Source organism: Macaca thibetana, chromosome 7, assembly GCF_024542745.1.
Source record: "Macaca thibetana thibetana isolate TM-01 chromosome 7, ASM2454274v1, whole genome shotgun sequence".
In the NCBI taxonomy this organism is placed as follows: Eukaryota; Metazoa; Chordata; class Mammalia; order Primates; family Cercopithecidae; genus Macaca; species Macaca thibetana.
The window spans coordinates 99,191,908-99,480,265 of NC_065584.1; the positions used below are offsets into that span (position 1 = coordinate 99,191,908).

General features: G+C 42.3%; 1 protein-coding gene, 2 long non-coding RNA genes and 1 pseudogene across 5 annotated transcripts; 2 read left to right on the forward strand and 2 right to left on the reverse strand.

The window, feature by feature from the left end:
• Positions 1–5,864: 5,864 nt before the first annotated feature.
• SV2B (synaptic vesicle glycoprotein 2B) lies at positions 5,865–173,622 on the reverse strand. 2 transcript variants are annotated; one of them, XM_050798043.1, is made up of 9 exons: positions 173,079–173,622; positions 59,092–59,924; positions 27,874–28,054; positions 27,353–27,504; positions 21,286–21,419; positions 19,481–19,570; positions 13,342–13,452; positions 12,387–12,475; positions 5,865–11,821 (listed from the first exon to the last, which is right to left on the reverse strand). In XM_050798043.1, exons 2-9 carry the CDS (start codon positions 59,540–59,542, stop codon positions 11,653–11,655), a joined length of 1,377 nt encoding a protein of 458 aa, XP_050654000.1. In that variant the 5' UTR covers positions 59,543–59,924; positions 173,079–173,622; the 3' UTR covers positions 5,865–11,652. The 2 variants fall into 2 exon arrangements, with proteins under 2 accessions (XP_050654000.1, XP_050654001.1); XM_050798044.1 differs by lacking the exon at positions 173,079–173,622 and adding an exon at positions 171,122–171,932.
• Positions 35,467–46,921, forward strand: LOC126959094 (uncharacterized). Of its 2 annotated transcripts, XR_007727470.1 has the most exons (4): positions 35,467–35,997; positions 36,138–36,277; positions 37,097–37,168; positions 46,449–46,921. It is a non-coding gene; the product is annotated as an uncharacterized LOC126959094 (long non-coding RNA). The 2 variants fall into 2 exon arrangements; XR_007727469.1 differs by having other exon boundaries at positions 35,469–36,277.
• A 69,105-nt stretch (positions 173,623–242,727) lies between the features above and the next one.
• On the forward strand, positions 242,728–243,280 carry LOC126959233 (golgin subfamily A member 2-like; annotated as a pseudogene).
• A 31,366-nt stretch (positions 243,281–274,646) lies between these two features.
• Positions 274,647–276,337, reverse strand: LOC126959101 (uncharacterized). The gene is made up of 2 exons (XR_007727479.1): positions 276,215–276,337; positions 274,647–275,210 (listed from the first exon to the last, which is right to left on the reverse strand). It is a non-coding gene; the product is annotated as an uncharacterized LOC126959101 (long non-coding RNA).
• Positions 276,338–288,358: the final 12,021 nt, after the last annotated feature.

A 288,358-nucleotide genomic window follows, 5' to 3' on the forward strand; every position in this document is an offset into this window, starting at 1 on the left:
TCCTGGGCAAGTGTTCACCAAAAGCAGGACCCCAGACCACTTGCATCAGAATAAACTTGAGGTTATTATTAAAGATGTCATTTCCTAAATTCCAGCCTATGCCTCTTGAACCAGAGTCACCAATGGCCGAGACCAGATTATTATACTTAAAGAAATTTGAGAATCATTGGTCTAGAAAACCAAACGATTTTGATAAATTTTTCTTAGGGCCAAATTTGCTACAGACTTAAATAGGGGCCTCCAAAAGCTATCACTAAATTATTCAGGTTTCCATAGGAAAACTAACTGGTAAGTCTTTTGTTACAAGAAGATACCTCTGATGTCAAAATGTATAAGCTAGACGTGTTTACTTAAGAGAGCTATTCCTGGAGACTGTTGCAGGCCTTTGCATTTCTTAATATATGCTTCTCTTTAATATAGTAATAGGCTGCTGATGTAGCCTTGGGTGATATTTTAATATTCTTCCCAGGGTGGCTGAGAAGGCAGAGCCGTAAATCATAAATGGGTCTGACGCAGGCAGCCCTTAAAATGTCTCTCCAAGTGAGTTAGAAAAAGCCAGAGCTATAAGGGAAGAGATAAAAGGAGAAAGGGCCAACACATATTTTATGACTCTTTACATAAATCATCTCCCCCAATCTCCAATCTACATACTGACCTAGCCCACCCAAGATTCTTCGTTCAGGAGAGTTCAAAAGATGAAAGAAATGTTAGCAACAGTACTTTGTAAGCTTTTCCTTTAAGGCAACGGAAGCCATTGGCAATCCAAGGTCTATGACAAAAGTGTCATTACATACGCTTTGTTTCAGTTGCTTCAGGCCCAATGGTTAGTCCAGCAAGTGATTTAAGCTACACCAAAGTCACATTCAACATGTGTTAGGCTTGAGGGCATCACCCTAAAGGAATTCAGTCTAATTAAAGAGAGAAACAAGAAAACCAGCCCTGAAAATTTAGTGTGATGATTATCAAGATAGAGGTATGCTATAAAACCACTTCTAAGGGGACACTTGTGATCCAGTTGGGTAAAGTATGAGGTGACTTACCCTGAAGGAAGAGTGAAAGCTCCCTAAGCAAAGATAAGGACATGTATTCCAGACACAGGGAAAAGCATGTGCCGACACAGATGCATGTCATACATACTCTTCAATTGCCTTTTTTGAGAGCAGAGAATTCTCTGTCACATAAATTATATCATCATTTAAGGAGAAAATAAATAAAGGCTATGGCTCCCCAAAGTTCACACACATAAATATTTTAATAAGCTCTCTAGCCACCATGAAATGAAATATAGTTCTTAAGAACAGGAATCCCGGTCTCTCACATATTATCTCAGATCAGGTCCTAATCTGAGGTAAATCAAAAGACAAATAAGATGATCACTTCAGAAAATATGTACTTGGGCCTAATTTGCTTAAAGAGAAGAGGAAACAAATTCTTTCCTGAATACTCTGTGTAACTTCTCGCATTCTCCAGGTGTAGGGGTCAGGGCTTCACCTAACCTGTGATGCCACTCTCCAAAACAATGAAGAGTCTAACTTTCAGAACTTAAACCACCAGGAGCCCTCAAACAATTTTCTTCTCCTCTCTAAGCCTGCATTTAAAAAAAAAATCTATAAAATAGGGATGTTGAGAAGATGGCTCTTTTTGTAGCTCTAGCATGGTTCCATAAACCAGGAGTACTTTTATGTGTGTAGCACCAAGAAAGAAATAAAAGAGTGAACTTAGGAGACGGCCATCTTACTTCCTCACATATTGAAATATTATTGCATGAAGAATCAGAAAATGTTCACGCTGGGAAATCCTGGTGCCAATGTCAATCAAATAGTGTAAGGACATATATTCTTGTGCCTCAGTGAGTCTGGCAGTAAAATTCAACTTCCTCTCTCTTTTTTTTCATACACTCAAAGATACCTGAGTGGTGAAATCACTGTACCTCATTCTGTCTCCTTTACAAAGATCCTAGCACATTTACGGCCTTTAGGAACAATAACTGAAGCATAAAACATAGAACAGAAAGGGAAATAATAAAGACAAAAACATTAAATTAGCAAGAGAAAAACAGTAAAACAAATTCATATATAAATATAGTTAGAAACATCCCAAGTCAAACAGCAATTTAACCATGCCAAAATCTGGAAACAATTCAAAGATCCCTTCAACTGATAAACGGATAAACAAAATACAGTAATACTTTCAAATCATGGAATACTACTCCACAATAAAAATAAACTACTAAAAATGCAATAACATGGATAAATCCCAAATGCATTATGCTAAGTCAAAGAAGCAAATTCAAAAGGCTTCCTATTGTATAATTCCATGTAAGTAACATAAAGAAGATCATTGGCTGCCAAGGACTGGGGATGGAGAAAGGGCTGACCACAAAATGGCATGGAGAAATCCAGGAGGTAATGGAATTGTCCTGTATCTTGCTTGTGGTGGTGGTTACATGACAGCACTCCTTTGTCAAAACTCACAGGGCTATATACTAAAAGGGGTAAATTTACTGTACATAAATTATTCCTCAATAAAAAAGGAAGTTTCAAAAAGTTTCTAAGGTAACCATAACTAAAACAAAATCCAAACCAAGCTCAACTACTGCCTAGATTTTCTTAACCTCCCCACATACAGTTACGGCCTAGCAAAAGAGGTGTACACATTTTTCAGTCCCTACTGTCATACAAAACATCTGAATTGCAACCCAACATTACAGTACACACAAAGAAGCAAGAATAAAACAACATCATATCAAGACATAATCATTTAAAAAATAATACTCAGTTGGGAGGCCAAGGCGGGTGGATCACCTGAGGTCGGGAGTTCGAGACTAGCCTGATCAACATGGAGAAATCCCATCTCTACTAAAAATACAAAAAATTAGGTGGGCATGGTAGCGCATGCCTGTAATCCCAGTTACTCAGGAGGCTGAGGCAGGAGAATTGCTTGAACCTGGGAGGCAGAGGTTGCGGCAAGCTGAGATCATGCCAGGGCACTCCAGCCTGGGCAACAAGAGCAAAATGTCACCTCAACAAATCATCATCATAATAATACTCAGATATAATATAAATACTGGAACTATCAGGCAGGGAATTTAATATAATTAACATATTAAAGCCTTAAAGGAAAAAATAGATAGCATGCAAGAGCAGTTGAGGAATTCCAGCAAACAGATGCAAGCTATAAGATTCAGACAGAAATGCTAGAATTGTTTTATATAATGTAACACATATTAAGAAGGTCTTTAATGGACTCATTATTAGGCTCATTGTGGCAAAAACAAAGGATTACTGGAATCATAGATAACTCAAAAAATATTACCAAAATTGAAATATAAACAGAAAAATAAGGGAAGAAACAGAGAAAATCATCTAAGAGCTATGGGAAAATATTAAACAATCTAACATAGGTGCAATTGGAATTCAAGAAAGAGAAGAGAAAGAAGAAGTATTTGGAAAGACAAAGGCAAAGGATTTTCCCAAAGTAGTGAAACGAATCAAATCATAAGTTCATCAAATGTATAGAACCTCAGTAGAGGAAATCCCAAGAAGAAGGAGGAGAAGAAAGATGAGGAGGTGGTGGTACACCTAAACACATGATGTTCAAATAGCTGAATATCAAATGTAGAGGGAAAATCTTGAAGCAAAAGAAAAAAAAAATCATGTTACATACAAAAAATAAATAAATAAAGGTAAGAATACAGCAGACTTCTCATCAGAAAGTATGCAAGCCAAAAGACAACAGGGTGAAAGCTTTAAATTTCTGAATGGAAAACAAAAACAAAAACAAAAAAACTGTCGACCCAGATTTTATACCCCGCAAAAATATTTTCAAAATTGTAGAAGCAGCAGATCTTGCAGACAAACAAATACTGAGAAAATGTATTACCATCATAATTTCACTACAAGGAATAATAAAGGGAAGTTTCTCAGGCATAAGAAATACAATACCTATCTACATTTGAAACTTGGATGTTCACAAAAAGATGAAGATCTCTAGAACTGGTTAAATACATTTTTCTTTCTTTCTTTCTTTCTTTCTTTCTTTCTTTTTTTTTTTTTTTTTGGGAGACGGAGTCTCACTCTGTCACCTAGGCTGGAGTAAAGTGGTGGCATCTCAGCTCACTGCACCTTCACCTCCCAGGTTCAAGCAATTCTCCTGCCTCAGCCTCCCACACAGCTGGGACCACAAGCGTACAACAGCATACCTGGCTAATTTTTTGTATTTTTAGTAGAGACAAGGTTTTACCATGTTGCCGAGGCTGGTCTCAAACTCCTGAGTTCAGGCATTCCACCCAGCTTAGCCTCCCAAAGTGCTAGGATTATAGGTGTGAGTCACTGTGTCCAGCCTATTTTTCTCTTATTTTTAATCATTCTAAAAGATAGTTCATTGGGTAAAGCAAAAATAGTAGCAACGTATCATGTGTTTATAGCATATGTAAAAGAAGTACGTATGACAACAATCACATAAAACAGGAGAGAAGAAATGAGTGTTCTGTTAAAAGGCTGTTACACTAAAACTGAAGTAATAGAATAATACTTGAAGGGACATTATGATTAATTAAAGATGTATATTGTAAGCTCTAAGGCACCACTAAATTTTTACAAAGAGGAATAAGTAATAAACCAATAGTGAAGGTAAAATGGAATTGTGAAAATTATCTGAAAGAGGGTAGGAAAAAAGAAAAAAAAAAAACATGCAAAACAAATAGAAAATAGCCAGCAAGCACTATTCACAATAGCAAAGACTTGGAATCAACCCAAATGTCCATCAGTGACAGACTGGATCAAGAAAATGTGGCACATATACACAATGGAATACTATGCAGCCATAAAAAGGATGAGTTCATGTCCTTTGTAGGGACATGGATGCAGCTGGAAACCATCATTCTCAGCAAATTATCACAAGAACAGAAAACCAAACACCGCATGTTCTCACTCATAGGTGGGAATTGAGTAATGAGAACACTTGGACACAGGGAAGGGGAACATCATGTACTGGGGCCTGTTGTGGGGTGGGAGGAGCGGGGAGGGATAGCATTAGGAGATATACCTAATGTAAATGACGAGTTAATGGGTGCAGCACACCAACATGGCACATGTATACATATGTAACAAACCTGCACGTTCTGCACATGTACCCTAGAACATAGTATAACATATATATATAAAGCTTAATAAAAAAAAAAAAGTAGCCAGCAAGATGATAGGCTGTAATTCAACCATATAAGTAATTACAATAAGTATAAATGTTCTATACACATGAATTTAAAATAAAGAGAGTCAGTTTAGGTGGAGAAAGGAACACCTAACTGTATATTAATTATAAGAAATTCATTTAATTACAAAAATATACATAGATTGAAAGCAAACAATTGGAAAAAGTTACACAAACACTGATCAGAAAGATGCTGGAGATTTAGATAATATCAGATAGTAAAGTTACAACAAAGATTACTATCAGGGATTAAGGGTACATTACATAATGGCAAAGGTTTCAATTCACCAGTAACATATAATGGTTATAAATATATATACAACTAACAACAACAAAAACAAAATCCTAACACATTTTGATTTCTAAGAATAAATATCATACAGACTGCATCATCTGGTAATAGCACAAGTATATATAAATTATCAATATTTAACAGTGTTTTGACACTTAAAATGCACTTCTAAATAACAGGTGAGCTGAAGAGTGAATATTAATGGAAATTGTATTCATACAAAAAAGGAGGACTTATAAATAATTACAGATCCAACAGATTTTAAATATCCTAAGAAAATACAATGAATACTTTTATGTTGATAAATTGTAAAACTTTTAAAATATAATTTTTCAAAAGAAGAACTACCACACCTGAATATACAAATACCATTACAAAATGAATTGGTCATCTAAATGTATTGTCTCCATAGATGACAGGCTCACTTGGTTATAGAGGCTGGTTTACCAAACCTTCAAAAAATTAACAATCCCTATCTTATATAATTTCCTTTAAGGAAAAGAAAAAGAGGACATAACAATGATACCAAAGTTGAACAAGAACAGTATAAGCTAAATATACACCGTATACTACTGGTGAGAGTTCAAATTAATGCAATCCCTTTGGAGAACGATGTTTCTAGCCTTTCACCCAGCAACTCCTCTTCTAGGTACATAGCCTAGAAAAATTCTTTCCTGACAACACTTTTTGCAACTTTATTTGTAATAGCAATAAAAGTTTATTAACTACTTAAATATCCTTCAAAAGGAGAACAGATGAATACATTATGAAATATGCATATAAAAATTTGAATTAAATGAAATTGAGTTATGTAGCTATCTCCCCCAACACAGAGTATTCTCAAAATCGTAATTCTACACAAAAAAGCAAGTTGCATAATTTATAATAATTATATATCTACACATGTAATATAGTATGCTTTTATCTAAATTTCGAAACATTCAAAAGACTGCTGTACAATGCTTACGATACATAAGTATACGCAAAAAGTGTAAAAACATGCATGAATGTAAAGCATCAAACTTATGACAATGGTGATCATGACCTCTGGGGAGGGAGAAGAATATCATCAAAAAGAGTAATACAGTGAGTAATGCTTAATCAATTTTGACATCTGAAGTAAACGTAGTTTATGATTTTATAAAGCTAGGTGCTCTGAATGGGGCTGCTTATATTCTCTATTCTTTGCATATTTGAAATGTTTTATAATGAAAAAAAGAGAAAAAAGGAGTCAAAGAACTAGTTATTTGCAGATGATAGGATTATATAACAAGAGAAAAACAGAACTATCAGGGAGGTCAGAGACAAAATAAACATCCAAAACTCAATAGGAGTCTTATTTATTTGCTACAACACGTGCACATGTTTGACAGGGGAAAAGCAATCCAATTTTCAGCAGCCAAAGTACAAACTACCCAGGAAGACGCCCCACAAGAATTATGCAGGACCTGGAGTAAGCTACAAAACTTGGCTGATAAATTTTATTAACTCTGAAATATGATATACATTCTACATCAATATTATGACATTCTGATGTGGAATCCTAGGCTTAGACAGGTCACAGATTTGCCTAGGATGGCTCAGTTTGTTACTAAATAATCAAAGCCAGAACCGAGCCTTGGCAACTTTCTGGGATCAAGAAACCAGAAGCTGCATTGACCTGGCCCACCACTGGCATCTTCAAGGAGCTTTACTGTACTGAAATTTAGTCCCACTGCAGTTGAAGAATATTCTTATTTAGAGCCAGGCATGGTGGCTCATGACTGTAATTCCAACACTTTGGGAGGCCGAGGGGGGCAGATCATTTGAGGTCAGGAGTTTGAGACCAGCCTGGCCAACATGGCAAAACCCCATCTCTACTAAAAGTACAAGCATTAGCCAGGCGTGGTGGCAGGCGCCTGTAACCCCAGCTACTTGGAAGGCTGAGGCAGCAGAATCGCTTGAACCTGGGAGGTAGAGGTTGTAGTGAGCTTAGATCATGCCAATGCACTCCAGACTAGGAGACACAGTGAGACTCCATCAAAAAAAAAAAAAAATAATAAGGTTAATATGCTTATTTATTCCCCCTCCCCAAAGGAGCCTTGGCGTATAACATTTCAGTGGGATGCGTGACAGCAACCTCTGTTCTGATGTGTGTGTGTATGTGCTTTCTTCCTCTCTCTGCTCTTCCTGCCCCCTGCTATCCTACTGGCCTCATTTTAGAGCTAAATCTTGTGAACTTCATTTTCATTCTGAGCTATTCACCTCTGACCTTTACTAAGAACTCAGGAGAGCTTTTCTCTCATCCTTCATTGGCAAATCATCTGAGTGAGCAGTTACACATTCTTACATGAGTAAGAACACAGCATCAGCTTTGAGGAACTGCCAGGAGAAAGACATTCCTTCCGGGTCACAACCTATCACAGACAGAAATCAGGCACCTCTCCCTGATGTGCAGAAAAGTTTAAATAAAATAACGCCCTCCCGCTCCTAACCCTCACAGAAGAAAGCCCTACCAAGCAGAAATGTCTTCCCAGGAAGAGAAGGTAAGTTAGTTAATTAATTAGTTAGTTAACACATATTCTGGGTAGAAAATCTATCCTGTTTTTAGCTAACAATAAAGGAAGCCTGGCCTGACATTTCAGCTCAGGGTTTAAAACATGAACTTATTCTTTTGCCTTTCTTGCACTTTCCAAAAACTCACAGGTTTTGAAGTCAAAGCTTCATGGGTACTCAGAGACCCCAGATCCCAAAAAAAAGGCACTAGAAGGCTGCAGATGATGCTTCGGGAGCAGACCAAAACTACCCTTGGCACTTTTGTTCCTTCCTGGGGGCAAAGGGATTGGTTTTACTGCAGGATGAAACTGAAGTTTCAATAGAATTTCCTTTGTCAACAATGTCCGTGGGTGAAGTCTTTTTAAAGCCCTTAACACAAAATAATTTTCCACCATATGTGATACCCAACAAAATAATTTCCATCGAAACCTTAAATCAGCCAAGTATGAATAAAGTCAAAGGAGGAGTACTGGTAAGGATGGGAGAAATGCCCCCAAGGAAGCTAAAGAACACGTGTGTATCCCTGGAGGCCTCAGAAGAGGGTTGGGGTTTTCAAAAATGAGGTGTTTTCCAGTTTACGACCAGCAGATGGCAGAATAAATCAAGAAAAGAAGCCAGGCTCCTTTCGTTCCTTAGATCACTTTCAAAGGTTCCTAATCAGTCAAGGGGAAAAATACCCTTTTCATTCAAACAAGTTGCTGGGGAGGGAGTAGGGGAATTATGGGCTTCAAATAATAGTGGGTATAGGTTTAGTGTCGGTTAGTTAAAAAACATATACCATATGACGAAAGTTACAATGAACTCATTACAACTTTTGAAGAAATTTATATTTTCATAATCATGCAAAAGCATCTGTGCACATTTGAAGCATAGAAACATGGTAGAAAATGTGTGAAGACAATCCACTCCAAGACAATCCTTGGCACACTTATACATTCCCAGACCTTGGCAATAACATTGGCTGCTACAGTTACCATTATTAGCATTATCACTGTCACTACTATCAACATTATCACTCATATCACAATGATGTATCTGCTAAACATTGGGAACTTCAGAAATGAGGTCTCCTTAAAATAATTCATCTCTGCAGGGAATGGTGTCACCCCGTTGGGTTGGGGGGGGCATCTAGTCATTCATAATGTCCCTCGGGGGTCCTGAATCCACAAGATTCATTACCCATCATCCACAGGATTCACCATCCACACATCATCCGCAAGATTCACCATCCACCCATCATCCGCAAGATTCACCATCCACATATCATCCGCAAGAGTCCCTGTCCACTCATCACCCGCAAGATTCACTGTCCACCCGTCATCCACAGGATTCACCGTCCACCCGTCATCCACAGGATTCACCGTCCACCCGTCATCCACAGGATTCACCGTCCACCCGTCATCCACAGGATTCAACACTGCTTTCTTCAGCCCCTGTTTCTTCCTCACTCCCACTCAGCAGTTTGCTGAAAGCCTGGAGAAGCTGAGCAAAGTTAAAAGCACAGAGTGGATCAAAAGTCTCCACTTTCTGCCTAGCTAAGTGTCAGAACTGCAAAACTTGCTTGTTACAAATCAGAAGGACTCCGCGTTGTGTTGACTTTAATGCAGAAAGTATCATGTAAAACTGCGCCTCTGTAGGAATGAAGAGTTTCCTAATGAGAAAATATTTGTAGTTGTCAAGAGTACAAGATCTGGAGTCCCAATATGTGGGTCGGGAGATAGATATTTCTGTGAATATCAGCTGTGTGATTTTGGGCAAGATACTTAACCTCTCTAAGCTTCTGTTCCCCACTTGCAAAAGAGAAAGCGTATTTCTTGTTCCCTGGAGTTTTGTGAGATAATCTACATAAAGCACTTAAGGCAGCACCTGGTACACAGCAATGCTCATTAACGCCGGCTGCTATAGTGACTATCATTGGCATTATTATCATTGTCACTGCTACCATTAGTGTTACTTGTATCAAAATAATGTATTACTAAACATTGGGAACTTCAGAAATGAGGTCTCCTTTAGGGAATTCATCTCTGCAGGGAATGGTGTGACCCCATGGGTAACATCTAGTCATCCATAATGTTCCTTGGTTTTCAATATTTCCAAAGTATCCTAATAAAGCAAGGGTGACATTTCTTCCTTGGCAATGTCAACACAAGACCTCCTGACATACTAAAGAGCTCAGACAATGAAACATCTTGGGGGAACTGCCTTCCACCACCACGAGCATTGGAGCCGCCATCCCTGAAGTGGTCACTCTGGGCAGAGGATAATGACTCTGAACTGTCTCTGCAGGGGACGTATGGATGCATGGGTATATGAGTATGGAGATGTCTGTACTGGGCTTCAGCATTTTAAAAAAAACTGAAAATCTGAACCCACGTCAATGATACTTGGTCCTAAAACTTCCTTCCCAAAGGTCTGATATTGGTAGAAATAACATTCTCCTTTTTATTGCACACTTTCTCACCTTAAATAACAGGGAGCCTTTGCTACAGTCTAGCCTGTGAGAACAATACAGAATAAACTTAAAGAGGTATCCTTCCTGGGCTTCACCCAGCCATTCCTTTCCTAAAGTGGCCAGGAGTCACTACAGGTAGAGATTTTACTGAGACACCAGATGCATGTGTGGGTGCAGACAGGGGGAGACAGAACATTCACCAGAGGTGAGAATTCGTGGCATTAATTAATTTTGTATTGAAGTGGTAAATATGGGGCAGTTAATGTGACTGACATTGAACTATCTGTGCCATGGTATTTCAGGTGCCACTGCATAGCCCATGGCCACCCACTTACTTCCCATTCACAACCTGATGAGCTTGCTAAGTACAGTTCAAGAAGGGAAACAGCAGAGGGGTAAATGCTCAGTTTAGTGAATAATGTGGCCTTGGGGAAGCATGGTTAAGGTCCTGCCCTGATCCATCTTGAGGGTTGCAGAGGAAAGTTTCAAAGAGGCATTCCTAAAGCACAACAGCGTGGATGGCCCATCTCATTTGTCCCAGGACCAGGAGGAGGAGAAGTAACATGAATTGAGGAAGTAGCCCCACAAAGATGTGAACAGGAATTTTCTAATCCTCCACTGATTTTTTTTTCCTCTAAAAAACACTCCTGGCTGACCATGGACCATACTGATCAACCCTCCAAAGTAATATTAGGTGAAAGAATTACAACAGGGCTCTATTAGTCCTGGCATGGAAAAGCTTCTAAGGTCAAATTAAAAGCTCAACACCCGGGCTTTGGACTAGTTCAGGAATCTTAGCAGTAAGAGCCCTAGGCCCTTTCTCTGGGCAGCCACTCTTAATGAGACATCACTTTCTGCTAATTTCCATTAAAGGTTCAAGTTCTTGGAAAAATGGCCCAACTGACCGTCCTAAGTCAAATGTCTCCATCCTTGCATGAAACAGCTCTCGCCAGGAGATCAGGGTATCGAGGAGCCAGCACAATACAGACACAGCCACCAGGGGAGCTATGGAGTCTCTGGCAGCCATGACAAGCTGTGATGCTGACACCAGCCTTGGCACTCATTCCCGGCCATATTTCATTTTTATCTTCCCTCTGGCTCCCTCCCAAAAACAGTCCCCACAACTGTCACCCTGATGTGAGGGAAGCCTGTGCTCACTCACTTACTTATCATTCACAAGTTTCCCATGTTGGTGGATCTGATTTTCCATTGTGAAGTTGATTGTGGCGCCGTACACATGCTCACCAAAAAATACCTTCATTTTAGACTTGTATTCTTCATCTTGAAAATAGCGGATCATATCAGGAAACCAAACTGTCAGTCCATAGTAACTGGAGTGGAGAAGGGAGAAGGTTGGAGCAACAACAAGATTAATTCTTTCATGATCAGAGTCTACATTCTTGACTTGAAGATCAAACTCATTGAAAATACATTAATTTGGTTCATTATTAGAAAATCTGATAATATAAATCTTCATATTAATAGATACAAGAGGAAAAAATATGACCACCTCCATAAATGCTGAAAAGGTATTTGATTTAAAAGAATTTTTTTCCTGATAAAAACACCAATAGATTAGGGGTTGGTGGACACCTCCTTAACACATAAAATACACATGTCTCAGACAGAATCTTAGTGAATAGGGAAACGCTAAAGACATCCCCACTGGCCGATACGGTGGCTCATGCCTGTAATCCCAGCACTTTGGGATGGTGAGGAAGGCAGTTCACTTGAAGTCAGGAGTTCGAGACCATCCTGGCCAACATGGCAAAACCGCATCTCTACTAAAAATACAAAAATTATCCAGGTGTGGTGGTGCATGCCTGTAGTCCCAAATGTGTAAAGGAGGCCACTGAGACACACGGAATTATGAAATTTAAGTAAGACAGAACTTACCTTAATGCCATGGCAAACCAAACCACGGCCAGAATCAGTGTATTCATTCTGTAGGGCCCCATCACACAGTACAAGGCATTATCCCAGACCTACAACCCGTAACAGAGAAGGACTGTTAAAGAAAGCAATGTATGACTTTGTTTCTCCCACAATCAACGAGCTCATTACTCAGATTTTCTAATAAGTTGCCTAGGAACCCATGAAGAGAATGGGCACCCCACTGTCTCCTAAAGGCAGCAAATCTCTCCAAATAACAAGGAAAGCCTCTTCTCTTCTAACTGGCTGGCCTCATACTCTAACAGTCCAATAGGATTTTCCCTGGGAACACAATATTCCGTGAATGTGATTGAAAGCACACTGAGTTAGGACTTCAAGGCACGGAGTAACCTGGACTACTGAGTTCTACGACCTGCCTGTGGGCAAGGGGGATATTGCAAACATTTATTGACCATACACTGCGAAGACCATTCAGTCCCAACAGACTCTGGCTGGCTGGCTGCCTCAGTGCTCAATAGCTGACTGAATCCCTACTTGGAGGAGCCAGTGCTCCAGAGAAATGGCATTGCCCATTTAGAAAAACATTTCTTGGAAATCAAGAACAAGCCTCAAGGGATTGTTTATTTCACTCACTTCTTCCTCCCCGTGGATTATTTTAAAATTTGCTAGAGAGAAGATGTTTACTCAGACTAGACATTTTACCTACATTCAAAATCCCTGCCTTGGGAAGGAAGAACAAAGAAAAGAAACTAAGATTTAGAGAGTTTTCAGCTCCAGGGCACACAGCAAGCTAGAGGCAGACGTGGGCTGGAGCCCAAACGCCCCCTTCCAGGGTTGATTCCTCTCCAACACGCTGCCCCAGGTTGGTGGGGATGTTCAGGATCTGCATTTTTCATCCACTAAGGTTAGAGACTCCCACAGAGCCACCTTCTCACCCAAAGTAAGTTCCCAGTCACACCTGCTTGAAAATGGTCTTGAATCTGACCAGCCAGCGCTGGTACCAGGTTCCTGTTGAACTTTGGATCTCAATGAATTCATCCATTTGCTTGGGAGTTTTGATGTTGGAAACCTGAAAAGTAAAAATAGGATATAGAGAATCTGAACCCCACTTTGTGTCAGAGTTTTCAATGTGTAGTTTAATGTAACTATTTAAACTGATTTAGGAATAGAGGAGTCTTTGATTTCTCAAAGAGCGCACGCGAAAAAAAATCAAAACCAGTTTCCATCACCTCCTCCAATAAACTTTTCATCTAGGGATAAAGACAAGTCATAGAGTGTCTCCATCTCTTTCTTCAGCCGAAGGACTGAGGATATGAGGAGATAACAGAAGAAAAATACAGATGGGACTGGACAATCCGTGGGGAGAAAGCAGCCCCTGGAAAGTGGACAACCGACTCATCATTTCCAGAGCACTAGGTCTAAGACAGCTTGGCTATTCTTTTTTAAACCAAAAAAACAGTGTTTTGTTTTGTCTTGTTTTTTGAGACAGAGTCTCACTCTGTCGCCAGGCTGGAGTGCAGTGGCACCATCTCGGCTCGCTGCAACCTCCACCTCCTGGGTTCAAACAATTCTCCTGCCTCAGCCTCCCGAGTAGCCGGGACTACAGGCGCGCACCACCACACCCAGGTACTTTTTTTGTATTTTTTAGTAGAGACAGGGCTTCACCATGTTGGCCAGGACGGTCTCGATCTCTTGGCCTCGTGATCTGCCTGCCTCGGCCTCCCACAGTGCTGGGATTACTGACATGAGCCACTGCACCCAGCCAAAACAGTGGTTCTTAAGCTTTTGGGAGGGCTAGATGCCCATTTGAGAATCTGCTAAAGGCATAGACTCTCTTCCCAGAAATGTCAAGGACATGACCACACTGTGAGCCTCCTGGACTCATCTTGCCACTCCCAGCTATGCAGCCTTTGCAAATGATCTTCCGCCTGAGGTCAGACACGGAAGCGTCAGAACTAACAGCAGACTCTGCAGCAGAACTCTTGGCTGGAGCTGGGTTTCAAGCTAATCAATACCTTCATGGATGTTATGAACCCCAGCGACAGCCAAAGGAGGCTAAAGGGGAAGTTAACACCAACTCAGGAAGCACCTCAAAAACCACACCCCAAAGCCTTAAGTTATCCTCTCAAATGTTGATTTTTCCTTTCTTTGCTCCTTGGGGAAAATATCACTGTCTTCCTTTGGGATTAGGGAGTGGGTGTGTTGACAACTTCAAGCACAGTAACTCACTCTAATTTACGATTCATTAGAACAATTGTCTATGATTCAGTCTAAATTAGAATATGGCCTGTGTTACCCCAGACCTGCAGATCGTGGGTTCTCAACCGAATGCTTCAACTCCTTCTCCTTCCAAAGGTTTCACTGCGAGATTGTGACGCAGCCAACAGGGCTGGTAAAATCTAGAGCTCACAGCACAGGCATCAACTAAGAGTCTGACTGCCCTAAGCTCTCCCTCCAGGCCACTGAATACATCTGTGAGCATGTCTGCTGATGGGGCACACGCAGGAGTAAGACAGGCAAGGCCATCAAGCTGGGCTGAGGACCCGCCCCTTATCGCCAACCACAGGCCAGCTCTCTGAGGTCAGTTACCACTTTCTGGTTATCTCTCTTCTTTCATTTCTTTTTCTGGCCCATCCAGTCATTTACTTCTACATCATTAATATAATCATCAGGTCAGTATAAAATACTGAGCCCATAACCTTTTTTAAGTCCCTCTTCCTGTTGGGTTAAAACTAAAAGCAGAAGTTATGCCTCAGAACCTAGTAACTGGCATGCATGCTGGGATAAGACCAACTCCAAAACTTCATAACTCTCCACACATTGATTTCTGCCTGAACTTCCTTCCTCCAGGCGCACTCCCACCCCGAAAATGAGGAACTCTGATCCTGTTGTAAAAGGCTTTTGTGTCTGAAAATTGGCATTTTGATTGATTTCCTAGCTAAGATCTCATTCTTCAGCATTCGGCGGCTGCATGTGTTAAAATAACTCAATGGGAGGCCACTCAACGGAGGTGGCTCTAATGCCCTGGGTTGCCACATTATCAAGCAGAAACCTAACTCAGAATTTTAAAGAAAATGAAACAAGCTCAGCCAATCCCAGTTGGCTGAGTGGGCACTGGCTGTATTATCTTGAACTTCCCACTGGAATAATCCAAATGAGGCAATCATTCAAACTCTAACCCAGCAAATACTTTCTCTTCTCTGCCTCCGTGTTCGACTTATAAAAGCCTCTCTCTCTGCTCCTTCGGTAAAGCCCTGACCCACTTCCAGTGTGAGCTACCTGACTGATGAATCACTGTCTCCGTAAATAAACTCTCTAAAATTTTAATGTGCCAAAGTTTCTCTTTAACACAGTAGAATGCATTGTCAGGAGAGAATGTGGGATCACTTCTCCAAAAAACGGGCTCCCAGTGGGGCAAGCCCGTTTGCTTGGTGTAGAAGGGGTCCTGCCAGAAGCAACAGTTAGGAAATGCCTGGCTGAGCACCACTGCACCACCGCGTGGAACCTTCTGTACAAGACGCCCTAGGGCAAGATGCGAGTGGGGAGGAGCTGATAGTGTGCGTGGGCAGGCAAAGGCAGACAGGCAGAACAGGGTGGGGTGGACTCCTCCTGGGACAGTCTGTGCGTTTGAAATAAATCTGTTAATAACTGCTGGAGGCGTGGGGAAATCCCAGAAAGACACTCTCAGATTTAAAACACTAGTAACCTACTATGCATAAGCAAGGAGAAAATGTTTTATTCCAAAGGGAGAAGAATAGAGAGAAGGCAGAGGAAAAGAGGTGGAGACACTGAAAGGGAGGAGGGGCAGGGAGAAAGGAAGGAGAAGGCTGCACTCTGCGATGTAATTCCTCTGTTCACAAATGTTCAGGAAGCCCATTCAACCCCAAACGCTTGGTATGAGTGATGTCTGTGTGTCTGTCTTAATGTGTGTCTGTGTGTCTGTGTGTGTGTCTTAATGTGTGTCTATGTGTCTCTGCATCTGCATGTCTGTTTTAATGTGTGTTTGTGTGTGTGTCCCTGTGTGTCCATGTGTTCCTGTGTCTGTGCGTCTTAATGTGTGTCTGTGTCTGTGTGTTTCTGTGTTTGTGTTCCTGTGTCTGTGTGTCTGTGTCTGTGTGTCTGTCTTAATGTGTCTGTGTCCGTGTGTCTCTGTGTTTGTCTTCTTGTGTGTCCCTGTGTGTCCGTGTGTTCCTGTGTCTGTGACTGTGTGTCTTAATGTGTGTCTGTGTCTGTGTGTTTCTGTGTTTGTGTTCCCGTGTCTGTGTGTCTGTGTCTGTGTGTCTGTCTTAATGTGTCGGTCTCTGTGTCTGTCTTCTCGTGTGTCTGTGTGTGTCTCTGTGTGTCCATGTGTTCCTGTGTCTGTGTGTCTCTGTATGGGTGCCTATGTCTGTGTGTGTCTCCATGTCTTTGTGTATGTGCTTGTGTGTGCCTGTGTTTCAGGCCAGGTTGATGTAGTGCAAAAACCAATCCAGCCAATGTGGAGTCAGAGACTGGAGGCAGAGACAGAAGACCATGGAAACATCTTCCAGAAATAAGCAGGAGCTCGGAGAGAAACTTGGACTTCCTCTGGCCATGGAATGAGGCAGCAGGGGCAGAGTGGCAGGACTGAGCCAGGTACACCCAGAAGCCTCACCAATGTGTGGCTTCCACACCTGCAGCACAGCGGGAGCACTACAGGCCATCACAGAGTCGGCGGGGATGGAAGATCAGGAGAATCATTGTGACCCTTAACGTCTTCCATTTGGAGCATTTCTGTTCATTATGCTTCTTAATAAATGTTTGCAGTACATGTTCTCACTTATAAGTGGGAGTTAAATGATGAGAACTTATGAACACAAAGAAGGGGACAACCAACACTGAGGGGTCTACTTGGTGGTGGAGGGTGGGAGGAGGGAGAGGGGCAGAAAAGATAACTATTGGGTGCTGGGCTTAATACCTGGGTGACAAAATAATCTGTACAACAAACCCCTGTGACACAAGTTCACCTATATAACAAACCTTCACATGTACTCCTGAACCTAAAATAGAAGTTATAAAAAAAAGAAGGAAAAACATTGGTCCCATATTTCAGATAGTTTAGAAGCAGTAGAATTGAGAAAATATCCCACTGATGAATTTTCCATAAAATTTATAACTTGAGTTAATTTATGAAAAAATGTCATAATTTAAATAATGATTAACATCTGTCTAGCACTTACTCCAAGCCAGGCACTGGTTTTTGTTGTTGTTGTTGTTGTTGTTGTTGTTGTTTTTGGTATTTTATTTAATCCTTACAATAGCCACATTTATAGATATGATTATCCCTCTTTTCTCCATGAGAAAAATGAGGCACGGAGAGTACCTTGCCTAAGGCCACACAGCTAGAAAGTGTCAAAACTGGGATTTGATACTTTGGGTGCAGATGCTTGGCCACCGTGTGATCCTGCCTGAAAAGCAGAGGTTTTAAGTAACAGGTTAACAAGGGTAAATGGTTTACTCGAAACTGAAATTATGGAAGCTAAAAAATCAAAAGCAGTGAATCAAAATTGGGTAGGAGTTACTCCAGGAAGGTTTCCTTGAGAAAATGGATTTGAAGTGGGGGAAGTTATAGAAACAGGCGCACAAAGATGCCTGTAGCCTCCTGGTTTGTCAGAGCACGGCAGGCAGGAAGACGGCATCTCTGTAACTATCAGGCCATCATCATGGAAATTACCATTTACCATTCTGTTTTGTTTATTTTTGTTTTGCTTTGTTTGCTTTTAAAACTGGCGAGAAACAAAATTCAGATTAATAGCCAATGATGGTAAGGGTGTAAGGAAATGGGTCCCCTATTGCCTGTGGCATTGTAGATTGGTACAACCCAGTTGAAATGTATTATGATTTGGCAATATATCTCAAGAGCTATAAAAATATCCAAGCTCTCTGAGCCAGCACTTTCATTTCTAGGAGTCTACTCCTGGAAATAAAACACTCCTAGAACATGAAGTGGAAGGAACTATGTGCACAAGAAGGTTCATTGCACTAATATTTATAGGAACAAGGTAGTACAACTGGATAAATAAGCTTCTAACATTAGAGACATGTTAGGAAAACTGTGTTAATGTTCATAACACTACTGTTTATTAAAATGATGATTATGAATACTAGGAGACAACATGTAAAATGATAATGAGTGCTACAGTGTTAAATAATATGTACACATAAATATACATACATATGCTGATCCCCAGAGAAATCTGTTTATTTCTGTTACCATTTTTTTTTCAGACACAGTCTTGCTCTGTTGTCTAGGCTGGAGTGCAGAGGCACTATCTCAGCTCACTGCAACCTCTACATCCTGGGTTTAAGCAATTCTCATGCCTCAGCCTCCTGAGTAGCTGGGATTATAGGCACATTCCACCACACCCAGCTAATTTTTTTTGTATTTTTAGTAGAGACGGGGTTTTGCCATGTTGGCCAGGCTGGTCTTGAATGCCTGACTTCAAGTGATCTGCCAGCCTTAGCCTCTGATGTGGTTTGGCTCTGTGTTCCCACACAAATCTCATCTTGAATTGTACTCCCATAATTCCCACATGTTGTGGGAGGGACATGATGGGAGATAATTTTAATCATGGGGGTGGTTTCCCCCATACTGTTCTCATGGTAGTGAATAAGTCTCATGAGATCTGATAGGTTTATCAGAGGTTTCTGCTTTTGCAAATTCCTCATTTTCTCTTGCCGCCACCATGTAAGAAGTGCTTTTCACCACCTGCCATGATTCTGAGGCTTCCCCAGCCACGTGGAACTGTAAGTCCAATTAAACCTCTTTTTCCTCCCAGTCTCGGGTATGTCTTTATCAGCAGCATGAAAATGGACTAATACAGCCTTCCAAAGTGCTGGGATTACAGGCATGAGCCACTGCGCCTGGCACCATTTTTAAAAACAACTAGCAACCTAAGGAAAAACCTCGAAGGATATCCATCAAAATGCAAAGAATAATTATTATAAAGTAACAGCAATATCAGAGTCTTTATTCTCCTTTTGACAAATTTTCTGTTATGTGCTTAAATTACTTTTTAGCAAACCAAAGCAGTGAAGAGGAGAACCCCCTTCTTATTGGCAGGCAACCCCACACTCACCGTGAACACTTTCTCTGGGGTCCCCTTAGCTCTCATGTTGGTGTCATGGACTTGCTTGAGAATCATCCAGGCTTCGTCATGTTTTCCCATCTGGTGAAACCAAGGAAAGACACAGGAAAAATTCATTGCTGACTATGCCTTCTGTTCATTAGGGGTGGAAAATCCGACGAACTCAATGGGAAGGTTGATACGAGCATTCCTACCAGGTCTGAGGCAATTGCATGTGGACTCATTACCATCTAGGACCTGTGAAAGACCAGGACAAGCTTCCATCCCCAGCCAATCTTACAAGGATAATAAGGTCGTGCTTTCAAGGTGTAAATGCTAGGTAGTATTATCATTATACACTCTAAGTAACTAATCGCAGTTATTAGGTTCTTCACTGATGAGATAAGGCAAAGAAACAATGTGTTACAGGTTGAACTGTGTCCCCCCCAAAAAAGATATGGTGAAGTCCTAATCCCCAGTACCACAGAGAGTGACTTTATTTGGAAATAGGGTTGTGGCAAGTGCAATTAGCTAAATTAAGATGAGGATATTCTGGAGTGGGTGGAGCCCTGATTCAACAGAACAGCTGCCCTTATAGGAAGACATCCATAGGGAGACACAGAGGCATGCAGGGAGGATGCCATGTGATGATGAAGGCCACGACTGGAGTGATGCAGCTGCAAGCCAGGGAACGGTCAAAATTGCCGCAAACCACCAGAATCTGGAAGAGGCAAGGAAGGAGTCTCCCCTACAGTTTTCTGAGGGAGCATGACCTTGCTGCTGCTTTGATTTGGGACTTCAAGCCTCTGAAAGTGTGAGACAAATCTGTCTTTTAAAGTCACTCAGTTTGTGGCATTTTGCTACAGCAGCCCTAGGACACTCCTATCCGACCAAGGGTGCAAAACTCCCTGTTGCATCTGCCTCCTGATCAAAGGGGTGAACAGGGACATTCAACATGGAGGATCACTCTGCAGATGGCTTAGGAAGGAGGCAGATAAGTGGACTCTGCAGATTGGGGCTGGAAGAGCCTCAAGGTCCTGTTGCCCCTCTGCCTGCTCCTGTACTGTCTGACTTCTGCAAGCAGGAGGCTCCCCCGCTGTTGGAAGGCTCATGGGACTCATCTCTCAGGAAACAGATGCAGCTGTCTGGTGGCTGGGGACCCTGTGTAGCTAAGAGACCCGAAAGGCTTGGGAGCGGCAACAAGCTGTACCATAGCTCTCACTGCGAAACACAGAAAAACAGCAGCTCTAAAGACCTTCCTTCCTTCCTTCCTTCATTTATTGAGACAGGGTCTCTCTTTGTTACCCAGAGTGGAGTGCAGTGACACAACCATGGCTCTCTGCAGGCTTGATCTCTGGGGCCCAAGCAGTCCTCCCATCTCAGCCTCCAAGTAGCTGGGACCACAGGCATGCATGCACCAAATCACTCAGCTAATTTTTTTTTATTTTTGTAGAGATGAGGTGGCCCTATGTAGCCCAGGCTAAAAAACTTCCTAATCAGGACCTCGGGGGACAGTGGGTGCTGTGAGGCAGCTCAGGAGCTGCCTTCCACCACTGCACAGTCTTGGGAAGGAGCTCCTGCTCTGGGCTCCACAAGCTCTTGAATCTTCCAGCATTTACAGCCCGTGAATCCATGACCTGCCACCATCACAGCAGGCAGGGTGCCAGATTTAATGATGAGTGAGGTCAGCCAACCTGGGGGAGTTTGCAACGCGTAAGCAGCAGAGGATGTGGGACTAGGGACTGAGAGAAGGAAGCGAGGCTGGATTCCGGTGGCTGTTTTGTCGCTCTCCCCCTGGTGGAAAAGCACTGACTCACCTCTAGCAGAAACCGTGGGCTCTCTGGCATGAACTTCAGGGCCACCATGGACACAGTGCAGGGCAGAGCACAGACGATGACAAACACTCTCCAGCTATGGAAGTGGTAATTGGTCCCCATGCTGAAGCCCCAGCCTGCAAAGGAGCAGTCAGTCAAAGGATTTCTGGGACATGATCTTTTCCTCTACAGAAGAGTGACTCTGAAGCCCTGCCTCACAAACTTCAGGGCACAAGATAATCACCCAGGGAGGTGGTTAAAATGCAGACTCCTCAGCTGTGCCTCCAAAGCTTCTGAGTGGTAAGTCTGGGATAGGAGCTGCATCTTGACAAATCTGCAAAATGATATTTCTCACATTGCAAATTTGTCAAAATCTGCATTCTGACAAATCCCCAGGTCCAGGCCTGGCCTGACATTTACAGAGCCTTGGATAAGAGTACAAACAGAAGCAATAGGCCATATCTCTATAGAATCATTGTATTTTTAAGATGGCAAATTGTTAAATGAAATCTATTCTATCTGCCTGCCTTGACAAGCAACAAGCTAGAAGTCTAGGCCCAGAATTTATACCCATATGTGCCACATCCCCTTTTCAATCCCTCAACCCCTCCTTCCAAGTGAGGGATCTCATGCAGACATACGTGGACACACCACTGTGATGAGAATGGGCACTCCTGTCTTGATTTCTTGAGTCTACAGGAATTCCTGGGTCCTGAGCACCCACAGCATAATCTGGATGGAGATGGGGATGGGGGTCTTGGCCTCAGAGATCCCTTGCCTCGCGGGAAGGGGTGCAGCCAGAGGAAGGCCAGAGCAGTGCCTCATACGGCCCAGGGCTTCTATTGGAGATCCCTCTTTCCAACGTCAAAGGGCAATGCCAGCTCCAGGTGATTCCAGTGCAAAGGGTTCAGGACCCCATTTTGAAAAACACTGTAAGTTGTTATATGACTACACAATTTTTTAAAATGAGAGACTGAACTTCTACATTCAAAGGCATCCTATCATCATTGAAATGGGAAGATAACTAGCTCCTATTCAATCATCATTATTGAAAGCATTGCTAAAACTCATCTTCAGAAATTACATTGAAGCATTGTTTTGAATATCCTCATGGGTAGCAAACTTCCCTCTTTTAAGTAATAAAGTGAAAAGAGCCTAGACTTTTGCAGTCACAGAGATCAGAGTTCTGGTCTGATCCTATGGAATCGCATTCGTGGGTTTTCACAGCTGTAGAATACAGGTAATGATACCTCCATAGATTTGTCATGTGTGAACGCTCCTAGCAACCCATCATACTTCACCTGCTTTGAGAGTACATTTGATTTTTTTTAGAAATAGCTCCATGACATTTAGTGCCAAGGATGTTGAATAAAATAGATAAATATCAGCAAAGATCAGCAGAAGAATTTAAAAAAAAATAGAGCCGAGATTATAAAATAGACTGGTTTTCTCATGCCATGAAGTATTTCTGAAGACAATTCAAATTGTATTTGTGAAAGACAAGACTATGTAAATAAATATATCGATTTATAAAGTTTAGAGGGCAATAGTTATTTTGATATAAAACTTCTATTTCATTTACTTAGAAATATAACATATGGCCAACTCCAGTGGCAAACAGCTTGCCTTGAATTTTTATTACTCTGTTGTGGTTCAACTTGTTCTACACGCAGCAGACTCTTAACCAATTATCTGCTGTTCCTGCAGACATTTTCTACTCTATTTGTACAATTAAAAGACTAGGTAGAGGGAATCCCAGTTTGGAAATGTGGGACTGTGGTCCCTTGGACACCTTTGGCCACAGCAACTGAACACACACCTCATCCAATACACTCAATCAGAATCGAATCTCTTTTTGCACAGCTTGGTCTCTTATCATCTCACTGAGGCTTGTTCGTTCACTTTAATTTTAATTTAAAAACCTTTTCTTTCTCCTGGGAGTAACACTAGAAAGAGGGAGATAAAACCATAGCAATATTTACACATTCTCAGCTCATGTGCAAAAACTATTCTGGCATCATTAGAAGTAAAGGTGATCAAAACCACACAGCAGTCAAACTCAGATGGATAACCAAGGAAGAGGGGCAGAAGCAGTTATGTTTATAAAGTATTCTGCTTCAAAAAGATCTTTTTCTTTATTATAATATGCACAAATTATACAAAATCCATTATTCCCTCACGCCTCTCTGACTTTTATGGTGATTTCAGTAATCTGCATTTATCACATTCATTAGGCACATCTTCGGGGCCTTAAATTAAATAAAATTAAATGGCAAACTGCTTCCAAATATTTGGAACAGTATTAATTTGGAGGAAGAGATTGTTCTGTTTGCTGATCTTCTAGCTTGCCCTACTTTTCTCTGTCAGGATTTCACAAACAGCTGGTAATGCTGACTACAATGGGAATTAATCTTCCATAATATATCCATTTTTTTCTGAGCTTTACCCATGAGTTCACAGGAAAACATTCTGAGCTTTGTAATTTTCTTTCTCAATGAGCCAGTCACTCAAATTCCTGGTGCCAAGACTTTCCCTTACTTCAGTTTTGCAAAATCAATTAAACAGACTACACAAGCTGTACACACAAATATCAGTCTCTTCTCTAAAGTTACACTTGCATTTGTTAGAGGATTAATGCATTAGGCACATTGGAAAATACCATCAAATGTCTGGTTCACTGTGGACAAAACATCCGAGGCTTAAGGTAAATAATGGCTCTTGTTACACTGTGATTCTAGCCTACCATATTTCTAGGATGGATTTCCCACAAGTGAATGCCTGTTTCAATTAAGCCTATCATCCAGGAGGCTTCTATTTTAAAATGGAGTATAAAAGTCACAGATATCATACAGGCATACACATAGGGAAATGTCCTGTCCATCTGGGGTAAAATAATTTTTTTAATTTTTTTATTTCCACAGGTTATTGGGGAAGAGGTAGTGTTTGGTTACATGAGTAAGTTCTTTAGTGGTGATTTGTGAGATTTTGGTGCACCCATCACCCAAGCAGTATACACTGCACACAATTTGTAGTCTTTTATACCTCACCCCCTTCCCACCCTTTCCCCAAGTCCCCAAAGTCCATTGTGTCATTCTTACGCCTTTGCATCCTCATAGCTTAGCTCCTACTTATGAGTGAGAACTTACGACGTTTGGTTTTCCATTCCTGAGTTACTTCACTTAGAATAATAATCTCATTTGGGGTAAAGTATTTAACCACAAGCACTGCTGTCAGCCTGCAGTGGTCAGACAGTTACCATGGTGCCCCTCTGCCATGGACATCCCATCTATGTTGGTCAACATGTCCCAAACCTGAATTCTTTTATTGCTTTCCTAGAAATCAGACACTGACACAGTAGTGTGTGCCTTTGCGTAAGTGTGTGTGTTTGTGAAGTGAAAAAAAGATGCAGTTTGTAGTGACTATTGTGGGTTGCTAGCTTCCCTCACAACATCCTCCTGCCTTTTCTTCACCACTGCGTTGCACACCTGTGGTTTCGGTGGGACTGACCCTATCCCTAGGGACAGAAGTGGATCTAAACCCTTCTGGACCTGCATCCCCTGGTGTATAGTGGTTGGCTGTGGTGGACACATGACCAAGGCTGATCCAATCAGAGGGAAATCAAAGACCCTTTCTCATTGGTCGAGTGTGAGGGTGGGCTTTCCCCATGAAACAAGTAGTCTGCAAATAGAAAGCCTGGTATTGCTAATGCTTCCAGGAGGGAAGTTAGCCTGAGTACTAGAATTATCCTGGAATTTTTCTCAACATTAATTCCTCTGTGTACCCCAAGAATTGCCAAAGGTTCGGGCTGGCAGGTATATCTACAGCTGATTCTTTTTGTGTCCTTTCTCCCCTCCATTTTACAGGTGAGGGAACCCAGGCTGAAAAGATGGATTGACTTGTCCCATATCACACAGCACCACTATTTGGATTCAGCTTTTATTCAGATGTAAGTTGCTTCCCTCCATAAAAGGGTTTTCAATCACTTCATTTAAATGTGAAAATAGGCCGGGCACTATGGCTCACACCTGTAATCCCAGCACTTTGGGAGGCTGAGGCGGGTGGATCACTTGAGGTCAGGCGTTGGAGACCAGCCTGGCCAACATGGTAAAACCTCGACTCAACTAAAAATATAAAAATTAGCTGGGTGTGGTGGCTCACACCTGTAATCCCAGCTACTTGGGTGACTGAGACACGAATATTGCTTGAACCTGGGAGGCAGAGGTTGTAGTGAACTGAGATCATGCCACTGCACTCCAGGCTGGGTGACAGAGCGACACTCCGTCTCAGAAAAAAAAAAAAAAGTCCTTAGTATTCAAAGTCCTTATAATCCCTTAGTATTCAAACATTTGGATCAACTAACAGGGAAAATGATATTATATCAAGAATTGTGAGGAAAAAAAGGAAAAAAAAGCAATGCCTCAAAACCATATAATCAACAGCATAGTACATGGGCAATTAAAGTGTGCATTTGAGTGAGGGATAAATTGCAGAACCTGATAGTAGCAGCAATACAATTTTGTATCTAAAATTATGGAGAACTAGAGTGACAGAATTGACTGGACCTGCATCCCCTGGTGTATAGTGGTTTATTTTACTATTCCTTTATTTCACTATTCTTTATTTCACTATTCCTGTTCATATTTATCCTGTTTCTGATATAAAATCCAGTGAATTTTCAAGTGCTAGATATGGCAAAGACAACAGGGTCTTCCCAAAACCACTTCCTCTACTTTGTGGGCACACAGCTCGATTGTTACCCAGTGTCCCTTGCAGGAGGGTGTGGGCATGTTACAGATCAGGGGCCACTGGAATATGAGCAGAGATGGTGAGTGTGCTCTACTTCCTGGCCTTTAGCCAGTCTACAACTGCCCAGTCTCTTTCCCCAAACCAGAGACCTTGTAAACTGTGTGTTGAAGATGACAGAATGACACAATGGAAGGAGTCTAAACTCCAGAATTTTCGATGGAGTGGAGCCACTTGCAGATCAGGAATGCCAGCCGGACCTCGCATAAGGGAGAAGCTTTCACTGTGTTAAAACACTGAGATTTCAGGGTTTATCAGTTTGTCAGGGTAATGTACCCAGTAACAGCTTAACTAATATAGTAGGTACTGTCTAAACCAAAGCTTGTTCTTAAAAAGGTATACATGGAGCCTCCGTGAGCCTCCATTAGCTCAGAAAGCACAGCAGAGAGGGTCGTATTTAAAACAGGGCAATAAATAGGTGGTAAAGTGTCGGTCAGCTTCAGGGGCAAGTGTCTGCTACCCCCTCGGGGTCTGAGGATTCTAAATCACTGCTAAACCTATACTCATAATCAGTGATTTACCGAAAATGATTTTGAATGATGATGAGAGTATTACTCGGTATACTCCAAAAGCAGAATCAAAGTCAAAATTGCTGCCTTCTCCCTACTTTGCTCTTGACGAAACCAGTAGTAAAAGTTGATGTTTCCATGTCTCTGTCCAGAGAATACAGTGCTTACAATTATCCAGGAAAATAAAATTGTCCCAGCTGAAACCATGACCTTGTCTATAAGGGCTGCTGCACTTCCACAGTCAAACAAGAGTGACAGCAGGCACTAGGGTAGAAAGAGTACAAGCCTACCGCACCTGAGGGGACATCAGGACTCCAGCCCCCACTCCACCACATGCCAGGGACATGGTCTTGAGCGAGTCACCAACTTCTCTTGGCTTTTGTCGCTTACCTGTCATCTATAAAATGAGGTTACCAAAGCCTAACTTGCTCAGGGGGAGGAGGGCTGGAGGAGATGAAAGTTGAAATTATTTCAAATAAAAGTAAGGAAACAAGAAAAGGAGAGAGGGAAGGAGACAGGGAAGAATGAAGGAAGGGAAGGAAGGAGGAAGAGAGGGAGGACAGGATATATTTTTCAAAAAAGACATGTGAATTGAAATTAACAATGCGTCTGCAATGTTAGAAGTTGTTAAGAAAGATCAAGGTCACATATGGGAACTGTGCGTGAGTACATGAAATAAGGCTGAGGATAGGGACTATTGTTTGGGTGCAGGAGCCATAGAAACAGGGGCCCCTAGGCTGTTTTGAGCCATGGCTCACCATAGTGTGGAATGATGCTCCAGGCCATGGCAGATGCGTAGAGGCCCCCAGTCATCCAGAAGATGCCCAGCCAACTGAGGTGTTCTCCTCGCTTCTCCCGAGACAAGAATTCAGAAAAATAGGCAAAAACAATTGGCAGAGCACCCCCAATACTGCAGAGGGAAAAGTCCAGAGAGAAAGAATCAAGTCATACACTAAAAATGGTCACAGCAGAAACCAAGTTGCCTATACCCCACCTTAGACTCTGTGGTGAAATGACCCAGTTAATTTGAGGGACCAGCCAGGTAGTTCCTCTCTACATGTGGGAAGCAGTCTTGGATTATTTTGACACTGCATGCTGACTTCAGAGGCTAATCCTAACCCTAACTCTTTCTAAGGTTCAACTTTAATATGGTATCCTGAAAGTCAAACACAAACTCAATCAGTCCAAGGGTTTCTGGAGTTATCTCTCAGAGCTAGAGTACCAGAATGGATGGGCCATTGGTCTGGGAGGGTCCAGCTCCAGCTCCCTAAGAACATACCCGATGCCTGAGATGAGTCGGCAGAAGAGGAAGGCTCCATATCCCTGCACGAAGGAAGAGAGGGAGGCGAAGGAGGCATTGACGGCCAGAGACATGCTGAGGACTCGCTTCCTTCCCAGCTTATCAGCCAGGCCTCCCAGGATGAAGGCCCCCGCCATCATTCCCAAGTAGACTATCATCCCTGCAATGAGGGGAAGGAGGGGCGAGAATAGAGAGAAAAGACAAAAGATTAGATTCTATATAATGTTTATAAAATACAGTGTTCATTTTTACTTATCCTAGAATTTCTGTGTCATAGACACAAAATGGTGGAATGTGATATTTGTGGCAAATTAGAAGTACTATACAAATACAACTTTTTACAAATGTTATCTTAAAAATGGCCTTACCAGGTTTATACACATGTACACAGACTAACGCATATCAACCAAAACTGAGATAGCTATAAGACCACCCATTTAGGTGCATCATCTGCAGACAAGGGAAATGCTGTAATTTTTTAAGCAAGGAAAATGTTTGTGTTGCAAAAGCCCTCAACTGGTAGATTATGTTTAAGGAGAGAATTTCCAGGGTAAAGTGTGGCAAAGTGGATATGGGAAATGTTAGGAAGGAACAACATGGTAGAAGTGAAAAACAGCAATTGAAAGCAACGCCAGCTATGTTATTACCACCCAAGAAGGACCTTTCTTCAAGCTACAACCAATGTCTAGGCTTAAGGAAATGTAGCATATTTGTATATGGTGTGAGATAAGGGCCCAGTTTCACTCTTCTGCATGTAAAATCCAGTTTTCCCAATGCAACTTATTGAAGAGACTGTTTTTCCCCTATTGTGTGTTCTTGTCACTTTTGTTGTAAATCAATTGACCATAAATGTGTGAATTTATTTCTAAGCTCTCTATGCTGTTCCATTGGTCTATATGTCCGTGTTTATGCCAGTACCATTTTTTTAAAATCACTATAATTTTGTAGTATATTTGAAAGCAAGTAGTGTGATGCCATCAACTTTGTCCTTTAGCTCAAGACTGCTTTCCCTATCCAAATCTTTTGTGGTTCTATATGAATTTTAGGATTTTTTTTTCTATTTCTATGAAAAATGCCATTGGAAGTTTGATAGAGACTGCATTGAATCCGTAGATTACTTTGGACAATATAGATACTTTAACAATATTAATTCTTTCTATTCATAAACATGGGATATCTTTCCATCTATTTGTGTCTTCTTCTATTTCTTCGTCAATGTCTTACAGTTTTCAGTATAAAGACCTTCATTTCTTTGGTTAAATTCATTCCTAAGTACTTTTTAATGTTATCGTAAATGAGATTGTTTCTTAGATTTCGTTTTCAGATACTTCATTGTTAGTATATAGAAACACTACTATTTTTTATGTTGGTTTCTTATTTTGCAACTTCACTGAATTTGTTTATTAGTTCTAACAATTTTTTGGTGGCATCTTTAGGGTTTTCTATGTATAAGATGCCATCTGCAGAAACCATTTTACTTCTTCATTTCTGATTTGGATGCCTTTTATTTCTTTTTCTTGCCTAATTGCTCTGTGTTGAATAGAAGTGGCAAGAGTGAGCATTCTTGTCTTCTTGCTGATATTAGGGGGAAAGCTTTCAGCTTTTCATTATTGATTATGATTGTCAGTTGTGAGCTTGTCATACATGGCCTTCTATACCTAATTTGTTGAGAATTTTTATCATGAAAAGATGCTGAAGTTTTGTCAAATGCTTTTTCTGCATCTATTAAGATGATCATATGATTTTTATCCATTATTATGTTAATATGGTATATCACTTTTATTGATTTGCACATGTTTAAACATCTGTTCATGCCAGGCACAAATCTCACTTGATCGTGGTGTATGATCCTTTTAATGTGCTGCTGAATTTAATTTGCTAGTATTTTGTAGAAGATATTGCATCTGTGTCCATCAGGAATATTGACCTGTAATTTTCTTTCCTTGTAGTGTTCTTCTCTGGCTTTGGTATCAGAGTAATGCTGGACTTGTAAAATGAGTTTGTAATATTCCTTCCCCTTCAATGTTCTGGAAGAGTTTGAGAAAGGTTGGCATTAATTATTCTTTAAATGTTTGGTAGAATTCAACAGTAAAGCCAGCAGGTCCTAGGCTTTTCTTTGTTGAGAGGTTTTTGGTTACTAATTCAATCTCTTTAGTCATTACTGGTTTGTTAAGATTTTCTATTTCTTCACAATTGAGTCTTGGTGGATTGCATGTTTCTAGGTATGTATGCATTTCTTCCAGATTACACAACTTGTTGTGTGTAACTTTTCATAATAGTATCTGTGATCCTTCATATTTCTGTGGTATCAGTTGTAATGTCTTCTCTTTCATTTCTGATTTTATTTGAGCCTTCTTTTTCCTTAGTCTAGCTAAAAGTTTGTCAGTTTTGCTTATCTTTTCAAAAAACCAGCTCGTTGCTTTAACTATTACACTTTGCTGCTCTTTATAGATAGCGTTGGTTAGATTCCTTCGCTCTACGTTAGTCCATTCTTTCTTCATCTGCTCACCCCCAGTATTGCTTGCCAAGTGAGGAATGGTTCCATCCTTTCAAGGAGATAAACAATAAAATGTAAGATTATCTCTGAGTGAGAAAAAAGGTGCCCAATAAAGATATCTGTCAGGTATTATTAAAACCCAGAAGAAGAGCAAACCTTGGATATAATTCACTCAATGTGGGAAGACTTCCAAGAGAAAGACGTTGAGCTGTTCTTGAAAGACAAACAGAATTTAGTCTGATTTCCATTTGGTGACTGAGGCAAAAAGGAAGTCTGATATGTTTGGGCAACTTCTTGTAAGTGGCCTAGCATGAGTACAGCATAGTTCATGTAGGGGAACCTGATGAGGGTTCAGGCTAGAGGGTAGGACAGAAGCCAGATCATAAACGTGTGTGTGTGTGTGTGTGTGTGTGTGTGTGTGTGTGTGTGTGTGTGTGAAAATGTAGATGTATGGATGCATGCATGTGTGATTGTGTGTGTGCACATGGGTGTTTGCATGTATGTGTATGGGCCCATAAATTGAAAGCAGGAAGAGCGAAAAGAGACTTAGAGGAGTGGTCCAGAGATTTGCTGAGAGCTAGTCTCTATAGCCCATACCCTGATTCCACCCTAGAGAAAAGCACTAGCATCCAATAAAAGTCTGTTTTTTCTTTTACTTCAATAAAGCTATCTTCAGCACTTCTCAAACTTTACTGTGCACATAAATCACCTGGGGATCTTGTCAAAATCATATTCTGATGCAGCAGGCCCGAGAACGGGCCCTGGGATTCTGCATCTCTAACAAGCTGCCAGCTGAGGCCAGTGCTGCTGGTCTGGGGACCACATTTTGAGTAGCAAGAGGCTAGAGCACATCTGTCCTCCTGTAAACAGTAAACAGTGATGAGAATCCAGGCCTTAGAACCCAAAGATCTCATTCACTAGTTGTACAATTTGGGAGCAAAACCTCTCACTTTCTGAGGGTATTAATCACCTCATTTATAAACTGATTACTGAACTAGAGATGATCTCCAAGTTGCCTTCCCATTCATTAATTTTACATTAATTTTTTTAAAATGTAAATAATGAAAGATGAAGTACTGTGGATTTCCCAGGAAGAAGATATTCAGATTAAAAACATAAACTCAGACACAAATGTTTGATTAGACTACTTACGGCCATACAAGGCATCTTTATGACATTGTACACATGGATCAAAATATCACAGGTGCTCCAAAACAGGTACAACTATGATAAGTCAATTTAAAAAGAATCAAATAACAATAATAAAGATCTCATTAACAAAAAAGTGGCTTCTGGCCTACCAGTTTGCAATCTTAGCAATGAACACTGTGCAGCTATGAAGTTATTGTCTCTCAGCTCCAAAGCCACCCGTCTAGACCTTACTTGGTTCACAAATCCCAGCCACTCTCTGCTAGGCTCTGCCAACAGAGGGCGCTAGAGGGAGGCTTCAAGGCTGGGGAAGGAAGAAAGGACCTGTCCTTTCTGTTCCTGTAATTTCACCCTGACTGCCGCAATTCCTTTCCAGACAGCAGCTGCATCCAATTAGCAGAAGCCACACTGCACTTCATTCTCCTCTCCAACACCAGCAACTGCCAGCCAGGGCCTCTCTTCAGAGGGCTGAGTTGCAGCTTCATGGAACCCCTTTTCAAGATTCTAAGTTATAATCATTCCAATCTCTTTCCTTTATTCTCCAAGCCCTAGGGGAGGCAGCTTCTCCCTGCAGGTACTACCTCAGTGATACTTTTCAAAAGCATTTCAACCCGCCCTGTTAATAATTTTTACATTAAAATCTCTCTCTTCAAATAACTGGTATGATTTCTGTCTCCTGACTATCCCATGACTGATCTAGACACCTAGACAAATTGAAAAACTTTAGAACTAGTCAGATGTTGAATTCAACCCCTTAATTTTACCAGACGAGGAGGCTGAGCCCCAGAAAGGGTCTATAACTTGCCCAGAACCTCAATGCTGGCCGAAGACCTGCTGGCACTGCATTTCGGGTCTCCTGGTTCCAGGCCTGGTGCTTTCACTACTAAACCTCACTGTCCAAGGCCATGGAGGTACCAGAGAGAATAAGAAGAGCTTTTCAAATGCTGTCTTTGAAGTCTAGGAAAAGGAAGAATGAAGGAAAAATGAGCCTATCACCAGGGAAGGGAAATACCAAATTAACAATGTCTCTGGAATGGTTATGTTATTAGATTCATTTAAAATCTGTCTTTAGCAAAAGAAATTTTAAAAATACATTTGGAAAATTAGAGTGCAGTGGAGTTATCAAAAATTACTTTAGTGTGAAGCAGATAAGGAACTAGTTAGAAAGCTAGAAATTCAATCATCCTTCAATTTCACTCAGCAAGCTCAGTGGCATATTAGGGAAATGACCCTAATATACTGAGATTTTTGAGGAAATTGAAAACCAGGATTGCTACTTGCAGAGTGGAGGAGGAGGAGGAGGAAGAGGAGGAGGAGGAGATTGAAAGGAGGAGGGATGTAGCGGAGTGGAAGAGACTTTTAGTTGGTGGTAACACAACAAAGGAAATAGAATACCCCTCCTTGGAAGAGGGAGGAGCCTGCAGTGACAGGTATCAGGCAAGAAAGATCCCAATTCTGAGACTGAGACATCTGGGCCATGGTCCTGGCTCCATGATTACCACAGCATGACTGTGGGCTGCCCATTCAGCCTCTCTGACCATTATCACATCTTTGTAAAATTCAGTGCTCATCTTCGCAGTTGTTAGGATTATACAGGGGAGTGGATTTAAAGTATCTAGCAAAATGCCTGGCACCAAAGTAAATGCACAATTAATAAAAGCTGCTATTGATATTATTAGCAGTACAACTTAAAATTAGGACCCTGGAAAGCCACAGGATTAGAAAAATAAAAATAAGATGGTGATATTTTAAAAACAAGTCAATCATATACGGAAGGAATATGAGGAAAGAGGATACAGAATAGCAGAGGAAACTTATTTTTAGTAGTATGCCCTTTAAATGTACCTCCCTCTCGCCTTACCTGGAGAAGGAGCCAGGTTCCAATAAAAAGCTTTTTTGAAAAATATTTTTGAAGTTTCCTCTAACAAGACTTTGAAGGGGGGGAATTTTTTTTTTTTTTTTTTTTTTGCTAACTCAGATTTCTTCAGTTCCCACGTTAAATTTTATCTCCTTAGAAAGGCATCCCTGATGTTCCAAACTAAGGCTCCACTAACTTTTTCTATAAAGGTATAGAGCATAGATATTTTACTTGTAAAATGTACTTTGCCAATCTTCTATGGTCTCTGTCACATCATCTTATTATTCCTAAGTTTACAGCCCTTTACGAATGTAAAAAAAATAAAAAATAAAAAATAGGTCACAGGTTTGTAGGCCATAGTTTGTTGGTTCCTGTTCCAAATTTCAGTTGCCCCTCATAGTCTTTTGGCAGTGTACCATTGCTTTTCCTTTGTATCGCATGTCTCTAGTTGATATTGTATATTTATTTGTTTGATATTTGCCAAACTCCTGTGACTGTAAACTCCTGGAGGAAGGGACCATGTTGATTTTGCTTGAGCAGAGTTCGCCACTGTTTCTCTAGCACAGAGGTGTACACGTAGTGGGTACTCCATTAATATTTGTTCAACACATAAAATAATATAAAAGTAATTCCTATTCACTGTAGGAAAATCTGAAGAATATCCCCCAAAACGTATAAAAGGTAAAGCAAAAATCTATCCATCATACCACCACTCAGAGACAGCTGTTAGCAGCCTTTATTTTTGTATTTGTATTCGTATGTGTATAACTACATACTGTATTTACATGATAGAAACCTTTTTCTATTGAAAGCTTCGTAGTCTAGCTTTTCACTTAATAAACAACTCAGCAAAGAATATTTTTTGCATATGTCTTTGTTGGTGTTTCTAGTTATTTGTTCAGAATAGATTCCAAGAAATTGAATCATGAGATCGAAGGAGATCAACAAGTTTGTGGCTCTTGAGACACAATGCCAAATATCCCTCCAGAGAGCTGGCAGATATCAGAAACCTCCTTCCAGCTTTAGAGATGCTTTTCACACCGACAGAGTATTTCCTCTCCACACCAGAGGCAGCAGGATAAGATGTACTATCAGACCACACTGGCTTACCATGGTGACATGAAAGCAGAGGCCCTGCGTGGGTGAGCTTCTTTATTTAGCATTTAACCAAAGACAAAGAAGACACTTCTAGCCTTTTTCTTGCTTGAATATGTAGAAATTAAATGCATTCATTTTCCTGAGAGGATTATGAGCTTCTTTTTCCTGCAGCGACTCAAATATTTATTTGACTATGCATATGCTTCCCAGGGATAAAAATCAGCATCTTCCAACTAAACCATCTCCATTCCATCTATAATAACATCTCTAAAAAGTAATTCCTGTCATTTCCATTCCATTTATTTATTACTCAACCAAATATACCCCCCTTGGAGGGTAATATTCTCTTGGACTAGCACGTGGGGTTCACAGTCCCTCAAAGTGGTAAATGTGATAAATGTTTTAACATACATGGGAATCCCACAAAGAACTCTCACTTTGGTATTAAATCATGGAGGAACATCAGGGTATCCATTTGCACACCCTATGAAATAAGACGCATTGGGTAAGTCAGTCAGGTGCTTTGTTTATGTGGCATCTGGATGCTTGGAAACTTCTGGATGAGTAAACATTTTATTTTGGGTCAAAAAGGTTTGGCTTGAACACGTCATCTAGTGGAAACTAATCTAGAATCACCATGTTAGACTTTTCTAGTCTTTTATGGGTCCAGTAAACTCAAGTGAATGAATCTTCAGAAGTGGGTTAACTCGTCCATTCTCTTGGTAGTTGGAACTGTTTCCTAAATGTCACATAAGATATTTGGTTACAAATGTGTAGAGGAGAAATGAAGGGACAAAAGAATTAGCATTTGTTGATCTCCTGCCATATGTAAGATAGTATGATAGGTCACATGTCTAATAATTTCAATTTGTCATTCCAACCTTGTGAGGGAGGTACTAATGGCTTCATTTAACAGATGAAGAAACTGAGGTTAAGAGATTTCCTCTCTGACCACAATTATTAAAGTGTAAGTAAACTTTCCCAATATCTGATGAAAGAACCTAGGATTATACTTGAGTGAGTCACCAATGCCCCAAATTATGACATAGCCCATGAGGAAAGATACACCAATGCTCTTCAAGGACAGCAGGGTTGGGGTGAGGCATCTATCACTCTGCCTGAGGATGCAACATTCTCACTCGCCCTGGCCTCTCAGCTCAGGGCAAACCACAGCACAGCAGAAGAGCAAAACCACCCCTCCTGGAAGTTCTAGATTCTGAATGTGTCTAATAGGCCCAGAGGTGAGGGTCTATAGGCAGATCGGAGAGTCTGAGAGACAGAAGCCCCTTGCTTCAGCAACATTGTGTAAGGACAGAGCCTTAAATCAGGAAGAGGTTCTCTCTCCAACTATATACAGGAGAAACTGAAGACTTTGCCTGGCAGCCTAGAGACTTTATCATCACAGGAGATGGATAGCCAAGATGAAACCATGAGACAACATTCTGGGCCAAGCAGTGAGCAATGAGGAGACCCAGACCTCAGGGTCCTGGCTGTGTCTTTGGTGAGTAGAGACATATCCACAGCCACAGTGGAAGCAGCTGCAACAGAAAGGATTTAAGACATTAGGGAGGTTTCTGACTGGGGCTCACCCTAGCCTTGGGGCAAACGAGTATCTGTCACTTTCCTTAATCTTCTCTCAAGCTAAAAAGAAGAGGCATTAAGAAAGATTCCCTGAGGATACTGCAAGAACACTGAAATTGCCTCGTTTGCATACCACTACACTAGAGATGTTTCAGAAAAGCCGCTTCCCTTTTGGTACCTCCTATCCAGAATGACTCCAGGTAAGACGGGTGAGAGGAGGTGTCATCTGGGCCAGTGGAGGTATGACATCTCTAATAGCTCTCCTGGGCACTGTGGGCATCTCAAATAGGATCATAACCCAATGAGGCTCAGTGATGCCTCTGCCATTTCACTTAAGACCAAGTTGTGGTCATTTCTAGAGAGTGGAATATTGTGTCTGATGAGATATAGGAGTAGTCCAGGGGTCTCACAAGAGGGCAAAAGCAGAAGCCAACAGGGCCCAGGCAGGTTATACAAATGGGTGATACTTCCAGGCATCCCTAATAGGGAGTGTGGTGACTGAGGAATACATGTCCATCTAAAGGGAGCAGCCACCACCTAACTTCAGCCAACTGCTACGTTACAGAAGATAGACCCTATTCCTACGGTTTCAAAAAGAACCAGAAATCTAGATTGCTAAATAAAATCTCTGAGTTTTAAAACACTACTAGCCAAACAGTAGTCTCACCTACTATTTGAGAACCCTGTGTGACAGAGATTTGTGCAGGCTTGAATAGTATGTTTAGAAAATAAGTATTCATATTAAAAAAAAAAAAAATAGGCAACTCCGGGGTCAAATCTCTTAATCCTATGACAGTTACTGTTAATCTGCTATTGACCCTTTTATCAAGTATTGAGCAACCCCTGGATACTGATGTCCTATGCTCTCTCCCACTTCAGAGTCTTCACACTGCTCTTTCCTCTATCTAGAATGTTCTTTGTTCACATCTTTGCATGGCTGGCTCCTTCTCATATTTCAGGCAAAATCTTAAAGAGGCCTTCACTGACCATCCATCCTCAACAGCCTCTCTCTCCAACAGGTGGAATCGTAAAGACCAGTTAGCAGGCCACCACGTGTGTTTCAAGTGAATGACACTGATGACTTGGACCAGGTGGGTAGGTAGAGGAAAGTGGTAAGAAGTGGCTGGATTCTGGGTGCATTTTAAAGGTGGTGTCTAGAGGAAGGGTGGTAATGAAAGCAGACAATGAACATGATCCCTGAAGAAGTGAGTGGCAATACACAAGAAATTCAAGGACTGAGCACTGAGACATTCCAACATTTAAAGGCCAGGAAGATGAAGAGAGACCAGTGATGGAGAACAAGAAGGAGCAGCCAATGGGCAGCTGGAAAACGATGAGACAGAGGTAGCTTAGATGTCCAATAAAGAAAGTGCATCAAGAAGGAGAGAGTGGTCAACAGTTGCAGTTGCTGTAAATAGGTGAATAAGCTGAGGATGAGAGCTGACTGCTGAACTGAGTCAGTGAGGCCAGGAGTGATCTAGACAAGAACAAGTTTCCGAAGAGGGAAGGATTAACTCCTGCTTAAAGATGCAATGTCCTCACTCATTCATCCTACTGAAAGAGGGTTCAAGTGAGAAGAGGAAGTGAGGAACTGGGTTCAGTTAATTTTACCAGAAAGGGAATAGAAAAGACATATGTGGGATCAAGACTGAAGAAATGTGTGGTGTGCTGGTGGGAATGATTCCATAGAGAGAAAAATATTGATGAAGAGGAGTTGCAAAATGATGAGGAAAAGGATTGCAAAAGTGATGTTCTGGGGAGGTGAGAGGGGATGGGAGACAGGGAGACCAGTGAGCCTTACAGCTCCTCCACGGTTACAAGAATACAGGGTCAGCACAGAGGCAGCGAGGAAGGTAGGTGTGATAGCAGGAGCTGTGGAAATTCTTCTCTGGTTGCTTCTGTTGTTCTAAGTTCAGGAGGAACTGAGTTTATTAATCCGAGAGTGAAGATGAGGAAGAGATGCTGGAAATTGGAAAATAGTAGATAAGACACAAAATAACTATCGAGGAGAGAGTGAAGGGATGAGGGAAATGAAGGATGATGGCTGGCAGCACAGAGGATCTTCTGGAGGCTCTGGCTCATGAGTTTAGTGAGGCCAGTGGGCAACATTGTATGTTCTGTGTTCCTGACCACCCATATGCAGCAACAGGGTTTAGGGACAGACGGAAGAAAAGTTGGATGCAACCAGGGGTGGGGAACACAGCAGAGTAAGAGAGGTGCAAGGAAGCTGGTGATGTGCACAGGAAGTGACTGTGATTATGGACATGGACATTAAGCTCAGTGAGGAATGTGGTGAGAACAAGGGAGTAATAAGAGATTAAAAGGCTAAAGATTGGAGAGGACTTTAAGGAAATGACAGACCAGGATAATGGAAATCACTTATTAAAATCTCCAAGGACAATAATAGAAATACGGTTGGAATGTGACAGTGATGAACCTGGAACTAAAATTCTCCAGGAATGAGAACACATGGCCCAGGGGTCAGTGGATGACTGCAACCAGAATGTGTAGTAAGTGATAGTCTCTGATGACAAGAGATTCGAATATGAGATCTTTTAGTGAGGAGAGAGGGAGAATGGCCTGGAAATGTCCAGGGGGAGCAAGAAAGAGCAATGGTACAAGAGTGGAGGCTGTAATGGGGCAAAGAGCTAATTTTTGCATCTAAGGCTGCAGGGCTAATTAACATCCTCAGAGGAGAAGGGGGAAACATAGGGGAATGGAGGCATGTACAGTGCCATAGGGGAATGCAAATGTGGGTGGTAAGGGGTGTCCTGGCAGACGTGAACCTCTCACGGTGATTGACATACGGGGATAAAGAGCATAATGAAATTAGTCCTGATCTTGGTGGCAAGGCTGGTAGTACTGGGGAGAAAAAATGCTGGGAAGCCTACCAAGAATACATTGAATTCTAGAATCTTCTTACTCCTGGCAGTGGAAAAATGGAAGTCAGAGAGAGCCATCTAGTTTTTTGTTTTGTTTTGTTTTGTTTTGTTTTTTGGCTTTTTCTTTACTAAAATGTTGGCTCCATGACGGGACAGGAGGGACTTACACCTCTTGTTCATCAGTAAACAAGCCCGTGAGTAAGTTGACTCTTTAAGGAGCTATTGAATAAAGGAAAAATTAAAAATATACAAATACAAGCTCATATTTACTGGATCCTAACTGTGTGCCAGGACTGTGATGAGTCCTTTATGTGCTTTATCTTATTTAATCCTCACAATGCTTCTGAAGGCAGGTACTAATATATTTTAATCTCAGATTAAGAAACCAAGGTTAGGGAGGTTAAGTGACTTGTGTAAGATGATAGGGTTAGTGATGTAGCCAAGATAAGAAGTCAAACAGCCTACCTTTAAAAACCTTATGCCTGTGATAGACTCTGCTGGTCACGTTCCAAACAGCCTTTTTCCCTCTTCTTCCTTGCTAAGGGAACCCTGACTTTTGTTCACGTATTAAATGTGTTCAGAGAGATTGCCTCCCAAGACACACTCAACTCTAGGGGATCAATCATAGTTAATTTAAGATGGTCATCTTCATCCACTTCTTCTTGCCAGTAATTAATCTAGGCAAGCCATAAGACTTGGTGGACACCCGCCAAATGATTGGAAAGTCATTATTGGGGGACATAGAGCTTAGAGCTATGGTGGCCATCTTGTGACCTCAAGGGAACGTAAAGAGAATCGCAGACATGCCAACCTCATGCCCTGACATCAGTGAGTCATTGAACCAACTCTGGTACTACCTACTTTGAAAATTCTTGGTCAATAAATAATGAGTATCTTCATGATTCAAAGCTATTGTTACCAGAAGCCAAATGCACCCTATATACATGCTGCCTCCTAAAAAAGAAACCATGCTAATGAAAGATGATCTGATTGGTTTTTTGTTTGTTTGTTTGTTTGTTTGTTTAATTTATTTATTATTATTATACTTTAAGTTGTAGGGTACATGTGCATAACGTGCAGGTTTGTTACATATGTATACTTGTGCCTTGTTGGTGTGCTGCACCCATCAACTCGTCATTTACATCAGGTATAATTCCCAATGCAATCCCCCCTCCCCCCCCCCCCCCCCCCCCCCCCCCCCCCCCCCCCCCCCCCCCATGATAGGCCCCGGTGTGTGATGTTCCCCTTCCTGAGTCCAAGTGATCTCATTGTTCAGTTCCCACCTATGAGTGAGAACATGCGGTGTTTGGTTTTCTGTTCTTGTGATAGTTTGCTAAGAATGATGGTTTCCAGCTGCATCCATGTCCCTACAAAGGACACAAACTCATCCTTTTTTATGGCTGCATAGTATTCCATGGTGTATATGTGCCACATTTTCTTAATCCAATCTGTCACTGATGGACATTTGGGTTGATTCCAAGTCTTTGCTATTGTGAATAGTGCCACAATAAACATACGTGTGCATGTGTCTTTATAGCAGCATAATTTATAATCCTTTGGGTATATACCCAGTAATGGGATGGCTGGGTCATATGGTACAATTAGTTCTAGATCCTTGAGGAATCGCCATACTGTTTTCCATAATGGTTGAACTAGTTTACAATCCCACCAACAGTGTAAAAGTGTTCCTATTTCTCCACATCCTCTCCAGCACCTGTTGTTTCCTGACTTTTTAATGATCGCCATTCTAACTGGTGTGAGATGGTATCTCATTGTGGTTTTGATTTGCATTTCTCTGATGGCCAGTGATGATGAGCATTTTTTCATGTGTCTGTTGGCTGTATGAATGTCTTCTTTTGAGAAATGTCTGTTCATATCCTTTGCCCACTTTTTGATGGGGTTGTTTGTTTTTTTCTTGTAAATTTGTTTGAGTTCTTTGTAGGTTCTGGATATTAGCCCTTTGTCAGATGAGTAGATTGCAAAAATTTTCTCCCATTCTGTAGGTTGCCTGTTCACTCTGATGGTAGTTTCTTTTGCTGTGCAGAAGCTCTTTAGTTTAATGAGATCCCATTTGTCAATTTTGGCTTTTGCTGCTGTTGCTTTTGGTGTTTTAGACATGAAGTCGTTGCCCATGCCTATGTCCTGAATGGTACTACCTAGGTTTTCCTCTAGGATTTTTATGGTATTAGGTCTAACATTTAAGTCTCTAATCCATCTTGAATTAATTTTCGTATAAGGAGTAAGGAAAGGATCCAGTTTCAGCTTTCTACTTACGGCTAGCCAATTTTCCCAGCACCATTTATTAAATAGGGAGTCCTTTCCCCATTTCTTGTTTCTCTCAGGTTTGTCAAAGATCAGATGGCTGTAGATGTGTGGTATTATTTCTGAGGACTCTGTTCTGTTCCATTGGTCTATATCTCTGTTTTGGTACCAGTACCATGCTGTTTTGGTTACTGTAGCCTTGTAGTATAGTTTGAAGTCAGGTAGCGTGATGCCTCCAGCTTTGTTCTTTTGACTTAGGATTGTCTTGGAGATGCGGGCTCTTTTTTGGTTCCATATGAACTTTAAAGCAGTTTTTTCCAATTCTGTGAAGAAACTCGTTGGTAGCTTGATGGGGATGGCATTGAATCTATAAATTACCTTGGGCAGTATGGCCATTTTCACGATATTGATTCTTCCTATCCATGAGCGTGGTATGTTCTTCCATTTGTTTGTGTCCTCTTTGATTTCACTGAGCAGTGGTTTGTAGTTCTCCTTGAAGAGGTCCTTTACATCCCTTGTAAGTTGGATTCCTAGGTATTTTATTCTCTTTGAAGCAATTGTGAATGGAAGTTCATTCCTGATTTGGCTCTCTGTTTGTCTGTTACTGGTGTATAAGAATGCTTGTGATTTTTGAACATTAATTTTGTATCCTGAGACTTTGCTGAAGTTGCTTATCAGCTTAAGGAGATTTTGGGCTGAGACAATGGGGTTTTCTAAATATACAATCATGTCATCTGCAAAGAGGGACAATTTGACTTCTTCTTTTCCTAACTGAATACCCTTGATTTCTTTCTCTTGCCTAATTGCCCTAGCCAGAACTTCCAACACTATGTTGAATAGGAGTGGTGAGAGAGGGCATCCCTGTCTTGTGCCAGTTTTCAAAGGGAATTTTTCCAGTTTTTGCCCATTCAGTATGATATTGGCTGTGGGTTTGTCATAGATAGCTCTTATTATTTTGAGGTACGTTCCATCAATACCGAATTTATTGAGCGTTTTTAGCATGAAGTGCTGTTGAATTTTGTCAAAAGCCTTTTCTGCATCTATTGAGATAATCATGTGGTTCTTGTCTTTGGTTCTGTTTATACGCTGGATTATGTTTATTGATTTGCAAATGTTGAACCAGCCTTGCATCCCAGGGATGAAGCCCACTTGATCATGGTGGATAAGCTTTTTGATGTGTTGCTGAATCCGGTTTGCCAGTACTTTATTGAGGATTTTTGCATCGATGTTCATCAGGGATATTGGTCTAAAATTCTCTTTTTTTGTTGTGTCTCTGCCAGGCTTTGGTATCAGGATGATGTTGGCCTCATAAAATGACTTAGGGAGGATTCCCTCTTTTTCTATTGATTGGAATAGTTTCAGAAGGAATGGTACCAACTCCTCCTTGTACCTCTGGTAGAATTCAGCTGTGAATCCATCTGGTCCTGGACTTTTTTTGGTTGGTAGGCTATTAATTATTGCCTCAATTTCAGAGCCTGCTATTGGTCTATTCAGGGATTCAACTTCTTCCTGGTTTAGTCTTGGAAGAGTGTAAGTGTCCAGGAAATTATCCATTTCTTCTAGATTTTCCAGTTTATTTGCGTAGAGGTGTTTATAGTATTCTCTGATGGTAGTTTGTATTTCTGTGGGGTCGGTGGTGATATCCCCTTTATCATTTTTAATTGCGTCGATTTGATTCTTCTCTCTTTTCTTCTTTATTAGTCTTGCTAGTGGTCTGTCAATTTTGTTGATCTTTTCAAAAAACCAACTCCTGGATTCATTGATTTTTTGGAGGGTTTTTTGTGTCTCTATCTCCTTCAGTTCTGCTCTGATCTTAGTTATTTCTTGCCTTCTGCTAGCTTTCGAATGTGTTTGCTCTTGCTTCTCTAGTTCTTTTAATTGCGATGTTAGAGTGTCAATTTTAGATCTTTCCTGCTTTCTCTTGTGGGCATTTAGTGCTATAAATTTCCCTCTACACACTGCTTTAAATGTGTCCCAGAGATTCTGGTATGTTGTATCTTTGTTCTCATTGGTTTCAAAGAACATCTTTATTTCTGCCTTCATTTCGTTATGTACCCAGTAGTCATTCAGGAGCAGGTTGTTCAGTTTCCATGTAGTTGAGCGGTTTTGATTGAGTTTCTTAGTCCTAAATTCTAGTTTGATTGCACTGTGGTCTGAGAGACAGTTTGTTATAATTTCTGTTCTTGTACATTTGCTGAGGAGTGCTTTACTTCCAATTACGTGGTCAATTTTGGAGTAAGTACGATGTGGTGCTGAGAAGAATGTATATTCTCTTGATTTGGGGTGGAGAGTTCTATAGATGTCTATTAGGTCTGCTTGCTGCAGAGATGAGTTCAATTCCTGGATATCCTTGTTAACTTTCTGTCTCGTTGATCTGTCTAATGTTGACAGTGGAGTGTTGAAGTCTCCCATTATTATTGTATGGGAGTCTAAGTCTCTTTGTAAGTCTCTAAGGACTTGCTTTATGAATCTGGGTGCTCCTGTATTGGGTGCATATATATTTAGGATAGTTAGCTCTTCCTGTTGAATTGATCCCTTTACCATTATGTAATGGCCTTCTTTGTCTCTTTTGATCTTTGATGGTTTAAAGTCTGTTTTATCAGAGACTAGTATTGCAACCCCCGCTTTTTTTTGTTCTCCATTTGCTTGGTAAATCTTCCTCCATCCCTTTATTTTGAGCCTATGTATGTCTCTGCGTGTGAGATGGGTCTCCTGAATACAGCAGACTGATGGGTCTTGACTCTTTATCCAGTTTGCCAGTCTGTGTCTTTTAATTGGAGCATTTAGTCCATTTACATTTAAGGTTAAGATTGTTATGTGTGAACTTGATCCTACCATTATGATATTAAGTGGTTATTTTGCTCGTTAGTTGATGCAGTTTCTTCCTTGCCTCGATGGTCTTTACATTTTGGCATGTTTTTGCAATGGCTGGTACCGGTTGTTCCTTTCCATGTTGAGTGCTTCCTTCAGGGTCTCTTGTAAGGCAGGCCTAGTGGTGACAAAATCTCTAAGCATTTGCTTATCTGTAAAGGATTTTATTTCTCCTTCACTTATGAAACTTAGTTTGGCTGGATATGAAATTCTGGGTTGAAAATTCTTTTCTTTAAGAATGTTGAATATTGGCCCCCACTCTCTTCTGGCTTGGAGAGTTTCTGCCGAGAGATCTGCTGTTAGTCTGATGGGCTTCCCTTTGTGGGTAACCCGACCTTTCTCTCTGGCTGCCCTTAAGATTTTTTCCTTCATTTCAACTTTGGTGAATCTGGCAATTATGTGTCTTGGAGTTGCTCTTCTCGAGGAGTATCTTTGTGGCTTTCTCTGTATTTCCTGGATTTGAATGTTGGCCTGCCCTACTGGGTTGGGGAAGTTCTCCTGGATGATATCCTGAAGAGTGTTTTCCAACTTGGTTCCATTTTCCCCCTCACTTTCAGGCACCCCAATCAGACGTAGATTTGGTCTTTTTACATAATCCCATACTTCTTGCAGGCTTTGTTCATTTCTTTTTCTTCTTTTTTCTTTTGGTTTCTCTTCTCGCTTCATTTCATTCATTTGATCCTCAATCGCTGATACTCTTTCTTCCAGTTGATCGAGTCGGTTACTGAAGCTTGTGCATTTGTCACGTATTTCTCGTGTCATGGTTTTCATCTCTTTCATTTCGTTTATGACCTTCTCTGCATTAATTACTCTAGCCATCAATTCTTCCACTTTTTTTTCAAGATTTTTCGTTTCTTTGCGCTGGGTACGTAATTCCTCCTTTAGCTCTGAGAAATTTGATGGACTAAAGCCTTCTTCTCTCATCTTGTCAAAGTCATTCTCCATCCAGCTTTGATCCGTTGCTGGCGATGAGCTGCGCTCCTTTGCTGGGGGAGATGCGCTCTTATTTTTTGAATTTCCAGCTTTTCTGCCCTGCTTTTTCCCCATCTTTGTGGTTTTATCTGCCTCTGGTCTTTGATGATGGTGATGTACTGATGGGGTTTTGGTGTAGGTGTCCTTCCTGTTTGATAGTTTTCCTTCTAACAGTCAGGACCCTCAGCTGTAGGTCTGTTGGAGATTGCTTGAGGTCCACTCCAGACCCTGTTTGCCTGGGTATCAGCAGCAGAGGCTGCAGAAGATAGAATATTTCTGAACAGCGAGTGTACCTGTCTGATTCTTGCTTTGGAAGCTTCCTCTCAGGGGTGTACTCCACCCTGTGAGGTGTGGGGTGTCAGACTGCCCCTAGTGGGGGATGTCTCCCAGTTAGGCTGCTCAGGGGTCAGGGACCCACTTGAGCAGGGAGTCTGTCCCTTCTCAGATCTCAGCCTCCGTGTTGGGAGATCCACTGCTCTCTTCAAAGCTGTCAGACAGAGTCGTTTGCGTCTGCAGAGTTTTCTGCTGCGTTTGTTATTTTACTGTGCCCTGTCCCCAGAGGTGGAGTCTACAGAGACAGGCAGGTTTCCCTGAGCTGCTGTGAGCTCCACCCAGTTCGAGCTTCCCAGTGGCTTTGTTTACCTACTTAAGCCTCAGCAATGGCGGGCGCCCCTCCCCCAGCCTCGCTGCTGCCTTGCCGGTAGATCACAGACTGCTGTGCTAGCAATGAGGGAGGCTCCGTGGGTGTGGGACCCTCCCGGCCAGGTGTGGGATATGATCTCCTGGTGTGCCTGTTTGCTTAAAGCGCAGTATTGGGGTGGGAGTTACCCGATTTTCCAGGTGTTGTGTGTCTCAGTTCCCCTGGCTAGGAAAAGGGATTCCCTTCCCCCTTGCGCTTCCCAGGTGAGGCGATGCCTCGCCCTGCTTCAGCTCTCGCTGGTCGGGCTGCAGCAGCTGACCAGCACCGATCGTCCGGCACTCCCCAGTGAGATGAACCCAGTACCTCAGTTGAAAATGCAGAAATCACCGGTCTTCTGTGTCGCTCGCCCTGGGAGTTGGCGACTGGAGCTGTTCCTATTCGGCCATCTTGCTCCACCCCCCGATCTGATTGGTTTAAATAATCATCACTTAATGAGCAAACAGCAAGACAACTTGGCAGAGGGGAAAGAATTCTGTGCCAATAGTCAGGAGTCCCAGATTCTGATCTGAGAGTATGTGACCTTGACCAAGTCACTGTCTCCTTGGGGCTCAGTTTCTTCAAGTCAGAAACGAAGGGCCTGCTAGGAGGTCTCCTTCCTTTCTTTCGCTTCTAATATTAAATGGTACTATAATTTTGTAATTCATGCCTTATACCTTATAATCTGTTATCATGTCTCCTTTCAAGGACAAGACTCCCCTTTCTAGGACCCACAGAGAGGTGAGGGAGAGAGAACAAGGCAAGGACAAAACTTCTTTGGACTATTTTCTGCACATCCCCAGCAGAGATTGATGAATGCCTCTGAGTCAGCAAAATCTCCAGTGGTGAAATAGAAAGCGTACACTCCGCACATTCAGGCAGCCCAGGCCAGCCCACACGGAGAAGAGGATGTTCACATCCAGCCTGTTCAGTGGACCCCATGGGGCATGTCAAAGGCTATTTCATTTCCAGGACCTTCTATCACACCCCCTTTCTTCCATCCCTGCTAATATTTGTGACTTTCCAGCTTTCTTCTCTGAAATTAAAATAAATCCTTTGCAAAGTGAAATCAGTTCATCTGAGCTAGTGCTGGTTAAGATTTACAAAATAAAGAGGAAGTTTACACCCACCGGCCTCAAAGAGTCATTTTAGCCGGCAGTCATTAGCTCCACCGAGGACCCTAGTGTTCTCTGTCTGATAGCGTTGCTGGTGGAAGGGATGCGGGAAATTCTTTGTGCTCTGTTGCTCTGCTCCATACTTAGTGACGGATCATCTCTTGGGCCCCTGACACAAAGGATGGCAATGTCACCACTCAGCTCTCTGGCAGCCTATTCTAGGCTGACAGTCTAGCCTCAGGGATCACTGCAGACCCCTGCAGTTTCCCCTTCCAATGAAATCAGCACCCAGCCTTTTACACCCGCTAGCTAGGACACAAACAACATCCCTCTCTCACCTACGGACATGGGCTGGTACTGACTCCAGCACCCTGATAGAGGCCAATGCCTACTTCACACTTGCATCTTATTGAAGTCATGCATTTTGCATAAAAGTTGTTTAAGGTTTTATGGGTAATGCACACCTGGAAACGTCTTCCAGGGATGGGACAGCAAGGTAAAGGAGAAGCAACAGACTTTGAAGTCAGATATAACTGGACTTTTCAAATCCTAGATCTGTCACTGACTAGTTTCTACAAGTTACTTTACCCTCTTAGAGTCTAGGTTTTCTCATCTGTTAAACAGTGAAAATGATGTTTGCCTTGCAGGTCATTATAAAGGTTAGAAATGGTATAAGATAAGATACCTAGTACAAAATGGATGCAAAGAAAGAGCTTATCAAATTGTAACTCTTGGTAGTGGTGGTAGTGGTATAATTATTATAATTTGCTTTTAAATTAGAAAAAAAGTAACACGTTATACAAGACTGTGTGAAATAATTGATTTATTCATATCAGTTTATTTTGCTTTCTATGAAGAAGTCTGTATGGGAGAAAATAAGCCTTTCAACTTCATTAATATAAAGGAACCCATAGTGACAATGAGTGGCAACACGGGATAGGAAAATCACATTAGGAACTGGAGTCCAGCACTCATCCCTTAAGGTCTCTGAGCAACACTGCCCTCATTGCATAAATACAGACTATCACTCTGCTCATCTCACAGAGTCATTTAAAGATCAAATAAGAGTGATTAGGAAAACCACCGAAAATCTATAAAGCACTGTACAAGATTTTTTAACGCAGTTCCATTTTTCCATGCTACCCAAGATATGTGCAAATATTCCAAACGTCATCACAAATACATGAAGGAAGCCACGCGGGGATAGTTCCTACTTTTTATATAGCATGATAAGCAAAAACCCTGACATCTCAGCAGCTCCTACTCATACATAGTCTTTGCATAAACTACCTGGTTCTCTACTCTGGCTGCACAATAGTATCACTAGGGAGCTATTAAAAAATGCATATGCCCATGACTCATCCATAGACATTCTGGCTTAATTATTCTAGAGCAAAGTCTGTAGTTTTTGTCAGCAGCTCCTCAGGTGATTCTATTGGGTAGTCAGGATTCAGGACATTAATCTAGTGCAGTGGTTGTCAACTGGAAGTGATTTTGCCCCCCAGGGGACATTTAGCAACATCTGGAGACATTTTTGGTTGTCACAGCTAGGAACAGGGTGCTACAGGCATTTAGTGAGTAGAGGCCAGGGATGCTGCTAAGCATCCTACAACGCAAAGGATAGCCCCTCAGAACATGGAATTGACCGGCCCAACATGTCAATAGAGCATGACTGAGAGGGCCCACACAGAGGACTCATTCTAAAGAAAGTCAGTAACTGACCATACTGCAGAAAAATAGCTCAGCAAAATTTCTGGTCTCACATGCTCTCCAGAACCTTGTCATTTCCTCCATTAGAAGATGGAGTCTATTTCTTCTCTTCTTGAAATTAAATTGGTTTTTATTACTATCTCAACAAATAGAATTCAAGGAAATAACATGCTTGACTTCCGAGGCAAAGTCACGAAAGGCTTCTGCTTGTCTTTCTCTCTCAAGATCTCTTTCCAAGATCTGCCCCTTTGGAAGCCCTAAGTCAACAGGTTAAAAAAAATCCAGCTACCCTGGAGCGGCCATGTTGGAAAGATTACATTTAGAGATCATATGGAGATGGAGAGAGATGTTCAAAAGAAGCCCCAGCCATCTGTGTCTTCCAGTCTGGGTACCAGATATTTGTGTGGGTGAGCCCTCCGATGATTCTAGCCCCCACCTTCCAGCTGCCCCAGGCAATGTCAAGTTGGACAGAGGCCAGGTGTCTGCCCAGGCTGCAGATTTATAAGCAAAGTAAATGGCCTGGTGGTTTTGGTTCTATGGGGAGTATATGTTTGTTTGCTTGTTTGATATGCAATAATAGATAACGAGAATAAAGTCCCTCATGATTCTATAAAAGATCCATCTCTAAACCCTCTTCATTGGGCCACCAAGGTCAAAAGCTTACATATACTTGTACAGGGAATGAGCTTTATATATTTCCAGCCCACACCCAACTCTGCAACTTCCACCTCCATTCTCAGTAAATATGCCAGTTTACTTAAGAGTTCCTCCCATTCATTTCTGTTGTGCTTTCTGTGGTCTGGAAGATCATATTTTCCAACATGTGGGTCAAGGGTCTTATGAGTCTTTTTTATTCTTGGTGAAGTTTTCCATTGTGGGAGCAAATATAAGTATAAATATAGGTGAATCAATACAAATAAATAAATAAGATATTTTTATTCTGATAATTAGCAAATTGGTAGTTACTAAACATCTTTCATTTACCAGGTCTTCTGGAAGAGTGCACTTAACTGTAGAGGAAAAACAACTCATTAAAGTCGTTGAAGGTGACATTGCCAAGGGAGATATTCTGCAGGCAAAGTGAACAGAATGTCCTGAGACATCCTTGCTCTAATCGATATTGAAACAACTGAGAAGCTAAAACATCAGGTTTTGCCATTGGATCAGGGGAGCAAGATGAGTACTGACTAAGCATCTACTGTGTGCAGATCCTGAGCAGAGTAGTTAGGGCAGAGAGCAGGGGTAATTTCATTTAATTTTCCCAGCATCCTTGGGAGCTAAGAACCATCCTCTACTGCCCTGTCTTTTCTCTCTCTTTCTGTCTCTCTCTCCTCCCTCTCTTTCTCTGCTTCTCCCTCTCTTTCCAGACATTACTCTTTATTCCCAATAAAACTAAAATCTACACAAGCTCCACATATCTTTGATTCAATCTTGATCAAAATCCAAGTAATAACTCAGAAACCGTAAGTTTTAACAAGGAGTTAATAATTTAAAGTTGTTGACACAGGTGCTTTCGTAATGGGTAGTAGGCTCTCTCCTTTGATGTTTGAATAAGCTGAAAGGCACAAAAAAATAGCAGTAGACAAGTGGGGAAAGCGTCACCTTCAAAGCTAAATCCACACTGAATCTGTATCTCACATGATAAAATGAGTGCTTTGTGTGCAAGACGTTCTCTTCAAGAGATTTTTTTTTTAACTCCAGTGGTTTAATTGTGAAATTGCTCTTAATCTTGAGAGTACGGAGCTTGCTTTTCAGTTGGCTGGCTAGGTGGTTGGTTGGTTGATTGTAGAAAAATTTATTTCTATTCATTGTGCATTAGTTACAGAAAAGTGAATTTACTCATAAGCTTTGTAATAGTCAACCCTCTGACTATGAATTCACTGACTGTATTATAATAAACACAACCCGCTGTGTAAAAGTGTAAATCTCTTGACGTTAAGAAGGGTTTTCTTCCTTGCATAAATTGTACAAGAAAATAATGGTGCTTATAGCAGAAATGTTTTTAAGGCCTACATTAAAAACCTCAATTCTTCAAAACACTCAAATGGCCTCTATTGTTACCTCTAAAGACTAGTTTAGGAATTGCATATTTCTTACTCCAATCACATTCTATAGGTTCTCCCACCTCCAGTCTCTCTCCTCGATGATCCTTTCTTCACCAATGTGGCGATTCTGCCAGTTGCTGAGGATGTCTGTTCTAATTATGCATTCCTGAACTGGGGAAATAACCACAGAACAAGTCTGGGGACCCACTGTGAGATGGACCTGAGCTAAAACTCCACTGATACCTGATCACCATAAGCTCCTACTCTGACTGATGGGCCACAGTGATGTTTTCAGTCTCTTGGAATTAGTGTCAGTTCAGAGCAAGTATCTTCAAAAAGTCTGACTATTTTCCTTTCCCTAAGGCACAGTCACCTAGTAAAAGCCCACAGGTCTCTTTGGGGAACACTGGGAGAAAGATTAATGGTATAAATTTTTGGCAGTGTACTGGGGTCCCTCCTCAAGGAGATTCAGCCTCCCTTTCATTCAAGTGGTTCTGGGTCTGTAAACTAGCTCAAGTCTGGGAATTGACCGAGAAGCCATGATGCTCTGTTTCTATATTTCATTAGACTTCTGTTCACTTGACCTAGAACTTTACTCTTATACAGATCAAGTAAGAGTTTAGTAGGCTTCCTTTTTATTTCATTTCTAAAAATGCCACAATTAACTAGCCAGTACCATAGGTCTACACAGGTCAGACCGTTCTGATTTCTGCTTTGCCTCTGCTGTCCACTACAGTAACCACACTCCCCTTGCCTTTAGTGACTGAGTGCCACCACTTGGCCCTTGCACCCTGGGATCCAATTATTCCCACTGCATTTAGGTGTTACAACTCAGTGACTACAGTCCACACTGGAAGGTCTGTCCCAGAGAGCACAGTAATCACAGACCTCTTTAAGGACACTAAGGATCCCCTCAAGAAACCCTCATAGTCATGGTAAAAGATGTGTTCTCTGAACCCTCTCAGTGTGGGTGAGTAGGTCTGAAATGAAAAATCCATCTAAGATGCAAATATTCCTAGGCCTTTCAATCCCTTCCTCTACCATAAACCAACATAGGTCTGGCATTTCAAGTTCATTTACTATGGGCCACATTTTGATCTACATTTCAGCCAACCAATGAAACAAACTGGTAAAGCTGCAACATTAAATGCAGAATTTCTGCTCAGTGGGCCCAAATCAATAAATTTAGCCTGACCCAACTCTATGTTTCTTCCACCAGTATCCCACACCCTTAATATCCATTCCTACACATATTCTCCAGATTTCTGTGTGTGTAAATTAGAAAAATCAAATCATTCTTTTGGAGTGTAGCCACCTCTTCATGGTCCACATGTTGTGCCTCACCTTTAGAGGCCTGATGGGACTTGAGTATAGTTATAGGTCTAGAAGCAAAGAGGGGTGGAGGGGGTGGGTCCTGATGAGAATCAGCAAGTCTTGCAAGGCAACTGCCTCAGGAGAGGCACTCACAGCCTCCTCAGTCACTGCAGAGTTCATCTTGTCTGAATAGGGGCAGAGAGGTTGCTTATATTGGCAAAAAAGACTCCTCAGAATTTAGGGGCTCAGTGTTCCCAGTTTCCTCAGTCTTCCCACACATCCCCATGCTGACTTTCAGGATCTCATTCCTTCCCAGTCAATGTTCTCACTTTAACAGAAGACACCCTGCAAGGCTGGGAATTCAATTTTCACTGTAATTCAGCCACTCACAGAATGAGATTCTGGGTTTGGTTTTCAGCAATCTCAGGAGATAAGGATCTCTTTCAAGGGAAACACAGAAGCTTTCATATCCTTTATGCAGCATTTGAGCTGGGAATTTGAATCCTTGGGCTCATCCATTTCTTTCCCTTCTTTGTCCCGTACCATTAGTGCTACCAGCCAAAGTCATTATACTCATTAGTTTGACAAAAACGTTTGAAGGTATCATGTACTTGGTCACCCAGATTCTTGCCTATTATAAGTATTTGATTAGATGTATCTAGTGATATTTTATGTATCTTCATTGCCACATCACAACATGGACTATCAGTGCTCTCTTTACTCCTAGAAATAGAGTCAAAAGGTTCTTTAACATGGAATCAACATAAGTGCCCATCAACATGGAGATTGGATAAAGAAAAGGTGGTGCATATACACCATGGAATACCACACAGCCATAAAAAAGAACAAAATCATGTTCCTTGCAGCAACATGGATGCAACTGGAGGCCATAATCCTAAGTGAATTAATGCAGGAGTAGAAAACCAAATACCGCATGTTCTCACTTATAAGTGAGAACTAAATGTTGGGTATTCGTGGACATACAGATGGGAATAATAGGCACTGGGGACTACTGGAGAGGAGAAAGGACTGAAAAACAGTTAGGTTCTTTGCTCAATACCTGGGCGATGGGATCCTTTATATCACAAACCTCAGCATCACACAATATATCTATGTAACAAACCTGCACATGTACCCACGGAATCTAAAATAAAAGTTGAAATTAAATTTTAAATGTGAAAAATTCAAAAGGAACTACTGCTATAACAATATATCATGCTCAGAAATAAACTATCTTTAAATCTAATCAGATTAGAAAGACAATTCCAGAAACTCCAGAACCAATGCAGAAAACTCATCCTCAAAATTCTGCTCCTCTAGAAGCACTCTCAGTACCAAAATCACTGGGACAGAGTGATCATCCTAAACCACAGGCCCCATCTTATCACCTCCTTCCTCAAAGGCATATTTCATAGCTCCCCATTAAACAGTTCTCCATTGCCAGTGGAATCAACTCCACACTCCTAAACACGGCAATCGCGTATGCCTGCTAAGGGAGCCCTTCATTTTAAGTTTATTCTATTTCTTCTGAGCTTTTTTTTTTTCACAAGAGCATCAAGTAATCAGTCTATCCTGAAGAATTACATGATCTAAACAGTATAAATAAGAAAACTGATATAAATCAAACACAGAAAGAAATACATGGACATTGCCAGTGGTGGATTTCACCATCATGAGTAAGTAGGTATTTACTGAGGACATATTTTGTGCCAGACAAGTGACCCACCCCCCTCCATGCCACCTCCTTCTGAGACACAGAGTGGCTCCTCTTTTCAAGAACTGACAATGAATTTAGGCCTAAACAAAACATGGCTCATAAATCAAATATTCTGCCCTGATGCTTGGCTAGAATTGCATATAAAACAATCACGGGATAATCTTTCATGACAGCAGAGTAATATATCTATCTCTGAGCTGCCATGAAAATTCAGCTCACAATTTATTCTAATGAATCTGCCCCATCTGACATTGCTCTGTGTCTTCCGTGCGGCTGGCACAGACACCATGCCCCAGGGGTCAACTGTTAAGTTCTAAATCACTTTCTGAAAGGTATAACTCCCAGAGTCTTTTCACTGCAGATGGCAAGAAACTAACAGCCAATAAAATACACAAGTCGCTGGATCCTTCCAAGAAATCAAAACTCTTCAGGCAAAACATAGAACTCTTGCCTGAAAGGGAAGCTCACATTCATAGGCATGAAGGTAAGGAATAGCCCACAATTCCAGGTTGAGGCGCTTATTTGCAATTATGAAAAATTGGTGACGATTTATTAAATGCAGGCAGAAAAGCATGGAGTTGGTTTGTCTTATGTATCGCCAATATTGTCATCCTATAGGCTGGTGCAAAAATAATTGTGGTTTTTGCCATTTAAAAGTAACTCCAGGGAGACAAGGCTCTCACATTCAAAAAATGAATTATCTTTAAATCTAATCAGATTAGAAAGACAATTCCAGAAACTCCAGAGCCAATTCAGAAAACTCATCCTCAAAATTCTGCTCCTCTAGAAGCACTCTTAGTACCAAAATCACTGGGGTAGAGTGATCATCCTAAACCACAGGCCCCATCTTATCACCTCCTTCCTCAAAGGCATATTTCGTAGCTCCCCATTAAACAGCTCTCCATTGCTGGTGGGATCAACTCCACACTCCTAAACATGATAATCCGTTGCCAGTGATGTCATTTGTAAGAACCAAATGGCTTACCCTGCCACATAGCCTTGAGCTTCCTAAGTTTAGTCATTTCTTTGGGTGATTTTTCTTTTACATACCCAGAAAATGCATAATTATCACATAAAAGGTTAAAATATATGTGGATTCACTCATCAACCACCTAAAATTGTGGAATCTCAGAAGAAAGACTTCAGATTGGCCCAAGGTCACACAATCATTAATAGGGCAATTGCAAAAACAAATCTCCTAATTCTAGAACCACTCCCCCAAGCTCAAGCTCTATCCCTTTACACTGTCTTTGTTTCCTTCCTATCTGAATAAAAGTGGTAAGACTGAATATTGCATTGCACGATTATATTGTGGTGTTTGTATTTAACATCTCTGTGTGACCTCCATTTCCGCCATTAGAATAAAACTCATTGAGTGCCAGGACTTTGTCTCCTTGTATTGCTATAAACCAGAGGAGTACCAGGCGTGTGGTAATGTTCAATCATTTTTTAAAAGAATGGATGAAGACTTTAATTAACAAATGAATGCCTTCTCCTTCATTGAGAGTTGAAAGAGACCAACTGCTGGACACTAGGCAGGGTTGAGCCTTCAATGTCAACAACATACTCACAGACCTTTTTCTTCCCCAAGTGAGAGTTCCAGATGAGGATCCAACAAAACATAATGCTCAAGAGAAGTAAACTTTCATCTTTCTAAACGCTCAGAAAAATAGGACAGCAGCACCCAGATATTTTTGTCACCTGGCCAAGGGATATTTATTTATTTTCTGAACTGATTCATTAATTTCCAGGAAAAAAATAACAAAATATCCTATGATTTGACACTTGAATTTGGGAATGGAGATTTCTCTTACTGAATTCCTTTCCTGGGTCATCAAGTAGAAGTCTAGTGTAAAGACATCACTTTCAGAGAGTTTCTTTTTCTTTTCTTTTCTTTTTTTTTTTTTTTTTTTTTTTTTTTTTTAATGAGACGAGTTGTCACTCTCTCACCCAGGCTGGAGCACAGTGGCACAATGATAGCTCACTGCAACCTCCGCCTCTTGGGCGCAAGCAATCCTCCCACCTCAGCCTCTCGAGTAGCTGGAACTACAGGCATGCACCACCGTATCTGGCTAATTTCTTTTGTATTTTGTAGACACGGGTTTCACCATGTTTCCCAGGCTGATCTCAAACTCCTGGGATCAAGTTATCCTCCCACCTCGGCCTCCCAAAGCACTGGGATTACAGGCATGAGCCACCACACCCAACCAGAGAGTTTCTTTTTAACACAGAGAGAGGATGGGGAAAGAGAGATCTGAGTTAGCAGCACTCAAACATAAACAGCCTTTTTACCAGCTGAGGTAGGATAGCTTGACCTTAGAAGTCTATCATAAAAAACACTGGCTGAAAGAAATTTGCAGTCTCACCTGAGAAAATCTGTTCCTGAATCATTATCAAGCAATGAGTTTAGTAATAATAACAACCACAATTAACGATGTTAACTAAGATATCTTGAGCACTGATTAGGTCCAGGTACTGTTTTAGCCATGTTAAATGGATTAACCTCATTTAATTCCCCAAAAAAATCCTATGAAGTAGATACAATTATTATCTCCATTTTGCAAACAAGGAAACCAAGGCACAGAGAAGCCAGGCAACTTGCCCAAAATCACGCTACTAAGAAATGGCACAGCAAGGACTCAAACCCAAGCAACTGGCTCCAGAGCCACACTGCTTCATCATCTCACTGCAGGTATAGTTCACTGCAAATGCCAGAAGGCAGAATGGCAGAATATAAAGTAACAAGAACTAATCGTTGTTGAGGGGGCACCAAGTGCTGGTTGCTTTACACCTACATTATCTCATTTAGTCCTCACAGCACTGTATTACTGCTCTTATTCTACAGATGGAAACACCAAGAATTAGAGGAGTCATCACTTGCCCAAGGTCACTAGCAAATCGACGACATACAGGACACACCCAGTTGCCTAGAGGTCGGACTCCAGTGCCCACATCATTATCAGCACACCATGCTCCCTTTCTTCTGGAAGCAGTCTGGTGTTCCAAGCAATCTATAAGGTGCTTGATGACACAGACAGTGGCCTGTGCATGGCATGACCTCCTTCCCACAAACCAGGCATGAGAGAAAGGCAGTGTGATGTGGCAGAATGGGCCCAGACTTTTAAGTCAAATAGACCTGGGGTCAAACCCCTGCTTGACACTTACGAGCTATGTGACCTTAGATAAAACTCTCTGAATCTGGGTCTGCATGTTTACACTGAAGGACAAAGATCATCTAGCTGACATGGTGACTCTGAAGGTTCCATGTGACCGTGTGTGGAAATTCTGGCCTCATGAAATCCTCAAATCATCCAGCCCCCTGGATCCATTTAGACATTCATTTTCTTGACCACAAAGAGGGTCCCATGAGTGCACAGGAAGTCCATCTATGTTCAGAGGGTCTGCCTTCTCCTCTTGGGCTGAGTCACAGCATCTTCTGGGCAGACACTAAGAGCAAAATTACAAAAACCTGGACTCCCCAGATTAAGACCATGTTCCCGCAACTCCCAGCATTTGCCCTAAGAGCCAGCAAGGGCTGCAACCATACTGCAGCTCTGTTAATGAGGCTGCTAGGCACCACGGTGCCAGAGAGACCAGCAGGGCATGAAATCATTACCGACGTTGCCAATTTGGACTCACAGGGACCCAGGGTTTCAGTTGGGAATGCTGCAAAACAAATTAATGTCTTGGAAATGTTTACATCAGTTGGAGATGGTTTTGTTTTGTTTGGGGTTTTTGGTTTTTATCGGTTGTTTGTTGGTTGGTTGGTTGGTTTTGTCCTTTAAAAAAAATCTACTATTTATACCTAAAAGCAGGTAGCAGAATTTTTTAATATGAAAAAGAATTACACTAAAATTATATTGGTGTTTAAAAACTCTAGGTAATATCCTTGCTTCTCAAGCCCTTCCTTCTGTTTGCATATACTCTGTCTCTTTTGGTGCCCTCATGGTTATATCTGACATAGTTCTAATCATTTTAAATGGCCCTTTAGTTAAACACAAATGTGTAAAACCATTTTAAAAAGCCCCCAGGAACAATTCTTTATGCAGATGTCCTTTATTTGATATCTCAGTTTTATTTACAGTGGCCCTAATTCAGGGGATTGCAAACTGCAGCCCGCAGGCTAAATCTGGCCCACTGACCATTTTTTCGTAAATAAAGTCTAATTGGAACACAGTCACGCCCATTTGTTTACATGTTGTTCAAAGCTGCTATTGTGCTACCGTGGCAGAGTTGAGTGGTTGTGACAGAGACCATCTGGGTCTGCAAAGTCTACAATATCTGCTATCTGGGTCTTTACAGAACTGTTTGCTAGCTGTTGTTCTATAGCAAATATTGGGGATCTGAATTGCACCAGGTATTTCATAGAGACTGTCCCTACAGTAACTAAATAATTCTCTGTGTTTGTTAATGTCTGTTTGTTCAACTACATGCAAATTATCTGAGAGACAAAAGCTTTTTTCTTCCCAGGTCCTGAGCACCGAGTCTAGCATAAGGTAAATCAATAAAAAATATTTGTTGAATGAAGGAGCTGAATTGCTAGATAGATTTTGAGCTCTTCAGGGTCACAAGCATGTCCTGGTCTTGAATGAGAACTTGACTCATAGTTCTCAATAACTGCATGTTTGCTGCACAATTAATTCCATGGACTCTAAGTTTAGAGGCTAGATATGTTTTGCAGGACATTTGGTGACTAAAGACAAATGCGTGTCCATATGATGATGAATCTTTTCTACATCACACCATTTGTGCATATCCTCTCTCTAATTTCACAAATCGTCTCTGCCTCAGCCTGATGCTGATGCTTGGCTCTGATGATGCTGATCTCTTAATTGATTTGCAAAGCTGTTCCTCTATCCTGCAGAATCCATCTGTGCTTCACAGCATGGTTCCCAACAGCCTGCAGGGACTCCACTGGTGTGCTCAAGTCCACCATTCATCCCCAGGGTATGTGGGCATTCAGCCTACTAACATTTATGTACATGAGAAACCAGGAACAGACACCATCAGATTCTGGAAAGACACAGAGAGAAGAACCAAGTGGAAGACACCAGCCAGAGGTCTCTTCCCAAATATATTTGTCATTTGGACATAGAAGAAGGTTTAATTTGCCACTCCCACATTTGCCACTCCCAAAATGTATTTGTCATTTGGACATCGAAGAAGGTTTAATGAGAAGAAGAAAGAAATCTGACTCTCAAGGAGGCAACAAGATCTGGAAAGCAAACTAAGAGCTCAGAAGTCAGATAGACCTCAATAGAAATCTAAGTTCCAAGACTTATTAGCTGTGCAAACTTAAGCCAATCAATTGATTTCTCTAAGATAAAAATTCCTTAACAGCAAAATGGGTACATTGTGATACATTTAAAGTGCCTAATAGTGACAGATACTACATAAATTTTACTTCTCCTTCCCTTTCATTGGAGGGATCATTGGAAATTTCCACTTACCTAGCATTCCTTTTTTGGAACTGGACAGACACATGTCCTTCTCTGCACTGGGCAGGGCAAAACTCACCACGAACACTTCCACTCCATCGGCCATCAGGGCCAAACCTAAGACGAAAAAGAGGATCCACTGGAAGCGGCCATGGCCACACTCATCCATGATGGTCTCGTACTGGTGGGCCAACTGCTCCTCATCTTCCAGCCTCTCAGCCATCAGGTCTGTCTGGCCCCGAAGGCTGTCCATTCTGGAGGGCGCCATCTTGGCCTGCGTGGCCTTGACATCATCTGGGTGAGGGATACCCTGGTACTCGCCCTCATAGATCTCGTCTTCCTCATCATGACCTTCGGTGACATCACTCTGTGCATCTTCTTCTGGGTTGGACTCATTGCCACGGTAATAGCCATCACTGGGGGCATAGCGCCCATAGTTGTCCTGATACTTGTAGTCATCCATTCCTTGGTTCTGCGACTGCTTGGTTGCCACTTGAGCTATATCCCTCGCTCTGTGGTAGAGGTTTGGGCTATTTCAATAACCATCATGCATTATGTAGTTCAAATGTGAAATATGTTCATGTGACTTCTTAGGTGAAAGTCACACTCGTTTTCTCACCCCTTTATCTCTCAAATCAACCAGATTTGTGCGAAGACAACCTAAATATCCTTTTGCACTCGATATCTATTGGAAGTCTGGAAAGTTTCAAGCTCTGGTCTCCTTTAGAGACTCAGAAGTGTTGTGTTGGGAAGTGTTGATTAGAAATGGATCTAGCTGTTTTTCTTGACAGGGACTTGGCAGACTGCGTGCTGGCCTGATTTGTCCTGCCACCGAAGGTTATGCCCTGAGAACAGAGAGAAGGGATAGAGAAGAATGTTACAAAAGGTTGAAATTCTAACAAAATACTCTCAGAATTAAGCCAATATATTCGGTAATGCCAATGCCTCATGTGTAAGGTGGGGAAAATCTTGATCAGAGATTCAAATTTCTATCAACTGAATGAGGATTGAGTCAGTGAGGCTGGAGGCTAAGGGAGAAGGAACCGTGGTCAGAGAAGCCCTTTGAAGCTCTAATTGACCCATGAAAGAGGTCAAATCTTATGCAAGTTAGAAGAAATACCTAATGTAAATGTCAAGTTAATGGGTGCAGCGAACCAACATGGCACATGTATACATATGTAACAAACCTGCACGTTGTGCACATGTACCCTAGAACTTAAAGAACAATAATAATAAAATTAAAAAAAATTAAAAATCTTATGCAAGAATGGAATATAAAGTGGTCAAGGGATTTTCACTCTAAGATAATTTTGTGTTATGGATTTTCTATTAGAACTTATCAAGCCTTTGGCAATAGTGGAGGTTATTAGAGCTCAGTTTCTGCTATGAAAATGCCAGCTTTTCTAACTTTGTCATGAAGTGGCTGTACAATTTAACATCTAGAAATGTATGGCAAAAAAAAAAAATAACAATAAATAGCTGGAAACATTTTTCTTGAGTCCCAGCTTACTTTTGAGACTCAGCATTGTGGTTCAAAGACCACTCTGTCCTCACATGAGGCTTAAACAGGCAGCAACAGGGGGCTGAGGATACAGCCAGATGACCTGGGTCTGAAACTCAATTCTGCTGCACAATGGACCATGCGACCATGCACGCATCTTTCCGAGTCCCAATTTTCTCATGTATAAAATGGGATAACAACAGTACTTATTCAAAAGGTTGTGCATAAAGTGCTTAGAATAATGCCTGGTCTGCACAGGTAAACACTATTTAAGCCTTGACATGAGTGCTGCTTTTTTCTTTTTTCTTTTTCCTAGTTCCATTTCTGGACACCAGGAGGCAATGTTGTCTAGAGTCAAGATCTCATCCTATATCCCAATTCCAGTCAGAGTCCCTCTGTTGACTCCTTGGCCCAGTGGATTCTCATTGTGCCTAGAATCTCAGGTTTCACAAGGCTTGGGGCCACCATTTATTGTGGCCTACTGTGTGCCAGAGAGTGTGCTAAGTGTATCACATCTCTTATCCGTAATTCTCACAACAGCAAAGAAAGAAAGAAAAAAAATCTGTATCTTCATTTGAGAGATAATCAAACTGTCTCAGAGTGGGTTAGTAACACGATCAAGGTCACAGCACTAGGACCAGGTCACTGGTCCCAAAGCCAACTCTTTCCTCATGCTTCTCAAATGCTATCCCGAGGGACTCACATTAAATCACCTGGGGAGCTTTAAAAATACAGATTCCCACAGTGTAATGAAGAAGGGCTGGTTCAAGCTCAGAAATCCAAATTTGCACACAGCTCTCTCCAAGTGGCTCTGAGGCCCCGCCTCACTGAGTCAGGTGAGTGGAGTCAGGTGAGTGGAGTTAGCCCCCCTCAGGACTAGGCGTCAGCCCCTCCTACACCCCCTGTGCTCCCAGTGCTCCCAGCTGCTAGACCCTTGATAGGGATGATGCTCGGACCTCCATACATTGAGGCTGCCAGAAACTCATGCCCCAGGTCAAACCACCTGGCGACAGTACAGACCCCATCAACCTTTACAGGCCTCCCTGTCACACCTGAAATCCACTGTCCTTTTACCATGCTCAGCAGATGTCACCTCACAAAGGATTGGACACACTTGTCCTCACCATGGCTACTTGACTCCTCCCTTTGCCCACAGACCATCCCTGGGCCATCTGCCCCACACCTGCTTCCTGGCCCTCCTGGTCTTCAGCCCTGGACAGACTCCAGCACTGAAACCCATCTGACTCAGACAACACAACGCATTTCCTTCCGAGAGGATAGAAACCAGTGGTTCTCAAACATTGCAGGGTGAAGCACCACTCAGAACATGGGCAGATCAACAGAAATGCCAATTCCAGGACCCCTCCCTGAAAGACACTGAATCTGCAGGATGGGGGCAGGGCCTTGCAATCTGCATTTTCCACAAACAACACCAGGAATCCAGGACTGCACTTTGAAAAACAGTGCCAAAGAAGCCAGCAACAAATACTTACTAAGAAATGATTCGCACTCTACTCTTTCTGATTTTTCACCATCTCCAGTAAATAAATTTCTATTAGACCATGTTGGCTTGAACCATGTCAGATTAATATTCTAAATCTGTTTTTATTACATCTATTTAGGGACCACCAGAGGAATATAAGTCACATGTAAACAGCAGGAGAGTTTGCAGAGTGCTATAAAAACAGGGAAAGAACACCAATTGACTGAGACCTGGTGTGTTATTTCCATCCCGGGGGCCCTATAACAACGTCGTGAACTAGAAGTGACAGACTTACAATTCCAAAAGTACTTGTGGGACTCACCACTCAGGACAAAGGTTCTGGGAGTTGCTTTGCAGAAAGAAGAGGATCTTCATCAAAACTAACTCCACTCACCTGATCCAGTTAAAAGAACTGCTGTGAATGTCAAGTGCAGTGGAGGGACGGGGAATCACTGTCCAGTGATTTTTCATTTCTATTTCATTTAAGAAATAAAACTATTAATCATTTTCAATGGTACTGGCTGAATTGTGTCTCTATAGCATGAAGGTATGTTGAAATTCTGACTGCTGGTACCTCAAAATGTGATCTTATTTGGAAATAGAGTCTTTACAGTGGTGATGAAGTTAAGATGAGATCATTCGGATGGGTCCTAATCCAATATGACTGGTGTCTTTACAAAAGGACACAGAGACAGACATGCTCAAAAGGAAGACAATGTGAAGACCCAAGACAAATGCCATCTACAAGCCTAAGGCTTCCCAACCTGCAACAGATTCTCTCTCACAGCTCTCAGAAGGAATCAACGGTGTTGACACCCTGATTCTGAACATCTAAGCTCCAGAGTTATGAAACAAATAAATTTCGGTGGTTCAAACCATCCAATCAGTAGTATTTTTTATGACAGACCCAGGAAACTAATACATTCAACAAGTCTAGTGTTTATCAAATAACAAAATCAAACAGCTATGATAAAACAACCACAAGTGCAACTGAACTGAGTACTGAGGTGAGCATTTTATAAGCAATACCTCATTTATTCTTACAGCCAATAGTAAAACAAGATTATTCTCTCCATTTCACAGATTAAGAAACTGAGGACTAAGAAGATTGAAGAATGTGCCCAAATTAACACAGAGAATCAATATCGGGCTTGGATTTGAAATCCACATTCAAACAGAATATTAGGGATGATGATACAAAGTGAAAGAAACGAAGATGCCAAGAATATAAGTCAAGGTCACACGCTGAGTCGCTGGTAGAGCTCACATTGACGTTGAGCTTCCAACTCTTTGGCTAGGGTTTGCTCACCCATCCTCAACAAACATGTCCTGGGATCTTGATGCTGAAGCATTACAGGAACTGTGACATGACTTGATCCCCATTCTCAGAAGATTTACCCCTCATGAGAGAGTTAGATTAAAACAACACAAAGCATCATGCAGTAATAAAAATTACAATCTCGATTATTAATAACAGTATCTTCCATTTATTGAATACTTGCCTTGAGGCTTTGTGCCAGCTACTGTTCTAAGTTTACCATGTGCTTTACATCTTTTAACCTGCACAAGAACTGTGTGAGGTGGGACTATTATTGTGCCCATTTTACAGAAAATAAGACTGAGACCGAAGAACTTAGATAGATGACACAGGGTCACAGACATTTGTTCTCCAAGGGGTTCCAAAGGAAGGAGGGGTCCTATGGGCCGGGATCTGCTGAAATAGTATCCTAGAGGTAGTGGGGATGTCCAAGGGCAGGAAAGGGCTCAGAGAAACAAACAATGGAGAGGAAGGCATGGCAGGCTGGAGGACAAGTCTACACAGAGGCATGGAGGCAGGATGGCTTTGCTTGTCTTGGCAGCAGTGAAGAGGCCAGGTGGCCTACAGCAGTTGATCCAAGAGCGGGAGGTTATGGGAGATATGATGCGGAAGGAAATAGAAGTCAGTGTGAATACACTGCTCAGGGTTTGAAATTTTCTTTGAGAAAAGAGAGCCAGTGAAGGCTGTTAAACTGGACACAGCAGTGCAGTGCAGCAGGGCAGGGCTCTGGAAAGATCCTTCTCATGGGGATGTGCTCCTGGTTTTTAATAAAAATTCTAACAACAATGAAACCAGGTAGAAGCTTTCATGTATGCGTGTGTGTGTGTGTGCGCGCGCACACACACGCGTGCATGTGTGTGAACATGCTTGGTAATAGTCCAGAGGAGCGGTGAGGTCTGGACCAAGGGGGTGGCCATGGGGCTGGAAGAATAGACACAAGAGGACTCCCACAGGAGAACACATGGTGCATTTCCTATTAGGTGAGGAGGAAAGGCCGAGAGTGACTAGAACAATGATGACCCTAAGGAGCCAAATTCTGGACTGGAAACCTTTCCAGCATCCTATATAATTCCTGTGTAATTAAGATTTTAAAAAATCTTTTTTCAGGCTGATCCACCTTTTCGGTATGATTGTGGGATGTACAACAGAGACTCTGGTCTCAGAGGGTCCAGGTTCCAATCCTGACTCTGCCACATCTACTACCTGCATGCAAGCTACTAACTGCTCTGTGCCCCAGTTTCCTCATCTGTAAAATGGTTATAGTAGGGTCATTGTGAGCATTCAGTTGAGATCATCCATGAAGAGTGCTCAGCACAGTGCCTGGCACAGATGTGATCAATTTAAATCTCATCTAATAGCTATTATTGTTGTTGTCATCATAATTATTGTCTGGACATGGGGGCTCACACCTGTAATCCCAGTACTTTAGGAGGCAGAGGTGGGAGGATTGCTTGATTCCAGGAGTTTGAGACCAGCCTGAGCAACATGGTAAAACTCTTGTCTCTACAAAAAATACAAAAAGTCAGCCAGGCGTGGTTGTGCACACCTGTAATCCCAGTTCCTCAGGAGGCAGAGGACGGAAGATCAATTGATCCCAGGAGGTGGAGGTTGCAGTGAGCCAAGATCATGTCACTGCACTCCAACCTGAGTGAAAGAGAGAGATCCCCATCTCAAAAAATAAAATAAATTAATAAAAATTTAAAATAAAATAAAAATTATGATTATTATCTAAGTATTAGCAATTAAAATGTAGCCAAGTTCTAAGCTCGAGCCCAGCCTCATGCCCCATGAGATTTGGGGCCCATCAGGACTGGGCTAGAAAACCAAGTACAGAGAAAAACAAACTAACACTGAGTTACTCATAAAAACAACTACTTCCCATGCTGCTAACCTCTTAAGCATCCTCCTTTAACTTTTACTTTCTATTAGCCTCCACATCTATGCTATATGACTCAAAATCATTGTACAGCAAACTCTTGCTTGTTACTAAATATCACAGAGAACAAAGTTAAATATAATATTATAATGAAATGATGTAATGCTTCCCAAAATCTGTTCTGTAGAACATTAGGCCTTTAATATTCTCATTTCAGTGAAAAATAGAATTCCAAGAGCAAGTAAGTTTGGGAAACACAGCATCTTCTATTCACTATTCTCTTTTGGAAATTCACAATGCACATTGCTGTATTAAAGGCCATGAGAAGGCCTGAATAAAAACCTGCTGAACACCACAGTAAGATACCACTACACATCCATTAGAATAGCTCTAATTAACAGACAGACAATAGCAAATGTTGGCTAGGATGTGATGAACTGGAACCCTCAGAAACTGACAGTGGGCATGTAAAATAGCCTTTGGAAAATAGTTTGGCAGTTTCTTAAAATGTCAAACATACATTTACCAAATAATCCAGCAGTTCCATTCTGAGAATCTACCCAAGATAAATAAAAATATATGCCCACACAAAGACTTGGACACAAATGTTAATAGCAATATTATTTATAATTGCCCCAAACTGGAAACAGTGCAAATGTCCACCAGCTGATGAATGGATAAACCAAATGCAGTGCAATGGAATACTGATTAGCAATAAAAAAAGAAACAAATTACTAATACAAACTACAACCTGCGTGAACATTATGTCAAATGAAAGAAGCTAAACACAAAAGACCGGGTGTTGTATGATTCCATTTATATGAAATATCCAGAATAGGCAAATCCATAGACAGAAAGTAGATTGGTGGTTGCCCAGCACGGTGGGTGACAGTGGGGAATGAGTGTAAGTAAACTTGAGGGAATTCAGGGGTATGGGGAGGGTGTTGATGGGAATGTTCTAAAACCGGATTATAGTGATGATTGTACAATTCTATGAATTTACTAAAAATCATCGAATTGAACACTTACAATGAGTGGATTTTATGGTATATAAAATATACCTCAATAAAGCTGCCGTCCCCACCACCTCCTCCAAAAAAAAACTATTTAACCTATTAAAATCAGTATTTCGGCCGGGCGCGGTGGCTCACGCCTGTAATCCCAGCACTTTGGGAGGCCGAGACGGGCGGATCACGAGGTCAGGAGATCGAGACCATCCTGGCTAACACGGTGAAACCCCGTCTCTACTAAAAAATACAAAAAACTAGCCGGGCGAGGTGGCGGGCGCCTATAGTCCCAGCTACTCGGGAGGCTGAGGCAGGAGAATGGCGTGAACCCAGGAGGCGGAGCTTGCAGTGAGCTGAGATCCGGCCACTGCACTCCAGCCTGGGTGACAGAGCGAGACTCCGTCTCAAAAAAAAAATAATAAAATAAAATAAAATAAAATCAGTATTTCCCACTATCATGGGCTTCTTTTTCATTGGAATCCTCATTGACATCCATGGAATACAGGCTGTTCTAAATAAAGATATTTTTTTCACTAGAATCTAAGCTCCATTCATCCCAGGATTTTGTCATGTCTTGAGAACCCATTTGGCAAGCATCCTGGAGTCTATCTGCATGAGGGACCAAGAGTTTCCTATTGGAAGAGAGAATTAAAGGAAGGATAATTCTGAACCTTTTCACCAGGCTCCGTCCAATCTTGATGGTGTATCAAGAGCCCAGAATGTGCCCAGGTGCAGTGGCTCATGCCTGTACTCCCAGCACTTTGGGAGGCCAAGTTGGGTGGATCACCAGAGACCAGAAGTTTGAGACAAGCCTGGGCAACATGGAGAAAGTCCATCTCTAAAAAACGTACAAAAATAAGCTGGATGTGATGGTGCACACCTGTAGTGCAGCTACTAGGGAGGCTGAGGTGGGGAGGATGGCTTGAGTGGCTTGAACCCGGGAGGCGGAGGTTGCAGTAAGCATACCACTGCACTCCAGCCTGGGCAACAGAGAAAGACCATGTCTCAAAAACAAAGAAAGAAGAAAGAGAGAGAGAGAGAGAGAGAAAGAAAGAGAGAGAGAGAGAGAGAGAGAGAGAGAGAGAGAGAGAAAGAGAGAGAGAGAGAAAGAGAGAGAGAAAGAGAGAGAGAAAGAAAGAAAGAAAGAAAGAAAGAAAAAAAGAAAGAAAGAAAGAAAGAAAGAAAGAAAGAAAGAAAGAAAGAAAGAAAGAAAGAAAGAAAGAAAGAAAGAAAGCAAGCCTGCCCAAAATGTAGCAACTCTGCTGTGAACAATAACAAAGATGGTCCCCTTAGCCAAGATACCAGTATCCTCAGGGCCCACCCATGGAGAGCTGAGCACATCTGGTAGTCCTTTTAGCAGGAGTCAGTAGCATCTGTGACTTGAGTTGCAGTTGGCTTTGACAAGAGATTCACCCCAATGAGTCGGGGCAGAAGAAGAAAACGGCAGACATCCCATGCTTAGAAGGACTGGACACCCTTGGGTGCTCCTGGAACTATTTGGCAGGAATTTGGTGGACACTGAGGCATTATAGGGATAAAGCCCAAGAAAATGTTATTTGAGAACCTTATTGTAATTCTATTTTATATAAAGAAGGAGAAGAGTCAACACACTCAGATGGGTACTAATGAGATGTTCACGTGTTAGCTTTGTGAAAAGGGGTGAGGCTCCAGACACACTCCCCCAAAATTTGGCACCTTGGCATTTGAGAAAATAGCAGAAGTGGGAGGGGCTTTTTTTTTGGTTTTTTTGAGACAGAGTTTTGCTCTTCTTGCCTAGGCTGTAGTGCAAGGGTGTGATCTTGGCTCACAGCAACCTCCGCCTCCTGGGTTCAAGCCATTCTACTGCCTCAGCCTGTGGGATTGGCTTTCTATCCTTCCCCCTGCCCTTCTCCCCTGAAGCAGATTGTAAAAATGTGTTCTGACTTTCCTCTCAAGTAGGTCATAAAATCTTCATTCCAGCGGTGCCCACCCTATACCTAAAGGAAAAGAATATCCTTATCTCTGAAGACACAGGGACACAGTGATGAAACTGAGCAGACAGGCCTTGGTAAACTCCCCCGGCTCATTCTCATGAGACCATGCCCTTTTGTCCTCCAATCATGCTGCTGCACAACTGTCCAGAACAATAAACAGTTCTCCTGGTTTTCTGGGGAGTCTTCATTTCTGAAGGCTCCCATGTCACATAAAACTCACATTAAATAAATTTGTATGCTTTTCTCTTGTTAATCTGTCTTTTGTTATAGGGGTCTCAGCCATGATCCTGGCAACAATAAGAACAAATACCTTTACTTTAGCTCCCATCCTAATTGAGATGGTCATAGCAATAGTGAGTACTAAGCGAGGGCACGTGACTCCATACAAAGTAGAGTCTGTTGTGTTAGAGAAAATCCACTGGACAACTGGAGAGAGGACCTGAATCATAGTCCCATTCCTGCCATAAAGGCATTGAGGGAGCCCGAATGAAGTCACTCACCTTCTAGGGTTCTCAGCTCCTCGCCTCTCAATCAAGGGATTGTTTTGGATGATTTCTAAGACCCTGTCTAGCCATCTGACTCAATATTTTCTCATATATCTGTGAAAATGCTTTGAAGTATCTAAGTAATATATAATAACAGAATTATTATTATGTTAGAATATGACAGGATAATGTTTCTTTTGAGTTAAGAGCAACATTTACAAACTGATTAGCCATTTGTTTTGGCAATTTGGTGGCTGTTTATTCTTTTTTTATTATTATTATACTTTAAGTTCTAGGGTACATGTGCACAATGTGCAGGTTTGGAACATATGTATAAATGTGCCATGTTGGTGTGCTGCACCCATTAACTCATCATTTACATTAGGTATTTCTCCTAATGCTATCCCTCTCCCCTCCCCCTAAACATTTAGAATTACTCCAAGAGGTCCCATGGCATTGCACACGTATTTCTATTATCACATTACACTGGAATTATTGGTGTCTCTTTGTTTATGTGTCTCTCTCTGCCAGGAGACTGTGGGCAGGTCCAAGATAGATAAAGCACTGAATTTTACTTATCTTTGAGTCGCCAGAACCAAACAGAGTCTTGAACATAGAAGATTCTCAAAAAATGTTTGCTCAATGAACACAGTTAATTGTTATTCAGTGTCGGGCGTGGTGGCTCACACCTGGAATCCCAGCACTTTGGGATGCTGAGGTGGGCGGATCATTTGAGGTCAGGAGTTCAAGGCCAGCCTGGACAACATGGCGAAACCCCGTCCTCACTAAAAATACAATACTTAGCCGAGCATGGTGGCACATGCCTGTAACCCCAGCTATTCAGGATGCTGAAGCAGAAGAATCACTTGAACCCGGGAGGCAGAGGTTGCAGTGAACTGAGATTGTGCCACTGCATTCCAGCCTGGGCAACAAAGTGAGGATCTGTCTCAAAAAAAAAAAAAAAAAAAAAATATATATATATATATATATATAGTTACTCAGTGCCTCGCTGAAGTTGAAAATGGCCCATGAGACAGAATGTCCCTGCCTTGAGTGAATAGACGAACTGGTTTAATGTTATGCTTTACTTTTGCTAAAAAAATAAAAATACAAGTTAAATTGCCAGGCGCAGTGGCTAGCACTTTGGGAGGGCGAGGCAGGCAGATCACCTGAGGTCAGAAGTTCGAGACCAGCCTGACCAACAAGGAGAAACCCTGTCACTACTAAAATTACAAAATTAGCCGGGCATGGTGGCACATGCCTGTAATCTCAGCTACTCAGAAGGCTGAGGCAGGATAATCACTTGAACTCGGGAGGTGGAGGTTGCCATGAGTGGAGATTGCACCATTGCACTCCAGCCTGGACAACACAGCAAGACTCTGTCTCAAAAAACAAAAACAAAAAAAAAAAAAGAAAGAAAATTTACAAGTTAAATTAAAAGTTCAGTTCTTTGGACACACACAGAACCATTTACTCTCACTTGCCTGTAGTCCTTCTATTTACATCCACAAGTTCCCAGCTAAGATTGCTGGGGCTGCAGTGGTTCTACCAACTGACTGCTTGAGTTACTTGTTATCAACTTTCTGACCATAAAAAATGTTTTAACCACCTGTGATGCTTCCTGAAATATCCTGCTTGATGTTTCTGGGGTAGATTACATCAACCCGTGGGCTGAAAATACCAAGGCTTATTTGGCTGGTATGGGAGACAGTATTCTTTGAGGCTTCCAACAATTACTGCACTTGCCCCACTTACAACAGTGTTGGTTCATGAGTATTACGTTAAGAATACTTCTTTCTTCTAAGTGGAATCATCCATCTATTTTCTATTTTGTTAAAACAGAAAGCTAGTTTTCAAGGTGGGAGAAACAATTGATTATGAAATAAGAACCAAATCCTGCAAATTGTTTTGCTGGAGAAAAACACAAATACTTTAAAGTAATACCAAATACTTCAAAGTAATGTCAGACTTAGTTAGAATTTTCATAATGCTGTTTAGTTTTAAATACAAATGCAGAACAATAATTTATGGAGAAGTATGTTCATCAAACCATTATTTATTACAACAACCCTTGAAAACAAGCCATATGTCACATAACAAGGGTTAGGTAAATAAATATTAAGATATTTATACAGCTAAATCTTATGGGAATATAAGAAATACGTTTTTGAAGGACTTTTTAAGAAAAACAGAGAAAATGATGACACTACAATGCCAGGTAAAATGGTAGATAGATCATGTATTTATTGTTATACTAATAGTATCCATAATGTTATATGAATATGTATTTATACTGTGCAAATATTTCTAGCAGGATGATCTGTTAAGACGTTAATGTTTGCCTGTTATCCCCTGAAAAGTGTATTTTCTCTCTCTCTGTTCCTCTGTGTTCCAAAGCCAAGCCCGTATTTGTTTTCCAGTGTGCTCCTCAAACCACCTGCAGAAGAGAATCACCTGGTGCTAGTTAAATGCAGGCGCCCGGCCCCCATTCCAAAACTGCTAAAACAGAAGGAGGACAGAAATCTGCTTTATCTCCAAGTTCCCAAGGTAATTTTTGTGCTCACTCAAAGTCAAGAACCTCTGGCCTAAGCTCTTCTTACCCCAGGAAACAGTTTCATTGTGATTCAAGTACAAGGCCAAAGAAGGCCTCACCCAAGCCTTCAGATAGTTAATTAGCTCTTTGCAGGAGCTAAGCGGTTAGGGAAGGGGATGAGGGGCTGGTGACTGGACCTGTGGAGATGCCCAACCACGAGGACAAAGACTCCTGGACGAAGGAATGTGAGCTCTCCAGAGGAGATAGAACCTGTCCCTCCTGCAGGTAGCGCTCCGGATGTGGGATAGCTATAGGATGCCTGCGGGGCCGTTTACCCTGCCGCCCTAGGGTCAGGAACAATGGTCCCAGCCTACAGCATGACTAGTAAACAGAATCAAGAATCACTGAGCAGCGTCTCTTGTAGTTTATCCAAAACAGAACTGCCCGGCAGATGGCAGAAGGCTTGCTCCTGAAGGCAGCATTGAGGAGCAGAAAGAACGAAGAGAACCACTGTGGCTATAGCCACGGACTAAGGAGTCAAGCACACCCCCACAACTGTTTGGGGACCATTTAAATAAGTGATCCAGTGGAACGGGGAAGGAAGTCCTAACAAAGACCATTATGGGCAGCTTGCCAATCCTACTTTGATTTGATTAAACAATTGTTAATGATATTTCTTGCTGTACAGTGGCTGTTGTAAAGCGAATTCTTGCCCATTGCATTTCTTTACAGATACCAGCTCTGGGTTTCTGAACCTTAAGCTTCAGTTTCTTCGTGTGTGAAATGAGGAGAATAAGGATTCCTATTCATTGCGTTGTTATGATAATTAAATGTGTTAACATTTTCAAAGTGCTTGGCCCAGTGCCTATCACCAAGAAAGAGCTCAATAAAAATAGCTGTCATTATATAAACACACACACAGATATGCCTTTCTACGTATTCCCTATTCCTGCAGAGATGCACACCACACTCTAAAGGACAACAAGACCCTTAACCTCACTCCACAAGCAGCAAATCTGAGGCCTTCTTGGATGAGACCCTCTGGTTTTTTAGCACCTCCACTCTGCTGGAACGCTGCCCTGAATCCCCATCCCCAGGTTAGGGTCACCACTACCCCCACTCCACCAGTCCATGCCAGCTCCCTCCTCTAGAGATCCGGACCCGGTCCACTTCCTAGTAGTCACGAGCTGGTATTTTGTTCCCATATGACTGATTTCCAAGTTAAGTGTTTCCCAGAGTGGAAGATGCTAGCTTTCATGGTGTCTGACATGACTTCAAAAGGTGTTTGAACATACCATTCAATGACATTGAATCACATAGAGAAATGGTGATTCCATTTTCAGGGTTCTTACAATCCCTTTCGATTGTCATGGAAAACGTCTCCTTTTGGGGGCCAGCACAGCTCTACCAATTCCTTGCTAACTTGTTAATTGTCCTTTTTAATGAAATGAAAACAGACTCTGGTTCAGAGCCTTTAAAAGGAACAGCATCTGACTATCGTCAATAACATAACACTGTATTATTTTTACTGTCTTTTTTTAATAGTAACCCTATATTTATAGGAGTGGTATAGTATCTTCACTAAATGAATGCAGTCAGTTAATAAAAATGACCTGAATTTTTAAAATTAAGTAATTAAGTAAGAGGAGTATAGGAGGTGGTATATGATCTTTGCCAGGCACATGATAAAAATTTTTGAGGATTACAGATGAATGATGGAAATTTGGCAAAGACCACCAAGACAGGAAATGCTGCGAGGTGGAGAGAAAGTAGCACTTTCTGAGTTGAGCATGTTAAATTTATCATCTCATTTCAACTTCACAACACTAGGAGATACATACCTTTACCTTTGTATTCCATAGATAACTAAGGCTCAGAGAGGTTAAGTCACTTGCTAAGGTCACACAGCTAGTAAGCACAAGCGTCAGGATTCAAACTCACCTCCTATACCAAACTGCCTCCACTACACCCTTACTGCATCTCCCACTGCCAGATAGGTATCTCACTGGAAAGTAACACGGGCTTGAGGAAAAGTTAAATGTGCCCATGAGTCTATTGGTCCTACTGGGAAGCCAACTTAGAGCCCCTCCCTTCGCATCCTGACTTCCTCTATTCTCCCTCTTTTTATTTTTTATTTTTATTATTTATTTTTCTGAGACAGGGTCTCACTCCATCACCCAGGCTGGAGTGCAGTGGCACGATCTCGGCTCACTGCAACCTCCACCTCCCAGGTTCAAGCAATTCTCTTGCTTCAGCCTCCATGCACAGCTAATTTTTTTTTTTTTTTTTTTTTTTTTAAGTACAGACAGGGTTTCACCATGTTGGCCAGGCTGGTCTTGAACTCCTGGCCTTAAGTGATCCACCTGCCTCGGCCTCCCCTACTGCTGGGATTACAGGCATGAGCCACATGCTCAGCCTCTCTTTTTAAAATCACTTTCTTTTTTAAAATATTTTTTTCTTTTTCTTATTTTTTTAATTTTTTTTTATAGAGACAGGGTCTTACCATGTTGCCTAGGCTGGTCTCAATCTCCTGGGCTCAAGTGATTCTCCTACCTCGGCCTCCCAAAGTGCTGGGACTACAGGCATGAGCCACGGTGCCCAGCCAGCTTCCTTTATTCTCTACCAGAACATCCCTCTACAATTCCACTTTACCTTACCATTAAATACACCCAACAAAGAGCACTTACTGTAAGCAACAAGTGAACACATCCCTGTATCAACACGTATGCCCTAAGTAAATGCTAAGACTGGCAGAATTAAGCAGTGAATGTTAGCAAACTTGAGTCACATCAACTTATCTAATGATGGGACCCACGTGGGGGCCAGTAAATCCAGCAGGAGCACAGAGGAACTTTAGTAGGAAGGCAGCAGACAAATGTAGGAAGGAAGGTAGGGCCAGATTGAAAAGGAGCTTCAGTGACAACAGAGAGTTGACTGATTAACACCTAAAACTTGAAAAGTGAAACCAACACAGATAGATTTGGGGTTAAGCCCAAGGAAGAAAGAGTGCAAGTTTTCTGGAGGGCTTTCATTCTTGCTTTTGTTTTTCCTGAGAAGCAATATTTCTTTGGAAAGAAAAGTCAGAGCTATTGAAATGGAAGCCTCTGCTGCTGCACAAATCTACCTAGAGGCTCACGGCACACAACATGGGTTTTTCTAAGAGAGCACCTATAAACAGGTCATATTTCTGATGCACTTCAATCTCCCAGAGCAAAGAAGAGATGTTATAACCTGGTGGGCATTTCACATGCATTTTTTTTCCACAATAGAGTTGATTCAAAAATAACTTTTCTGGTTGAAAGCCTAGTTTAAAAATACTGAATAGTTGGGTGCAGTGGCACACGCCTATAATACCTGCACTTTGGGAGGCTGATGTGGGAGATCACTAGAGGCCAGGAGTTTGAGTCCAGCCTGGGCAACATAGTGAGACTGCTGAGTTAAAAAAAAAAAAAAAGAAAAGAAAAAAAAAGAAGGGAAGGGAAGGGAGGGGAGGGGGGGGGAGGGGAGGGAAAGGGAGGGAACGGAGAGGAAAGGAAGGGAGGAGAGGGGAGGGGAGGGAAGGGGAGGGAAAGGGAGGGAAAGGGAGGGAAAGGGAGGGAAAGGAAGGGAGAGGAAGAGAAGGGAAGGGAAAGGAAGGGAAGGTGAGAGAAAAACAAATAGTTTAAGCCACTAAGCCAATGGCAGAATTGAGTGTGATCCTGAAGACTGCCATAGCTATCATCAAATGAATCATCAAAGAGAAGGCCACACACCCATGATCCCCTTCTCATGAGGCTGACAGACTGCCTGCTGACACTTCTAGCTTTTAAATTCTGAGACTACCAAGGAAGGAAGTCCTGGGAACGAGCCCTTCACTCCATTCCACTGGCACTGCCTTAGCGCAGCTCTCACCTCAGTTCCCTGACACCACCAGCCCCCTCCTCATGGCCTAAACTCTTAGTAACTTCAAGATCTTCAAACTACTGTCGTTGATTTGGCCATACAGGACCCTTGCTGAATGACACCCAGCCCGCCTCTCTAACATCATTTTCTCCTTTTCTGGTCGTCCCTCCCTTGGGGCGTGGCCCTACTTCATTGTCTTCATCAGTCAGGCATTTATTCCTCCAACACTTCTGGGGCATCTACTGCCTGGAGGGCCTATGCCAGGCACTGGGAACACCAAGGAGAATAAAACAAGCTCCTGCCCTCGTGTCCCGTGCAGTCCAGTGAACAGATATTTTAATAAGCCTAAGAACAGTAGACTTTCTACAAAGAAAGGGCCCTCTCTTCACACATAAGATATTCTCTAGCTTCCGGTTCGTTTGAACCTTGCAGGTATATCAAAAACAGTAAAAACTCAAAGCTGGCATGAAACTGGGGGAATGTATTGCTCCAATAGGGGACACTGGCTGGAAATTTGATCTCTTCCTAAAAGACTCAAGAAACTTTGTGAATACAGATCTAGGAGTTACTGAGGTTAAGGAAGGCTGGGAGATGGGCAGGCTAGAAGAGATGATATCAAGGAGGATCCAGGATCATTCCCCAACACACCCCAGATGCAAATCTGAGAGCAGCTGGCAGGCTAGAAAAACCACCTCTTTATGTCTCAATTTGCCTCTGCTCTGACTTTAGCCTTTCTTGAAACTACCCTGTCCTTTGCTGCAGTCTAGCCTAGCAAATAACCCAGCCATGGAAATTCCCTGTCCTCTAGGATTGCCAGCCGTCTGTACCCTCCGCAGCTTAGACCTAACTACTTACCACCTCCCGCTTGGTCCGGGGTCCCCAGTCCCTGCTGCCCAGTTACGGCTCCACCCCATAGACTATCAGTCTGCAGCTCTCCCGGCCTCTGGAAACCTCCCCATCATTTCTCATTGGGGAAATTATCAGTAGTGACCTCATAGATTATCTTGCAGTCCCATCTAGTTCCCCGAAATAATAATTTTTATTTAAATTCACCTCAGTGTGTTCCAATTCCTATCTCCATCTCCTAATTATCCTGCCATAGACTCAGCCCCCGGGTGTCATTGGCCCTGTGGCTCTCTCCTGCCTGGACACACAAGCCCCACTCCAGCAGATCCCTGCTGTATAATAGCCCCGCTCCGTCTCCCCATCCTCTTCCCCAATTCAGCTTCGGCAAATTATAAACTTTGTAATTAGAAAAGGGTAACGTGTTGCCAGGAATGCAAACATATTTAGTGCTCAAGCCCAGTGTTTTGTGCAGTTCTGGGCCCTGCTCCAAATTCTGGAGTGATGAGGAAAGACAAGGGGAAAGAAAGAAAACCTTTAATGAACCTGTAGTTTATGTCAGGAGTGTCTCCCTCATGATCTCATTTAATCCTCCCAAAGACCTGAGAATTTGGGTTCAGGTAACACGAGCTCAGAGAGGCCAAGAGATTTGCCCAGGGTCATAGCCCTGGAGAGAGAGGCAGAGTCAGATTCAAACCCAGGTCTCTACTTGGCTGTCTCTGCAGTCATATCTGGGCTTCCCCATATTATTACAGAACATCACATATTATCTCAGTCCGGCACCTGACAGGCTCAGCTAATAGTGTGATGAAATTCCTCACCATGCCTTTTCAACTGTTTGGCTTTCCTATTCAAATGACTCTTACATGTTTGGCAAGGAAAGATTTCAAATGTCAACGTTCGAAAAACTCTGCTTAAGCCATCAAAACTAGTACTGCCGGCCAAGCACAGTGGTTCACACCTGTAATCCCAGCACTTCGGGAAGCCGAGGCAGGGGTATCACCTGAGGTCAGGAGTTCAAGACCAGCCTGGCTAGTCCTATCTCTACTAAAAATACAACAATTAGCTGGGTGTGGTGGTGCACGCCTCTAATCCCAGCTAGTTGGGAGGCTGAGGCAAGAGGATCACTTGAACCTGGGAGGCAGAGGTTGCAGTGAACTGAGATCGTGCCACTGCACTCCAGCCTGGGCAACAGAGCGAGACTCTGTCTCAAAAAAAAAAAAAAAAAAAAAAGTACTGCCACAGTTGCTCATTGTAATTGCTGGCTAGATGGTAAGCAACTTGAGGACAGAGTCTATCTCTGACTCCTCTGTCGCCTATGTAGCAAGAAGCAGGACCTGGCACTGATAGGCACATAATAAATAGATTATTACCAAAGAAAAAGAAGAAGATTGCATTCCTGCACAACTGAAGCCAAGAATAGCGGAAACCCACACAGTCCATTGTGGCATCATTTAAACTGTCTGTGGATACTGAAATGAACTCCAACACTGCTATGTTTTGGAGTCCTGAATGGAGTAGAAGAAGTTGATGGGTGTAAGGGAGCCACCCAGCTGGGTGACAGGGAGAAGATCATTTTTTTAAAAGATGCATCTTCATTGCCCTCCTATTGCTAAATTGCCTTCTTACATAGACGGTTGTCAGATACAAGGAGGCGGAAAGAGGAATTTTTGAGAAGACCTGGCAGGAATATTTTTGTAGGCTCCTCAACAGCTACTAGACTCATCCTAGAAGCAGATGGCACATCACTGCAACATGCTGCATGAAGGACAATTCCTGCATCAGGCGTCATCCGGGGTCCACCCTCAGAGCTGTCTGCTGCTGTCATCCGGAGCCTTGAAACCAAATACATGATGTTTTCTGTGTTCCATGAATATGAAACTGTCATTAGCAAAATGATATTTAGCAACTTTCACCTCTGAAATCAACTAACATCATGTTGTTTTATTTTCAAGGGTGGGGGGAAACACTTTTCTCTTCATAATAAATCACAAAGCAATGATTCCCCCTAGAGATGTAAGAAAAAAGCAGTTATTTGCAAGCTGTTGTGCATACAAATAGAGGTAGAGACACATGAGTTTTTGCAAAATGCAGAGGGCTTAATGGTATCTGCTGGGGAATTTGAAACCAGCTGCTCAGACACCACTAGGTTTCTACTACATCAGGAAAGCTCCAGCTGTTTCCACTGGGATCACAGACGCGGGTGAGATTGTCGATATTGATGGGGTGCAGAAAACGTTACCCAAAAATATGGCACCTTGGAAATTGAGAAAACAGCAGAAGTAGGGAGGTCCCTCTGCCTTCTCAGACTCCCTTCTCCCCTGAAGCGGGCCACAGACGCTAGAATTCCACTTGCCTCTTCTTCCTTGATGCAGGCGATAAAACCTGGGAAAGTCACTCTCCGACCTTCTTCCTCGCTTCGCCCCCGAAGGCCCTCATGTGACAGGTGTCCTGCCCTATACCTCAGAGGAAGAACTGTCACACAGGATGTCAAGAAGAAACTGAACAGGCCTTGTTAAGTCCTCGCAGTTTATTACCAATAGAGCATGCTCTTTTGCCCTCCAATCATACTTCTGCATGACGGTCCATAAAAATACACAGATTCCCTTGTTTCCCTGGCTCATGATTTCTGGAGGTTCCTGTTTTAATATAAGTTTTATATAAAACTTATATTAAATAACTTGGTATGCTTTTATTTTGTTATTCTGTCTTTGGTTATGGGATGTCAGCTATGAACCTTCTGGTAGGTGAGGAAGGGAAATTATTTTTCTTCCCTACAACATCAAGCTGACCAAACAGACTTAGTAGATATTCCCCCCAATAAATTGACCCTTGGTTTGCAGGCGAACAAATTGTTTCCTTGGTGGGCACCACACAGACCACACACACAGGCCTTTTTCAGGTACAGGAACTAGAAAGAGTCCTTCCTAAGCCAGTTTTTTGCTCTTAACACATGATGCCTGCCACAAAGGAGTTCTTTAGTCTCACCTTTTTAGATATCTGACAGAAAAAAAAAACTGTTTTAAGACCAGGCACAGTGACTCACACCTGTAATCCCAGCACTTTGGGAGGCCAAGGTAAGAGGATCGCTTGAACTCAGGAGTTCAAGATCAACCTGGGCAACATGGTGAGACCCCGTCTCTCAAAAAAAAAACAAAAAACAAAAACCAAAAACCAAAAAGCCAGTCATGATGGCATGTGCCTGTAGTCCCAGCTACTTGGGAGGCAGAGGTGGGAGGATCACTGGAGCCCAGGAAGACCGCAGTGAGCTAGGCTTCTGCACTCCAGCCTGGGTGACTCAAAAAAAAAAAAAAATTAAAGAAAATTGCTCACAGTCCCATTTCACATCTTTCATGGAGTTATCATCTTGCCCTAAGTCTTAACCAAAACTCTCCCTTCTCACTCTCTCAAGACTCTCTGGAAAATACATATCCTTTGGGTTGGATCAATCTGCTTTTCTATTTGCGATGATGTGTCCAAATAAAATATCCTAACATCGAACATCAGCCTTCAAACTTCTCTGCTGATCAGGGGACCCATTTCCCCTCCTAAACACCTGCGATTTAAACGTGCTCTTTTATGTCATGTAATACAATCAAGTCAAGAGAAAACATAACAGGCACTAGGGCTAACATTTATATCCGATGAGGATATCAGTTAACAAACCAGAAGATAACTCCATTATCCTTTTAGTGGACACTCACCCCAAACCCCACTCATTCAAAACATTTTTATGACTATTAGCTTCCAAGTAGGCATTGCCCACAACGTCCTCAGATGGATGAGCTTCCTCAAGTCCCAAGCAAACTGCAAGTTTTTAAACCCAAAGAAATTCCTGAAGAGGTTTCCGACTTTTACTGAACTGAAATTCAAAATAGAAACCATAGTCAGGCCTTTGAAGAACAGCCCCATGTGGATGAGCACATCACCCATATATGACAATGCCATATATAGGGCTATATACATGAAGAACCTGCTGGAAGGGGGAGCTTCCTTAACTAAATACAGTAGTCATCGGCTGGGCATGGTAGCTCACGCCTGTAATCCCAGCACTTTGGGAGGCCAAGGCAGGGGGGATCACTTGAGCCCAGGAGTTTAAGAACAGCCTTGGATACACAAGAAGAACCTGTATCTTAAAAAAGAAAAATAGCCAGGCATGGTGGCATGTGCCTGTAGTCCCAGCTACTCAGAAGGCTGAAGCAGGAGGATTGGTTGAACCCAGGAGTTCAAGGCCACAGTGAGCTAGGATTGCACCACTGTACTCCAGCCAGGGCAATAGAGGAAGACCTTGTCTCAAAAACAAACAACCACCCACAACCACAACAACAACAACAACAACAAAAACAGTAGTTGTTTCTGGTGTAAAAAGATAATAAAATTTCAGGACCTCTCGTATGTATCAGGCCAAGGGGAAAAGTTAAGCCCTGGCAACTGACTCACATAACACAGCTGTTTTTCTCCTCCAGTATGTGACTGTTGCTTTCTGACCTTTGGGTTGAGATTTTATACATTAACTGAACTCTCTATTCTTTATTCAAACCTAGACTAAATGATGTTGGAGATAGACACCCTTGTGATTGTTGACTTTTGCTAGACACCCTTGTGATTGTTGACTCTCTGCAATAAAATGTTAAGCAACCCCTTTAGAGTATAATCAATAGTATAGCCAATCAAATCTTATATCTATGTTAGACTTTGTATGAAAATGTTGTTTTCCTGGGCAGGGTGTGGTGGCTCACACCTGTAATCCAAGCACTTTGGGAGGTCGAGGTGGGTGGATCACTTGATGTCAAGAGTTCGACACCAATGGTGAAACCCCATCTCTACTAAAAACACAAAAATTAGCCGGGCATGGTGGTGCGCACCTGTAATCCCAGCTACTCAGGTGGCTGAGGCAGGAAAATCACTTGAACTCGGGAGGCAGAGGCTGCAGTGCACCGAGATCACCTCTGTACTCCAGCCTGGGCAACAGAGTGAGACCCTGTCTCAAAAAAAAAAAAAAAAAAAGAAATGTTGTTATCCTACTCAGCACCTCCATTTTTGCCTAGATAAATGGTCCTCCTTTTTCCCCACACTAGGAGCACTGATCACCATTCTTTGGTGTAGCTCTGCTTTCCTGATGTCAGCCCTCACACTTTATGCTTGAATAAACTCTTTTAACTGGATCCTGAACTTTTTTGTTATTTTAGGTTGACACTAGAGAAAGGAATCACACGCATTGTACCAAGTCAACAAAGCTTTCTAGAAGAAAATGAGAAAAAAGAGGAAAAAGAGCAGCAGAAATAAGGATGGATAAACTTCTTTCTAAACAACAGTGAGTTTATAATCTTTTAGCACATGCTTATTTCAGAAAACAAAAACAGCAGCTCAGACGTCAGCATCAGATCAACCTGTATTTGAATGCAAGCAAAGACCTCATGCAAGTTAGGTCTTTCAACCTGTTTTCTACCCTCTCTCAGCCTCAGTTTTCCCATCTGTAAAAATTAGCTTACAAGGTGGTGGTAAGAAATAGAAGAAAGTATGTGGGCCAGGTGCATTGGCTCACACCTGTATTCCCAGCACTTTGGGAGGCCGAGGTGAGCAGACTGCTTGGCCCAGGAGGTTGAGACTAGTCTGGGCAACATAGCAAGACCTCATCTCTACAAAAAATTTAAAGATTAGCCGGGCATGGTGATTCATGTCTGTAGTCTCAGCTACTCAGGTGGCTGAGGTGGGAGGATCACTTGAGCCCAGGAGGTTCAAGGCTACAGTGAGCTGTGATCGAGCCCCTATGCTCTAGTATAGATGACAGAATGAGACTCTGTCTCAAAAAAAGAAAAAGAAGAAGAAGAAGAAGAAGAAAAGATAGTATAGATGACAGAATGAGACTCTGTCTCAAAAAAAAAAAAAAAAAAAAGGAGAAGAAGAAGAAAAGAAATAACTGGCCAGATAAGCACTGGTGGATGTGTGTAAATTTTTAAAAAAACCAAACACTACCTATTATCATCAACTCTCAACTCATTACAAATGTGGGTTAAATTTTCTTCTAAACAAAGAAATAAAGGCATCATCTTCATGCACCATCTAGTAGAATTTGCTACAATGCCTATTACAGTAGCACTTGTCCCAGTTGGCTATTGACAACTCAAAATGTGACTGGTGCAACCAAGGAACTGAGTTAAATTTTAATTAATTTGGATTTGTAAAATAAAACTGTAAATTAAAACCCTTAGCTCTCCAGACCAGATGGATTCCCTGTGGCTAATAGAGATGCTCTAAATTTAAAAGCAGAACCAGGTGGACATAGCGGGGTGAGAGGGATTAGTCCTGCGTGCCCTACCAGAGCCAGGGTAACTGCAGTTGGAAGCCTCCCAGCCCAGCCCACTTAGTAGTTTGAAATAAATATCTGACAGAGACTTCTCTTTTGGGGCTTGGAAACCACCCAACCAGGGCTCAATTATTTCAACTGATCAGAACTGAACAAGTTTGAATCCTTCATTTGCATACATGGACCTGATTGAGAACCTAGGCAAGAAGGTTTCCTGTTTAAGCAAGATTTTCTCCCTTTGGTCTTCTGAGAGCACTTTAACTTGTACTAAAGGCTGCGCCGAGAGAGAGAGGGGGAGAGAGAGAGAGAGAGAGAGAGAGAGAGCACTCTCCCTTCCTCCACAGATCTCATGGTCTTTTGTTTACAGATTTAACATATAGGAACTTGGCAAAAGTCCCCAGTTTGTTAGGACAGACCTCACACTAGACTCCAGGTCTCCATATTCCAGCACTTTTTCTACTGTACCCTCCATTTTTCTCAAAGAAAATGCCCAGATGAAGGAATCCAGATTATTTTTATTTTCACTAAAAGCAGAGGAAACCCAAGCTAAATGGTAACAAGATTGCCACATTTAGAATACTTTAAAATAGAAACTTAATAGTGTTTTTGAATAAAGATATAAAGGCATTTCATCACAAAGGCTTAAGCTGTTAACTTTTACAGTTATTTGCATTTAAATAGAACACTCTTGATGCTTTTCAAAATGCTTCAATACATAACAGGAATCCAGGTGGAGGGGGAATCCCCACCTTTTCATTTCAGTGGTACCAGGCTCATGCCTGCTGACCTCAACTATTCCAAAGGCTCGCCCTATTTGGTTCTGAATCACCTCGACCACAGGGGATGGCATAGAACCTGTGGAGACCTCAAGGGTGACTATGCAGTTGGACAGCCAGGCCAGGCCCCTACTTGGGGAAGTCCGCAAGGAGAAAGGCTTGTAGCTCAAGTTCAATCCTAAATCTTTACAGGAAAGCAAAGACTCTCAAAGGATGGCGTTTGTTCTGTACTCAATGGGCACTAGACTCACTAGAGGTTCTTAGGCAGGGAATTAACTGCTGGATTAAATAATGCAGTAATAAGGCTGTCATCACAAGCATTTACAAAAAGTTTACTCTGGTGGCTACTATGATACCTACCCAGCCCCACGAGCACACCCTTAGGGCTGGAGCCCTCACTCCCCAGCTGCTGGGAGTGTGGGTGGTCGTCAGTCCTTCCTAGGGGTTGCCTGAGAGTGAAGAGAGGGGCTTACCCAAGATCACACCTCTTCCCAGAGCAGCCTGAAGCCAATGACTAATTACTGTGGGGATAAAAAGGCCAGGCCCATTGGCCCAACTCAGGCCAACTCTACAACCTTTCCAGCTTCAGCACTCCCTAGAGTGATGAGACTGCAGCCCCACTTCTCTCTCTGGCCAATCCTGTTTCTTTCATCACCACCCCACCCCCACACACAGGTGTTGATCCCCAGAGCATTAATCCAGTGTGCTAATCTCCCTCTGCTTCCCAGGGAATCCAGGTAGCACAGATACCATGTGCCAGCCACTGTTCTCAGTTTTTATAGGTACTTACTCTTAGAGGTAAGTACTATTATTTTCATTTTACAGATAAAGAAACTGAGGCTAAACCGAGATCAATCATTTTTCCAAAGATACCCAGGTGGCCTTAGGAGATCTTGGGAAAAAAGAAGACATGATATTGGTAAATAAACATAATAGTGACTAATACGGAGTGAGTATTCAACTCATTCATTAATGTTTTTCATTCATTCTTCAAATATTTACTGAGCATCTACTATGTGCTAAGCACTATTCTTAGCACTGCAGATACAGTAGTGGACAAAGAACACAAAGTCCCTGACCCCACAGAGCTAACCTTCTAGTGCAGAAAAGGCAAGAAATATACAAATAAACAAGTAAATGCATATCTCATACGAGTGCTAGGCAGGAAAATAAAACAGGTCAGGGGAGACCAGAGGTGAATCGGGCAGGGATAGGACTATTTTATGTGGGGAAGTGAGGAAAGATCTCATGATCGGTGACATTTGAGTAAAGAAGAGAAAGCAGGGAGTGAGCCATGTAGATATTTGAAGAAACAGGATGTTGAGTAAAGGGGGCAAGCACAAAGTCAGAAACAGTGAAAGATACTGAACAGAGGTGACATGCTCTGGCAAATTTTAAAAGGATCACTTGGCTGCTGTGTTGAGAATAGATCTGATGGGGTTGGGGAGTGGGAGGCTAGGGACAAGGAAAGAGGCATGGAGGCCAAATAGGAGTCTCTTGTTATAACCCAGGCCATACATGGCAGTGGCTTAGACCAAGATGGTTAGTGATGGGAGTGGTGGAAATTGTCAGATCTATGCTGCAGGTAGATCTTCTGGATTTGCAGATGGATCCGATAAAAGGTGTGACAGCAACAAAGGAAAAGTCAAGGGTGAATCCCAGATTTGGGGCCTGAGCAGTTGGAAGGATGGATTTGCCAAGAACTGAGATGAAAAGGCCTGTGGGAGGAGCAGCTTTGGCTGAAGACGGGGCGGGATCAGGAGATAGGGAGTCATGGAAGTTAACCACTACAGGCAACAGAGTTCAGGGAGAAATGTCTCTGCACACTGCTTATGAAAAGAGAGTCTACAGCCAGGCTACCCAGAGTTGAGTCTCAGCTCTCATGCTATTAACTGTGTGACCTTGGGAAAAACACTGCACTTCTCTGGGCTTCATCATTCTCATCTGTGATGTCGGGAGAACATCTGCACTGACCTTATCAGGTCATTATGAAGCTTAAATGAGTAAACACATGTAAAAGTATCTAGAACAGTGGCTTCCATGCAATCAGCACCATATTAGTATTTTAAAATTCCAGTGAGGTTCCCAATGGATGTAACACTTGAGGATTTGTACATAGTACAAAGAGGTACCCAAAAAGGGTGTGATTCACTGGACTGGACACTTGCTTCCCAGAGAAGACAAAACCTGAGCTTGAGTTTGGAAGATGAAGAGGAGGGAGTCAGGTGGCTAAGGAAGTGGAGAGTGTGGGGGAGCATTCAAGACAAAAGGAATAGCATGTCCATTTTACTGAAAATACAGCCAATAATGCAGCAAACGCCAAACATAAAATGGTTATTTTATGACACATATATTAATCCTTTCAGATACTGTGAAATCCAGGATGTGTCCAAAGAGATGGAGAACAGCTTTCAGTTTTGTTTTGTTTTGTTTTCAGAGACAGGTTCTCCATCACCCAGGCTGCAGTGCAGAGGCACGACCATGGCTCACTGCAGTCTTGAACTCTTGGGCCCAAGCCTTCCTCCCACCTCAGGCTCCTGAGTAGCTGGAACGACAGGCATGTACCACCATGCCTGGCTAATTTTTTTGAATTTTTGGTAGAGATGAGGTCTCATTATGCTTCCCCGTCTGGTCTCAAACACTTGGACTCAAGCGGACCTCTTGTCTTGGCCTCCCAAAGCTGGAATTACAGCTGTGAGCCACCGTGCCAAGCCGGCTTTCAGTTTATTTATTCAAAATGAATAAACCCTAGTAGTACCATCTGACCTTCTCAGGCACCTGTCTTCACTGAGTTGGGCCGGGTCTGCTACCACTGACCACAACCATGTGAGACCCATATTGACATATTGGGACTCTTTATAGCCACCACTCAGTGGCCCCAGTGGACACCCCTATAGTTTCCTCTCTAATCCCCCAGGTAGATGCATTCAAAAAGTAATCAACAGGGATACAGCATTTGTCTCCCTTCTAGTTATATTTGAACATGTTTCAAGGCCATATGGCCCAATCAATATCCCTAAACTCTCTGTACCTTACTGTTCCTAGCAATTCTGCTGGAGAAATAACATTTCAAAGGTCAAAAGCCTTATTCTGGCAGAACAAACCTGCTTGATCTCAGTGAAATGGTCCACAAAGACCACAATCAGAAGTAAAGCATCAGATTCCCTCAGTGGAAACCTTACCTTTTGGTAAATTATCAAATACCAGAACAATAGGAATAGAAAAGGCTTGAATGCAATAGGAGAAGCTTGAAGGGATGTGAGATCAAAGCATTTCCTGGACCATTTAATGCACCTTAGCTATATAAATATGGAAGGTATTAAGCAGGGTAACAGATAGTTCAGAAGAAAGCCAGACCCTGAACTTTAGGAGGTCTCTCTGCGGGGCAGTCCACATGAAGACCCTCAGCCTGCAGGCCCAGCCTCACACAGCCCCCAGGCTGTGGGAAGTGCACTTAACTAGCCAGGGTGCCATGCTGTCCCCACAGCGGTATGTTTGCTGCCTCCTCATCATCACACAGGCCTGAGATTAATAGCCTTCAGCCCAGAATAACCCTCCAAGTCCTCATCTCCACTGTGTACATCCAGAAATTTCCATTAAGCCTCTGTTCCATTTCCTGGCTTTCCCACCCGCCCCCCGGGGCCCTGAAACCTCAGTCCCCTGATGGTCTCTCTCAGCTCCTACTACCTGTGATTCTGTTTCAACAACGACAGGCTTGGGAACAAACACAAAGGAGCACCACTGCCCACAACTGGGATCTCAAAGCACTTGCCCTATCCCAAGACACCTGAGGGCCTAACATCTGCCCAGAGGCACTGTGTTTTAGAAAAGCAGCATTTAACAAACAGAAGCCCATGACCCACTCTCTCCCACTCCAGGCAGGTGGCTCTCAGGGAGAAAGAAGACCTCATGTTGTTTGCCACCTGTCCCCCCATTACCACCACCAAGATTCTGGTCCCCAGAGCACACTGGCCTGGAGGATTGTTACTCTACCTGTTAAACCTGGGTCCTGCCCCCTTAGACAAGCCTCACTGCCAGTCACTCCCTAATTTTCATCCTTCCCCCAGGGAGTGATGGGTACAGCTAAGAGTCAAACAGTATTTTCCAAAAATTCTTCCCCTAAGACTTATTGAGGTTTACTCTCTATAGTTTACATGATTTTTTTACGTGTTTATAGAGCTGGGCATAGTGGCACACACCTATAATCCCAGCTACTCAGGAGGCTGTGGCAGGAGGATTCCTTGAGTCCCAGAGTTCGAGCCCAGGAGTTCCAGTACAGCCTGGGCAACATAAGGAGACCCCATCTCTAAAAAATAAATAAGTAGACTTTTTAAGTTTTAAGTATTTATATTCACAATAAAATTGTATAATATTTGATAATACTGAATATGCTGTTTCAAACTTTAAATACGCATGCAAAACCACACACAGGAGATTCTGCCAGTCCTAAAGAGGCATCTCCTAGAAGCCCAGAGTTGCTGTTGTTTATGGCCCTGCCCCCAGATCAGCTGCACACATACAGCAACAGGACTCTGGGTCAAGGCCAAGTTCACCACATAGCTTTAACAATTATCATTAAGGTCTCCAGCCATTCTCCCTGGGCAAGAGCACCATGGCCAGATTATTGCTTTCTCCATATCATCTAGGCTTACCCCTCCCATTCCCCTTCTCATTTGTTGTGGCCTGGGCCCAGTTATCCAAAGCAGAACCCCTTTTACTCATTAAGGTAACATATTCTGCACAAACATAATACTCCATTTTAACAAATGTACTCACTTCCCTCCAGGAGACCTCCAAACACACACCTACACAAACACACACACACACACACACACACACACACACACGTGCTTCTTGGTTGAAAACCAAAAGCTGTCATTGAGAAGAAAAAGCAATGGGAAAAATACATTCAGTGCCAAAGGTAATGACTTTGTTTTAATAGGCCTTGGTGCCTTGATGAAAGCATTTTATTTAAAATGTTAGTATATTGTGAAATATTTCAAATACAGAAATTTGAAGAGAAAATGATTGACATAATGAACCACCGTGAGCTCACTGCCCAGCTTTATCTAGTCTTAACATTGGCTTCATTGGCTTTTTGCTCTCAAAACAAAGGAAGCACTACAGATAAAAACTGAAGCGCTGGTGCAGACATTTTTCATCTGGCTCCTTTCTTTTCCTTGCCAGAGATTCACCAGTTTTTATATTTTCCTACATATTAATGTGTTCATCAAATAGATTTTGTGTATTTTGTTTGTTTGTTTGTTTTGAGACAGATTCTCGCTCTGTTGTCCAGGCTGGAGTGCAATGGCATGATCTGGGTTCACTGTAACCTCCAGCCTCCCAGGTTCAAGAGATTCTCCTGCTTTAGTCTCCCGAGTAGCTGGGATTACAGGGGTCACCCAACATGCCTGGCTAATTTTTGTATTTTTTGTAGAGATGGGTTTTCACCATGTTGACCAAGCTGATCTTGAACTCTTGACCTCAGATGATCCACCCACCTTGGCCTCCCAAAGTGCTGGCATTACAGGTGTGGGCCACCACGCCTGGCTGCATATTTTTAAAATTTTATATAGCAAGTATCCTTGCTTTTTAGCACAACATTATATTTTAGAGATTTTGTTGTAACATATATGTAGTTGTAATTAATTTATCTGAACTGCTATATAGTATTCCTGTGGATAACGCTCCTTACTTATCCATTCTTGTCTTTACAGTGATTTAGGGTTTTTGTTTTGTTTTGTTTTGTTTTTTTTCCTATTAAAAACAATGATGGCCAGGTGTGGTGGCTCATGCCTGTAATCCCGGCACTTTGGGAGGCTGAGGTGGGCGGATCACCTGAGGTCAGGAGTTTGAGACCAGCCTGGCCAACATGGAGAAACCCCATCTCTACAAAAAATACAAAAACAGGTGTGGTGGCGGACCCCTCTAATTCCAGCTACTCAGGAGGCTGAGGCAGGAGGATCGCTTGAACCCGTGAAGCAGAGGTTGCGGTGAGCCGAGATCATGCCATTGCACTCCAGCCTGGGCAATAAGAGTGAAACTCCGTCTCAAAAAAACAACAACAACAACAACAACAGCAACAATAATCACAGCATTTCTTTTTGTTAATGGGTGTTGATTCTCTGAGAAGTACGGTAATTTGATTTGATAAGGCCAGCCTCACATCTGAAACAGGGCAGACGGGTCTTTCTGACCTTGAAGATCAGCATCTATGGGCTACAGGCTGCCACAGCCGACAGGCTGAGCAACAGAGGAGCAAAATCCCCATGGCCCTGGAAGTGGGTATAAACCTTCCCCTGCAGCAGTGCTGTTTGTGAAGTGTCTGTCACAGGGCCCAGCATGTTGCTGGCACCATGTGAATAGCAGCCATCATGATTATCACCTGCCTGATCTCCCTGCTTGGCTAGAATCCCAGCCCTCCCCTTTAAGCTCACCTCACAGTGGCACTTTTACTCATTAACAGGTCGAAAGGGCTATCACTCATTTTAGTGCAATTTCACCCCAACAAACCTATGTAGGCACATCCTGTTCAGCAAGCAAAAAATTTGCTTCACATATAAATAGAGGATAATTCATAACTTTGTTGATTTTTCTTCCTCTCCGTCTTTGGTGTTTATCCAGGGCATATGTGCTGAATCCACCTGCCTTTAATTGTGCCTGAAGAATCAAGGTCGGATTTCCTAACATGGCGTCAAGGGCCCTTCCAACCAGCTCAGCCACTCTTTCCATCTTATATCCAGCCATATCCCATAACTGGCCTCCCAATCTGTGCCTTCCTTCATAGTGCTGGCCCTGCATATCCAAGGGCTGTCCAATTAGCCTATAAAACCTAATTCAGATGTCACTTCCTCTCCAAGGCCTTGGCGAGGAGAGGCCAGACCCACGTAGACATAATACATCACTCCTACATTTATGTTCCTGTCACCTTTTCCACGTAACTCTGCAATGCAGTAGCACTTAGCAGCATCTTATTTTAACTGTGTGGACATGAGCCCCTCTCGCACTCTAGACTCTGAGCACCTTGTTGTTTTCATAAATTATTTTATCCCCGGGCCTTGCCTTGAAGTATAGTGGAGTGAATAAATCTTCCACAAACACATCAAATGTGATTTTCTTCCATGACTAATTTCTAGCAAGAAGAAGAGGATTTCAGGATCTTGGCCTGTGTGTGCTATTGATTTATTTTTGAAAGAAGACTCTTGTAGCAGCCAATCTTTAATAAATTATTATAAACACAAAGCCTTAAGCACTTAAACACTTTACCTTGTATGGACATTTTTCCTGCCTGCAGAATTTTTTTTAAAGAAAAAGAAATATTTTGCTCTAGTTGTAGTAGAACAGAATTGCAGAACCCCAGCCTTTCCCTACGTTCTCTGATCCTGATGCTGATGAAAAGTGTACATAGATAGCAATAACAACACAATGATGGCAATTACACCAGGCAAGCTTCACGTAGGACTTGCTATGTGTCAGGCTCTGTGCTGTGTTAGCTGTACTTTTGCATATCTAACTGGCTCACCAACCTATAAGGTGGATACCACCACTATTTACATTTTGGCATTGAGAGAACTTAGAGGGTTTAAGTAATGTACCCAAAGTCACACCCTGAGTAAATGGCTCAGCTGCTTAACCCTAGAGCCTGAACCTTTAGCCATTCATTAATTAGGTTATACCACACTGCCATGAGAGAAACCAAGCTTCATTTTCAAAGCAATTTTACAATGTGTTGCTTATTTCTCACAACAACCCTAGGAAGTTGCATTAACCCAGGTAAAATGCCCATCTCCCCATTTTATAAGTTATGTAGCTATGGGTCAAATAATTTATGTAGCTAGGCACAGTGGCTTACACCTGTAATTCCAGCACTTTGGGAGGCCGAGGCGTGCTGATCACTTGAGGCCAGAATTTCGAGACCAGCGTGGGCAACACAGTGATACCTTGTCTCTACAAAAGTTACGAAAAGCTGAGATCCGGCCACTGCACTCTAGCCTGGGTGACAAAGCAAGACTCCGTCTCAAAAAAAAAAAAAAAAAAAAAAAAAGTTACGAAAATTTAGCTGGGCATGGTGGTGCATGCCTGTTGTCCCACATAATCGGGAGGCTGAGGTGAGAGAATCGCTAGAGCCTGGGAGGTCAAGGCTGCAGTGAGCCAAGATCGCACCACTGCACTTCAGCCTGGGTAACAGAGGGGAACCGCATCTCAAACAAAAAAACAGAGTTTACATGACATGCTCAAAGATCCATGGCTAGTCATTGCTGAATCAGCCAGGGCAGGCTAGGCTATGCTGTGGTAACAAGGAGCCCCAATATCAGTGACTTAAATAAGTAAGAGTTTATTTCTCCTTCGGGCTGTATATCCACTGTGAGCCTCCCAGGCCCTGCTCCATGCCTTCATCTTCATTCTGATCCTGGATATTGCCAGTCATCATGGCCGAGGAAATGAGAATGTGACAAATTATGTGCTGATTCTTAGACACAACCATGTAGACACAGACCATTCCACATTCACTTCATTGGTCAACCCTAGCCACATTGCCACACTTGAATTCAGCTGGGGAAGAAGAATCCTCCATGATCCTTCCACAGAGAGGGACACCAAGTAGTGCAGCCCACCACAAGGAGTAACAGCATCAGGACCGAAACCCAAAGATGCAACCTCCCTTGAAGTCAGTGAGTTGTCCCAGAGTAATGAATTTGTCTCCTTCATGCCTGCATTCCTCATGGGTTTCCTGAAAGAATGAATCCTTGTCTAACGTATTCTCCAGAGCCCCAAGGTGCTTCATCTGAATTTATCAGAAATTCATTTCTACAATTTTCCAGAAAGTTTCAGAGTGAGGACAAGGTAATCAAAACATATGTATACCTAAGACTCTGCAAATCCACTCAAGAGATTTACCCAAGAGAAAAGAGTGCATGTGGCCACCAAAAAGACATGTACAAGAATGTTCACAGTAGCTTGATTCATCATTGCTCCAAACTGGAAGCAACCCTACTATGCCCAGAGGAATAATTCTGACATTATCCAAAAGGAAATAAAGCTCCTGAGGTCCAGAGACATGAGCAGGCTGACCCAAGGTCACACCTTTATGGGGCAGAGCCGAGGGAGAAGCTACATATTCTCAAGCTATGCCCATTGCTCTGCCCATCACCCCTCAAGACATTGAGCCAGAACTCCCTGCTTCTCTGCCTGTCCTACTCTTTCTGCTCAGCTGAAATACTGTCTTCTGCTCCCTAAGTCATCTAGGACACTAATCACAGCTGCCCTTGACTGATCCCAGCTGATGCTGCATAAATTCAATTCCCTCTTCCCTGGCACCATCGAATCCAGCATCCCAGTTCCCTGGCCAGGTTCCTATTTAAAAAAAAAAAAAAAAAAAAAGCTCTATACCCTGGTGATTACCTATCAAACAGAAACAGGTTTGCAATGTCCACATTTACCCTACAAAAATACGATAAAAACGTTGAGTCTTTACGGTTACAACTTAGATTTGGCATACCTAAACATGATGGAATATGTAGGAAAAAATAATATAATCTTTTTCTGGACTGCTGTCCCTGAGACAATAAACATATTTATATCATTTAAGTCTATTCCAGTTATCTCTTTTGTGCTTATTTTACAAGCACTTCACTTGAAAATTAGTCCTCATGTTAATATAAATGGACAGATATGAAAGCTGAGTGCTTTCTAGAATGAGAATGTGAGACAACTTTGAGAAGATGAAAGCTGCTTTCAGAATGGCAAAATGTCCTTGTGGTTCTCTCACATATTTGGATGTCTTCAGAGGCCTTCAGATTTTAAAAAATGCATGGTGTGGGCCTGCTCTGAGATCTGCCTCTCGATTAGGTCTGGCAAGTTAAGTCACCATCTGTTCTGCTCCAAGAAAGAGAAGGAAGCACAGACGGTCTGGATCATCCAAAGGGGGTTCCCTGGCTCTGATTTTGTTTTTGTTTTTGTTTTTTTAAAACATCCAACTTGGGCAATGTCAGGGCAAAGCAAAGTTAACACTGCTTCATTGGAAATAAGAGGCTAACCACACAGGCCAACATCAGCCAACAGGTACATTTTTCAACAACTGTTTGTTGAGGTACTACTATGCGCTGGAGCAAAAGGCAGGTGTGGTAAACATCCCCTAAGCAGGTCGTCTCCTTCTCCTCCTGAAACGCTTGCAGGGGCTCCCTCACATCTTGCTGCCATCTCAGGCTCACCTCTCCTGAATCCCTAACTCACTGACTTCCAAGAGCTGAAGCGGGCACAATACTGAGCAAACAAAGATAGATGCCCAAGAGACAAATGTCGAACTGAGTCAAAGGGACCACTGTGGATTAACAGACAGAAAACAAATGAGTAGACAGATTTGTGTCTCCTTTTTTCACTTCAGAGAGGAAACACTGGAAAAATAATCCATGGTGTGAGAGCAGCCACAGCCTGCAAATGACTGGTTTGAATTGTCCAAGCCAATGTACTGCATCCATCCGGCCAGCCTCAGGAGCCTGCACAGCAGGTGCCTGGAAAAATAGCGCAGCTTGGTTTCAAGCTATGAGTCACACGTCAGTCCCTAAGGTCTGCATCATAAAAAGAAGCTACTGAAAGTCATTCATCTGTCCACTGCGAGCAAAACTCTGTGAATTTTTAAAATGGGAAAAATTGGAGTGAATTCCCTTTACCTTGTGAAATAAAAGAAAATGTCACCTGCCTTCTCCTTTACTTCTCCATCCTTTTTTAAACGGAAGAACTATGTCAGCCATTTTAAAGCCATATTAGGAGCAACTCAGTGGCTGTTGTTCATAAACACTTCAAGAATATCACATTTTTTCATACACTACTTCATTAATTTCTCATCATATCCCTTGTGAAACCCATATTGATATGATCTCATTTTACAGATGAGGAACTTGAAGTCTAAAGAGGCCAAAGTGACTTCCAAGACTGACCTCAGACCTCATGACAGAAACACTAGACTCAAGAAGTCCTATTGACAAAGAGTTAGAGACAGGAACAGAAATCCTAGAGAGGAATTGAATTCAAGAAAGCATAGAATTGTATGGCAGCCAAATTTATAATCAAATGCAAGAGTGAAATGAAAATTCTTTTAGTCATTCAAGGCCTGGGCTTATTACACAAAGACACACTTTGAAAATAATTTTTAGGAAAAACAGTGCCACAAAAAGAGAAAATCAATTCCTTCCTACTAGGCATAGAAGGAAAAGTGAGTAAATATGTTAACAAGGTTTATTTTGTAAATAAGCAATGACTTTTAAAAATGTGTAAAATCCTAGAGCTAAAGATATGATAGTGGGCAGGAGACAGAGAGACCAGCATGAGGTAAGAACATGCTAATATATTCACTTTGTTTGGTGGAAGGTCTGGAATCTAAGGGTAACCACCAGAAAAGTAAAACTCAAACTTTGAAACTTATTAAATAAAATTTAATGTATCCAGTGGAAAATAGGAAGAGAAAAATCTTTATAAAAGATGCGCAAAATTTTTTTCAAAAAGAAAATGAGATAGAGTAATAAATACTAATGTAATAACTAGTTAATATAAAAGGTCAAATAACTGATTGAAAGATGATATTTTCAGATCGTATTTTGAAAAATATCCAGCAAAATGTTGTCTATAAGAGACGTATTTAAAACAAAAGTAGTACATGGAGAGGTTATGCAGGAGAAAAATTTTGCACCAGACATTTGTTTCAAATGGCAAGATAAATTGTACTTGAGCTACCACAGTAGGGGAGAGAGACTCTGATATAGAGCTGAGTTCAACTCCAAAAGCAGCAGAGACAACCTGGGATTTACAGCCAAGGAACAGACAAGGGGGTCAGTGGGTAGAAAATTACTGAGAGGAACTTGGTTAGGTATCAAGAGTAGAGAGATTTTTGCCAAACTGGCTTAACAAGATTCTTGTTAAAGGTTAGGCAAGTATTTCGATATCAAGGTGGGGGGATTAATAACCTGATGATATATCAGGGGTGGAAGGGTTCTCTCTAAACTATCTTAAGAGGATTCTTCACTAGAGCTGGGCTCAGCAGGCCAAAGGCAAGATCTAATTGAGAAGATTACTAGGAGCCTGAACAAAGTTTGATTAAAGAGAGAGTGTTTGAAATTGAAACTAAAAATACAAAAATCAGCTGGTTGTGGTGGCGAGGGCTTGTAATCCCAGCTACTCAGGAGGCTGAGGCAGAAGAATCGCTTGAACACGGGAGGCGGAGGTTGCAGTGAGCCAAAATTGCACCATGACACTCCAGCCCAGGCAACAACAGCAAGACTCTGTCAAACAAAACAAAACAAAAATAAAAAACACCCCAAAAAACGCCAGGGTAACCATCTTAATATCAGACTAAATAGAATTTAAGGTAAAAATTATCATAAGGACAGAGGTATGATAAATAATGGTAGACAAAACACTAGATCAAGAAACTATAATGATCATGAACAAAATCCTCTAAATAATATAATATCCAAATACACAAAGCAGCATTGATAAAACTACAGAGAGAAGTAGATAAATCAACCATTGTAGCTGGAGATTGTAGTATTTCCTTCTCCAAAAAACATAAATAAAAGAAAAGTCATGTTATATAAGAACTATAAAAGTTTGCGTGCATAGGTGTATTGACAACATATTGAACATTTGCAAAATTCTACAATGTACCAGAAGCTTCATAGAGATTATGTCTCTGACCATAAAACAGGAACATTAGAAATCTACAACATATGTCTGAAAACTAGGAAATGTTCTGTCTTTGGCAGAAAGAAGAAACAAAAATGAAAATTTAAAGATCCTTAGAACAGAATGAAATAGAAGGCACTCCAAGTAAGTATTTATGACTACAGATAAATACTAATTACCAAAATCCTACCACAAACATCATGCTAAATGGGGGAATTTTACATGCATTCACTTTATGATCATGAACAAAAAAATAATGTGCACTTTTACCACAACTATACAGCATAGTACCGGAGGCCCTCAAGAAGACAATTATGCAAGAAAAAGAAATAAAGGAAAAAAAGAAAACACTGAAAATGAAAAGGTATAATGATCACTATTGATGAATGATATGACCACTTACACAGATCATTCATATAGATGTAATAATCCAAGTTAGATAGACAAAAGATAAACATAAATCAATAGCATTTCTCTTTATCAGTAATAACAAGAAAATATAATGTGAAATAAGATAAAATAGCAATAAAATCTTTAAAATATCAAGGAATTTTTCTTCTTTTGAGACGGAGTCTTGCTCTGTCACCCAGGCTGGAGTGCAGATGGCTCACTGCCAGCTCCGCCTCCCAGGTTCACGCCATTCTCCTGCGTCAGCCTCCAGAGTAGCTGGGACTATGGGCACCCACCACCACGCCCGGCTAATTTTTTGTATTTTTAGTAGAGACAGGGTTTCACCATGTTAGCCAGGATGGTCTTGATCTCCTGACCTTGTGATCCACCCGTCTTGGTCTCCCAAAGTGCTGGGATTACAGATGTGAGCTACCGCGCCCAGCTGGAATTTTTCTAAAAGGAGTGAACAAGCCCTTTCCAGAGAAAATCTGAAACTCTTTCAAAGAATGCTTTTAAAAGACTTGAACATATAAAAAGACTTACCAAATTTATGTATGAGATGACAACATGATAAAGAAGGGATTTTCTTATAATTAGATTGTATTGGTAAGGTACTTTGGAGAAAACTGACTTTTTTATAATGTCAGAAGTATCAAAGTACATATATACATGTATATAAAAACATGGGTAGATCTTTCAAAATAGCACTGTGTGAAAAAGGAAGAAACAAAACGTGGTGCAATGCCATCTATGTATATAAAATACATAAAAATAAAACAATACATATATTTTATGAATATACATAAGTGGACTTACTAAACATGTTGGAATGGATGCCTATGAAAGGACGTAAATGGGGACGGAAGTGAGAGGAAAAAATGACCAGAATAACACAAAATACAAGGCATTTTTCCAAGGACTAATTATGACAGTGTGCCATGAACAAAATGTGATCTATAAAAAAGTAAGAGGTGGGAAAAAAAATGACATTTGGAGAAAAAAAAAAAACTGATGTAGATAGAAAATAGGATGTATGGCCGAGCTCATTCCTGTAATTCCAGCACTTTGAGAGGCCAAGGTGGGTGAATCACTTGAGGTCAGGAGTTTGTGACCAGCCTGACCAACATGGCAAAACCTGTCTCTACTAAAAATACAAAAATTAGCTGGGTATGGTGGTGCACACCTGTAATCCCAGCTATTTGGGAGGCCAAGGCTAGAGAATCACCTGAACCCAGGAGGCGGAGGTTGCAGTGAGCTGAGAGTGCAGCATTGCACTCCTACCCGGGTGACAAGAGCAAAACTCCATCTCAAAAATAAATAAATAAATAAAAATAAGGGAGAAAATAGGATGTACATACATCCTCAAGAACTTAATATTAGAAGCTACTAGGCCATGAGAACAATAATAAAGAAAACCTGTAATAGTTGATGGGGCGTAAAAATAAGTGCGTTCAGATTAATCTTTTTCAAAAAAGCAGGCCCTAAGTAACCTACACTATTCAAATGACATATTCATGTTCAAAATAAGGAACATTCAGGCCGGGTGCCGTGGCTCATGCCTGTAATCCCAGCACTTTGGGAGGCCGAGGTGGGTGGATCACAAGGTCAGGAGATCGAGACCATCCTGGCTAACATGGTGAAACCCCGTCTCTACTAAAAATACAAAAAAAAAAAATTAGCCAGGCGTGGTGGCATGTGCCTGTAGTCCCAGCTACTCTGAAGGCTGAGGCAGGAGAATGGCATGAACCTGGGAGGCGTAGCTTGCAGTGAGCTGAGATCTTGCCACTGCACTCCAGCCTGGGCGACAGAGCAAGGCTCTGTCTCAAAAAAAAAAAAAAAAAAAAGGAATACTCTTTTGTCTTCCAAGTTCTCTGGACTGGAGAGGGTAAGCACATATTCTACAGACAGACCCCTTCCTGGGTTCTTTTTTGGCCTTGGTAGAAGGCAGGTTGTATTGTAGATCTCCAATTATACCTCTTGGTATATTTTCCTATAATTATTCATTTTAAAATAAGGTAACTATAGGAAAACTTACTGATAAAAATAAAAGAAAAATAATTAAATGAAAAAATAATATATAGTCAATACAATATGTTTGGCTTTTAGTACCAAATTTCTTAGTAATACATATTTGGATATTTTGAATATGAGATAGTTTCATTATAATTCTTATTTTGTTTATTGTGGCATTGTACTTGAAATTAAACCCAAATAAAGTGAATCAAAGCTAGTCTATTTCAATTATGTGGTTCAGTTCTTTCTTCAAAAGGACCAAAACACCATGCTTAAAAGAAATATAGTCAGCATCTGAAAAACCACAAATCCCAAGTGCTGCTTCCTAGTAAACGAATATAGAAAAATATTCAATTAATTATTATTTAACTCAATAAAAATTATACAAATCTACTTATTGCAACAAGGAAAACAATGGTATATGTTGCCACAATTAAAAAAAAAACATAAAATCGAATGAATTGAAGATTGTCACTATTTTTCTAAGGCATCAAGTAGCACTTGACAGATGTTATCCTACAAGCCACAAGAAGCTTTACTGTGCTGAAGTATTTTAAAATGTTGCATTATATATTAGAATGGGGTGACTTCCAGAAAACTAACCCAGAGCCACTGATTTCATAAGCAGGAGCAGCTTTCAGCACATTGGACAGTGACCTGTACCTGCTGTTTTCACATGCTGGTGAGCAAGCTGGTTGGAATGTTCTCTTATTCTACTGCCACATAAAAAATCATCGATTAAATGTGAGACTCTGAAATTCATCTCTTACTGAGAAACATTTAAGGGCATTATAGAATTCATTTTACTCATGCAATAAATCTACTTAGTAATGAGAAAGAAGAATCCACTTGCGAATATGGAGAAATATTTCTTCAGGCAGTCACACCAGACGAATTATTCACCTCCAACAATATGTCACAAAATGTAATGCCAATAAACTTTTTTAAAATGCAGTGTTCACACATCCAGGAATGAACACCCGTGAAATGTTAATGCCTGCCAGTTTTTCTTAAAAGTATGCCTTGCGCATGACTCAGGACTTCTCCCGCATTGATGATAAGAATGGAGCATGTTCAATCGTCTCCTTACAGTGAAAACAAAAAGTGTACTTTTAAAAGATAAATAGGCTCTGAAAATAAATTTCTTTTGTGTATTTGCTTGATACATGCTTCTAAAGAAATTGCTTAAGAAAAATGTAAGCATTCTCTTAGTTGTTTAATTTATTAATTTATTTTATTTGTATACACTTAGGGGTACGAGTGCAGTTTTGATACATGGATATATTGCACAGTGGTGAAGTCTGAGCTTTTAGCGTAACCATTACCCAAATAGTGTACATTGTGCTCATTACATAATTTCGCACCCCTCAACCTCCCCAACACCCACAGCCTTCTGAGTCTCCAGTGTCTCTTATTCCATGCTGTGTCCATGCATACACATTATTTAGCTTCCATTTATAAGTGTATTTTTTAAAGTTCATTAAGTATCTAGGATCTTTTCACATTTCCAAAACTTGCTTAATAACTCTTGTTCATGTAACCCTACAACTTGTTGATAACTGCCTTGTTGGTAGGTATAATGATCTCCTTTTAAAAATTAGAAAACCAAATCTCAGAGAGGTCAAGTGACTTGCTAAAGGACACACAGCTAGTAAATTGTGGACTAGGATTCAAAACTAGTTCTGTCCCAAACGCTTTTTCTATTTATCATGATGTCAATTCACTATGTTTTATATGTAATTTTTGCTCAGTGGTTTATCTCACGTATAGCAAAAGAAAATTTTAAACTGTATAGTTCATTTTATAAACATAAAATAAAATGTTTATGACATTGAGCTGCCAAATAGTTCCCCAGAGGCCCTGAAGTTACCAGCTTTGGGTGTAAAATAAATGCAACTCAGCCTTCTTTCATTCCGTATCTCACTGATAAACATCCAGATGGGCCAGGACTTTTTTTGTTAGGAGAAAGTAAGTAGGTAATTCCTTGCCAAAATTCACACCCCTATTCAGAGAAAAATAATACCATTCTGTAATAGTCCATAAAGAATCCTCCTGTATGTTGTGATGAAGACAGAAGACAGAAGAAGCAGGGGTCTGGGGGACAGCCTGGGACAGAGGGGAGCCCATCTTAGAAGAGGATCTGGTCACACCTCACTGCAATGTCAGGACACATGGATGATAAAACCAGTGATAGCCTCATGGAGTGTCATAGTGATGTGGAGCTTGGGACCCAGAGTTAGTCCACAATATGACCTTAAGCAAGTTACTGAACTCTCCTGTGCTTTAAGTTCCTTGATTTGGACAAAGGAGATCACACAATCTACCTTGCAAGGTATCGCAAGAGTTCAAAGAGTTTGTAAGATGGTGGTTGACCAAATGCCGGCCATTATCACCATCCTTATCCCCATCATATCACTTTTTCAGTTCCAGTAATGTGACCTTTAAAAATGTTCAGTACTATTTTCTCCAGGAAACCCCCAAAGGACACTGATATATGGGTGTGAGAGGCCAGAAACATCTCCCTTCCGTTCCTCCCCATGTGCTTTATTGAAGAAAACATATAATCGTTTAATATAGCCATGAGCTCTGGACAACGAGACCAGGACCCTTCTCATCAATGTGATGGAGACAGCGGGATACCTTACAAATTAAAGATAACAGTGCCCACTGATCATTTAAACGAAAGGAAGGAAAATGTCATCCATATCATGTCAAAATAACTACCTGCAAAAATCCAAATAGATACAAAAAGAAAGAAACACAAAAATGTGCTGCACATCTTTGTGAATTAAATATCAAAATAAATTTGATTTTGAAGAGGTTCATTTTTTTCCTTAAATATCCTTTAATTGAGTTAGCCGGGTGTGGTGGCATGTGCCTGTAGTCCCAGCTACTTGGGAGGCTGAGGTGGGGGTATCCACTGAGCCCAGGAGGTCGAGGCTGCAGTGAGCCATGATTGCACCACTGCACTCCAGCCTGAGCAACAGAACCAAGACTTTGTCTGAAAAAAGAAAAAATCCTTTAATTGATATTCAACTGGATGGACAGAACATCTGGTTCAGAAGAAAGTTCCAGTGACAGAAGGGAGTAGTTTTCAGTAGCGTGCCTCTTTAAAAGTGAAAGAAACTTTTATGAATAATTACCTCACTTGGAGTAGATTCATAATAACTTCATTATACTATCATTAGTACACTAGGTATACATGTATATCTGCCTGTGTACATTTATGCAAAATAGTCTGAGAAGTCTTAAGACAACCATGGTGACATTTGGACTTAGAGTTTTTAAACCAGCATTTGAAAAGATGAAGGTCAATTGCATCTGATGGCTTGAATTCTGAATAAAGTGGTGAAGGTCAGATAGATAAGTTGGATGCCAATGATAAAATGAAACATATGGCTTTGAAGTAACAGAGAAGTCATGAGTAAGCATTTTTCAAGATCACAAAGGAAGAAGCAGCTGACAAGCAATGGAAAAAAACAAGCTAAAGAAGAAAGAAATTGGGGAATAGAAAGGTACCACAGTGATGAATCGAAAGGCAGCAGAGGCTCCAATGGCAGGGCCTTGGGGAAGATTCTTTAAAGAGGGGATATTTTAGAGTACGTTAACCAAAGTCCATTTTTTCCCCAAGAAATAACTGACAATTATTCATCAAATCTCACAAAATCTGACATCCAATTTATGATGCCCAGGTAAGGCACTGATAGATAACATTGAGAAGTTACTATATGCCTAAAGAGATCAGAATTCAAAATCTGGTAAATAGAGGTCAAAATTCAAAATCTCATCTGTCTGACTCCAGAGCCCATGAACTTCCACTCAGTGAATTACCTTTCTTACTGAGAATGGGCACTTTGGAAAGTTGCTTTTATTCTGCAAGGGTTTTAGGGGACTCTATTTAATGGGACTTTGTGCCAGGTTCTGTGCTAGGTACTGGGGCAACAGAGATGAATAAGTGTCTTCAAGTGTCTCTCATGCACTGAATTCACAATATTGTGACTGTTAAGTGTTCTAGGCACTTCATAGAAGATGAAGGTGGATACAATGTTTTCTTAACAATACTAGCGATTAAATAACTCCTGATGATATTGCAGTTATTTTTTTTTTGTCCTCAGGCGATTATTTGGGGTGTCAAGCAAGTTGTGAAAATAAGACATGTAGAAACGATGAGCAGATGATAATAACAACATTTTCAAAGGCCAGGAGGAAAATTCAATTTATGTTCCATCCTGTCCTTGGCAAATAGTCAGTTTCCTCCCCCTCTGTTTTCCTGCTAATCACAAGTGAATGTGGATCTGGCTTGTTTACTTCTTTGATCTGTTTGCTCATTGACATTCACACAGCTTTGAGACTGGGGTTTTTATTTCCTTTGTCATCTTGATGAATGCCTGGGCAAATACATAGCAAAATGACTGTGAAGCTCAATAAAACCAATTCAACAGGGGAACTTAGGCTATGGGGAAGGCAAGATGCCATCTTATAAACAAGAAAATAACCTATGATGGCATCTACTGTGTTGTGTGGAGTTTTGGAGAAATAGGTCTCAAAGTTTGGATTCATAAAAAGTTGTGCAGCTTAAGCTGGATATTAAAACCGGATGTAAATGCAACTGAAGCAGAGAACCAGCTATCTAGACAGTTCCTATCTGAACTATTTCTTTAGGAAGTGTCTATGTAATTAAGGAAAAATATTTTCTGGTCAATTGGTCAATCATTTTGATTCTCTACTTGATATTTCAACAGTATACAATAGAAAGTCAAAGGGAAGTATCTGGGTAATCCAAGTGAAGACCAACTTTCCCCCATATTTATGTCAATAATTTAATCCTAATTTGTATGTAATCTAGATTCCATGGTAATCATAGCTATTTTTCATTTTTCATCCTTCAGCTCTCAACTCAAAAGCCACCTCCTCAAGTAAGTCTTTCTAGACCCCAGACAAGGTTAAATTCCCATGTTAATCACTCCAAATGATGCCTTCTCCTTTGATTGTATAGGACTACATATTTGTAATGTCTGTCTTCCTTAGAATATGCACTCCACGAGGACAGGATCTGAACTGAGTCTCTCCAGCCCTGTCTTGGCTCCTGGCACATAACAGGTACTCAAAAGAAGCTGTGAACGTGAAGAGGGAGAGCAAATCTTAAAGCCCATGGGTATACAGATGAATGACAGCTCTCTAGTACTTTTCAAACTTGGCAGCTGTGTGTACATCTACATGCATTTGAGTTTGGTTTACGATTAATTAACATCCAGCAGAATGGTGAATTTCTTTCCTATACTGAATGATATTTTTTTAAATGGCAAGGAAAAGAAAATTTCGATGAGGTTCCTACAATGTAGGACTCAAAGAGGTGCTCCTGACTTCTGCCATAAGAACAGACTCTTGGAATAATTTCTTCCAACTATGACTTCATGCTGACCCATCTTAGATGCCCTTGTGGTCAGTGGCACGTGTTTGAGAGATGACTGTGTGGGCTCCTGGACTCACTTAATTGAGTGAGTCATTATTTACAGATAATAAGCTGAAAACAAAAACGTTTATCAAAAAATTTTAGGATAGTAAGAAATAGTGTTCTTATATGACTCACTCAATTGGCCAATTAGATAAACGGTGGCCAAATGGAATAATCAGCTTGACAACCATCATGAGGCTGTCAATTTTCTGAGTAAGGAGGTCATCACATGTCACTTCTTTCATGTAGGAGTCATGGTTGAATCTGTATTGGGGTATTTGCAAAGTAATGTAAGAAAATTCATGGCATCTCATCTCTTCAAACCAGAAAGATTTTAGTTCAAACTCAATTGTACGTCTCTGTATGTATCAAGATTAGATTAGATCGATAATAGATAGACACATATATGTATATGCGTATTTACATGATAGTTATTTTTAAGAGAGTAAGTCTAAAGGACAAGGAGAAATTTTGCACTGTCTTCTTTTAAAATACTTACAGATTTCTAGGTATAAGATTGTATGGAACCAAGTTATTTCACTGGGAAATAAGAAAGTCTTCTCAGGCCAGGAGCCGTGGCTCACACCTGTACTCCCAGCACTTTGGGAGGCCAAGGCCGGTGGATCACAGGGTCAGGAGATTGAGACCATCCTAACTAACACGGTGAAACCCCGTCTCTACTAAAAATACAAAAAATTGGCTGGGCATGATGGTGCGTGCCTGTAATCCCAGCTACTCAGGAGACTGAGGCAGGAGAATCACTTGAACCCAGGAGGCGGAGGTTGCAGTGAGCCAAGATCGCACCCTTGCACTCCAGCCTGGGCTACACAGCGAGGCTCCATCTCAAAAAAAAAAAAAAAAAAAAAAAAAAAGGAAAGTCTTGTTTTTACTTTCCCTTGAAACAATAGATCAACTTGTGACACATCAATGAGATAAAACTTTGATTTTTTTTTTTATTAGTGGGGAAAAGGTGACATAGGCAGGCAGATCACCTTACATTTGCTCTGACAAATACTTTGTTGGGAAGTTACTCTTTTCCAGACTGCTTCGTTTACACCAGAACAGGACACTATATATTTGTGTGTCTGAGATGTGCTCCCATATAGCGACATAGCTGCAGGGCTGATAGAAAGGCCTCCACACATCCATGCTCTTGGAGAACTTCACAGCGATGCATCTCCCCTTGGCATCTCTTCTATGACCCTCAGAATAGAAGTCTCCCCAACCCCAGACCAGGACAGCTGGGTCTGAGCTCACCTTCTCTCTGTTCAGGGTCTGTCCCTCCAGCTGAATCCCAATGGGGATGCCACCAGGCTCAGAAGGCTCAATGCTGAGAAACTGGCCCATCCAGGAATGGCCTGAACCATCTTTTGATGAGTTTCATAGAAATGTCACAAATTTGGAGGGCTATTATAGAAAAAGCTTTTCTTTGACTATCACTACACTAGATTTCATTTGTTCCTGAATTAAAATTCCCTCCATGGGCACTTCTCCAAAGTGTAAAATGCCTGAGCTAGCCAGGAGCTTCCTGCATGCTGGATCCCACCTAATGATGAATATTATTTAATCACAAAGATAATGGAAGGTAGGATGGGACAGTGCAGGAACTTAAAGAAGTAATGCTTGTTTTAAATTAAGCCTTTTTTTCTCCCTAAACAAAGGATAACACAGCATTCAACATTCAATTTCCAACCAGGAATGGAACTAAAATGAATAGAGTACCTACTAAGCACCCTCAAATAGTTTACATAACTATTGCACGCAGGACTATCACAATGGTAATGGCAAAGTCTAATTACCAACCCCAATGAAGCACAAAGAACTTAAGTAATTTTGTCTAAATCCACAAAGAGAGTGAAGCTGAGAATCAAAGCCAGGTTCCTCTATTTGTCAAGTCAAACTTTCTTAACCAGAGAACCTTCTATTTTTCATGTTCTATTGCACGTCATCAGTCATTTGCTCGTTTCAGAATTGGAGTTGCTAAAGGCTGTATCTCTACAGTGTTCCACTGGCTCTTCAGAAACTTGTTTGGTATTAGACTTTTCAGACAAGTGGTCAGAAGGCTCATGCAATCAGTTGCAAAATGAATGCAGAAAATGATGAATGAGTATATTTTCTCACATAGACACTGGCTGGCTTGATTTGAGGACTGTTACAGTGGTCCTCAACATGCATTGAAACCCAAAATCCCAAGGATGAAATGGAAACCCTCAGATAGATGAGAAAAAGGCATCAAAGTACTGAAAAGATAATCAGAGGAAGAGACTTGCACGTCAGAGGCATGGCAAGATCTGAGAGCACCAAAAGGAATGGTCCTTTTGCCCAACATTTTCTCCAGCTGGTTTACAAGGTGACTTTGACTCTGATGTTGAAATATTCACCTATTCTTTCCTGCGTTTCTTCTGTGGAGCTTCCTGTTGAAGAACTTCCAGTCCTTTGGAACAGACTGGGAACATTTCTTCCAGGTTGGAACTGGACAACCATTTGGGAAAGTCATGAGGTGTGGACACAGGATGGGTAAGTTTGGATGGGTTGAAGACAAAGAGGCAGGCTGGGAGGACTGAGGAAAGGGCAGGACAGTAGCACTGGGTGGGCCACTCTACTGGGGGAAGTAGTATCATGATACAATCTGTGGGAGAGCCTTTGCAGAGAAAAACCCAGAAGGCGGTGCTCCTGGTTTGGCTTTAACTAGAACTGAGAGCATTAAATGACCTGGTAAGATCAGACCCTGCCTAAGGCTCTCCAGAGGCTTCCAACGCAGCGAGAATCAAATCCCAGCTCTTTGACACAGCTCGTACCATGCACTGGTGGTCAAGCCCCTGCAATCCCACAACTCCTTCTCCTGCACTCTCCTTACCCTCCTCTACCCCAGCTTTATAGGCTTCTTTCTGTTCAAACACAGCGCGCTCGTGCCTCCTTAGGGCATGTCACCATGCTTTCTCTCCCTGGAATCCTCTTCCAACGGCCTCTACATGCCTGCCTCCTTCTCAGCACTTGGCCTTTTGTCTCTTCTTCATAGAGGCCCACTCCTCAAAATACCAACCAGAAAGTGCCTCCTTCCCTCCGAAATAATTTCTCCCTAGCATGGTCTCCTCTTTGTGTCTTTCAAAGCAGTTATCACAGTGTGGTATCCTCTTGCTATTGATTTATTCACCTGTGTATTGTCTGGACTTTTCCACTAGAAAAAAAATGCCCCTGAAAGCCAGACTTTTACTCATCTTGGTGTACTTGGCAGGCAAGAACAATAATAGCAATACTTATATAACCTTTATGATGAGCCAGATACTGTTTTTAGTACTTTACGTATTTTAATTCACTGAATCCTTTGGGGTAGAATTATTGTTCTCACCATCTTCCAGATATGAAGCCAAAGTGCAGAGAGGTTTGGTAACTTTCCCAAAGTCACACAGCCATCAGGACAAGAGCTGGGAACCTAAAGAAGCTGCGTCCAGAGTGGAAACTTGAACTGCTCTGCTCTCCTGCTTCTATGTGTTGAGGGAGGACCGGAGACTTCCCGGAAGGAGACACAGAGAGGCTGTGGGAGTCTCACATCAGCCTGCCTGTACCCAGTCCTCACTCTGTTCTGAGGATTCCATATGCCAGAAAAAGAAGAAGACACGGTGGGACCAAAATGCTGTGTCTGGGGAGGGAATGGGTTTGCTTAGTGTGATCCTCAGAGGCTGAGCTGTGTCTTCTGTATCTTAGTGGGCCCCATGCCTACCACAGAGCCTGACACATAGGAGACCTTGAAGGGAAGAGAGAGAGAAGTTTCCACACTGGGAAGGGTGAGGGGGGCTTTCCTGGCAGAGAGAAAAGCACGTGCGAATGTGTCAGCTTATAAGCAGAGATGGCACAGGCAGAGAAAGCTGTGGGCTACAGTGCAGGGGACAGGGATGCAGAAGGGGAGAAGAGACTGGAAAGAAAGGCTGTGGCCAGGCCAAGAAGGGCTCTGAATGCCCAGGGAGGGAGTTCAGGCTTTTCCCCTCTCCTGATTGTTTTTATTTTACTGAGGTGTAACTTACATATACCAATTTTAAGTGTACAGTTGATGTATTTTGACAAAATGTGCACATACACTTAACCCCCACCACAATTAGGATAATCAACATTTCTATCTCCCCCAAAAAATCTGCTTATCGCTAAAGGTTTTCATCCAACAGAGTGATAAGGATTGCTGTTTCAGAAGGATGATTCTGCAGATGGTGTGAAGAGGGGGTGGATAAAGGAGGGGTGGGAGATGATGTCTTCAATCATGGAACAAGATAGATCCACCGACCGCCAACCACTTTAAAACACTCCATGGAACATTGTTAATTCACAGACTTTGTCAAAATGCCAAAAGAAAAACAGCACAAAACAGCAAAACTGGTCTGCGTGGGCTAGGCATACGGGTTTTTGTGAGAGCAAGAGATTGTTGCCGATCAATAAAGCCATAGCAATCCATACTAATCACGAGGAGAGATGATGACCATTTTCGCTGGGTCTGTATGTTTTATGACTCTAGGCACAGTCTCTGAGACCCATTCCAACAAACTGCTCTGAGAAAATTAGCTGCCAACATGACACACGACCTAAACCAACAGACCAGGGGAGCATAAAGTGTCTGACGTCCACTACAGTCTATTGCACTGAGTGCGGCTGTCACCAGAGCCACCGCAGCAGCAGAGAGGCAGCCTGGCCCAGCCAGTCAAGACACATGTGCCACCAGCTCACAATATCAAACAGCCAAATGTTTTGTGCTCAGAAATAGTTAACTATCTTGTGAAGTACTTACTGTATGTTTTACATAAATTAACTGATTTAATAATCTTAATTATTACAGCCAAATGTTTTGTGCTCAGAAATAGTTAACTATCTTGTGAAGTACTTACTGTATGTTTTACATAAATTAACTGATTTAATAATCTTAATAACTCTATTAGGTAAGTAGCTTCATTTTAAAGATGATAAAGCTGAGGTACAGAGAGGTCTAGTCACTTGCCTAAGACCACACAGCAGAGCTATGTTTCAGAGCCCAGTTCCAGGGACCCTGACACCATGATCCCCATGCTTCCCTGCCTTTTCCATAGCATAATAGCTAAGAGCACAGGTTTCAGTGACAGACTGATTGAGATCCACGTTCTGGTTTTGCCACTAACCAGCTGTGTGACATCGAACTTCATCTTTCTGAGCCATAATTTCCTCATCTGCAAAATGGACAGAGCTGCTGTGAAGACTTACATGTGTAATGGCACCTGGCACAGAGTGAGTCCACAATGAAGAGGGGCGTAATAATATTTATTTGGAAGCTCACAAACCCTGTTTATTCCAATATACATGTTATTCAAACTTCACAGTCAGTCACCTAAAAAAACCCAAATACAAATCAACTTTTATTGATTTTAATTAAAGTTTTATTATTCCATTAGATCAGGAAAAATTTCCGTAGAAGCATTTATTCATTTGAAAAATATTAAGTACTTGCCTGATGCCAAACACTGTTCTAGTTTCTGAAATTACAATGGTGAATCTAAGAGGAAAATCACTGACCTCAGGGCAGGGACAGTCAGATATTTTTAACGTATTTTTAAACCAAGTTTGTATAATATTCTTTTTAATTTTAAAAATCTAACAAATCAGGCCAGGCACAGTGGCTCATGCCTGTAATCCCAGCACTTTGGGAGGCCGAGGCGGCAGATCACCTGATGTCAGGTGTTCAAACCAGCCTGGCCAACATGGTAAAACCCTGTCTCTACTAAAAATATAAAAATTAGCTGGGTGTGGTGGCACATGCCTATAGTTCCAGCTACATGGGAGGCTGAGGCAGGAGAATCACTTGAACCTGGGAGGTGGAGTTCGCAGTGAGCGGAGATTGTGCCACTGCACTCCAGCCTGGGTGATAGAGCGAGACTCCGTATCAAAAAACAACAACAACAAATCAGCATATATCTCTCTAATAAGGCTGCAGAGGTAATCTAAAAAAATTCAGGTGTCTTTGTCTTTTGACTGGAATTATACCAACCCATGCACTGACACTGTAGTCTCATAAGAAATCTACCTAATTAAAAAATTTTGGTGGTCAAAGTCTTAAAAAAATGTCGACCTACAAAGACAAATTAAATAATAGTAATTTTAAAAATTGTTTTAAACCTCTGATGATTAAAAACAAGCAAAAAATAAAAACCCCGGGCTAAAATAAATCGTTAGATGGTGTCTAAGGCCCCTTCAACCGTCAGAAAGTAATTGAATCTCTTCAGTCAATTTTAAACATTGCTTTTGCAGTCTTACTTGCGCCGCTGATTTTCCCAGTGAAAACAACAGGGATGTTAAGCAAGAAAAATTTCCAGGCTGCTAAATGAATGTCTGACTGGTTCTTTCTCATATGTCAGCTCAACTGGGACCTCTTTCAAGAATCCCACATAACCATAACCTTCCTAGCTAAAGTAGCCCCACACCCTTCTGCCTCTACCCATTACCCTGTTTCATTTCTCCATGTCATTTATCAGCACCTGAAATTATTTCATTCATTGATCAGTTACTTGTTTCTTGTCTGACTCACACATTACAATGCAAGCTCCATGGGCTAGGGTTTCTCCTGCTTTTCCCCCACAGCATCCCTAGCAGCCAGAATGCTGCCTGGTGCACATACTTGTCAAGTGAGTAGATGAATAGCAAAACTGGTGTATTCCTGTGAAAGGGTCTCCTAGCTCAGCTGCAGTTAGGAAGGAGAAGCAGGTACATATTACTTAGTTCTCCTTAAATAGCCTACAAAACAGGGTGGGAGTGAGGGATAGGAGAGGCGTCTTTCATTCATTCGTTCACTGGACAGATGTTTACTCAGCATCTACTCAGACCAAGTACTGGACCATGCTGGCTACATGCAGGAAAGTGAAATAGACCTAGCCCAGGTTCTTAAAGAAGACATTATTGCACAAGCCCAAGCCTGGAACTTTTGCAAAGCATACACTGATGAGGCTATTTCAGAGATATATAATGTATCTAAAACCCTTAGCATGGTCCCTGGAGCATAGTAACCACCCAGTAACTGATGATGATGATGATGAGGAGGAGGAGGAGGAGGAGGAGGAGGAGTAAGAGAAGAAATACAATGAGATGAAGGTGATTATTACTACTTCATATGCAGAAAAACAAAGTAACCTCCTTATCATCAAATGTAACCTCAGACATCAAATGAGTAATCAATATCTACAGGGGTCATTAAAAATATATAAATCATCTGCCCCTGGACTAACTAGGGGAATTCACTATAGGTTCTCTGCAGATAAGAAGAATTACCATGGACAAGACTGATGATGTGTTTCACTGTAATATCAAAAGCTGCATTCTTGCCATCATTTGTATTATTAATAATGTACCTGGGGCTTCTCGTTCTGGAAAAGATAGAATGAGTACACTCTATTCTTTCTCTCCCACTGATTATAACTAAAATCTGTGGATAACTTAGATAAAGCAACTGTATGAGAGGATTCTAAAAAATAAATAATAGCAGAGATGCTGGGGTGGAAAATTACAACTCAAAGAACAACCAATACAGCAGTGAGTTTCCTGGTTTAATTTTTTTTTTTCAATTCTCCCAGCTTAGACTCTAGGGTGGCTCACATCCCAGAACTGCACAGCAGACACAGATGGAAAAATCTCAAAGAGAAACTTTCTTTTTCTAGGCAGAAGACTGGAAAGGGGGACCCCCGTGGAACATAGGATGTGGGAGGTATCTCCCTTTTCCCCCTTTTTCCTCTGCTGGCCCTGTCTCAAGGCAAGCCCCAGGCATGAACCAGCACTCCCACAGCAGCTGCAGGAATACCAGCCATAAGGTCACCCCTAACTCAGAGAAAATCCCACTCGTTGACCAGAGAAATTGTCCTCTTTGGTCTGAAGAGTGTCTGAGAAATTTCTTTATTCATTCTCTCTCTCTCTCTCTCTCTCTCTCTCTCTCATATCTCACCATTTTGCCCAAAGGCAGACCCATTCACAAAAAGTGTGGAACTGTGCAGGGAGGTTAAACCAGATTTCTGCCAGAAAACCAAGAAAAAGGGACTCTGGGAGCCAGAGACTGTGAGGGCAATCACAAATTGAAAGGGGTGGCAAAAACTACCTTCTAAATCTAAGTATGAAATCCTAGTTCATGCCCAAGCTGTGCACACACAGAATCAACTCAAAGCAGTATAGCAAAGGCTCTGGGAACTGAATTATAGTAGAGACCATCCCCCAGATTCTAGACTGACCCCGAGTGGCACATCTGGGGATGAAATCAAATAGCACCACAAAGGCTGTGAAAATTAAATTGACAGTGGATCCAGAGCCTACAGGAGGTAGGTCAGCCCTTGCCATCTGAATCTTACTTACTGAGTTGATTACCCACTTTCAAAAAAAAAAAAAAAAAAAAATGAACATTCTTCACAGGATTTTAACAGAACTTAGATTCTTGTAACATAATATTCAAAATCTGTAGAATGTAATTTGTGGTAGGATAAATAATAACCCCTGCAAAGATGTCTAATTAGTAACCCCCAGAACCCATGAATATGTTACATTGCATGGTAAAAGGGATTTTGCAAATGTGATGAAGTTAAGAATGTTGAGATGGGGAGATTTCCTGTACAGTCTAAGTGAGCCCAGTGTAATCACAGGGCCTTTCTATAAGCAGGAGGATCAGAATCTGACAAAAAGGAGCTGTGAAGACAAAAGCAGAGGTTGAAGTGATGTGTTTGCAGATGGAGAAAGGGGCCACAAAAAAGGAATGCAAGCACCTCTAAATATGGAAAAGACAAGAAATGTATTATCTCTTAAAGTCTCCAGAAGAAATGCAGGCCTGCCAACATCTTAATTTTAGACTTCTGATCACCAAAACTACAAGAATAAATTTGCCTTAAACCAACAGTTTGTGGTAATTTGTTACATCAGTAATAAGAAACTAATACACAATTTTAAATTACCCAAACAAAAAAACTGGGAAAATATAATTAACTCTCAAGGGAAAAGATAGCAGATACCAATCCCAAGACGACCAGATGTTGAGATTATCAGACAAAGACCTTAAAAAAACTACTGTAACCATATTCCATGAAATAATGGTAAACACTCTTTAAATTAACTAAAATAAATTCTCAGTACAGAAATAAAAACTTTACAAAAAAACACTAAAAACTACAATAACTGAAATTATAAACTCTCTGTATGGATTCAACAGAGGAATAAAGATGACTCAGGAAAGAGCTGATGAACTTGAAAATAGGTCAATTAAAAGTATCTAATCTTAATAATAGAGGATATAAAAATTGAGAAAAAAGTCATATAGATTCAGAACCTGTAGAACTATATCAAAAGTTCTAAAATTCATACTATTGGGGTCTCTAAAGAGGAGGAGAAAAAGATTGGTGCTGAAAATTTTTTTTTAACAATTTTAACAAATGAGTAAATACTCTTCAACTTTATTATAGGTCATAAATTTACATATTCAAGAAGTTTAGTGAAACTCAAATAGGATAAACTAAAAGAAAACTATGACCAGACACATTACAATCAAACTGTTGAAAACCTAAGATATATATAATTATATTTAAAATATTTTTAAATTAACCATTATATGCAGTGTAATTGCATATTGCATGGCAGTGTTTCTCAACCAGGTTGGTTTTGCCTCCCAGGAGACATCTGACAAGGTCAGATGTTTCCAACTGTTTAATTTTTGTCACATTGGGAGTCGACTGCTATGGGTACCTAATATGCTAAGGATACTGCTATACATCCTACAGGACAGAAGCCTCGCAACAAAGAATATCTAACCCAAAATGTCAATAATGCTGAAGTTAAGAACCGCTGATATTAAGGGAACAACAATTCAAATGACTCCAGATTTCTCACAAGAAATCATGGAAGCCAGAAAACAATGGAACATTTTTAAGTGCTGAAAGAAAAGGATTGTCTGCCTAGAATTCTATATTCAGTGAAAACATCCTTCAAGAATGAAGGCAAAATAAAGATATTTACAGATGAAGAAAAACAAAGAGAATTTGTTTTCAGCAGTTCTCATCTAAAAGAGACACCAAATGAAGTTATTCAAGTGGAAAGGAAATAACACTAGAAAAAAACCTGGAAATGGTAATATCTGGATAAACGTAATTGACTATTTTTCTCCTCAAATTCTTTAAAATATGTATGATGTTGAAATTTGGAAGATGTGGTGCTGTGACTTGGGCTATAAGCAGAAGAAAATGGAAGACGATGTAAATCTATGAAGATAGATCACTTTCCTCCCTCAGGTCTGTCTCCTACGGTGATGTCAGAGACCTTAAAGGCTCAAATATAGTCATTCCTCAGAATCCATGGATGATTAGTTCCATGATCCCCTCCGTGGATACCAAAATCCACAGATGCTCAAGTTCCTTATATTAAATGGTGTAATATTTGTATATAACCTATGCACAGCCTGCCATATACTTTAAATCATCTGCATTATTTATAATACCTAATACAATGTGAACACTATGTAAATTGTTGTTATACTGTATTGTTTAGGAAGTAATGACAAGAAAAAAAGCCTGTACATGTTCAATACTGATATCCTTTAAAAAAAATTTTTTTTTTTTTTGAGACAGTGTCTTGCTCTTATTGCCCAGGCTAGAGTGCAATGATGTGATCTCAGCTCACTGCAACCTCTGCCTCCTGGGTTCAAGTGATTCTCTAGCCTCCCAAGTAGCTGGGATTACAGGGGCCTGCCACTACACCTAGCTAATTTTCATATTTTTAGTAGAGACGGGGTTTCACCATATTGGCCAGGCTGGTCTCAAACTCCTGACCTCAGGTGATCCACCCACCTCTCCCTCCCAGAGTGCTGGGATTACAGGCATGAATCACCGCATCCAGCCTAAAAAATTTTTTTGATCCACGGTTGCTTGAATCCATAGATGCAGACGCCAAAGATATGAGGGGCTGATGTACTAAAAAACACAAACAGATAAACGCCTGTAATTTTGTAATTTTTTAAAAAGTAAAAACATAAGGAAAAAGTACAAGTCCCCTCTGTCCTATTCAATCCCAATCACAGAAATAACCACTTTTAACAGCATGCCCTCGAATGGTCTTGCATGACTCTCCACTGTCCAGCCCCATATATATTAATATATAAAAAATCAATATGTGTGTAAACATACTCATCTGTATTGCTATCCATATATAAATATAAAATGTTTTAATGGATTCATGCTCAATCTTTTGATCTGTGAATAGCTTTTTCATTTGTGGTATATCATTATGGTAGGCAGAATTCTCATATAGTCTTCAATATTCCTAGACCCTAGTGTACATATACTTTCTCCCACTTACTCAGTCAAATATGAATCCAGATGTTAATGTAAAGAAATTCTGCGAATATAGTTAAGGTCCCAAATAAGTTCCATTAAAAATAGGGAGACAATTACATAAACTCTTTAAATTTGGGTCTAGAGGTCAGAGACAGAGGAAGTCACAGATTCAAAGCATAAGAAGGATTTGACACACTATTCTGGCTTAAAGATAGAGGTAGACATGTGACTAGGAATACAGGTAGCCTGGAGGAGCTGAAAGCAGTCCCTAATTGACAACCAGCAATGAAACAGGAACTTCAGCCTCCAACCACAAGGAGCTGAATTCTGCCAACAAGAAGAATGAGACTGGAACCTGATTTTTCCCTCAGAGCTTCCAGATAAGAACTCAGTCCAGCTGATGCTTTGGTTTTAGCTTGGTGATGCCCTGAGCAGAGAATCCAGTCCACGCCATGCCAGATGTCTGAGCTACAGAGACATGGGCTAATGATTAGGTGTTATTTTACGTTTCTAAATTTGTGGTAACTTGTTACACAAGCATGAAAAACTAATACAATAATATACAGCTTTCCAAGCCAATGAAAATAAGTGTTCCTACTTCTTTTGCATAATATTATATTTTTTTGCTATTATTTTGATGTAGCAAAATATATTCAAACATATTCCTCTTTATAGAAATTCATCCGGCTCCTATTTCTTGTTATTGTCAAACAACCCATCAACGAACATCCTTATGCATTTGCCTTACTGTGTCTGTGGTATTATTTTCTGGAAGAAAGATTGCTAGAAGAGGGATTATCTTACTAAAGACATACACATTTTTCTTTTTAATAGCTATTATTATCCAGTCAGTCTCCAAAAATACTGAATTGATTTATACTCCTCTAAACAGACTGCTCATTTCCTCACACCTTCACAGCATGTATTATCAAATGCTAGAAATTGTGCCCAAAAAAGGTAATTCATTGTTTAAGTCTTCATTTCTGTGGCTAAGAAAATGTTTGCATTTTACTGTTCACTTGTATTGTCATCCGTGGATACCTGGCTAATTTGAGATTAGATTGTTTGCCTCCTGTCATTTTTATGAGGTTTTGCATAATAAAAATATTCACTCTTTGTCTTTTATAAACAATGCAAATACTTTTGTGGGAGGCACACAGAGTACTTTGAAGTATACACAGGGGACAAAGTAGACAGAGCCCAGGTGGTAGAAGACACTGAATGCCAGATTAACACACTTGTTCTTTGTCCTATAGGCAGAGTGGAGAAAAAAGCATGGATCTTGATCTAGATTCTAGGTTCAAATCCTGGCTCTGCCACTTAGCACTATGACCTGGTACAAGTTAATTAACCTCCCTATGCCTCAGTTCTCCCCTCACTCTCTAAAATGGGGATGATAATGGCGTCTGCATCACAGCATTGTTGTGAGAAATAAATGACTTAGAAAGTGCAAAGAGCTCAGAACAGTGCCTAACATATTGTAAGCAGCAAAAGCATTTGTTCTATTATTTTTTATCAAGAGAGCATCACAAAGAAGGCTATGTTTTAAGACTGCTACTCGGGCCAAAATTATCCCACAGCCAGGAAGAAATGAGGGAAATGTTAACATTTCCTCTTGTGGGGGATGTGCAGGTAGAGAAGAGAAGGAAAAAGAGGAACAAAGCAGCTGGGTCCCCCATGGGTTTTTGGACCCATCCTTCTGTTGATCTAGGACACCTCCCTTGACTTCATGTGTTTTTCTTGGAGCTTCACAGAGATTATCTAAGACAGAAACCATTCCTTCCCTGTGCATCCCAAGTGATTTGACTCCCAATCACTCCAGGACATGCTTCCTGGAAGGTTCTGCAGACTTTGTCTGGTAGAAATGGGAAAAAGGTAAAAATCCTTCCCAAATCCTACTATGCATTTCCCAGCTCAGTTTCCCCCTCTTTAACCTGCTCCCATGATTTCAGTGTTTGATATGCACAGGGCCTTATCCACTTCCTAACTGACAAATTAATTCCTAATTTGACTACAGCTGGGAGTCAAATGCAGCTATACAGAGCCCTGGGTGGCAAGTGATGAACTTGTGCCTACACACTTGTTTATCTGAGGCTTTACTTTCTGAATAAAGCATCTGTCCCAACGCTTTACATAAAAACAAAAATTGCAATTAGCAGTCCACATAAAGGAGGTAGGTTGTTCTCCATGTGGTTCATAAGTCAGAGAAGTTAATGGCTGAGAACAATGGGTTGCAAAGACATTGCACCCTGGAGGTTTTCCAGGAAGTGCTTGAGGCAGGTGATATTGAGTCCTCTGGGGATTTTGGCTTTCAGTCTGAATCGATAGAAAATGATTTGTCTGAGTTTGTTTTCAACTAGAGATTTCCAGAAAGGGATGAATGCTTGACCCTGTATGTTTAAGCCAGGCCAATGGCCATTAAGGCTGACAGCCTAGAGCTATTAGCACGGGTCTCTCCTGTGCAGCTTCCCATCACTAACCTGCTCCCAGGCTGCTGGACTTTCTCCCATTACCATACCCTTGGCTTCAGCTCCTGATTCCTACCTGCCATTTTGTTTAAGGCTGGAGCTTGATTTTTCTGAGCTTTCACGAATCTGATGCTTAAAATGTTTTCAGCTGGCTGAGTCACACCCCTCTGACACTGGAATCCCCCAAATCTCTTATTAGCTTTTTTGAGGTACACGTGTTCATCAAGTGGCCCTGCACAAGAGAACTCATCTCTAAGAAGTCCGTAGAGTCACACTGGGCCTCTTGTCCCAGTCTAGGGAAGGAAGGAAAGAAGGCTATCTATACCCTTTCCTTACAATTTGGCAGAGAAAATTCAAGGTTACTGAGGCATTTCTTTTCCTAAATGTCTACTCTTAAGTCCCTGGGCCTTGAAGTCAAGTCCCTCTGAGACATTTCTCCTCAAGCTCCAGCCTGGAGTGACCTGGAAGGCCCTCTGACATGAACATAAAACGCTTTTCCATTCCTTGTTTTCTGCTTGACCTTCTTGCTTCTCTCCAACCAAAACCCCTCTGCCTGAAATTTATTTCTATATCAGCTCATCAAAATATCAATGTCTGGGCCTGTGATTTCTTGGAAAGAGAGAATGTAGTGTTGAGAATTATGGTAAATGTGAGTCTGCAGAGTGGCCACATGGGTTTCTTAAAACGCATGAGGTTCCACTGAGTCCAGACGACTATCTATCTTAATGTTCTGGAACAATGACCACCTACATAAGATCAAAAACCTGAGATCTGATCCTTCTAGTTTTGTCAAATGGCTCAGATTAGTTTAAGCTTCCTCTTTAGATAAAATGCAATTTGACTGACCAGGTTTTTTTCTTTTCATAAAGGCTATTGTGAGGGAGTAAGACATCCCCCTGCAACAAGCAGTGGAGGGAGATATCAGTCCCCAGCCCTGACCCTCAGGTCTCTGATAAAACACTCAGTCATGAGACATGAGACCTCTGGCCACATGCCCTGATCCATGGACTGAGGCAGAAAGTCCTCTCCTGCATCTTGGGGTCCAGAAGAGGCCAGGGAGCAAAATCTATACAAGGAATGCTGGTTTCTTGCCCCAGGATCTAGGTAAACATTGAATAAAATTATTTAATCTGCCCTTTAAGCAAGAAATGTGTCTAAAGCTACCTGCTGGTGACCAGGCAGAGAAGATGGCTAAACTGGGAAAGAACTGGTGTGTCAGTACCATGTCCATCTGCAGTTAATACTCACTGGCATAGGATCCTGAGACACAAGTGGTCTGCTCTTGACTCTGCAGAAAAGGATTCCATTCTTTACACCTTCTTCCTCCCCTGCAGGTTATCCCTCCTACCTTAACCATGCCCTTCCCTTTCCCCATTTTGCTCCAAAGCTCCTACCTTCTACTTTCTATGGCTTCTCTTGGATAGTGAAAGGTGGAGCTGGAGGGAGAGTTGTCCATGAGTCAGAAGAATCAGAGTCCCAGGGATGGGGCCAGAAACAGTACTTTGGGATACTCAGGAATTTGAGGAAAGGCACTCATCACTAACAAAAGATCAGTAATGGGCACAGAAAGGCAGAGACCTCACTCCACTTGTTTACCCCCATCCTGCTCACAGGCACCTCCCCAAGGACCCATGCTCTTGAGTATTGCAAACCTGGGTGGCTTAAAACAACAGAAATTTACATTTCTGGAGCCTGGAAGTCAAAATCAAGATGTCAGCAGGGCCATCTCCCTCCAAAGGAACAATCTTGCCTTGCCTCTTCCTAGCTTCTGCTGGTTGTGGACAGCCCATACCTTGCAGCTTCATTGTTCCAATCTTTACTTCTGTCATCACGTGGCCATCTTCCCTCTGTGTGTGTTGCTGTATTCAAATTTTCCTTTTCTTATAAGGACACCAGTCATTGGAATAGGGCCCACTGTAATCCATTATGACCTCAAATTAACTTGATTACGTCTGCAAAAACCCCAAACCTAAATAAGGTCACATTCATCCCACAGCAGGAGGATATGGACAGACGCTGACACCAACACCTGAAGCTACACAGCCAAGTGGGGTCCAGGCTTCTCCCCATCCTGTGTGCCTCCCTGCTCCTTCCACAATCTGCCTGTCTAAGACTCAATTTCTGTCACTTAATCTTAGTATCTCCTGGACCCCTGACCCTAAGCCTTCCTGGCCAACCATGTTTCTGTGCTACCATGTCTAGTGCCTGGCACTGTATCCAGCACATAGTAGGCCTACAAAAAGATGAATGCATGACACCCAAATAATTTCTTTCCAGAGATGAGACCAGTGGCCCTAAACTGTTCTGTAAGAGAGTATCTTTATATTATTTTATGTTATAAATATTAATTTATATTATATAAATTATATTATAATATAATTTATATAATTTATATAATATAAATTAATATTTATAACATAAAATAATATAAAGAGACCCTTACAAAACAGTCTCTTTATATTATTTTATAGTCTCTTTCCAGAGATGAGACCGGGGGCCCTATAACTGTCTCTTGGGAGCTAGGATTAGAGAAGCTGTGTCTCCCTTAATTGGGATGCCCGCCCCCCTGCCCCAAGCCACAGGAGACTAAGGGAAACCTCAGACACACCTCAGCATGGCCTGCCTACATTTGCGGAGAGGCTGTGTCTTGACTCTTGGCAGATGTTCTGTTATTGTCTCCTGCCCCTGCCCCTGCCCTGACATAGTTCTTTGACCCTTGTCTCCAGCCCGACTCTTACCACTTGACACAATAGGAATTGACCCTCAACAGTCAGCTTGACTTCCCCCTTCTGGTCAATATGGATGGACATCCTTTGTGACCAAGATGTGACCTCTAAAACCTACCCAGGCACTGGCCCTTGGCAGATGCATGACACAAGCTTATCTCAGCATCCTAGCTCAGAGCTGTGGAAAACTATATACGACAGATACAGTGCTAACAGTTTTCCATGAATCAGCTCATTAAATCCTCAAAGCAATCATAAGAAGTAATAACAATTACTATCCCCATGAGGGATGGGGAAATTAAGCTTTGGGGAAGCTAAATGCCTGCCCCAAGGTCACGGATGGTGGGACCTGATTCCATCCTGAGCCTGTGAATGTGCAGCCAAAGCTCCCAAAATGCAATGCTAGTTTCCCAAGGGTGGGACACACAGTCACGTTGGCACCAGAGATGATGTGAGGTGGTCCAATAGCGAATCCTGGTGCTGTGGTTCGAATGTATGTGTCACCCCAAAAGTGGTATGTTGGAACTTAACCTCTAAGGTGATAGTATTAAGAGGTGGAGGTGAACAAATTAAGTCACGAGGGCTCCACCTTGTGAATGGGATTAATGCTCTTTAAAAGAGGCTTCAGGGAGCTGCCGGATCCCTCCATCTCTTCTACCCTAAAAGGACACAGCATTCATCCCTTTAGCCCTTCTGCATGTGAGGGCAGAGCTCACCATTTCCATCACGTGAGAACCCAGCACCATCTTGGAAGGCACCAACTAGGAAGCAGAGATTCCCCCTCCAGACACGAATCTGCTGGCACCATGATCATGGACTTCTCAGCCTCCAGAACTGTGAGAAATAGATTTCCATTGTTTGTAAATTATCCAGTCTCAGGTATTTTATTATGGGAGTAAAAAATGGACTAAGATACATGGTATGAGTCTCCTCTTTTAACTCTTTTATCTTTCTAATCACGGAGAAAGCCTTTCCTTTCTGTTTCCTTTCTGATCTTTGCTTATATCTTCCTCACCCCACATTCCCTTTTTTAAAGGTAAGACAAGCCTCAGTCTCACACAATTTGACAAGCAATAGATGATACAAGAAGTGATATCAGGCATCATTTAATTTCTTTCCTATGGTTACTTTGAATATATGAAAGCAATACTGTTTTTCCTGTTATGGTAATGATTAAAGGCTTTACTTTGTAATGTATCCATTTAAGCACAAGATGTAAATTCACTTCTTAAAAATTAAGTAAATAATAGTACATGTTCCCTCATATGGAAAAAGATCAGGCAAGTAAAGCCCAAGAGACTCAAAGGTGGGAACAGTGCCCTGTGTTATGCCACCTCTCAAGACTGGGAAATCCCAGCTGTGATATCAGCAAAGCTGGCAGGTCCCACCTAGCTCCTCCAAACACCATTAGCCATGTGTGTTCATATAGAATAGCTGCGAGTTCTCACAAGTTTTACAAAAATCTATTCACAAGTTCTGGAAAAAACAAAGAACATTGACTCATTCTCCCACAAAGAGCCTCCAAGTTTTTTTAAAGAGTAAAAATTAACTCAGATTGACAAAATAAATATTTGTCCTGACATTCACCAGGCAGGGATAACAGACACAGATACAGCTGCTTGCAAAGTATACCAGGAAATGATATTTCTCCCAAGGACACACGGCACATAATAACCTTCTTTGAGTAACTACTGCTTTCTTGCATCCTGAAAAGCCTTGATCTCTAAAATCAGTGACTATCAGAAACTTCACTGTTGGAAATTGTATGAGTAAGAATGAACCATATCACTCTTGCCTGGAAGATCTAAGTCACTTTGACACAGAGAAGCAGCTCTGATTTCTAGCCCAGATATAAAGCTTCATATAAGGGGTTTCTGATGAAAACACTCACATTTATCTTAAGTTTGTCATTTCCAAGGAAATGGGAACCTGGGTTCAATTTACAGTCCAGACCCCTCTACACCCAGCACTTCTTTGCTTTTAAGCTTTATTTTCATTTTACCTAAATTTTAGCCTTCTTGAAAACTGCAGAATAATTCTATCTTTCCCTGTGTTTGGTGAGATGCCCAATGGTCCTTCAGGCATGCAGCCTCCATCATGAAAATGGATCAAGAAATCTGACTTTCTTGGGCTGTAGATTTGTCCTTAGTGGTCTCAGTCTGATTAGGCTAAAGTGGTTCATATTCAACTTTTGTTATTCAGGCTTTCGGAGGTACTGTTTATGTTTCAAAATAAGCAAATAAATCACAACTTGCTCCCTAGGGATATTATGGCCAAATTATAAAGCTGCAGTTTAACTTTTCTATGGAAACCACCCGGTAATTTGACTCAATTTTTCGGCGTAACCATTAATGACATGGTTTTTCTCTTCAGATGGTTGTGCTTTTGTTTTGTTTCAATTAGGAGTTTCGGCCCTGATCAGTCTTGTGAATAGACACACAGGCTTGAATGTGCACACATGTGCTTAACTGTTAGTCTTCCGTCTCAGCACAGGGCAGAGCTCCACGCTCGTGGTGAGGCAGCTCCATGGTTGAAGCCCACAGGCTCTCACCTAAATCGTCTTGACTGAGGACCATCTGGATGAAAAGGAACCCATGCCCCCTCCCAGGCTACATGTGTAAGGGGGTTTCTTTCATCATAATCATGTGAGTCTCCTAGACAAGGGGAGGAAAGTCTAGCCCAGGAGCAGAGGGGTGGGGGTGCAGAATTCAAAACTCCTTCTCCACGGAGCCATCTGTTCTCTTGTCTCTGCTTCCCCACAAACATCTGCCTGCTCTCTGCTCACTACAAGCTCCTCTGCACCCACATCTAAGACTCAGACATGATTTTGTGGCATGATTTGCCACAGTATGACTATTTCAGTCACTCAGAGCCTCAGAACTAAATTCCCAGGACAGAAAACATGATGGGATTGGTTTCCTTACAATCTGTGCCCACCCCTCTGCTTATGGAAGCAGACACTGGGGCGGAAGCATGGACAGCTGGTCTTCCTCCCAGCAGGAGCTAGGGATCAGCAGCACGTCCAAAGAAGAAGAGGGGCATTCACAGACAAATCCATGTGTGTATTAATTTTAACAACAGAAGGACAAAAGAGAGCCAAGTTTTATTTGCAACTTATGTTTCTCCAACACAGGTATTAGCAGCTATCTGAAAGTTAATAATTCAGGAGGAAATATCAATACCTCAAGAGTACGGTTCAGCCCAGCATGAGCTGACTTGATTGACTCGGGAACATGACACCAAACCCTACCAACAGCTGTAGACACCTGACCAAAGAGTGATAGAGAGATAGACAGAAGCCAGGCGTGGTGGCTCATGCCTGTAATCCCAGCACTTTGGGAGGCCGAGGCAGGTGGATCACCTGAGGTCAGGAGTTCGAGACCAGCCTGGCCGACATGACGAAACACCATCTCTACTAAAATAAATACAAAAAATTGGCTGGGCGTGGTGGTGGGCACCTGTGATCCCAGCTGCTTGGGAGGCTGAGGCAGGAGAATCACTTGAATCTGGAAGGTGGAGGTTGCAGTGAGCCAAGATCACGCCATTGCACTCCAGCCTGGGTGACAGAGTGAGACTCTGTCAAAAAATAAATAAATAAAGAGAGACAGATAGAAAGACAGAGAGAGAGAGAGAGAGGATATCAGAGGGTCAGTGCTACATACTCCCATCAGAAGAACTTTCTGCCACTGGCCTGGAAGTGAGTCAGCACAAGAAATGGCATATAATTATACCATTATTTATTTCTATGGCACATTTGAAAGGTCATCTTCTTGGAAGGGAACCAACAAGTATCATGGAACAGCTACCAGTTTTATTGTCAGGCTTCCCTGGGTTCTACGCTGATGTTTGCAGCTGGATAATTTGGGCAAATCCTTCCCTGAGCCTCAGTTTTCCCACATTAGGACAGCAGATAGCACCACCTTGGCCAAGGTTAAATTTGAAAGCTACATAAGACAGTGGGATCTGCCCTCCCTTTAAGTGCCAAACCATGTCCAAGATGGAGAGACTAAGAGCTCGGCTCCCAGTGGTTCAGATTGTAAGGTCTACAGTTCAATCACTTCAGATTCTCCTCACAAGATCCTCATTCTTTCTTTGGTAGGTTGTCCCCACAGAAAATGTCCTAAGAGCACAAGTTTCTCTTCTGAGATAAAGAAAGTCCTACATCTCAAAACATCTGAGACTTAGAATCAATCAACAGCTTTTAATTTTTCAAAAGATCAAAAAGCATTTACTGATCATTCAAGTGCTTTACTACACCCTGTGTGGTGGACCCTGCCAGCTGGGGCCACTGATAACATCAGTGCCCACTCATATCCCCTCATCTTACTACTAAAGAGCAACCTCCGGACTTCCGATGGCCAGCACCTGCATTGCTTTGTCTGAAGGCATCCTCAGGCCAAAGCCCATCTGCCAGGTCATGAGCAGGACAGAGTACCAGGGATTTCAATCCCTAGCAGCCCTCAACCAATGACTGGTAAAAGTGAGATAGTACCAGTCTATATATTTTACACTAGATTTTGAAGTCACTCCACCAGGATTAAGAGCCGGCTGCCCACGGTGGTAGCTAAATTGACAAATGCCCTCTGTCCTGGTCAATGTGATTAGTCCATGGGGTGCCCAGACATTGGGTTAAATATTATTCTGGATGTGTCTGTGATGGTGTTTCTGGATGAGATTAATATTTGAATTAGTGGACTGAGTAAAGCAGAAGGCTCCCTTCCAATGTGGGTAGGATTTATCCAGTTCATTGAAGGCCTGAATACAACAAAGGCTAGGTAAGAAAGAATTCTCTCTGCCTGGCTGTCTTTGAGCTGGGACATCAGCCTTCTTCTGCCTTCAGATGTGGACTCGGACTCTACCTTACACCATCATCTCTCCTGGGTCTCCAGCTTGCCGACTGCAGATCTTGGGGATTTCTCAGCCTCCAAAATCACACGAGTCAATTCGTTATATATATATTACATATGTGTATATTTTATATAAATATTCCCTATTGACTGTGTTTCTTCAGGGAACCGAGACTATATACATAGCTTCTCCTTTTCCTCTCACTTTCTCATGACTTTACCAGGCTTTACTTCACCCTCAAACAAACCACTTGCTTTTGAAGCCCTGTTTCAGGATCTGCTTCTGGGGGAACCCAGACTGAGATGGGCTAACTCAACAGCTTGCCTCATCGCTTTTCACTTGCTGTCTCCCCACATTGAGGCTGGAAACCCAATGTTGGCTTTTCCTGCCTCCTGTGCTATGTGACCCTATCTTGGTCAATGATACATTTTTTAAAGTCTCAGAGAGGCAGAGGGGCTCTAAAATGCTATTTCATTTCTTGTTAAAAGGGAAGAAGCCAGGCACGCTGGCTTACGCCTGTAATCCCAGCACTTTGGAAGGCCAAGGCAGGCGGATCATGACATCAGGAGTTCGAGACCAGCCTGACCAACATGGTGAAACCCCATCTCTACTAAAAATACAAAAATTAGCCAGGCGTGGTGGCGCATGCCTGTAATCCCAGCTACTTGGAAGGCTGAGGCAGGAGAGTTGCTTGAACCCAGGGGGCAGAAGTCACAGTGAGCTGAGATCACGCCACTGCACTCCAGCCTGGGTGACAGAGCAAGACTCTGTCTCAAAAACAACAACAACAAAACGGAGGGGGGTGGTGTGGTGGGGAACAAACAGAAAACTGTTGTTTCTTCCATCCTTTTTCCTGTCTTAAATGCTGCAATGATACCTGGAGTTTCACCATCTCACAATCATAAGGAATTAATATCCCCTAAAGTCCTGTAACATTTGCCATCCCTGGTAAGACGAGTCCCCAATATCTAATTGTTTCCTCCTAGGCACTAGACTTGTAATATTTTAAGATATTAACTCTCCCTTCCCGGATTCAGGCAAGTAATGAGTCTTGCATGTTTGATATCCAGCAGAGGTTTAGGCAGAGCAGAAAATAAATTACCTGAAACTGTTTCTGGCTTGTGTGTTCCAAAAGCCTATGGCCTTTGGGAAAGAGAGATTCTAGGGATGGACTGAGTGCCTTAAAAAGCAGAAAGGGGAAGTTGATCTCACTCAGACTAAAAAGAGATTCCCCTGGGCCGGGGAAGGAGCACAGAAGCAGAGGATGGATAGAGGTCTCTGAAAGCAGGAAAAAAATCTGCTGCCCCTCGTGCCCTGCTTGTCTATAGCACTGGCACTGACATGACACAACCCAAGAGGGGAGTGGCTGCATGGCACGTCTGGGCAAGCTGGATCACCAGCATCTCTGCAAAGATTTGCATCCACCCCACATCTCAGGGAGCTCCAGAGGACTCCCAGGCCAGAAGGACCATGCAGGAAGGGATAGTGTAATTCTAGGTGGTAGGCTTTGTGAACTGGCAAGACCACACTCTGCCAACAGGTTGAGAAAGGTCCACATTCCTGTAGGGACACAGACATGTGAAGAGTTTAGGGCTAAAAACTTATCTATACCCCAGCAAGAGTCACTGCACAGTTGTAAAGATTACTAATCAAATAAGACAAATTCATTTTTTTGGTCTTTCAATAAATATGAGTTCCTACTGTTACTAGGCACTGAAGACATAAATAAGACATCGTCTCTGCTCTCAAGGATCTTAGTCTAATGGGGTAAACACTTACAGCCAATGTATAGGCTCATGAATTGAGTTATATGACTCAGAAGCTTCATAAACATTGCATGAGTCACTCTTGATCAAAGGAGGCATTCTGTGCACCATTTATGAATGAGCAAACAAGACGCAGAGAGGTTAAGTGACTTACAAAAAATCACACAGTCACTATAGTGTGGTGTTCAGATTCAGACCGTAGTCGGACTAATGTCATTGGACAGGATCCTTCCACTTTGTTCACTGTTTTCCAATGCCCATAGAGAGCCCAGAGGGAGTCTGTATGATTTTTTATACTGTAGTCCCAGGTAGAGTTTACCCAGTAGAATTAGTTGTGTCAAAAAAATAAAATACCTAGGAATATAGCTAACTAGAGAGGTGAAAGATCTCTACAAGGAAAACTACAAACACTGCTCAAAGAAATCAGAGATGACACAAACCTAAATGAAAAAACATTTTATCCTCATGGACAGGAAAAATCAATATCATTAAAATGGCTATACTGCCCAAAGCAATTTGTAAATTCAATGCTATTCCTATTAAACTACTATTGACATTCTTCACAAAACTAGAATTTTTTTTTAATTTATATAGAATAAAAAAAGAGCCTAAATAGCCAAGTCAAGCCTAAGCAAAAAGAATAAAGCCACAGGCATCATGCTACCTAACTTCAAACTATACTACAGGGTTACAGTAACCAAAACAGCATGGCACTGGCTCAAAAAGAGAGCCCAGAAATAAGACCACACACCTACAAGTATCTGATCTTCGACAAACCTGACAAAAACAAGCAATGTGGAATGGATTCAATAAATGGTGCTGGGATAACTGGTTAGCCATATGCAGAAGATTGAAACTGGATCCCCTTCTTACACCATATACAAAAATTAACTCAAGGTGTATTAAAGATGTAAATGTAAACCTCAAAATTATAAAAACCCTGGAAGACAACCTAGGCAATATCATTCTGGACAAAGGAATGGGCAAAGATTCTATGATGAAGACACCAAAAGCAATGGCAACCAAAGCAAAAGTTGACAAATGGGACCTATTTAAACTAAAGAGCTTCTGTACAGCAAAGGAAACTATCAACGGAGTGAACAGACAACCTACAGAACGGGAGAAAATTTTTGCAAACGATGCCTCTGACTAAGGTCTAATACCCAGCATCTATAAGGAACTTAAACAAATTTATAAGAAAAAAATGACCTCATTAAAAAGTAGGCAAAGGACATCAACAGACACTTTTCAAAAGAAGACATAAATGCAGCCAACAATCATAGGAAAAAAAGCTCAACATCATTGGTCATTAGAGAAATGCAAATCAAAACCACAATAAGATATCATCTCATACCAGTCAGAATGGCTATTACTAAAAAGTCAAAAAATAACAGATGCTGCTGAGGTTGTAGAGAAAAAGGAATGCTTATACACTGTTGACGGGAATGTAAATTAGTTAAACCATTGTGAAAGACAGTGTGACAATTCCTCAAAGACCTAAACACAAGCATACCATTCAACCCAGCAATCTTATTATTGCATATATACCCAAAGGAATATAAAGCATTCTATTATAAAAACACATGCACATGTATGTTCGTTGCAGCATTATTCACAATAGCAAAGACATGGAATCAACCTAAATGCCCATCAATGGTAGACTTAATAAAGAAAATGTGGTACATATATACCATGGAATACTATGCAGCCATAAAAAAAGAATGAGGTCATATCCTTTTCAGGAACATGGATAGAGCTGGAAACCATTATCCTTAGCAAACGAATTCAGGAATAGAAAACCAAATATTGCATGTTCTCACTTATAAGTGAGAGCTAATTGATGAGAACACATGGACACATGGGTGGGGGGAACAGCACACACTGGAGTCTATTGGAGGGTGGAGGGTGGGAGGAGGCAAAGGATCAGGAACAATAACTAATGGGTACTAGGCTCAATAACCTGGGTGATGAAATAATCTGTACAACAAATCCTCATGATACAAGTTTACCTATATAACAGACCTGCACATGTACCCCTGAACTTAAAATAAAAATTAAATTAAAAAAAAAAGAATTTGTTGGCCGGGTGCAGTGGCTTTAGCCTATAATCCCAGCACTTTGGGAGGCCAACATGGGTGGATCATGAGATCAGGAGATGGAGACTATCCTGGCTAACACGGTGAAACCCTGTCTCTACTAAAAGTACAAAAAATTAGCTGGGCGTGGTGGCGGGTGCCTGTAGTCCCAGCTACTTGGGAGGCTGAGGCAGGAGAATGGCATGAACCTGGGAGGCGGAGCTTGCAGTGAGCCAAGATTGCGCCACTGCATTCCAGCCTGGGCAACAGAGCAAGACTCCATCAAAGAAAAAAAAAAGAAAAAAAAAAAAGAATTTGTTGTGTCTTGCTATTCAAAGTGAATTGCTACATCTGCTAAAGCTCTAAGTGACTTCCATTAAAAAAAAAAAAAAAAAAAAAAAAAAAAAACAGTCCTCTTCATCACACCTTAAGGGAAAAACAGCAACCTTCTGTATACACACATTAATTAACACAGCAGAAATAGGTTGGAGTTAATTATAGAGTCCTCCTACTTAAAAATGAGGAATAGGCTGGCTGCCAAAGAAGGCTGAGTGCCATGGAATAAGGTAAGAGAAGTAGAGAAAGCATGGCATCTCTCTCCTGCGTCCTCTTCTGAGAGCTGTCCTGCTGTTGAAATGCAAATGGTTTGGTGGTCAATGCCTCTGAGCTGGCCACAAACTCAGCAAGGCTCTCAGCTTTGTCCGTGTGCTATCTCTCTTTAAGTAAAGGTCTTTCACCACTAGAAAAGATGCACACATCAATTATTAAGAAAGTATTATAGCAGGAAGAAAGAAAAATTGCATGTCATTTTCCTGGCATTCAATATTTTTTCATTATTTATTACCAGTATCTATCTACTTGGGGAAGAACAAGCAAACGCTTTTTTAAAAAAAATCATGAATGTTTTCAACCTGAGAGCTGAAGAGATATTGGGCAGCATGTTACCAAAGGCCCAGAAAATATATGTTTGTTATTAAATCCCTTGAGTTTTCTTTTTCTACTTCGAGCGCACCAAGGAGAAGTATATTTGAGCATGCTCCATTCCTCAAACCACTCCAGTCCTGTGTTTACCCTTCTGTTTTTTGTAAGTATATATATTAGCTAGGAATCTCATCTCGATTCCTCTAGCTAGTTTCTGCAGGTGTATAAACACTATCTGGCTTCTTCAAAGTAAAATATGTGTGGCATCACCAACAACACTACTAGAGTAAATACCATTTTCCATTACAAAGAGAATATGTAACCCAAATATTTTAAAGGAGCTCAGTATTCTACTTTCTCCAAGAATGAAACAGAAGTCATGTTTGACCAGTTATCACTGCCTACATGAATAGAGCATTGTGTCTTAAAGGCTATAAGACTCTCCTTGCCCATAATAGAAGACAGACTCTAGAGAATCCAGTGATGAAGGGAACTTTACCCATTTAGAAAAAAATAGTGCGACTCACTGCCAGTGCTCATTTAATTTTGCATTAACATGCTCTTTGAGGCTGAAGCAAATCTGACCAATTATCAATGTGAAAATAAAATATAAAAACTGTTCTTGGAGTTATTTCTAAACAGAACAAACATCAGAATTGTCTGAATCATCAGAATCATCTATTTCAGAACAATCGGATTCATCAAATGGGTCTTCACCCAACAACTGTTCGAGAATGATGTTAACATCACACATAGGAATGCTGCGTTTTCTGGGATTTGACACTTTCAGTGATCGAGAATTACTATATTTTGTAAATGGAAATAGCACTACTAAAAACAGAATGCTGTTGATAGAATGATGTCTTTTGTTTCCAAAGTCAATACACTAGAGCAATGTGAAAATAATAATAATAAAAGTGAGATATTTTGTGGCAAAGTTATCTCAGGGTAAATGCTGCCACTGCAAGCGCCACCAGCGAGTATTCTCAGGGCAAACAGGAAAAGGGTTAATGGTAACCTGTTTCAATGGTCCCCAGACCTGGGTGTGCATGAAAATCAACTGGGGAACATATTTGAAAGGCTTCTGAGCCATTCTAGACATACTGAATTGTCTCTAATAGGACCCAGGCATCTGTATTTTGAACATGCCTTCCCCCAAGTGGTTCTTATGGCAGCCCTATGTGGGAACCTCCTATCCAAATCCAAATTCCCACAGCAACACCCCAACCAAGCCGTCCTCCAGTCTTTGCTTAAATATTAATACCTCCCATGAGAGTGGACCCACCCAGTCTATCCCTGGACAGCACCAACCGTTGGGAAACAGCCTCCCTGGAACTCCCAGCCACTAGCTGTGCTGTCACAAGTAAGAGGAGCCTCATTCACACAGAAGCAGCAGCAGATTCTGCTACTTGCACCTAAGAAACCATTGAAAGAAAGATGCATGCAAAAATTCAAATTGCAAGCTATATAAAAAAAGAGTATATGCTAAACTTTATTTTTATAAAATTATTTGACCCCTCTGATTTCCATTTACTGGAAAGTTGGGGATAAAACTAATAGAATAGGGCTGTTGTTAACATACGGGCATTCAATAAATGTTGGTTCCCGTCCTTCCCCTTCTTTTTGTTTTTCTTCTACAGTCAATTTGTCATGGGATCTTATCGTCTCTTAAATATCTCCTGATCCAGTCTTTCTCTCCATTGCTAACACACCACCTACATGAGCATTCCTATATTTCCTCAGCATCTCATTACTTAAATATTTAGGTTTGGAGGGAGATAGGAAATAAATTATTACTTAAGAGCAAGCATTGTAATTTTTTTCAGGAAGTTATTCTCTTTGTTCAGGAAAATATCTTGAAATGCCACTTGGGGCAGCAGACACCCAGACAGCATGAGTTAGTAAGAGAAAAGGTAGCAAAAGAGGTAATTAAATTGTTCTTCATCTGAAGTGAACGGGATGGAGTAAGTACAGAAAAGAGGAGACAGAGGAGGGAAGACAGAACAGCAAGGCTGTGGGCACGCAACAGGAACAGGGGTTGAGAATCAGCAGAAGTCAGAGTCAAGGGGGACTTCTGAGGATGCCTGTGAAATTCAAGAAATCTTGGACCTTTCCAGAGCGTAGAGTGGAGTGTGATCCCATTATATCCAGCTCTTATGATTCAGGGCCTCCAGCTAACATCTAGGCTGAAATGAGTTCCTACAAAGCCGTGTATCTTACCTCTCTGCCTTCCTGTTCTCTTTGTGCCATTCCTCTGCTCAGTAGCTCTGAGGATCCACTGTGGGACCCTGTGTTCTTTACTGCCAATTCCTATCAGACGGTGTCAGTCTTTTAAACATATACCCTTTCAGGTACAGCACCTATCTCTCTGAATGTAACTTTCTATAATATCCATTAGCAGAAAAAAAAATGTTGCCAAAATGTGACCTCTGTCCAAAAACAAAACAAAAAACAAAACAAAACCCAAACTATTTGGCAACTCTATTGGCTTGAACCCTTAGGAAAAAAATAATAATATGAATGATTTATTAAGCATTCGCTATGTGCCAGGCAATAGGCTAAGGATTTTACTTATATTCTCTCATTTAATCTTCACAAGAGCCCTCTCAAGTAGATATTACCCTTACCACTCTTTAGACATTCAAAGCAAAGCTCGCAGGAATTTGGGAACTTGCTCAAAGTCTCACAGATGGTAAGTGGCAGAGCTGGCCCTCAAAGGGGAACCTCTCTGCACTCTTGACCAGGATGCCTCAATGGAGTCACTTATCACCTGGATTAGGAATAGGTTAGAAAGCTAAACTACAAAGATGCTCCTGAAAACTTCAAGTCTCCCTGAAGAAGAGCAAGGCCCTTCTCTGCAAGACACTCTAGATGATGCCAGCAAAAATCTGGAAACACTCCAAGCCCTTGCTAGAACAGCTCTAGCTCAGCGTCGGCAGTTCCCAACTCAAGCTGTACATCAGAAATCCCCTAAGAACCCTTCCAACATTGAAGTTTCTCAGGCCTCAGTGCAGACCTATTGAAGAAAATCCTGTGGCAATGAGGTGGAAGAAAGGGCTATTTAAAAAAAAAAAAAAAATGGTCTCCAAAGAATGTAGCCAGTTCCAGAAGTGGGGTTTAGGAAACAGTGCGATCCTATGCCACTCTTAGCTGTAAGTCCTGCCACCTGAGTGCTTGTAGCACTTCTGGCTTCCACCATGAAAATAGTTCTATTTTAAGAGAAGTTGGAGGAAGTGTGGAGAATCTTGGTGTTAACATATGTTCATCTGAGGCTGTGTGGTTTCTGTTTGGTGCCTGTGGCCATAAGAAAACAGAGAGTCTTCTATCTCTGTGTGTGTTTATCAACCCCCAGCAAGGCTCTCATCAACAAGGGGCTCATCCTATTATCCTCAATACAGAGGTGATAAACAGCCACGGAGCCATGCCAGAAACTTCTTCAAGACAAACAGAAGCATGCCTTTGGTAGAAGGTGGTGTTTTAAGCCACAAAAATATCTAATACATGCCCCACACCCAGTCCTGGTTAGTCCAGGAAGCCTAGTGTGGAAAGAAAAACTGACCATCAGACATGTTCTCCACTATGTTGGAGGAGATCAAAGAGGACAGCAATAGGCTACTCCTCAGGCCCCAGGTTAAATGGAAGCTGACCTAATGAATGAGCTAGTGCTAACTAGGGGCCAGTTTCAGTCAGAAGTGTGTAGGAACTTAATTTGGAGGAACTCCATGAATTGGCACACAGGAGAGATATACACCTAATTAAAGCTTCCTTTGAGAAGGTGATATTTTTGTTCTCCTCTGAAGCACTAGACTTTTGAGATAGAAGATGCTGAAAGGCATTTTTATTATTTTAAAATCCTTCTTAATGGATAATTGATGAATGACTTTCACTAGACTTTATTTATAGAATTACCTGGTACCGTTAAAATGTTAAGGATTGAGTAAATGTAACTTTGTTCCTAGCTGCTATTACTTTGAAGAAAACATAATGAGCATTGTGATACTGGTGGAATGTTTATTAATAGCTGGATGGACAGCAGCTCAGAAATGTTCGCCTGCACCAGTAGTTCTCAAACTTGGTGCATCAGAATCACCTACTGGGCCCATCCCCTGAGTTTCTGATTTATTATGTCTGGGGCAGGACCCAAGAGCCTGCATTTCCAGCAAGCTCCCTGGTGATGCTGATGCTGCTGGTACAAGGATCACACTTTGCGAACCATTGACCCAGAGCATGAGCCCAACTTCCAAATGATCTGGGCTGAGATGCAGGCTCTCACTCTCACCAAACTCTAGGAATAAAGTGGCTGGCTCTCCCTCCCTTCCTTAGCTACCAGAGAGACCATATGGCTTGGTTTCTCCAGGACAATCTTAGTTTGTGTCTTTTACAACCAATTGACGCCTGTTAATTATCTTAGTACTTCTTTACATCCTCAAAAATGTCTCAGTTTAGATGATAATTGTTACAGTCACCCTAACGTTTGCTACTATTTGCTTAACCCTAATCCGTAGGAATCCCACATACCTAAATGGAGGGTGCTCTCTTTCAGACAGAATTTGCTTTTGCCTTCTCTGAGAGCCAGGGACACTGTAGACCTGGGATCACCTTAGCTGGAGTTGCAGCTTAACGTGCCCTTGGCCCAAGGCTTACTCTCCTTACTACAGCGTTGATAGCGGTGTTTGCCCTCACCCTGCTTTTCTGTCCTGGGTGCTACCTGTACACCTTTCCCTGCCCCCACTTCCCAGCTCTGGTTTTAGCTCAAGGGTGGTATTTTTTGCTGCTGTTGCTATTATGGCTGTTGTTATTTGGGGTTAGAGAGAGGTTCTTTGGAAGTTTCCCTTACTTCTTTTTTTTAACATTTTGTTGTGGAAATTTTCAAGCACATTGAAAAGTAGAGAGAATAACTTAATGAACTACCATGTACCCACCAGCTAGCTTGAACAATTATCAACTCATTCCAATCTCATATCATCTATACCCCTACCCAGTTCTCTAACCTCCTTCCCCTTCACACAACCATTGGATGATTTTGAAGCACATCTCAACATCATATGATTTTAGCCATATGCACATCAGTAATAATTTTTTGTTTGTTTGTTTTTTGAGACATAGTTTCGCTCTTGTTGCCCAGGCTAGAGAACAATGGCGTGATCTCGGCTCACCGCAACCTCCGCCTCCCAGGTTCAAGCAATTGTCCTGCCTCAGCCTCCCGAGTAGCTGGGATTACAGGCATGCACCACCTCACCTGGCTAATTTTGTATTTTTAGTGGAGATGGGGTTTCTTCATGTTGAGGCTGGTCTCGAACTCCTGACCTCAGGTGATCCACCCGCCTCGGCCTCCCAAAGTGCTAGGATTACAGGTGTGAGCCACCACACCCGGCCATCAGTAATAATTTTTAAAGAATAGAACTCTATTTTTAAATAATCAGTATGCCATTATCACACCTAAAAAGTGATAATTTTGTAACATCATTAAGTAGACAATCAGGGTTCACATTTCTCTAATCGTCTCATAATTGCACTGGTTTAATTGTCCAAAACAGAATCCATATACATTCTATACCTTGTATTAATAATTGGCTGATATCACTTGTCTTTAATAATTTATGTTTCCCCGGCTATGTCTTTTTTATTCATTGTGCCTTATTTGTTGATGAAACCAGATAGTTTGTCCTATACAGTCATCTCTCAGTAACCATGGGGGATTGGTTCTAGGACTCCCTGCAGATACCAAAACCCATGGATGTTCAAGTCCCTTATATAAAATGACATGGTATTTGCATATCATGTATGCACGTCTTCCTGTATACTTTAAATCACCTTAGATTACATATAATACCCAATACAATGTAAATGCTATATAAATATTTGCTATACTGTTTATTTTGGTAATAATGACAAGAAAAAAAGTCTGTGCCCATTTAGTACAGATGCAACCATCCAATTTTAAAAAAAAAATCTTCAATCTGTTATTGGTTGAATCCATGAATGCAAAGTGCCAACTATAGTTCTCATAGAATGTGTTTTCCTGTTTGCATTCCTATGGTGTCATCCAACATGTTCTTCTGTCCCCTGTGTCTCCCATAAATTGATAGGTCAATCTAGAACTGTGCTGTCCGATACAGTAACCCATAGCCACATGTGGCTATTTAAATTTAAATTAGTTAGAATTCAATAAAATTTAAAACTTAGTTCCTCAATCACACTAGTCTTATTTCAAGTGCTCAACACATGCATGTGACTAGTGGCTACTATGTTGGACTGTGCAGATACATAACATTCCTATCATTGCAGAAAGCTCCACTGGACATGCTCCACCTCAGATTCAGGTTAGGGTTTTTTTGGGTTTTTTTGTTGTTGTTGTTATTGTTGGGTTTTGTTTTTGTCTTGTTTTGGGGGTCAAGTCTACTTCAAAGGCAGTGTTGTGATACTTCTACCAAGATACACATAAAATCTTGTTGTCTTTCTTCATGTGATGTTAACACTCATTGGCAATTATTGCCTAGACCCTGTAATTCAGATTACAGAATTTCAATTGTGTCCCTGTTTCTTCATTTGTCAGCTGGAATACTTCTGTAAAGAGCAACTTCCCCTCATCTATCATTTGGTTGTCCTGAGATATAGTCTGTATTGGAAAGGCAAAGTAAACACCTGATTCTCTCTTCTTATTTACCAGTTTTCAAAATAATAAGTTGGTTTTCTAGCATCTTCCAAAAGTGACCAGTGAGGTGTTCTGTTCTGAGCACTGGATCCCATGTGCCAGCCTCCAGACGCTTCTCGGCACAGCAGGAGAGCTGGTCAACCCCACTGTCACCACTCCCACCTCCCTGAGGGAAGGAAGCCGCCATTCCTGCTCCTGAGAGACAAATCTGCGGACAACTAAAAAGGCAGTTTTGCCTTACAGGAACCTAGAGCTTCCTTGCTCCAGGGTGTGGACGGAATGGTTGGCCCCACCTTGCTGTCAGGTCAGGGCTCAGCAAATTAGGCCAGTGATGAAATGAAGATGTAAAGGGCTTGCAGACAGCTGAACCAAGATCCCTTATTCCACTGCACAATTCTCTCCCACCCAAGGTGGATGGGCCTTCCCACTGGTTCACCACTAGCTGGACTGGCACATGTAAATAAAGGTTCTCTCTCTAAGAATATATCTAAGGCCCCTTGAGAGTGAGTCACCCACAAACTGACCCCTTACATTCTGGCTGTAGTATGCATCAACCCTACATCAAACCTTCCAGCAACCTGCTGAGGTCGGCCACTCTCTCCCGACTGATCTGAGGTTTATACCCATGCTACACTGCATCTGAGTATGCCCACCCGAATGGCATCCTGCTAAGTTCTCTCCAGCAGGCCCCTCTTTGGCTTATCAGAGACCAGTGGCATTTAATCTGGGATTCCCAGATTCCTAGGAGTTTGTGAAGGCAGTACTTTGTGAAGGTGGTAAAGTGCACAAAGTTTTCAAAATGTTACGGTTTATATTATCTTCATATCTAACTTTATATTATTTTCATATCTACATGTGCCAAAAAAAAAATCAAGAGTGTGTGTTGGGAAAGAGGCAGTGGGAGAAAGCTGCAATTGTGTGGTTCTTTTACCCTCCTGCAAGGTGAAGGCTAAGAGCACCTTCCTCCTAGGAGCTGTGTTTTGTAATGAAGAGAGGAGTTTTAGGAGAGGCCGACCTGGGTTACAATTCAGCCTTCATGAACTGCTGGCCATGTGAAATTTGAAAAAATAATCACTGCAAACCCATCTTTTGTCTCTAAAACTAGGCACATACCCCCAACTTCACAGAACAGAGATGTGAATTAAATAAGTAGGTAAAGCACCAAACAGAGTTTCAGAAACACAGTAACGGCTCAGTAAATGCTGGTTCCTTCTACTCTTACCTTTCCCTAGCCTTTATGAATGAGCAGGCAGTATGGCGTCATGGTTTTGATTTTCATATCAGACAGACGCTGTTTTATATTCAACCCCACAGTTGTGGGTGACTTACCCCTCCAAGCCTGAGTTTTCTCATCCATGAAAGAAAATTTTCTCGCAAGATTGCTGTGATGATCAGAGATAATGTACCATGAAGCACTTGCTCAACAAAAAGTACCTCTTACTGTTTTTCATGGTTTTTCCCTCCCCATTACGTAGGTAAGTTCCAACTGAGAAGTACGACACCTCCGACATGGGAGAATCTGAGATGAAGTGGGAAGAGGGAAAGATTCATGCTGAATGCCATGCATTCTCAAAGGGGTGGATATTGCCTCCAACTAGATGAAAATTGGTTTTTGAAAAGGGCAATAATCTGCTTTTTGAGGGGAAGGAGGAAAACAATCTTAGATATCACAATGGTTTGTGGCCTCTCAAGGGCCACAGTACACAAAAAGATATACAGTATATCTGTAGTATTATAATTTCATGATGGGGGAGAGGGATCCCAGCTACTTGGGAGGCTGAGGTGGGAGGATCACTTGAGCTGGGGAGGTCTAGGCTGCGGTGAGCAATGATCACACCACTGTGCTCCAGCCTGGGTAAGAGAGTGAGACCTTGTCTCAAAAAAAAAGGTTGAGAAACACTGTTATACAGAGACCAGAATCATCTGAGCATGAGCAGAAAAGGAAACGGTTGACTGGGAGAGCAATATTCCACCTCTGCATTAGAACAAATGGCTGGGGGAAGAGGCAGGCAGTGAAAATAGGTGGAATTCAATCCTACCTGCTGGAAGCCTAGAAATGATTTTTTGGTACAGGGCAGTTTTGGTTGTAGCTGTTGTTTTTATTGGGGTTGTTTGTTTTTTAAAGAAAAGGAGCTAATAAATACTGAACACTTATGTGTTAGGAATTGTGCCTGGCACCTTTCATGTTACTCCAACAGGACCATGAAAAGTAGATGTCAGTTTAACTGATGAAAAAACTGAGGTTCCTAAATGTTAAGCAAAACATTTCATTCCTGAGCCTGTGTTCTTTCCAGAGTGGCCATCCTCCCAATTTGCTCCAGACAGTGCCTGATCATGCCGGGTGTCCTGGAGTCATTTGTAAAAAGCACCCCCTTTTCACTCTCTTGCATGTCTTGGTTTGAATCCTAAATTAAATAATCATCCTAGTTGCATCTACCTTGTGGCTCTGTCCATCCCTCAAGGTATTTCCACAGGGAAGGCCTAGAATCCCAGCGATCTTGAATGGATTCTGAATTGTAGCAACATCCTTATCAGAAGATGCAAAGAGGTCCCTGGGAAAGAAGAGGATGAGTGATGACAAGAAAGTGGTGGAAAAGGCCGGCCCCATGTCTCACGCCTGTAATCCCAGCACTTTGGGAGGCAGAGGTGGGTGGATCACCTGAGGTCAGGAGTTCGAGATCATCCTGGCCAACATGGTGAAATCCGTCTCTACTAAAAATACAAAAATTAGCTAGGTGTGGTGATGTGTACCTGTAATCCCAGTTACTCGGGAGGCTGAGTCAGGAGAATCGCTGGAACCCAGGAGGCAGAGGTTGCAGTGAGCCAAGATCACGTCACTGCACTCCAGCCTGGGAGACAGCAAGACAGGAGAGAAAAGGAAGGAAGGATGGAAGGAAGGAAGGAGGGAGGGAGGGAGGGAGGGAGGGAGGGAGGGAGGGAGGGAGGGAAGGAAGGAAGGAAGGAAGGAAGGAAGGAAGGAAGGAAGGAAGGAAGGAAGGAAGGAAGGAAGGAAGGAAGGAGAGAGAGAAAGGAAAGAAAGAAAGAAAGAAAGAAAGAAAGAAAGAAAGAAAGAAAGAAAGAAAGAAAGAAAAGAAGGACAGAAGGAAAGACGGAAATAAAGAAAGGAAGGAAGGAAGGGGAAGGAATGGGAAGGAAGGGGAAGGAAAAGGAAATAAAAGGAAAGAAAGAACAAAAGAAAGAAAGTGGTGGTGAAGAGGCATGGGAGGACCTTATTTGTAAGACATCTCAACATACCTCACTTTTTAAGCATCCTGCAAAAAGCCCTCATGTGCATGTGGACGTTTCCAAGCTCAGAGTACGCAAAACCCCAAATGTGATCACCATGGAAGTGCACTGCAGAAGTTCCAGCTTCTCATGGATTGCATACGTGGAAGGCTCACTGACACCCATGCAAGGGAGAACAAGAGAAACCAGAACAAGCCACAGTCAAGGACTTTGTTGCCATGGCGCCAAGCTGTGTCCAGCGACCCTGCTGCCTAGGGACAGAAAGTGTGGAGAGTTTGGAGTTGCAGACTCCAGGTAGCAGCCAGCAAGCACCTCCCTCCAGGGCAGTGGGTGGAAGCCCTGCCGCCTGCCCCCACCCTGGGCCGGGTATTTTCTGCAGACCCTCACAGGGCTCAATAAATTGACATCTGCAGGTTCAAGCAGGAAGTCGAAGCTGGAGATGTGATATTTGTGCCTACCTCTGAATAATTTAACACTCCCTCCAAAATAGACTATCATTAGAATTTGTCAATTCCTGTGCATTTGAGCAGACAGCCTCAACCAAAAAAACAAAAAACAAAAAAAAAAAAAAAGGAAAAGGAAGAAAAAGTTCCCACACATATTGCCTCAGAGTAATGAAACAGGAGGGTGGCAGTTCAATTTTGTTTTTTGTTTTTTTTTTTGCATCAAAACCCTTTGCTCATTAGTGCATCAACCCCAACAGGAAATGCTGTTTCTCTTGTCTAATTAATCCTGAGACCCAGTCTGTGCTGTGGGCAGGAGATGCAGGAGAAAATGCTTAATTCCTACAAATGCACTGGTGTCAATTTCCACCTTCACTGCTTATTCTTTGCTGTGATCATATTGAAGTCTCTTAAATCTCTAGGATCCTCGGTTTATCCGCCTGCAAAATGTGAATAAAGATGTGGCCTCCGTCACGGGGATGTTACAGAATTAAATAAACTAATGGAGGTAACATACATCTCTCAAGGCCTGGCATGCAACAGATGCCCAGTAGACTTTAGTCTTTTAGCCCTTATTATGCATTGGCCTTAAGTGAAATGGCACCAGTTCCCACGAGGAACCAGAGACATGCACAATTTTCAGCACTACATTAACCCACTGTTTTTTTGTTGTTGTTGTTGTTGTTTGGTTTTTGTTTTGTTTCTTTTTTTTTAAAGAGACAGGATCTCACTCTGTTGCCCAGGCTGGAGTGCAGCGGTGCGACTACAGCTCACTGCAGCCTCAAACTCCTTGGCTCAATGGATCCTCCCACCTCAGCCTCTCCAGTAGCTGGGACTACAGGTATGTGCCACTGAGGCAGGAGAAATAGGGTCTGGAGGCAAAAAGCCTAAACTGTTTCACACCGACTTCCTAGAACTAAATCAAAAGGAAAACCCTAACTTTCCACATCTAAGTCACAAAACGACCGGAGGCTACTCTTCCCTTTGACCTTTTCTGCAGACCTGAGAGGAAATTGGCTGTCTGCAACAAATTAGACTGATTGAGGGTTCAGTCTTTGTTTGCAACTTTGTAACTTCTCTCCAGCCCCTGAGTGGTTGCTGTCCACAACCAACTACTGATTGCATGCCGAGTCTTTATTTGCATAGAAGTATAACTTTACTTCACCCTAGCCCCTGATTGGTTGCTTTTGCAACCAATGTTAGCACAGGAGTGTGACCTTTGTAACTTCACTTCAGCCTCTGGTTGGCTGCTTTCTGCAACCAATCAGACTGATTGTGGGCTACTACTTCATTTACATGAGGTGAGCCTGAAGCAGCCAACGGAAACTTCTAGAGGGTATTTGGACCCGAGAAGATTCTGGGCCCTTAAGCCGCTGCTGCGGTCTATTCCCACACTGTGGGGTGTACTTTTGTTTTCAATAAATCCCTGCTTTCATTCTTTTGTTGCTGTATTCTTTCTTTGCTTTTCTAGGCGTTTTTGTCAAATTCTTTGTTCAAAACACCAAGAACCTCGATAATTTGCAGTCACATCCCTCTACCAGTGACACCACCACACTTGGCTATGTTTTTTGTTTGTTAGTTTAAGACAGAGTCTCGCTCTGTGGCCCAGGCTGGAGTACAGTGGCACAATCTTGGCTCACTGCAACCTCTGCCTCCCAGGTTCAAGCAATTCTTGTGTCTCAGCCTCCCAAGTAGCTGGGATTACAGGCACCTGCCACCACATCCAGTTAATTTTTGTATTTTTAGTAGAGATGGGGTTTCACAATACTGCCCAGGCTGGTCTCAAACTCCTGACCTCAAATGATCCGCCCGCCTTGGCCTCCCAAAGTGCTGGCATTACAGGCATGAGCCACCACACTCAGTCACTTTTTTGTTTCTTTTCAAATTTTTTGTAGAAATGGAGTCTCACTATGTTGCCCAGGCTGATGCCAAATTCCTGGCCTCAAGGTCCTGCCTTTACCTCCCAAAGTGTTGAGATTACAGGCATGAGCCACTGCACTCAATCTGGAAACCCACTTTCTTTTGCCCATTACTTAGGCTGCCAAACACTCACAGTAAAATATATACATATATACATACACACACAAACATGTATGTGTGTTATATGTATACATATATGTGTGCTTATCTGCTCAACTCTGTATCTCCCAATACAGATGTTCAAATCGATTGACCCCCAGTCCTGCTTGTCAATGCCCCTAGTTGTGCTTAGTTTTATTCCCTGTGAGGGCTGTTCCAAACCTTTTCCCTGGATTGGATGCAGTGGCTCATGCCTCCCAACACTTTGGAAGGCCAGGGCAGGAGAACTGCATGAGCCCAGGAGTTCAAGACTAGCCTGGGCAACAAAGTGAGACCTTGTCTCTATTTAAAAAAAAAAAACAAGAAAACATCTTTTCCCTGAATCTCACCCTGTCTCCAAAACCCTTCCTGACCTCACTCGCTAGTTCACTGAAAGCCTTCTCTCAGAACATCTCCCACCTTCACCCACTCCTTTCTCCTCTCCCTCCACAGCGTAGCTACCCCTTTCTAAGGCTAACCCCCCACTGCTCTCAGCTCCACACCCTCCCATGTGTTCCTGAACTTGACTCCATCAACCATCTCCTCCTTTTGCATCTTCAAGTTCCTTCTCCTCACACTCTCACTTTTTATTCTGTAAAAATACTAAAATATCACATCCTAAAGACATTCCCTTCAATCCTCTTTCCCACAAGCTCAGCCAACATTCTCCCCTCGCTTTCACCTCCGAACATCTTGAAGGACTCACTGACCCTTGCGCTGCCACACACTCCCCTCTTCGCCCCCAGGACTGCAGCTGTTCTTGCAGTATTCTGCAAGACTCATAAGCCACGTCCTGACTGACACGCAGGAGCTTCCTCTTGGTCCCTGTCCTCCATTAACACCTACTTGGTCAGATCCCTCCTACTTTGGAATCTCTGACACCAGTTTTCTCCTGACTCTCCTCCTTCCTCCCCGAATGCGGTTGCTTCTCTCTCTCTCTCTCATTCCCTGTTCCTTACCATTCACTCCATTTTGAATGCAAATGTTCTCTATGGTTCTAGCATGGGATTTTCTGCTTCTATTCTGTCTCCCTGGATGATTTCAGCCACTTCTGCCACATGATGCTTCAGCCCTAGCCAAGCACATAGCACGTAACTCCAACTCTGATCTTATCTCTGAGTTTGCAATTGGTTCCTGAACCTGGTTCACTCAAGAGAGCCCAATATGGAATTCAGTATCCCTCCAACACTCCTCCCATCCTCCCTCCCAGTTGCCCTAACCTAGAAATCTCATCTGTGTCACTCCTCTGACTCTCCTCAGCCCCAGTTCCTAGACTTGCCAAGTCCTAGCCATTTCATCTCAGCAATACGAATCATCTTGTCCATCTCTCCTTTCCTTTCTCCCACTACTGTTCAGGTTCAGGCCTTGGCATGCCTGACCTGCATGCTGGCCACAACTGCCCACGTGGCCCCAGGTCTACTGTGCTTCTCTTCCCAGTTCATCCACCCCTGGCATTGATGGCCATCTCCTTAGAATGGTTGTTAATATCAGCTCCCTTTGCTGAACCTTTGCCAAGGACCAGGCACTGAGCTAAGCACGTTACATGCGTTAGCTCACTTAACTCTCCCGAGATCCCCGCATGAGTACCACTTAACTCTCCCGAGATCCCCGCATGAGTACCACTTAACTCTCCCGAGATCCCCGCATGAGTACTCTTCTTGTCTCTCTTTTACAAATGAGGAAACAGAGACTGAAGAAAACCATACTCATGGTCACACAGTAAGTGACAGGGCTGGGATTTTAATCCAGGCTCTCCAACTCCAGGGCACAGGCCAGAAGCCATGAAGTCATACTGCCTCCATCCACAGACCATATGACATCAAACAGATCGCCTCCAAAGAAGCCTCCACTGGCTCTCTTATGCCTACCACTGTCCTCTGCATGGCCCCTAAAGCCATCTGGAGGCAGCCAGATGCAGTCCTAGTCTGTGCCCGGCGTGCTGTGCTGGGCACATGTGGCCTTTTGTTTTGGTTCTCTCCGCCCTTGCAGCCTCATCCATGCACTTGGGCCATGCTCCGGTTCTGGGCTTTTCCAAGACGTATTGCACCTTTGCTGATCCCAACCATCACACTTGGCTCAGCCTCAATGCTCCCTCCTCCTCCAATGCCATCTCCAGACAATTGATTTCTCCCCCTTCATCACAACCCAGCACTTTACGTATACCTTTGCCACAGCCTTCATTTCACTTTACCTTATGAAATGGTCATTTGCACATGTATTCAACCCACTTGACTCTAACTTTCTTAAGGTCAGATATCTTTGACCTACTCATTTCTGTAATGTGTCATGTACCTACCCCAGGGCATGTTAAATATTTGTTGAAGTGACTTGATCCCAAGGATCTCACACATTCGCCGTCACTGGGATTATTTCACTCCTGTTTGAAATGCAGCAGGACACAAGACTTACATGTGGCCATGTAGGGGCCAAGGGCTCCCTGACTCTCTGAAGTTTCACCAAAAAATCAGCTCACAAAAGCAGATTAATTGGAAGGCAGGCATACAACTTTATTTGATGTGTATCCATGGGAGCCTTCAGAATGAAGACCCAAAGACACAAGGGAAATTGGCCGTTGTTATGCGTGGGTCCAACAAAGTGTAGACAGCCATAGAGAAATATGACTGGATGAAAAGGATAGAATCTAGTGCTCATGACTGACTGAGGAAACCCAGCAAGGCCTACCCTTCTAGATTCCTCTGGTCGTCTCTGGGCAGCATTCCTTCTTTCTGGGTGTGGGGCAGGGCCCTCTCTGGACTGAGAGTCTTATGACCTACACAGTCAAAGAAGGTAGGTCAGATAATTTCTTTATGGCCAGGTTTTACACAGAAAGGCAGAGGGAAGTGAGAGTAATATTTTTAGGTTTTAAGGCTGGCTTTGGGGAAAAAGCATTCTGGTTTCTATGATCTGCCCCGGGAAGGAAGGATTCTAGTTTCTATGGCTAGCCTTGAGAGAGACTGGGACTGAGAGACAGAAGGGCAGGAGAAAAAACTTTCACTTCTGAGGCTTTCATTTTTGGATATTGTTTTCTGAGCAAAAACAGCAACGTAGGGCTCTCATATTCAACCAGGTGAGGGCTTGCAGGATGGAATCAGACCCTGGATGAGTACCTGGTCCATTCACTTGTTCTGACTCTGCAGAAAAATCTTACTAACAAGCTGCAAAGATAACTGTCAAGGAAAGAACAGAACAGCTTTTACATTTTGACACCTCCTCCTGCTCTCCCATCCCACCTTCTTGGAGAACGGCCTCTGAGGATGACTCACTGGTGGGAGAGGGTGAAAACAGCTCCCAGGAGGGACTGAAAATCTCTGCTACACACAGAACAGAGTTGGTGATGGGATTTGTCCCCAGAGGGTGGAAATGCAGTTTCTGCACAATCCCAGATTTAATTTGAGCCCTTGGGATGAACCTGACAATGATAATAAGAGCCTTCACAGGTATATTTTTCTCTTCTTCTCCAGTGCAATAGGTTCAAATACCTGAGGGATGTTTTTCTCTGCAGAGCACCAAATGGCATTCTTGATGACCTTATCCCAAGTTTCCTCAGAGTTCATCAAATGCATGCCACTTTAATGCTTATAATGAGAAAAAGAAAAGAAAAGCTCAAAGAACTACTCCTGATTCCGCATAGCTTTGCAAAGTTAGCACAGAAATTCTCATGAACCCCTGGGACAATTACTATGCCCCAATATGCACAAGTTAAAACCTTAACTCCTCTATGGAGGCAGCCTGCGAAAGCCCAGCAGAACATTGAGACCACATGTCTCACTCCTCCTTCCTTCCACCCACCACACTTTCCCCTGCATCTCAGCTCCCTGCGCACACAAACACCTTCTAGGCTGTCCCTGGGCCCATTCTGTAACTGTCATGCCTCTGGAGTATTTCTTTTCTTTCTCATCCAAAAGGTTATTTGTTCAATAGAAAGAGCTTTTCTTTCCCGAAATCAGGACAGTGCGGACAATCTGCTTTCAAACCCCTACTGAGCCTTCCTGCTGAGGGACAGAAGAGCGGCTGGACAGCGCTGTTAGTGCGGGGGCTTGGAGAACAGGATGACCTCCTGGCAGTCCCAAGCAGAGGGCATGGCATAATGAGCTTGTTCTGGAACAGCTGCACAAAGGGCACAGTTGATCTGTTTCCAGCCTGGCCTTTGCCCATTCATTAGAGTATCTCAGAAATGCTTAAATGTGCCTCCCATTCTCCCCACCTTGTCTTGTCCACACCCTTTTCTTTTCTCTAAGATGAAGCTAAGCATCCCAGGGTGAAGAAAGCAAAAAGAATATTCTGTGAACATCCACCCTGTGCCCAGCTCAGAGCTGGAAGCTTGACATTCATTCAGTGCTCAAAAAAAGATCTGCAATGTAGATATAATTATCATCCCATTGTATACAGGGAGAAACTAAGGCAAGCTCAGAGAGATTAAGCAATTTGCCCAAAATTACACAGCTAGTGATTGACGGAGCTATCATTTGAGTCCAAGTTCTTTCATTCCAAAGCCCATGCTATGTGTCCTATAATGTTGAATAGAAGTGGTGAGAGTGAACACCCTTGTCTTTTTCCTAAATTTGAGGGGAAAGCATTCAGTCGTTCACCATTAACTATGATGTTGTTCACTGTGGGGTTTTTATAAATGTCCTTTATCAGGTTGAGGAAGTTCCCTTCTATTTCTAGTTTAAGTATTTTTATTATGAAAAAGTGTTGGGCTTTGTCAAATGTTTTTCTGTCTATTAAAATGACTGTGTAAGTTTTTTCTTTTATTCCATTAATGTGGTATATTACATTGATTGACTTTTGAACATTAAACCAGACTTGCATGCTTGGGATAAATGCCATTTAGTCATGGTTTATAATCATTTTCTTACATTGCTAGATTTTGTTCGCTAGTATTTTTCTTGAGGATTTTTGTGTCTATATATCAGAGGTATTGGTCTATAGTTTTCCTTTCTGTAGAGTAGCAATAGGAAACAAATACAATATCCCAGTCCAGGGTCTGACTCTTACCCTAAATCAAGCCAAAGACCTGGCTCATCAGTCCTACAACCATAAGTCTCTCTCCCACTATTACCTCCAGATGGAGATATCAACCAGAATGTCACTTTACTTATTTGCAAGGAGAGATCTACCTGTCAGACAGAATCCTCGTCTTGGCATGATCAGCACTTCCTATCAGACCAACACAGGAAGTCAACTCCTATTTGGATGGAGGCTCAGGAGCACAGAGTTGGAAGAGGCAGAAGCAGATGAGTCACTGCTCTGGGTCTCCATCTTAGAGCCTGCTGCCCTCAGGCTCACAGTAGGCACAGCCTTGCCAAGGGAACCCTCACACCTGAATTTGTTAGCTAGATGCTGTCTTTCTTAGGTGGTAGTTGGAATTCACTCCCAACATCATCTTCTGAGAAGCTCCTTTTTCTATGCATACTTAGCTGACCAATTCCTCTTAAGTGTGCTAGATGTGTTCTTTCTTTAGAGTTGTGACTATTAAGTAATCCATTTAAAGCACTCAGAACACACCCCCAGCCAAAAGTAGGCACTTAACAAACATCAACTATCATCATCATTATTGTTACCAATATATTTACTTCAGTTAGGTTCAAGTACAGTAGGGTTGGGGACCCTTCTCTCCCTTTAAGATGACTTCATTTTCTCACTGTGCTCTTTATGCCCTAATTTTAAATGCCTGAGTTCTTTTTTTTTTTTTTTTTTTTTTGTGCCCTTGAGACAGGGTCTCACTTTGTCACCCAGGCTAGAGGGCAGTGGCATGAACACAGCTCACTGCAGCCTCAAACTTCCAGGCTCAAGCATTCCTCCCACCTCAGCCTCCCAAGTAGCTGGGACTACAGGCGTGCTCCACCATGCCTGGCTAATTTTTTTTTTGTATTTTGTGTAGCGACAGGGTTTTGCCATGTTGCCAAAGCTGGTCTTGAACTCCCGGGCTCAAGTGATCCTCCTGCCTCAGCCTCCCAAAGTGCTGGGATCACAGGCGTGAGCCACTGCGCCCGGCCAAATGTCTAAGTTCTTAAGGGAAGCCTCACTCCTTGCACTGACTGCACAATCATGATCATACAAAGGCCAACTGGGATCACCATTGGATGATTTATAAAGTCTTTTCAGTAAATGAGAAAACATGTGACATCATGAGTGCGGTACCTGGCACAGAATAGAAACTCAACAAGTGTTTATTCCCTCAAGCACTGCTAGGCACTGAATTCTGTCTCCTCAAAATTTGTGTGCTGAAGTTCTAACCCCCAGAACTTCAGAATGTGACTGTATTTGGATAAAGCCTTTCAAAAGAGCTAATTATGTTAAATTGAGACTTTTAGGGTAGATCCTAATCCAATCTGACTGGTGTCCCTACAAGAAGATGAAATCTGAATACACACAGAGATCCCAGGGTGCTTGCACCAAGGGAAGGCTATGTGAACAGGCAGCAAGAAGGCAGCCGTCTGCAAGCCAAGGAAAGGGGCCTGAGTAGAAACCAACCCTGACCACACTTTGACCTTGGACTTCCAGCCTTCAAAACCATCAGAAATAAATTTCTGGGCTGGGTGCAGTGACTCACTTCTGTAATCCCAGCACTTTTGGGAGGCCAAGGCGGGTGGATCAGTTGAGGTCAGGAGTTTGAGACCAGCCTGGCCAACATGGTGAAACTCGTCTCTACTAAAAATATAAAAATTAGCCAGGTGTGGCGGCTTATGCCTGTAGTCCCAGTTACTCGGAAGGCTGAGGCTCGAGAATCGCTTGAACCCAGGAGGTGGAAGTTGCAGTGAGCCAAGATAGTGCCACTGCACTATCCAACTGTGTGACAGAGTGAGACTCTGTCTCAAAAAAAATAATAATAAATAAAAAAATTCTTTGAAAGAAAGAAATCTCTGTTGTTTAGATCACCCGCTCCATGGGGTTCTGTTATGGCAGCAAATTAAGAGTCTTCTTTTGAGAAGTATTTTTGGCATTTGGGGATGGTGGAAAGTTTTAGGATGACTTAAAGGAAGTCCCCAATCCCTCTGCAGGCCTGAAATTCTGTCTCGTGAAATAAGGAATGCACATTTCCCCCACCGGGCTCCCTTCCTCACTGGCTCTTGGCTGCTGCACCTCATACTCAGTTGCGGGTGTCTCACTTCCTGAGGAAGGAGGTGCCATTAGCTTCACAATCCTCCCAAGAGTCCTGCCTGGGGAGTCGTGCCTCGCAGAAGGAAACACCACTGGCACTGCAGACACAAAAACTAAACTCGCAAATGACAGATTCGTGACTTCCCCGAGGGAATAAATAGCGTGAACAGATGGGCCCTGAGGCTGGAACTTTTCATTTAAATCCTCATAGAATTTTGATAATTTAATGAATGTGGTGAGAAAAGAATGGCAAACCAGTACCAGCAAGCCAAAACACAGTTTGCCCACCTTGGTGTTTACCCAGGATGATTTTCCCGTAATGAGGAGTGCAACGAGGTGACATGGACAAAGTATTTCCTGAGGGATTTCAAGCTTGTCTCTGAACTAGCAGCTTGCAAGCTGAATATTTTCTCTAGGTACCTCTTCAAGGCACCTCTCTGGGCAACAGTGCCAGGTGATTTCCAGGTAAGGGAGTAATTTATAGATATGCCTGGGACACAGACTAAGTGTGCTTAGAGCCCAGGGTAGTCTCCCCCGGAATTCACTTGTCTGGTTTTTCCACACTATCAAATCCTGCCTGTTCCCAGTTAGTCTCTCCTTGCTCCTCTCTGGAGACCTTCAGTGAAGACGTGCCCAGAATAGAGAAAGGAGCACTGCATAAGGAGTCCAAAGACCTGGATCACAACTCTACCACTCCTCATCTCCACTCTTCAGAAAGTGCTAGACAAATAACTGGTCTTCAGCAAATGCAAAACCTCATGCACACCTCCCCAATTGTGTGCCATAAGTCACACAGTATGCACAGGGACCACTTTTGGAGTTTTTACTGCATGAATGGAACCAGATCTCATCTCCCTAGGTTCTCCCTGGGTACACAAGTGCAGGCTCTGTGGTTTTACAGCCCACCTACACTGTATCTTCCTCAAGCTCTTGTTTCTTTTTTTAATTGACAAATAAAAATTATGTATATTTGTTATGTACAAAATGTTGTTTTCAAATATGAATACATCACGGAATGGCTAAACCAAGCTAAACCTCACAGACTTATCTTTTTGGTGTGTGTACGTGTGTATGATAAGAACACAAAATCTACTCCCTTTGCAATTTTGTTTTGTTTTGTTTTTTGTTTTTTGAGACAAGGTCTTTTGTTTTGTTTTTTAGTTTTTTGAGACAAGGTCTTGCTCTGTCACCAGGCTGGAATGCAGTGGTATGAACACGGCTCACTGCAGCTTCAACGAACTCCCAGGCTCAAATGATCCTCCCACCTCAGCCTCCCAAGTAGCTGAGACTACAGGTGCACACCACCAAGCCTAGCTAATTTTTGTACTTTTTTTTGTAGAAACGGTGTTTTGCCATGTTGCCCAGGCTGCTCTCAAACTACTGAGCTCAAGTGATCCTCCCACCTCGGCCTCCCAAAGCATTGGGATTACAGGCGTGAGCCACCACACCTGCAATTTTCAAGAATACAATACATTGTTGTTACCTATAGCTACCAGGTTGTGGAATAGACCTCTTGAATTTATTAATCCTGTCAAACTGACATTTAGTATCCTTTAACACACTCACTCTAGCCCCTGGTAACTACCATTCCACTCTCTACTTCGATGAGCTCAACTTTTTTAGATTCCATTTATCAGTGAGATCAGGCAGTGTCCAGCGTATTTCATTTAATGTAATATTCTCCAGGATCAAGCTCTTATTTCAATAGATGTCTTGGAAAATACAAGACTAAGAAGAGACAAATGGTTGGGGAAGATGAGCCCCAGGTGCAAAGTATCTCAACAGGATGTCCAGTTTTATTAAATCACTCAGACAAAGCAGGCACTAGAAGCAGCAGAAAGGAAGGAGAAGAAACCAGGACGGGGGAGTCTGCTCTGTAGCATGCGTGCTGGCAGAGAAGGAGAAGCAGGGTGTGGTGTCCAAATGGTTTACAAGGCATAGGGATCAGAAAGTCAACCCAGCAGGAGAAATCTGAGCCATTAAAAATTATTCAGACAGGGAAATCAACCCCAGCCATTCCTGCTTTCTAGACTGTGTCCCCAGGGAGGATGTCTGGAGACTCCATTTGTGTACAGCATGACTTAATTCTTGATGGAGGACAGAGAGGGCATCGTTGATCAACTCCTTCTCTGAATATGACTCTGTACTCATTGTACCTGCATCCACGACACCCCTGGCTTTAATGGAACATATATCAATGAGACAATACATTTCTAGTAGCTGATATAGTGGGAGTCCAAAGGGGAGATGGTTTAGCACATATTGGGAGTTCAGTCTTTGGGGTCAGACTCCTGGAGTCAACAGGCAAGCATCACTTTTAAAACACAATTAATATATAAATAGATGCTTTCTTGAGGTGACTGGAAAGGGAAAGGAGTGGTGTAAAAGAATTAATTCCCGGCCGGGCGCGGTGGCTCAAGCCTGTAATCCCGGCACTTTGGGAGGCCAAGACGGGCGGATCACAAGGTCAGCAGATCGAGACCATCCTGGCTAATCCGGTGAAACCCCGTCTCTACTAAAAAATACAAAAAAAACTAGCAGGGCGAGGTGGCGGGCGCCTGTAGTCCCAGCTACTCCGGAGGCTGAGGCAGGAGAATGGCATGAACCCGGAGGCGGAGCTTGCAGTGAGCTGAGATCCGGCCACTGCACTCCAGCCTGGGCGACAGAGTGAGACTCCGTCTCAAAAAAAAAAAAAAAAAAGAATTAATTCCCTGGGCAAGATAAGCATCCATGTGGTTCAAGAGAGTTGGTGTTCAGATCTTATTTGCTTTCATCTCTAAGTCAACTCCGCTTTCTTCCCTTCCAGCAAATGGGTGCCCCGCTCGGTTTGCCCAAATGTCAAGTCTACCTTCAGAAGGAAAAGAAAAAAAATAAATAAAAAGGTAAAAAAATAATGACATAATAGACATGAAAGAAGAAGAAAAAGAAGCAAGATTCTACCCAAGAATTATGGGAAAATAAAACAAAAGAAACAGTAATAATAATTGAAGGTTTACTCTGTCACTGGGTGTTGGCTGCACATTAGGATCATTGGGCAGCTTATTTTTAAAAAATTCTATTTATACTCCCATCCCTAGAGGTTCTGGCTTAAGTACTCTCAGGAGGGTACTTAAGGGGAAAAATTTTATAAATTTCTCACCTGATTCTAAAGTACAGCCAGGATTGAGAACCGCAGCACTAGATAAAAACTTGCCTGAGGTGAAGAAAACTTTGGCTCGAAATCAGCAGTGCTCACTAAACTTCAAGCAAAGTTAGCCTTACCTTAACACTTTTTTTATCTCAAAGAGAATAAAAAATGAAACAAGTTACTAATGTAAGAACAAAAATTAGTATGTTAAAAGACTACCACCTTAAACCATGGGAAACAGTTTGCAAAAATCTTAAGCGAGGGGATGACTGTATAGACTGTAGAGGTTAACAGTTCAGACTTCAGAATCAGAAAGTCTTGAGTGGGTGCTGCAACTCTGCCATCTTCTAACTGAATCATGTTGAGAAAACTGGAAGGATTAAATGAGATACTGAACTTAAAGAACTCAAAGCCTAGACTGTATTAAGTTCTCTATAAGTGAAATGTTTCTTTTACTTTTTCTTTCCTTTTCCTTTTTATTTTTTATTTATTTATTTATTTTTATTTTTATTTTTTTGAGACAGGGTCTCACTCTGTCACACAGGCTGGAGTGCAGTGGCATGATCATAGCTCACTGCAACCTCAGTCTCCCAGCCTCAAGCGATCCTCCCACCTCAGCCTCCCAAGTAGCTGTGACTACAGGCGCATGCCACCACACCTGGCTAATTTTTGTATTTTTTGTAGAGATGGGGTTTCACCCTGTTTCCCAGGCTGGTTTCCAACTTTCGGGCTCAAGGGATCTGCCTTCCTCAGCCTCCCAAAATGCTAAGATTACAGGCACATGAGCCACTGTGCCCGGCCTCTATCATTATTTTAAAATACAAATAGCTCTTAAAAGCATTTTTTAAGAGACAAAGTAATATGGTTTGGCTCCATGTCCCCACCCAATCTCATGTTGAATTGTAATTCCCAAATGTTGCGGGAGAGACCTGGTGGGAAGTGATTAGATTATGGGGGCAGATTTCCCCATGCTGTTTTCATGATAGTGAGTGAGTCCTCACAAGATCTGATGGTTTAAAAGTGTGTGGCACTTCCCCCCTCACTCTCTCTCTCTCTCTCCTGCCACCATGGGAAGAAGGTGCTTGCTTCCCCTTCGCCTTCTGCCATGATTTTAAGTTTCCTGAGGCTTCCCAGTCATGCTTCCTGTTAAGCCTGTGGAACTGTGAGTCAATTAAACCTCTTTTCTTCATAAATCTCCCAGTCTCAGGTAGTCCTTTATAGCAGTGTGAAAACAGACTAATACACAAAGCCTTGCTCTGGTGCCCAGGCTGGAGATCATACAAGTACAAAATTAAAGGCAAATCAACTTGGAAAATGTTTGCAACACTTAGGAGAATATTTCTTATATGTATTTCTAATGAGAGTAACAAGGAGAATAGTATCTTCAGTATATGCAGAGCTTTTACAAATATGGAAAACACTAATGCTCAATTGAAAATGGACATACAGCATAGAAAAACAATGTTAAGAAGGAGACATACAGTCAATAAATAAAAATGCTCAATCTCATAAGAAATCAAATAAATGAAAAATAAAATATTTTCTCACCTAACAAATTGACAATGTTTGATTTTCCTTTTAAGGACAATACTCATTGCAAACACAGATGCATTGAGGGGGATGTGCATAGTGCTAGCTGTCAGGTTAACTAGAACAAGCTTTCTAGAATGCAACTTGGCAGCATGAATGAAGAGCTTTATCATTTATAAGTTTGCCTATTTTCCAAATTGTATTCAACCATAAATACCACTTTTCTAATCAGAAAGAAAAAGTTAGTAGGCATAAGGAAACCAACTACCTGGTTGGAAACTTGAATATTCACTAATTTCAGCAATAGATGTGGGTACATTCCAAATCCCTGGCAAACGCAAAGCTTGAAACAAGTTGCAGTCTGGGTATTGTATCAGTTTACACAATCAGAGCTAGGAGTGGGGTTTGTCACTTGCTAAATTCAGGCAGGTCACCAAATGGCCCAGATCTAAGCATTAGAACAAATGAATTGCTTGCCATACTCTGTACTCACGTCTCAAATGGTAAAGTATCTTAGGAAATCTTAACTTCTTTCTTTATCCATTGGAGCTATTTAATATCTCCCTGAGAGCTAAAAGATTGTCAAATTAGAAGAGGATTTATCCTTAAAAAGATAGCTCCTACCATTGGGGAAAGCTTATTCCCTTAGAAATGCCAACCCTTTGCTCCTTGCAAAGATATGCTCCCTGCCAGCATTTTATTTATATATTTTGGACCCCGCCTTGTTTTAAAAAGTGGAGCAACTGGCTGAGCATCCTGCAGAGGATTCCATCTGCTACAGGCCAGATAGAAGCTGAGGATTAGGAGTAAAAGCTGGGAGCCCCAAGCGGATCAGCCAGCATGCCCACACCCCCAGGCCCTGCCTCCAAGCACAGACAGCTCATTAACCGGTATATAAAGTATTGTAAGTCTCCACACAGAGCTGATGAGAGGAGGCAAGAAGCTACGAAGAGGAACCAGAAATCGAGTAAGGAGGCAGATTAATTTTGTTCATTCAAACAAGAATGAGTGAAGCATAATCACAGCAAGAACTATTATGATGATGATGACAGGGAGATGTCCCTCCCTGGCATGGCTCTGGTTTGGACTGGGCTGTCTGATGTGGTGGCTTCTGTGTATACAGTTTTCTTGAGACAGTGTTCAGCCTCACCTTGGCCCTCTTGGGCACTAAGTAGCCTCTCAGAAAGGGGCAACTGCGTCCCGCTTCAGACCCTGCAGCTGTCCATTCACCCAGCCTCTTCTCCAGGCAGATTTCCCCCTTTTGTGATTCAGCTTGGACAGCCCTGGGGCTCCTACTCTCCTCCTGTAAACATCAAGCTTCTTCCTCTGGAGCTTTCTGCACCTTCCCAAGCCCTCAATGAATGCAAAGAAAAAAAAATGTTCTATTCTTCCCTTAGCACTATACTACCACCCATCTTTCTTGCTGGCATGGGCTACTCGATTAAATCACCTGCCTGCCAAAATTTCCAGACTAGAAGAGGCACCTTGCTCTATGTCTTCTATGCCCCAAACTCCAGGGCACACATCAAACCCTCTAAAGCGCTCCCTTGCATAGTAGACTCCATTCCACCAGTACCATGGATCAGCAAACACCCAGCTAGGGTGCAAGGTACCCTGTCTCCCTTTTTGCAAGCATCTCCACTCCCCATAAGGGAGTCTCTTGGAGGCCCTTTTCTTGGTTTTATGGGGAGCAAAAAGTGTTTCACCTCAAGCTAGTATTTGTTATAGGCCAAGATTTCAAAAATTCTACCCACTTTTTTTATCCCTCTACTTATATAGACCCAGGGGCTTAGAGTTGTGGGCCCCAAAACCAGTTTTGATACCTCTTGAAAGTCATGAGGAATTCCAGTTATTTAACAAATAGAATGTCTAAGACTTTATTTTCAGATTTGCAATCTGAATGCCCATTCTGGGGCAATAAAAAAGTCCCACTCAACATCTTGTTACATAGGGAACTTGCTTTGGTAGATCCAATTTTTATTCCCAATTCTTTTCCCCTATGTAATATGATTATAATCCACATTCTTGCCATGTCACTTTGCCATGTCTTCCACTGTGAGAAGAGTATACTTTCCCAGTTTACTGATACGGGTTTGGGTTTGGCCATGTCATTTGCCTTGGCCAATGAAATGTTAGCAAACATGATGAATGCAGAGGCTTTAAATGTACTAGGACAGTTAGCACTCCTCATGTCCTCCTGCCATTTGGCATGAGAAGAATGAGAAGAATATGTCCCTGGTAGCTGCTGGTAGCATCTGGTGGAGAGATGAGAGATGCATGAAACAGACCTGAACTTGACCTACAGCATGAAGGAGAGCCAATCACAGTTGACTGGCCACCTCATAAGTAAGATAAATAGTTTGTTGTATGAGCCAGTGCAATAATTAGGGCTATTTGTTAGGCAGCATTATTGCTATACAGTAGCAGCTAATTAATACCCTCGTTATATGTCCAACATTCTGCTAAGCACTGTATTATCTCCTTTAATTCATTCCTCTTAACAAATGTATAAGATAGAATTCTAGTTAATATTATCCTTGTTTTACAGGTTAGTAAACTGAGGTGCAGAGAATTTTAGCATAATTAGTAAGTGAAAGAGACAAGCTTCAATCCCAGCAATCTAACTCCAGACGCATAATCTTGCCACCATGGAACAAAAAGCAGGAGACAAAGATGTGGCTCTATGCTCTTCTAAGTCTGCATACTGGTACAGACCTCAAGCTCGAAACCATTGTGACTATTGATATCGTTTGCCTGTGTCCCCACCCAAATCTCATTTTGAATGGTAGCTTTCATAATCCCTACATGTCATGGGAAGGACCCGGTGGGAGGTAACTGAATCATGGGGGCAGGTTTTTCCCATGCTGCTCTCATGATAGTGAATAAGTCTCACAACATCTGATGGTTTTATAAAGAGCAGTTCCCCCACACACGGTCTCTTGCCTGCTGCCATGTAAGACATGCCTTTGCTCTTCCTTCGCCTTCCTCTATGATTGTGAGTCCCCCCTCCCCAGCCACATGGAACTGTGAATCCATTAAACCTCTTTTTCTTTATAAGTTATCCAGTCTTGAGTATTTCTTCATAGCCGTATGAGAATAGACCAATACAGCCGTTTATGAGTTCCCTATCAGTACAAGCCTGACTGGATCGCAAGGGCTGAGACAATTATTCTAGCTCTGTCAGTGCATGCAAAGAGGATAAGACAGGCTTCCCTTCCAGAATGCATGACCCTTCTCTGAACTTTGAGGAGGGAAAGTCCCACGGGAAATTCTAACCAAGGAACAATCCTGTCATTGTGAAGTGCAGTCATACAACATTCTGCACGGGATGCAGAGCACACCTCATTCTCTGCCTATTTTTATTCTCTCTAAGCAAATATCTGGGTCTCTCAAAAATTATTACACAATTGCCAGCTGCTGGGATTATACGAATAACGTGACAACAGCAAAGCAATATGCTGACCGGTGTTCAAACACCACCACACAACAACAAAGTAGCCAGGGGTGCCAGCCCTCATTCACAGCCTGCAAACAGAAGCAGTACCAATGAAGGCCACCCACTCCCTCCTAGTTTTAGGAGAACAGAGTAGCAGGCAGTTTGATACCAAGATGGATTTTTTACTCTTCAACTTCCAAGATGTTCTATGCACAGGGAGAATGCAAAGTCATGTTCTTTAGCAAGATGTTCTTCATCATTGTGATTCAACAACATACCCCTTTCTTTAACCAAGTTAGGACTTCTGATGAGCAGCAGTTGGGCTTAAAGGTCTTCAAGTTATAAGCAAGCTAGAAATTCTGAAGTATATAATAATGTATTATATATGTATATTTATGTGTGTGTGTGTGTGTGTGTGCATGTACTCTGTTAAGGTATATGTGAAACAAAACTTCTTTACAAATTTCTACACTATACACCCTGAGGGCAGAGATCACATTTTCCTTACCTATCATTAACTCTAATGCCTAGCACAATGAGAAGTCAATAAACATTTGCTGAATAAATAAATAAATGTAAAAGGGATTTCAGGGAGAATTATATCTTTGAATTTTGCATAGTTTAATTCTTAAAATGCAAGACTAGGTCAAGCAAGGAGATGGTTATAAAAATGTGAACCCCTTAGAAACCTCTTAGAAAAAAATAAGGAAGGCCAGGCGCAGTGGCTCACACCTGTAATCCCAGCACTTTGAGAGGCCAAGGCAGGTGGACCACTTGAGTTCAGGAGTTCAAGACCAGCCTGGGCAACATAGCGAGAGCCTGTCTCTACTAACATACAAAAAAAAGTAGTCAGGCATGATGATGGGTGCCTGTGGTCCCAGCTACTCAGGAGACTGAGGTGGGAGGATTGCTTGAACCGGAGAGGCAGAGGTTGCAGTGAGCCAAGATCACACCACTGTACTCTAACCTGAGTAAGAAAGCAAGACTTTATTTTTTTAAAAAAAGGAAGGGGAGATGGAGAAACAGCTCACTTTCAAAGTCGTCGACACTCACCAACAAAGGTAGCACTTTGTAATCTTTATTTCAGCAAGAGAAGCCAGCTCAGCATGTGCTGTGGATGTCTGTGGACTTCGCCTGCTCAGGACCCATGTACGCTTCTTTCAGCAACAACTCTCCAATGTTCCTTTAAGGAACTCCCCTTTCCTCACTACATGCCATCTTGGGAGTCATAGTTATGGTGCCCTCAGGAATGGGCATGTGATCCCAACTGGGCTAGGCTCTCTCATCTTAGATTGTGAATCATGAACTGAGCACACAAAGTTAGAAAGTGGCTGGAGGATCCAGACCCTGGGATGTGTTTCCAAATAGCCCACTGATTAGCAAGGGAGCAGGCTTTTGACAGACACAGTGGGAACCTCCCCAGAACACAATATGGAATTTCCATCAATACACAAGCACTCCCAGAGACTCGTTCTTCTGCTCTTTCAGCTAGGGTCCTTTTCCTGAAGCCTTCCCTGGAGCCTAGCACAGAGCACAGAAGAGAACTCTAAGCTGGAAACAGAGGTTCTCATCACAAAGCTGCTGCAAGAAAACAGCTACCTCCCCTCTTAGGCCTCAGTCTCTTCCTCCATAGGATTAAGAGGCTGGGATTAAATAACCACAGAGGAACCTTGTGTGTTGAGTCAATAAAAACTGATCCCTTGGGTCCCTGGGCACCAGCAACACCAAGCTCACATTGTCAGGGCCAGCAAGGCCTGGAGTTTAAAGCAGTTAATCCCTTGCCTGGATGACTCGGACAAAGAGGATTAACCTCAGATGAGAGAGTTATCATCCAAATATAGAGCAATCCCAAGCACACACATTAGAGATACGTTTCCCCATCTTGTGTAAATTCTTGTTCTCTCACCCTTCTGGTGAACTCATAGATTAACCCTCCCAGCACCTCAAGGTTAAGGTGTTAGACTGTCCAGACCCTCTCCAAGTTCCTCTAACACCTTTCTTGGTTCTCCAATCCAGGGTGCGTTGTTTCTCCCTTTTAATACACAGGTTTCTTTAAGGCACTTTAAGTTTGGAAAATAACTAACCATTGAGCACCTACTATGTGCCAGGGACTGTGTTAGACACTGGAGCTACAGTGGTAGACAAGGTGGCATAGTCCTTCTCTCAGGGATCTATAGTCCAGTGGGAAAGCACCTATTGTGCACAATGTACCCTACTACACACTGACAAATATGATCTCCTTCAATGCCTTGACAATCCCAGAAAATAGACCTTACTGTGACTATTTTAAAGATCAGGAAATTGAGGCTCTGCGAAGTTAAACTTGTCTGAGGCTATGTAAGCTGTATCAGAAAGAACCTATTGGTTTAAAAATGATATGGGATTCTACAATATATTCCTATTATTTTGTAGGAGTCAGAAACAATGAGAGAAGAAAAGGGAAAATATTGAACCTCAGCCTTTTCAGACATGTATGCTCCTGGTATATCCATCACAGGAAAAAAACTGGATGTTTACCCCAGTTGTTTTCTCTATTAAAGAGCACCCAGGCTACAGGCAACCCAACAGCCCAGCTATAACCTTTTAATCTTTATGTTATCAAGAAATATGCCTCTGGATCTTCCTCAATGTGTTCCCATAAGCTTATGAGAAATAGCTTATTGAAATTTCAGCTTCTGTGTGGGTGAAATTCAGTTAAACTACTGCAGCAAACAAACTCTAAGATGTCAGTCGTTTAGCATAGGCAGAGTTTATTTCTCGCACTTGAGATAGCCTCCTGCAGGGGCAGCCAATAGATGAAAAGGAGCCTGGAAGAACACACCTTTCTCACTGCATCAACGAAACTGTTACGTGGCCACGCCCACTTGCAAGGGAAGCCTGGAGATGTAGTCTATGTGCCCAGGAGGAGGAGGAAATGAAGCCAGCTGGTCTTTGCCGAAGGCTTCTAAACTGCATACTTCATATGATTACCTCTGGGCCAGGCATAGTGGCTCACGCTGTAATCCCACTGCTTTAGGAGGCCAAGGTGAGAGGACTGCTTCAGGCCAGGAATTCAGGACTAGTCTGGGCAAAATAGTGAGACCCCATCTCTCCAAAAAAAAAAAATTAATTAATTTAATAAAAATTAACCAGGCATGGTGGTGTTTGCCTTTTCATCCCAGCTACTCAGGAGGCTGGGGTGGGAGGATCTCATGAGTCCAGGAGTTTGAGGCTGCAGTGAGCCATGACGGCACCACTGCAATTCAGCCTGGGTGGCAGAGCAAGACCCTGTCTCTAAAAGAGAAAGAATAGAGTTCAAAATGCTATATAAATGGTGGGGATTATAAGAAGGTTTTCCTTTTCTTTGCCCTACTTTCTGGATGGTCTGTAATATGTCTTTAATGCATCCAAAATGATGAGGAAAAAGAGAAAGGGGGAAAATCCCCTAATCAGTGAGTCTTTGAGGAGTTACGGGTAGAACCATGTACCAGGAAACTACCCAAGAAATACAGGTAAATCCTGCTTCCCTAATTCCCTTGCTTCTCTCTCATCTTTTTCAAACAGAACTTTCCACTCCATTTGTTTTGGGTAACAACAACCTAAAAGCTTTCTATTTCTTAAATGCTTTCCATGCTCTCTGGGATCTTTCTGTGCCTCAGAGCATCTCCAAGATATCAATCACAGTTTCCAAGACTCCTTCTCTATTTGGATGGAGATCTGTGACCAAGACCAAACCAAACTTGTGATCCACTTAATTCACACCCAGCCACACATCGTGGCTGAAGCACAGGACAGCGGCGATCTCACCACTTACAGGAGCATTTCAGGAGCAAAGACAACCAGCTCCTCTGTATCACCGTGGTTCTTGAGCTTCTTCCTTCTTGGCACATCTGGTGACAACATTTAAACCCACAAGAGATTCTAGTGGGCATCCTGCTACTTCTCACCAAACTTCTCCCCATTCCCCTTCTCCCTATCCCCACCCGACTCAACCCTCACCCCACCCCCAGCCAATACCACCTCAGATCCTGTGTTTTGGCCACAGCAGATGACATAGTTTGGATATCTGTCTCCACCCAAATCTCATGTCGAAATGTAATCCTCAGTGTTGGAGGTGGGGCCTGGTGGAAAGTGATAGGATCATGGGGGTAGATTTCTCACAAATGGTTTGGCACCATCCCCTTGGTACTGTCCTGGCAATAGAGAGTGAGTTCTCATGAGATCTAATCACTTAAAAGTGTGTGGCGCCTCCCCTCTCTCTTACTCCTGCTTCTGCCAGGTGACATGCCTGCTGTCTCTTTGCCTTCTTCCATGATTAGAAGCTTCCTGAGGCCTCTCCAGATGCCACCATGCTTCCTGTACAGCCTGCAGAACCATGAACCCATTAAAGCTCTTTTCTTATAAATTACCCAATCTCAGGTATTTCTTTATAGCAATGAAAGAACAGACTAATACACCAAACCCCCTATTGTTCCAAAAATCAACCACGCATTTTCAGGTCTATATGCTTCTACTGAAACCATTCCCTGTCCTCCCCACAACAGCCCATCCTTCAAGGCTCACCAGACAACAGCCCCTCCCCTGTCCGATAGCTTTGCCTGGCCCTCCGTCTTCTCTCCTCATGCAGCAATAGCAACGGCTTCCAGCCTCACGCTCCCCCATTCTCTCAGTGTGTACCTCCCCACCTTGTATTCTAATTACTAATTAATGAGCTCTCCTACAGCAGAGCCCTAAGCAGACAGGCTCTGGGGCTCTTTGCCCTGCACCATCTCAAAGAACCAGAAGAAGGTAAGAGTTTGCTCAAGAATCCAGGAACTGATTGGCAGGCCAAGCCAGCCAGTAGGGGCCTTGCTTGTCTAGAGGAAATGGGCTGAAAGTAACAAGACATAAACCTGGGAGTGACACAGGTGAAACTAAGAAACTTGATAGGACTAGCCTGGCCTGACAGCCCTCTGTAGTGCCCCAAGATGCTGCATGCTGGGCCACCGAGGAAGCAGGCAGCCACCACCCCTGTGATATGAGGGTGGGAGCCCAGCACAGCTTTTCTGCCACAGACGTGGGCAGCACCACTAAAACAAACAAACAAACAAACAAACCCTTATCCATCATGAGAAGTAGGAGGAGAAGTTGGCTCAGCACCCCATCCCGTTTTCATATACCCTGTCTCATCCACTTCTTCATTGTCCCATTTGAGTTTCTCTTCTTTGCTTTAAGTTTTAAGCTACTGCCTTTACATTGCTACCCTATAGCTTTCCTTTCCTTAACACTTCATTTTTATGCTTTGCTTTAAAAAATGAAAATTAAAGTGGCTGTATTTAATTTACAGACCATTAAGCCAGCATGTGTGGGATGTGTTCGTCACTCGTCATAGTGCTAGGGGTAGAACTAAATTCCTTGAGCCCTCCAGGGTCAAGGGCAGAGGCTCCTGACATTCCCATGACCTTTCCAGCCCCATCTCCCAGGCCCAGCACTTTGCCTAGGGCAGGCCACCCCACAGTGCTTCTTCTTCTCCTGCAGAGCCTCCCACGTGCCAGCTGGGCTCTATTCCTCAGTGCCATCTGCTGCATCCCAGATCAGGCGAGAGGCCACAGTCAGATTCTATGCACAACAGAGCAGGGATGGCAGGCAACACAGGAGCCACCCTCACTGGGCCTGGGCTCCGAGAACCAGGCAGGGAAAATCCCAAAGGACTGAGCAATCAGAGGAGGCTGTTGAGGGGCCTAACCGGGCTGTCACCTGCTTGGGAGAACTAGTTGTGCGGTTTCAGAGGGTTTCTAAGCATGACAATGTAGGGACCCACGCTACATTTTTCTGTTTTCCTGTTCTCTCTTGGCCTCTCATACAAACTTAACATTGCTACATCCCTGACCTGAGCTTTGATCCTCTCTCCGTCATTAACTTACTGTATGAATCCATGAGCCAATTAAACCTCTTTTCTTATAAATTACAATTCTGTTTTCATGGTCATTTCATGAGAGAAACCTGCAAATGAACACGCTAAGAGGAAGGAACAGAACACATTAATGGATAAATGAGCTGTCCATCATTACTCCTGAGTGAGCATGATTTGTAATGTGAGTAATGATGGACAGCTCTTTTATCCATTCTAAGAAGTTATTTCTGAGGTGGATGCGGTGGTTCATGCCTGTAATCCCAGCACTTTGGGAGGCCAAGGCTGGAGGACTGCTTGGGCAATCCAGCCTGAGCAATACAGTGAGACCTCGTTTCTACAAAAAATTAAAAACTTAGCCAGGTATGGTGGGACATGCCTATAGTCCCAGCTATTCGGGAGGCTGAGGTGAGAGGATTGCTGGGCCCAGGAGGCAGAGGTTGCAGTGAGCCAAGATTGTGCCACTACACTCCAACCTGAGCAACAGAGCAAGAACATGTGTCAAAAAAAATTTTTTTTCATTATTTCCTTCTTTGAATAATAAGTTTTGATTCCCTGCTTTCTAGGGTCCCTTCAAGCTCTGAAACTGTAAGATCCTACAGTTCAATTAAGGTCTTCATTGCCTGGAGCGTATTCTGGACCTGAAAAGGAACCTGCCCATGAAATATTCATTAAAACAAATCATGCTCACTCAGGAGTAATGATGGACAGCTCATTTATCCATTAATGTGTTCTGTTCCTTCTCCTTAGCAGTGTTCATTTGCAGGTTTCTCTCATGAAATGATCATGAAAACAGAATTGTAAATCACACCTATCACACCTAGGTGAGTTTTGGGAGCCTAGAGCTCCTGCCCACACACATATCACCTGGGGTTGACATAAGAAGTACTTAATAGCACCAAGCTCCCAGTTTGAACAGTCAGCTTCCAAATCCAGACACCTGTGATTCAACAATCAACTTCTGGATGCAGACATCCGTGATTCAAGAAGGCCCCAGGGGTCTGGAAAAATTACCTTCTCTTGCATGTATGCAGAGCTGGCAGGAAACAAATGAGATTGTGCATCCACCTTTCCAAGGGTACTTTTGTCTGTAATTTCTTTTCTCTGAGCTTCAGATATCTCATCTGTAAAATGGGCACAGGAGGAAGGATGTGGCCTATCTGCCTCCTGAAGAAGTTCAGTTCTGAGGGGCTAGACAGTCATCTGTTAGGAAAGAATTTTCAATTGCCTTTTGTGAAAAGAAAATTAATGCTACTCTCTCCCCTGCCAACCAATACAGCATCAAGCTCTAACAACTGCAGGGAACAGGAGATGGGTGGAGCAGAAGTGTGTACAGAAAACAGGAAGACTTAATGGGACCACAGGCTTCTGTGTGGGAGCTGAAGCAGGGAACCCATGGTGTGGGTCTTTGTTGCTAAGTCAGGAGACACTGTTGCGTTACCTGTAATCAACAGTCAGGACAGCGAGGGAGCTTTAGATTTGCTGACGATGTAACTGGGGACTTAGAGGGAAAGCTGACTATATGATACTTGATCTAGAGGATGTCCGAATGATAGCCAAGGCATGAGGGTGGTGGAGAGAGGGCAACATTAGCTGCTGAGTACCTGCCAAAGACTTAGTTCATCACTGTCACTTACCTGCTGATCTCTTGCCCAGGCCGGTAGGAGCAACCAGAAGAGCCACAGCCAACACAGAAACCACAGCACCATTTATTCACCATGCATCTAATAAATACGTATCGCATGCCTACTATGTGCCTGGAACAGGAAGAACAGCAGACTTTTCCAGAAGAAGACCATGCAGTGGATTTTGTGGGAACCACAAAGGCATCAGATAGGAAAGTTTCTGCATAGGAAAGCTACACATGACTCCAAAATTTTCATCACAGAATTCCAACAAACTATGCAACATTGCAAAACTGAACTAAGGAGATTGGCTTATTGCAGAGAAAGGGAGGTTAGTTTTCCTCTAGGCACCTTGAAATGTCTAGCCTTCATAAGGCTAGACATTTTATTATTGTCCCTTTGTCTAATTTTGAACATTATGGGCCCCACGCAAATAATCTTCTAAATGGCACTGTGAACATCAAATGATAGGCTCTCCATTCTCCCTTCACATAAAATCTCTAAGTTCCTCAGCTGGTATGGTAATCCTTTAATCAATATTTACACCAACATAGTTCCAAGTCCAGGCGCATAGAGGGGACTGCAGAACACTTGGTATTATTACTATCATCATCACCACCACCACCACCACCTTACAACTGAGGAAACCAAGGCTCAGGGAAATTAAATAATGTGCCCAAGTTTACACAGCTAGAAAGTAAGGAAGTTTGGGTTGGGCATGGTGACTCATGCCTGTAATCCCACCACTTTGGGGGCTAAGGTGGAAGAATCACTTGAGCTCAGGAGTTCAAGACCAGCCTGGGCAGCATAGTAAGGTCCCATCTCTACAAAAAAATTTAAAAATTAGCTGGGCATGGTGGTGTATGCCTGTAGTCCCAGCTACTTTGGAGGCTGAGATGGGAAGATCGCTTGAGCCCAGGAGGTCAAGGCTGCAGTGAGCTGTGTTCATGCCACTGCACACCAGCCTGGTTATCAGAGTGAGACCCTATCTCAAAAAAAAATAGAAAGTTAGCGGGCGTGGTGGCTCACGCTTGTAATCCCAGCACTTTGGGAGGCCACGCCAGGTGAATCACGAGGTCAAGAGATCGAGACTATCCTGGCCAACATGGTGAAACCCTGTCTCTACTGAAAATACAAAAGTTAATTGGGTATGGTGGCATATGCCTGTAGTCCCGGCTACTCAGGAGGCTGAGGCAGAAGAATCGCTTGAACCCAAAAGGCAGAGGTTACAGTGAGCTGAGACTGTGCCACTGCACTCCAACCTGGTGACAGAATGGTACTCCATCTTAAATAAATAAATAAATAAAGTAATGAAGCCTGAGTGCAAACCCAGTTCTGTCTGATGCTAAAACCCACTGCTCCATCCTATGGCCCATGTGGTCAGGCCTAGTACCCACACGTAAAAATGAAGGGCAGCTTGTGTCTCTTTCTCACACTTCCTTCTGGGATTTGGTTCTTTTTCTCCACCACTGGCACATTCTCCATCTCTCTCTCTCTCTCTCTCTCTCTCTCTCTCTCTCTCTCTCTCTCACACACACACACACACACACACACACACCCACTTTCAATGGCAGTGCCTGCTTTTTCTTGTTTCATTCCCTTCACCAACATCATTGCAAACAAAACTTACATAGAATCAGCCACACCATGAGGAGAAAATGGACAGCACCCACAGCCTGAGGCTGAAGTCATTCCAGCCCTCCCTTTTCCTATGAAGGCTATTCCCTATTTCTTCCTTTTATAAACAGGAACACATTATGCAAGCTACTGTAGATGTGAGGTTTCTCAAGCAAGCTGGTGACACTCAGCATAAATTGATTTAAATAAAATTCTCCCCTTTCAAGATTCTTCCTTACTTCTGCCTCATCTTAAATTAAGAGCAGTACAATAATAACCCAAGAACATCACACCCCTGAATTTCAGCCACCTCTCTCTAAAGGATCTTTTCTCATTTTTTGAAAATATGAGCTATTTTTTGGTTTCCACTTGTTCCTCTTTCTTACTTGTCACCACACATTGCTTTCTGTATGATATAAGCAATTGGAGCCTTCACATTTAAAGCCTCTTTTTAGTGCATGAGATCCACAATAAGGCTCCCATGAGACCTTGTAAAGAAAAGAAATAACTTCAAGGAGTTACACTTCAAGATCCACCAAAGCAAAGATCTGCAGTCAACTCTAGTAATTAAGTGGTTCCATTCATTTATTCAGTGCATATCCACTGAGTATATACAATGTGCCGGACAAAACTCTGGGCACTAGTGATATAGCAGTGACTTGGCTCAAGGAAAAATAAATAACATGCTAATGATACTCAAACCTATGTCTCCTTCCTGAAACTCTTCCCTGAACTCTAGACTCTCATATGCAGTGAATTACTTAACATCTCCCATTGGATATCCAATTAAACCCCATCACTGTTTCCTCTCCATCTCACTAAAGTGCCACTCCATCCAGCTGCTTAGGTCAAAATTCATTAAGTTATCTTTTTCTCATACCCTAAGTATCCAACTCATCCATACATCCTGCCTACTTTATGAATTTAGCCACTTCTCACCATATTTTTTTTATTTTTATTTTTATTTTTATTTTTGACATGATCGCAACCCATTGTCCAGGCTGGAGTACAATGGCATTATCATGACTCCCTGCAGCCTCGACCTCCACAGGCTCAGGAGATCTTCCCATCTCAGACTCCTGAGTAGCTGGGACTACAGGCATGTGCCACCACACCTGGCTAATTTTTTTATTTTTTGTAGAGTTGGAGTCTTGCCATGTTGCCCAGGCTGGTCTCAAAACACCTGAGCTCAAGTGATCCGCCCACGTTCACATCCCAAAGTGCTGGGATTGCAACTTCTCGCCATTTTAACTACTATCCAGCCTGGTCCAAACCACCACCCTCTCTCACCTGAGTCATTGCAGTACCATCCTGACTAATCTCTCTGTTTCTACCCTTGTCCTCTGAGAGTCTGCACTAAGCTCTAAAGCTCAAGGGATCCTTGGAAAACATAAATCATCTAATAGTACCCTGTGCTCAAAATTCTCCAGTGGTGTCCCATCTTTCTCAAAGTAAAGGCTAAAGTCTACGAAAGGCCCGATAGGACCTTGTATTAGCTGGCTCCCTGCTACTTCTCCGATCTCTTCTCCCACGCTCACCCTGTCTCATTCAGTTCCCTCTGCATAAGTCACCTTGCTGTTCCTGGAACATGCCAGTTATCTGTTGCCTCGGGGCCTTTGCACTTGTTCTTCCTACCTGGAAATGTCTTTCCCCAGATAACTGTCTGGCTCACTCCTTCACTTCCTTCATGTTACCCTGACCATCTTACATAAAATACCCACTCCTCGCTTTACCCTACCCTCCCACTCCAACGCAACCAGGCACCTCCCATCTTCCTTTCCCTGCTCAATGTTCCTTAATCACCTGATATAAAACATACGTTATTTACTTACATATTATTTGTCTCCCTCAACTAGAATGAATGCTTCATGAGATGGGTCTGCTTCCTATAACATGCCTGGCACATAGAGATCACTCAATAAATATTTATTTAGTGAATGAATGATTATCTAAACATACATACATCCCTATATGGTCAACCACAGAAACACAGAAAAAGAGACAGTCAAAAGAGCAAGTACAGACTCTGCCCAATCAAGCAGAGTCCAGAAGAAAAGGAAACCTAGCCAAGAGCACTTTAAATGTTCAGGTCCCGGTCAGGCGCGGTGGCTCACGCCTGTAATCCCAGCACTTTGGGAGGCCGAGGTGGGTGGATCACCTGAGGTTAGGAGTTTGAGACCAGCCTGACCGACATGGAGAAACCCCATCTTTACTAAAAATACAAAATTAGCCAGGCGTGGTGGAGCAGGCCTGTTGTCCCAGCTACTCAGGAGGCTGAAGCAGGAGAATCACTTAAATTCCAGAGGCAGAGGTTGCAGTGAGCCGAGATCACACCACCGCACTCCAGTCTGGGCAACAAGAGTGAAACTCCATCTCAAAAATAAATAAATAAATATTCAGGTCCCTATGGTAGATTGATTGATTGATTGATTGATTGATTGCAAAAATGTCCCAATTCTTCCCCTCCCTGTATCTATGCATTTTGTAATGTGACTATGTAGCTCCTTCTATCAAGAAGTAGAGTCTGTTTTCCTAACTTTCCACTCTGGGCTATCTTGTGTCTTAATTTTGTCATTAGACAAGGATAAAGTGATGGAGTGCCAGTTATAAGCTTAGGCCTCAAGAGGCCATACAAGTTTTCACTTTCTCTTGGCCTCCTGCCACTACCATGTGAACATGCTGAGCTGGCCTGCTGGAGGATGAGTGACCACACGGAGCAGAGCCAAGTCATCCAGCTGAGGCCATCCTAAAGCAGCCAGCCCTCAGACACTCCATCGGCAGACCAAAATCACATGAGCAAGCACAGCTGAAATCAAGCAAGCACAACTCAGATCAGCGGAACTACCCAGCCAACCAAAAGACAGGAGAGAAAATAACAAATGGCTGTTGTTTTAGGCCACGAAGTTTAGGGGTGGTTTGGTCTGTAGTCCCTTTGGCAAGATTGGCCCTAAAGCATGTAACCAGTTCCTAGGGTAGGCATCTAAGCTGCTTTGCTCTGAATAATGTGCTTTAGGAGACCTTCTCCTTGTGATTTGGCTGTTATGACAGGGGTCTGTAGGAAGAAGACCCACTAACCAAGCCATACAGTGTCTCAACCACTGCAAATCAATATGCTGGCATGCAGGTGAACAAGGTCACTGTGATGTGGCCTGGAAAGACAGATCAGGTTTCTGAGGCAGCAATACTAAAAGCCGGATCTTGGATGGGGGAAATTCACAGAAGTAAATGTTGCCTTCTGAGGTGGACTTGGGGACACCCAGTCAGACTCTCTGACCTTGACCCAGCCTCACCTCATTCTATTTCACAGAAACTTTGACTAGGTTCTCAGGCATCCAGCTCCATTTCTGGCCATGGAACACACTGCAGTAGCCCTTCTGCACCAAGGACAGCTGAGTGATGAGGCTCTCAAATCCCCAAACCATATTTTCTCTAGAGTAATAAAGTTTCCAAAGGGCAGAGCAGCAAACTGATCTTTATGTTAAGCCCATAAGACAGAGGCTTTAAATAAATTTGCCATATGATATTATGTAAATGCATTCCATGGTCACTGAAGGTCAGCATATTTCCAGATGATCCCAACACTTTTCCATGATCATAGAAACTCTTCTCATGCTCAAAGAAAAAAGAATATCTGGCAAGGACTGCTGGCCTGTTTGCTAAAGATGACCTTCTCTTTTAGTGTAGGGGAAAAGAAACAAAAAATCTTAATACTAAGATTCAAAAGAAGCACAAACATGGTCCTCCATTCGGATGGGAGAAACCTGACTGCTGCATTGCACAGTCTCCTTAATTCCTGTGCTTCCTGTTGCCTTGCAAAGACCTATGCTTTCTGCTTGCTGCATTCATTTACGCTCTGAATGACCACAGGTACTTATGTCTACCAACCAACCTTCTTCTAAACACAGAGTTTAGGATTTCATCCAATTCCTTAAACAATAACTCAGCACATACATCATAGTGACAAATAGGAACCCTAAGAGGCAATATCTCAAAGACCTGCCGTGTTGCCCTTATGACCTCAGATCCTACTGCTGTCCTGGTGTCTGACTCAACAGCAGCTTCTGTGACCTCCTTTCTGGGTCTCTTGGGAACACACCTCTCTCCTGTCTCAGGGTTTTGCAGGTGCTGCCTACAACCCCTGGTTTTCTCCCTCACTTCCCCAGATGTCTGGTCAAATGTCATTTACCAGAATCCCTGGCTTCCTCCCTCACTTCCCCAGATGTCTGGTCAAATGTCATTTACAAAAAAGCCTTCCCTGGCCAAGCTGCATAAAAGTAAGTAACAAGCCCCACCCTGCCCTCTGGCAGCACTCCCCAGTCCTCTTAGCCAGCTTTATTTTTCTCCATTACAATGTCTCATCAGCTGATACACTCTATATTTATTTATTTGTCCATCATCTTACATACACACACATACACACACTCATTAATTTAAGCTCCTTGAGAGAGGGCTTTTTTGGTTGTTTTGTCTGTATTTTCCATACATAGAGCACTGACTGATACATAGTAGGAACTTAATGAATGAACTGCCATTGCTTGAGCACCTACTTTGTGCCAAGCAAGTTATATATGATGATAGGGTAACAATGAGTAAATATTTTAAAGTATCTTTTCTTTAACTATTATAAGAATCCTATTACTGTCTCCATTTTACAGATCAGGAAACTAATGCTCAAAGAGGGGCTAAGTAACTTGCCCAAGAAACTCACCTAGGTCTGTTTGAGCATCCACACTTATGCTTCTTACAGTGCAGGCTGCTTTTCAAACACCTTAGTGATGATGTAGGTGCATGTAATGCACATCTCTGGCAACTACACAATACAACAGCTTTTCATTCTATCATTTTTCTTCACCCATCACAGTTTTGGTCCAGGAAGAAACATCCTTGAGACGGGATTTTCATCTCCCAGAGACGATTGGTAGTAACAGCTTTAGCTTTCCGTTATTCCACCTATTTAGGGATAATCAAGGGAGAGCTTTCCTTTCGAACTGGGCTGGTACAAGAACAGATAGGTCAGGGATCCAGGGAGAAGCAGACAGAAGTTCATCTGCTCTGAAACTCCCTCAGAATTTTCCAGAGTCCCTACCTTTGTGAAGTGCTGCTTCAAAACCTTTATAGTCCTGGAATTCAGGAAAGCCATTCATTAAAAAAGGAAAAAATTAAAAGTCTGACTTGTATTGCATGTGCTCCTCTCTGGGTGTCCGCCTGTGTCTACTGGGTTCTAGTCACGTACTGCAAATACCAGCCCAGCCGAGACTTGTAAAGCTCTGCCCACCCACTGGCAGTGAAGGCAATGGTGTGGTAGAGTCATGTGGGTCACTCCCAGACCGAAGGACCAAGAGAGCGACCCAGTCCCTGCTGAAATCCATGTCATGCCTAATCCATGAGGGCTTCATTTTTATACCAATCACAGCCACTATCAATTTCCTCCTCCTCTGTGCTCTCGCTGCTCTTTTCCAACACCATCATGAACTTATCCACCTCCTGATTATAAGTACTTCTCCCCCTACCAGGTGTGAACTTCAGGGAGCCAGGACTTCGTTATCATCATCTCTGCATCCCCACGGACTAATCCCATCTCTGACAAATACTAAGCGCTCAGTAAGTATTTGCTGACTCAAGAAAGATGCAGCACGAGACTGTACCTAGTTCACTGACTGGAACAAGCAGAACAAGTCACCTCTTCTGGAAAGGGCAGGAAGCAGAAATACAGAGGAGATCAACATAGACCAGCACCACCGCTGAGCCGACTACAGTGCCCAATCCTCCCCCATGCACCCTCCTCACCCCTCACCTGCCACTGTCTGAGCCCCAAAACCACCCACATTCACCTCCCCAAGGGCTAGAAAGGAGCAAGCATCCCCCAGCGTCCCACCCCACCCCACTGGGGCTGCTCTTATCAGAGCCCAAGACATCGACGTTAAGTTACCCTTAAACGGAGCAATTTACATCTGTAATTTCCGGATAAAGGAATGTATTTCATCAGCCCTGCTGAACCCTGGACAGCAGAGATTTCTACCACCCATCTGCCGAAGACACAGCAGTGCCTTGCTTCTCCCTGGCTAAAAGCATTTGCTAGCCCATCCCTGCAAAACAAGTCATGTTCTTTCCCTTGCGCTAAAACCCGTCCATAAACAAATCCTCTCTGTGTCCCTAAGAAACGGCCCCCACGCCCACGGAGGGCGCCCTACACATGCAGAAATACACACTCACAAACCCCAAGAGCCACCAGGTATAAGCACGTTTGAATTCTGTTCTTTAAGAACAAACGAACAACAATAACAAAATCCATCTACTAGAATGTAACTGAAACTAAAAGCAGTGGCTAGGAAGCTTATGGAAACGGAGCTATAAATGCCAGCAGCCTGACATTTATAAGTTGAAAAACTACTTATGGCGCTAATAGTTCAAACAGGGTTTAAAAACAGCCCTTGGGGAGGCCGCTTTCAGAGAAGCGCACAGCTCCAGGCAGCGGGCAAGCCCTTGCTTTTCTGCGCCGGCTTCCCAAGACTCTTCGGTCTTTTGTGCCATTTACTATGAACAGCACTCAGCGGTGCGAGCGTGTATATTTCAGGCCAGGCAGAAGCGCCTGGGAGTCCTGGCGCACGCTGGGTCCGCGCCCCGGCTGGGTCGGTTGCACCGCAGCGAGCAACGCCGTCCCCTACCTGGGTGGGAAATCCGCTGGCGGACGCCTCCGGATGCAGGCAGAGCAGCTTCCACCCCGGTAGCCCCGCGTGCAGCTCCGGCTAACGCGGCGCTGGGCGATCCGGGCGGAGGCAGTAGCCGGCCGGTGTCACACCTGCATCACCGCCCCCACGCCGCCGCCGCCAGCCGCCCAGGCGCAGCGCGCAGCGCGCAGCGCGCCCCCGCACTACAGAGCACCCGGGGCGGGAGGCTCCTGGGTCCTCTATTCAGCGGGATCAGATCCTAACCCGCTTTCTTCCCGGCCTGGGCATTAAAAGTATTCGCTGCGGACAGCTCTGCTTCTAAATCCCCTCTGATCCAAGGCTGGGTGTGGAGATAGCTCAGAGGGAAGGAGGACCAGTGAGGCCGCAAGGTCTCCGGATTTGCAGACTAATAGATATTAAACTTCTTATTCCTCGAGTTTTGTAACCAGCTGATCATGGGCGTCGTCTCGCTGTCTCCACCCCGCCTAGGGCGAGGGGGCGCTGTGGACTCCACATGCCCTTCCACCCACTCCGAACTAGGATGCGTCAGAGGACTAGACGCAAGTTCCCGGGAAAGGGAATCCTCTGATCACGGCGCCCCCAAAGTATATACTTTGGTGCTGTTCAACTGCTTTGTTTTCATTTGCCTCATCAGGAACTGAAAAGAACCTACCTGACCAGCGCGGGGAGGAGGAAAGCCTGCGAGGCTTGGTGCATTCAAACAAGCCCTCCACCTCTTTCTCCCTACTTCCAAACCACCACCCACTAACTCCACTGACGAGAGTTCAGCAAACTAAACTGCCAAGGCTCAGCACCGAAAGGCTCTTTAGGAGAATAGGGTTCCTTCTAGGAGGAAGTGAGGAGCAAGGAAAGGACACTGGAAATTCGGACGCGAGCTCAAACAGTACAACACCGCAGATGCCTGGCCCGCTCTAGGATCCATATCATTACATGTATCAGTAGGTCATTTTTTTCTTATTGCTGAATAGTATTCTATTGCCTGAATATAACACAATTTATTTATCCTTTCTCCTATGAGTGGACATTTGAGTTGCTTCCAGATTTTAGCTGTGATGAATAAGGCTGCTATGAACGTTTGTTGTTGTTGTTGTTGTTGTTGTTGTTTTGAGATGGAGTCTCACTGTGTCGCCCAGGCTGGAGTGCAGTGGCATGAGCTCAGCTCACTGCAACCTCTGTCTCCCGCGTTCAAACAATTCTCCTGCCTCAGCCTCCCAAGTAGCTGGGATTACAGGCATGCGCCAACAAGCCTGGATAATTTTTGTATTTTTAGTAGAGACAGGGTTTTGGCATGTTGGCCAGGCTGATGTCAAACTCCTGACCTCAGATGATCCACCCACCTCAGCCTTCCAAAGTGGTGGGATTTCAGGTGTGAGCCACGGCGCACAGCCTGTTAATGAACATTTGATAGACATATGTACTCTTTTCTTTTGAATATGTAACTAGGAATAGAGTTGCTGGGTCACAAGATAAATACCTGTTTTTGCCTTAGTAAATAGATACAGTACTTTGCCTTAGTAGATACAGTACTACCAAACAGTTTTCCAAAGTGGTTGTGGCAATTTACAGTCCTAGTCCCATCGGCGATGTTTGAGAATTCCAGATGTTCTATTTCTTTGCCATAACTTGGCATTATCAGTGCTTTTAATTTTAGCCATTCTTGTGTGTAGTGTAAATTACATTGAAATTAAAACTTTGATATAGTTTTAATTTGTATTTCTTGATGATTACTAATGTTGAGCAATTTCTTATGCTTATTGGCCATTTGGATATTCTTTTGTAAAGTTTCAAGTCTTTTGACCAATTTATTGGTTTTTTTGTCTTTTTCTTACTGATCTGTAGGCACGCTCTCTGTTTTAGGTATAAATCCTTGGTTGGATATAATAGTTTTAATATCTTCTCCCTGTTTGGGGCTTATATTTTTATTCTCTTAATTTTAATGAAACACAACATTAATTTTTTCCTTTGTGATTAAAAGATGACTGCTTTTGTGTGTTTTAACAAATCTTTCTTTGTCTCAGAGTTGGGCATCTATTGTCTGATGTTTCTTTCCTTCTACAAGCCTTTGTTTTACCCTTTACATTTTAGTTTATTTTCTATTTGTGCATGGGATAAGGTAGGCTGAAATTTTACTTTTATTTCAAGATAGCAGTTGCTCCAAAACCATTGTGGAAAACACCATTCTTTATGAATTAGCTTGCAATAGCATCTTTGTTATAAGTCAAGTGACCATCTATATGTCCATCTGTTTCTAGACTGGTCTGTGTCCCTATCCTTACATCAACGCTACACAGTCTTAGTTACCTTTATTATAAGTCCGGAAATCTGATCATATTTGCCCACTTTTTTTCTTCTTCCAAATTGTCTTGGTTCTTTCAGGTCCTTAGCTTTTCCACAAGAATTTTAGAATCAACTTGTCAAATTATGCACACAATCCCTGGTGGGATTTTTATTGAAATTGCCTTATATCTATAGATCAATTTGGTGAGAATCAACACCCTAACAATACTGTCCTCCAATAATTTTACATTTTATATCTATTTATTTTGGTCTTCTTTAATGTCACTCAGAAATACTTTATAGTTTTCAGTGAGTAGATCTTGCTTATGTTTTGTTGTATTACGCTTAAATTTTTGATGTTTTCATTTTATTGTAAATAGCACTTTAACTTCATTTTTAATCTTATTGCTAGTATACAAAAATATAATTTTAGATTAACCTTATATCAACATCAAAATAAAACTTATTTCAATATATTGTTCTTATATTCCATATTCTTTTAATTGCTAAATTCACTTATTAATTTTTATAGCTTGTATAGGCCAGGCACAGTGGCTCACGCCTGCAATCCCAGCACTTTGGGGAGATTGAGGCAGGCAGATCACGAGGTCAAGAGATTGAGACCATCCTGACCAACATGGTGAAACCCTGTCTCTACTAAAAATACAAAAATTAGCTGGATGTGGCGGCACATGCCTGTAGTCCCAGCTACTCAGGAGGCTGAGGCAGGAGAATCGCTTGAACCTGGGAGGCGGAGGTTGCAGTGAGCCAAGATCGTGCCACTACACTCCAGCCTGGCAACACAGCAAGGCTCCATCTCAAAAACAAAGCAAAAAAAAAAGCTTGTATATTCTTTGATATTTTTAAGGTACAGAATATATGCAATTAAAGACAATTTTACTTTTTCTTTTCTAATGTTTAACATCTACATAAACTTTTTATGCCCTATTGCTCTAGCTAGGACCTTTCATAAAAGTGATGACACTGGACATCATTGTCTTACTCTCAAATTTGGAGGATGGGGCATTTTCATACTGTTATGTATGATGTTAATTGTAAACATGGTAATAATTAATAGCATGTCTTAGTCGTAACTTCAGAGGGAAAGCACTCTTACTAGTAAGTATGATGCTAACCATGGGTGTATGGGGAGGAAAAATAAGCTCCCTTCTACCCTTCTAAAATGTTTGGCTGGGGCTTCTGAAACAAAATACAGACTAACAAGAGAAAACCAAACAAGTTTGTTAACATGTATATCTTACATATGCCTAGAGGATACCCAGAAAATAAGTAATTCTCACAGAGATAGCTTCAAACTCCAGCTTATACATCTTCAACAAAAAATAATAAACTTTTAGAGAAGTGACAAGACAAAAGAAAAGGACTTTGAGTCTCCTACAATTTAGGAAATTGTAGGAAGGCAAATATACAGGAAACTAATGGTAGATAAATGCTAGTTGTGTTATGTAGACGTTCTGCTGCTGTCTCCAGTCTGATAAGTGTCTAAAGTCATTTCTATCTGGTGATTTGCTTTTGGTGTTCTTGGTTGAGAGGGGAGGGGAGACTTTCATGTATATTTATGCCCTGCTTTTAGGAAAATAGGGAAAGGACAGAGAGTTTTTCTTGTATCTGCTTTTCCCCAATTGTCTTTAGCTCAAAATAAGCCTTATGCCAAAGTGGCATATTTTGGGGAGATATTTCTAATCTTTATATTTAAAAGCTTCCGTCTTCTGTTAGATTACTAAGAAACATATAACAAATGGGTGCTAAATTTTGTCTTTTTTTTTTTGCATCTACTGAAATGACTGTTTTTTTTCTTTCATTTGATTAATATAGCGAATTACCTTGAGTGACTTTTGAATGTTAAAACAACCTTACATTTCTCAAATAAACTCCATTTGGTCATGGTGTAATATTTTTATTATCATTGCATTTGATTTGATGATATTTTGTTTAGTATTTTTGTGTTTGTGTTCATGAGAGAGATTAGCATGTAATATTTCTTTCTTCTAGTGTCCCTGTGAAGTTTTTGTATCAGGATTTACTGGCCTCATAAAATAGGCTGAGAAGTATTCTCTCACTTATCTTTTCTGGAATAGTTTGTGTAGATTAGTATTCTTTCTTCCTTTCTTAAAGATTTAAAACTTAAATCAGTATATCTCCTCTATTTGCTTTTTACATTTCCCTTTTTCTATTTTTATAATATCTGGATACTCTAGAGATTTTACCGTGCAACTCTAACAACTTTAAGTTAACCTTATTACTCTTATTACTTCCCAAACAATGCAAAAACCTTGCAAAAATTTAACTACATTCGACTCTTCCTGACTTCTGTGCTACTGTTTTCATATAGTTTACTTAATGTATAACACTATAAACCCTTAAAAGTCAATATCCTCCTATATTGAATTGCGTATGTCCCATTTCTGGTGGTCTTCATTCCTTCCTGAAGTTCTGTGCTTCTGAGATCCTTTTATTTCAGCTAGTACAACTCCTTTTAGTATTTCTTGTAGTGCAGGCCTACTAGGGACTGATATGCTCAGCTTTTGTTTGACTTAAAATGTCTTTATTTTATCACTATTTTTGAAGGATATTTTTCACTGTGTATGAATTCATAGATAAAAGTCTCTTTTTTCATCATTCTGAAGATGTCATTCTATTGTCTTCTTGCTTCCATAGTTTCAGTTGAAAAATCTGCAATTGATTTTTTTTTTATCAATTCTTTGAAAATAATGTTTTTTTCTTTTGCTGCTTTTAGTATTTTTCTCTTTACCTTTTCAATCAGAGTGTAATTATAATGTTTCTGAAGGAGTTTAGAACATGTCACTGCAAAATATGCTATTTGGGCATATTGATTATTTGAGCTAAAAGAAATTGACAAACAGCCAGTGCTTAAAAAAATCTTTACCTCCCTTTCAGCGGCTTAAGACAAAGTATAAATTTACCCTTTTATAAGAAAAATTTGATTTTAAAGATAATTTTTATTGGCAAAAATATCTATACTAGGAAGAGAGTTACTCTGAGCAACTTTTATCACCTAAGAGATGTTTATCTGCATAACAAGGTAATTTTTATTTACCATATATTTCCTCCCTTCACTTTCCCATAATTTGTCTCCACCACTCTCCAGAAACTTTAATCCTCTATTCCTTTCTCTAGCATGGTGGTGGACACCTGTAATCCTTAGAACATTAAAGTCTCAGTCATCTGATAAGTCTCAGTCCTCTGACCACCTTCTTTAGTCTCATATTTTTGTGGGTCTCCTGTGTATACATAATTAAAGTTACTTTTCTCCTGTTAATCTATCTTATGTCAATTTAATGTGAAGACCAGCCAAAGAACCTAGAAGGATAGAAGAAAGCATTTTTTTCTCCCCTGTATTCTTTTTTTTGTTTGTTTTTTGGTATTTTTTTGAGATGTAGTCTCACTGTGTCACCCAGGCTGGAGTGCGGTGGCACAATCTCGGCTCACTGCAACCTCCACCTCCCAGGTTCAAGTGATTCTGCTACCTCAGCCTCCCAGTAGCTAGGATTACAGGTGTCCACCACCATGCCAAGATAATTTTTTTGAGTTTTTAGTAGAGATGGGATTTCACCATATTGGCCAGGCTGGTCTCGAACCCCTGATCTTAAATGATTCACCAGTCTCAGCATCCCAAAGTGCTGGGATTACAAGTGTAAGCCACCATGCCCAGCCTTCTCCCCTATATTCTTATGTATAGTTTTCTTTTTGTATTTATCCTGATTGTGGGTCTCTGAGCATCTAGAATTTGTGAGTTGATATCTTTTATATAAGTTTTAGAAAATTATCACTCTTTATCTTTTCAGAGGTTGTTTGTGCCCTATTTTCTCTCTCTTATGCTTTTGTATTGAAAGAACACATATGTTATGCATAATTAAGCCATTTTGATATTGTCCCACATTTCTCTCACATTCTGTTCCTTCTTTTCCTTTCCCCCCTCTTTGTGCTTTAGCTTGAATATTTTCTATTGAACTTTCTTTGAAGTTACTAAATTTGTTTTCTGCTATGACCAGTTTTCTGTTAAACCTGTCCAATGTGTTTAAGTCTAGATACTACATTTTCAAATGTCCATTTAATTATTTTACATAGGCTTTGTTCAAACTTTTAATATTTGATTTATATTTTTATTCATCTATTCATCATTTTCTCTATTTTCTGTAACATATTTATAATAAAATGTACGAACTTTAACATGTGGATAATTTTATCTATTTTGTTGTCTTTTCTTTTCTCTTGATTATTTGTAAAGAAAAAAATTTTTCTGTCTCTTCAAATGTGTCTTGGTTTTGTTATTGTATGCCAGACACTGTGTGGAAAGGAACCCTGGAAAACTGAAGTTGATACTGTTTTCCTTCAAAGACGGTTCACCTTGTCCTCTGTTAGGCAGATAAGATAAGAGATGGATTACCTCAATTCATTCAAGCAGTAAGCTTCCAAGAAGCTTCATAATTGCTTTGCATAGATGGCTTCACCTCTGCTTTTCCTATGTCTCAAGAATGAAATCTGTCTTGTGTTTATTACAGGACGTTTCTCCAGGAAGGATTTTTCTCATAAACCCTGTGAAATTACATAATATTTCGTTCTGCCTTTCCAGTCTAATACCAGCTTCTCATACCCCTCAATTCAGCTTCAGCAAATATTCTATCAGGCAAACTATCTGTACATTTGGGCCTTCTCTAGACTTTAAACCAGTATATCAAGCTATATGTTATTCTAAAGCTCTACTGGTTCCTCTTCCCCTAGTATAAAATTTCAGTCTATAACACATAGTAAACACATAGTCAGACCCAGCCCATCTTCATAAGAAAGAAGAGAATAATCTTAGCCCACCTAAGAAGAGTCCTTCTCTCTTTGAAATGTTAGTTCATCTAGTCCTTTTTGTTTCCACTGTCCTCTGATATTTTTTAAAACATAATTTATGTAATTTACCCATTTTTTTCTAGTTGCTACATAAGATTAATGGCTTGCCATTACCTGTTAAATCTTACTGGAAATCAGAAATCAACTTGCTGACTCTTTTAATCCTCACATTTTTATGAAGTAGGTATCATTTTCAGACAAATTATGTAACTTGCCAAAGATCACATAGTAGTAAGTAATGAAGCCAGGAGATCAACCTAAGTTATCTCATTCTAAAACCAGGTGTGGTAATGACCATTCTAATATATTGCCTCCAATAGATGAGAGTATCCTTTGTATAATAGGTGAAGAAATGCTAATTCTGATTTCTAGTTGAAAATCTGGGAAGAAGATCATTTCTAAAACATTCTTTTGAGATTTACGTTAGTCAGATATGTAAATAAATTACTTTAAATTCAAGGCACATTTCTCACCAAAATTCTTCTGTAGAAATTAAATTACCTTCTCCTACTCCTCAAGAATCAAAGGACAAACCTCACTTCCTCAAAGGCCATTTTTGTTCCGATTTTCTTCAATAAACATGAGGGACAACTGTCAAATTTTCTGTGTCTTCCTCCCTTAGAATATTACTGTTAATTTTAACAATTTGCTTCACCAATACAAATGAATCTAGGAAAACACCCTCATTTTATGTTTTCGTTCTTGGAATGTAAGCGCAGTAGCCTTCTAAACACCTTACTTAGAACAGCAAAAGTTAAGACAATTAGAGCAGAAATGGGGAAATCCACAATCAATTTGTGATTTCACAAGAACCAAAGAATATCAGGTGAGAACCTACAGGCCTTCAGGGAGCTGTCGGCTTGTGATTGCAAAGGGTAAGTCACAACCGAAGCTAATATGTAAGCCTGAAAATCTCTGGTGTTCACTTTGTGGGCCCTTGGCTAATAATGATGTGATCATGATAAAGTCTCTCCTGCAGTTTTACCAGAAGGAAAAGTTAATATGTAAAGAATCAGCATCTCTTCCACTCCCTGTAATGGCAGAGACGAAATTCAGATTTGACCATGGCAAGATCCAATTTATGAACTGACTAAGAAAGACTTCTGGTTGGTTTTTAGGAAGTAAAGTGTCACTCAACAGTGCAGATAAATCAAACAATCCTATAAAGAAAGTGGTGGTCTGCTTGAAAGCAGAATTATAAAACTAAATCTGAAAGAGGAAAAAAGGAATCTGCGAAGTCCCATCACTTGAAATATTTCCATTACCTTCTGCTGCCTCCCAATCGACCAAAGAAGGCAGTGATTTCCATGCATTGGCAATGTCTGGCAGACTTGCTGGTTCAGTTCCTGGGTTTTATCACTCTATAAATTTTGATGGTTCAATTATACTACCATCAAAGGACGTTAAAATGCCACTCTCCTGTATAAAACAAAGGTTTTAACACTACCTGCCAGTATAACAATCAACTTAACAAATGCCTTTATCATGTGCTTACCATTTGAAAGGCATTCTATGTGGACTTTTGCTGATGTTCAAAAAATCTCTACAAATTATGCAAATACTTTTTGAGGCAGGCTCTCTCTATGTCATCTAGGCTGGAGTGTAGTGGCGTGATCTCAGCTCCCTGCAGCCTCGACCCCCTGAGCTCAAGCGATTTTCCAACCTCAGCCTCCCAAGTAGCTGGGACTACAGGCACGTGCCACCATGCCTGGCTAATTTTTGCATTTTTTGAAGAAACAGGGTTTCACCACATTGCCCAGGCTGGTCTCAAACTCCTGAGCTCAAGTGATCTGCTCACCTCGGCCTCCCAAAATACTGGGATTACAGACATAAGCCACCTTGCCTGGCCTATTTTTATGTTATAGATTTAAAAAATAAGCTTAGAATGGTCAAGTGATTTTAAGGCCAGACAACCAGTAAGTGATGGGGACAAGAGTCCAAACCAATTCTGAAGCCTGACCTCTTTCCACAAAATTATCCTTCTCCTATTCATATAGACTTGGTTCCTCCTCAGTTTGGTTCCAACCTAACTGTTCTGTCTTATCCCTCCTCATTTCCGTTCCCACTCCTTCGATTCTAGCCACATTGCTCTATTCTCTCAAATGCTCTGTACTTATTTTCTCTTCTGTGTCTTTACACACACTTCCTCATACTAGTACTGTTTTTGATCCTCGACCCTGGAAAAGGCCAATTTATCCTTCAAATTTCTACTCAGATTCCACGTCCTCCAATAAACATGCTCAAACCACTCTCCTCCATCCCCCAGTTCCTCATAGCAATCTCTCTCTTCCAGATATTTGTGTATTCTCTGTACTATTTGTTCATTCATTTATTCATTTAACAGATCTTTATTCACTTCAGACACTGGAAACAGAAAAATAACTAGGAGTGAAATCCTATAACAGACACAATGAGCACTTATTATGTACCAGGCACTGTTCTGAACCACTTATACATTCTACATATTTAATCTTCACAGCAACACTCTAAAGTTAAAGTACCTTTTTCCCAATCTAAAAACAAAAAAGAAAAATAAAGAAAATAAAATCAATACCTTTTTTACTTATGAAACTACTGATGTAGAGTGAGGTTAAACAAGTTTCCCAACATCACACAGCTAGGAAGTTGGGCAAATGGGCTCCAGCACCCATACTTTCAGAACCACTACCTCACATAGGTTCAGATGTAGCACAGAGAAGATAAGCCTGCCTCACAGAAGTCTTCACAGAACAGGTGATGTTTTAACAGTGTCTTGAAGAAAGATGAGCGGTTCATCAAGAAATCAGGAATAGAAGAGCGCAGTGGACATTGTGGTTGATTCCCCTGCATGCAATTCAGTCTCTCTCAGCAACTACGAACTTTAAAAAAGTTTGGAAAAGATATGAACCTCATGAATGGTTTGCGACTCACCTAACATTAACCATCTCAGTAATTGCAGTAATTCCAGTAAGTAATTTCAGTGCCCCTTGGCCATGATTCATTCAGAAACCTAAGCCTAATAGCATTTCATTGCAACAAAAATTGGTCCAAAAAAGTCCATGAGATCATACTGAAGGAAGAACTACTCTTGGAGGCACTCTTCCTCTTCTCCTGGATGTGAAAGAGGAAGCAAATAGCCCCGTAATATGGTTTGGCTGTGTCTCCACCCAAATCTCATCTTGAATTGTAGCTCCCATAATTCCCACCTGTCATGGGAGGAACTCAGTGGGAGGTAATTGAATCTTGGGGGCAGGTCTTTCCCATGCTGTTCTCATGATAGTGAATAAATCTCACAAGATCTGATGGTTTTATAAAGGGGAGTTTTCCTACACAAGTTCTTGCCTACCACCAAGTAAGATGTGCCTTTGCTTCTGCTTTGCCTTCTGCCATGATTGTGAGCCCTCCCCAGCCATGCAAAACTGTGAATCCATTAAATTTCTTTCCTTTATAAATTACCCAGTCTCACGTATGTCTTTATTAGCAGTGTGAGAACAGACTAATACACTCCGCTTGCTACTCACAGCCATTTTATGAGCATGAGGAGGACCAGCATTTACATAAAGGCTACCGTCTTAGCCTAGGTTCCCCAACTTATGCCAGTGTCTCACCTTCCAGCTGCTCCTCATCCCAATTCTCTACCATACAGAGTCTTAGTAATTGTAGTAATACTGCATGTCAAGGGTTAGCAACACCCTGCTTTCCACCAACAATGAAGTCCTTCTTGCCATCTACCAATGAGTAATCAAGTCACAGAATCCATCCTGAGGGACTGCTTTCAGAGAACTTTCTGGTTCCAACTCTCATAGCCTAGGTTTTCCCCTGAAAACAGAGCCTGGGGCAAGAATATCCCCATGAGTAGCTTATTTGAGAAAATTTTAGGGTACAAGAGTGGGAAGACTCTGAACAGTGAGGGGAGAAAGGAAAGTAAATTCAATGGCACACTATCAAATTAGTCACTACTGTGGGCAACTGGACATTGATCCTGCTAAGAGATTCTAAAAGAACTGTATAGAATATGACTCAGAAATGTGACCCAAAGGTTGAAAGACTGAAACATTTATCTACTCGTTCTCATCTCCCATTGGTCAACAGTTGCCCCATGGCATGTTAACGTCCTCCTGTTTGTAAGTTTGCTTGTGCACAAGGGTCCAGCTGGTCCCTCAGTTGGTTCCTAGAAGACACATCTGCTAGCAGAAGAGCCCTGGAACAGAAAGTGAAAACTATGGTGTGCAGCTGAGGCAAGGTGCTGATGCACCTGGGCAGAGCTGATTTCCTGCACCAATTGCTAGATTAAAGGTAGACTGAGAGACTACGAGACAGGGCACTGAAGGTGCCCTGTAGTACTGGATGTCAAAGAAAGAAAAAGCACCTGCAAGCTCAAGGCCATCATTCAGTTGCTAGAATCAGGCTACCTCTGTACTTCCAGTAATGTGAGCAGTAATTCCTCATTGTTTAAGCCACTTCTTTCTTTTTAATTCCCCCTTTAATAAAAGCAGACTGAAAGAAGACCAAAAAAAAAAAATTATGAATTGTAGCATGGCAAGTAACAGCAGAAAGGCAGTCAGAGATATAGCGTTTGTTTTACTCATTGGTTTTGAAGCCTTAATGGTAACACATCATTCATATTCAGAAATGGCTTCTTATTTACATAAAATAAAGCATGCTGTCTTTTTTGTAACCTGAAGCCAAAATCATGTCAATTCTTATAGTAGTTATTTCATACAGAAGAAATAACCTGTAAAATCAAGTAAGAAATTCATTCATCAACTCAGCCTTTCATTCAACAAATTTGAGGTACCTCTCATGTACCAGTCAGTGTTGTTTTCACCAGAGATACAGCAGGGAACCAGAGAAAACTGCCCACAGTCAAGGAGCTTACAGTCTAGTGGGAAGAAACAGACAGTAAGCAAATAAATACTCAGGGGAAGGAGAAAGCTAATGCTGACTTTATATTTTAATGGATTGTTTTGGCTTCTGTATCTGGAATAGACTCTAAGGGGCAGGGGTGGAAGTGAGGAGACCAACTGAGAGACTCACATAGCGATTCAGGCTAGAAATGATGGTGGCCTGGACCAGGTGGAAAGAGTGAAGGTGGGCCAGGCACAGTGGCTCATGCCTGTAATCCCAACAATTTCGGAGGCCAAGGCAGGCGGATTACTTGAGGTCAGGAGTTCAAGACCAGCCTAACCAACATGGTGAAACCCCGTCTCTACTAAAAATACAAAAATTAGCCAGGCACGGTGGTGGATGCCTGTAATCCCAGCTACTCAGGAGGCTGAGGTAGGGGCATCGCTTGAATCCAGGAGGCAGAGGTTGCAGTGAGCCAAGACATGCCACTGCACTCCAGCCTGGGTGACAGAGCGAGACTTAGTCTCAAAAAAAAAAACGAAGATGGTAAGAAGTGTTCATCACCATCCCCTTTATTATGCATATGAGTAAAATTTTGAGGAGGAAAATGTCTGAGAGAAAAGGGGTATCCAGAAGGAGATGGGGAAGACAACAAAATAGAAAAGGTCATTGGATAGGTGTTGAAGGGTGCATTTGATTGGGGAGCAGTTGCAAAATGTGAAAGAGACAGGCAGAAATTGAAAGAAATATAAGTTATGAATTGAATCCACTTTAATGTTAATAGCCAAGTAAAGATTGGAATTACTTTTAATGACCTTCAGTTGTGTTTCTGAGGCATGTTTCTTGAAATACATGACCATGCAAAGATGGGACCATGTAGGACCCAGTATACATGTGTTACACAGGTTTACACTGCATGAAATTTATGTTTAACACATTTGCAAGTGATTTTAAAATATTTTTGCTCATTGATTTTTTTTTTAGTATTTTCCTCTGACATATACTAACCACCAACTCCTGCAAAGAAAATTAAATAGATGGTAGTTTAGGTATGAATTGAAAAAGGATCATGATCAGAGTCTCAGCGGATAGAATGTATTTTAGAAATTAATTTCGCTAAGTTTGGACTTCTCACATTCATCATTTCATAATTCATATTTTTTAATTTGTACAGTTCATTGCACAAGCCCATTTTATTTTCCTGAAAGAAGAGGTTTGGTTCTTAAAGAGCCCTGTGGTTTATTAAGGAAAAGCGTGTGAAGTAAAGTATAAACAACATGCGATTCTGAAGGCAAGTTTTTGTGACTGGGTTTGCCTCCTTTCCAGCCTTAATGAAATGATGAAGTAGAAGCAAAACTGGATGACCAGTTGGGCAGGGAGCACTGGATGACCTCCTTGTTCAAAAATATTGGGGACAACAAATTCTGCCTTTCAAATGCAGGTGCACTCAGAGTGTGAACTCCATCACACATCACACCTCTGTGTGAACACAGTGGTGCCTCAGTTATGGAAGACAGTGGGCAATGGGGCACTAACAAACAACAGTAGGGGAAGTCCTAAAGACCTAGAATCAGGGAACCTAGGTTCTGGCCACATCTCTGCTACTGTCTATGTGGCTCTAAGAAAGTCACATTAATCAATAAATGTTATTGAGAAAACTGAATGTCCGCATGCAAAAGAATAAAGTTCAACCCTTACGGTACTATACACAGAAAGGAACTCAGAATAGATCAAAGATCTAAACATAAGAGCTAAAAACTATAAATCTCTTAGAGAAAACCATGGAAAAGTCTTCGCGATATTAAATATCACAGTGATTCCTTGTATATAACACCAAAAGCACAAGCAACAAAAGAAAATAAAGATAAATTGCTCTGCATCAAAATTAAAAGCTTCTGTGCATCAAAATACACAATTAACAGAGTGAACAAGCATCTCACTAAATGAGAGAAAATGTTTTCAAACTATATATCTCATAAGGGATCAATATAAGAACTATATAAAGAACTCCTGCAACAACAACAACAACAAAAAAAAAAACAGGCAAAGTATTTAAATAGACATTTTTCCAAAGAAGATATACAAATGCCAATAAGCAAGTGAAAAGACGCTCCTCATCACTAATGATTAGAGAAATGAAAATCAAAACTACAGTGAGAAAGCACTTCACATCTATTAGGATAGCTGTTTATTCAAAAAAAAAAAAGCACAAATATGCACAGAAAATAACAAGCGCTGGAGAGGATTTGGAGAAATTGGAGCTTGTATGCACACTTGGTAAGAAACTTTGTATACTGTTGTTTGGTAAAATGGTGCAGCCACTGCGGAAAACAGTGTGGCGGATCCTCAAAAAATTACAATTATAATTATCATATGATCCATTATCTATATGACATGCTAATAGGTATGTAAAAAAATTGGAAGAAGGGACTTGAGATATTTTTAGATTCATGTTTATAGCAGCATTATTCTCAATAACAAATGGTGAAAGGTATCCAAGTTTTCATCAACAGAGGAAGGGATAAACAAAATGTGGTATATACATACGGTGGAATATTACTCAGCTTTAGAAAGAAAGAAAATTCTCACAGAGGCTACAACATGAAAGAACATTGAAGACATTAAGCAAAATGAAATGTCAGTCACAAAAGGGCAAATACTATATGATTCCACCTATATAAGGTACCTAGTGTAGTTGAATTCATACAGACAGAAAGGAGAATGGTGGTAGCCAGGGGCTAATGGGAGGGAGAAAGAGGTTATTGTTTAATGGCTATAGAGTTTCAGTTTTGCAAAATCAAAAGAACTCTGGAAATAGATGGTGGTGGTCGCACAACAATGTGAGTGTGCTTAATGCCACTGAACTGTGTACCTGAGAATAATTAGTATAGTAAATCTTATGTGATATGTAGTTTACAATTAATTTTTTTTTTTTTTTTTTTTTTAGAGTCTTGCTCTGTCTCCCAGGCTGGAGTGCAATGGTGCAATCTCGGCTCACTGCAACCTCCAGCCCGCGGGTTCAAGCCATTCTCCTGCCTCAGCCTCCCAAGTAGCTGGGATTGCAGGCATCTGCCACCACGCCCAGCTAATTTTTGTATTTTTTAGTAGAGATGGGGTTTCACCATGTTGGCCAAGCTGGTCTCGAACTCCTGGCCTCAGGTGATCCACCCGCCTCGGCCTCCCAAAGTGCTGGGATTACAGGTGTGAGCCACCATGCCCAGCCTACAATTAATTTTTTTTCTTTGTTTGAGACAAAGTCTCGCTCTTGCCCCCCAGGTTGGAGTGCAATGGTGCCATCTTGGCCCATTGCAACCTCTGCTTCCTGGGTTCAAGCGATTCTCCTGCTTCAGCCTCCGAGTAGCTGGGATTACAGGCGCCTGCCACCATGCCCAACTAATTTTTGTATTTTAAGTAGAGACAGGGTTTCACCATGTTGGCCAGGCTGGTCTCGAACTCCTGACCTCAGGTGATCCGTCCTCCTCGGCCTCCCAAAGTGCTGGGATTACAGGCGTGAGCCACCACACCAGGCCAATTAAAATTTTTTAAGATAATGAATAGAAAATGCATTCACAGTGTAGGATACACAAAAAGTGTTCCAAAAATAATGAACTTTATATTTGTTATTATTTTACTACGTTTTCTTGAATGGAGGCCCAAGATGTTCCTATTATGTTGAGTTCCTCTCCAGGCAAAAGCATGTCATGGGATAAAATCGTCAGAATTTTAAGAAATGCCTGAGAAATTATTCAGTCCCACTATCCTGGGAAAGTCACAATCCCTTGCCAACTCTTTGAGGGCCATGTCTAAAATCCAAGGTTTGGATGTTTCAATTAAATCTGTCAGTCCTTTCACCCCTCATAGTCCTCCAGTCTACTTCAATAGTTTGTAAATTATATTCTGCAATTCTAGGTTCTTCTGGCAAAGGGGCATGCTGAGTGGTTTGAGCTCTGGATGCTTCTGTGTGCACACACACACACACACCCCTTGCTTCAAGCAGAGATGCTACACTTATTTTTGTTTTATATACTTGATTGTGTTCAATATTTACTTTTTTTAAAGTCCTTCTAATAGAAAAATTGAAAACTATATTTCTTTTTTATAAAGCCAAGTAAGTGAATTTTTCAGGTAAATAATGTTTACCCCCTTTAAGTCACAAAACTTATTTTAAATTTTCACTGTGCTTGATACAAATCCTACACAAGCTGACTCTTGTCTCATTTTTTTCTAAAATAGGATTTCTCGAGCATAGTCCGATTGGTAAGGCTTCGCTTTGCCAGAGATTGGCATGTGGTGGACTCTACACTACATGTATAAGTTTCTGTTTGCTATTCAAGAAAAATACAATACTTTGAGACCAAAATGAAACTAATAACCAAGAAGTAGCTTGGTCCCTCCTATCAAACAACTTTTGGGTTTTCCTATGTCAGTGTACCTGAATCTTCATTTCCCACCCAGTATCAATTCAGGTTCCACACCTCCAGCTCCACACAGGTTGTTACCTCTATTTAGGACACCTGCTCTTCCTTTCCTACACTGAGTCTTCCTCTGGCCAAATTCTTGTCATTGCTAAAAACTCAGCCCAGCTGTTGCCACCTAAAAAGCCACCAAAGCTGGGTGAAATGCTTCTCTTACTCATCTCCCAAACACTGTCCATATATATACCATGCATATGCATGTACCCCACAGCACTTCCCAACTCTTATTATCATTGTCTATTTGTTAGTCTTTTTCTCATGTAGGTATATGCCCCTCCAGCCAAAGTCTACATTCCATTTATCTCTGTAACCACAATGCAGGTGACAGGGTTGGAGTACTTAATATGTATTATTTAACTGAACTAAAATAATTTTATGTCAACTTAAAGGTTCACAGATGATCAACACTTTTTTAATTGCCAACTTCTCTTGACTTCACAGGTAGTTTTCTGCTATGCTTCATCTCTTAGTTATATGAGATAATTTGAATGTCAACTGCTGTTAACAAGATTATTTAATGACACAGAAAAATACAAATGGAAATTAAGAAAAAAATCTAAATACAAAGCTGTGCAAACTTAATCAAAATTTTACGAAAGCAACTGCATATATTGTATTGATATATGTATATAGAAAATATTTGCATACACAGTATACAATGCATATATGTATATTATTGTGTATGCAAATAATTCCTACATACATAAAAAAACAGTAATATGTGGCTGCTTTCATATATACATGCACATGGAAATGCATTGAAATAGTTAATAGCATCTAAATCTTTTAGGGATGTCTACAGGCATTTTTTAAAATATCTTTTAAAAAATTCCCATCTGACATATAAGATGTTTGGAAGTTGCCACTCCATCCTGACAATAAGAAAAAACCTGAACGAACTGAAAAATTAACAACTCTTTTTAGACGAATCAGAGAAGTGAGGTCACAGAGCAAACCATTGACCCCAAAATTGGAGAGATGAACAGGCAGATACGGAAAATCATAACATACTGGAGCAGAAAACCCCATGGGAGCCAGTACTGGGGTAGAAAAACCTGAGTTGGCCGGGCACAGTGGCTCATGCCTATAATCCCAGCACTTTGGGAGGCTGAGGTGAGAGGATCACTTGAGGTCAGGAGTTCAAGACCAGCCTGGCCAACATGGTGAAACCCGTTTCTACTAAAAATATAAAAATTAGCCGGGCATGGTGGTGTGCACCTGTAATCCCAGCTACTCAGGAGACTGAGGCAGGAGAACAGCTTGAACCCAGGAGGTGGAGGTTGCCGAGATTGCACCACTGCACTCCGGCTTGGGCAACAGAGTGAGACCCTGTCAAGATAGAAAGAAAGAGAGAAAGAAAGAGAAAGAGAGGGAGAGAGGGAGGGAGAGAGGGAAGGAGGGAGGGAGGGAGGGAGGGAGGAAGGAAGGAAGGAAGGAAGGAAGGAAGGAAGGAAGGAAGGAAGGAAGGAAGGAAGGAAGGAAGGAAGGAAGGAAGGAAGGAAGGAAGGAAAGAGAAAGGGACCTAACCTGTAACTGACAAATTGCTGGAGGCTCAGTATGAACAAGTCTGTCATGCCAAAACTCCAGGAGGGCCTAGTTATTAAGGGGCCCCCATACTTTCGTTAGTTTTAAGTCCAGGAGCTCAACCAGGTTCCCACAATGAAGACTGAAGAAAAATCTTCTTATGTTTCCAGCAGGGGAAAGAGAAGAGAGGAAAAGTGGTTACTTTGAAGTACACTGAAGCATTCTTTTCTTCTGAACAAGGTGTGCCTTCAAAAGAAACTATTAATATTTTAGGGTCACACCTGTAACCCCACACTTTGGGAGGCTGAGACAGGAGGACTCCTTGAGCACAGGAGTTCAAGACCAGCCTGGGCAAGAAAACAAGACCCTCATTTCTATTTTTTAAAAAATTTTAAAATTCATCAGGTTTGGCTGGGCACAGTGGCTCATGCCTGTAATCCAAATAATTTGAGAGGCCAAGGAGGGAAATTTGCTTGAAACCAGGAGTTCAAGACCAACCTGGCCAATATAGTGAGACTCTGTCTCTTAAAGAGAGAGAGAGCAAGAGAGAGAGAAATATTATTTTACCAGAGCATAATTAATTGGGGTTTTGTCAGAGCCTAACCAACCTAGGGGAAGTGATATATCCAACTCCAATCCCTTCTACCCACCCTGTCCTACCTAAAGCAGGGTGGGGGGGACCTTAAAGGCACTTGTGAAGTGCATAGTCAAGGGACACAGGCTCACTAAAACCCCTAATCATAGGACTGTAGAATGTTTCTTCTCCCCTACACCTTACCACCACATCACTAAAGGTCTATTTACTAGAGTTCCTTTCTACCGGTACATAATGTCCAGCTTTTAACAAAAAGTAAAAGGCATACTGAAAGAAAAATAACAGTTTGAAGAAATAGACTCAGAGCTGAGATGCTGGAATTATCAGATCATGATACTGTAATTAATATGGTAAGGACTCTAATGGAATAAAAGTAAACATGCAAGAACAGATGGGCAATGTAAGTAGAGAGATGAAAATTCTAATGTCAAAAAGAAATGCAATATATCAAAAACACTGTAAGAGAAATGAAGAATGCCTTTGGATGGACTCATTAGTAGATTAGACATGGTTGGGGAAATTATCTCCAAGCTTGAGGATATGTCAATAGAACATCTAAAACTAAAAAGCAAAGAGAAAAAATACTGAAAAATAGAATAGAATATCCAAGAACTATGGGACAAACACAAAAGGTGCAACATAAATATTGTGAATATCAGGAAAAGTAGAAATAGAGATTAAAAAAAAAAACAAGAAATATTTAAAGCAATAATAACAGAATTTCCCAAAAAGTAAACGTGAGACACCAAATCATAGATCCACGAGGCTCAGGGAACACCAGGAAGAATAAATACAAAAAATTTACACTGAAGCATATTATTTTCAAACTACAGAAAATCAAAAATAAAGAAAAAATTATGGAGAACAATAGAGGACAAAAATACGTTATCTGTAGAGGAGCAAAGATAAGAATTACATCTCAATTCTCAGAAACAATGTAGGCAAGAGGAGAATGGAGTGAAATATTTAAAGTGTTTAGAGAAAAAAGCCCCACTAGAATTCTTTATCCTGTGAAAGTATATTTCAAAAGTGGAGAAATAATTTCTCAGACAAACAAACATTGAGGGAATTTGTTGCCAGTAGACATTCCTTTCAAGGAATATTTTTAAAAACTTCTTCAGAGAGAAGAAAATTGATAAACTCCAGAAATTCAAATCTACATAAAGGAAGATCATTTGAAAAGGAATAAATAAAAGTAAATAAAAACATTTATGTTTCTTATTCCTGATTGGCATAACAGGGAATGGTTTGTTCAAAATAAAAATAGCAATAACATATTTATGTATGTTCATGTGTATGTAAATATATACAGACAGTCCATGACGTCTGATTGTTCAACTTATGACTTTTTTGACTTTACAATGGTATGAAAGGAATGCACATTCAGTAGAAACTGTACCTCTAGTACCCATACTATCATTGTTTTTCACTTTCAGTACAGTTTTAAACAAATTATATGAGATAGTCAACACTTTATTATAAAACAGACTTTCTGTTGGATGATTTTGCCTATATGTAGGCTAATGTAAGTATTCTGAGCGCATAGGCTAGGCTAAGTGATGATGTTTGGTAGGCTAGGTGTATTAAATCCATCTTTCACTTGTGATGTTTTCAATTACTAGGCTATAATCCCAAAGTAAGTTGAAGAGCATCCGTATACAATTACATGTGCTTATGTATATGTGAAATGAATAATAGCAATGACATAAGGAGTGAGAAGAAGGAATTAGGCTTATTTTGTATTATAAGGTATTTGCACTCCTTGTGAAGTGGTATAGTATTATTTGAAGGTGGATTGAATTAGTTGTATATTGCAAATTCTATCTAGAACAACCACTAAAAAGTTTTAAAAGTATAATTGATATGCTAAGAAAGAAGATAAAATGGAGAAAATTTATATAATGGTCTATTAAAACCACAAATGGCCTAAAAAGAGTGGAAGGCAAAAATGAAATAAAGAAAAAGGCAATAATAGAAAACAGTAATAAGTATGATAGATATCAACACAACTAAATTAATAATCACTTTAAACATTAATGGCCTAAACCTACCACTGAAAAGACAAATTGTCAGAGTGGACCAAAAAAGAAGACCCAACTATATATTGCCCACAAGAAACTCACTTTAAACATAAACATATATATTAAAAGTAAAGGGATGAAGCCGGGCGCAGTGGCTAACGCCTGTAATCCCAGCACTTTGGGAGGCCAAGGCGGGCAGATCACCTGAGGTCAGGAGTTCAAGACCAGCCTGGCCAACATGGTGAAACCCTGTCTCTACTAAAAATACAAAAAGTAGCCAGGCGTGGTGGCAGGCGCCTGTAATCCCAGCCATTCGGGAAGCTGAGGCAGGAGAATCGCTTGAACCCAGGAGGTGGAGGTTATGGTGAGCCGAGATCGTGCCACTGCACTCCAGGCTGGGTGATAAGAGTGAGACTCCATCTCAAAAAAAAAGTAAAGGGATGAATAGGCAAAGCACAGAGTTTTTAGGGTAACAAAACTATTCAGTGTGATATTATAGTGGTAGACACATGTCATTATACATTTTCAAAAACCTTACAAAGTACACCACCAAAAGTGAACTCTAATGAAAACCATGGAGTTGGTAGACAATGAGGTATCAACGTAGTATTAAATAACTTTTCTTTTTTTCTTTTCCTTTTTTTTTTTTTTTTTTTTTTTTTTTGACACAGAGTCTTGCTCTGTCACCAGGGCTGGAGTGCTATGGCACAATCTCCAGCTCACTTCAATTCCTCCGCCTCCCGGGTTCAAGCGATTCTCCTGCCTCAGCCTCCAGAATAGCTGGAACTACAGGCATGCGCCACCACAGCCGGCTAATTTTTGTGTTTTTAGTAGAGGTGGGGTTTCACCGTGTTAGCCAGGCTTGTCTCAAACTCCCGACCTCAGATAATTCGCCCGCCTCGGCCTCCCAAAGTGCTGGGATTACAGGCATGAGCCACTGCGCCCAGCTGTGTTAAATAAAATTTCTAAGAGACCACTGACGGAGATCCTGCACAGGCCCCGGCAGAACAACCTGAAAGGGAGTCACTCATGCTAAGTTTTCATATTACCAAACTAAAACACAAGCTGTTTACTTTTAAGATCTGACCTTCTGAGAAATCAGGAGAGAGGTAATAGCCAAATCTCCAAACAGGCAAGTTTTGGCCAGCATAAGTAATCTTCCTCTGCTTTAAATCATACAAAGAAAGTAGCCTGAAGTAACCTGATGTTAACCAATCTGCTTTTTTGCACTGTGATACTACCTTGTTCCTGCTCAAGCTACCTTGCAAAAATCATGCCATGTCCAGCCTAGTGCCCTTCTATTTCATAAATGAGTTGCTGCCCAATTCATGAATCACAAATAAAAGCCAATTCAATCATTAAACTCAATTTGTTGAAATTTTGTTTTTTAACGGTAACTTCATTGATTGTAACAAATGTACCATGCTCATGTGAAATATTGATAGTGGAGGAGGTTGTGCATGTGTAGGGGGAGGGGGCATGTGGGAACTTTTCACTCAATTTTTCTTTGAACCTAAACCTATTCTTTGAAATAATGTCTATTCGGGCCAGGCACAGTGGTTCACACCTGTAATCTCAGGTGTTTCCGAAGACTGAGGCAGGAAGATTGCCAATAGTTGAAGACCAGCCTGAACAACATAGCAAGACCTCATCTCTGCAAAAAAATAAAAATAAAAATTAGCTGGCCGTGATGACACACACCTAAATACCCAGCTACTCAAGAGGCTAAGGTGGGAGGATCAGTTGAGCCCAGGAGTTCAAGGCTGCAGTGAGCGAAGATTGTAACACTGCAGTCCAGCCTGGGTAACAGAGCAAGACCCTGTCTCAAAAAATAAATATAAAAACAGAAATAAAATAAAAATAACAGTGTGTATTTAAACAGGAAATTTTAAATTTAATCTTTCTACATTCTCCAAATTTTTTAGAATAGATATGTATTCCTTCTAAGTAAGCAGAGACAAAATATGTTAAAATTTTACCATTTCCCTCTCCCTACTGCCAAAGAGGGAGATAAATCAAAGTGATCTACTGGGCTACTTCAAGCATTATACTTCCAAATCTTGACTTGTTGGATGAATAAGACACTCTCTTTCTCTGGAACCAGTTGAATTTGTTCTACAGCAAATATATAGAGAAGAGATTGTGACCCTCTCTGATTAGCATCTTCTTCAGGTATCTGCTCCTAGTCCTCCCACCACTGTAACCCAAAGGATAGTAAGCGTGACTTTGTGGCATTGCTATGCATAATTTAGAGCATATTGATTAGGAAGGGACTGATGCTTTCTAAATGTTTGCAGCAGAGTCACTAACAAGGCATTAATATTTCATGGTTTTTCTGTTCATGTGTGAGGACAACTCAGACTGGACTTCCTGTCTGAGGCAGAAGAGAGAGGATGAAGGCTCCTGGGAACTACAATCTTCTCTGAAATGCTAAGCTCAAAGCAGGACCTCATTTCATATATGCAAGTCATCATAGACTCTGAGACATGGGTTAGATACCAAGATATGTATTTAGCCAGGAAGCATGTTTCCATGGCAATTTTATATTCCTATGTTTGCCTTTCTTCCTCCGACCAGTGTGTTAAGTCGATTCCGAGCCTCTGCAGGCCTTGCCCATCTGCAAAGCAGGTGGGACCTGAGCTGCTTCAACAGCTGCCAATAATCCTAGAAAATTAAGCCAAAACCCAGACAATCATGTTCACAGTAGTTATCTTGTGATCGCCTGCCATATTTTAAGATTTTTTTTAATTCAGAGACATTCACAAAGATTTAGGACAATGAAGGTCATTGTTGCATTATTAGTAGCAGCAAAACACTGGAAATCATTTTAATGTCCAACAAGAGGGGATTTTTAAAGTAAACCCTGGTACCTTTCATGTGATGGGATATCCTGAAGCCATTAAAATCACCTTAGACTATGTAATCATGAAGGTAAAGTACATGATAGAATATAAAGTGGAAATACAGGGTCTCCAAATAGGCCGTACAGTATGATCCCAATTTGGGATATCTAAAAGGTGAGGTGTGTGCTCTGGAGAGCTGATTTCACACAGTTCCACCAAAGTACCAAAGCTGGCTCGTTCCTTGTGACCTCACCACTGCCCATCCAGGTAGTTTATGGGCTCACAAGTGTACTCGATCTTTCAAGAGAGGCACTGGCCACACAAAGTACTTTGCAGCAGCATCTCAGGGAACAGATGGTTAACACTTGTGTCAGTTGGTCCCTGTGCCAGAGACCCACTGGCTAGTGTCCATGGACACTCCTAGCACAATGGCAGGGAGGAAACTGCAGACTTAGTTTAGTTCCCGAGCACTGGTAATACAAACGCTTACCTACACTGGGCAAGCGGGCAATGGGGCCTGTGGCAGCTCCCCTGGGGCTCTCATTGCCAGCAACAGATGGTGCTCACTCAAGTCAGAGGCAACGCAGTACTGGTCCCCTCGGGTGGGTCTACATAGTTCGCCTGAAACCCACCAATTTCTTTCTCTAGGCAAGTGTTCTGTGCCTTCCATTCCCCCCACATGCCTTTCCCCATAAGGAGATTCTTCATCTCCCCTAGGAGAGGGGGACCTGGCTCCACTTTCCTTCTTCTTTTGTTTTGGTTTCGTTTGTTTTTTTGTTTTTGTTTTGTTGTTGCTGTTGTCATTGTTGTTTTTGAGACAGAGTCTTGCTCTTGTTGCCCAGGCTGTAGGTGCAGTGGCATGATCTCAGCCTTCTTCAACCTCCATCTCCAAGGTTCAAGCCATTCTCTCACCTCAGCCTTACGAGTAGCTGGGACTACAGGCATGTGCCACCATACTCAGCTAAGTTTTCTTGTGTTTTTAGTAGAGACAAAGTTTCACCATGTTGTCCAGGCTGGTCTCAAACTCCTGGCCTCAAGTGATCCACCCACCTCAGCCTCCCAAAGTGCTGGGATTACAGGCGTGAGTCACTGCACCTGGCCCTCCCTTCTTGTTTACCTCATTCAATTTTATGCACTTAATTATTTGGGACACGGACTTTCAGAATATTCACATCCCAGAGTTTGACTTTCAATGCTTTTAATTCTGATATAAGCATCAAAAGGCAATGTTGAACCTTTAAGAAGAGGGATGGTGGGTGTAGGGGTGAGGCGGTTAGAAATGCCACAGGATAGAGCACAAGGGAATGAGGTAGGGGCAAGGACCTATTATAGTATCTCTAAGTTGTATCCTACCACATAAATATTTGCATAGAATTAAGTATTGAAGAGACATACGCCCTTAATAATCATTACAATTATCTCCATATAGAGGGATGAGGGATGATTTTTATCTTCTGCTATATTTTTTCAAATTTTCTGCAATGAGCATGTATTATAATAGAAATGCATTTTATGCCAGGATTCATTTCCAATGACAGTTTGTAATGTGAAAAATTATATATAGTCAGTGTTGAATTCATTTAATTGTCTACCGTAGATGGTACTCACACACATATTTAATCAACCCAACCAGTAATTCCTATTGCACTGGAACAGATAGTTGTTTCTTTAGCTAAGCACTAGATGAGGTAGTCAGTTTGCGTTTAAAGTTCATGCTGTATGAAAAATAAGCATCTTTAAACACTAGAATCACATACATTTAGCTGAATTTGCTTACATTGAGTACATTTATAATGCAATTGCACTGTACCCATAAAATCAGAAAAAAAAGCTATATGAAAAATGTATTACTCAAAAAAAAAAAAAAAACTATTGAAGGAAATAACTTCAATACCCTCAACAAAAAAGACCCTGGGTCTTTCAGAGTGGCTCATATGCCTATAATCCCGCACTTTGGGAGGCCAAGGTGGGAGGATAACTTGAGTCCAGGAGTTCGAGGCTGCAGTAAGCCCTGATCATGATCATGACACTACACTCCAGCTTGAATGCAGAGCAAAACCTGTACAAAAACAAAAAACAAACAAACAAAAAAAAAAAAAACCACAACAAGAAAAACCCTGATTACTCAAGAAGCTATGTAATCCTTTTTAATTCCCAAAAAATAATGCCCTGCTATTTGTCAACCATGACACTTACTAAATATAAATAAAATAAATCATTCTCCTGATCTGCAGGGCACAACCGGACAGAGTAAATACTTAATGAAAACTATTCACAGTTAGTCTGGATGTACAGGGACTTACTGGAATTGGCCAGCCTGGCTAGGATGGAATTGGTCAGATAACCATGCAGAGCATATGTAAATATTATCAGATCACAGAATTTCAGAGATGGACAAGACAAGACAGAGAGGATCTGAGCCAAGCCCTTGTTTAACAGATGCAGACTCAGAGGGTTAGAGAAGCAATGCATTTGGGCTAACAAGTTCACAGAGCTGCCTAGCAAAGTGGAAACCAGAACTCAAGTCTCCTGATTGTCCATCCTGAGTGCATCCTGCAGCTCCCTTTTTTTCAGAAAGGAGAAAACAGAAACAGAGAAAGCGGGTGATTTGAAAATATGTGGTGGGGAAACATCCTTAGACACAGAGCATACAAGCAAACTGGTATACAGTGGAACTCACAGAACACTAATTGAAAGACGTTCAGGATATGCTAATGACCTTTTTTAATTTGAATTTTTAAGTGAAACATGATACATGCACATAATATAAATAAATAAGTACTAAATTTTACAAAGAAAAAAATTAAAACTCTACCCCCTCATTCCCCACCATCCGAGGTAACTACCATTAACCATTATTGACAATTTGAAGAAGAATGACTTTACAAATATTTTTTGTACAGATATAAGTAATTATTATACAAAAGTTGATTCATAATACATACTATTCTGCACCTTCTTTTACTTCATATAAGAGACATTTTTCTATGTCAGTACATGTGGACTGCCTTATATGTTATAACGTCTGAATATTATTCATCCAGTACTCTCATAATAACATCTCCCTTGAAGAACAGAGTATGAAAAATGTTTAAAGCACTGTGGGGGAAAAAATGGGTATTTTATAAATGGTGTTGGGAATTTGGATAGTCATCTGGGAAAATGCAAAATTAGATCTATTCTTCATGCCATACACTAGAATAAATTTCAAATATAAATATGAAATCATACAGAAGAAAACATGAGTGAAGTTATGCAACCTGGGAATGGGGAACTCTTACTTCTAACCATTACACCAAATCCAGAAGCAGTAAAGCAAAAATGGATAAGCTTGACTACATAAATGTTTTTCCTATTGATCAGGCAAGAAAAGGAAGAAGAGAGGGTAAGAGAACCTATAGATTTAAAAGACACTTAAGAGATAAATCAATGTTATTCAGTGTATGAACCTTGTTTGCAACCTTACTCCAACAAGCCAAGTATAACACACACACACACACACACACACACAGACACGTGTATAAGACAATTGGGGAAATTTTACCACTGATCAAATATTTGAGATTAGAAAGTAGTAATTTCTTAAGTAGTTTAATGATATTGTAGGTTTTTTTTAAACAGCACATATCTTTTAGAGATCCATACTGATAATATTTATGGGTGGAATAGTAACTTTTGGATTTGCTTTAAAATAATGCAGGGAGTGGGGCAGGAAGAAGTAGTTGTCACATAGATGAAATAAGAATGGCCACAGATTTAATAATTGATGATGCTATGTAAAAGTAAATGGCAGCTCATCATGCTATTTTCTTTTTTGTATTTGCTTAAAATTTTCATGTTAAACACTAAAATTGTAAAATATCACTGATACAGTGCCACAGTCAAGGAAACCTGCCCTGACTTTAGTTCTGCCACTTAATTTGTTGAGTAATCATGGGCAAATACAAATTTCTTTGTATAATTACAATTTATACACCGCCTTATCATTCTGCTAATTTAGGTATATGTTCATCTCCCAGTTAAACTCCATACCTTGACTATCAGAAATAACATGTTTTGTTCATCTTTTTTTCCCCAGTGCCTATCTTGGTGTAGGATTAGATGGGGGTATGTTTCTCAAATTTTTCCATGTGTGGAGAGCTGAGTGTTTCTCAACACAAATGTGGTCTGCTGGCTTTAAATAAATTAGATAAAAATAGTATTAAGTTTTAAGTATGTTGATTAAAAATATCATTAACGTTAAGAGTAATCACATTTTATCAATGACAGTAAAATTGACAGAGAATAAGTGGTTATTGGAAGTGGGAAGCAGTGTGGGGGGTGTGGAAGACATAGGTCCAAGGGTACAAGGTTGTAGTTAGGTGAGATGAATAAATCTGGAGATCTCAAATATAGCATGAGGATTATAGTTTTGTTTTGTTTTTTGAAGACAGGGTCTCACTCTGTCCCCCAGGCTGGGGTACAGTGGCACAAACTTGGCTCACTGCAACCTCTCTCTCCCTGGCACAAGCCATCCTTCCACTTCAGCCACCAGAGTAGCTGGGACTAAAGACATGCACCAGTGTGCCCAGCTAACTTTTGCGTTTTTTCTAAAGACGAGGTTTTGCCGTGTTACCCAGGCTGACCTTGAACTCCTGATCTCAGCCTCCCAAAGTGCTGGGATTATAGGTGTGAGCCACCATGCCTGGCTGAAGACTGTAGTTAATAATATTGTACTGTATACTGGAAATTCACTAAAAGAGTAGATTTTGGGTGCTCTTAGCACACACACAAAAAAAGGTAACTATGTGAGATGTGAAATAATGGATATCTTAAGTTGCTTAACTGTAGAAATCATTTACTATGTATATCAAAACATCATATTGTAGCCCTTAAGTTTATAAAATGCAATCATAAATGAAAATAAAAATTTAAAAATAGAATTGGTAGACAAGAATAAGTGATAAAATATTTAAAATATTTTAAAATTATAAAAATAATTAATATTAGTATTAATCGACATTTTATCAGCTATAGAACTATCCTTTGTAATCTTCCACCAATGTCTCTGTATCTGGCTTAGTGTTCTATAGCTTGAGCTGTAGATTAGGTTCTATATCCTTCCTCCTGTTAAAGTTTATTTTCCTCCCATATATTTTTACTAAATTAGAAAATTTCATCTCAGAGTTCAGGTCATCGGGAATGTCAGTGAATGTTTGGTGTCTCTTTTACACAAATTTGGGAAAATCGAATGGAAAATAAAGGGTTTCTTACTGAATACAACTTTCTCCACCCTGTCGGACGCTACATTGACAGAAATCGTATCTGAAAGACAAGGGGCAAATGTTTCTATTCCGGGACGACTTTGAAGACAGACTTTTTCACTCTTTCATTGACTGTGGCTCTGAAGGTATTGTTTCATGTTCTGTTGCAGTACTTGGATGAAGACGTGGATTTTTAAATATGCAGCACCTTTACACAAGCTAGCGAGCCAGACATGAGCAGGGCAGGAGAGCCCCCTGACCTCCCTGCACCAGGCGACCACCAGGTGATAGTCTGGCAGCTGTTAAGCTGTCTCTCCAAAACAATAATTGGATGCAACCGGGACCAGGGAAAGGCATTCTCCCAATAGGCAGAAACACCTAAAACTAAGATCTCAGGAGCTGGGCGAGTGGGCTCACGCATGCGCACTAAGAAGCAAACAGCGGAGTTTCACAGGCGTATGACCTTTTGGGAACACTCTACTGGTAAGGGAAGAATGCTTCAAGGGAGCATGTGTACAACTCCAGGAAACACACGGTGCATGCGGATAGCCCACCCCAAGGGAAGAATGGGGGGGCAAGTGAGGGACGCAACAGCCTGGAAGCGTGCCAGTGTATAAAACCCCAAGTCAAAGGTCAAACAGCACACTTGATCTCTCAAGGCACCCGCTTGGCCCTCTTCCAGGTATACTTCCTTTCTCTCCTGCTCTAAAGATTTTTAATCAACTTTCACTCCTGCTCTAAAACTTGCCTCAGTGTCTCCTTCTGCCTTATATCCCTCGGTCATATTCTTTCTTCTGAGGAGGCAATAACTGAGTTTTCTGCAGACCCATATGAATTTGCCAAGGCTAACAGCGTTACATCTTGGTTTTCTTAATTTCTTTCTCTAGCAAATTAAAAAAAAAAAAAAGTTAACTATTGGTAATCTATCAAATTCCCAGAAATCAAACTCTTTGCACCATCATTTAGCCTACTGAAGAAATTCTAACATCGTCTCCTGAGCATATGGGGTATTTTGTCCCTAATGTGAGAGCTGAGGCCCCTAGATTACACCATTCAAGATACTAAGATTTATGAATTAAGGTTAAAAACAGCATTATGAAAAACATTTAATTTCATTTCTTATTTAAAGACAAAAGTGTACCATTCCCACCCTCAACAATGCCCTCCATTGGGGAAAAGCAGGGTATTGCGCTAACTGCCTGTTTCTCCAGTCGGCATGCTAAAAAAATGTGCACAGTTTGTTCTTACAATTTGCAGTATTTCTGTCAATGCTAAATCAAGATTAGGAGGCATATAGTTAAGTGCCAATTATTCTTTGTGAGAAAGCATTTTGTAATTTGACACTCAAGAGCCCAGGAGTTTGAGAGCAGCCTGGGCAACATAGGGAGACCTCATCTCTACAAAAAAAAAAAACTTAAAAATTAGCCAGGTGTGGTGGCACACACCTGTTGTCCCAACTACTAGGGAGGCTGAGGTCAGAGGCTCATTTGAGTCCAGGAGGTCAAGGCTGCAGTGAGCTGTGATCACACCACTGCACTCCAGCCTGGGTGATAAAGCAAGACCCTGTCTCAGAAAAAAAAAAAGAAGACAAATTTTTTCATCTACACATGCACTATCAGACATGAACAACAATGTTCAAGCAGCATGATGTGTAAAAGTAAACCAACTGGAAACAAGCCAATCAGAATGACCACTGACAACATATGAGTTAATTGTAGTCTAGTCATAAGTTCATTCTGTTGTATGAACATATTCAGCAGTGAAAATAAATGAATCAGAGCTAAGTACAGCAACATGGATGAATCTCAAAAACATTGAACAAAAGAAGCAAGTCACAGGAAAACATGTGATTTCATTTATAGAAAGTAAAAGAAAATAAGTAAATTAAACAATAAGTTATTTAGTGATATATACGCAGGTGGTAGAGCTAGAATGAAAAGAAAGGGAATTAAAGATAGAAAAGTTAGGAACATGGTAAGGGAGGGAGATAAGGAAGAGAGAGGGGCGCCGCTGGGGAAGGTGGACGTGGGGGCCTGTAAAGTACTGGCAATGTTCTAGTTCTCCCAGTTGTTCGTTATACAACTACTCATTTTACTGAGTTTTGTTTTGTTTTTTGGGGGACAGAGAACATACAGGAATGTACCACCACTCCTGGCTAATTTTTGTATTTTCAGTAGAGATAGTGTTTCGTCATGTTGGCCAGGAGGGTCTCAAACTCCTGGCTCAAGTAATCTAAGTGCCTTAGCCTCCCAAAGTGCTGAGATTACAGGTGTGAGCCGCGGTGCCTGGTCATTTTACTGTTTTTCTTAAATGTGTAAATATAAATTTATACCTTATATTTAAGATAATAATACCACCTCTCTGAATATATTATACAACACAGCCACACACAAAACTCTCTGAGCCATTGATGCATTAATGTGACTTATGTCAACAAAATAATACAGTAACTATAGATTAACAAAAAGCATATGCAAATGATACAGAAATATTCATTGAAACAATATTAGTTACAACTCAGCCAGGCACAGTAGTTCATGCCTGTAATCCAAGCACTTTGGGAGGCCGAGACAGGCAGATCACTTGAGGTCAGAAGTTCAAGATTAGCCTGGTCAACATGGTGAAACCCTGTCTCTCAAAAAATATAAAAATTAGCCAGGCATAGTGGCATGCACCTGTAGCCCCAGCTACTCAGGAGTCTGAGGCATGAGAATTGAACCCAGGAGGTGGAGGTTGCAGTGAGCCAAGATCGTGCCACTGTACTCCAACCTGGGCAACAGAGTAAGACTCTGTCTCGAAATAGAATAAAATGAAATAAAATAAAATAAAATAAAACAATATTAGTTATAACTGAATGTTAGCTGAGACTAACTGACCAACACAGTCCTTTGATTGCAGAAAGTAGCTTCCAGCTGTGCCTCTACATCTCCAGCAGGATGAATCACTTTCCTCTGCCCTGCTCTCTAAATTCATCACTTCCCTTGTCTTCATAAGTCTTTCTTAATACAATGAACCAAGACTTGATTAGATTTGTGCCTTGGGAGGAGGCTGACATAGTCAGTGAGTCAGGGCACAAGCTCTGGGGAGAGATCTGGTGCATTGACATCTCACCGCTGTTAGCTATGTGACTTTGCTTCTGTGCCTTACTTTCCTATTCTGTAAAATAGGCATAAGAATAGTACCTCACAGTGTTGTCGAGTTAATACACCTACACTAGCATTTACTCCGAAGCCTACTGTATGGTAAGTGCTCTTACAAATGTTGACAGTTCTTTTTCAAAATTGCAGTCACATCTAGTGGTCCCACCTCCTTGAAACTGTACCCTAATAACCCTAGTAATGAAGATGGTGTTATTGGTAACAACCTTTTACTCAATACCTGTGATGCACCAGCATTGTCCAAGGTGCTTTGGATATAACACCTCATTTACTTGTTCAGATAAATTCTCTACTGTCCACTTGATTGGAGTTTGGGGTGTCCTCTCTTTGCTCAAATATTTACACACAAATAATCTTATGATTTATTCCACAAATAGCTAACCCCATCTAGCATGTACTTTCTCATTCAGTTTTCTAACTACAACCTCATTCTCTTTATTTCCTAATTTACAGGTTGGGCGGCTACCTTAGTGCAAGCCCCCTTGAAACTGCTTAAGGAATAGAGAAGAAAATAAGCAAGAGAAAGAGAGTGCGTGCATCAGAATGAGTTTTCAGAAACAAATTAATTTTCTTGAAAAAGGTCCATTTTCCTAGAAGAGAGTGAAACTGCCTGTGCTTGGAGCCCCCAAGTTGTAAGCATGCTAAGAATTTCGAAGATTAAAAAAAGAAATCCTTGGCAAAACCCTCATCAATCAAGCAATGAAGCCTCTCTGGCAAGTACCATGACACTGAGAATCAGATGGAAATTTGTACATTGAAGATGCCTTTGTCAGCTCCCCAGATTTAAGATTCAGACTCACAGCTCCCTTTTGCACATTGTAGTTAAATGATCAGGGAAGAAAAGTAGCCTAAAGGTCCCTTCGTGTTTTCTGCTTACTTGTCACAGATGCTGACTCGTTCTCTAGATTTCCAGAGTTACCGACCCAGAGGAGAGCTTGACTTTCACAGAATCTGCACTGCTTCAGAGCCCTACTTACAGATCAAGACACCTGGGAATATGCTACTGAGTGAAAGAGCCACAGAGGGGCGAGCAGAGAATAGGCACAGCAGTGTCCCGTGACAAGTCCTCATGGGCTAAATTGGAAGGCCTGGTCCCTGCTTTAAAGAAATGTTGCGGAAGCCAATAAAATTCAAATAAAATGTAATTAGCATAGCCTTTAAAAGCATTTTCCAGTACAGTCTTCGTCTGTCCTTCCCCAGGAGTCTTGGGAGCAGATACTATTTTTCCTATTTTACAAAAGAGGTCCCCCAGGCTCTGTCCAGGGTGACAGGACAGTCACTGTGGCAGCTGGGGTCTGAGCCAGACTGAATGTCTCTGAAACCTCCCCTGTTACTGCCCTGTGCTTCAGTGCATTCTGTACACAGAGTGCGTTCCAGCTATATGTCAGGTATTGTGCTAGGTGCTGGGAGAAAGTAGAGACAGGACAGAGTCCCCGAGAGCACAGTCCTCTCATAGGTACTGACGAATACACAAGCACATCAAGTCCTGGGCAGTGACTGCCAGATCATGGCACAGAGGAGAGGCACCTCCACCACGGGGCCTGAGAAATAACCAGGAATTGGTCAAAGGACAATGTTTCATGAAGCCTTTGCTCCTGGGACCCACCTTGAGCAATCTCCAATTTGTCAGCCAAAACGGCTATTTAGGGCTCATGGAATTCATGTACTTCACATTTTTACACTGTCAGGCAAATATTTTTAAAAGAACCATCCACTCTAGGAAAAAATAAATGGATATATAACACACACATATTATGTATACGTATTTATGTATCCATGTATGTACGTATGTATTACATTGGCTCAAACGTAATTGCAGTTCTTGCCGTTAAAAGTAATGGCAAAAAGTACAATTACTTTTGCATCAGTCTAATAGGTATATTATATATACACACAAACACACACATAGAGATAGATTTAGGTAATTACATACAGGACAAAAACTCATTAAATTCATCGAGTATCATTTTTCCTTTAATGTTACCTAATCAGCCAGCTTTTTTCAGTTATTCATTTATGCAATTATTTGTTTAAGATATACTTTAAAAGTACTTACTGGGTGTAGCTATGCCTCACATAGTGTTAGCCACTGACACAAGGCCCCTACCCTCATGGCACTCACATTCTACTGGGGGAGGCAGACACAAGTAAACCTAAATAAACAAGATACTTGCAGACTGAAGTAAGTCTTACAAAGTAAATACAGTAATGAAAAAGAGGGAGACAGGAGGAGGTCACTTTAGATAGGAACATCAGAGCAGTCTGTTCTGAGGAAGGGATATCTGAGCTGAGGCCTGGCAATTTCAAGAGCTGGGAATAGCATTCCAAGTGAGCGGACATAAAAGACAAAGGCCTAGAGGCAGTAAGAGCTTGTTGTGTCTGACCTGGTTCTCAACCTTGGCTGTCCACTATATTAACCTGCCACCCTCCTAGCACATCAATATGTATCATCAACCAGGGAAGCTCACCTGAGCCCTGGTGTCCAGAGTTTTTACTGCAGTTTCATTGTGTAGGCATGGTTGACTGAATCATTGACCACAAAATTGAACTCAACTTCCAGTTCCCTTCCCCTCTCCATCATTCAAGTTGATATCACCCAGCTCAAAGCCCCAATCCTCTAATCACATAGTTGGCCATTCTATTATGATAGGCCTCTGTCCTGAGTCATCTCATTAGCAGAAACTCAGATGTGATCTGAGGGACCCACCATGAATGATAAAGACACTCCTATCACTTGGGAAATCCCAACGGTGTAGTGATTCCCTCACAAAAGCTAGAGACAAAGACAATTCTTTGAGGCTAGTTACTGAGCTGGGGGAGGGTGGGCATGATGAAGGTTGAGGCTATAATCAGGAGTGTGGTTTTGGATGTGTGAAGTTTGGATCACCTCTTAGACAGACAAGTGGAGATGTCAAGTAGACAGTTGGGTGGACCTGACTGGCCTCCCAGGAGAGGTCTGGGCTGCTGATACAAATCGAGAACCATCAGCAAGTTAATGGCATTCAAAACCAGCAGACAGGATGAGATCCCTTAGCAAGATGACAGTAAAAGAGAAAATAAATGATCCAGGCCTAAGCCCCAAAGCAAACCATCATTTGGAATTATTATGACCTACAACTCTGATTTTCCTGCTCTTTCATCTTTATCTGCTCAGGCAGCAAAAAATGAAAGATTGTCCCAGTTGAGGTAAGTCCCATCTTTTAATATGCATAAACCTCCTCAAAAATCATGTTTTTGAACATAAAGCAAAGCCAGCAGCTTCCCACAGTGGATAACAGATTCAAGCTGGGGAGGACACATACTGTTTATTATCTTCTAACACAGACAGTAATATAGAACAAGAAAAAGGCAGGAAGCCAGAACATTTGAAATAACACTCGGATTATACAAAGACATATTCTTTTCACCAATGTAAAACTATAAAAGGATAAAATGATGTATTTTTCATTTCAACAGCAGTTTCCCCTTGTTTATAATGTTCGCTTTCCCTAGAGTAAATATAACACAAATGATATTGTTTGAATTTTTTAAAAAAAGAAAAGCTTCAGACATGGTAGCCCCAGCTACTCATGGGGCTGAGGTGAGAAGATCACTTGAGGCCAGGAATTCAAGTCCATCCTGGGCAACAGAGGGAGACCTCATCTCTAAAATAACAAAGAACTTGTTCATCCCTTATTGTAAACAAAATTTACTTATTCAGCTTCTTTTTTTTTTTTTTTTTCCAAGATGGAGTCTTGCTCTGTCACCCAGGCTGGAGTATAGTGGCACCACCTTGGCTCACTGCAACCTATACCTCCAGGGCTCAAGCGATTCTCCTGCCTCCACCTTCTGACTAGCTGGTATTATAGGCATGCACCACCATGCCCGGCTAATTTTTGTATTTTTAGTAGAGATGAGGTTTCGCCATGTTGGCCAGGCTGATCTCAAACTCCTGACCTCAAGTGATCCACCCACCTCAGCCTCCCAAAGTGCTGGAATTATAGGCGTGAGCCACCATGCCCAGCCTACTTGTTCAGTTTCTAAGAGTTAATGTAAAACTACTGTAAGTGCAATACAGGAACTATCCTTAAGAGCACTGCCGCTTCAGACCAAGATTATTAGGGAGATATTCAATAAGATCTTCATCTACAGCCATCCCAAGGGTAGTGATAATATTTTATAATAAAAAGAGCGTTTAACATTCATGGAGCTCTTAGGATATGCTAGCCCTCAGCTAAGTGCCTCAGAGACATTGTTGTTATACAGTAATATATTTAATATTTATTTAATAGATGCATTTAATTTTTATTTAATAATATGCTTGATATGTATTAAGCAATAACATTGAAAAATAGATATTATTTCTATCCCTAATATGCAGGTGAGAAAACTAAGGCTTACAGAAATCAAGTAAGTTGCTTCTCGACAAGCCACAAGACATTTGACCTAGATAACAGGGCCACCCAGTTAGGAAGCAACAAAGCCATGATACTAACCCAGTTTTGTCTGAAGCTGAAGCAGTAAGAGGCCCAGGAGTTAAAGGAGAGATCGTCACTGGTGCCCTTAAAATATGTCTGGGACGCACAAGTGCTTCACTGATGGAGTTTTTTCTGCTAGAAGTAATTTAGTTCAGTGTGCAGGTCCTGTGAGGTTCCTGTGCTTTCTCGGCCAGCAGGAGTGAGAAGAGGCAAGACAGTCTTTCTACAGCACTGAAGTAGCTGCTGGGTGAAGGGAGTTCAACAATGGAGTCAGGCATTCCGTTGTTCAGCTTCAGGTTAATTGACTTTCAGGCTTTTCTTATTTCTCCCCCTTCAATCATTGAGGCTGTCTGGATTAGAGGCAGTCTCCCTCCTCTATTCTAGGCCAGAAACTCACCGCAGCTGTCTGAATGGATGAGGGAACTTGCCACCCCAGGTCAGGCCACTGGGATTGTGCCAATTACCTTTTATCTGCCAAGTGGCAAGGTATCAGAATGTCTAGGCCTCAGGACACCAGATTATCGATAACAACGATTATTTATTAATCATTTGCTGGTTATTACATATATTATAAATATAATATAGTTCATATTTTTATTATTATGAAAATGAAGTTGTTTGTATTTTTATTATAAAGTTGTTTATATTTTTATCATTATATAATATAAAGTTGTTTTTATTAACATTATTTATATTATTATGTTTATAAATTATTTATCACTTACTATAGTAATAAGAGCCATTATTTATTAAGTGCCTTCTACGCATCAGGCATTTAACAAATATTTTTATTTTATCTTCATGGCACTCAGCATGGTAGATAATATAATCCCCTGTAGACACTCAGAAGATTTCAAACTTGCCCAAAGTCACACAGTGGCAGAGCCAGGACTGGACCCAGGTGTCTAGGACTCCTAAATGCACGTACTTTGCCACATAAATTATGCCTCTAATACACTGGATTGCAGTCCCTTAGCTCCAGGCAGAAGTCAGAGGTATCTGTTTATCACGGATGTCAGTGTCTGCTAGACTCAGCCCTGTGGAGCTGCAGGTAATAAAAATCTCCCATCTATTTTATGAAACTGAATATATTAACATTATTTGGACAGCCATTACTACTCAGTGCCCTGATACAGCAATAGTCTCAGGGGTTATTGACACACATGGAGTTCTTTCCCTCTATGCCGGTGGTGCCACACTGACGTGCTTTTGTAAATTTAATTTTTTAAATTCATATGTTTGTTGTTATAATTTTTTTCTGCCTCCTACCTCACTTTTAGGCTGTAAGCTACCACAAATATTTCACTGATGTCCTGGTGCCTGCTAGGGTGTCTTACTAGGGTGGCACTGTTGACCTTTGGCCTGGATAGTTTCAGGGGCATCCTGTGCAATGTAGAATATTTATCAGCAGCCCTGGCCTCTATCTTCTAGATGTGAGTTGTAACTCTCCCTTCCTCCCCAGCCTTGCCTATTGAAGATGTCTCTGGACATTTCCAAATGTCCCCTTTTGGGGAGGGGCAAAATCACCCCCATTTAAGAACAATTGTTCTAGGTGAGTACACAGCCACACAAATACACACAGACACATTTCTTTTTTTTTTTTTTTTTTTTAACTTTAAGTTCTAGGGTACGTGTGCACAACGTGCAGGTTTGTTACATTTGTATACACGTACCATGTTGGTGTGCTGCACCAGTTAACTCGTCATTTACATTAGGTATATCTCCTAATGCTATCGCTCCCCTTTCCCCCAACTCCATGACAGGCCCCGGTGTGTGATGTTCCCCACCCTGTGTCCAAGTGTTCTCATTGTTCAATTCCCACCTATGAGTGAGAGCATGCAGTGTTTGGTTTTCTGTCCTTGCGATAGTTTGCTGAGAATGATGGTTTCCAGCTGCATCCATGTCCCTACAAAGGACATGAACTCATCCTTTTTATGGCTGCGTAGTATTCCATGGCGTATATGTGCCACATTTTCTTAACCCAGTCTATCATTGATGGGCTTTTGAGTTGGTTCCAAGTCTTTGCTATTGTGAATAGTGCCGCAGTAAACATACGTGTGCATGTGTCTTTATAGCAGCATGATTTATAATCCTTTGGGTATATACCCAGTAATGGGATGGCTGGGTCAAATGGTATTTCTAGTTCTAGATCCTTGAGGAATCGCCACACTGTCTTCCACAATGGTTGAATTAGTTTACAGTCCCGCCAACAGAGTAAAAGTGTTCCTATTTCTCCACATCCTCTCCAGCACCTGTTGTTTCCTGACTTTTTAATGATCGCCATTCGAACTGGTGTAAGATGGTATCTCATTGTGGTTTTGATTTGCATTTCTCTGATGGCCAGTGATGATGAGCATTTTTTCATGCACACAGACACATTTCTAACATGCTACATCTTATAGTGCTGCTCAAAGAAGGAAAGAGCTAGCCAGGCTTATCAGACAAAAACATAAGAAAATAAATAGAAAACAAACTTGGCATGATATTTGTGGAAATCTCACAGGAGCTTTCATAAGTTTCAGCTCATAATGTCTGTGACATATTTCTGTTGCTCAGTAGCCTATTTTGTTTTCCATACGTTTATACTTCTGAAGAGGGAAAGTCCTCAGATAAGTGACAATATAAAACAAAATTTACTACATCTGTCACAATGGTGACCCCCTGTGTTCCTATCATGTCACTCAAATCGCCAGTCTGCAAAGAAAAATATTACCTACAAATCTCCACTTTTCCTACAACAGATACATTCTACAACGTTTCCATTCTACTTGAATCAATACTCCTGTTGATAAAAATATATAGATACTGGCTAAAATGTTACTGTAAAGTTGATTCCTTATCATGTTTTCCATCCCATGAGACTACGTGAGATAGTACTGCATTGATTCTCCTTTGCACAGATACCTTTACCTGTTCAAATTCTGACTTTCCAGTAGACTTGCCCTGAGAATGTCTGTGAGGCAAACAGCGTGATGGTCTCCATCATTTAGAACTTGCTGCCAATGTGCGTGTTCAGCTACTGACAGCAGCAGGCTGGAAGAATTTATTTCTCTCATAAGAACTTGGTCGATTTTTTCCTGCTCTTAAGACATCATCTTGTCAAAAAAATGAAACCACTGGGAGTCATTCATACACGCGGTTGTTTGCATTATTTCGTTGTCCAGTGTTGCTGATTGGGAAAAAAAAAAATCCTTATCAATGGTACAGATGGAGTTGCTGGGTCATAGGATGCCTGCATTTTCAACTCTGAGATATTATGCCAATGTGTTGTCTCAATGGCTAAACCAATTAAAAATTCCACCAGTGGCATATTAAAAGTACAGCTACTTCTCACACAAACGGGTGTCCAATTACACTAACAGTATTTGGAAACATATATTACATTTGCATTACTACAATCCATTGAGGAATTTTACCTTTTTAAAGAATTTGTTGACAGATAGATATGCTTCTGCCTGCCCTCTGACCAACCTGCTGAGGAGATACCAGGTCTGGAGATAGATTGCTTGTGCAAATACAAACAGGTCCAGGATGCCTGATCTGAAGCTCGACCTTCTCTCTGAGTGGACTCCAAATGACCTCTCTTTCTTGCCATTTTCACTGCTGAAGTTGGAAAGTGACTCTGAGGACATTAAATATGACATTTTTCCAGAGTCGTTGATTTGAGTCCTGAGTATACCCGTGGTAGAAAGGATCAGCTGACCGTCAAAGACAAGTGATCCCTTCCGCGGCGCACAGTCGTTGTGGGAAGGGGCTGCCCAACCCCAGTTCTAGGCAGCACTAGTTGTCACCAAGGAAATGATGCTGTGCTGTTGTCTCCTGTAGGTCAAAGTGACTAAGAAACGTGTGTCTTCCACACAATTGCTCTCCCTGACCCATCTGCTGAATGAAAAGAACTCTGGGGACAGAGCAGAGGGCAGAGCCACAGGATGGAGCACCTAGACTCTGAGTAGCCATACTGAACACTTCCCAACCAGTATGGACCAGGAAACTAAGGCAATATGTTTGTTCGTGTTAATCCACTGAGAAGTGGTGTTAATCTGCTACAGCAGCTAACATCACCCAATTAATACAGAAAACATATGCAGCTAAAATAGACATGAATATATATTTGGAAAATTTTAAATTCTTCCCTTCTATAAAAAAGTATACATATTTTCAGTTCCCAAGTTCATAGATGCAGGATCCAAGGATCAAGTGTCTTCAAAAGCCAGCAACTTTGAATTTGCTCTTGACTTGGACATAGGCTTCTGAGCCATGAAGACAGTAAAGTCACTGGCCCAGTGCTCAGTACCAGTTGGTATTCATTAAATGTCAATTTCCCTCATCTCCTCAGTTTTTAATCCTTAACTGAATAGAGAGACGCTACTCAGACACTCTACATTATGGAGGCATAATCAAATATAAATCACTTGATCAAAAGTAAAAACAGAAAAAGCAAGCCTATGTGAAAAGAAGGCACAGAAATCTTTCTTGGCCACAAGTAGACAGAAACACCATCTGCTCTTGTCTGATTCTGCTGTTGTCCTTAGTGTATGGTTACTGTTAGACCTTGATACTGGTGTTTTGTTTGGTTTGGTTTGGTTTGGTTTGGTTTGATACAGGGTCTTGCTCTGTCACTCAGGCTAGAGTGCAGTGGCACAATCTCGGCTCACTGCAGCCTCGACATCCCAGGCTTCAAGTGATCCTCCTGTCTCAGCCTCCTGAGTAGCTGAGTTTACAGGCACACACTACCATGTCAAGCTAGTTTTTAAAAATTATTTGTAGAGAAGGGGTTCCACCGTGTTGCCCAGGCTGGTCTCAAACTTCTGGACTCAAGCAATCCTCTCACCTCAGCCTCCCAAAGTCCTGGGATTACAGACGTGAGCCACTGTGCCTGTTCCTTGAAATTGTTTTGATCTCTTTAGAAATTATTTTAAGGAAGCAAAGGCCAGCTCACAATATGCTTTTATATTATCTTGTCAATTTTATTTGGTGCTCATTTAAAAGATAATTTTGTCCCAGCTACTCTGGAGGCTGAGGTAGGAGAATTGCTTGAACCTAGGAGGTGGAGTTTGCAGTGAGCCAAGGTCATGCCACTGCACTTCATCTAGCCTGGGCAACAGAGTGAGACTGCAGAAAGAAGGAAAAGAAAGGATAGGGAAGGCAAGGGAAGGATAGGGATGGGAAGGGAAAGATAGGGAAGGGAAGGGAAGAGAAAGATAGGGAAGGGGAGGGGAGGGGATGGGAGGAGAAAGGAGGGGAAGGGAGGGAAGAAGAGAAAGAAAGGAAAGAGAGAGAGAGGAAAAGAGAAAGAAAAAAGAAAGAAGAAAGAAAAAGAAAGAATGAAAGAGAGAGGAAGGAAGGAAGGAAGGAAGGAAGGAAGGAAGGAAGGAAGGAAGGAAGGAAGGAAGGAAGGAGGGAAGGAAGGAAGGAAAAGAGAAAGAAAAATTTTAAAAATTTGATTCGGGATCATGTATCACTAGAAAAAATAATTTTGATGATTTTTCAATTTTTCCAGAAGCACTCCTGATAAAGACACCACATTATCTCTCTACTTTTTTCTTTCAGTTGAAGCCTCTATTTCCAACCAACTTGCTGGCAAAATATGGTGTTTTTTTAATCTTTATCATTTTTTTACTATATATAAAACTAATTCATGTGCTTTGTAAAAGTACATTAAATTCAGACAATAGAGAAGTGCAAAAGAAAAAAATAGGGAAATTGGATCATCTTATACATCTAGTTTGCCAATTTGTTTTCTCAACTAAACTATCTGTCTTTGGTATCTCTTCATGCCCCTCCTTCTGTAGCAAACACCCTCAATGCATTTAAAGTCCTGAGATTTGGTTAAGAGGTGAAAGTGGATGAGTGATGTTCCCGCCAACATTCCCTCAGCACTGATAGCTAATTCCAGCCCAGGTCTCGTGAGTGTGGGCAGAAACATGCAGATCCAAGGAACTCATCTGGGCAGGATGTGCCCAAAGAGGTATAAGTTTTCCAATCTTTATTCAGAGCTGGTTCCCTACAAGGGCACCTTTGTGGCAGGAACCTGCAAGTGAATATTGCCAGGGAGAAGAATGCTAATTACTTGAGTATGACGGTAGCTGTCTGCATGGAGAGAAATCACTTATCATGGAGCTTCTGGATGTGTCAACTCAAAGCTCAGAGTGGTTAAACAAGGAAGTGGGACTGAGTCTCAGACACAGGCGGGTACACCAGGGTGAGGATCCCTCCTGCACACACAATAGGTTTGCAGGTCTGTTTCCATCACAAGCTGTACTTAAATAAAAGTGATCTCTCCACGAGGCTGAGATGGGTTATAGCAGCTGCTGCCAGATCTCTATATTCCACGGAGGTGCCTGCCTGGTTCCCTGAGATCCCTGGGCATTGGACCAGGAGGACAGCATCCAGTGGCAAGATTGTCTGTTTCAACAGTGCCATCGTGTGTTAGGACAAGCAAAAACAGCCAAAAATCCTAGACACCCTTGTCTTCTGGTTTTCTCTGCTGGCAGAGACAGCACCCAAAAATCAAGGAATATCCCTCAGGGAGGAGAGATGTTGGAGTTATCACAGAAGAAAGGATAGCAGGGGGAAAAATACATTCTAACTATAAATGGTATGGGATAATAAAGTGAGCTAAGTTAAATATTAAGATAAATATGCGTCTCAAGGTGATGAATAACAAGAATAAAAGGACCTATCTTTTGTGATGTTCTCTCTATCACTCAGGCTTATAAGATGCTTTACTCATTGACTTTTCACAGCAGAACCTATTAGGCATTTATTTATTTTCCTTATTTGAGGAAACTGAAGATCAGAAACATTAAGGAACTTGCCCAAGTTCCACTTGCCAAGCCATGGTAAAGTGGCTGCTCAAATGTAAAACTGTCTACTCCCAAATCCATGTTCTTTTCCTGATTCCAGAGAATATGGGGGAAGTAAAACGTCCTCAGAACCAATGTCCTCAGAAGGGAAGGTCCCTCATTACACACTCTGACCCATGTAGGTGTGGAGCGTTCAGGAAAGATCTGAGATTCCTCAAACCCAAAGATAGCATTCCTACCAATTGAGAATTCCAGGTTCTAACATCACCATCTCCAGCCTAAACCTTACATAATATCTACTCATTTTCATGTCCAATTTTTTATTGTATCTGGTAAAAAAAAAAAATGTTATGGCAAAGTGTGTCCATTGAGAATATCCTTCTTGTTAAATGTCACACTGATTTCCTGGGCATAATGCCCATCTTGGTTTAATTGATCTTCACTAATTAAGACAGCGCCTTGTAAAGTACAGTTGTTACATTAAATTGATGTGACCTATCCATCTGCTACTAGCACAAATGTTTGTGACAGTGGAAAGAGTTGTCAGAGAGGAAACATCCCAGGGTTTTATTACCGCTGCTAAAACCCAACATAACTCAATGCAAAGAAGTCTCATCCTGCCATACTGTCTTCCTGCTACGTACGTTTTGGTCCCCAGGAGCTTTGATGGGACTAAGGGTATACTAATCTGGGGTCATTTGGTTGCAAGGAAGAAAAACACACTAAACTAGTTAATGGGAAATTGTGGGTTTGCTCTGAAAGAATCTTTTGTCAATTTTCTTCCATGGAAACCTTATGGACTTAGAAAGCACCAGGTGTCCAAACATTCTGTTACAAAACAAAATGTTAATTAAATCAGACATTTCTGTGTAAAAGCTAAGATGTAGCTGACAAAAATCAGCTGTTGGAATTTCCTGATGGAAATCAGCTATTGGAATTTCCTGATGAAATTAGGAAAGTGGTGAGTGGAGGTGGAAGGAAGAGGAGTGAAAATAAACTCATGATACAAAATGGGGAGAGAAGAGATACCATCAAGAATTAATGAAATGAGAAAGGTCAAACTGGTAACAATTGAGGAACAGAAATGATGATACAACTGGAGAAGGAAGAGGGAGACTGGGAAGGTAGATTGTGGTATGTATTGGTAGCTACTGCTGCATAACAAACTACCCCAAAACTCACTGGCTTGATACAATAATAATTTATGATTGTTCACCAATCTGCAGACATACTGTAATTCAACTGATCTAGGCTGGGTCTGGCCAGATTGCTTTGCTTCTGTCCGCAAGTCTATAAGTCCCTGGGATGGTGTTGCCCTACATTTTCTATCCTTCTCCCAAGACCAGAAGGCTAGCCAGGTGATGACAGAGGTAAAACAGAAGAGACCCTACTACACAAGCACTTTTCTTCTTTCTTTTTTTTTTTTTTTTTTTTTTTTTTTTTTTTTTTTTTTTTTTTTTTTTTGAGACAGGGTCTCACTCTGTCACACAGTTGCCCAGTCTAGAGTGCAGTGGTGCGATCATGGCTCACTGCAACCTCCACCTTTCGGGTCCAGGTGATTCCCCTGCCTCAGCCTCCTGAGTAGCCAGGATTACAGGCACGTGCCACCATGCCCGGCTAATTTTTATATGTTTAGTAGAGACAGGGTTTCACCATGTTGGCCAGGCTGGTCTTGAAGTCCTTGCCTCAAGTGATCCAACTGCCTTGGCCTTCCGAAGTGTTGGGATTACAGGCGTGAGCTACTACGCCTGGCCCACAAGCACTATTCTGACCCCTACTTACATTGTACCTGAGAACATCACATTATCCAAAACACATCACATGGCTGAGCCCAAAGTCAAAATCTGGGGATATGCAAGTGGGCAGGACTGCAAAGTCACATGGCAGTGGGCCTGATAGGGAGGGGTGAAGGCTTGGAACCAATTGGGGCAGGAAAGGTGGGTGGTGGTACAGGTGAACTAAATTCTCATCAACCACGGCAGAAACCAGTAGATAAAGCCCTATAGGGTTGGTTGTATAGTGGTACAACTTTACTTCTTAGAGAAGCTGATCTACACTCAGAGTCAGAGGACTAGAAATTGAAACAGAGGTGTTTCCTTCTGAAGAGCAGTACTAGACTAGGAGGGGGAAGTTAAGGTTTATAAACCTTTTATCTGTTTGAATTTTTTAACTATATAATTATTAAAATTTGGTGATTTTTGTTTTGTTTTGTATTTTTGTTTTTGTGTGTGTGATTTTTTTTTTAGACAGTCTCACTCTGTTGCCCAGGCTGGAGTGCTGTGGCACAGTCTCAGCTCACTGCAACCTCCACCTCCTGGGTTCAAGCGATTCTCCTTTCCTTAGCGTCCCGATTAGCTGGGATTACAGGCATGCACCACTGTACCCAGCTACTTTTTGTATTTTTAGTAGAGACGGGGTTTCACCATGTCAGCCAGTCTGGTCTTGAACTCCTGGCCTCAAGTGATCTGCCTGCCTCAGCCTCCCAAAGTGCTGGGATTATAGGGGTGAACCACCCCACTCGACCATTAAAGATGTTGTTTAATTAAAAATTTTAAAACAGGCACTGTTCACTATGTACAATACAGCAGATCAAAGACAAAAAAAAAGCACAATCTTCTCCCTCAAGGGGTTCACAGTCTCATGAGGAAGATGAACTCTAAACAAAGAGCAGCAACACTGCGCCAGAAGGAACACAGTGGACCTAAAGTGAAAAGGAGACGGCTGGCCGGGCGCGGTGGCTCAAGCCTGTAATCCCAGCACTTTGGGAGGCCGAGGCGGGCGGATCACGAGGTCAGGAGATCGAGACCATCCTGGCTGACACGGTGAAACCCCGTCTCTACTAAAAAATACAAAAAACTAGCCGGGCGAGGTGGCGGCGCCTGTAGTCCCAGCTGCTCGGGAGGCTGAGGCAGGAGAATGGCGTGAACCCGGGAGGCGGAGCTTGCAGTGAGCTGAGATCCGGCCACTGCACTCCAGCCTGGGCGGCAGAGTAAGACTCCGTCTCAAAAAAAAAAAAAAAAAAAAAAAAAAAAAAAAAAAAGAAAGAAAAGGAGACGGATACTCAGTCCCTAGGGATTGGTCAGGGAAGACAACAGAGGCAGGGACATTTGAACTGAGTCTTACAGTCCAGGAGTCTGAGAACAGACTCTTTATCCTGCCCAAAATCTTTAGAAATGGAGAACCATTTGTTTAAGCCTATAGCTATCTTAGAAAGGAAAAAGGAGTGCCCTTGGTGGGTGAGTGTATTAGTCGGTTCTCACACTGTGATAAAGAAATACCTGAGACTGGGTAATCTATAAAAAAAAAGAGGTTTAATTGGCTCATGGTTCTGCAGGCTGTACAGGAAGCATAGTGGCTTCTGCCTCTGGGAAGGCTTCAGGAAGCTTCCAATCGTGGTGGAAGGTGAAGCAGAGGGAAAGGCACTTCAAACAGCCAGAGCAGGAAGAACAGAGATGGGGGCAGTGGGGGCGGGGGCGGGTGCTACATACTTTTAAACCACCAGATCTTGTGAGAACTCTATCACGAATACAGCACCAAAAGGATGGTGCTAAACCATTTATGGTACAAAATGGGAAGAGAAGTGATACCATCAATAATTAATGGAATGAGAAAGGTTAAACTGGTAACAACTGAGGAACAAAAATGGTGATATAACTGGAGAAGGAGTGATATAACCGGATATAACCCACCCCCATGATCCAATCACCTCCCACCAGACCCCACCTCCAACACTGGGGATTACAATTTGGCATGAGATTTGAGCAGGAATGTAAGTCCAAACCAGATCAGTAGGTAACTATGGTAAGTAGCCAAAATGCAAGGGGCATTCAAATGAAGAAGACACCCACAGCCTGAAATGTACTCAGAAAGCTGCTGCAACTTATGGGCATATACCCCGAAGAATGGAAAGCAGGAATTCAAAGAGATACTTGTACACCTATGTTCATGGCAGCCTTACAATAGCCGGCAGGGTGGAAGAAAACCAAGTGTCCACCAACAGAAGAATGGATAAACCAAATGTGGTACATGCATGCAATGGAATATTATTCAACTTAAAAAAGAAGGAAATTCTGGCACAGGCTACCACATGGATGAGGCTTCAAGACATGATGCTAAGTGAAATAAGCCAGTCACAAAAGGACAAATACTGTGTGATTTCACTTACTTGAAGTACCTAGAGTAGTCAAATTCATAAGACAGAAAGTAGAAGGTGGTTTCCAGAGGCCTGAAGAGGGGAACTGGGAGTTATCTTTTAATGAGAATGGAGTTTCAGTTGAAGAAGATGAAAAAGTTCCAGAGATGAACAATGGTAATGGTAGCACAACAATGTCAATGTACTTAATACTACTGAACTGCATACTTTAAAATGGTTAAAATGGCAAATTTTATATTTATTCTGACACAATATTAAAAAAGGGGGGGTGGGTAGAAACAAGCTATGAGAAGCTGGGCGAGAGCCGTGGGGAGCTGGCAGCTGGGGGACATGGCATGGGAGCAGGAGGGCACTGAGGACGTCTGTTCTCAGGGGTTAAAGTGGAACTTCCCAGGAGTAGCCCGGACAAGTCAAAGCGCACGTCCCACCGTGTCGGGGGAGTGTGGGCCACTCAACGGGAGAGGCAGGACAGTACAGCAAGATCTCATTCATGTAAGGGAGATAAAACACTAAACAAGACTCTATGCTCCCATAGGAACACTTGTATTTCCTAGAAGATCTGGAAGCATACTCCTGACTGTGGTTGTCATTGGGAAAAGGCTTGGAACTTGTAGTAAAGGAAAAGTTTAGCATTACCTGAATGTTTGGATTGTTTTACACCAAGACTATATTTGGGTATTCACATAAGAATAACTTAAGTTTAAATGAGAAAAGTTGGCTAGGTGCGGTGGCTCACACCTGTAATCCCAGTGCTTTGGGAGGCCAAGGCAGGAGGATTCCTTGGGCAACATAGCGAGACCTCATCTCTACAAAAATAAAAAATAATCAGCCAGAGCTGAGATCCTGTGATCTCACCACTACACTGCAGCCTGGGTGACAGAGTGAGAGGCTGTCTCAAAAAAAAACCCAAAAAACAAAAAACAAACAAACAAACAAAAAAACAAACAGAGAGAGAAGTAGAAAGAGAAAAGGATGGTGCAATAGTTTCTTAGTCTTAACCAGACTCACTAACAAAAATAGTGGGGTCTATTTTGTTTGACCACATCCACCAAAGATTCAAGTTCTATTAGTTTTCATATACTTAAAAAAAAATCCCTCAGAAACATCCCCTTGACACATCTTTGGGGAATATGGAATGTGGAGAATTGTTTCTGTTGCTCTCCCCCACTCCACCCCACCCCATGCCAACATTCTGCATTTCTGCACATCAGGGAGCCACTGGCCTTGTCAGCCTTCACCCTAGGCCCACACTGTCCCTGCTGCAGATCAGCAGCCAGTCTCCGCCTGTGGGAACTCTCTCTTGTTGTGTTTGAGATGTTAAGATGTTGTGAGAAAAGTGTGGAACTAGGAGTCAAGGAAGCTTCAGTCCTGGCTCGGCCACTTACTTATTGTTCAAAGTTGGCTTTTTGTTTAAATCTCTGTGTTTCTGTTTTCTTGCTTAGAAATTGTTACAATCTATGGCTATCATAAGGTTGATAGGAGAATACAGATATTTAAGATAGTCTGCATAGGCCAGGCATAGTGGCTCATGCCTATAATCTCAGCACTCTGGGGAGCTGAGGTGGGAGGATCTCTTGAGCCCAGGAGGCCAAGGCTACACTGAGCCATGTTGGTGCCACCACACTCCAGCCTGGAGCCTGGGTGACAGAGCCAGACCTTATCTCAAAAAAAAAAAAAAAAAAAAAAAAAAAAAGACATTTTGTCTTTGGGAAATAAATACTGAAGATTAGCTTCAAATGGACAGTGGTGTGGATGTGACACTTGCTTCTCCAACTAAGTTGTAAACTTATCCAAGGCATTGTCCACTGTGGCTCCCACCAAGTTTTTAGGCTTGTCTTCATAAGTGATCTTGCTTTGATGTGCTGTGAAAGGCTGTCCCAGCAGATGGCAGAAGAGAACTGAGTCAGGAAAAAACAACCCGAATATTTCAGTGTGCACTGTGAACTGGGTAAAGCTTCTGCACCTTAACGTCCCTGCCGCAGTAGCTTTACACGTCGACTTCACAATCGTTACTGAACTTCCCTAATAAAGGTGGCTCAGCAAAGGCATGAGGGTTACCATTCTATCCAGACACCATGTCACTGAGACTCACTTAGGAAGAACATTCATTTCCTGAGCACTTCCGTAGTACTGGAAACAGGAATGAATACAGAAAGTCCCTGTTCCCCCGGAGTTCACAGTCCAGCTGAGATCAAATGAGGACAGAACAATTTGCATTTTGCCGGGCCATCTTATAACAACAATAATTTCCTGAATGTTTTCAGGTTGCCTGCTTTAGCCATATGTTCTACACTGCCTGCTTCTCTCCAGCCCCAGCCTCAAGTCCAACTCATCATCTCTGGCCTGGGCTACAGCAACAACCTCCTAAGGGAGCTGCCTCTGCTCTTATCCACCTGCAGTTTATTCTCACCGTATAGACAAGGTAATCTTTTGAAAATGCAAATACAGTTACACTGCACACCATCTACTCGAAAGATCTAATGGCTTTGTATTGACCTCATAATAATACCCCTACCCTGAATCTTACTTACAAGGCTTTTTGTGATCCGATCCTTGTTTTTTTTCTTCTAACTTTTCTGACCCTCTCCTCTTGCAAGCAACTCAAGAGACTGACTTCCAGTTTCCCAAATGATTTTTATCCCCTCCTGGATTTGCCCAAATTGCTTTTCTCTCTACCTAGAATGCCTTAAAACTAAAACTCACTCCCTCCCATCTACCCATCCTCCTTAACTTGGCTAACTAGTATTTATTCTTCAGCTCTCAGGTTAGATGTCCTTTCTTTTGGGAAACTATCCCTGACAGTACAAGGCTGGGTTGAATAACCCTCCTGGGTACTCCAGAGCACCCTCTGCTTCCATTCGCCTCACATTTATCATATTTCTTCGTAATGAGTTTGCGTGTCTTCCTGTCTACCATAAGCTCCCAGCACATGAGGACTTCCTCTCACACAGCAATGTATCCTCATATCTTGACACAGATCTTGGTACAGAGCAGCACTCAATCAAAACTTATCGAGTAAATGAATAAATATATCATAAAACACACTGATACCATCCGATAAGTCATAAAATTCTTAGGGTACAAGGTCTTAGGAGAGCAGATCATTCTGTGTGTATCAACAATATCCCTTTTTTTTTGGAGACAGGGTCTCACTTTGTCACCCAGGCTGGTGTAATCTCAGCTCACTGCAACCTCCGACTCTTGGGTTCAAGCAATTCTCCTGCCTCAACCTCCCAAGTAGCTGGGACTACAGGCGCCCACCACCACACCCGGCTAATTTTTGTATTTTTAGTAGAGACTGGGTTTCGCCATATTGGCCAGACTGGACTTGAACTTCTGACCTCAGGTGATCCACGGGCCTCAGCCTCCCGAAGTGCTGGGATTACAGGTGTGAATCACCATGCCTGACTAGCCATATCCCTTTTCATCAAGATGTTGTCAACTATGTGTTCTCGAGTCAAGTTGTGACCAGGCACGGTGGCTCACACCTGTAACCTCAGCACTTTGGAAGGTCAAGGCAGAAGGATTGCTTGACATCAGGAGTTCAAGAACAGCCTGAGCAACATAGGTAGATGCCATCTCTACAAAAATAATTTTAAAATACTGGCTGGGCATGGTGGTGCACACCTGTGGGGTCCCAGCTACTCAGGAAGCTGAGGCGGGAGAATCATCTGAGCCCAGGAGGTCGAGGCTGCAGTGAACCGTGATTGCGCCACTGCACTCCGACCTGAGCGACAGAGCAAGACCCTATCTCAAAACAAAACAAAACAAACAAACAAACAAGTCCTTGTTGTTTTATGCAAACAGGCTTTGAACTTGGAACAAGTCACCTAGTCAATCTTCTCATCCACAGCAAAGGAGTTCTGACACAAACAAACAAAAACAGTTTTTACTTTTCACAGTGTTTCTTGTGTCATCCCAGATGGTTCAAATGAAAAGGCTTTAATGAAGGGACTATTCACAGAGTTTCTGGACTGTATAAGGTAACAAACAAGGTATGGTAGGACACCTAGAGACTATCAGTGCTGAGAAGCTATTACCACCCTCCCTGTTTCCAGGGCCTATTGGACAAGGGAAAGAAACACTTATCAGAGCCCAGTGAGTAAGAGTTGTACCTAGGATGCAGCTACAGCCAGATATAGCATGCCAAAGCAGGAAGAGAGCTGGGAAGAGCTACCCTGACCTCTGTTTGAATCCAGCCCTCTCATCTTCCCACAGAGCCACCCACTGGCTGAACCCGAAAGCCAGCTGGGAAGAAAGCCTGGACAGTGCAGTCCACTGGACTCAGTGGAGGAGGGCAGAGCATGAAGCTGGGAGGGACCCTAGGCACACAAATAACCAGCATCTCACTTCAGCCAGCACCTGTGAAAGCAGGACTGCATCATCTCTATGTCCGTAGAAAAATGTAATTAAGAAATAGAAAATACAGAGATTTAATTATTAAATACTTTAAATGCACAGAAAAATCCAGAAATAAACATAACAGACACCCATTTGTGGTCAATCCAGATGTAACACATTAACTTTTAGTTTTATGTTGTTTAAAAGTTATTTTTTGTTTTTTAAGGAAAAAAATTGCAGATACAATTAAGATCACTCTCGTAGGCCAGGTGCAGTGGCTCATGCCTGTAATCCCAGCACTTAGGGAGGCTGAGGCAGGCAGATCACTTGAGACCAGGAGTTCGAGACCAACCTGGCCAACATGGTGAAACCCAGTCTCCACTAAAAACAGAAAATACAAAAATTAGCCAGGAGTAGTGGCATATACAAAGGCCCGGATCCCCATAGTTCCTTCTTGCCGTTTTCTTTATGTTTCTGAGACAGAGTCTCGCCCGCTCTCCTGGAGTGCGATGGTGCGATCTCAGCTCAGTGCAGCCTCCGCCTCCTGGGTTCAAGTGATTCTCATGCCTCAGCCCTCCAGAGTAGCTGAGATTACAGACATGTACCCTCATGCCCAGCTAATTTTTCTGAATTTCTAGTAGAGACAGGGTTTTGCCATGTTGCCCTGGCTGGTCTCAAACTCCTGGCCCCAAGTGATCCACCTGCCTCAGCATCCCAATATGCTGGGATTACAGGTGAGCGCCAGCAAGCCCAGACCCTTGCTGTTTTTATACCTTCTCTATATCCATAAGTGTTTCCCATGTAAGTTTTTTTTTAATTTCTCATTTTTATTACCATATAAGTTTTCTACTCCAGGAGTGGGGGCCTGTGATTGCAGCATCCGGAGTAGAGCTGATAATCCCAGTTACTTGGAAGGCTGAAGCACAAGAATCATTTGAACCTGGGAGGTGGAGGTTTCGGTGAGCTGAGATTGTGCCACTGCACTCCAGCCGGAGTGATGTATGAGATCCTGTCTCCAAAAAAAAGCAATTACTTTCATGTCTCTCTCCCATTCCTCTTGTCTCTCATCTTCTCCGGAGATAAATACTATCATTAGGTCAGTGTGTATTCTTCCATCTATAATTTTGCTACAGATATTTGTATCTACAAACTATATATAACACTGTTTTATGTCATCTTTCAAATTTACAAACTGGTCCCATACTATGATATCCTTTTGCATCTTATTTTATAAACTCAGTACAATATTTCTGAGACTTGTTTGTATTGATACATATAGATCTGATTAGTTTGTTTTGACTTCTATATGGTTTTCTATTTCATAGATACCTACATTCCCTGTGATTTGTGTATTTCTACTTATGCTTTTTGCTTCCTAGCCCTTTTTTGGAAAAGGGAAGGTATCATGTTTTCTTTATTCCCTCTATTTTCCCATAACCATTTAGGAAGTTATAGATTTTTTTTTCTTATCTTTAATTTTAGAATGGAAGTGCTGGCTCCTGTAATGGAAGTGCTTCACACCTGTAAACCCAGCACTTTGGGAGGCTGAAGTGGGCAGATGGTTTGAGCCCAGGAGTTTGAGACCAGTGTGAGCAACGTGACAAAACCCCATCTCTATAAAAATTACAAAAATTAGCTGGGTGTGATGACACACACCTGTAGTCCCAACTCCTCAAGAGGCTGAGGCAGGAGGATCAACCTTACAGGCTACAGTGAGGCAAGATCTCACCACTGCACTACAGTCTAGACAACAGAACAAGACCTTGTCTCTAAAAAAATAAATAAATAATAAATAAAGAACACCAATGTAAAAATAAAAAATAATCTCAAAATTTTAACATGCATGGATGACAAAGAAAATATTAGGATATTATAATGTTTTAGTTCTGCAGCTGGACGCAGTGGCTCATGACTGTAATCTCAGAAGTTTGGGAGGCTGAGGCAGGTGGATCATTTGAGGTCAGGAGTTCAAGATCAGCCCGACCAACATGGCCAAAACCCCATCTCCATTAAAAATGGAAAAAAATTAGCTGGGCATGGTCGTGGCATGATACTCGGGAGGCTGAGGCAGGAGAATCACTTAACCCCGGGAGGCAGAGGTGGCAGTGAGCGGAGATTGCACCACTGCACTCCAGCCTGGGTGACAGAGCGAGACGCCATCTGAAAAAAAATAAATATATAAAACAGAATATTTTAGCTCTGGATTATCCTCTCCTATCTTCCATGTTATTGTTGTCTAGAATTTTAGTTCTACTTCTTTAACCTCAACATGTAATCATTTTAAAATTAATTTTTAGTCGAAGTTTTAGCAAATAGATGAACAAGGGAGGCTGCACACTGAGGGAGGCAGACTCCTGGGAAGGAGGCGAGAGAGAATTTTGGAACATTCCAAATGCTCAGCTCAGGGGTAGGTTGGTTCCAGACGGACTTGAGGCTGGTGGAGGTGGCATTTGAGGCTGGCTTGAAGATTAAAGTTGGTAACATTCAACCACATGAGGAGTTGGGAAGGCAGGGGGAGTGGTGAGGTCATGGCCAGCATTATTCAGGAGCACAGGAAGCCTGGTGTGGGGCAGGGCCTGGGGGTACATGGGGCTAGGAGACAACTTCCTTTGGCTGTGATTTGGCATTTCCTCCATATCTAACTTGCCTGCAGAGAAGCAGGGCAGATGGAACCAGATCCTGTTGGGGGTGAGCATGTCAGGTAGTGGGGACGCTGAGACAGAGCACCCTGGCTGCTGTTAGAGAGCTGTTCAGTCATCACGCTTGACCCCCGTCGGCCAGTCAGGTCTGTCCAGGTGCTGTGATTCACCTTGCCGGCTCAGGGGAGACACTGAGTGGTACTGTGCGGGGCACAGGCCTAGAGGAGTCCTGCAGCTGAGTATTCGGCTTTTTATCTGCCAATGATGTAGTTGATTAGGGGTCCACAGCCTGTTTCCTAATGCTCTGAGATTCTGTGCCCAGCCCAGGTCCCTCTGTTCTGGAAACAAAGGCCTGGATCCCCATATTTCCTTCTTGCTATTTTCTTTATGTTTCTGAGACAGAGTCTCGCCCACTCTCCTGGAGTGCGATGGTGTGATCTCAGCTCAGCGCAACCTCTGCCTCCCGGGTTCAAGTGATTCTCATGCCTCAGCCCTCCAGAGTAGCTGAGATTACAGACATGTACCCTCATGCCCAGCTAATTTTTTTGAATCTTTAGTAGAGACAAGGTTTTGCTATATTGACCAGGCTGGTCTCAAACTCCTGGCCCCAAGTGATCCATCTGCCTCGGCCTCCCGATGTGCTGGATTAGAGGTGAGCACCACCACGCCCAGACCCTTACTGTTTTTATACCTTCTCTATATCCATAAGTGTTTCCCATGTAAGTTTTTTTTTTTAATTTCTCGTTTTTATTACCATGTAAGTTTTCTACTCCAGGAGTGCAGGCCTGTGATTGCAGCATCCTGAGTAGAGCTGATAACATTTCCAGAAATAGGGAATAATGGAGAGAGAAAAAATAATGGGATGGGACCATTTTGTGGAGAGAAGGCTTTTTTTTTTTTTTTTTTTAGCTCCATTCTTAACTACAAGACTTAAAATTGTGAAATAACTTGGTTGCTCAGAAAATAATCATGCTATATGTGTGGAAAAGTCCTCAGAAAAATAGTTTTTTAGTTGGGTGCGGTAGCCCACGCCTATAATCCCAGCACTTTGGGAGGATGAGGCGAGCAGATCACCTCAGGTGAGGAGTTTGAGACCAGCCTGGTAAACATGGCAAAACCCTGTCTCTACTAAAAACACAAAAATCAGCCAGGCGTGGTGGCACCTGCACCTGTAATCCCAGCAACTTGGGAGGCTGAGGCAGGAGAATCACTTGAACCCAGGAGGCGGGGAGCCAAGACTGTGCCACTACACTCCAGCCTGGGCAACAAGAGCAAAACTCCATCTAAAAAAAAAAAAAAAACAAAAGTGAAAAGGGATACCAAAAAGATGAGAGAATGAAGTAGGGAAATCATTTGTATAATGTCAATGTGAGGGAGGCCATCCTAAGTTTAACAGGGAAATCAGAAACCATAAAGGAAAGATTGGAAACGCAATCACAAAAAGATTTCTTTATGACGCAAAAATCTCAGAAACAAAATTCATAAGCAAATGATAAATGAGGAGAATTCGATGTATGTCAGACAGAGAGTTAATATCAGTACAAATCAATAGGAAAAAGACATCTTCCCAATAGGAGTGGGCACAGGGCATGGGTATATAACTTAAAAACAAGTAGAAATGACCAGTAAATATATGAAACCATTCATAACCATGAGAGTAATAAAAGAAATGCGGCCAGCTGTGGTGGCTCATGCCTGTAATCCTAGCACTTTGGGAGGCCGAGGTGGGAGGATCACTTGAAGCCTGGAGTCTAATGCCAGCTTGGGCAGCAAAGCAAAACCCTATATTTACAAAAAAAAAGTTTTTTTTGAGACAGTCTCACTCTGTTGCCCAGGGTGGTGTGCATTGGCACAATCACGGCTCACTGCAACCTTTGCCTCCCAGGCTCAAGTGATCCTCCTGCCTCAGCCTCCCAAGTATCTGGGACTTCAGAGGTATGTCATCATGTCAAGCTAATTTTTGTATTTTTAGTAGAAATGGTATTTCTCCATGTTGTCCATGCTGGTCTTGAACTCCTGGAATCAAGCAAGCCACCCCACTTGGCCTCCCCAAGTGTTGGGATTATAGGTGTAAGCCACTGTGCCCAGCCCTCAAAAAAAAAAAAATTAATTAGCTGGGCATTGTGTTGCACACCTGTAGTCACAGCTACTCCAGAGGCTGAGGAAGGAGGATGGCTTGAGTCCAGGCTGCAGTGAGCCGAGATTGCACCACTGTACTCCAGCCTGGGTGATAGAGCGACATCCTGTCTTAGAAAGAGAAGAGGAAGAAGAGGGAAAAGAGGAAAAGAAGGAGGAGGAGGAGAAGCAGAAAGAGGAGGAGGAGAAGAAGAAGGAAGAGGAGGAGGAGGAGGAGGAAAAAGGAGGAGGAGGAATAGGAGGAGATGCAACTAAAGTCATAAGAGGAGGAGGAAGAGGAGGAGGGTGAGGGAGGGAGAAGTAGGGGAAGAAGGGGAGGGGGGAGAAGGAGGAGGAGGAGAAAATGTAACAGGAGGAAATGCAACTAAAACCACAGGAGGAAGAAGGAGGAGGAGGGAGGAAGCAGGAGAAGGAAATCCAACTAAAACCACAGGAGGAGGAAGAAGGAGGAGGAGAAAGGAAGGAAGGAGGAGGAGGAAATGCAACTAAAACCACAGGAGGAAGGACGAGGGGAGAGGAAGGAGGAGGAGGAGGAGGAGGGAGGAGGAGAAGAATGAGAAATGCAACTAAAACCACAAGATACCTCTTTTTGCCTGCTGAATTGGCAGAGATCAGAAAGAGATGGTCATAATGACAGCTGGACAGGGGAGAGTTTAAGTAAACAGACACTCATCCACTGTTGCGGCTGTAAATTGAAACAACTGTTCTGTAGGGCCACAGCCCTAAAAATGTCCCATCTGTTCGCACCAGAAATTTTATTTCTAGAAATGGATCCTGAAGAAATAATCCGATGTGCAAAATGAATGCATCAATATGCATTGCAGTGGCACTCATACATGGAATATGGAAATTACCTAAATATTCACCCAAGAATCCAAACAACTTTCCTCTTGCTCACCCATCAGTCTAAGTCCTTCAGGCAAGTTAAAAAACAAAGCACCTGTGATTTAGCTTAAGGAGCCCATCCCAGCCTTTCCCAGGCTTAAGCCTCTCTTCGCCCTGTTGTGCTGCATAGGCAGGGCCAAATTGAGCTCTTTGCAAGGGAGCAGGGTGTCCCATCCAGGACCGGAGAAGTGGGCAACTGCTGAGGATGTAACTTGTGCTTTGTTTCTTGGTGTCCAGGAGGAATAGAAAGCATTTTCTGTCTCCCTAGGGACCTGTTTTTTTTTCTCTAAAATCTGGCTTCTTACCACTCTTGGGCCCTCAGAGCCTGACATGGTTGGCTCCACCCCTCACCTCCTCACCACCTAGGAAGCCTCTTCTAAGTTCCAGCCACCCAGGCCTTCTTTCAAGTCTTCAAACTCATCATGCCTCCTCTGGCCATGCAGTCTTTGCAGATGCTATTCCCTTTGCCCAAAACACTCCTCCCTTCCTCTTCTGCCTGGTTACTTCTGAGCTTGGACGTTTCTGTCTCAGGAAGCTCTTCCTTGGCCTAAGGTTTTATAGGCTCCTTTGTGCTCTGCATCCCATTTGCAATTTTTACCTTAATTTATGCAACTGTTTGGTTTCCATCTCTCTCTCCCAAGATTCTCAAGCACCATGTGGCAGGACCATGTATCAGCTGTAGCCCCAGCGTCCACAGGGTGTGTGATGCATGACCCCAGCCTGGGGTGACACAGCTGAAAGGGGCGGAGTGGTGCTGGCCTGAGTTCCTCCACTACCTTCCTTGGTCCTCCCGCTCTCCAACCCCAGGGGTAGGTCCTCTGTCTCTTGCTTTTGTCTTGTCCACTCTGAACTCTGGGATCCCAGGAGTTGAGTTCTGTATTTTCACCTGTGATCAACATTTTCCTCTCTGACCCTCATCTCCTTAGCTGTAGTTTGGAGAGAATAGTAACCACCTCACAGGGTTGTGGTGACAATTAAATGACTTAATATGTTACGGGCTTATCATGGTGCCTGGCACGTAGTAAGCGCTCAATTAATGTTATCTGTTAGTATTGCTATTGCTGTTATTGTTACCACAAAGCAGGAATAAACAACAGAGTATGGTTGGCAATGTGGGGCATGGGATAATGCAGTGGTATATGTTATGAGTTGAACGGTGGCCCCCCAAAAAGATATGTCCATTTCCTAACCCTGATACCCTGTGAATCTGGCGTTACTGTAGATGTAATCAAGGATCTCAAAGTAAGATCATCTGAGTGGGACCTGAATCCAGTAAGTATCTTTATAGGAGACAGAAAAAAAGGCCGCTTGAAGACAGAGGCAGAGGCGGGAGCAATGCAGCCATGAGCCAAGGAATGTCTGGGGCCCGCAGGAACTGGAAGAGGCAAGGAGGGACTCTGCCATAGCACATTTCGAGGAAACGTAGCCCTGCCAGCACCTTGCTGTCAGACATCTGGCCTCTAGAACTATGAGCAAATTTCTGGCATTTTAAGCCAACCAGGTGTTTCAATTTGTTACAGCAGCCACAGGAAAGTCACCTTCAGAGCAAAATGTTGCTGTCTAAAAATGTCCCTGGACCAGGACAGTTGACCCATGAGCCGTACCTTAGGGAAGTGGGCGGGGGGAGGGGGTAGTGGCCCAGCACTGCCCTGTGTTGGTGCTACAGAGGGGCTCAGGCCTGAGGACCTTCTGGAGGCCAGGCGCTGGAGGTGCCCTCTTCACTGTGGAGGCCTCAGCAAGTTCCTTCCCCTCTGTAGGCCTCACCCCTACCCCCCACTTGATGTTTTACATGTCTCTGTGAGTCTCAGGGATAAAACACCCCCATGTGACCAACTCCTCTGAGGTCAGGTCTGGCAAAGCCAGGAGCAGCCTCTGGGGTGAAGTGGATGCTCGCCCGCTGCTCCCTGCACTGCCCGGGACTTCAGGACCAGCAGTTTCTGAGGGGGCTGCCCTCCCACACCTCCTCATTCCCACTCTAACCACATGTGTGTGGTTATGGGCATGTGTGTGGGTGGGGCTGGGGAGGCAGGAGCAGCTGTTTGAGTGACACCAAGAACAACTTTGTGAACATGGACACTCCAGCTGAAAGGAAACCCAGGTTCATTGAGTCCAGTGCTCTTGTCGTACAGCTGGAAAACCAAGGTCCAGAGAGAAGAGGACTAAGATTATACCTTGATCAGCACTTAAGCTGAGCCGGGAACCCAGGCTCCCTGTCCGCCCCTGGGAAGTGTGTGTTTACAAAGCTCATGCTTGGGATAAGGCTGCCCTATGTGTGGGTTGAAGGGTTGCCATGAGCCTATTCATGCAATAGTCTGTGTCTGACAGCTCCGGGTGTTCATTTGGGTTCACCTCGTGGGGATTATGTTTAACCTGATGGTTAAGCCTTGAGAGCTGAGGAGGAGGAGGAAGAAGAGGAACAGGAGGGGTGGGCGAGGAGGGAGTTCACAGCTGAGCAGGGTCAGGAAAGGACCCTGGAGGACTACTCCTCAGTAGATGGGCAAGCTCTGTTCTCTTATGGGGACTTCTAGTTCTTCCTGTTGGGAAATTATTCTCGGTTCCTAACATGCCTTAGACCACAGATCTAACACATACCTACAAGAGCACTCCAAGGAGAGTAGCACCAACTCCCTCCCACCCTGGTGAGCACTGCCAGGTCAGCACTGTGGGGCGAGTGCTCAGAGCCCCAGACCAGGTAAAGGACCAGCGTGTGCCAGACGATGGACTCAAGTGTGCAGAACATGGTGCTAGGCCCTACAAGTTCAGTAAAGGGAGTAAGGAAAAAATAATTTACCATTTATTTTTAAGGTTTTTTTCTGTCTTTTTTTTTTTTTTTTTTTTTTTTTTTTTGAGATGAAACGTTGCTCTGTCACCCAGGCTGCAGTGCAGTGGTGTGATCTCGGCTCACTTTAACCTCTACCTCCCGAGTTCAAGCAGTTCTCCTGTCTCAGCCTCTGGAGTAGCTGGGATTACAGGTGCGCACCATGCCTGGCTAATTTTTGTATTTTTAGTAGAGGTGAGGTTTTACCATGTTGGCCAGGCTGGTCTCGGACTCCTGATCTCGGCCTCCCAAAATGCTGGGATTATAGGCATGAACCACTGCACCCAGCATAATTTATCGTTTCAATGTGTTGAGACTCCAACCCTGTGGGAAACTGCCTGATATGAAAACCTTTTCAGAAAGCTGGCAAATGTATACAGATCTTCATGGCCTAAGTAATTTTCTGACAAGGAGTGAAAACACAGCATGTAGTTTGGCTGAGGAAGGAGGAGGCAGGCTTGAAGCAGGACCTTCAGGAAGGGGAGAGGGAATGCCTGACATTAAAGAGAGGGAGGATTGTGCCTGGGAAGTACAGTGGTGTGCCAGGGGCCCAGGCCCTGCAGCCCTCAGCCTGCTCCATAGTCTGTGATCTCCCCTGGAGCTGTGAAAGCCTTTACTGGTCTCCACAGTGAGCCCGCTTTTTAAAAATGGACACATTGTCATTGTACATAAAATGGGTACAATTTGATGTTTCAATACAGATGTGCTTCATAATGATCAAATCAGGGAGGTAGTGCATCCATCCCCTCATGCATGGATCATTTCGTATATGCAATGAAGTACTATTCAGCCATAAAAAGAACAAAATCCTGTCATTTGGAACCACATGGATGAACCTGGAGGACACCACGTTGAGTGAAATGATCCAGGCACACATAGACAAATAGCCCACAATCTCACTCATATGTGGAGTCTTAAAAAAAAAAAAAAGTAAACTCAGGGCCGGGCGAGGTGGTTCACACCTGTAATCCCAGCATTTTGGGAGGCCGAGACAGGAGGATCACTTCAGGCCAGGAGTTCAAGACCAGCGTGGCCAACATGGCGAAACCCCATCTCTACTAAAAATACAAAAGTTAGCTGGGCATGGTGGCACGTACCTGTAATCTCAGCTACTCAGGAGGCTGAGGCAGGAGAGTCACTTGAACCCGGAGGCAGAGATTTCAGTGAGCTGAGATCGCGCCACTGCACTCCAGCCTGGACAACAGACCCTGTCTCAAAATAAATAAATAAATAAATAAATAAAATAAAAATAATTTTTAAAAAGTGAAGTCAGGAACCACCAGAGCATTCAGTGCTTTACCCCGTGCAGTAAAGCAGCTGTCACATACCCTCCCCTGTGGCTTGACCTGTGCTCCCTCCCCTATTCCAGGATGCTTTTCCAGGAACAACTCCTTTTATCATTTGGTTCTGTCTCGTTTCTCGGGATGCTGTCCTGGAGTGGATTCTCAGTCACTGTCTACACTGTGTGTGGCTCCCCTCTCAGACTGGGTGAGGGAGGGACAGAGAGAGAAGGGAAGAAGCAAAACAGACTCGCAGCAGTGAGACCTTTTTCTATACAGGTTTTATGTATTTGAGTCGGGGAGATTTCTTTTCTAATTGTGGTGAAATATATGAAACATAAAACTTAGTACTTCAACCATTTTCAAGTGTACGATTCAGCGGCATTAAGTACACTCACAGTGCTGTGTAACCATCACTACTAATCATCGCAGGACCTTTTCATCACCCCAGAAGAAACCCCACACCCATGAAGCAGCCACTTCCAATTCCGCACCTTCCCCAGGCACCGGTTGCCACTCGTCTGCTTTCTGTCTCTGTGGATTTGCCTGCGTGTCAAGATGTTTGATCTTTATGTTCCACTTAAAATGCAAATAACCATAGGAGAACCCACAATCTACACTTTCAATTCCATTAATTTCAACAGCACCCACTCTCCACTCACCTCCATAGTTTAGAAATTACTGTTATTATAATTTCAGAGAGAGGGTCCTGCTCTGTTACCCAGGCTGGAGTGCAGTGGCTCAATCACAGCTCACTGCAGCCCTGAAGTCCTGGGCTCAAACAATCCCCCTGCCTTAGCCTCCCAAGTAACTGAGACTACAGATGTGCACCACCATGCCTGGCTAACTTTTTGATTTTTTTTTATAGAGACAGGGTCTCAAATTGCTGCCCAGGCTTGTCTCAAGCTCCTGGTCTCAAACAATCCTCCCACCTCAGAATCTAAAGTGTTTGGATTACAGGCGTGAGCCAATGAGCCCAGCTAGGAATGATGGAATCCCTATGTGTTATGGGGAAAACACTAGCATGGAAGTTTGGAGACCAAAGTTCTAGCTCATTCTGTCCAAAGTTATGTGCTCTCTTATGGATGAGGGTCCCTGACTTGCTTTAGGCCTTAACATCCCCATCCTGAGGCATGGGAGGTAGACTCGGCTAATCAATTCCAGGGCCCTCTGCAGCTCTGAACCTCTAATGCCATAGCAGCAGTCCCCTGACCTGGCAGAGCACAGGGTGGGTGGGACCTGCAGGACTGGGTGCCAGAGGAAGCCAGGCCTGGGGACGGGGGCAGCACTGGGGAGGGCTCAGACTTGGCCTGCCTCCCCCACCACTAGGCCTGGGGCCAGCCCTGACTGCATGAGCTTCCTGGCTGGTTCAAAGCCCCAGGCAGACTCTGCAGGTGGGATGTGGCAGTCCTCATCATAATGCCTGCTCCGGGGTGAGCCTCCTGCAGGCCTCAAGCAGAGGCCTTCCTGGGCAGGCTGAGGCAAGACAGGGCAGGCCTGGGGGCACAGGAAGGAAGGGACAGAGGTTCGGACAGGGCAGCTGCAGAGTAGGATTGCAAGGTCCTCAACCCAGAGGCTCCCTAGGCCCCACTTGCCCCAGCTCTTGAGAGCCTGGTTCTGAGGTCTGCCAGGACTGGGACTCAGCGCTGCCCATGGAAACAGGCGTTGCAGGGAAGAAAACCATAACCAAATATTTGTAGTCACCTCTCTCCTCCCTTCTGGAAAAAGAGGGTCCCTGGCTTGTGAGCTCTTGGCCTCCTGGACATTATTGTGTAGTGAAGGAAGAAAGGTTGAGACGCAGAGTTGGAGAAACTAAGAGAGGCCAAACTGGTTCATTTGAGGAAAGATGGGGGATCTCAGGAGGGGAGAAGTGGACACCCTGGGGAACCAGGGGTCTTCCCAGGTGGTCCAAGAAGGGGGGTGGTGGGATACAGAAAGTCAGAACACGGTTTTGAGTTTTGGAGACAAGAGAAAAGAGGGAAGGATTTGGACAACTATGGAGAGGACCGGGCTGGGGAGAGAAATGTTTAGAGATTTGGAAGATAGTGTGTCGTGCGATCTATTGTGAAAACACCTTCTTCACATCCCTAAAAAAACCACCAGCGATGATTCATGATACAATTCAGTTTTTTTTTTTTTTTTTTTTTTTTTTTGAGACGGAGTCTCGGTCTGCCGCCCAGGCTGGAGTGCAGTGGCCGGATCTCAGCTCACTGCAAGCTCCGCCTCCCGGGTTCACGCCATTCTCCTGCCTCAGCCTCCCGAGTAGCTGGGACTACAGGCGCCCGCCGCCTCGCCCGGCTAGTTTTTTGTATTTTTTAGTAGAGACGGGGTTTCACCATGTTAGCCAGGGTGGTCTCGATCTCCTGACCCCGTGATCCGCCCGTCTCGGCCTCCCAAAGTGCTGGGATTACAGGCTTGAGCCACCGCGCCCGGCCCAATTCAGTGCTTTTGCAGAGGGACTGGTGCCTTTTTAAAATGATAAGAATGCATTGGCTTGGCTCCATTTGAATTAGTAGAGACAGACATCTTGAGCAGGTTTTATCAGTGTTCCATCAGCTAAATGTTGGGTTTCCTATTTTGTGGCTTGCCTTAAACCACTTTGGAGGCCCTTCCACACTGGAAGCCACCTCAGAAATCACCTCTCTGGCCTGCAGCTCCATGTCCCCAAACTCTGGGCTTTCCTAAATGAGTGGCCTCATTCAGAAGATAATACAGCATCCCTCATCCGAAAATCCAAAATCTGAAATGCTTCAAAATCCAAAACTGGTTGAGTGCCGATATGTTTGAAGGCCAGGTTCAAAGGAAATGCTCCTTGGAGCATTTTGGATTTCAGATTTTCAAATTCCAAAATCTGAAAAATTCCAAAATCCGAAATACTTCTGTAATTGTAACCTTTAATAGCCATTGGGTCCTGACCTTCCAGCCGAGGCAGCAAGCAGTCAACAGAGGCTCACACACACCTGTCCTGCCCCTCACCCTCCCACAGGCTTGTGCCTCGCCCCCCAGCCTCCTTTGCACCTGCTGGGAAGGGGACACGATGCTCCTGCCCCGCCTTCCTGGATCTCCAGCCACTGTGACAATTGCAGGATTCCAGCCAGGGAAAGTGTTACAGGTAGAGGTATTTGGTACTCTCCATAGAGAAGGTTCCAGCAATGGCATAGCAGCCCCAGGAGGGTGTGTAACTATCTCCACTCCTCCAGCTCTGGTCCCTGCCTCTTAGGGAGCTGCTCAGCACTGCCCTCAGAGTGAGAGGTGGAGCGGGTCCCAACCTCAGACTCAGGTACCTGCTTCTCCTTCTCTCCCATGACCTCCCTGTAGCCTCTGACCTCGCTGTGAAATAAGAGTGGTAATGTCTCCTTCAGTGGCCTGTTAGGAGGTCAGAGAGAATGGATACAAAGTGCTGCACACAAAACCCCAGCACTGAATCCCAGCCCAGAATGCAGTGCATGAGGAATTTCATCTTAAATTCCTTGATTTTAAATGCAACACTTGAGTTTCTGAACTCAAGGCCCCTTTCCTGGGCAGTCATCTGTGCCTCAGTTCTGTGTGAAGTCAGGGGATTGGGGTGCAGAGAGACACCTCAGTCATCCTTCCACCTCGGTCACCACTGAGACATCCATCTTTTCTAGCCATTGTTTCTGTTCCGTGGCAGGCCTGGGATCACCCAAACACACCACACTGTTGCTGCGAGTGGCAGGAAATGTCATGGGAGAGGGTCAGGGTCTCCCTGCAGCCCCCCACCTCCTCTCTCTGTCCTTCCCCTCTACTACATCCTCCCCAGCAGCAGTGAAGTTTGGAGCTGTTGCTGGCTACAATGAGGGGGAAGGGTAGGGGGGAGAAAAAAATCTAAGTTAACATCTCAGCTGGACATGGTGACTCACGCCTGTAATACCAGCACTTTGGGAGGCCTAAGTGGATGGATCACCTGAGCTCAGGAGTTTGTGACCAGCCTGGCCAACATGGTGAAACCCCGTATCTACTAAAAATAAAAAAAAAAATTAGCCAGGCATAGTGGCGGGCGCCTGTCATCCCAGCTACTAGGGAGGGTAAGGCAGGAGAATCGCTTGAACCTGGGAGGTAGAGGTTGCAGTGAGCTGAGATCATGCCACTGCACTCCAGCCTGGGCAACAGAGCGAGACTCCATTTCAGAACAAAAAATAAATAAATAAATAAATAAAATAAAAATGAAAAATAAAAGGAAGATGGGACAGCTTTGTGTACTGCACATCCCGAAAATGGGCTGACCTCAAGAGGCAGAGATTCAAGCTCTCTAGCCTACATGGAAAACATACAGGAGAAAAAAAGAAGAAAAAGAAAAAATATATAAATATAAATAAATGAAAATAACACTTCTCCCTGATTACAAAGGAAATCACATTCTTTTGTATCATTTGGATGAAAAAATATAAAGAAAAATCTTTAACTTTGACACTCAAAACATTCTGGTTTGTTGCTTTTTACACTTTTGTATGCATATAAACATTTTAAAAAGTAGAATCATAATATATAGTCTATTGTCACTTACTATATTTTGGGCAGGTTTCTATGGCAGAAATACATCCTGGCATCATCATTTTTAATAGCTGGCTGTATATTAAGTGAATCATTGCCACCCCAGAGGTGAAATTCCTTCTATATACATTTTTAATAGACTTGAGCAAGCATTTTTGGACTGAATTCATAGAAGAAGAATTTCTGGAGGAAAATAACATAAAACAATTTGTGTTTTTAACAGAAGTGTTCAAATTATCCTGCAGGAAAATTGGTTGAGTTTATACTCCCACCAACAGGGACAGAGCTCCAGGTTCCGCTTCCATTTGTCCTCTTTGCTGGTCTTTAAGCAGAAAATCTCATTGTTTTCATGACATTTATTTGATTTCTAGTGCTTTTGAATCTTTTTCATATGCTCATTGGCCATTTTTATTCTTGGAGAAAGTTCTCATGTCTCCATTGCCCATTTTCTGTTAGAAATCATTCGTTTTTTTCTGAGTAGTTTTTTTTTTTCTTTGAGGCAGAGTTTTGCTCTTGTTGCCCAGGCTGGAGCACAATGGCACCATCTCAGCTCACCACAACCTCCACTTCCCGGGTTCAAGGTGGAAAAAATTCAAAACTTAAATTTCCTGTTGAATGCAATTTGAAAATACAGCCAATGATTCCACTTTTCTTCTCTAGTAAGTTTGGACATTCTGATCTACTTGGTGTTTCATTATAGAACTCCTAGGGTGCCTGAGTCTTACACTGTGAAGATCCTTTTCTAAAACTTTACATGTAAGGGAATTTAAATGATATTGGATGAGATCAGGCTGGATGAGAACTGATATCTGTAAATATATGTTTTAGACGAAATCTCTGGTTGCCACTCATTTTCTTATTTAACTCATAAAAACAAAACACTTTGGATGGAGGGTAGGAGTAGGAAGGAGATTTATGTGTTTTAATTGCATGTCATTGTTTCATATCAAGGCAGAACATATGGTATTCCTGGCTTTGGACCTACTGAAGGAAACACTTTTCTACCTGCCGTATGCCAGAGGTTCTTGAACACCTGGAGGGATTGCTGCAGCCCTGGGGTGGTGGAAGCCCCATCCAGTTGGGGCCATGGCCTAGGGATCATGCTGGGTATGGGGAGGCTCCAGCCAAGAGCTGAAAAATTTGAGTCCTTGTTCTGCTCCTGCCATAGAATCCCCTAAAGACTGCTAAAAATCTACAAATTGAGGTCCTGCCATAGACCTGGGGAATCAGAATTTCAAGGTTAGGGCTTAAAATTTTTTTTCTTAAAGCATCATGGATGAAAAACCATTATTTTATAGATTACATTTATATGGCTAGCTCATGAGTCTGTTTATTTCCTTCTGAGGTTCAAGCCAACACTTTCACTGTTTCCTGGTAATAATAGAGAGTTGTGATTTTTTTTTTTTTTTTTTTTTTTTTTTTTTTTTTTTTTTTTTTTGAGATGAGGTCTCACTCTGTGACCCAGGCTGGAGTTTGGTGGTGCTATCTCGGCTCACTGCAACCTCCACCTCCCAGGCTCAAGTTATTCTCCTACCTCAGCCTCTCAAGTAGCTGGGACCACAGGTGCATGCCACTGCACCTGGCTAATTTTTGTATCTGTAGGGACGGGCTTTGTCATGTTGCCCAGGCTGGTCTGGAACTCCTAAGCTCAAGGAATCCACCTGCCTCAGCGTCCCAAAATTTTGGGATTACAGGCATGAGCCACCATGCCCGGCCTGAGATCTCTTTAAAATTATTTAATTTTTTGTTTCTAAAGCAAAGCAACTTGACAGAGATCTTTATTGACTGAGTTGTACGAGCCTAGCCCTAGCCCTTTTAAAGGCACTGTGTGGAACGGTCCGGGCTCCCCAGATTGAAATTTCTCCCGCTTTACCATCCAGTTGTCTAGCTGCTGCAAAGCCCCAGATGCTAACCAGGAGTTACAGGCCATGGAGGAACAGGCACAGCTGGAAGCATACCTGGGGCACGTGAGGCTTTGCAGAGGGAAGGATGTGGAAGGATGATGACCCCAGGTGGCCAGGAGTAGGTGAGGACCAGTGACAGCCCTTCCTAACTTCTGTGTCGATTCTTGCAGGTGAAGGAGTGGCTGCAGTATCAACAAATGGAGAGATGAGTACGCTGAGTATCTCCATGGAGAGCATGCCATGTGTGGCAGAGGATGCAGGAGACGTCAGAGCAGGTGAGACCTGACCCTTCAGGCCCCACCTTAGAGAGGTCGTTTGATTGTTCTGAGCATCTGTGCAATGGGAGAAACACAGCCAGAGGTGGTCATGGGTCTGGGCTTTGTGGAGGTGGGGGCAGAGAGGGAGATGGCAGCCTGTCCAGCCACCAATCCCTCTCTCCAGGGCCCTTTCCCCCTGTGCTTTGGGCAGCTTTGCACATTGAAGGAGAAGAAGTATGACATGCATCAGGTACAGGAGCTGGAGACAAGCTTGGCCAAACTGAAGAACCAGATGGGTGAGCTGGGACTGGGGTGACCTTGAAGCAGGACTGACTTCAGAGGGCTGTGAGGGTGGCTTAGAATGCCCCAGGGAGGTGGGTGGATGGAAGGGCTTTGAGGCAGAGGGAGAGAGGTCTGTGCCAGAAGATGGCAAGTCTTGTCATCTCCATGAGCCTCAGTGTCCCCATCAGCAAAGAGGGAGGAGTGACCACTGTCAGCCACCCACAGTGCTATCTGAAAGTGGCTTGGAAGATTGGCTACCATTGGGAGCAAGGAATCATTAGCAGGGAGGCCAAGTTTGGGGAGCCTGAGAGGAGCTGTGCACCAAGAGGAGGATTTTTTGAAAATCCAGAGGCCCTTATTGTCTGCTTCCTTTCTAAGCTGAACCCCTACACCTGGAGCCCCCAACAGGACCCTCAGAGGTGGAGCAGCAGCTACAAGCCGAGGTCAAGCACCTGCAGAAGGAGCTGGAGAATCTGGCAGGACAGCTCCAAGCCCAGGTGGAAACCAATGAGGGCTTGAGTCACCTGAACCGGGAGCAGGAGGAGATGCTGTGGGAGTGGAAACCCAAGCTCTGGGAGGAGCAGGGGGAGGCCTGCCAGTCCTCTGTGCAGAACGACCACACCACCATCAGCCACGTGCTCTCCCACAATCACCAACTCGAGGAGCAGCTGGCCGAGCTGAAGCAGATGGTAACTCCCACCCCATCCAAGAAGGGCACCAGCCTCTGGGGAAGGGAGGTGCGAGGACAGAGGCAGCTGCAGCCTGGGAGACAGGTGACCACAGCACCCTCCAGGGCAGTGCCGTGACTGTTTCTTGCTTCCTGCCCTCCGAATTTTAGAGGTTGGTAGTCCTGGATTCCTCCCAGGTCTCGACATCATCATCCCAGCTGGAGGCATGGAGCCCCCCAGTCACAGGGAAAGAGACAATGGTATAAGAGCCTCCTTAGATTCAAACTGAATTCCAGCCTCGGCTCCACTGCTCACCATTGAACTACCTTGCGTCTCTAACTCTCCATTTCTTTCACTTAAAAAGGAAGTGAGGTTTTTCCTCACAGAGGTGCTGAGGATTAAATGAGATAATGCAGGGAAACATTAGGCATGTAGTGCACTTAGCAGATGGTGGTTGTCTCCCTCTGCTTTTCCTCCAGTCTGTGGCCTACTGTTTAAATGGTGGGGGAAAGGATGTGAGATTTGAGGCTACGGAAGGAGGCTTGGGGCTCTGGGCAAGTAGGGGCAGTCACTTAGGCCTGGAGCAAGGGGCCAGGGACCTGGGCAGGCCACAGAGCCCCACAGTGCCCTCTCTACCCTATTAATGGGCCCAGAATCTGGAAGCCAGCCACCAGCTGCCCTCATGCCTAGGGTCTTCCTACAGGTGGAGCTGAAGAGCCAAGAGGCTCAGAGTCTGCAGCAGCAGCAAGACCAGCACCTGGGTCACCTGCAGCAGTACATGGCTGCCTTTCAGCAGTTGACCACCAAGAAGGAGGCGCTGCAAAGGTAGTTACTGCTGCAGACCTTGCTCATGGATCAGTTGCAGCAGCAGGAAGCTTAGGGCAAAACAGTGGCCGAGATGGCCCACCAAGAGCTGCAGGAGACTCAGGCGAGGGAGTTACTGAGGGCAGGGCCTCAAGGGGGACAACCTGGCAACCTCCGTGCCTTCTCACTCTCTTTCCTGGTCCCTTAGGAGCACCTGGAAGCTACCAGCCAGCAGAACCAGCAGCTACAGGCCCAGATGAGCATCATGGTTCTCCCTGGGGAAGGTACGGGAGACCACTCAGAGGAAGAGGCGAGAGCCCCAGGAGGAAAGGGGGACTGTTAGCAGCATAGGATTGAAGAGTTGGAAGAGACCTTTAAGACAGCTGGTCATTATGCCGACCGGGTGTCTGTGCTAAGTTCGGTATCAATATGGTGACCTCTTGGGAGCAGGGGGCCATCAGGTTGCCTAAGGATGGGAGAACTGGCCCAGGTCAGAAAGGGAGCAGGTCAGAACTCCCGCACTGATGGCTAGTGGGACTGTGCCTGGGCCACATAGTGAGACCTTGGCTCTTAGAAAAAAAAAATGAAAATAGAGAACAGCTACTCATTCCTATCTGGGAAGGGGCTGGCCCAGGGTTGGGCCGACTGTACCTCCCTTGTTGGGTTGTCTGAGGACCCCTCTAGCCACCCCCCACAGGAGATGGACTGGGCAGTAAGGAGGAGGAGAAGGAGGGGCCTCAGCCCATGCCGAGCATCTTGGAGGACCTGGAAAGCTGGGAGGCCATGGTGACCCTGACTCCCGCTGCCCCACCTTTGCTGCCTCCCTCTGTGGTCCCTCCCAGACCCCTTTTTGCTCTTTGTTTCCTGCCCTCTGGTTTCTCTGGACCCTTGTGCCTTCCCTGGGAGCCAGTGGTCAGATATCATTTCACCTGTGACACACAGATGCACCCTCTGAGGCCCCAAAGGAAGAGCTCCTGTCCCCCTCCCTGCCACATTTGTCCTGTGTATCCCCCTACAAGAATGCACACGCCTTGCCTGCAGGTGGCCTTTTTAAAATCGGCTTTAGCCAGTGCCAAGGAAGAGCAGTAGGCACAGCTATGTGGGCAGCTGAAGGAGCAAAGGGTGTGCTGCCAGCGCCTGGCTCACCAAGTGGCCTTGGCCCAGAAGGAACCAGAGGTGGCAGTCCCAACCCCAGGGACTGGGGGCGATTCTGCATTTGGGGAGATCCACTGGGCTTTCACCATGTTGGCCAGGCTGGTCTTGAACTCCTGACCTCAAGTGATCCGCCCTCCTTGGCCTCCCAAAGTGCTGGGATTACAGGCATGAGTCACCACACCCAGTCCAATGAAGACGTTTTTAAAATTTGCAGTTCAGGTTGTGGAAAATTTGAGCTACAAATTAGCAAGAGTTTACTCTTCACATGAATGTTATCAGATTCGTCATTTAATAATTGGTGTTTATATTTTCATTTAATGTCATCCACGTTTCTACAGGGTATGAACAGTGGATTTGCAGGTGGAGAAGACAAAATTTATAATGTTTATGATCAAGCCTGGAGAGGTGGTAAATAAAGATATGGCCCAGAGTATTTATAAGTCCAGTAAAAATCTGGACAAGGATATATATGGTGATGACCTAGAAGCCAGAATAAAGACCAACAGATATCAAGCCGTATAACTCCGTTTCAGTGTTTACACCAGTGAAAACAAAGTAGTTCATACTCTTCTCTCTTGTTCCCTAGATTTGTTCCCGACAAGTTTTCTGGTTCAGACCACAGGCAGAAAGGCCGAGAGGATGAGAAGGACCAGTTCAGTTTGAGGAAGATCCTTTTGGTTTGGACAAGTTTTGGAAGAAGCCAGACAGCTTGGTGGCTCTCAAAGACCCTCAGCAGCAGCCCCAAAGAACATGAGCATGAAGACAAGAAGAGGAGGAAGGAGTAGACACACATCTCTTCAAAGCAAATGAACTGTGATTATCCATAACCCTAATGACGCAAGTGCTATGGGGCAACACTTTGTGAGTGGTTGGGATACAAACCAGATCTGGATGCTACTTTTTATTATTGGAGAAGGTGGGAGTGGGGAGGGAGTGGGGATAGAAAATTCTACTTTGAATTATTTGGTTTTTTAAAAGAGTGGCTTTTATTTGTGCTCCTCCCACCTTTCAGCATTCATAGAACATGCTGGCCCACATCCACAATCAAGATCACTGCCTTTTGTGTGACACGTAGTTCGCGTTAATATTTTGTGTAAGAACAGCTGCTTATGAGTCAAGTCGTCCCAACTGCAGTGAGGTGGAGGATGTTCACATGTTGGAACTGTCCTGCCAAATAAATGTGGCCCCTGTTGCGCTGTGTTTTAATTTGGAGTGGGGAAAAGAAGCTCTTGCTTTGTTTCAAATAAAAACCTTTAGACAAAATTCTCGGTTATGTTTCCTTTATGTAATAGGCTGGCACAGTCTCAAAAATCTTCCTCTTCATCAGATGTTTGCAAAACTTTAGGCCTTTGAGCTTGAACCTGGAGCTGAAAAAAAAAAAGCACTGTAAGGAAGGAAAGGCAATGTTTGCAGAAACATTCGATCTGAAAATCACCCTTTTATGAGAGAGTCAGTAAAAAGAACTCAGGCAGTTTTTATTTTCATCTTATTTTATTTGTTTTCTCCTCAAATTCCCTTTACCATCTTTGTTGTTCTTATGACTCCCTCACCCACCATTAAAAATTGCAAATTGGGTGAGTCACAGTGGCTCAGTCCTATAACCCCAGCACTTTGGGAGGATGAGGCAAGAGGACAGCTTGAGGCCAGGGGTTCAAGACTAACCTGCAGCATAGAAAGGCCCAGTCATGACGAAAACAAATAAATGAAAAAATAAAGTAGTAAATCAATCTGACCCAAGATCACATAATCAGTGGGAAAGGCGAGATTTCAGCTGCAGCTCACCTAACTGGAAAAGTGCGCTGCTAGGTCCTCTGTGTTCTATATATCTTGCTAACCATTACAGTCTTCACGTACTTCTCCTTTAAAACTGGGAACTCGGCTGAGTACAGAAAGGCATAGAAAGCAACATATTGCACAATCATTAGCAGAATGAAAAGGTAAAGATTAAGAACTATGTGACTGCAAGTTAGGCTGTAATTCTAGAAGTGGACATCTCAGCACAGACAAACCTGGGAAGGAGGAGAATCAGTGGGGCCCAAGAAAACAATTCAGTCTCTGCATTGAACAATTCCCTTAGACATACAAAAAAGGGCTATCGGGGGGGGGGGGCGCCCAAGATGGCCAAATAGGAACAGCTCCAGCCTCCAGCTCCCAGCATGAGCGATACAGAAGACGAGTGATTTCCACATTTTCAACTGAGGTACTGGGTTCATCTCCCTGGGGCATGTCGGACAGTCGATGCTGGTCTGGGAGTGCAGCCCAACCAGCGAGAGCTGAAGCAGAGTGAGGCATTGCCTCACCTGGGAAGCACAAGGGGGAAGGGAATTCCTTTTCCTAGCCAAGTGAAATTGAGACACACAACACCTGGAATCTCGGGTAACTCCCACTCTAATACTGCGCTTTACCAAGGGTCTTAGCAAACGGCACACCAGGAGATTATATCCCGCACCTGGTCCAGGGTGTACCATGCCCACGGAGCCTCCCTCATTGCTAGCGCAGCAGTCTGAGATCTAACTGCAAGGTGGCAGCTGAGGCTCGGGGAGGGGGGCCTGCCATTGCTGAGGCTTAAGTAGGTAAACAAAGCTGCCAGGAAGCTCGAATTGGGTGGAGCCCAACACAGCTCCAGGAGGCCTGCCTGCCTCTGTAGACTGCACCTCTGGGGACAGGGCATAGCTAAGCAAAAAGCAGCAGAAACCTCTGCAGACGTAAAAGTCCCTGTCTGACAGCTTTGAAGAGAACAGTGGTTCCCCCACCTTGGAAGTTGAGATCTGAGAATGGACAGATGGCATGCTCAAGTGAGTCCCTGACCCCTGAGTAGCCTAACTGGGAGACATCCCCCACTAGGTGCAGACCAACACCTCACACCTCACACGGCTGGGTACACCCCTGAGATGAAGCATCCAGAGCAAGAATCAGACAGCAACACTCGCTGTTCAGCAATACTCTATCTTCTGCAGCCTCCGCTGCTGATACCCAGGCAAACAGGGTCTGGAGTGGACCTCAAGCAAACTCCAACAGATGTACAGCTGAGCATCCTGACTGTTAGAAGGAAAACTAACAAACAGAAAGGACACCCACACCAAAACCTCATCAGTACATCACCATCATCCAAAGGCCAATAAAACCATAAAGATAGGGAAAAAGCAGTGCAGAAAAGCTAGAAATTCAAAAAATCAGAGCGCATCTCTCCCTCCAAAGGAACGCAGTTCATTGCCAGCAACAGAACAAAGCTGGACGAAGAATGACTTTGACTAGTTGAGAGAAGAAGGCTTCAGTTGATGGAACTTCTCAGAGCTAAAGGAGGAATTATGTAACCAGCGCAAAGAAACTAAAAACCTTGAAAAAAGAATGGATGAATGGATAACTAGAATAATCAATGCAGAGAAGACTTTAAAAGAACTGATAGAGATGAAAACCATGACACAAGAACTACGTGACAAATGCACAAGCTTCAGTAAACGACTCGATGAACTGGAAGAAAGAGTATCAGTGATTGAAGATCAAATGAATGAAATGAAGCAAGAAGAGAAGTGTAGAGAAAAAAAGAGTAAAAATAAATGAACAAAGCCTCCAAGAAATATGGGATTATGTGAAAAGACCAAATCTACGTCTGATTGGTGTGCCTGAAAGTGATGGGGAAAATGGAACCAAGTTGGAAAACACTCTGCAGGATATCGTCCAGGAGAACTTCCCCAACCTAGTAACGCAGGCCAACATTCAAATTCAGGAAATACAGAGAACACCACAAAGATATTCCTCGAGAAGAGCAACTTCAAGACACATAATTGTCAGATTCATCAAAGTTGAAATGAAGGAAAAAATGTTAAGGGCAGCCAGAGAGAAAGGTCGGGTTATCCACAAAGGGAAGCCCATCAGACTAACAGCAGATCTCTCGGCAGAAACTCTACAAGCCAGAAGGGAGTGCAGACCAATATTCAACATTCTTAAAGAAAAGAATTTTCAACCCAGAATTTCATATCCAGTCAAACTAAGTTTCAGCAGTGAAGGAGAAATAAAATCCTTTACAGACAAGCAAATGCTTAGAGATTTTGTCACCACCAGGCCTGCCCTACAAAAGATCCTGAAGGAAGAACTAAACATGGGAAGGAACAACTGGTAACAGCCGTTGCAAAATCATGCCAAAATGTAAAGTCCATCAATGCTAGGAAGAAACTGCATCACTTAATGAGCAAAATAACCAGCTAATATCATAATGACAGGATCAAGTTCACACATAACAATATTAACCTTAAATGTAAATGGTCTAAATGGTCCAATTAAAAGACAAAGACTGGCAAATTGGATAAAGAGTCAAGACCCATCACTTTGCTGTATTCAGGAGACCTATCTCACATGCAGAGACACACATAGGCTCAAAATAAAGGGATGGAGGAAGATCTACCAAGCAAAGGCAGGGGTTGCAATCCTAGTCTCTGATAAAACAGACTTTAAACCATCAAAGATCAAAAGAGACAAAGAAGGCCATTACATAATGGTAAAGGGATCAATTCATCATGAAGAGCTAACTATCCTAAATAGATATGCCCCCAATATAGGAGCACCCAGATTCATAAAGCAAGTCCATAGAGACTTACAAAGAGACTTAGACTCCCATACAATAATAATGGGAGACTTTAACACCCCACTGTCAACATTACACAGATCAATGAAACAGGAAGTTAACAAGAATATGCAGGAATTGAACTCAACTCTGCACCAAGTGGACCTAATAGACATCTACACAACTCTTCACCCCAAATCCACAAAGTAGACATTCTTCTCAGCACCACATCACACTTATTCCAAAATTGACCACATAGTTGGAAGTATAGAACTCCTCAGCAAATGTAAAAGAACAGAAATTATAAGAAACTGTCTCTCAGACCACAGTGCAATCAAACTAGAACTCAGGACTAAGAAACTCAATCAAAACCGCTCAACTCCATGGAAACTGAATAACCTGCTCCTGAATGACTACTGGGTACATAACGAAATGAAGGCAGAAATAAAGATGTTTTTTGAAACCAATGAGAACAAAGATACAACATACCAGAATCTCTGGGACACATTTAAAGCAGTGTGTACAGGGAAATTTATAGCACTAAATGCCCACAAGAGAAAGCAGGAAAGATCTAAAATTGACACCCTAACGTCACAATTAAAAGAACTAGAGAAGCAAGAGAAAACACATCCAGAAGCTAGCAGAAGGCAAAAAATAACTAAGATCAGAGCAGAACTGAAGGAGATAGAAACACAAAAAACCCTCCAAAATATCAATGAATCCAGGAGCTGGTTTTTTGAAAAGACCAACAAAATTGATAGACCGCTAGCAAGATTAATAAAGAAGAAAAGAGAGAAGAATCAAATAGAAGCAATAAAAAATGATAAAGGGGATATCACCACCCACACCACAGAAATACAAACTACCATCAGGGAATATTGTAAACACCTCTATGCAAATAAACTAGAAAACCTACAAGAAATGGATAATTTCCAGGACACTTACACTCTCCCAAGACTAAACCAGGAAGAAGTTGAATCCTTGAATAAACCAATAGCAGGCTCTGAAATTGAGGCAATAATTACTGCCTACCAACCAAAAAAAGTCCAGAAGCAGATGGATTCACAGCTGAATTCTACCAGAGGTACAAGGAGGAGTTGGTACCATTCCTTCTGAAACTATTCCAATCAACAGAAAAAGAGGGAATCCTCCCTAACTCATTTTATGAGGCCAACATCATCCTAATACCAAAGCCTGGCAGAGACACACCAAAAAAAGGGAATTTTAGAACAATATCCCTGATGAACATTGATGCAAAAATACTCAACAAAATACTGGCAAACTGAATCCAGCAGCACATCAAAAAGCTTATTCACCATGATCAAGTGAGCTTCATCCCTGGGATGTAAGGCTGGTTCAAAATACTGAAATCAATAAACATAATCCAGCATATAAACAGAACCAAAGACAAAAACCACGTGATTATCTCAATAGATGCAGAAAAGGCGTTTGACAGGGGCGGAGCAAGATGGCCGAATAGGAACAGCTCCAGTCTCCAACTCCCAGCGCGAGCGACACAGAAGACCAGTGATTTCTGCATTTTCAACTGAGGTACTGGGTTCATCTCACTGGGGAGTGCCGGACGATCGGTGCTGGTCAGCTGCTGCAGCCCAACCAGCGAGAGCTGAAGCAGGGCAAGGCATCGCCTCACCTGGGAAGCGCAAGGGGGAAGGGAATCCCTTTTCCTAGCCAGGGGAACTGAGACACACAACACCTGGAAAATCGGGTAACTCCCACCCCAATACTGCGCTTTAAGCAAACAGGCACACCAGGAGATCATATCCCACACCTGGCCGGGAGGGTCCCACACCCACGGAGCCTCCCTCATTGCTAGCACAGCAGTCTGTGATCTACCGGCAAGGCAGCAGCGAGGCTGGGGGAGGGGTGCCCGCCATTGCTGAAGCTTAAGTAGGTAAACAAAGCTGCTGGGAAGCTCGAACTGGGTGGAGCTCACAGCAGCTCAAGGAAACCTGCCTGTCTCTGTAGACTCCACCTCTGGGGACAGGGCAATAACAAACGCAGCCGAAACCTCTGCAGACGCAAACGACTCTGTCTGACAGCTTTGAAGAGAGCAGTGGATCTCCCAACACGGAGGTTGAGATCTGAGAAGGGACAGACTCCCTGCTCAAGTGGGTCCCTGACCCCTGAGTAGCCTAACTGGGAGACATCCCCCATTAGGGGCAGTCTGACACCCCACACCTCACAGGGTGGAGTACACCCCTGAGAGGAAGCTTCCAAAGCAAGAATCAGACAGGTACACTCGCTGTTCAGAAATATTCTATCTTCTGCAGCCTCTGCTGCTGATACCCAGGCAACCAGGGTCTGGAGTGGACCTCAAGCAATCTCCAACAGACCAACAGCTGAGGGTCCTGACTGTTAGAAGGAAAACTATCAAACAGGAAGGACACCTACACCAAAACCCCATCAGTACATCACCATCATCAAAGACCAGAGGCAGATAAAACCACAAAGATGGGGAAAAAGCAGGGCAGAAAAGCTGGAAATTCAAAAAATAAGAGCGCATCTCCCCCGGCAAAGGAGCGCAGCTCATCGCCACCAATGGATCAAAGCTGGACGGAGAATGACTTTGACGAGATGAGAGAAGAAGGCTTCAGTCCATCAAATTTCTCAGAGCTAAAGGAGGAATTACGTACCCAGCGCAAAGAAACGAAAAATCTTGAAAAAAAAGTGGAAGAATTGATGGCTAGAGTAATTAATGCAGAGAAGGTCATAAACGAAATGAAAGAGATGAAAACCATGACACGAGAAATATGTGACAAATGCACAAGCTTCGGTAACCGACTCGATCAACTGGAAGAATGAGTATCTGCGATTGAGGATCAAATGAATGAAATGAAGCGAGAAGAGAAACCAAAAGAAAAAAGAAGAAAAAGAAATGAACAAAGCCTGCAAAAAGTATGGGATTGTGTAAAAAACCAAATCTACGTCTGATTGGGGTGCCTGAAAGTGAGGGGGAAAATGGAACCAAGTTGGAAAACACTCTTCAGGATATCATCCAGGAGAACTTCCCCAACCTAGTAGGGCAGGCCAACATTCAAATCCAGGAAATACAGAGAACGCCACAAAGATACTCCTCAAGAAGAGCAACTCCAAGACACATAATTGCCAGATTCACCAAAGTTGAAATGAAGGAAAAAATGTTAAGGGCAGCCAGAGAGAAAGGTCGGGTTACCCACAAAGGGAAGCCCATCAGACTAACAGCAGATCTCTCGGCAGAAACTCTACAAGCCAGAAGAGAGTGGGGGCCAATATTCAACATTCTTAAAGAAAAGAATTTTAAACCCAGAATTTCATATCCAGCCAAACTAAGTTTCATAAGTGAAGGAGAAATAAAATCCTTTACAGATAAGCAAATGCTTAGAGATTTTGTCACCACTAGGCCTGCCTTACAAGAGACCCTGAAGGAAGCACTCAACATGGAAAGGAACAACCGGTACCAGCCATTGCAAAAACATGCCAAAATGTAAAGTCCATCGAGGCTAGGAAGAAACTGCATCAACTAACGAGCAAAATAACCAGTTAATATCATAATGGCAGGATCAAGTTCACACATAACAATCTTAACGTTAAATGTAAATGGACTAAATGCTCCAATTAAAAGACACAGACTGGCAAACTGGATAAAGAGTCAAGACCCATCAGTCTGCTGTATTCAGGAGACCCATCTCACATGCAGAGACATACATAGGCTCAAAATAAAGGGATGGAGGAAGATTTACCAAGCAAATGGAGAACAAAAAAAAGCGGGGGTTGCAATACTAGTCTCTGATAAAACAGACTTTAAACCATCAAAGATCAAAAGAGACAAAGAAGGCCATTACATAATGGTAAAGGGATCAATTCAACAGGAAGAGCTAACTATCCTAAATATATATGCACCCAATACAGGAGCACCCAGATTCATAAAGCAAGTCCTTAGAGACTTACAAAGAGACTTAGACTCCCATACAATAATAATGGGAAACTTCAACACTCCACTGTCAACATTAGACAGATCAACGAGACAGAAAGTTAACAAGGATATCCAGGAATTGAACTCATCTCTGCAGCAAGCAGACCTAATAGACATCTATAGAACTCTCCACCCCAAATCAACAGAATATACATTCTTCTCAGCACCACATCGTACTTACTCCAAAATCGACCACGTAATTGGAAGTAAAGCACTCCTCAGCAAATGTACAAGAACAGAAATTATAACAAACTGTCTCTCAGACAGTGCAATCAAACTAGAACTCAGGACTAAGAAACTCAATCAAAACCGCTCAACTCCATGGAAACTGAACAACCTGCTCCTGAATGACTACTGGGTACATAACGAAATGAAGGCAGAAATAAAGATGTTCTTTGAAACCAATGAGAACAAAGATACAACATACCAGAATCTCTGGGACACATTTAAAGCAGTGTGTACAGGGAAATTTATAGCACTAAATGCCCACAAGAGAAAGCAGGAAAAGATCTAAAATTGACACTCTAACATCGCAATTAAAAGAACTAGAGAAGCAAGAGCAAACACATTCGAAAGCTAGCAGAAGGCAAGAAATAACTAAGATCAGAGCAGAACTGAAGGAGATAGAGACACAAAAAACCCTCCAAAAAATCAATGAATCCAGGAGTTGGTTTTTTGAAAAGATCAACAAAATTGACAGACCACTAGCAAGACTAATAAAGAAGAAAAGAGAGAAGAATCAAATCGATGCAATTAAAAATGATAAAGGGGATATCACCACCGACCCCACAGAAATACAAACTACCATCAGAGAATACTATAAACACCTCTACGCAAATAAACTGGTAAATCTAGAAGAGATGGATAATTTCCTGGACACTTACACTCTTCCAAGACTAAACCAGGAAGAAGTTGAATCCCTGAATAGACCAATAGCAGGCTCTGAAATTGAGGCAATAATTAATAGCCTACCAACCAAAAAAAGTCCAGGACCAGATGGATTCACAGCTGAATTCTACCAGAGGTACAAGGAGGAGTTGGTACCATTCCTTCTGAAACTATTCCAATCAATAGAAAAAGAGGGAATCCTCCCTAACTCATTTTATGAGGCCAACATCATCCTGATACCAAAGCCTGGCAGAGACACAACAAAAAAAGAGAATTTTAGACCAATATCCCTGATGAACATCGATGCAAAAATCCTCAATAAAATACTGGCAAACCGGATTCAGCAACACATCAAAAAGCTTATCCACCATGATCAAGTGGGCTTCATCCCTGGGATGCAAGGCTGGTTCAACATTCGCAAATCAATAAACATAATCCAGCATATAAACAGAACCAAAGACAAGAACCACATGATTATCTCAATAGATGCAGAAAAGGCTTTTGACAAAATTCAACAGCCCTTCATGCTAAAAACGCTCAATAAATTCGGTATTGATGGAACGTACCTCAAAATAATAAGAGCTATTTATGACAAACCCACGGCCAATATCATACTGAATGGGCAAAAACTGGAAAAATTCCCTTTGAAAACTGGCACAAGACAGGGATGCCCTCTCTCACCACTCCTATTCCACATAGTGTTGGAAGTTCTGGCTAGGGCAATTAGGCAAGAGAAAGAAATCAAGGGTATTCAGTTAGGAAAAGAAGAAGTCAAATTGTCCCTGTTTGCAGATGACATGATTGTATATTTAGAAAACCCCATCGTCTCAGCCTAAAATCTCCTTAAGCTGATAAGCAACTTCAGCAAAGTCTCAGGATACAAAATTAATGTGCAAATATCACAAGCATTCTTATACACCAGTAACAGACAAACAGAGAGCCAAATCAGGAATGAACTTCCATTCACAATTGCTTCAAAGAGAATAAAATACCTAGGAATCCAACTTACAAGGGATGTAAAGGACCTCTTCAAGGAGAACTACAAACCACTGCTCAGTGAAATAAAAGAGGACACAAACAAATGGAAGAACATACCATGCTCATGGATAGGAAGAATCAATATCGTGAAAATGGCCATACTGCCCAAGGTAATTTATAGATTCAATGCCATCCCCATCAAGCTACCAATGAGTTTCTTCACAGAATTGGAAAAAAACTGCTTTAAAGTTCATATGGAACCAAAAAAGAGCCCGCATCTCCAAGACAATCCTAAGTCAAAAGAACAAAGCTGGAGGCATCACGCTACCGGACTTCAAACTATACTACAAGGCTACAGTAACCAAAACAGCATGGTACTGGTACCAAAACAGAGATATAGACCAATGGAACAGAACAGAGTCCTCAGAAATAATACCACACATCTACAGCCATCTGATCTTTGACAAACCTGAGAGAAACAAGAAATGGGGAAAGGATTCCCTATTTAATAAATGGTGCTGGGAAAATTGGCTAGCCATCAGTAGAAAGCTGAAACTGGATCCTTTCCTTACTCCTTATACGAAAATTAATTCAAGATGGATTAGAGACTTAAATGTTAGACCTAATACTATAAAAATCCTAGAGGAAAACCTAGGTAGTACCATTCAGGACATAGGCATGGGCAAAGACTTCACGTCTAAAACACCAAAAGCAACGGCAGCAAAAGCCAAAATTGACAAATGGGATCTAATTAAACTAAAGAGCTTCTGCACAGCCAAAGAAACTACCATCAGAGTGAACAGGCAACCTACAGAATGGGAGAACATTTTTGCAATCTACTCATCTGACAAAGGGCTAATATCCAGAACCTACAAAGAACTCAAACAAATTTACAAGAAAAAAATAAACAACCCCATCAAAAAGTGGGCAAAGGATATAAACAGACATTTCTCAAAAGAAGACATTCATACAGCCAACAGACACATGAAAAAATGCTCATCATCACTGGCCATCAGAGAAATGCAAATCAAAACCACAATGAGATACCATCTCACACCAGTTAGAATGGCGATCATTAAAAAGTCAGGAAACAACAGGTGCTGGAGAGGATGTGGAGAAATAGGAACACTTTTACACTGTTGGTGGGATTGTAAACTAGTTCAACCATTATGGAAAACAGTATGGCGATTCCTCAAGGATCTAGAACTAGATGTACCATATGACCCAGCCATCCCATTACTGGGTATATACCCAAAGGATTATAAATTATGCTGCTATAAAGACACATGCACACGTTTGTTTATTGCGGCACTATTCACAATAGCAAAGACTTGGAATCAACCCAAATGTCCATCAGTGACAGATTGGATTAAGAAAATGTGGCACATATACACCATGGAATACTATGCAGCCATAAAAAAGGATGAGTTTGTGTGCTTTGTAGGGACGTGGATGCAGCTGGAAACCATCATTCTTAGCAAACTATCACAAGAACAGAAAACCAAACACTGCATGTTCTCACTCATAGGTGGGAACTGAACAATGAGATCACTTGGACTCAGGAAGGGGAACATCACACACAGGGGCCTATCATAGGGAGGGGGGAGGGGGGAGGAATTGCATTGGGAGTTATACCTGATGTAAATGACGAGTTGATGGGTGCAGCACACCAACATGGCACAAGTATACATATGTAACAAACCTGCACGTTATGCACATGTACCCTACAACTTAAAGTATAATAATAATAAATAAATTTTAAAAAAAAAAGAAAAAGAAAAGGCCTTTGACAAAATTCAACAGCCCTTCATGCTAAAAACTCTCAATAAATTTGGTATTGATGGAATGTATCTCAAAATAATAAGAGCTATTTATGACAAACCCACGGCCAATATCATACTGATTGGGCAAAAACTGGAAGCATTCACTTTGAAAACTGGCACAAGATAGGGATGCCCTCTCTCACCACTCCTATTCAACATAGTGTTGGAAGTTCTGGCTAGGGCAATCAGGCAAGAGAAAGAAATAAAGTGTATTCAGTTAGGAAAAGAAGAAGTCAAATTGTCCCTGTTTGCAGATGACATGATTGTATATTTAGAAAACCCCATCGTCTCAGCCTAAAATCTCCTTAAGCTGATAAGCAACTTCAGCAAAGTCTCAGGATACAAAATTAATGTGCAAATATCACAAGCATTCTTATACACCAGTAACAGACAGACAGAGAGCCAAATCAGGAATGAACTTCCATTCACAATTGCTTCAAAGAGAATAAAATACCTAGGATTCCAACTTACAAGGGATGTAAAGGACCTCTTCAAGGAGAACTACAAACCACTGCTCAGTGAAATAAAAGAGAACACAAACAAATGGAAGAACATACCACGCTCATGGATAGGAAGAATCAATATCGTGAAAATGGCCATATTGCCAAAGGTAATTTATAGATTCAATGCCATCCCCATTAAACTACCAATGACTTTCTTCACAGAATTGGAAAAAACTGCTTTAAAGTTCATGTGGAACCAAAAAAGAGCCTGCATTGCTAAGATAATCCTAAGCCAAAAGAATAAAGCTGGAGGCATCACGCTACCTGACTGCAAACTATACTACAAGGCTACAGTAACCAAAACAGCATGGTACTGGTACCAAAACAGAGATATAGACCAATGGAACAGAACAGAGTCCTCAGAAATAATACCACACATCTACAGCCATCTGATCTTTGACAAACCTGAGAGAAACAAGAAATGGGGAAAAGATTCCCTATTTAATAAATGGTGCTGGGAAAATTGGCTAGCCATAAGTAGAAAGCTGAAACTGGATCCTTTCCTTACTACTTATATGAAAATTGATTCAAGATGGATCAGAGACTTAAATGTTAGACCTAAAACCATAAAAACCCTAGAAGAAAACCTAGGGAATACCATTCAGGACATAGGCATGGGCAAGGACTTCATGTCTAAAACACCAAAAGCAACGGCAACAAAAGTCAAATTTGACAAATGGGATCTAATTAAACTAAAGAGCTTCTGCACAGCCAAAGAAACTACCATCAGAGTGAACAGGCAACCTACAGAATGGGAGAACATTTTTGCAATCTACTCATCTGACAAAGGGCTAATATCCAGAACCTACAAAGAACTCAAACAAATTTACAAGAAAAAAACAAACCACCTCATCAAAAAGTGGGCAAAGGATATGAACTGACACTTCTTAAAAGAAGATATTCATACAGCCAACAGACACATGAAAAAATTCTCATCATCACTCGCCATCAGAGAAATGCAAATCAAAACCACAATGAGATACCATCTCACACCAGTTAGAATGGCCATCATTAAAAAGTCAGGAAACAACAGGTGCTGGAGAGGATGTGGAGAAATAGGAACACTTTTACACTGTTGGTGGGATTGTAAACTAGTTCAACCATTATGGAAAACAGTGTGGCAATTCCTCAAGGTTCTAGAACTAGAGATACCATTTGACCCAGCCATCCCTTTACTGGTTATATACCCAAAGGATTATAAATCATGCTGCTATAAAGGCATATGCACACGTATGTTTATTGAGGCACTATTCACAACAGCAAAGACTTGGAATCAACCCAAATGTCCATCAGTGACAGACTGGATTAAGAAAATGTGGCACATACACACCATGGAATACTATGCAGCCATAAAAAAGGATGAGTTTGTGTCCTTTGTAGGGACATGGATGCAGCTGGAAACCATCATTCTCAGAAAACTATCACAAGAACAGAAAACCAAACACCGTATGTTCTCACTCATAGGTGGAAATTGAACAATGAGATCACTTGGACACAGGAAGGGGAACATCACACACCGGGGCCTATTGTGGGGAGGGTGGAGGGGGAGGGATAGCATTAGGAGATATACCTAATGTAAATGACGAGCTAATGGGTGCAGCAAACCAACATGGCACATGTATACATATGTAACAAACCTGCATGTTGTGCACATGTATCCTAGAACTTAAAGTATAATTAAAAAAAAAAAAGGGAACTCTTCCACCCGACCATTCTAACAAGCATGAAGGGAGCTTCAGTTACAAATCTCTCAAAGTCCCCATCATTCCACATTTATGATCTATTTAATTGATACATAATCAGATAGTAGCTACATGTATATCATAGATGTATATGACATTCAAACAGATTGACCTTGACTCCATCTACAGTATGATTTTCTGGTTGTAGTGCATTCTGAAGTTCTTCTGAAGAAAACTGAACCCAACCCAAACCTCTTTGAGAGCCAGTTTCCTTGTTCTAGAAATTCAAAATACAGGAAAAGATTAATTGAAAGTTTCCATGAGCTCCAAATCAAACTGCCAACTTTTTCATCTGCCACAATTGGATTGATCGATTGATTGATATTTTTGAGACAGGATCTCGCTCTGTGACCCAGGCAAGACTGCAGTGGTGTGAACATGACTCACTGCAGCCTCAACTTCCTGGGTTCAAGCAATTCTCCCACCTCAGCCTCTTCAGTAGCTGGGATCATAACTGCGCACCACCATGCCTAGCTAATGTTTTGTACTTTTTGCAAAGATGGGGTCTTGTCATGTTGCCCAGGCTAGTTTCAAACTGCTGGGCTTGAGCAATCCTCCCATCTGGGCCTCCCAAAGTGCTGAAATTACAGGTGTGAGCCACCGTGCCCAGCCTCAAATCGGATTTCAGACATTTAGAAATGTCAGTAACCTTGCTTCATAGCCTTCCTCGTTACCCAAGCCTAAATCCCTGTGTTCACGAACTTACTCTGTTTTCCTCGCTGCTGTTAGTCAAGATATGGGTAATGAGCTTTCTGTGTCATTCTAGATGCAAACCATATTAACAGTAATAGCCAAGGGAGATTTTGATCAGAACTCTTGTTTCTAACCTCATTTCTAGAAACTAGAAAATTAGGCCTCAAAACCTAGGTGAACTATGATCATTTCTGAGCCCAGTCACCCTCATCACCAGCATTACCATCATCATGTGTTCCTAATGATAAACAACTAATGATAAACAAGAAACGACAACATTTAGCCCTTACTTAACCTTGTTACAGACTTCTGGTTAATTTAAACAATTTTGTTACTTTCCCTTTCTGCAAATGGAAGACTGCTTTTCAACCTATACGTCACACATGGAGAACAGATGCCAGAGTGCTTGGATGTACCCTGTCCCTCCAGCCCTCCAATAGAAAACAGATACTAAGATGTCTAGTTCCTGTAGATGACAACCTCATTAGGCTGAGAGGGGGAATTGTCTCACTGAAGGAGACCGAGGGTAACATGGACTCAGGCCAAACCCCAGATGACACCGTTTCTGAAGCCAAAATTACAGCAGGCCTCTAAGATGCATACTCAGCAGGTAAGTTCTTTCCCAAAAAAAGACCATGTGGGGAGGCCCAACATCTCCTGAGAGGCTCTTTATAACCATCAGAGGAGCTGTTGCCCCAGGGGCTTGTGAAGTCAGACACTTACCTTAGCCCTGTATCGACCTGGCTCTGTCAAATAGATTGGCATAAATGAAAATCAGTCATTTTGCAAAACAGGAGGAAGGAGTCCTTCTCTTGGAAGAGATGAGGACCAAAGAGAGGATGAATGGGGCAAGAGTATAGAAAGGAAGCTGCCACCTGCCAGACATCCTCTTGGGTGGAACACCTCTGGCCCAAGCCCTAAGTAAGGCCTTCTTCCTTCTGGGACCTTCACTGAAAGGCTCTCACGCCCTCTCAGTCTGACTAATGCTCCTGTCAGGGCTCCTTTGTTCTCCTGTTGCAACCAGGTGTGCTGTGAACTGGAACAGCAGCTCTCTTCAGGCAGGGACCAGCTGCTGAAGGTTCTTGGACTCAGAGAATCCCACCCAGGTGGCTGTTCCCCCAACAATGAGAGCTCCAAACAGAGAGGAGGAGCTGCTCCTGAAACACAGCTGCTGTGGAGGTTATGAGGGGAAGACCAGGCATTCGGGAAAAGGAGTAATATATCCCAGTTGAGCAGGCTGATGAGCTAACATTGACTGAGCACCTACTGCCTAAAAAGCATTGCGGAAAAACTGCAAACTCTCAGAAACAGAGCCTTAAGGAAGTCCGGTAGAGGACACATCTGTAGTGCAGATGATTACATTACAATGTGGTGGGCAAGTGCTTTACAAGAAAAACAGAAAGAGATTGAAGATACAGAAGAGAGAAACAAAAAAAGAGCGGAGAAAGAAAAGCAAAGGAGAAAGGAGGGAAAGAGAAGTATCGAGGAGCACCCATGCTGGGCTGTAAACAAGAGGCCTGATGGATAGGAGGGATGGCCTTGTGGAGAAGAGAGTATTTTTCTCCAGAACAGTGTCAGCCAACTACATTCTGCAAGACAAATCTGCCTCTTTTTGTAAACAAAGCTTTTGTTTTGGAGGAGTGGAAAATGCAGCCATGCCCATTTTTTACATATTGTCTGTGGCTGCTTCTGTGCTACAAGGGCAGAGTTGAATGATAGCAAGACAGAGCCTATGACTTGCAAAGCTAAAAATATTTACTACCCTTGGCCAGGCATGGTGGCTCATGCCTGTAAATCTCAGCACTTTGGAAGGCTGAGGCAGGCAGATCACTTGAGACCGGGAGTTAGAGACCAGCCTGGCCAACATGGTGAAACCCCGTTTCTACTAAAAATACAAAAAATTAGTAGGGCATGGTGTTGTGCACCTGTAATCCCAGCTACTAGGGAGGCTGAGGCAGGAGAATTGTTTGAACCTGGGAGGCAAAGGCTGTAGTGAGCTAAGATCATGCCACTGCACTCCAGCCTGGGCAACAGAGCAAGACTCTGTCTCTAAATAAATAAATATATGTAAATAAAAATAAAAATATTTACTACTCTTTGCAAAAGAACTTTGCCAAGCCTAGCTCAAGAACAAAGCCCTAATCAGGCTGTTCAGTCACAGACTAATCTCCCTCTGACCTGGAACCCATGGCAGCCACCATTCCAAGAGGAACTTGTTCCCGCAGGAGAGGGAGTCCCTGAGGAGTCAGTCTTCTTTTATCAGGATCACCTAGTCTGAATACCTCGAGAAGTCTGCAGCAGCATCACCTCCAGTCCCCTGGCTCCTGATTCTGAGTGCACTGTGTCAGTGCAGCTTTCCTTCCATCCAGCCTCTGGTTTCTAAGGCCCTCTCTATTCATGGGTCTGGAGTCCTGCCCTGAAGCATGGACCAGCTTAGTGGGTTGTCATCTTCCCACTCAACCCACACCTTCCCTTGCGGTTGAGACTCTCATTGTTCTCATCTGCTTGGAGGGGCCTCCTGGGCTGGGGCTTCAGAGTCCCTGGTATCCAAGATGGCAGCTGCCTAGAAACTGAATTTAAATGCTCCACTCTTCAATATTTTGAGCATGAATATTGGCCTGGATCAAACTGGAGGTGGCTACACTCTCTTATTCTTAGTGACAAAAGGACCCCAGCATTTATGATAAATGTAATTCTGCCACCTGCCTGACGAAGCTGTTTGGATGTTTATGAGTCAAGGGATCACTTTGTTTCCTTCTTTACCAAGGACCTGCTAGTCCATATGGATTACCTGATGCTTGAGGATTGAGCAATGGGGAGGAAGTCGGGTCTCACATTGAGGTGAGCTGATATCTCAGCCTTAGTCCCCTAGTCTAGCTTTCGCTGATCTCTACCCCATTCTTAATGGTAACCCCCTTAGGGGCCCCTTTGTAATATTTATCTTTAATCCAGCCTCTGAACATGGAGGCCAGAAAGTTGGAGGAAAGCCAGGGCTTCAATATCCTATGCAAGCATTAATTTATTTCTTATAGAAAACAATCTATATGTCAGTGCTGTGCTAACATCGCATCTTCAATATTATGGCTATAGCTTTAGGCCAGTAAGCATTAATAAAACAGACCTACTTGAACAGATGCAAGTCAGACAGTAAACACAGTTATGAGGCTCAACGCTGATCCCAATGGCTCACTCTTCTGTTCCTCTTCTATGGAATCTTCTGTTTAAAAGTTTTTTTAAAAACTCCAATTATACTGCAGCATTAATATGCTGTGTGTCTAAGAGAAACTGGCACATTTGTCAAGCACATTCTGGATAGTGAGATGTGACTTGGCTCTGGGCTTGTCCCAGGCAGCAGACATGTTTGTAAGACCTAGATCTTATTTATGGTGACTTATTTATGGTTACTGACAGTGGCATGATGGAATAATTTATTTCTCTCTCATAAGAACTTGGTCAGTTTTTTCCTGCTCTTGAGATACCATCTTGCCAAAAAAAAAAAAAAAAAAAAAAAATAGAAACCCCTGGGAGTCATTCATACATGTAGTTGTTTGGACTATTTGGTTGTCCAGGGTTGCTGATTGGGAAATAAATCCTCATCAATGGTAGAGACAGGGCCGGACACGGTGGCTCACACCTGTAATCCCAGCACTTTGGAAGGCTGAGGCGGGTAGATCATGAGGTCAGGAGATTGAGGCCATCCTGGCTATGGTGAAACCCCGTCTCTACTAAAAATATAAAAAATTAGCCAGGTGTGATGGTGGGTGCCTATAGTCCCAGCTACTCAGGAGGCTGAGGCAGAAGAATCACTTGAACCCGGGAGGCAGAGGTTGCAGTAAGTCAAGATTGCACCACTGCACTCCAGCCTGGGCAACAGAGCGAGACTCCATCTAAAAGAAAAAAAAAAATTGTTGACAGATAGATATGCTTCTGCCTGCCCTCTGACCAACCTGCTGAGGAGATACCGGGTCTGGAGATAGATTGCTTGTGCAAATACAAACAGGAAGCTCCAGGATGCCTGATCTGAATCTCAACCTTCTCTCTGAGTGGACTCCAAATGAACTCTCTTTCTTGCCATTTTCACTGCCGAAGTGGGAAAGTGACTTTGAGGACATTAAATATGACATTTTTCCAGAGTCGTTGATTTGAGTCCTGAGTATACACGTGGTAGAAAGGATCAGCTGACCGTCAAAGACAAGTGATCCCTTCCGCGGCGCATAGTCGTTGTGGGAAGGGGCTGCCCAACCCCAGTTCTAGGCAGGACTAGTTCTCACCAAGGAAATGATGCTGTGCTGTTGTCTCCTGTAGGTCAAAGTGACTAAGAAACATGTGTGTCTTCCACACAATTGCTCTCCCTGACCCATCTGCTGAATGAAAAGAACTCTGGGGACAGAGCAGAGGGCAGAGCCACAGGATGGAGGCACCTGGACTCTGAGTAGCCATACTGAACACTTCCCAACCAGTATGGACCAGGAAACTAAGAAAATATGTTTGTTCGTGTTAATCCACTGAGAAGTGGTGTTAATCTGCTACAGCAGCTAACATCACCCAATTAATACAGAAAACATATGCAGCTAAAATAGACATGAATATATATTTGGAAAAATTTGAATTCTTCCCTTCCATAAAGAAGTATATATGTTTGCAATTCCCATGTTCATAGATGCAGGATCCAAGAACCAAGTGTCTTGAAAAGCCAGCAGCTTGGCCAGGAGTGGTGGCTCACACCTGTAATCCTAGCACGTTGGGAGTCCAAAGTGGGCAGATCACAATGTCAGGAGATCAAGACCATCCTGTCTATGGTGAAACCCCGTCTCTACTAAAAATATAAAAAATTAGCCAGGCGTGATGGCTGGCACCTATATTCCCAGCTACTCGGGAGGCTGAGGCAGGAGAATGGCGTGAACCCAGGAGGCAGAGCTTGCAGTGAGCTGAGAGCATGCCACTGCACTCCAGCCTGGGTGACAAAGCAAGACTCCCTCTCAAAAATAAACAATAAAAATATAAATAAATAAATAAAAAGGAAAAGCCAGCAACTTTGAATTTGCTCTTAAACCCTCTTGGACATAGGCTTCTGAGCCATGAAGGCAGGAAAGTCACTAGCCCAGTGCTCAGTACTAGTTGGTATCCATTAAATGTCAATTTCCCTAACCTCCTCAGTTTTTAATCTCTAACTGAACAGAGGGTTGCTGCTCAGACACTCTACATCGTGGAGGCATAATCAAATATAAAGAATATAGCCACTAACCACTTGATCAAAAGCAGACACAGAAAAAGGAAGCCTACATGAAAGGAAGGCATAAAAACCTTTCTTGGTCACAAGTAGACAGAAACACCATCTGCTCTTGCCTGATTCTGCTGTTGTCCTTCGTGTACGGTTACTGTCAGACTTTGATACGGATGTTTTGTTTTGTTTGAGACCGGGTCTCACTTTGTCACTGAGACTGGAGTGCACTGGCATAATCTCGGCTCACTACAGCTTGGACCTCCCAGGTTTCAAGTGATCCTCCTGCCTCAGCCTCCCAAGTAGCTGGGATTACAGGCACGCACTACCATGCCTAGCTGATTTTTGTAATTTTTTTGTAGAGATGGGGTCCCACATGTTGCCAGACTGGTCGCAAACTCCTGGGTCTCCCAAAGTGCTGAGATTACAGGCATGAGCCACTGCACCTGGCCCTTGAAATTGTTTTGACCTCTTTAGAAATCATTTTAAGGAAGCAAAGGCCAGCTCACAATACAGTTTTACATCACCTCATGAATTTTATTTTGTGCTCATTTAAAAAATACTTTTGTCCCAGCTATTCAGGAGGCTAGGGCAGGAGAATTGCTTGAACTCTGGAGGTGGAGGTTGCAGTGAGCCGAGATTGCACCACTGCACTCCAGACTGGGTGACAGAGTGAAATTCAGTCTCAAAAATAAACTTAAAAATATTAAAATAATTTTGATTCTGGATTATATAACACTAGAAGCAAATGATTTTGATGATTTTTCAGTTTTTCCAAAGCAATCCTGATAAAGACACCACATTATCCCCTTCTTTTCTCTTTCAATTGAAGCCTCTATTTCCAACCAACTTGCTAGCAGAATAGGGTGGTTTTTAACATCTTTATCATTTTTTACTACATGTAAAACTAATTCGTACTCTTTATAACTGTACATTAAATTCAGACAATAGAGAAGTACAAATGAAAAAGCAGGGAAATGGGATCATGTTATACATCTAGTTTGCCAATTTGTTTTCTCGATTAAACCATTTATCTTGGGTATCTCTTCATGCTCCTCCTTCCCATGGCAAACGCCCTCAATACATTTAAAGTCCTGAGATTTGGCTTAAGAGGCGAAAGTGAACAAGTGATGTTAACTCCAACATTCCCTCAGCACTGACAGCTTTCTAATTCCAGCCCAGGTCTCATGAGTGTGGGCAGAAACATCCAGGTCCAAGGAACTCATCTGGGCAGATATGTGCCCACAGAGGTGTGAGTTTTGCAAGCTTTAGTCAGAGCTGGTTCCCTGCAAGGGCTTCTTTGTGGCAGGAACCTGCAAGTGAATACTGCCAGGGAGAAGAATGCTAATTACTTGAGTATGGTGGTAGCTGCATGGAGAGAAATCACTTGTCATGGAGGTTCTGGATGTGTCAACTCAAAGTTCAGAGTAATTAAACAGGGCAGCAGGACTGAGCCTCAGACACAGGCGGGTACACCAGGGTGAGGATCCCTCCTGCACACATGATAGTCATCACAAGTCGTAGTTAAATAAGAGTGATGTCTCCATGAGGCTGAGATGGGCTATAGCAGCTGCCGCCAGATCCCTGTATTCCATGGAGATGCCTGCCTGGTTCTCTAAGATCTCTGTACATTGGACCAGGAGGATGGCACCCAGTGGCAAGATTGCTTGTTTCAACAGCACCACTGTGTATTAGGACAAGCAGAAACAGTCAAAAATCCTAGACACCCTTGTTTTCCAGTTTTCTCTGCTGTAAGTGACAGCATCCAAGAATCAAGGAATATCCCTTAGGGAGGAGACATCTCGGAGTTATCACAGAAGAAAAGATAGCAGGGGAAAAAATACATTATCACTATAAATTGCATGGGATAATAAAATGAGCTAAGTTAAATATTAAGATAAATATGTGTTTCAAGGTGATGAATAATAATAGTAAGAATAAAAGCAGCTACCTTTTGTGATGTTCTCTCTTGACTCAGGCATATGAGATGTTTGGCTCATTCACTCTTCACAGCAGAACCTATTCAGCATTTATTTATTTTCCTTATTTGAGGAAACTGAAGATCAGAAACATTAAGGAACTTGGCCAAGTTCCACTTGCCAAGCCATGGTAAAGTGGCTGCTCAAATGTAAAACTGTCTACTCCCAAATCCATGTTCTTTTCATGATTCCAGAGAATATGGGGGAAGTAAAATGTCCTCAGAACCAGTGTCCTCAGAGGGGAAGTGTCCCTTATTACACTCCTGACCCATGTAGGTGTGGAGGGGTCAAGAAAGGTCTGAGATTCCTCAAACCCAAGGATAACATTCCTACCAATTGAGAATTCCAGTTTCCAACATCACCGTCTCCAGTCTAAACCTTACAAAATATCTATTCATTTTCATCTCCAATTTTTTTATTTTATCTGGTTAAAAAAATATTATGGCAAAGTGTATCAATTGAGAATATCCTTCTTGTTAAATGTCCCACTGACTTTCTGGGCAAAATGCCCATCTTGGTTTAATTGATCTTTACTAATTAAGACAGCACCTTACAAAGTACAGTTGTTACATTAAATTGATGTGACCTATCCATCTGCTACTAGCACAAATGTTTGCGACAGTGGAAAGAGTTGTCAGAGAGGAAACATCCCAGGGTTTTATTACCGCTGCTAAAACCCAACATAACTCAATGCAAAGAAGTCTCATCCTGCCATTCAGTCTTCCTGCTGCTTACATTTTGGTCTCAGGAGATTTGATGGGACTGAGGATGTATTAATTTGGGATCATTTGGTTGCAAGAAAGAGAAACACATTAAATTAGCCCATGGGAAATTGCGGCTTTGCTCTGAAAGAGTATCTTGTCAGTTTTCCTCCATAGAAACCTGATGTACTTAGAAAGCAGCAAGTGTCCGAAAGTTCTATTACAAAAAAAAATGTTAATGAAATCAGATATCTCTGTGTAAAAGCTAAGGTGTAGCTGATGGAAATTAGTTGTTGGAAAGTGGTGAGTGGAGTGGAAGGAAGAAGAGTGAAAATAAACTTATGATACCAAATGGGGGCCAGGTGCAGTGGCTCACTCCTGTCATCCCAGCAGTTTGGGAGGCCAAGGCAGGCAGATCACCTAAGGTCAGGAGTTCAAGACTAGCCTGGCCAACATGGTGAAACCCCGTCTCTACTAAAAATACAAAAATTAGTTGAGTGTGGTGGTGGGCACCTGTAATCTCAGCTGCTCAGGAGGTTGAGGCAGGAGAATCGCTTGAACCCAGGAGGTGGAGGTTGCAGTGAGCCAAGACCACACCATTGCACTCCAGCCTGGGCACCAAGAGTAAGACTTCATCTCAAAAAAAAAAAAAAAAAAATGGGGAGAGAAGTGATACCATCAATAATTAATGAAATAAGAAAGGTTAAACTGGTAACAATTAAAGAACAAAAATGGTGATATAACTGGAGAAGGAGGTGGGGGACTGGGAAGGTAGATCATGGTATGTAGTGGTTAGCTACTGCTACATAACAAACTACCCCAAACTCAGTGGCTTGATACAATAATCATTTATCATTGTTCACCCATCTGCAGATGTGCTATAATTCAGCTGATCTAGGCTGGGTCTCGTCAGATTGCTTTGCTTCTTGTCTGCAAGTCTACAAGTCACTGGGATGGTGGTGCCCTACATCTTCTATCCTTCTCCCAAGACCAGCAGGCTAGCCATATGATGACAGAGGTACAAGAGAACAGAACCTACTGCACAAGCTTGCTCTTTTCTCTTTCTTCCTTCCTTCTTTTCTTTTCTTTTTTCTTTCTCTGTCTCTCTTTTTGATAAAGTCTTTCTCTGTCACCCAGGCTGGAGTGCAGTGGCACTACCTCGACTCACTGCAACTTCTGCCTCCCGGGTTCAAGGAATTATCCCACCTCAGCCTCCTGAGTAGCTGGGATTACAGGTGCATGCCACCATGCCCCACTAATTTTATGTATTTTTAGTAGACACGGGGTCTCATCATGTTGACCAGGCTGGTCTTGAACTCCTGGCCTCAAGTGATCCACCCACCTCAGCCTCCCAAAGTGCTGGGATTACAGGCATGAGCCACTGTGCCCAGAAACACAAGCATTTTTCTAACCCCTACTTACATCATGCCTGCAAACATCCCATTATCCAAAGCACATGATATGGCTGAGCCCAAAGTGAAAAACAAGGTATGTAAGTGGGCAAAACTGCAAAGCCACAAGGAAATGGGCCTGGAGATGGGTGGGGACGGAGTGAAGGCTTGGAACCAATGGGGGCAGGAAAGGTGGGTGGTGGTACAGGTGAACTAAATTCTCATCAACCAACGCAAAAGCCAATAGATTGTCTCCTTTAGGGTTGCTGGTGTAGTGGTTCAAGTTTACTACTTAGAGAAGCTGATTACCACTCAGAGAACTGAAAATTGAAAGAGGTGTTTCCTTCTGAAATGTAGCACTAAGACAGAGAGGGGGAAGTTAATGTTTACAAATCTTTTATTTGTTCTTTGATTTTTTTCTTTTTTTTTTTTTTTTTGACAGAGTCCTGCTCTGTTGCCCAGGCTGGAGTGCAGTGGCACGATCTTGGCTCATTGCAACATCCACCTCACGGGTTTAAATGATTCTCCTGCCTCAGCCTCCTGAGTAGCTGGGATTACAGGCACATGCCACCACGCCCAGCTAATTTTATTTTTTACTTTTAGTACAGATGGGGTTTCACCACGTTGGTCAAGCTGGTCTCGAACTCCTAACTTGTGATCCTCCCTCTTCAGCCTCCCAAAGTACTGGGATTACAGGCATAAGCCACTGTGCCTGGCCTGAAATTTTTTTTTTTTTTTTTTTTTTTTTTTGAGATGGAGTTTTACTCTTGTTGCCCAGGCTGGAGTGCAGTGGCGCAATCTCAGTTCACTGCAACCTCTGCCTCCTGGGTTCAAGAGTTTCTCCTGCCTCAGCCTCCTGAGTAGCTGGGATTAAAAGCACCAACCACTACACCAGTTACTTTTTGTATTTTTAGTAGAGATGGGGTTTCACCATGTTGGCCAGGCTGGTCTTGAACTCCTGACCTCAAGTGATCCACCCGCCTCGGCCTACCAAAGTGCTGGGATTACAGGTGTGAGCCACTGCACCCAGCCCTGAGTTTTTTAACTGTATGTAATTATTAAAGATATGTTTTAAATTAATTAAAAATTTAAATACAGACACTGCCCACTATGTACAATACAGCAGATCAAAGACTGAAAAGGCATAGTCTTCTCCCTCAAGGAGTTCCCAGGATCCTGAGGAAGGTGGGCTCTAAACAAAGAGCAGCAACACTGCTGTTAAACAAGAGAGAACAATGCTAGTGCAGTAAAAAGGAGAAGGGCACTCAGTCCCTAGATTGATCAGGGAAGACAGCAGAGGCAGGGACATTCCAACTGAGCCTTACAGTACAGGAGCCTGAGAACAGCTTCTTTCTCCTGCCCCAAAGCTTTAGAAATGGAGAACTACTTGTTTAAGCCTATAGCTGCCCTAGAAAGGAAAAAGGAGTGCCCTTGGTGGGTGAGTATATTAGTCCATTTTCACACTGCAATGAAGAAATACTTGAGACTGGGAAATTTATAAAGAAAAGAGGTTTAATTGGCTCATGTTTCTGTAGGCTGTATAGGAAACATAGCGACTTCTGCTTCTGGGGAGGCTTCAAGAAGCTTCCAATCATGGCGGAAAGTGAAGGGAGAGAGAGGCACTTCAAATGGCCAGAGCAGGAGGGAGACAGCAGGGAGGTGCTACACACTTTTAAACAACCGGATCTCGTGAGAATTATATCATGAATACAGCACCAAAGGAATGGTGCTAAACCATTTATGAAGGATCCACTCCCGCGATCCGGTCAGCTTCCACCAGGTCCCACCTCCAACATTGGGGATTACAATTTGACATGAGATTTTTGCAGTCATAAATCCAAACTACATCAGTGGGTAATTATGGTAAATAGCCCAAATGCAAGGGGTATTCAACTGAAGAAGACACCCACAGCCTGAAATGTACTCAGAAAGCTGCTGCAACACTTATGGGCATATACCCCAAAGAATGGAAAGCAGGAATTCAAAGACATGCTTGTACACCTATGCTCATGGCAGTCTTACTCACAATAACCCACAGGGCAGAAGCAAACTAAGTGTCCACCAACTAGAAGAATGGATAAACCAAACGTGATAGATGCATACAATGGAATATTATGCAACTTAAGAAAGAAAGAAATCCTGGCACAGGCTACCACATGGATGAGCCTTCAAGACATGATGCTAAGTGAAATAAGCCAGTCACAAAAGGACAAATGCTGTGTGATTTCACTTCCATGAAGTACCTAGAGTAGTTGAATTCATAAGACAGAAAGTAGAAGGTGGTTTCCAGAGGCCTGGGGAGGGGAATGGGGAATTATTGTCTAATGGGAATGGAGTTTCAGTTGGGGAAGATGAAAAAGTTTCAGAGATGGATGATGGTAATGGTGGCACAGCAATGAAAATTTACTTAGTGCTACTAAAGTGTATACTTTAAAATGGTTAAAATGGCAAATTTTATGTTATATGCATCCTGCCACAATGAAAAAAAAAAAGCCGGGGGGAAGGTAAGCTATGAGGAAGCTGGACGAGGGCTGTGGGGAGCTTGCAGCTGGGAGGCATGGTATACAAGCAGGAGGGCACTGAGGGTGTCTATTCTCAGGGGATAACGTGGAGCTTCCCAGGAGGGGCCTGGACAAGTCAAATCGCACCTCCTGCTGAGGCAGGGGAGTGTGGGCCACTCAGTTGGAGAGGCAGCAAGATTCCATGCAGCTTAAGAAAGAAAAAAATTCTGGCACAGGCTACCACATGGAAGGACTTTCGAGACATGATGCTAAGTGAAATAAGTCAGTCACATAAGAACAAATACTGTGTGATTTCACTTACATGAAGTACCTGGAGTATTTAAATTCATAAAACAGAAAGTAGAAGGTGGTTTCCAGAGGCCTGGGGAGGGGAATGGGGAGCAAGATCCCATTCATGTAAGGGAGATAAAACACTAAACAAGACCATGCTCCCATAGGAACACTCGTATTTCCTAGAAGATCTGGAAGCGTACTCCTGACTGTGTTTGTCTTTGGGGAAAGGCTTGAAACCTGTAGGGGAAAAACTTGAAACCTGTAGTAAAAGGAATGTTTAGCATTACCTGAATGTTTGGATATTTTAACACCAAGAATGTATTTGGGCATTCATACAAGAGTAACTTAAGTTTAAATGTGAAAAGTTGGCTAGGTGCAGTGGCTCACACCTGTAATCCCTGTGTTTTGGGAGGGTGAGACAGGAGGATTCCTTGGGCAACATAGCAAGACTTTGTCTCTACAAAACTAAAAAATAATTAGCCAGATGTGGTGGCACATGCCTGTAGTCCCAGCTACTCGGGAGGTAGAGGCAAGAGGATTGCTTGAGCCCAGCTTTTCAAGGCTGCAGTGAACTGTGATCTCACTACTGCACTCCAGCCTGGGGGAGAGAGTGAGATCCTCTCTCAAAAAAAAAAAAAGAAAAAAGAAAACAGAAAACAAGAAAGAAAAGGATAGTGCAATAGTTTCTTAGTCTTAAGCACACACATTAACAAAAATAGTAGGGTCTATTTTATTTGACAACATCCACCAAAAGTTTAAGTTCTATTAGTTTTCATATACTTAAAAACATTCCCTTGGAAACATCACCTTGACATATCTTGGGGGAACACAGAATGTGGAGAATCGTTTCTGTTGCTCTCCCCCACCCCACCCCATGCCAACATTCTGCATCTCTGTGCTGAACATCAGGAAGCCGCCAGCCTTGTCAGCCTTCACATTACTCCTGCCCTGTCCCTGCTGTAGATCAGCAGCCTGTCTCAGCCTATTGGAACTCCCCCTTGGTGTGTTGGAGACATTGAGACGTTGTGAGAAAAGTGTGGAACCAGGAGTCAAGGAAGCTTCAGTCTTGGCTCGGGCTACTTATTTATTGCTCAAAGCTGGCTTTTCATTTAAATATCTGTGTTTCTGTTCCCTTGTTTAAAAAATGTTATAGTATATGGCTATCGTAAGGTTGTTGCAAAAACTCAAAGGAGAATACAAACATTTAAGACAGTCTGCGTGGGCCAGCATGGCGGCTCAGGCCTGTAATCTCAGTACTTTGGGGGGCTGAGGTGGGAGGATTTCTCGAACCCAGGAGGAGACTAGGCTACATTTAGCCATGTTCATGCCATGGCACCCCAGCCTAGAGCCTGGGTGACAAAGCAAGAGTTTATCTCCAAAAAAAAAAGGCTTTTTTTTTTTAAGTTCTGGGATACATGTGCAGAACCTACATTTTTGTTACATAGGTATACATGTGCTTTGGTGGTTTGCTGCACCTATCAACCTGTCATCCAGGTTTTAAACCTTGTATGCATTAGGAATTTGTTCTAATGCTCTCTCTCCCCTTGCCCCCCACCCCAACCCCCAACAGGCCCCAGTTTGTGATGTTCCCCTCCCTATGTCGGTGTGTTCTCATTATTCAACTTCCGCTTATGAGTGAGAACATGCCGTGCCTGGTTTTCTGTTCACCTGTTAGTTTGCTGAGGATGATGGTTTCCAGCTTCATCCATGTCCCTGCAAAGGACATGAACTCATTCTTATAAAAAAGAGATTTTGTTTCTGGGAAATAAATACTGAAGAGTAGCCTCAAATGGGCAATGGTTTGGATGTGATACTTGCATCTCCAACTAAGTTGAAAACATATCCAAGTCATTGTCCACCGCGGCTCCCACAAAGCTTTCAGACTTGTCTTCGCTGGTGATCTTGCTTTGATGTGCTATGAAAGGCTGTCCCAGCAGATGGCAGAAGAGAACTGAGTCAGGAAAAACCAGCATGGGCATTTCAGTGTGAACTGGGTAAAGCCTCTGCACCTTAATGTCCCTGCCGCAGTAGCTCTACACATTGACTTCACAACCGCTACTGAAATTCCCTAATAAAGGTGGCTCAGCAAAGGCATGAGGGTTACCACTCTACCCAGACACCATGTCACTGAGACTCAGGAAGAATATTCATTTCCTGAGCACTTCCGTAGTACTGGAAATGGGGATGAATACAAAATAGTCCCTGTCCCCCCAGAGTTCACAGTCCATCTGAGATCAAATAAGGACAGAACAATTTGCATTTTGCCAGTCTGTCCTCTAATGACAATAATTTCCTGAATGTTTTCAGGTTGCCTGCTTTAGCCATATGTTCTTCTCTGGCCGCTTCTCTCCAGCCCCAGCCTCTAGTCCAACTCATCATCTCTGGCCTGGGCTACAGCAACAACCTCCTAAGGGAGCTGCCTCTGCTCTTATCCACCTGCAGTTTATTCTCACCGTATAGACAAGGTAATCTTTTGAAAATGCAAATACAATTACACTGCACACCATCTACTCAAAAGATCCAATGGCTTTGTATTGACCTCATAATAATACCCCTACCCTGAATCTTACTTATAAGGCTTTTTGTGATCCGATTCCTGTTTTTCTTCTAACTTATCTCACCCTGTCCTCCAGCAATCAACTCAAGAGACTGACTTTCAGTTTCCCAAATGATTTTTATCCCCTCCTGGATTTACCCAAATTGCTTTTCTCTCTACCTAAAATGTCTTAAAACTAAAACTCACTCCCTCCCATCTACCCATCCTCCTTAACTTGGCTAACTAGTATTTATTCTTCAGCTCTCGGGTTAGATGTCCTTTCTTTTGGGAAACTATCCCTGACAGTACAAGGCTGGGTTGAATAACCCTCCTGGGTACTCCAGAGCACCCTCTGCTTCCATTCGCCTCGCATTTATCATATTTCTTCGTAATGAGTTTGTGTGTCTTCCCCGTCTACTGTAAGCTCCTAGCACATGAGGACTTCCTCTCACACAGCAATGTATCCCCATTTCTTCACACAGATCTTGGTACAGAGCAGCACTCGGTCAAAACTTATCAAGTAAATGAATAAATAAATTATAAAACACAACTGATACCATCCGATAAGTCATAAAATTCTTGGGGCACAACGTCTTAGGAGAGTAGATCATTCTGTGTGTATCAGCCATATCCTTTATTTATTTATTTATTTATTTATTTACTGGTTTTTTGTTTGTTTGTTTGAGACGGAGTCTCACTCTGTCACCCAGGCTGGAATGCAATGACATGATCTTGGCTCACTGCAACTTCCGCCTCCCAGGTTCAAGGGATTCTCCTGAGTAGCTGGGACTACAGCCACCCACCACCACACCCGGTTAATTTTTGAATTTTTAGTAGAGATGGGGTTTCGCCATGTTGGCCAGGTTGGTCTCGAACTCCTGACCTCGTGATCTGCCCGCCTTGGCCTTCCAATGTGCTGGGATTACAGGTGTGAGCCACCATGCCTGGCCAGCCATATCGCTTTTCATCAAGATGTTGTCAACCATATGCTCTTGAACCAAGTTGTTACCAGGCATGGTGGCTCACACCTGTAACCTCAGCACTTTGGAAGGCCAAGGCAGGAGGATTGCTTGGGCTCAGGAGTTCAAGACCAGCTTGGGCAACACAGGGAGATCCCATCTTTACAAAAATCATTTAAAAATACTAGCTGGGCGTGGTAGTATGCACCTGTGGTCCCAGCTACTCAGGCGACTGAGGCGGGAGAATCGTCTGAGCCCAGGAGGTGGAGGCTGCAGTGAGCCATGATTGCACCACTGCACTCCAACCTGAGCGACACAGCAAGACCCTGTCTCAAAATAACAAAACATAACAAAGACAAGTCACCGTTGTTTTATGCAGACAGGCTTTGAACTAGTCAATCTTCTCATCCACAGCAAAGGAGTTCTGAAACAAACAAACAAAAGCAGTTTTTACTTTTCACAGTGTTTCTCGTGTCATCCCAGGTGATTAAAATGAAAAGGCTTTAATGAAGGGACTATTCACAGAGTTTCTGGACTGGATATGGTAACAAACAAGGCTAGAGATTAGCAGTGCTGAGAAGCTATTACCACCCTCCCTGCTTCCAGGGCCTATTGAGACAAGGGAAAGAAACACTTATCAGAGCCCAGTGAGTAAGAGTTGTACCTAGGATGCAGCTACAGCCAGATATAGCATGCCAAAGCAGGAAGAGAGCTGGGAAGAGCTACGCTGACCTCTGTTTGAATCCAGCCCTCCCATCTTCCCACAGAGCCTCCCACTGGCTGAACCTGAAAGCTAGCTGGGGAGAAAGCCTAGACAGTGGAGTCCACTGGACTTAGCAGAGCAGGGCAGAGCATGAAGCTGGGAGGGACCCTAGGCACACAAATAACCAGCATCAAACATTATCCATTGTCTTCCTGCTATGATAGGTGAGGACTCAGCTCCCTTACCCACCCCCACCCCCAATATAGTTCTGGCACTATATTTGGAAGCTGTATTTTAATAAGCACCTCAGCCAGCACCTGTGAAAGCAGGACTGCATCATCTCTATGTCCTTAGAAAAATGTAATTAAGAAATAGAAAATACAGAGATTTAATTATTAAATAATTTAAATGCACAGAAAAATCCGGAAATAAATATTACAGACACCCATTTGTGGTCAACTCAGATGTAACACATCAACTTTTAGTTATGTGTTGTTTAAGAGTTGTTATTTTTTGTTTTTTAAGGAAAAAATCAGATACAGTTAAGATCACTCTCATAGGGCGGGTGCAGTGGCTCATGCCTATAATCCCAGCAGTTAGGGAGGCCAAGGCAGGCAGATCACTTGAGGCTGGGAGTTCAAGACCAGCCTGGCCAACATGATGAAACCCTGTCTTCACAAAAAAAAAAAGAAATACAAAAATTAACCAGGAGTGGTTGCACACACCTGTAATCACGTTACTTGGGAGGCTGAGGCATGAGAAGGCACGAGAATCACTTGAACCTGGGAGGTGGAGGTTGCAGTGAGCTGAGATTATGCCACTGCACTCCAGCCAGGGCGATGGTGTGAGACCCTGTCTCAAAATAAATAAATAAATAAAATTAAATAAATAAATAAATAAAAATATTTACTCTCATCTCTTTCTCCCATTCCTCCCCTCTCTCATCTCCAGAAATAAACACTATCAAGTTGGTGTGTATTCTTCCATCTATAATTTTGCTACATATATTTGTATCTATAAACAATATATAACATTGTTTTATGTCATTTTTTAAATTTAAAAACTGGTCTTTTACTATGATATCCTTTTGCATCTTATTTTATAAGCGCAGTACAATGTATCTGAGACTTGTTTGTATTGCTACTATAGATGTAATTAGTTTGTTTCGACTTCTATATGGTTTTCCATTTTATAGATACTTACATTCCCTGTGATTGCCAATATAGTGAAACGTATTTTCACTGTTTATTTTGTGTATTTCTACTCACACTTTTCATTTCCTAGCCCTTTGTTGGAAAACGGAGGGTACCTTGTTTTCTTTATTCCCTCTATTTTCCCCTAACCATTTAAGAAGTTATAGATTTTTTTTTTCTTAAATTATATTTTAGAATGGGCTTGGTGGCTCAAGCCTATGAACCCAGCCCTTTGGGAGGCTGAGGTGGGCAGATCGTTTGAGCCCAGGAGTTCAAGACCAGTATGAGCAACGTGACAAAACCCCATCTCTACAAAAAAAATACAAAAATTAGCTGGGCGTAAGGGTGCACACCTGTAGTCCCAGCTACTCAGGAGGCTGAGGCAGGAGGATCTCTTAAGCCTTACAGGCTGCAGTGAGCCAAAATCTCACCACTGCACTCCAGCCTGGGCAACAAGAGCAAGACTCTACCTCAAAAAAAAAAAAAAAATTATTTCTGAACCACTTGATGATATGTTATGCATACTGTGCTCTTTACCCCTAAATACTTCAGTGTGCATTTCCTAAGAGTACAGACACTCTCTTGTATAACCCTCAGCTCAGTTATCAACTTTAATAAATTTAACGATGGTACATTTTTATTAATCTTCCATTCTTCTCCTGGTTTCTTCATTCGGCCTGGTAATGTCCTTTATCACATTCTTCCCCCATCTCCCCACCTCAAGTACACAACCCAATCTCTTCTCAGGCATTGCATTTAGTTGTTATATATTTTAAGCCTTCTTGAATCTGGACTATTCATGTAGCTTCTGACTTTTATTACATTGACAGTTTTATTATACTCCTTTCCCCCAAATTTTTAAATACAGTATTTCTCATTTTGTTGTCTGATATTTCTTTATTAGATTCGGGTTATTCATTTTTGCCCAGAATATCACATAGGTGATGTTGGATCCTCAGAGTATCACACATTTAGAGTCACATGATATTCTTGGAGGGATCGCGGGGGGCAGGCAGGAATTTTAAAAATGTATTCTCTTTGTGATTTTGCCTAAATGTTTATTTTTTCTTAGTTGTGACTTGTTATGATTCCCAAATCTGAAGATTCATATTCATATTTATATATATATATTTTTTTGAGATGGTGTCTCGCTCTGTCACCCAGGCTGGTATGCAGTGGTGGGATCTCTGCTCACTGGAACCTCCACCTCCTGGGTTCAAGTCATTCTCTTGCCTCAGCCTCCTGAGTAGCTGGGATTACAGGTGTGCGCCACCATGCCTGGCTAATTTTTATATTTGCCACCTGGTCTCGAACTCGGGCCTCTGGTGATCCACCCGCCTTGGCCTCCCAAAGTGCTGGGATCACAGGGGTGAACCACTGCACCTGACCTGAAGATTCATATTTGACTAGTGTTTTCATTAAGCAGGACCCAAAGGAGTATAAGAACAAAAAAACTAACTTTATTATTTCTCCCCACCCCTTCAAACTTCTCTGCAGTTTCTTTCCTATTCTGCCATAAAATCTCAAATAAGCTAATAATTACATAATTTGGGACTAGTCCAATGTAATATGAATAATATAAATTTATTCCAGTTCAAATCTTCCTTTCCACAGCGCTAAAAACAGGCATCTTGGCCCATCATTAGTGAAAGTGCAGCTCAGGGTACAGCCATCACCTGTCACTCTGCTGCCAGGCAGGAACAGCTCCAACCATGGCCTCCTGATTTTAGACTTTTCAGGCATGAGTCATAGAGCTGCCCTAGACCCTCCAACTTCAGAAGACAAATGTCAAGCTAGCCAGGGAGTATCAGTGAAATCACTTTCCTCTGACTTAAAATGACTCCTGCTCTTCCTCCACAACTGTCATAAGAACATGGTACATCAGTAGAACAAACTTCTCAAAATTCCATCCGGGTGACCCATACTAGATGACCTCAAAGATTTCTTCCACCTTCACGTGTTATTACCGGATGAGAAAAAAGAAAAGTAGGGAACATTTCTGTTTCTTTAAAACAATTCCCTAATCTGGTATGTAAGTATGTTGCTTTTCCATCAGAAGGTTTAATTTTTAATAATCTAAGCTATGGTAAGAATTTCAATAATTCAAATAAGCTTTCAGGTGAAACAATATGGGATGAGAACAGGCTGAAGTTCCCCTTTCCTTTTCCCCAAAGTCTATCATTACACTCACAGCGCCAGCCATGTGGCTTGCTCATCATACTTAATGACAGCGGCGTTCTAGAAGGTTTTGGAGTAGTCTCTGGTTCTCCAGTCTATGGCCAGTAAGCTCATCAGGAATCAAAACTTCTCAAAATTAGCCTGATTTGCTCATTCCACAATGCATACATGAATCAACATATCACATTATACCCTACAAATATATACAATTATCTTTTGTCAATTAAAAATAAAGCCCAAAAAAGGAAGAAAAGTAAACACTCTAGTTCTTACAGCTGTTCTCTCAGTGGTCCAGACACTGTTGGCCGCCTCTAAATTTCCTCATATATTCCTATGAAATAATGTTAAGTGAAGAAAATGGAAGAGGCACCAAGACAGAAAAATAGGCAAAGAGAACAGAATAAGAAGCCTAAAAACAAACCCACCCCCATATAAGTGGCAACTTGAAACTAGACAACAGTGGTGTTAAACACTGGGGAAAGAAAACACAATTGAAAATATAGTACCAGGACAATTGGCTTCATGAAGAAAATGATAAAAAATGAGACCCTATCTCACATATAACAACTTGCAAATGTGAAAAAAACACTTCTAGCACTTTGGGAAGAAAATAGAGGAAAATGTAATTTTATGATATTATGGTAAAAAAGCACTTCATAAGGCAGCAAAAACACAAAGAGAACAATTGTTAAATTTCACAAATTAAAATTCTAATATTTGTATAAAAAAAGGAGCTCATAGCAAAAATAAAAGGTCAGCCACAGATAAGCATATAATAAAGACAAATCAACTGGGATAAAGAAATCTTACAAAATAGGCTGGGCGCGGTGGATCAAGCCTGTAATCCCAGCACTTTGGGAGGCCAAGACGGGTGGATCACGAGGTCAGGAGATCGAGACCATCCTGGCTAACACAGTGAAACCCCGTCTCTACTAAAATACAAAAAAAAAAAAAAATTAGCCGGGCGTGGTGGCGGGTGCCTGTAGTCCCAGCTACTAGGGAGGCTGAGGCAGGAGAATGGTGTGAACCCAGGAGGCGGAGCTTGCAGTGAGCTGAGATCCGGCTACTGCACTCCAGCCTGGGTGACAGAGAGAGACTCCGTCTCAAAAAAAAAAAAAAAAAGAAATCTTACAAAATAATAGGAAAAAGACAAACAATGCAATTAAAAATGAGCAAATAATATCATCATGGAATTTACATAAACAGAAACATAAGTGTCGAAGAAAGATACAAAAAGATATTCACGGCTGGGTGCAGGGGCTCATGCCTATAATCTCACCACTTTGGGAGATCAAAACAAGTAGATCACTTGAAGCCAGGAGTTCCAGACCAGCCTGGCCAACATGGCAAAACCCTGTCTCTACTAAAAATACAAAAGAAATTAGCCGGGTGTGGTGATGGCTGCCTATAATCCAGCTTCTTGGGAGGTTGAGGCACAAGAATTATTTGAACCCGAGAGGTGGATGTTGCAGTGAGCCGAGATGGCACCACTGCAGTCCGACATGGGTGACAGAGTAAGACTCTGTCTCAAAAAAAAAAAAAAAAAAAGATGTTCAGGGAAAATGCAAATTAAAACGACAATAATTTTACACCTATAATTTGGCAGCAATTAAGACTCTGATAATACTAAGTGTTTATGAAAATGTCACGAATTAGAAATTACTATTCACTGCTAGTGGAGGTGCAAATCAGTTTAACCACTTTAGTGAACAATTTGGCAATAGCAATATTGAAAATTGCTTTTTGTTGCGGGGCATAGTGGTCACACCTATAATCCTAGCACTTTGGGAGGCAGAGGCAGACAGATCAGTTGACGTCAGGAGTTCGACATCAACCTGGCCAACCTGGTGAGACCCCATCTCTATTAAAAATACAAAAATTAGCCAGGTGTAGTGGCGGGCATCCATAATCCCAGCTACTTGGGAGGCTGAGGCAGGAGAATTACTTGAACCCAGGAGGTGGAGGTTGAGGTTGCAATGAGCCGAGATGACACCACTGCACTCCAGTCTGGGTGAGAGAGTGAGATTCTTCTAAAAAAAAAAAAATTGCTTTGTCTCAACTCAGAATTGCACACTGAAGAATATATTATGAACCTCACATGTTCACAATGTCATGTGTAAATATGTTTATTGCAGCATTGTTTATAACAGTAAAAACTAAAATAAACCAGGTTTTCTATCACTTAGGGGATAAGTAAACTATATAATGGGATACTATCCAGTAAAAATTAATGAAAGTTAATTTTTAATTTAAAAAAGTAAATTACAAAAAGGATACATGATGCCATTTATATACATTTAAAAACAAAAGCAACTCCATTGCTTCAAACCCATTCAGGTCTGAACCTATGCACATATTTGGTGCTATATTTAGCTATACTAAGAAGTATTAAAACAGGATAGAAGTAATACACACTCACTTTAGGATAAGTGGTTAGCTTCAAGAAGAAAAAATGGGGTGAGTAATATAGTTGATGTCTTCTACCTCACTGTTTCTCTCATCTCCTTCTGGTATTCTAATTACACTTACGTTAGACCATTCAATATTGTCCCATAGCTTTTGGGTGCTCTGGGGTTTTTACTTTTCTTTCTCTTTGTGTTTTGGTTTGCATAATTTTTAACGACCTGTCTTCAGGTTCATATATTCTTTCCTCGGCAATGTAAAGTCTCCTCAACTGCTCACTGACATAATTCATCTCTATTACCTTGTTTTTTATTTCTATCAATTAAATTTGACTCTTCCATATATTTTATCTCACTACTGAAATCCATCGATTCATACATGTTGTTTACATTTTCCAATGGAGCCTTTAACCTATTAATCATAGTTATTTTAAATTCCCAGATAGTCTCAACATTTAGGTAGTCTTTAGGATTGCTTTTATTCTCCAAGATGACAGATTGGAGGCAGTGTTCACACGTCACTCCCACTTGGAAAGACAAAATATAGCCTGTAGATATTCACACTGTGACTTTTTTCCCAAGAAACAATGCAGGAACTAAACAGGAAAACTAAAACCCACAGATTATTTTATTTTATTTTATTTTATCAAGATGTAGTCTCACTCTGTCACCCAGGCTAGAGTGGAGTGGCACAATCTCGGCTCACTGCAACCTCTGCCCCCGGGTTCAAGCGATTCTCCTGCCTCAGCCTCCTGAGTAGCTGGGATTACAGGCATGTATCACCACCAGTTAATTTTTGTATTCTTAGTAGAGATGGGGATTCACCATGTTGGCCAGGCCTGATCTCAAGTGATCCACCTGCCTTGGGCTCCCAAAGTCTGGGATTACAGGCATGAGCCACCACACCTGGCCCACAGATTTTTTTTTGTTTGTTTTTTGTTGTTATTGTTGTTGTTTTGTTTTTTTATTATACTTTAAGTTCTAGGGTACATGTGCACAACGTGCAGGTTTGTTCCATATGCATACATGTGCCATGTTGGTGTGCTGCACCCATTATTTTTTTAAGTAGCAGGCTGTAGCCTATGGCATGAGCCAGATTAAAAAAATGAAACAAAACACAACTGTCAGTCCCCAGAGTGTGACAATGGGAGAAACTACCTCCAGGGTATACACCCCCACCAGGGAACCTGGTAATCCAGGCCACAGGGAAAGGCCTTAACCCTACCCAACACTGGAACTGATTTTGGGAGTGGAGAGGAATATAAAAGCACAAATAACAGCAGGAAGAACTTTGCGTGCACTGTCAGTCTCCAGTATGGACCAAGGGAAGCCATTCCTTATTCTGCTGCATATGAGACCTCACAAAAGTCTGCCAACTTACTCAGGCAGCGGTCATTGCCTGAGTTAATTAAAAGAAGTTCCCAACTGAATTTTGCGATATAACCTTGAGTGGGGAAGAACTCCCTTGGCCAGAACCTGGTAGCAAATGGGAAGTGTGCTGCAGTCATGAGGAAATGAGCTGGGTGCCCCACCTGTGCAGGCAGACTGGGAGGGGTATGGCCTGAAAGCCATGGTTCTTGTCTCCCCTGGGAAAGGCTTATGGCCCAAGGAAGTTTTGAGTTCTAAGCATAGATGGCCAGAAACTTAGCTGGCTGCTGCTAGTAGAATACTGCAGGTAAGAGATCTGCCTTGCCAAGTGCACGGGAGCTGGGTGGGGCTTACCGCTGCCTGTTACTCCCCACTCCCTGCATGAACTCTTCTGTGCAGCAGAGGCAGTTATTCTCCTCTCTGGAACATTATCCCAATGGCCAGAGAACCATCACCCAACTCCCACAGGGGCCACTGCTAGCACCGCATGTGAAAAGTCAAAACATGGACCTGCCTGACCCAGCCCCCACCTGGCTTTGCCCACCACCTGCCTGGTAGCTTAACATAAAAGACAAAAACTTTTAGGAGCACAAAGAACAGAAACTTTTCGGAGCTGTATGGCCCCACCCATTGCCTGATAATCCAAAGTACCAGCCCTGGGTAGCATAAGGCGAGCACAAATCCCATCACTTCTGCTACAGCTGGTGCTCTTTGGCAAGCATCACTTCCTGGCTGGAGGCCAGCTCACATAGTCCATGGCATCTAGCTCATGAATCAAGGCAGGGCAGTCACCTCACTGTGCTCTCTGCTTCCAAAATCCTTTTTGTTTCTAAAGGTAATAATGGGCTTTAATCTTTCTAGAAAATGCTTCCATCTCCAACTGAGACTACCCCAGTCCCTTTAGTGCCCATGCTTGGGACTCTCAGTCTCTATTTCCTACCTCTCACCCATTGCTTTCTCTTGCATTTCCTGAGGCGTTTCCCTCTCCTTTCAATGACTGTCTGGATTTCTCATTCTCTTTGTTTTTGTTTTGTTTTGTTTTGTTTTTATTATTATACTTTAAGTTCTAGGGTACATATGCACAATGTACAGGTTTGTTACATATGTACACATGTGCCATGTTGGTGTGCTGCACCCATTAACTCGTTATTTACATTAGGTATATCTCCTAATGCTATCCCCCCTCCCCCCACCCCACAACAGGCCCCAGTGTGTGATGTTCCCCACCCTGTGTTCAAGTGTTCTCATTGTTCAATTCCCACCTATGAGTGAGAACATGTGGTGTTTGGTTTATTGCCCTTGCAATAGTTTGCTGAGAATGATGGTTTCCAGCTGCATCCATGTCCCTACAAAGGACACAAACTCATCCTTTTTTATGGCTGTGTAGTATTCCATGGTGTATATGTGCCACATTTTCTTAATCCAGTCTATCACTGATGGACATTTGAGTTGGTTCCAAGTCTTTGCTATTGTGAATAGTGCTGCTGTAAACATACATGCACATGTGTCTTTATAATAGCATGATTTATAATCCTTTGGGTATATACCCAGTAATGGGGTGGCTGGGTCAAATTGTATTTCTCGTTCTTCATCCTTGAGGAATCGCCACACTGTCTTCCACAATGGTTGAACTAGTTTACAGTCCCACCAACGGTGTAAAAGTGTTCCTATTTCTCCACATCCTCTCCAGCACCTGTTGTTTCCTGATTTTTTAATGATTGCCATTCGAACAGGTGTGAGATGGTACCTCATCATGGTTTTGATTTGCATTTCTCTGATGGCAAGCGATGATGAGAATTTTTTCATGTGTCTGTTGGCTGCATAAATATCTTCTTTTGAGAAGTGTCTGTTCATATCCTTTGCCCACTTTTTGATGGGGTTGTTTGCTTTTTTCTTGTAAATTTGTTTGAGATCTTTGTAGGTTCTGGATATTAGCCCTTTGTCAGATGAGTAGATTGCAAAAATTTTCTCCCATTCTGTAGGTTGCCTGTTCACTCTGATGGTAGTTTCTTTTGCTGTGCAGAAGCTCTTTAGTTTAATTAGATCCCATTTGTCAATTTTGGCTTTTGCTGCTGTTGCTTTTGGTGTTTTAGACATGAAGTCTTTGCCCATGCCTATGTCCTGAATGGTACTACCTAGGTTTTCCTCTAGGATTTTTATGGTATTAGGTCTAACATTTAAGTCTCTAATCCATCTTGAATTAATTTTCGTATAAGGAGTAAGGAAAGGATCCAGTTTCAGCTTTCTACTTACGGCTAGCCAATTTTCCCAGCACCATTTATTAAATAGGGAGTCCTTTCCCCATTTCTTGTTTCTCTCAGGTTTGTCAAAGATCAGATGGCTGTAGATGTGTGGTATTATTTCTGAGGACTCGGTTCTGTTCCATTGGTCTATATTTCTGTTTTGGTACCAGTACCATGCTGTTTTGGTTACTGTAGCCTTGTAGTATAGTTTGAAGTCAGGTAGCGTGATGCCTCCAGCTTTGTTCTTTTGACTTAGGATTGTCTTGGAGATGCGGGCTCTTTTTTGGTTCCATATGAACTTTAAAGCCCACTTGATCATGGTGGATAAGCTTTTTGATGTGCTGCTGGATTCAGTTTGCCAGTATTTTATTGAGGATTTTTGCATCGATGTTCATCACGGATTTTGGTCTAAAATTCTCTTTTTTTGTTGTGTCTCTGCCAGGTTTTGGTATCAGGATGATGTTGGCCCATTTAGAACATTTACATTTAAGGTTAATATTGTTATGTGTGAACTTGATCCTGTCATTATAATATTTGCTGGTTATTTTGCTCGTTAGTTGATGCAGTTTCTTCCTAGCATCGATGGACTTTACATTTTGGCATGTTTTTGCAATGGCTGGTACCAGTTGTTCCTTTCCATGTTTAGTGCTTCCTTCAGGATCTCTTTTAGGGCAGGCCTGGTGGTGATAAAATCTCTAAGCATTTGCTTATCTGTAAAGGATTTTATTTCTCCTTCACTTATGAAACTTAGTTTGGCTGGATATGAAATTCTGGGTTGAAAATTCTTTTCTTTAAGAATGTTGAATATTGGTCTGCACTCCCTTCTGGCTTGGAGAGTTTCTGCCGAGAGATCTGCTGTTAGTCTGATGGGCTTCACTTTGTGGATAACCCAACCTTTCTCTCTGGCTGCCCTTAACATTTTTTCCTTCATTTCAACTTTGGTGAATCTGACAATTATGTGTCTTGGAGTTGCTCTTCTCGAGGAATATCTTTGTGGTGTTCTCTGTATTTCCTGAATTTGAATGTTGGCCTGCCTTACTAGGTTGGGGAAGTTCTCCTGGATGATATCCTGCAGAGTGTTTTCCAACTTGGTTCCATTTTCCCCATCACTTTCAGACACACCAATCAGACATAGATTTGGTCTTTTCACATAATCCCATAATTCTTGGAGGCTTTGTTCATTTCTTTTTACTTTTTTCTCTACACTTCTCTTCTCATTTGATTTCATTCATTTGATCTTCAATCACTGATTTTCTTCCAGTTGATCGAGTCGGTTACTGAAGCTTGTGCATTTGTCATGTAATTCTCGTGTCATGGTTTTCATCTCTATTAGTTCTTTTAAGGTCTTCTCTGCATTGATTATTCTAGTTATCCATTCACCCATTTTTTTTTCAAGGTTTTTAATTTCTTTGTGCTGGTTATGTAGTTCCTCCTTTAGCTCTGAGAAGTTTGATCAACTGAAGCCTTCTCTCAACTCGTCAAAGTCATTCTCTGTCCAGCTTTGTTCCGTTGCTGGTGATGAACTGTGTTCCTTTGGAGGGGAAGATGGGCTCTGATTTTTTGAATTTCCAGCTTTGCTGCACCGCTTTTTCCCCATCTTTGTGGTTTTATCTGCCTTTGGTCTTTGATGATGGTGACATACTGATGGAGTTTTGGTGTGGGTGTCCTTTCTGTTTGTTAGTTTTCCTTCTAACAGTCAGGACCCTCAGCTGCAGGTCTGCTGGAGTTTGCTTGAGGTCCACTCCAGACCCTGTTTGCCTGGGTATCAGCAGCGAAGGCTGCAGAAGATAGAGTATTGCTGAACAGCAAGTGTTGCTGTCTGATTCTTGCTCTGGAAGCTTCATCTCATGGGTGTACCCAGCCGCGTGAGGTATGAGGTGTCGGTCTGCACCTCGTGGGGGATGTCTACCAGTTAGGCTACTCAAGGGTCAGGGACTCACTTGAGCAGGCCGTCTGTCCGTTCTCAGATCTCAACCTCCGTGCTGGGAGAACCAATGCTCTCTTCGAAGTTGTCACATAGGGACATTTACATCTGCAGAGGTTTCTGCTGCTTTTTGTTTAGCTATGCCCTGTCCCCAGAGGTGCAGTCTACAGAGGCAGGCAGGCCTCCTGAGCTGTGATGGGCTCCACCCAATTTGAGCTTCCTGGCAGCTTTGTTTACCTACTTAAGCGTCAGCAATGGCGGGCACCCCTCCCTCGCTACTGCCTTGCAGTTAGATCTCAGACTGCTGTGCTAGCAATGAGGGAGGCTCCATGGGCATAGGACCCTCTGGGCCAGGGGTGGGATATAATCTCCTGGTGTGCCATTTGCTAAGACCCTTGGTATATCGCAGCATTAGAGTGGGAGTTACACGATTTTCCGGATTCTGTGTGTCTCAGTTTCCCTTGGCTAAGAAAAGGAATTCCCTTCCCCTTTGTGCTTCCCAGGTGAGGTGATGCCTCACCATGCTTCAGCTCTCACTGGTCCGGCTGCACCTGCTCACCAGCACCGACTGTCCAACATGCCCCAGTGAGATAAACCTGGTACCTCAGTTGAAAATGCAGAAATCACCCATCTCCTGTTCGTTGATGCTGGGAGCTGGAGGCTGGAGCTGTAGTTCTCATGTCATGCCCTATTCGGCCATCTTGGGCACCCAGTCTTAGTTCTTAATTACTGTCTTTGACTCTTTCTTTATGCTTCATTTCATCCAGGCCCAAGATTACATCTACAGGAATAAGGATCCACAGGAAGTAGTATAAGAACAGAAACAAGCTTTATGAAACCTGGGTTTCAGAGGCTGGAACAAGAGAGGTTAGGTTCAGTTTATTTTGAATGACCAGAAGCTAACTCTTCCACTTTCATGGTCTAATAAGTCTCTGTGTTAGGAAGCCTTTCACTTTCCTATTCTCAAGGGCAACAGTGAAGGATTCTAGATTATTATTAGAAAATGTGCTGATGGACTGGGCATGGTGGCTCATGCTTGTAATCCCAACACTTTGGGAGGCCGAGGCAGTTTAATCACTTGAGACCAGGAATTCAAGACCAACCTGGGCAACACGGCAAAACCTTTTCTCTACTAAAAATACAAAACTAGCTGGGTGTGGTGGCATGCACCTATAGTCCCAGCTATAGGAGGATCACCTGACCCCAGGAGGTCAAGGCTGCAAAGAGCCATGTTTGCGCCACTGCACTGCAGCCTGTGCTACAAAGTGAGATCCTGTCTCAAAAAGAAGAGGTATTGATGCATCCAAGACTAACCTTACAATAAATGTGTGGTGTGTGGATAGGCCAGCTGGTTTAAAGGAAAAATGTCAAGGTGGACACCGATTGATTTCATATGGGTTGCCTTGAACCACCCTTCAGATTAAATACCTACTGCGACCTTGGCTCACACCTAGAATTTTTGTACTCTAACTAGTTATATTGCCTCTAGTCCATCTCCATATTTCCTGGACCCTAAACCCTACCATTTTCCCACACCCTATCCCATGGACAGTGTTCTCAC

What these genes read in the sequence shown, in the direction of transcription:
- SV2B (XM_050798043.1), bottom strand. Translation starts at nt 59,542, where the DNA reads ATGGATGACTACAAGTATCAGGACAACTATGGGCGCTATGCCCCCAGT. An exon ending in GAGCATCATTCCACACTATG is followed by an intron (nt 21,420 to 27,352) that starts GTGAGCCATGGC and finishes GCTCCTTTGCAG; the next exon opens with GCTGGGGCTTCAGCATGGGG. An exon ending in CCCCAGAGAAAGTGTTCACG is followed by an intron (nt 13,453 to 19,480) that starts GTGAGTGTGGGG and finishes TTTACTTTTCAG; the next exon opens with GTTTCCAACATCAAAACTCC.